General features: G+C 39.5%; 4 protein-coding genes across 7 annotated transcripts; 1 reads left to right on the forward strand and 3 right to left on the reverse strand.

Annotated features, from left to right (window-relative positions):
• Positions 1-2,364: 2,364 nt before the first annotated feature.
• On the reverse strand, positions 2,365-36,892 carry EMILIN2 (elastin microfibril interfacer 2). The gene is made up of 8 exons (XM_032182412.1): positions 36,759-36,892; positions 36,486-36,608; positions 20,239-20,414; positions 16,220-18,154; positions 9,372-9,704; positions 8,784-8,822; positions 3,505-3,639; positions 2,365-2,778 (listed from the first exon to the last, which is right to left on the reverse strand). Exons 1-8 carry the CDS (start codon positions 36,884-36,886, stop codon positions 2,441-2,443), a joined length of 3,207 nt encoding a protein of 1,068 aa, XP_032038303.1. The 5' UTR covers positions 36,887-36,892; the 3' UTR covers positions 2,365-2,440.
• Positions 36,893-61,035: 24,143 nt separating this feature from the next.
• Positions 61,036-141,486, reverse strand: SMCHD1 (structural maintenance of chromosomes flexible hinge domain containing 1). Its single transcript, XM_032181121.1, has 49 exons — positions 141,375-141,486; positions 140,084-140,211; positions 127,185-127,260; positions 126,551-126,712; positions 121,632-121,714; positions 121,409-121,539; positions 119,377-119,491; positions 119,133-119,252; positions 117,670-117,836; positions 115,559-115,652; positions 115,132-115,342; positions 114,242-114,362; positions 113,953-114,136; positions 113,298-113,495; positions 113,048-113,161; positions 112,488-112,594; positions 112,108-112,190; positions 111,831-111,944; positions 110,042-110,119; positions 109,842-109,961; positions 106,719-106,863; positions 106,287-106,383; positions 104,802-104,874; positions 103,084-103,223; positions 101,873-102,007; positions 100,763-100,990; positions 99,930-100,078; positions 97,018-97,106; positions 95,501-95,619; positions 94,626-94,793; positions 93,285-93,410; positions 89,684-89,763; positions 86,820-86,977; positions 83,229-83,344; positions 82,661-82,722; positions 79,504-79,591; positions 78,969-79,100; positions 75,287-75,436; positions 71,563-71,689; positions 71,279-71,398; positions 70,223-70,308; positions 69,065-69,187; positions 68,605-68,795; positions 67,692-67,801; positions 66,302-66,372; positions 64,860-65,031; positions 62,969-63,127; positions 62,127-62,244; positions 61,036-61,368 (listed from the first exon to the last, which is right to left on the reverse strand). The coding sequence occupies exons 1-49, from the start codon at positions 141,484-141,486 to the stop codon at positions 61,260-61,262; spliced, it is 6,159 nt and encodes a 2,052-aa protein (XP_032037012.1). The 3' UTR covers positions 61,036-61,259.
• An 11,150-nt stretch (positions 141,487-152,636) lies between these two features.
• Positions 152,637-167,904, reverse strand: NDC80 (NDC80 kinetochore complex component). Of its 2 annotated transcripts, none has more exons than XM_032183081.1 (17): positions 167,850-167,904; positions 166,855-166,965; positions 166,121-166,207; positions 165,102-165,225; positions 164,796-164,968; positions 162,944-163,046; positions 162,047-162,136; positions 160,722-160,815; positions 159,744-159,850; positions 158,822-158,966; positions 158,332-158,537; positions 157,173-157,325; positions 156,817-156,906; positions 155,562-155,654; positions 154,162-154,292; positions 153,267-153,369; positions 152,637-152,913 (listed from the first exon to the last, which is right to left on the reverse strand). In XM_032183081.1, the coding sequence occupies exons 2-17, from the start codon at positions 166,953-166,955 to the stop codon at positions 152,791-152,793; spliced, it is 1,923 nt and encodes a 640-aa protein (XP_032038972.1). In that variant the 5' UTR covers positions 166,956-166,965; positions 167,850-167,904; the 3' UTR covers positions 152,637-152,790. The 2 variants fall into 2 exon arrangements, with proteins under 2 accessions (XP_032038972.1, XP_032038973.1); XM_032183082.1 differs by lacking the exon at positions 167,850-167,904 and adding an exon at positions 167,530-167,568.
• Positions 167,905-167,944: 40 nt separating this feature from the next.
• On the forward strand, positions 167,945-186,519 carry METTL4 (methyltransferase like 4). Of its 3 annotated transcripts, none has more exons than XM_032183447.1 (9): positions 167,945-167,990; positions 168,788-169,290; positions 170,235-170,297; positions 171,763-172,129; positions 175,696-175,765; positions 177,737-177,911; positions 178,127-178,233; positions 178,809-178,897; positions 185,287-186,519. In XM_032183447.1, exons 2-9 carry the CDS (start codon positions 168,871-168,873, stop codon positions 185,448-185,450), a joined length of 1,455 nt encoding a protein of 484 aa, XP_032039338.1. In that variant the 5' UTR covers positions 167,945-167,990; positions 168,788-168,870; the 3' UTR covers positions 185,451-186,519. The 3 variants fall into 3 exon arrangements, with proteins under 3 accessions (XP_032039338.1, XP_032039340.1, XP_032039339.1); XM_032183449.1 differs by having other exon boundaries at positions 185,290-186,519; XM_032183448.1 differs by having other exon boundaries at positions 167,969-167,990; positions 168,836-169,290.
• Positions 186,520-288,358: the final 101,839 nt, after the last annotated feature.

Genomic DNA, 288,358 nt, shown 5'->3' on the forward strand with positions numbered 1-288,358 from the left:
TACTTCTAGCACTAAACTTGCACTGCTGATTCTTAAAAATGTCTCACTTGGAGGTAGGGGGGTGGAGAAAAAGGAGGTGGTGGTTGCCAGCGAGGTCTCCCTAAGCGCTCAGGCTCACTTTGTTTGTTTCCATGAGTCATTTTTAGCACAGGCAACAATAATGTAACAATACTTGAGTCACACACAGTCTGGAGCCAACTTCTTAGAGAACACAGCTTTCTTGCGAGTGAAAAGTATCCTAAAAGGAAAAGAGCCCCTATGGCTTTCGTACATAACAAGAACTTGGTTAATATATACATATATATATATGGTTGATGTAGTTGGCTTTCAAAAGAAAAAGTTTCCTGTTTTTCCCTTCATCTCTGAGATGTAGAAAGGCATGGGAGAGCAGTGGGCTGTTGCTTTGGGACAAAAGAAAACCGGGCCCCTCTTGAACGAGGGGTGGTCCAGCCCAGATCAAGTCAAATGTGCAGGGAAATGAGGGGGGTGGCTCCCTTCACCGGGCTCTGCAAGTTCACCGCATCCCTTAAGCAGCTGCTCCTACACAAGCAGCCTTCCTGCTCCACAACACATCCAGCCCTGGCTGTTGCTTATCAGCAACACCCCAATTTCTGAAAACCAGGTGCCAGGAGCTCTTCCTAAGCCATGTGCTTTAAAAAAATCCGCTTGCAATTTCCTTCCTGTGCTCACCCCACCACCCCCGCCCGGCACAACCCTAGCTGCAGAGAGCCTGATGCGGAGCTCCTCTGGGGCCAGGGAGCTTTTTCTGTCTGCTTCTCTCCGAGGCAGCTCAGCTTCCAGGATGCGATGGTTTGTTGTGGGAAGGCCCCCTCTCATCGCCTGGAAACAGGGTTATTAGGGAGTATCAATTCCAAAACTATGCGGCAAAGAAGGCGTGAAGTCTGCATTTGACCTCCTCGGATGGGGAAAGGCTTCAGCTGAGCGTACGGGGCTGCTTCCAGCGCGGGGAGTTCTTCCTTCACCTAAAGGATTTATTTGTTCTGAGGCTGTAACAGCTGTTCTGGATCCGTAAGAAGGAAAATACACTACACAACCCACTATGATAAATACAATGCTATGTGTGAAGAATAGGCTATGAAAAAGATGACCAGTTTATGTATGTGAGATACAGATGACAGTGGAAAAGTCCTGCTCTTACTAAAATATGGTTAAGATTTTTTTCCACCCATGAAAGAGCTCAAAATGTTAACTCCAAGGAGCCAGAACATGATTTTTGTTACCTCAATTGAGAAGTGGCTACTATAAGAAATAAAACATTGTTGCACCAAATGCCTTTAAGCTACTAAGCAAGTTGTTCCATCCATAGAGACAGATGCTGGGTGTTAAAACCCCACTGAAAAGTGCTGATGCAGGAGGCTGCTAAAACAAAGACTCAGTGCAGGTGCTTGGTTTGTACATTTGACAGCATTGGCTAAAAAGACTGTTTTCCTATAATATTTTTTAGCCATTTTTTCCTCTGGTTTATCTTTTACAATGCAACAAAGAAGAGAACTACTTTTGTAATGCAAATACTGTAGGAATTCCAGACACCAGCACTGTAAAATTTTTCAAAAGCTTTTCAAAATGATCATTGTTCTAGCTAAGAACAGGTGATTCAGATTTCTCTGACCTGGCTTGTTATTTTCAAGCACTAAGCCTGAATCCCAAGAGCATCACGCTTCACTGGTTGTCTTTTTTACTGCACCAGTTGGAAATTACTGTTTAAATCCTTCAGTAGCAGCAACTGTGCCTTACACTCACGCTTGCCCATTGAAAAGCTGAGGCAAGGCAAAGTTCTCCTTGCACTGCTGCTGCCACTTGACTGGGCTGAGAGTCACTCGTCTCTTAGCACTGGGCTTGGCCCTTAGGGGAAAGAGAAAACTGATGCAGACTAACATCATTTTGCTTTGCACCACCATGGTTAGCACTTGCTTTGAACAAGTTATGTGAATGCACTTGGCCCACCACATTATTTTAATAAAGCAAGGACCAAGTCATCAACAGTGTCCAACATGGTCTCAGTTTCTTGCCCCTGCTTTACTGAAAACGTGATGGAAGCTGGCTGCAACTGGAAACTGCAGCAAAGATGTAAACTTTGATACACCACGGACACTGGCAGAGATAAACTGGGGAGCAGACTGCAAAGGCTATTTAATAGGGAGTAGCAAGAGCACAGTGGAGAAGTATTTACTGAGAATGTATTTGTTGTTTAACAGCTGTTGTGTTTGTACAGGTAAACTAGGACTTGGGGAAGGAGTTACTTTAGCTACAGAAACAGGTCTTTTGTAGCTGTCTCTGAAAACTGAGGACAAGGTTTCAATACAGACAATAAACCCATCACTGAAATCAAATATATAAACTGAATATATTAAAGCTTTGAATTTTATTACACTTAATTTCTTCGGAATATCTTACCCTTCTCTCCTGTTCCACGATGGACCTAAACATGGGAAATGGAAGGATAAAGCAGAACCCCACTAAACGTGGAATACATTTCATCAGAGTCCGTGTAGGCCAGTTTGCCTCCTGTCACGACGACGTTGACTTCATCTCCCGCTTTGAGGTGAAGAACGAGGTGGAACGTTCCAGGACCACCACAGGTCCGTTTCCCCGAGTAGGGTTTGTGATACTCCAGCAGTTCCCTCCTGTACCCGGCCGTGTGGAGCTGAGCAACGCTGGCATTGGAGACGGACAGCACTGCCTCTACGTACTCATCGCGCTCCGGCGCCAGCACGGCGGTGATCAGGTAGCGCCCCTCGTACGGTGACGTGAAGATGCCTGCAGAAGAGAGATGGGGATGGCTTTTCTGAGGTACTCAGAAATAACTAAGCACAAGGCCCTAAGCACAAAGACAAACATAGCACAGCACGCGCTGTGCACTGCTGTGTAGAGGTGACTGTGATGAGGTCAGCCTGGGCAGCTGACCAACTGAGAGCGGTCACGAAGGCAACGGGGTGTGAGAAGCTATAAGCCAGACTCTTCCCATACGAGTCAGTTTAAAAACTTTCCAGGCTTGCGATACAGAAAGCACCACCACCACAGGTACCTACCACTTCAGTCATGACCGCTCTACATAATTCTGCAGAGCCCTGAGTTTTAAAGAGCCAGCTCACGGAGGTGTTTCGGGGTGTGTGAGGGGGCTGAGGTGGTTCACACAAAAGCAGGGAGCCCTCCTCTCCTCAGGCTGCAGTGAAACGGGTCAGTAAGGAGCCTCCCTGCTGCTACTAGTGTCCCTAGTTGCCTGGGAAGGATGAGGAGCACACAGTGCTTGTGGTGAGTCAGGGAGGTGAGTCAGGCCTCAGTGTAACTGGTAGCTGTGGAAAACCAGCATGGCCAAAGTGTGTGACTGTCCCCATCCTTAGGAATGTGAGCTCCTGCCCTAGCTTAGATGGACTTGTGTAATTTGTTCATTTCGATGCACCACAGTGCCTGAGATGTCATCGACCACTTGTAATGTGTGTTACTGCCCACCTGGCAGCTCTGTGGGTCCGCTCTTTGCCTTACCTGTGTTGGGGTTGTAATAGTCCCCATCATTCACCAGCACTTTGTTGAAGTGAACCACGCCGACGTCGCTGGAGAAAGGCTTCTGCGTGAGCCCAGCAGAGAAGGACACCAGCGAGGCCGCAGCAGCAGCAGGTCCTAAAATGGGTAAGAACATGACTGAGGTCACTTTGGGATGACAGCACAGCCTTTCCCTGCGATGGTTTATAGCCCAGCGTCTCTGCTCCTGCAGATACTCCACTCAGCCTAACCCTGCCACTTGAGGGGTGCCAGAATTAGCAGAATACATACTGCTGGCCCAGCTTTCTTGCCATAAAAAAATTGACTGAGGACCATAAAATTTCCCCATTTGCTACAGCCTCCCAGCTCTGGCAGGGGAGCCAGAAAACTGGCATCACCCACGAGCTGCTTTTTGTCCCTCTAAGGAAAAGATTACGTGTGGCTTGTAACTGCTGGAAGTAGCCATCCTGCCACACCTGAATTAAACAATGCTCTGCCATGGAGCAGCTCCAGGCTTCAGGCTGCCCCGCACATCTCTGCTCTGTATCACCATCAAACTGGCAGCAGAAGTGCGGAAGGTTGGTAGCTCGTGCCAGCTCTCTGAGGGGAGAGGCTGTGCACAGCTTAATTTCCTGCCTTCTCTGCCAAAGGCTATCGAAAACATCTATACAAGTAACATTTTTCGGTATTCCAACAAAAAGAATCACATCTGGGGCTTTTCTCTCTTTTGCACTTCTCTTTCAGGAAATTTTTCACTTCGATTTTTTTTCTTTTCTCAGCAGCTCAGACAGACGCTTAAGTATTTCATAGTGTTTATCTGCTTCCTAGCTAACACCACTTGATGAAATACAATTTGGACTATTAGGACAAGTTTTTACTTTTGAACAGACTGACATAAAGGCAAGTCTTGGTAATCAACCATGTGTTAGTCTTGTTTCAGCTCCCTTCCTTCTAAACGTTTCCCTTAAGGCAGGAACACTGCTAGAAGCAGTCAACTCTTGCTGCTTTGATCCGGCAATTAGGTAAACAATGAATACACTTAAAGTTGTCTTTGGCTGCTCCTTCTGTTCAACAGCATTCAGGGTTCATGTTAGGATCCAAGTCTCTCTGTGCTGTGTCAGCCCTGCTCCTTGTTCTGCTGCCTTTAAAATACACGTCTGGTTTCTCTCCCTCCCAATCTGACATGCCACCAGCAAGCAGTGATACAAACGTTCAATTCTTTGATATAGAAGTTTAAAAGTGACAAAACTTTATCTAAAATTTGAATATTCCAATGTTATTTTAGATATTTTTTTTTTCCTGAATAACTTGGCACAGAGGCAGGGGGACCATAAGATGCCAGCAGCTTCAGAAATGGCAAATACCCACCATGAGCTCCCTTGGGGTCTAGCAAACAAATACTTCATAAATCTTTGGGTATCTCCTCATTCAATATTTTGTCTCACACTCAAAAAGCAGACAGAACCCTTTTACCTGGCGGTGCACATGTAAGAGCTCCCGTGAGCTAAGATGAGGCTATTCAAAAGGACCAAATTGAATTGCAGGAAGTCTGCTTGCTCCAGGAGGGAGCTTCTGCAAAGCTCCAGCCCCTTAACATTACTCCACTTACAGGAAGCGTCTTTGTAGTCGCATCTTTCCCTGAGACTCAAGTCAAATGATGATGTACATCAACTCATTTCGTGCTGGCTGACTCAGAGAGGTTCCTGCAGTCTACCCAGAAATGCTCTGCTCTCCGTTTGCAACAGCTACAGCTCACAGTAGCTAAGGATCTGTGAGGAAGTGACTCCTGTCCTGCCTCCCCTCAGCTTCCTTTAGATTTTCCTGCACTGACACTGATTGCTTTGATAGTTGTTAAGAGTTTGCTGCTGAGATTTCCTTCAGATCTGCAGCCTTGTTTTTTGAGCCACCAGTTCAGTTTTAGGCATACTTGTCTAAAGAAGAGATCTGAACTGCCTCTAAATGTCCTGTAGGATAGTTCAGCGGGCAAACACAGAGGTGCAGGAAAGTCACGATATTCCCATGTCCTCCTCTCCTTGTTTCTAGCTGGAGCTGCACCTGTTTGAAATTTGCCCAAGTCCTACCAATAGCTCTCAGCAATGCTTTTGCAGATCCTTACAGAGGTGAATCGCCTTCCCTTACATGTCCCCACTTGCAAATGCTTTTCTTCACCCCAAGATCAAAGTTCAGTTTCTCTACGCAAGGTCCAGGCTTGGAAACTCCAGACTTTCACTTCAGGAGCTAGTGCTGTGACATTTTACAAATAGGAAGAAAAGTTTCAAAGCATTTGAAAGCCAGGAGCTATAAATGCACTCCTCGTGAAGGAACTGCAGGGCAGAGGAAAAGCTTCACCTTCATTGAGAAAGAATGGGCTGAAAATATCAGCAATTTACCACTACCACCTTTCTTTTTTTTTTAAAATTCTTCAGTTTGACCCCAGCACATCTCATTTCCAGGAACATTCCCTCTGCACGTGGGATAGCCATGCCAAACACTGTTCTGTATTACACTTCACAAGAAGTTCCTTTGAGAGAGGAGCAATCACCCTCCATTGGAGCTGCAGGGTCCGGGACACCACCAACGCTGCAAACTGCGTGAAGGAGGAGGGAAGGAAAGGCAATTTGTACTCTCTTTATTTTTTTTTTTCCCTGTGACCCTCTGTATGGTGATCAGAGCATCCAATTCCTCTTCTTGGCTCTGTCCTTGCCTAGCTGTGTGACCTGGGGATCTAACAAGCATTTTCTCATCAGTTCCCAGAGCAGTTCATCAGCTAATTCACAACCTCTGCCGCTGCAATTGTCAGCAAAGGAAAATTCTCACGACTGTAAAATTGCCGTGCTTCAATAACATTCGCTGATGATGATGCTTTAAATATCTACTGCTTCGACTCTTTTTGTAGCAAAAGGCATTAGATGAAGCCGCTTGGGTCCTGATGCTTAATTCACCCCTGTCATAAACTCCTTGCCTGTGAAAACAGAGCTAATGCCTATTATTGTACCTCACGTCCTCTCATTAACTCTTGCGAATCCCTGAAGATCTTTACCTACAAAGTTATATTGTAAGATGCATCCAAACAGATGGCTAATGCATCTGGAAAGCTCAGAAGTGCTTTTGAAAATATGCAAAGTAGGCCTTAGCATTCAAGACAAGCACTGATGTGGGCTAGTTTATACCAGAGGACAGAGCTGGAGCCCTCAGCTTCTTCCTGAGTAATGCCTTCACGTAACAGGCTAGTCAGAAACAGAAATGAAAGGGAAAGAGAAATGAAAGGGAGCACTCAGAAGGCCAATTTAACAATCCATGCTCCTGGTTTTAGGAATCATAGTACAAGAAGGTCTGATCTTCTTTCAGATTACAATTTCAGTACCACAAAATGTTCTGGGCGAAGACTGACAAAGGCATAAACTGTGGTCTTGCTTGAATTAGGTCTTAAAGGTTCCTCAGTGCCTTACCTAAGCATTAAGTTCCTCCTCCAACAAACCAAAGACCTTCCCTATCCCAGCTGTTAATTTCTACAACACTGCTGAATTCTTCCCCAAAAGGCTCTCTTTCATTGCTGTTTATAAGCAGCCACCACCTATACGATCAGGGACAGCAGGCGTAAATGCCCTGACTCCACCAAGTCCAACAGCTATTTGTACCATACCGCATTTGTACCATGCCTTACCCTCTGCTTTCTATCACCTCACCTGGCCTCAGGGCTTGCGAGGCATTTTGGGTGAAGCATGACAGGCTGGCAGGTGTATCTTGTATTGAGACAGGCCTACAGGGGCACAGATTGGGAAAAGGAACTCCTTGGCTGAGCTCACCTCTCTGTAGATGTTGGAGTGCTACCACACCATCTGTAGCAACATGTTCCACCAAGCAGCCCTCGCACACACTGGCTGCCACACCTTGCCCTTTCAACACGTTTAACGTGCAGAGTTCACAGTTTTAGCATAAACTTATTAAAATACTGCTGTCTACAAAATGCAGTAGTATGCATAAAGTGGAATAAGTCCCCCAGGAAATCCATTTATCACAGAGATCTAGACATTTATATTGGCTTTTCTGGCAGCAAGATAAATGAGCATTTCCTTACTTCTCATCCCTTTCCAGAAGCCTAATCTATAGCTCCTTGTTCTTCCTCTGCTGCAATCCTCAAACACAAAAATATTGCTTTAAGGCTATGAAGGATTTTTAATTAGAAAGTATATATATATCAGGGTTACAGTATCAACTCTTTACAACTCTTCTTGTCAGTCCCCAGCCCAGTCTTCGGGATGTGCATCTGTGATTTGGTTAAGGCTAAAACCCAGGGGTAAGATTTTGGATGTCGTAAAGTCCCTCCATTCTATCTATTTCTAATATTTCCTTCAACACACTTAGATTAAATCATTCTTTCTGCAGAAAGTGTGGGAATATTCACTTTGACACAGGATACCACTCCCCAGGGTTTGATACTATCTGGAGTATGAGGCTGTAGGGCAGGCAGCAACCAATCAACGCATTTATTGAGGCCAACTAGCATGGCCCACACAAGCTATATACCTCCTTATCATACAAATCTGTCAGTGAATTATGATATTAGCAATTATAATAAAACCGCATCAAGCCTAGAAAATTGTATTTTAAGTCTTTCTAAATGAAGGCTGACAGTGGGAACACTCCTGCTTTCACTGAAGTCAGGAACATGAGTCCTCATTGTTCTAACAATGGTAGAAACTCTCCCATGAGGAGCACCAACTCACACACTCAGTTACTAACAGTGCTTCAAAAATCATAGCATTGGCCTTAGTGTTAATTTCTTACTAAAGGAATATTACATTCATTGGAAAGAAATAGATCACAGAATCACAGAATCATCTAGGCTGGAAGAGACCTCCAAGATCACTGAGTCCATCCTCTGACCTAACACTAACAAGTCCTCCACTAAACCATATCCCTAAGCTCTACATCTAAACGTCTTTTGAAGATCTCCAGGGATGGTGACTCAACCACCTCCCTGGGCAGCCTATTCCAATGCCTAACAACCCTGTCCATAAAGAAGTTCTTTTCATTTAAAAGGAAAATAAATAAATAAATAGACAAATAAAGCACAAAGTAAGTAACAATATCAGCAAATGAATTATTTTTAAAAACCTTAAAACACACACATTTTCAAAGGATGCAGACTATGTTTTAATGCTAAGGTGTAGCAAACGCATTAGATTTTCCTTAATGTCACTTTGTTCTCTTAGCCACAGCTCTCCAGGGACTGATATTAAGTACCTGTGTAAAGCATTTCTGCAAAACAATTGCCTTACCCTGTGAGTCCGTGGTTGGAGGAGATAACTTCGGATATCCTACAAAGCAAAAGTAATGTGTGTTACACAGTACGTAATTGAGAACATTATGACAAAATATGACTGCATTCTTCTAAAAAATATCCTTTGTTACCAAAAAAGCTACCTACCAAAATTGCTACCAAATAACATCTCCTATGAATACTCAGATTCTCGTTAAACCGGGGCAGTCACAGCAAAGAAGACCAAATTCTTACTACAGGGCATTAAATCCACGGCAAGCACTACAGCAAGAAAAAATTGATTTAGGTTTCCCTAGGGGCAAAGGCTGCTGTAGTTACCAAGGACTTTACATCAGCCCCATTGACCTCATGCTCTGTGCAGCGCTGACACAAGCAACAAAGCTGGCACTGACCAAGTTTCCCCTACTTCTGCAGCCAGCTGGAGGCTGCCAAGCCCAATTTGCAAACCACCTCTGCCCTCACTCCAGACTCTAATAGCTCTAACGGCTGAAAGGCATCTGGTAAAGCTCAGTTTCACCCCCCTAGCGAAGGCCTGGCGTGTCCGTAGGTCTCACAGGGTGATTCACTGCTGGTCTGCTTCCCTCACCTGGTGCTCCAGCGTAGCCTTCAGCAATGGGCATGGTGCTTTGCCCAGCCTGGCCATCAACGCTTCGCAGCCGCCCTCTTCCCGACATCAAGACGGTGCCCGGCGGCCCTGCCTCTCCAGCCTCCAGGATGATCCCGGTTGTTCCAGGCAGGAATGGGGCAACTCCTGATCCCGGCAGAGCCGGCCGTGGAGGAGGTCTGGGCAGAGGAGGCTGGAGGGGAGGCCTGTGCCGCGGGGGTTGTATCCTTGGCCGGGATGGCAGCAGGGATATGCCCGGCTGGGGCTGCAGCGGCGGTCTCGGTGGCACCACCTGCCGCGGTGCTTCTGGTCGCCCTTGGAAAGGTTTGAAGAAAAGGGAAATGCAGAATTATTCACTTAAAACAGTCTGTGAAATCGGCGTATGCATATTCATGGGAAACAAAAACTTCAACATAAAACCGAGACTTTCTGCACCGAGCTGGCTGCACGTTACAGCTACCTCCCACTGATGGCCTCCACCTCCCCTTCATGCTCTCTTCTTCTTCTGCTTTACTCCCTCCTGCCCACAGCTCTTCCCCTCTATTCCGTACTCACACAACACCCAGCACAAGGCAGTCTTGTTCTTATCCAACCCTTTAACACTATCACCAAAAACAAAAAAATCCACAGGAAAAAAAGAGTAAATGGACACTGACTTGGGGATTTTTTCCCCTCCTTTGAAAAGCGATGAATTTAAAATTCCCAATACTCCCATTACTAATATGTTCTGACAACAAAGGCAGAACCCCAGGATATAATTTAGCTGAAAAGCCCTTATTGTTTAAAGGCAAGAGATCCCATTAAGAGACTTTTCCAGCAGGGCAGCCAACACATACGACATCGGGGTTGAACAGTGCTGACACGGTAACATTTGGGTTATCAGCTGGTACGGTTCTGCATCCTTTACAGGAATTAAAATGCGTTCTTATAAGTGGAGTCCTGGATGAAATTTAAAGATGCTATGTCCTCCTAAGTGTGAAGCTGACTTATGCCATATTTATAACAGGAATTTACAACTGTGTAGATTTCAGCAGAGGCAACGACACAGCTTTTACAATGAATTACCAAAAAGAGTTCCTAAATTCACATTTTAGACAGCAGAGTAAAAAAAATCTAACTATACTGACATTATACATTAGCATTGGTTGTATTCATTGCAGTGTATGTCCAAAGCATGGCTTTAGGCACAGGGATGGGAGTGAAAGTTTCTGGGGAAATGAACAAACATCCCCTTGCAAATTTATCTGATGCAACTTGTCATGCCAAAGGCAATTGCCATGGTCCACAGCAGGAGACCTCTGCCACAGGCTCTTGGTGGTGAAAACAAAGCACATTATCCCTTATATCAGCCTGGGTAAGCTCACCAGTGGCTAAGGCTAAACCAAATGCCTGTGCTTCACAGCAGCTGGAGAGGCTTGGCCATGGCAGCAGTGGCTGCCCTTCAGAAGAGGGCTTACAACCAGATCCTGCAGGTATGGACCATGACGGTGTTGCTGGCAACCCCTGTGCTGCTCCATCACTACCTGGTGCTTTTTGTCTGTGTTCCCAATGCCACGTGTGATTAAAGGTGACAAACTCTGCATCTGCACTTCACCCCTGCGAATCTTATTTCTTGTTTCCAGTCTCGTAAAAACTCCTCCTAAGCGCTCCGAAGTACTGCGAGGCTATCTGAAGGCATGGTTCCACACCACCTGCGTTCATTTGCTGTATGTATGTCCTTTAAAAGAAAGTCTTCAGGAGCTCTGCTGGCTGATTTTAACTGCTGTGAGGATTGAAAGTTATACTGGCAATGCACCACAAGGTTGGACTGAAGCTTACTCGGTAATTCCTTCCACAAGGCAGAGGGAATAAAAGGTGAAATGTTCACTTTGCACAAGTTAGATTGATTTTCATAAAAAAAAATCACAGATTCACACCTTCAACTAAGATCTTCAGACTAACCTCATTCAAAACAGAAACTGGCAAAATATTTTATATTGATATATAAATATAAATATTTGTCATTTCTCTAGTCACTTAAACTGAGCTTTATTGAGCCAAAAATTTGGGCTGACACAGGGAAAACGACTATGCTTTTGTGCTTGTTTTTCTAGAGCTTTAAACAATAATCAGCAGCTCAAGTCCTGCATCCTGTGCCAGCAGCTTCCTTGTGTGCAGCATCAATATTCCAGCATTTAGAATTACCCAGCTACATTCCCGTAAATCAAAACTACCTGGCTAAATCTCAACTTAAAGTGCCAGTTATAAGATAATGTGAGGACTAAGAGGGATTGTGGTCTGCCATCTTTGCCAAGCTTTTTAGCATTTTTGACTGAGAAGCACCATACCATGACAAAGTATCAATAAATCATCAGATAGAGATAACGCTGGAGCCATCCTATCTCGATGCTGGATTACCCAACACGTGTTTTCAATTCAGTAAGTGATGAGAAAATGAATCCCCAACAAAGGCTGAGGTGAATTTCGCTGGACCTGCTTAAGCTTTGCTGGGCAGCCGACAAAACAGACATGTTCCTTGTTGTCTATGAAATATCCGGGAAGGCAGTGAGCAGAGCTGAGATGGTTAAACAGCTGAAAATGGTGATGCTGTCCTCGCAGAGGAGGTGTCACTGCTTGGTTTGTTGCCACCAGACCAAGTGACAACTTGGTTACCAGGTCAGACAGCAGCACTGCCTCACTTCTGCTCTCAGATGCCCATCTGCAGCTGAAACTGAAAAGGCTTCCCTTGTACAATTAAAACAAGAATGCTTTCATTCCCAGCTCCCCTTAAAGCATTTTATTTTATTCAGTTTGATTAGCCGGGCAGCATTAACTTCCATTTTGCTTCACTGAAGAAAGAATAATTTTGCAGGAAGGAGGAAGAGCCGTGACCTGGATGCACAGCTCAAGTGTTTCTTTGCAGTTTGGCTGATTCTAATGAGGTTCTGCCCTGGCCACGTGCTCATCAGACCCCAAAACACACAGTAAGCACATAAAAGAAATTATCAAGTAAAGGAATTAGTGGCTGCACCCACAAGAAGCCACAAAGACATAACCTGTATTTTCTTATTGATATCAAAGGGATTCAGAAATTAAGCACCCTCTTGTAAGGGAGGCTACAGGAACCGACCCCATGAGTCCTTTGTGATATAACACTTGTGGTTTATGCCCCTTTTAGATGTAGCACAGAGCATACATTCAGCTTCTTAGCCCGTAACTTCAGCAGACAATGTTTAGCTGTTACTTTTGAAACCCTGATATAGCGACAATTAGCAGAGGAATTGCAGTTCTGGTTAAATAACCATAACCAGAGCAAACTACAATCCCAGCACACTTCTAACTACCGAAAATCTTCACGAATCTGTACAAAGAGGCAGTAACGAAAAAGAAACAGCTGACTTTAACTTTTAGTTTCACATGATTTGAAGAGCACTTGCATCTGCAGAGAGGCACGGACCGCAATGAGCAGCTCCTCTGCACGAACTCCTCTCTCAGCAGGAGATCTGGGGCAGTGGCCATTTAATTTGGACAAACAGAAGCTGGAAAACATAACCTTGGTGAGTACATTGTATGTGGTTATCTACGTCCTTGGAGCAGAGCACCACCTGTCACCACCCTGTTTAATGCTGACATTAAGTTGCATTATCTTCACCAGAAATCCAAACTAATACAATGCTGTCCTAGCCTCTGGGTTTACATCTGCTGTTGTCTGCAATCCTTCACTAACCTGGTGTCTTAGTTTGGACTCAGGCACTCAAAACCCTAGATCCAAAATATCTTACGAATTTCTTAATAAGACACAGCCACACTCCTGAGTTCAGCCCCAGGCCTGCACCTCTCACAGTTCCTTCTGACATATCCTTGCCTTACCGCCCTCAACAGCTCTATTAGTAACAAGTTGTTCCTGTTATGGTCCTTCTGAAGTCAGATGACATCACTTGAATGCTACGATATGCTGGCAAGTGGTGCAGAAGACACTCGGCACTGATCTATGGCCAGAACTGAAAGTCTTCTTTCAGCTAACGCAGGTACCAGAGAGGCCACTGCAGCCACACCGCCTGCGAACACAAAACCAGCTAAAGCTGTGCCCAGCTCACATAACAGGGCTCCCAAACTGCTTCCCAAAAAGGCTTGTTTGCCAAAATCTTTCTGGAACTCCGACTGTCCAAATTTACCCAGACTGCTGCGCTAGACAGCGTTATTTTAATTGGAAACATTTGGGGATCCAGGCATTGTTTCACAAATCCTGCAGAGGCTGGAGGTTGCCGAAAGCAGAGAGGGCCGTCAAAGGTACCTGCGTGTCTGGACTCCAACAGCAGAGCCTTTCCCCAGGTGCTAAAAACCTGACGGTGGATGGAGAAACAGCTCTGCTCCGAAACTGAATTACGCTATGGAAACCCAGGCACGCTTTAGGCTTTTTAATGCCTTACAATGTTGTAATAGAGGTTGACAAATACAGCCCATGAGGCCGCCCGAACACCTGCGTTAAATAGCAGGAGAAAGATTACTCTGCGTGTCTTGGGTCTTTCTCCAGTGTCAGTTCCCAGTGCAAATTTATTTTTGGTGAGGCAGATGAGAAATAGGATAACACAGATACATCATACTGCATTTTAATGGGAACTGGGTCTCTTCTGAGAGACTCTGGGATTAAGGTCTTAACCCCACTGAATTGAACAGGAGATTTCACTGAAAGAAGTATCTGAGAATTACAGACCTCCTCTGTTCCTCTGCACTTCTTCCTTTAAATGAAGATATATATATTTTAATTTTATTTAATACAAGAGCTTCTCACCTCAGAATGAACTTTATGTCAAGCACTGCAATTTTATTGTTTTTTTGTGGCAAAGTTTTGGTAGCAGGGGGCTGCAGGGGTAGCCTCTGTGAGCAGAGCCCAGCAGCTGCCCCATGTCAGATCAGAACCAGCTCCAGCCGGCTATGAAGGGACCCACTGCTGGCCAGAGCTGAGCCAGGGAGCAACACTGGGTGGGCCTCTGGGACTTAAGACTGTTCTAGTCCACTAGTGATAGGCAATAAATGATATTAATCTCTCTATGAAGAGTCTGTTCTGTCCATAACAATAATCGTTAGGTGAATATTTCCCCCCCCCTTTCCCTTTGAGGAGGGGCAGTGAGTGAGCAGCTGTGGTGGAGCTCAGCAGTGTAGCAGGGTAACATCACTGCAACAATACTTTTGTTTTCAAATGGTTCTGTGCTCAAAATAAACACGTCTACAGCAGGCTGTCAAGTCTTTGCCTCAGACTGAGAGGGGTATCCTTCTCCACAGGAATTAGTTTTGGATCCTCCATGAGTTACAACTTTTCCACTCAAGTGAGTGCTCTCTCAGTCAGGCACCAGATCTCCTCCACCCACTACCAGCTCCAGCAGCTCACAGGGCTTCCCCTCAGCACCTCTTCTTCAGATTTGGGGCCAGCCACAGAAACTGGCCTCTTCCCCACTGCTCTCTCACCAACTGAACGCATTCTGCCCTTTGAAAGCACAGCCTCACCCACTGCATCCAGGAATCAATACTCCAGCTGGGCTGGCCAGCCCCAAACACCCCATCTCCAACAGACCTTTCACAGGCCTATCTCCACGTCAGTACTGGTGTCAGTATCTGTACTTCCCCTGAATTATCCTTCTCTAAAATGAATAAAATGTCAAAGAAAAAAAAACAAAAAACAAAAAACAAAAAAACAAAACAAACAAACAAACAAACAAAAAAACAAAGTCCAGAAAAGTTTTTTTCTGACAAAGTGTGCCTATCTCAGTTTTGACACAATAATTTGTGCTGTGTCAAATTTATCTCATGTGTGCACAGAACTAAAACCAGAAGCATCTCCTGAGCTTCACAGCCAACTGAAAAGTGCAATTTCAAAATAGCCTACACTTCCTATGTTTTTTCCTCACAGGAACAGGAACAGGAAACCAGCTTCCTTCTGTACACTGACTCTTTCAAAAGAAAACAACTAATTGCTGAAATTTTGGGGAAGAACTGCAGAGGGACTGACTGGCATTTGGCAAGCCCTCTAAACCATTATGGCAGGGTTCACCGACACACAGAGGTTACTATTTCATAGCGTTTTGAGCCAAAGGGGTTGTGTTTCTGCTTCTCAACCACTCACGCAAACTTTAAACTCACTGTGAAGTTAGATTTGAGCCAACAGGTTGGATGGCTAACAGAAGTGGCTGAGGTGTGAAAGCATTGCCAGCTGTGGTGTGAATGTATTGCCAACTTGCCACCTAAGTTGTGGGAACACAAACTTCTGGCAGGGCTATGAAACAAAAAGTGTTAAATTGCCACACCAAGATATGCCAGAGCTTGTTTGTGAAAGTCCTAAATCAAAGAGTCAGTGCTGAATTATAATCATTAACTCACACTATGAACAAAACTTACAGAGAATCTTTCTTATCATAAATTTGAATTCCTTTGTCTTTGGTTTTCTCAATTTACTTTTCAATTCCCCTCGAGGAATCAGCTGGAAGGATTCTCACACATAATCTCATACACACAAGAAAAAGTTGAATAAAATAACTGGAATAATACCTACAGATAAATATTAATTAAAACTTGCTTTAAAGTCACTATCTAAAATATTAGTTTTACTACTATCTTTATTCTGGCTCAAAGTGAGCATGAAAGCATAAAAGACTTTTTTTTTTAAGAATGCTTTTAAAAGCAAAGTCCTCTATGGTGTCTTAGAGGAAAGCCAAAATTATAGTCATTGTAAAAACAAAGCAGAAACTGTGTAATATTAAATTTTTCCTCCCTTGTTTAGTTCCTCTATAAGTGATTCAGGAAAGAAAGCCTGTTGAAAAACAAATAAAAAGGCATTAAAAATGCATGAAACTTACTTGTGTCAGACTGAGATTTCAGCATGCCTTCCATGTCTGTGGTGATTTTAGAGACTTGACTATAAAACTGCTGGACAGAATTTTTGAGGCCAGAAATATCTTTGGAATGAGATGATATAGTTCCATTCATTTCACGTATGCAGTTCCACAAGCTGCTCACGTGCTTATTCAGACCTTCTTTTATCTTCTGCAAGCTACCCGAGACAGAGTCCAGCTTGCCGCAAACTTTTTCAACATTCGCGACTCGGCTCTCAACATCTGAAACACCATCCTGGACACCTTGGGTCTTTTCTTTACACTTGTTGAGATCAGTCAGGACATGGTCATTTAATTGTTCTAGTCTCTCTTTCACTTCACTGCAGCAGTTATCACTAGGGTGAATGGTTTGATTTGCAAATGTCCTCTGCATTTGATCAATTTTTCGGTAGACACCTCGTTGTGTTTTTCTACAGGTAGAATTGACACCCAGAAGTTGCTCCCTGCAACTATTCAAGCCATCTTGGAGATTTTTCATATCTTTATCCATGACATTTAGACTATACCGGAATACACGCAAATCTCTCTGCATTTTCTGGTTGTCACGTTGGTTATCCTTAATTAAGTTAAGTTTCTCATTAAGAGAGCTATTTAAAGACTGCAGAAGAACAGAGTTGTTCTCTGTTTTCAAAAGCAAGTGATTGTATTTGTTATTACAATTTTCTAGCTCTTTCTGAAGGTCCTCTGTCCCTTGTGGTGCTGACAGACATTTCTGGCCACAGAGGTGTTCGAGGGACAGTAATTTGTTCTTGACAAGATTTATCTCCGTTGTAAACTGCTCGTTTGCAAATCCAGTGTCACTAGGCATAATAGGCCCAGGATTAATAAACATTCCATCCGGGTCTGTGGTATTAGCAATCTCTAAAATAGTGCCACCTAGCCTATCTTCTAGTGACCGGAGCTTTTGGTCAAACAAGTCTCTCAGCTCATCTACCTCAGCAGCTATAGCACCTCGGAGAGTTTCCTCGACGTAAAAGCAATGTTCTTCAGCATTTCGTTCTGTAATGTTCATCCTTGCATCTAGCTCCTCCAGCCTCTCACCAAACATGTCTTCCAAATCCGGAGTTGACAACCGACTGATTTCATTGTCTATTCTGACATTCAGGATCCTGTGTGCTTCCACAACTCTGTCAAGCTTCTTGTCTAGATCTTTTATCTGCTGGTCAAAGTCATTTCTCTCACCCTCCTTGCAACAACTGGACTGGTTTGATGGAATCTGAGTTCGGAGAGTATTTATTTCTTTCCTCAAATCATTCTCTTTTCCTCTTATAACATCAATTATACCTAAACAGTTATTGTCATTGTCATCACACTGCTGCTGGATATCCTGTAGTTTGTATTCACAAGAGTTCTTCAGATCTGCCATTTTCTTTTCAAATCCTTCCAGTATTTCCTGTCTGAGGGACTCAAATTTTGAGTCTATGTATTCCTGATACACATTGCCACTAGGCATTGTTAACGTAGGTCCCTGTGCTGCCTCCTGCAGTTGTTTTAGTTGTCCTTCATAGCCTTTTACTTTTCCATTCAGTTCCTCCAGTTGGTCATTCCTGATCTTCAATGCTTCTTTGACCTCGGCTAGCTCAGACTTTATATCTTCCATTTCAAAATCAAGAAAAGGGTCTTTCTGATCTTTATTGCTGAGGAGTCCAGGCAGATGGATAGTGTCTGTTTCACCACCGACTGCACTGTCAGGCTCTGGGCGGTCATAAAGGTTGTTCAGCCAAGTGACCAACATCTTACTTGCATCTTCTTGGACAGTCAGCTTTAGGTTTTCATTCACACCTGCCAAGGAGGACTGAAGTTCAAGCACTGATCGTGTAAGTCTAAACAATTCTTCCTCAAGAAACTGCATTTTCTTCTCATATGGCGGAGGTTCTGGCGCTTCTGTTGGTTCTGCATCTGTTTCAAAGAAATAATAGACTAAGTCTGGAAATCAGCATTCTTAAGGGTATCCGTTTTGGTCAACAGAGGCCAATTTTACTTTTGCTGAAATCCAAAAAATACTTCAAAATGCGTAATGCTTGTTCCCTTTTCTATTCTTGCTTTCAGTAGTTTATGATTAAAAAACCTTATCAAATAATTCCAAACTAAACGTTTTAGAACATTGACCAATTCTTGCTCAAACAGCTGTACAGAAAAGACATTGACCACACAAGCAGCAGAATTCCTGCCACTGGAAGCTGGACAGGCATAGCTGATCCTGCCTAAGGGGACAGATAAGTGGAATCCCTAAGATCCCTCCAGTCCTAGTTCCTAGGATTCTCAGCAACAAGGCACTAGCAAGTCAAGACACTGAGTGTGATCCCAAATAATGATTTAATATAATGCAAACCTTCAGCTAGATCACCAATTGTTTTAACAACCATTTAAATATCATTTTAATGTGTAGATCTGTATGACCATATTTATTTACATATTCCTATGTATCTTTGCCATTATGCACTGAGGGATAAACTCTATAAAGACATCGTGTATAAACCCTACTGTGATGTTGCATTACATCCTTTAGGCAATTCATAATTCAAGGACCTTTGTGCAGTTAAGGCATGCTATCACAGGCACAAGTAAAAGTAAAATGAAGTTAAGAAGCGGAAGTGAAGAAGAAAATATACTTTATAGAAAATACATACACAAGTTGTTAGCATCAGAAAAACTCTTTCAGATGACAAGTAAACAGCTAACAATAAGAAAATTCCCCTGTCAAATTGTGACTCTATTGTAATGGAGTGTTGTTAACAGTTAAATCTTCAGACAAAAGAATTTTAGCACTGATTCCAAGCTACGAATGCTAGATATACTTTGGAAAGCAACACTGAGATTGAGTTTGAAGGACATGCAGTTATAATTGTTCTTAGTTTTAAAACGGATTTCAGCTAAAAGACAGTACAAAGAAGGTAGGAAATCATAAAGTATTCAAGACAGGCAGAATGGCTGCTTCCTTTAGTAATGAAAAAGTATGAACACACACAGTGTAGCTATTACATACACACTGGTCTATTTTTGCTTTGAAACATAGGTTTTTTAGGGAGTTTTGTCAGAGCAAAAAGAAAATCTCTAGATATAAGCAGCATGCCAGTTAATAAAGAGATTATCATGTTTTATTGTCAGTTTGTTGAAGAAATAGTTTAGGCGGGCTAACAAAATATTTAAGTGCTTTATTTTTAAAGCATGTATATAATATATAGGAGTAGTTTAAAACTATGTATTTAGTCCCACTTGATTCCACTACACAAAAACACCAGTGGAAATCTGACTAAGTGAACAGCTAGTATGACATTAATCTCTGATGCTGCTGTGAAGAAGTCCTTCAAAAACAAGCATCTGTTTACCATTTCTTATTGATGGAGGAAAGGCATAATCCTGCAGCAACAGCACTCCTCTTACCCTTTCAGAAGGCAGTATCTAATACAACATTATTCATTCTTTATAGTATTTTTTTTTTTTTTTTTAGCATTTGAGGCTTATCATTCCCTTAACCTTAGTATTAAGGCAGGTAATCTAATATTAATCTGTAAAACCTGCTCAGGTCCTTGAACAAACAACACACTGTGAAATGCTAAGAAGCACCGTCTATCATTAAAACTAGTACCTGTTCTTTGTTCATTTTAATAATAGTTTCTCTCAAATATATCCTTTTTTTTTTTTTTTTTTTTTCCTGAACATTGAAGAAACCACCAAAAAAAAAATAATCTCTGTTTTTACAAAAAACGACCTTAAGACAAAGATTTTCCTGAACCATGAGAAGACAGATGGCATTTATGGCCAGTGTTTCACACACACCCCTTCATTATTCTTCAGGAAATTCTCTGTATCAAGACTGTTATTGCCTGGCTATTATTTTCCCACCACACAGTGTCTTCCATATGGATTTTGTACCTGCCAGTAGTTGAGTTTAATAGAAACCATAACGGTTATTATACGTAAAAGGACAAAGCAAGAAACCAGACGTGATCATGCATACCAAAACTCAAACAAAAAGTTACCCAAGCCTTTCTTCACAACAGCTTTCACCGGTGCTGTGGGACGACGAGCTGCCTTTGGCTGTTCTGCTGGCCCTTCTCTGCAGTCTTCACCTTTATATCCAGGACAACATCTCCATTCTAGCTCTGTTACTGTCTTGTATGCAACTGTATACCGAGGTCTGAAACTCGTTCGGTATCTGCCAAAACAGAAAGTATTGTAAACGATCTGTAACATCAGCTTTTACTTAGACTAAGCCTAAAACTAAAACTGTTTTTCTTTTAAGTGAGATTCAATTAACTTCAGACATGCTTTATTTTTTTCCTCCAAACATTAATTAAACAAACTTTTTTGTTGAGGTCTAAAAGTTACATGCACTTAGCTCAGTCGTGTCAGGAAGAGCAAACATGGCCCAGGCATGAAGGACTTTCTTCTATGAGCTGAGGGACACTGCTCTGGGGGAAGTGAAGGTTCATTTCGTCAGGCATTGCTGAGAGTAACAGTGACTGCCAGTGTATCACTATGAATTCAAAACCTTTCTCCTCTAACTACTTTTCATCACAAATCCACCCACAGGGCTCCTCCAGCAGCAATTCTTCACAGCATCAAAACTGCTTCTGCCTGCTTTGTCCCACTTGTTCCAATATCATTGTCCCTTAAAACACTCCCCAGAATCCGTATGCACAGAGCAGTCAAAGCCAGGAAGGCTGTTCCAGGAAAAGACAGGATGCTGACAGCATGAGTCAGATAAGGACATGAAAGAAGGGGTCAGATGAAAGGCTAAGACCAATGAGGGAATCGACTCTTTCCTATTTCGCTGTCCCTGTTAAGCTCAAGAGTTCTTGAGGACAAACCTATGCACCTTATGTACACACAGACTTAAGGTTCCCTGATTAATCACTCAAAAAGTTAATAAATGGCAACCTGATTCTGAATGTGCAACTGTCTTCAACCAAGACTTTTTCCACAATTTTTTTAACTGCATATATCATAAGTTCATCTACAGTCATATCCTAAGGGATCCCCCCATAGGATATTCAGAGGCTGTTTTATTTTATAAAAACTGTTACCAGTTTAAGGTATAGCTCATGTAGGGTGGAGAGATGAGGAAATGAAATAAAACAGGAATTTGTCACCTAAGTTCTGTAAAGTGGTATGCTTGGAACACAAACTTCAATATGAATGAACATCTTACCCCGATTCCTCATGAGAATTTCTTTCTGTGAATAAAATTATCATGACACCACCCTCTCTGTTGCACGTTCAGGTCTTTTTTCATAGAGTATTTCACATTAGAACAACACTTTGCATCCTTTACTCGCTTCACAACTGAAGTGCCCCTAAAGTAGTAATACTGGCAGAAAAAATTGGGAACAAATGCAATGGACTTAACAATAGCTCTACAACACATCTCATTCATTCAGAGGGTATTTTGGGACAGGGAGAAGGCAGTATGTAACGAGCACCCAATGCTATCACAAAAAATCAACTCCACGTCTCGTTAAATGTTTACTTGTATTAATACACAAAATCTCCTTTTGTTTAAAAATAATCAGTGATCTGCTACCAGATGGAAAGAATTAAATCTTACAGCAACTGTGAAACAGTTTCTATTGAAAGTCACCGAGTTTAACTGTTAATCTCCAAGGCTTGTGTGCAAATAACTGCAGAAATAATTCTGCATTTTTCATGCATCTCCCACTCCACTGACATAATTCTAGGATGTCCTACATCCGACAGCCATTTGCCGTCCGTGTTTTGATAAACTGCTTAGAAAACTCGGGGCGGGGGGCTTCAAAGTGTTAACCACTAAGTAGGAATTTGTTTCTTTTCCAAACATATCTTTCCGAGTTCTGTAACAATATATTCCACTTTTGGCACTGAGGAAATACTCAATGTTCTTTTTTGCGTTACTACTCTATGTACAACCTCTCATTTAAGGGAAAAAACTTATTTTGACTAGAGACAGTGTCATACTTTTCCAAGCCATTTTGGGGCCAAACAGTAGGTTATTCTAACAAGCCTCTCCGGATTCTCTTTTCCCGTGAATCTTCAGAGAAAGGCAAGGGTGGGACTAGCCTGTAAATCTGTCCATCAGCCACTCCCAGCTGAATGGTTTGCTCTGGTTATCAGGTTTTCAGATTCTGCCTCGATGAACATTAACTCAGAGGGGTTTCCGATCCTTTTTAACCTTCACTATAGCACACAGTGAAACTGCTGTGGGCTGCGCTCAAGCTCATAATTTCTTTTACTGTGTTCATGAAAACATCTGCTGAATCCTGTTTACAAATGTAAAGAGCAGCCATCCCAAGGTCAAGTGCTTCAAAATTAAGCGAGTGCAACGTAGAGGGCACCATTGGAAAGGACAACATCCCGACCACCCAGGAACTTCCTTTTCCTTCTCCCTTATCTGAACATTAAACCACATCTCATGTAGGTAATTTGGGTAGGATCCCCTTCCTTTGAACTAGCTGCTAGAGGCAGAGGAGTGACAGGATTAGCTAAATGTTTTAGTGGTTTGAAGTGGTTTAAGAGTCATTACCATCTCTCTCACAAACACCACATTACTGAAGTACAAACTTTGAACTTCCAGATCCATTTTCATATGCTGGAAATGGCAGTACAGACTTTTCTCTGATTGCCATAAAGCACTTGACTGCTCTCAGCTTTGTGTGTGTTCCTCTCTATACTGTCAGGGACAAACTCCTCCCTGAAAATCAAAGTATTTTGACTATCTTCAGATCACTAAGTTATATTTCTCTCTTTTTTTTTTTTTTTCAGTAAAAAAAAAAAAAAAAAAAAAAAAAGTAGCTAAAAGCAATTTTATAAAAGGGAATAAGAACAATGTTTATGCAAAACATGCATTTGTTTACTCAAATAAATTATAAAATGAGGATTTTCCTTGTACCGTTTCTGCCATTTCTCTCATATCTTAGATGAGTTTCTCTTTCCATACTTCCTCTATAGTCATGTTCATCAATATAGACAGCTTCAGACTTACTTTAGTATGATTTATTACAAAAATTATTTGAAATGCAGAAGAATCCTCCTGCCTTAAATTAAAGAACAAAAACACCGTGTAAGTCTTAGCAGTCTATTCCTTACAAATTCTCATAACTGTCTTAGAGCTCAAGCAAATACACAAATTGGATCTGTTTTGATTTCAACTATGACCTGTCAAGTGCTGACTAACCTGAATCTTAAACCACAATTCTCCTAGGGCAAAAAGTGTGCTAGAATGAAAATGCTTCAAAATCTGGACACGCCACAGCTTTCACATTTTACAACCTAAACTGCCGTACCAAGACAGTAATGCTCATGTGGAGCTCAGAAATTAAACAGTGATTTTCTTAGCAAGAGCTACTGCTTCTCTATGTTGCCAGTCCAGTTCATTTCATCACACAGCCAGTGCCATCGACTGCAGCAAGACTAGTCATGTTGAGGCAGGGAAACGGGAACTTACCCTAAAACTTTTCTAATTGGAATTCGGTCATATACAAGTTTCTTAAAATCATAGCTTAATTGCTACAGCTTCACTCCTTCGTGCAGACTTGTGGAAGTTGCCCATGCAAGGAATGTGTCGCCATTCCAGGACTATCCAGATGCACTGATGAATGAATGACCTTCACCAACAAGCGGCCAGCCTAAGCATGATTCCCAGTCATGTAAGTTTTTTATAGCCAGAACTTTGCTTGCACAGTGGGTTTCAGTGGAGGAGCTGCAGACTTCCAGGGTTTTGGCAGGCTGCAACAGCACTGAACACAATTATATTCTTGGTTATGGTTCTGACAAAACTAAGGAAAACGTACCTTTCTGCTAGGGAGCACAGCCAGAAAATTATTTCTGATTCTACACAGTTTAATGATGTAGGCTTGGGAGCTAGTAGAATACAAAAATCAGATGTCTCTGTTTATATTTGCAGTATTTGGAATTAAGCTGCTCACACATTAGAGCATATACAATGTACTCAGTGTGGCAGGAGAGACAAAATGTCATTATAACGTTGCTTCTCTATGCAGCTGGGTCGTGTTAAACAGTTAGAACACAACATGCCTGAGTTTCTCATATTTTGTCTTGTAGTTGTGAATCTCTGCAGTTACCTAATGAGGCAATTTAGTCAAATTCAGGAAAGTTTCATAAGTCTCTTAAAGAATTGCGGCTCCACTTTAATGCCTGTGTATGTTGGAACATAATTAAAAACATAATAATCATAATAATTTATTAAATCATCCCCCCATGACCTTGGATTTCTGCTATTCAAGTGTTAATAATCATAATTATTTTTTACAACTGTCTCACAGACTGAAAAATTTTTCTTTTCTTATATGATTAAAACTTGCATCATCAGCATTTATTGTGCCTTGTCACCTACTCTTCACGAGGACTTCCAGCTAAAGGAGATGGCCACATCCTCTCGGAGAATTGAGCTAAAATAATATTAATGAGGTCATTCTTTTAGACAGCAGGAACAAAGAGGGCCTTCAACAGTCTCTAATCTTCCCTTGCAAGAGAGAAAATAAGAACAGCTGGTATTTACATTACTGGTAACAGCAGACATGGAGAAGGTTAACATCCTCAACAACTTTTTTGCCTCAGCCTTCACAGCAAGTCAGGCTTTGCCACATCTCTTGAATCCCTGAACTTCTAAGCAGGGGCCAGGGGAGCAAGGTCCTTCCCACTGTAAGTGGAGAACAGGTTTGAGACCACCTGATGACACTGAACAAGTACAAGTCTATGGGGCCTGATGCCATACATACCAGGGGCCTGAGGGAAATGGCTGAGGGAGTTGCCAAGCCTCCCCCCATCATATCTGAAAAATCCTTACAGTCAGGCCATGTGGTGACTGGAAACAAGCAAACATCACTCGCATTTTTAGAAAGGGTAGGAAGGAGGACCTAGGGAACTATAGACCAGTGAGCCTCACCTCTGTGCTTGGGAAGATCGTGGAAAAAATCCTGAAAGCAATAGCAAGGCACATGAAGGAGAAGGAGGTGATCTGAGACAGCCAGCATGGCTGCACCAAGGGCAAATCATGCCTGACCAGTCTGGTGACAAGTGGTGTCCCTTAGGGGCCTGTTCTGGGACTGGTGCTTTGTCATTTTATCAGTGACATAGACAGTGGATCAAGTGCACCCTCAGCAAGTTTGCAAATGACACCAAGCTGAGTGGTGCAGTTGATATAGCAGAAGGAAGGGATGCCATCCATAGGGACCTGGACAAGCTGGAGAAGTGGGCCCACATGAACCTAATGAGGTTCAACAAGTCCAAGTGCAAGGTGCTGTACCTGGGTTGGGACAATCCCAGACATGAGCACAGACTGGGAGAAGAACTCACTGAGAGCAGCCCTGCAGAGAAGGACTTGGGGGCTCTGGTAGATGAAAGGCTCAACAAGAGCCAGCAGTGTGTGCTTGCAGCCCAGAAGGCCAACTGTGTCCTGGGCTGCATCACCAGAAGAGTGGCCAGCAGGGAAAGGGAGGTGATTGTGCCCCTGCCCCTCTGCTCTGCCCTTGTGAGGGCCCTCCTGGAGTGCTGTGTCCAGGTCTGGGGCACCCAGCACAAGAAGGATATGGGGCTGTTAGAGCGGGTCCAGAGGAGGGCCACAAAGGTGGTCAGAGGGCTGGAGCTCCTCTCCTATGAAGAAAGGCTGAGAGAGATGGGGATGTTCAGCCTGGAGAAGAGAAAGCTCTGGGGAGACCTCATTGTGGCCTTTCAGTACTTAAAGTGGGCTTATAACAAAGATGGAAAATGACTTTTTACTAGGGCAGATAATGGTAGGACAAGCGGAATGGTTTTGAACTAAAAGAGGGGAGATTTAGATTACAGGTTAGGAGGAAAATTTTCACCCAGAGGTTGGTGAGGCACCTACTGCCTTCACCATGAATTCAATATGATCAAATGATACAACACGTTCAGAACAGCAACGCAAATTTATATTTTTAATATCTAAAAACTTCACAGTTGAAATAAAGTTGTACAGTGTGGCAATAACATTAAAAGATTCTTCCTCTCTGAGAGAAAAGTATTTTCTTTGGAAAGCGTTTAATTAAAAATACATGTTTGCTGCAAATGCTAGACATTTTGACTACGGAACGAGCTCTAATTTTCTCATGGTGCTAAACCACAGAAGGAAGCAGTTAGCACTGATATTTGGAATGTCACCTAATAGCGATAAAACAAATCAGAAACATTTGGATGAAATCGGTGGGAAAACATATGGCTCCGTTCTGTAACTAGATATTAACATTCGACCTTTGGGGAAATGCAAGGAGATAACTGCCACCACATCCTCATTGTGAGCGAGGGACTGCAGAATCAGCATATGTTTCTACATAAGCAGTGTGTAAAATGTTTATTCTGAGCACAAAACTTCAAGGTCAGTCCAAAATTCTGTAGTCATTGGAACAGGTCCCATAACTTCTGCAGTCTGCAAATCGTGATCCTATTGGATATAAGATAACTAATCTTCATTGTTTAATGCCTTTATTGAATGTAGATCTGCTCTTTCTAAATGATATAGCATGCTCTGGCATGTCCCAGTCATCCAAATCTCCAATGGGAGTGCTGGAGTAGTACACACACACAAAAAAAAGCAAACACCGACTATGACATACAACTGCAATCATATCTGACCAAGGTTTTTTATTTATTTTTTTAATTATTTTTGCAGGCTGAAAAGGCTTCTGCTGAATATATACCTAAACTGGCCATTCTTCCCACACAGTTACTAAGCTAGTACCAGTTAATCCCACATTTCTAATTTCCCGAGAGCCTTGGCCTATTTGTAGCCCCTACAAAAGCTGGTAGAAATCCTAGTTCCAGTGAAATCAGGGAGACTTGATTTCTGACAGAAATCAGATAGTCATTGACTGCAACAGTGAGATTCAGCACATCTGAATTTCAGGTGCCCATAATGTGGGTATCGATGGGCATCAGCTCTATGTATTTCCCTTAAGCCAACAGAACAGCTAGTAGAGTCTAAATAGGATTTCATCTCATCCTAAATCCTTTTTTACATCTGATTACTTAAGCACTGTGTTGGACACTACTGACCTGCATTTGAGTCACTACTACTGCAGATGTCTAAGCTCCTGTGCTCACATGCACATCCCTGTATGGTCGACAAGTGAAGTTAGGCTGAGCTGAATCCCGTCTCTGGATTTTGTTCATGTATAACCTTGCTACTGCAGAGGCACACTGGCAGCTCTCTGCTGTTCTAGGCCACAAGTGAGCTTAATTTAAGAAAAAAAATATGTCTTTAATAGGAGTTTACCCTAAGGCACTTATGGCAACCGGTGAAAAGATGTGTTGACAGGAACAGATGAGAATCACAGAACGGTTTGAGTTAGAAGGGACCTTAAAGCTCATCTAGTTCCACCCTCCCTGTCATGGGCAGGGACACCTCCACTAGACCAGGTTGCCCAAAGCCCCATCCAGCCTCTGAGTGAAGAATTTCTTCCTTACAGCTAATCCAAATATACCCTATTTAGTTTAAAATTATTTCTTCTTGTCCTATCACTACATTCCCTGACAAAGACTCCCTCTCCAGCTTTCCTGTAGGCCCTCTTTAGTTACTGGAAGGCCTCTATATGGTTTCCCCAGAACCTCTTCTACTCCAGGCTGAACAACTCCAACTCTCTCAGCCACTCTTCATAGAAGAGGTGCTCCACCCCTTGGATCATCCTCATGGCCCTCCTCTGGGCTTACTCCAACAGATCCACATCCTTCTTATGCTGAGGACCTCAGAGCTGAACGCAGCACTCCAGGTGGGGATCTCAAGAGAGCAGAGCAGAGGGGGAGAATCACCTCCCTCGCTCTGCTGGCCACGCTGCTTTTGATGCAGCCCAGGATACGGTTGGCTTTTTGGGCTACGAGTGCACACTGCTGCCTCATGTTGAGATTCTCATCAACCACCACCCCCAGGTCCTTCTCAGGGCTGCTCTCCATCCATTCTCCACCCAGCCTGTATTTGTGCCTGGGACTGCCCTGGCGCAAATGCAAGACCTTGCACTTGGCCTTGTTGAATCTCATGAGGTTTGCACAGGCCCACCTCTCCAGCCTGTCCAGCTGTGTGTCGACTGCACCACAGAGCTTGCTGAGGGTGCACTTAATGCAACTGTCCACATCACCAACAAAGATATTAAATAGTGCCAGTCCCGATAATGACCCTGAGGAACACTTCATCACTGGTCATTGAGCCACTGACAGCAACACTTTCAGTACAACCATCCACCCAATTCCTTACCCACCAAGTGGTTCATCCATCAAATCCACATCTCTCCAATTTAGAGACAAGGATGTTGTGCAGCACAGCATCAAATGCTCTGCACAAGTCCAGGTAGATGACGTCAGTCACTCCTCCCTTATCCACCAACACCGTAACCCCATTGTAGAAAGCCACCACATCCATCAGGCATGATTTTCCCTCAGTGAAGCTTTATTGGCTGCCACCAATCACCTCCTTATTTTCCATGTGCCCTAGCTGTACTAAAAATCTATTTAAAAGGAATTCCAGTGAACCTAGAAATATTTACTGATTTTGACTTGGCATTGGAGACACAAAGTCGCCTCTTACAGACTTATGAAATTCTCATCTTTGCACTGGCCCTCTTCCTTTAGCTGGCAGTTTTACTTTCCAAAATTTGTATAAAGAAGACGGTACATGTATTTGCAGGAGTTGATGTCTGGGGTCTTATCCTCCAAAAACCTGCCACGGACAATACCCACCATCCCAATATCTAGCCCAGTCGTAGCTATCTCAACTGAAGTTCCCTAAAAGGTCGTGGTCAGATCTCTATGTAATTTAATAATCAGCCCCTAATATACATCATTAAGCTCTTATTAATAAACTTTGAACTACAGTAAAGCATTAGCCACAACTGATATTACAGAATTAGCACCAAATCGATTCTGAGCTAAATCCTGAATAAAAAACTGCTGCTGGCTGAGAGCACTAACAGGGACCGAAACTGAAGCACTTGTTCTCTGAAGAGAAGAAGTTAAAGCACTGCACATCTGCATCATGGAGTTCAGCTACACTTTGCATGTAAAACAAATAAATCACCCATCCAAGTCACTCCAAAAAAAAAAAAAAAAAAAAAAAAAAAAAAGCTATAATATTTGACTATGAAAACCCTGTAATTTTACTAAATACAACATAAAACAAGAATAAGGGTTAGAGACTAAGCAGCTTTTCCAGTGTTTGCTGTCTGCTCTGCCCCTTCGCACCACCTGAGAAGCACAGTGAGAACAGAGATTGCTTTCTGTCTGGAGGAAACTGTTAGCAGGCAGAAACATGGCACAGGTGACTTGTATCCCCCCTCTCACTCCACTACCAGAGTATCAGCATGTCAGGACAGAGGCAGAAACGTTGCTGTCCTCCATCCCCTAATCTACTCATAACAAGGAAGGAGCAAAGAATCATGCTGCCAAAATCAGCTCTCTACAACCTAACCTCTCAGATGGTTCTCTTTAATGCTGAGTGTTAGTTCAATGCATCCAAGAGAATCTGGCTGAATTTTACTGAGGTATGCTTTTTTCTTTTTCTTTTTCTTTTTCTTTTTCTTTTTCTTTTTATTTTTAATAAGTAAGGCAGAAGATCACAGAAACTGGTGGAAGACAAAAATGTTTCTCAGACAGAAGATTCTCATTTGTAGTTCCATTAATCCCCATAAATTCCATAATCTCCATAAGTGCCATCATTCATTACCTATATTGTGAATTTTGATGTCACTCATCTCAGTTAGGACTTTTTCTTCAAAAAAAAAAATCTTTTTTTTTCATCTTTTTCATCAAAAGAAAATGAGACTCAAAATATTTATTTTCTCTAGATGTGCAATTAAACAGAGAGTGGAGAGAAAGTGAACAAACAACTAGGGGATTGCATGCTCTGAAGGAAGTCCCCCCATGCCTCCTATTAGTGGTTTAGTTTCCCAGTGGTGTATTTGTATGGATACATAAGGATATATCCATACATATGTGTATCCATACATATCTATATCCATACACATAGAGGCAGTGAGATTGATATGTATCTCAATCACCAAGGATTTTATTTTTCAAAAGCTGACCACTGAATTCCAGTGGGGAATGCCCAAAAAGTAAGTTTCAGGTTTAGATTTTAATAGTCCTAATGTTGTTGAATTATTATTCCTTAAAGCTAGGCAGGCACATGTTTCTTGTGAACGGAGAAACTAAGATATAGGATGCATTTAAGTAACTTACAGCCACAGTCTGTGGCAACACTCAAAGCAGAGCTTTGTTCTTGGGGTCTGCAATCTTGTAACTCTTACATGGTTGCTTCCTTCCATTTTGTCACAAGATAAACATACGTCAGTCAACCACATGCTGACAGACCCAGAATAAGCTACTAAGAAAACACTAAATAAAATAGGATATTAGAACCTTGAAAAGACAGTCCTTCCAAAAGAGTTTCAGAAAAAAAAAGTGTAGAACAGCACTGTGATGTAGTCCAACAGTGATGGAACAGAAAGGGACTTAGCATCAGCTTACGTGTTTACAACATCCTCACCTGCTTCTCCCTGAAGCAGGGACCGAATTTCTCCCCTTACGCCAGTGGACAGGTTAAGTGAGGATTCAGAGTACTGCTTCTGATAAAGCTGCCTGAGAAACAGAGTTCCAGTTCTTTTCTGCTTCCCCAATCCACAAGATAACTTAATTTATAAGAAAGAGCAACTGCTAAGAGATTATTTGAAAGATAACCAATATCTTTATGAATCCAAGAGCTAACCAGTGGGATTAGCTGGGATCCAACTTTCAGAATAAAACACAGCATTGTTTTGAGACCTGATACTTTTCAAGACACCGGGTCAAAGTGAATCAGAGGGGAGACAAAAGATGAAATCTGACTGCAAAAAAGAGGTCAGATGTCCTTAGGACAATGGGAGGAAGGTAGTAAAAATCTGCAATGTGTAAAACTGGAACAGCTCACTTTCTAGTGGTACAGAACGTTCCCTGTTTTTTGGAGGTGAATTATGACAAAATAGGCCTTCAACAGGTCAGCAGCTCCCAAAAATTAACAATCTGTTATTTTGGCAACGGTTTGCTGCTTAACAGAAGAGGCCCCAGGCCTCCGGGTCATACACATCTCAACCCAGAAAAACATGAAAAGTGTAATTATTTGTATTAATGAAAACTGAGGAACAGCTTGTGATTTCTGAATTATTGCAACAAACCATGAATGATGTATGAGAATTAAAATTCCCTGTCCGATTCACAGAGAAGAAAGACACTGTTGCATTCAGCATGTGGAGGCAGAGATGCACAATTGCAAGCTCAGGGAGATGGCCAGCAAAGTTTACCACGCCCAGCAGGCCCTCAAAGATTACCAAACAAGCACTCCAGGAAACTCAAGTATGCTCTGAAGTTGTTTAAGTTTCCTTACTGTTTTCAATGCACAATCCCTTAGGCTAAACTCCCTATGTAGCCAGCTAGCTGGAGCCTGTACAAAGAAATCCTGCTTCATACGAAATACCTAAGTAGGGGGGAAAAAAAAACTTTAAAGGCTTTTCGAGATATTTCGAGGGGAAACATGAAATAGCCCTCACTTTCCCTTCAACTCCTTGTGCATCCTGAAAGTTTTTCTTATGAGATATGCGTTGCTAGAAGCCAGAGGCAAGCACAGCCTCTGATCCTATCCTGACCTGGGTGTCTTAGGTTTGAGCCTGCCCGGTGCTGAGCACTCTGGCTCTGGTCTGTGCACTTAACTTCCATCAGCTGAGTATGCTCAGCAAAAACAATACTGAGGCTGTTCAAGGGCTGAAAACTACATGTGGCTTTACTACATGTTCCTAGACCAGTTCTGCTGTGCTCCACCCAGGACGCTCTGAGGTTGCCAGAAAACAATAAATCAATACGGCCACGTGAATTGAACTGAAGTCTGACATGCAGCTTCCCAGTAGGAAAATTTCCACTTTTACTCAAAATATTATTATTAATAAGCATCGTATACTGCCTATTAAAAGCTGTGCGTTGCTAGTAAGTATAGTCATCTATCCTGACATTTATGATTACAGAAAACCAGCAGTAACAGTCTGTAAAGTTACTTCAGCCTTTTTGCCTTAAATCTTCTTCTTGGCAATGGCTGGGCTTTGAAACTGTGCTTTGGATTGGGAGCGGGCTTATTTATGGTCATTTAATACAAGAAAGTTGGAAAATATTGCTCAATGAGAGATCTGGAGAGGCTTGCTGATTTAGCTCCTGATGCATTTGTAACTTTCTTGACTGTTTTCTAAGTACGTGCAACCTGGTGAAGTAATTGGTTTGCTTCGTGTGTTAATCATTAGCGTTAAGATAAGAAGCTGACACTAAATCATGAAATCGGCTCCCCACAAGCTAGAGACAGGTGACCTGACTCATTATACTCCTGAGCACAAGCATATCTTTACACACGAGCAGAATTAATGAGAACTGTTATCTGAATTAGGGGATCTGATAAACATCCTCTCTTTAATTCCCCGAGCAACCTGACCTAACTTTGAAGCCAACTCTGCCGTGAGCTGGGGGCTGCAGGGTGATTACATGACCTCCAGAGGTTCCTCCCAGTGTAAGTTTTTTCTATTTGATTTACTACCTCTCCCTCCATGGGACGGGGGAGTCCTGTTTGCCAGTTCTGTGGTAAGGATGGAAAAAAAGCAAACATTCCCCTGCTTCAGTTCACAGGCTTATTGTTAATTAAACTCCTCTAGTGAACACAGATTTACCCTAAAATGCTGGGCCATAAATTGGGGCATCTAAGATACAGCGAAGTGTCCCAATGTACTCTACTCCACAAAGGGAAAAAAATAAAATAAAACAAAACAACAAAAAAATGGTATAGTAACATCCTGTAACAACATCCTACCCTGAAGCACCTACAGTGACCAGAGGATGTCCAATAGATTCAACAACCCTCAAGAGCTTGCAGGACCTAGCCAGGAAGACAACACATTTGGCTTTTAGAAACAGATAATGCCATTAAACCAGTTAAGTTTCTAAACTACTCAGAAGAAAGCCAGGAAAGGAAATTCCTAACAGAAGAAGTGGAGAGGGAGCAGTTATTTAAGAAACAATGCTAAATTTCAAAACATAGGAGTTACTTTTTAGCAAGTAACACCACTAACATTTTTGTCTAAGTACCCTTCATTCCTACCACTCATTAATAACAAAGTTTCTCTCTCCTTCGCCAGTCACAGTTTTAAGTAAAATAAATCAGAAGCCCCCCAAACTTCAAAGGGCACATACTTCAAAGGGCATGTCTGCTTTTTCTTTTTCCTCCTTCTCTTCGTATCTCTTAAGCAGCCACACTTTAACTCACATTTATCCTTGACACCTTCATCAGCCAAAGCTTTCACTAACTGTTCAGTGAGGAAATCATTATCGAGCCCAAATACCTGTAGAACAATGAAGTGTAATAATTTCCTCAATTTAAGCATAACATTTTAGGAAATCAACCCTGTAACCAAACTTAAATTACAGTTGACACTCCCAGATGCGCAGTCATTCCAACAGTGTGGGATTTTTTTTTATTTTTTATTTTACAGACAATATTTGAATGGGCCTAAAGGGCAGACATAAAGGGTTCAGGCACATATATCATTTAGGTTTAATCACCAGAGCTTTCTATTTCAATCAAAGGAAAAAAAATGGTGGTAACTATAATCCATATCCACAATACCTAACACTCTTGTACGTGAAGAACAGTTGGAATTCAGGAGCACACTCTGTGTTTAAGGCAGTGAAATGCTCAGAGCCCTAAATGCAGAGAACTATTTCAGTAATCGCTGTGCAGAACCTGGACTGCACCTAAAGAGTGCACTGTAGAAGGAGTCTTAAACTAACTTAAATAAATAGTAAATCCACTGACTGAACACCAAAAAAAAACCAACCTCAAGTACTAATAAAAGCCATAAATCTATGGTACAGTTAACAAGTTCTTTGTTTGACTTGGATCTCACTGTACCCACTGTCTGTAAGAGAATGAGGCCTTAGATAAATCAAGGGTATCAGAAGGAGACTACACAGGGACTGTAGTTTATTCCAATGAATATCTACTATTTAGTTCATTTTTAACTTCTCTATCCAAGTGTATAAAGGAAAAAGAGAATAACTCCAGAAGAGTCCTCACAATCTTTTCTTTGTTTCTTTTATAGCTCTTTCCTGTCCTATTTTTGTCAACGTTAGGCTCTGAGTTAGCAAACGTATACAAACACATTTTATTATTCAGACCACTACTCCTCCTGAATTAAGGAACACTTTTCATGTGAAAAGTGTGTTCGGTGCACAGGGCTTTGCACGATTTGAACCATGAACTTCCAACACTTCTGATTAATTCCTTTCTTACACTGCTCCTAAGAAAATGTGCATACTAGCAACAGACAGAAAAAATAAGTCATTGTCTATAAAAAGGTAGAACAGAATAAAACTTCAAGATTTTGATATGACCTGCTTCAGGGATATTCCAGATGCTTTCAGTGTTCATCAGCTGTTGCTGTAATAGGTACTTAAAATATTTTGAGTTAAGAATGAGGAATTATTTAGCAGTTTCCACTCAGGTTATGAATAAAACAAGACTTATGTTCACCAAAAAAAAAGCAAATTCAGGAAACAAAGGCTTATGATAAGTATCTAATTCCGTTCTCAAAGAACAAAAAAACCCCATGAGGTTGGCCACAGCAGGCGAGCCCAAATGTCTGTTCAGCCCCATATTCTATCTCTGACAACAGCCAGCTCCAGATGTGTAGGAGAAGCAGAAGGACAGACAATGCCATTTCATAGAACCACAGCATAATTTGGAAGGGCTGTGACTTCTGGAGGTCATCCAGTCCAGTCCCCCACTAAAGCAGGGCTTCCCCTTCTAACTACTGCCAAGGTTTCTAACAGCTCAACCAGCTCTTGGTTCAGGAATTTCCTGAGCTAGAAGCAATGCCTTTGCACTTTCTTCATTATCTACTAGCAGATAGTCCAATAAAACCCTAATTTACCACCGCAGAAATTCCTTACCTCTATTGCTGCTGATGGATGTGTTCACAGAGTACAGTTTCAACCCTTCCTCACTCCTCCACAGCTCTACTACTGAGCCTCTGTACAACAGAGGGTACACCCCATTACAAAGCCCCAAACCTCAACCAGAAATCCAAAGTGGACAATTCAATTCTCCAGAGAGAAATGAGGGAAATTACACAAGACTGTGTTGCTCAGCTGCCTGCTGCCTTTGTTATTTGCCTCCAATTCCGGTGCTCATATATCCCAGTAGAGAAAAACTATTTTTCCAAACCAAACTAAAACCAGAGCATTCAAAAGCCAAAACCCATTGCCACGGGCCCCTGGGTGGCACCATCAGTGTACGCAGCCCATTTCAGAAGCACCTAGGACACAGCAGTACAAGCTGCCTCCTCACTTTCTCATGTCAAAATAAAAGCTAGTTATTTGTCCTCACCATCAGGTCTGTCAAAGCGTAAACCTGATCCCACCAGTATCTGTGGGCGTCCAACCCCTGACTTCTGGAGGTGAGAGAGTTTCACAAAGCTTATCCCGTACAGCTTTCCAATAAGAAGTGCAACTATTTCTGTTTTTCAGGTGGGGAAAGCGGGGAAAGGGGATGAGCCAGCGGGTGAGCGTGATGCAGCTGTCCCAGCTGCTGCTCTACCAGCGAGATCACGCAGCCTTGCCACAGCACAACGTGCTGGTCACCCTGTGGGCTTCCGTGCAGTCGCTCTCAGCCACACGAAGCTGAAACCAAACTTTGCATCTCTGCATTGCCTGCTCCCGGTACGGCACAACCCATGAGGATACAGAAGCGGTGAACGCGTCGGATCATGCTCCTGCCTCTCCCTTTCTGCTACCCACAGATCCAGCCGCGGGGCACCCAGGAGAGCTGCTGTGAGCACCGCTCACCCCGCCGAGCCCGGGGCAGGGTGCATGGGTGTGCTCCCAGCAGGTGCTGCTGCTCATGCCACCCATGGCAGCGGCGTCGGGCAGCGGGCTGCTGTGCCAGGGCAGCTCCCCAGCCCTTCACCCGTGCACAACGTACTCAATCTGGCTCTAATTAGCCCCGGCAGCTTTCTGCTTGTAATAAAAGCTTTGTGCGGGGCGTGTGCTTGGGGGCCAGGAGAGCGGTACGGGGTGCAGCGAGCCCCTGGGGCGCAGCCACCGCTCTCCCGCGGGGCTCTCGCTCGGGAGGGCTTCGGGCCACCGAGCTCGTCCCCTCCCGGGGTCGCCTCCTCCTCCTCCTCCTCCTCTTCTTCCTCCTCCTCCTCCTTCTCGGCTTACTTACACCGGGGTCGGCCGGCAGGGAAACTCGTTCCAGGCGCACTTGTACTGGGCCTGGACGTAGCTCTCCGTCCCGTCCAGCACCGAGCAGCTGACGTTCCTGTTCACGATGTAGGCGCACCAGTTCCTAGCGGGGAAGGGGAGACGGGACAAGCGGCATCAGCCCGGGGCGGAGGCGACATGGAGCGGAGGGAAAGGGGAGGGAAGGGGGGACCCATCCCCATCCCCATCCCCATCCGCATCCCGCACGCCCCCGGGGGGGCTCGGCGCTACTCACTTGCTGCGGGAGCCCGGCCGCGAGTACCGCAGGTGCGGGGTGGCTCGGCTGAGCCCGGCGCCCAGGGCGAGCAGCAGCGGCAGCGCCCAGCCCGAGGGCGCCGCGGGGCCGGGGCACAGCAGCTCCATGGGGCCGGCCGCTGCCTCTCCGCCGGCTCCCCGCGGCCGTCTGTCCGGCCGGCCCTCCGCCCGCCCGCCCGCAGCTCCCCGACTGACGCAAATCCCCCCCTTCTCCACCCCGGTGCCGCCCCTCCGCGGTGGCTCCGCGCCCCTCCGGCCCCGCTGCCGCCGCTCCCCTCCACCCCTGCTGGGCCGCGGCCGGCCGGCCCCGCTCGCCCGCAGCCCCCCTCGCTCCCCCAGCGATGTCTAAATCCTTCCAAAAGCCTGCTAAGCTCTTTGGTGTGAGGGGGAGCTTGCAACGGTGAGACGGTTGCTCCCTCGCATCCTGCAGCGAGCATCGCAACAGCAGTAAGACATTGTTTTAAACTACCCCATGCAGGTACAAAATATCATAACACATTTAAATGTTAGTTCAGAAATTCTGCTTTTAGACAAGTGGTGTGGTGTAGGCCATTAATCATGAGGTGAATCCTGTGCTGAGCAGAGAAAGTTATTGAAATTCATTCATGTTGCACTCTTCTTCAGGCACCTGGACTGGGTTACCTGCCCATGCCAGGCAGCCTGCGTTGGGTTCCACCAGCCTCCAGACCACAGGGAGGCCCCTCTGTCCTCATCAGCTCCCGTTCTTCTGAAGTGCTTCCTTTTGATGGCCACAGGCACATTGCGCTGTGGTTTTAGAGGCAGAGCCTGTGCTGTGCTTGTGCAGCACGTGGGAGGCCCAGAGCCATCCTCTGGATGTGGATGTGATGTGGGCACTGGTGTCCACGGAGGCTTGTACACGGCCACTGTGTGTCCTGCTATGGATCCTGCTTGTTCAATGCTCCCTTCAGCAGCACCGGTAGCTTGATGGGCTTCTGCATCAACCCTCAGACATAACTGCTCATGGGACCATGCAGTCAGCTGCAGTGTGAAGCTGAAGTGTTACAGAACAAGTGTTTCTTCTGCATTTTTTTTTGACCCAGGAGCATTTTTTTCTGACCCAGGAGCAGGAGCTGTAGGGGTGTTGCAGGGCTTCATGACAGATACAGGGTAGGGGCTTGGGAGCCCTGTGTTGAGGGGTAAAATCTTGAAAGCCACCAAGCCTGGACTCAGCACAACCAAATAAAGCTGCGGGGCTGGGGCAGCACAGGCTGCTCCTGCCAGAGGGAAAGAAAGGGAAGGGAAGGAGGGAACAGTGCTTGGGTGGAGAGCCGAGAGGTCAGGCAGCTACCATGGGGTCGATGGAAGATTTGGAAGAGATGACTGCTGCTGCTGAGTGTGATCCCAGCCCAGCCACGTGCTCCAAAGCCTCCCTTAGACACAGCTGCCTCTCTGGCTTTCTAGGTCTCAAACAAAGCAGGCAGCAGGGCTGGGCCCTTTCTTCTGCTCTAGGCAATGGCCTGCTTTCAGCTGTAGACCTGGTTGTCTGCCTAGACTTGCCCAAACAGGTAGATTTCATCTGCTGGTCTTACAGTTGGCCTCATCCAACTATTTCACTTGCTCACCCTCTGGGTATGACAGGAAAATAAGCTTTACACACAGAGGTCAAAATTATGCTTTCAGAGAGTTTTTTAATAATTGTCTCACTGGGAACATACACGAAAGCTTTCTGCCCACAACCCCCAAGAAAAACTTGTCCAACTACAGGTGCACAACAATACTTTACTGGTGACAAGCAGAAATGGGAAAACCTGAGGTTATTGCTGTCATTTCAGTGCATCCTGTTTCACCTGAAAAAAATGGCATCCTCCTAACAGCTCTGCAGCTCCTTTGGAGAGGGCAACATGTCACTGTCTAAGAAACTACACCTCAGGCAAAGGTTAAGCAATTTACCGTGCCACTGTTTGCATTTGCAATAGCATGACATTTAGGCATCATGATTTCTGCTGGCAGAAATTATTTGGAGCTTCTCCAGCCCAAAGAAAGCAAGACTACATTTCAGTCCCTAAAAAGTAACAATGAAGGCCCTTCTTCCTTTTTCCCCTCCTCATCCAGTCAAGGAGCTCTTGAAGTTGGTCCTTTTCCAGAAGTGATGAGCAACATGGAAGAGCTGTATGTCTTCCCACAAAGGGAAAGTCATGAAATAATGAAAGGCTGAGGTCATGCCCATCTTGAGAACGACTCCACAGGACAAAAATTAACAGGCTGATTTAAACAAAACGAGCAGGAAACAACAGCATGTTGCCATACACAAAGCACAGAGTTTATGTCTTGGTGCAGGAAGATAAAGCAGGTGTGGCTTGATTTGCCATGAGAGCACTCTTCTGACCTGCAAACTGAAGACTTGACTGGTTATAGGATCAATGTAATCAAGGATTAATGTAATCAGGATCAATGTAATACAGGACACAATTGGAATGGAGAATCCCTGTAGCCTTCTGCTTACCTCTTGGATGTGCAGGTAATGAGCCAGGAGTTGCCTGTAACTGCAGGACCCTGTCCTTGGAAAAATATTTGTTTACTCAGGAACCATGCAAGAAAGTCTCTCCTGTTTTCTGATGTAGAGGGGTTGTCCCTTTGCTGTCTGGATCAATCAGTTTGTAAATATTATGGAAGTGGACTTTGATAGTATTTACTGCATTTACTTTGCCATTACTTTAAAAGGACATGCGAAGCTTCTTCTGCTACAAAGCATGGTGTATCTTTGAGTTTGTTTCATTTCAAATAAACCATAACAATGGAAGCCAAAATCCTGCAGGACCCTTCACTGCTCCTCAGTGACACCAGAGATCTGTGGGAACTTGGATGCGAACGCTATGGCAGAGAGTGAAGTTTTGTGTGTGGCTGTGTGGTGGCTCAGTAAGGCAGTGACAGCAGAGGATGACTTGTTCTGAGAAGTATTGAGCTGAATGGAAATGGATGAATTTGGGCAGATGTTTAGAATTTACTTCAACGCCTATGATATTCACACTGGGCCTATGATATCAGCTGATACAACAGCAACCAGAACACAAATTTGGCTTTGCCAGGAGAATTTTCAACTCAGGTGCACGCTGAACATGTGCTTCAAGCTCTGCTCATGGCTGCATTTTTTCTATGGGTGTAACTAGCTTTATTTCAGAGTGCAAGTATTAATGTTAATATTGCTTTCAAGGAGACAGCAACGTTCACACTATATTTTTCTGTGCTGCATCCTCTCATCTCTGAAATTCGCAGAAATCCCAAGACAGATGTTTCTTACAGTACATGGAAAGCATCCTGCACCCCTCCCTCCAAAAGGAGTGTGTAATCTGCAAGTGCACCGAGAAGGGCATTGGTGACTGGAGAGGTCATAGCATGGGTCCCTGGAACACAGAGATCACAGATGTGAGTCCATAAATCCCTTAAAATTATTTTGAAGTGCATCTCCCTTTACTGAGCTGCCTGGGTGTGTTTACAGCACCAAGATCAACTGCACTTTCATGCTTTGTAACAGGATAATGATGAGAAAGCAGCTAGGGCCATGTGCAAGGGCCTGCCAAAGAGGGAAAAGTGCATAGAGTGGGAGGGCAGAATAAATAGCAAAAACATTATCAGAGTATTTACTACAGAAATCCAAAAGATAAATGTGTCTTTAATAGCATGCTGCATGGACAGGCTGCCTGTTCTCCCTTTTGTGACATATTCATCTTAACATCAATATTAACATTAACAATTATAATTGGAGTCTATGATTGGTGCCCTTCAACTTTTCTCAGCTCAGATAATGAGCTTTTTTTTTTTTTTTTTTTTTTTTCCAATATATTTTTTTAAATGATTCCCCACTGCAAGATATGGGTTTCAATTTTGAAATTTCTAGCTGTAGTCACCTGGCTGAAATCAGCCAGATGCATATTTAGTTGTAAATATTTAATGAAAATTAATGACCAAATGAAAAGTTGACAGATGTTAATGGCAGATGTTAATGAAATTACTGTGTGTAAAGGCTTAAACTCTGGAGTGTGCAGAGAAAAAACAACCAAACAACAACAAACAAACACAACACACACACAAACAAACCCAAACATTTGTGCTAGGTTAACTTCTTTAGACAGAAAAACAAATTAGTGTTTTACAAACAGCCCAAACATTGCCTGGTTGTGTCCATGTGTTTGTATTAAAAATGACACCAATTAAAAATGGTCAAAATTATTGTTTTGGCTAGAGAACGAACTAAACAACTGCTCATCCCTGGGAACAGCTACCTGAGCACACCTTTACAGTCTGCTGAAGGCTTCAGGCCCGGGACAGCAGAGATCAATATCCATTATCCTGCACCCAGAAGAGGGTTGGTGAATTGCAAGCCACAAGTATTTCATGCTTGAGAAATGTTGTATCTGCTTTGTACTGTATAGGCGTGATTACTAAAGACAGGAGAAATAATGATTAAAGTCTCCACTAAAATACTCTCCTGTGTTACAGCATGCAAGGGCTGAACCTACTGTTACCGTGGAGCTCCTGGTACAGCAAGGCTGGAGCCTATGCAGAGAGAAGACATCCGACTGCAAGACAACAATCAGAAGGAAATATTTTAATGCTTCACAACACCTCTCAGTGAAGAGCCCTGAGGCTGGCTGACACGTGAACAAAGGTGTAAGAAGTTAAAGGCACTGGAAAGAAGATCAGAGGAGATTGGCATTTCTTGGCAGACGGCCTGGGGGTTGGAGAATAGAGGAGGTATGGGGAAGAGATTTCTTTTTGTGTCTGCTTATCTTATGCTTATTGAAATTGGCAAGTGACTTCAGTGGAGAAGATGCACAGTGCTTTTTGGTTCTCTCCACAGCTATGACCACTCTAACCTGCATGTGCAGCGGGGCAAAGCTGGTTCCTACAAAGCTACACCTGCTGCCTGCACACAGACCCTTCAAAAAAACCTGCTGACAATTAGCTGAAACATACTTAAAGACCAAGTCCAAAACAGCATGCATTGTTTACCCTTGCTGTAAGGAGTTTCTTCCAGTCTTGCTCATTATCAAATCAAGAATTGTCATATGTGGTTATAGATGTACTGGTTACTTTGGTTTGGATACCTCACCTCTGATGGTAGTGCAATATTTCAGTAAAAAGAATAAGAATCTCTTCCTGAAAACAAGAGGCAGAAATTATTCACCTAGATAAGACGTAAAATTATAATTCATAACATCTTTCTTGCTTCCTTGGAGAAAAGAACTCCCAGCCTAATAATTATTTTCCAATTAAGAAAAAAAAAAAAAAAAAAAAGGCTGCTATTTTTAAGGAGACACTCTGTATGTTTCTTCTGATTCCTTTATTTTTATTTATTTTTTCTTTTTCACTTGAAATCAAGATTAAATTTAACTTCTTTTCAAGTTGCACACTGTAAAGATTTAGGGTTCTTAAGGAAAGTTTGTGTTTTAAAATGAGCTAACCAAACACAAAAATGCCAGGAATATTTTAAGTAAGACCTCATTAGGTAAAGACCATGACTGCAAATATTTGTCGCCTCTCTGCAGGCACATCATGTTTTTAGAAGAGGATTTATATAGGCTAACTCATTTTTCTGCTTCAGCCATTTGGACACTCAGCAAATTTCTTCAGCTTCTCTGGTTTCTCCCTGTTTGCTCCCTCACACCACTCATTCTTTATCCTGTGAAATTTCACTGAGGTTATAGCGGCTCTTAGATGCAAAAAGCAAAATAAATAAAGGCAAGAACAAAACCCCAACCCCTTTTTTCTTCTGCCTTCTCCAGTCTTAGATTTTCACTGCATGCCGATGGTATGTGGCTGTTCTTAATCTCGAAAGCCATGACGCAAAACATATGAGGACAGCTTCTGGTGAACAAAGCCAAATGACAGCTCCAGGCCCCCAGTGCCTGCCGCTGGTGGTACTGCTCACAAGAAACAAAGCTATGGGGAGGAAGGGGGAGGAGAATCCCTTTTGGGGATCACTCTCATTATCCTTCCCCATGGCAGACTTCTGCTGAATCATTCGCCCTACTCAGTCCCTGGAGGTTCATTCTCATGGGTTGATATTGGCAGCCTCCTACAAATACAGGATGAGGCTATCATGCTTTTATCTGCAAACAGACTCACTAAATGAGCACGACTCCCTCTACGATAGTAAAGCTATCACAATTCAATTCATAAAAACGAACACATAGATTCTACCCAAAGGAGTTTACAGTCAGACCAGAAGGCAGCAAATCCTATACTGCCTGTTTTCCAACACACCTGTAAGCTCCAGTACTGTCTTGTGACAAATCATATCCTGTTTTAATGTAATGTGAAATGCAAAGAAAAGTATCTGACAACTTTTCTTGCAGTTGCTTGTTATCATTTGAGAATTTCAAAGGAAGTGGCAATTCAAAAAAATAAGTTGAGAAAAAGGAAAGAAGATGTAGGGAAATGTAAGTGGCTGCACAACAGTGTAATGGGATGAGGTGCAAAAAGGTATTGGAGGTAAGAAGGTGTGGAAAGAGGAGGTGGCGAGTACAGCAGGGTCTTGCTCTGTTCATAGCTCAAATGTTATGAAACGTTGTTATTCACACTTTTGCCTTAGTGTATTGCACTTTCTTTCTAACATGAATTTCTGTTCTTTTGGACTGAGAGGAAAGTGTTTGTCTTTCCTCAGCCCCCCTGCCTGTTGGGGAGCAGTGAGTTGCAAATGTTGCATTGCGGAATCCTAATTGCCTTCTGTACCAATGTGTGGTGGCAAAGACAAATGTATCAAGAAGCATATTAAACTGGGAAAAAAAAATGAAAGTTTGTATTTATTTTGCTCATAATTAAATATATATATATCTGTGTTTATTCTAGAGATAATTATAGAAATTAATATTGAGAAATGTTTCTCATTGTGTCAAAATTACGTGTTTAATCGTGCGCTAATCGGACTGCAAGACCCATTTGTATTTAATTTCTCAAAGCTGCAATTAAATAAGCTGGCGATAGCAGTGCTCTGTTTGGATCAGTTAAGCACTCCAAATCAGCCAAGGGCAACCTCCTTAAAGCAGGTAATTACTTCACTCCCACCAATTTTGATGGGAGTTAAAAGCCTGCATCTCCATGAGAACTAGAGATTAACCACCCAAGATTTGTTTCAATCAAACCTCTGTCAGATAACATCACTGGATGCATTCATTTTGTCCGTGGGCGTTTTGTGCCTCACTGTCAGCTTCTGCTGGAAACGTAGTTTATTTAAACAAAACCAAATATTCTCCTGTTCAGGCATGCTAGGTTAAAACAGTGAGTACAGTGTCTTGGTCAGCATGGTGCATTGAGAACGGAGGAGTACAGAAGTGTTGTCCCCATAAAATGGCCTAGATTATTTCTTTCCAGTGGTGAGAGGGGGGTAGGTAGGTTTTAAACACCTGCCCCATAGCAAGCAGTAAGCCATGGAGGTAACTGCAAGTTACATGAGGAATACTGAAATATGTATTTAAACTCTTTCATCTTTAACCACTGAAGTTTCCATTCTTGCCCATAAATATATCAACACATTTTGGAACATCTCAGAGATTTCAGTAGTAGCTACTTAAGATATTTAAGTAGATACTTAGGTGGTAAGTTTTCTGGGAGCTTAGTTTTCAATTCCATTTTTCCCACTTGAGATCAAAACCTCCGGTGACATCAGTTCCTCTTGAGTCTCTCAGACACATCTTACACTGTTGTCCCAATGATCATTCTTGATCAGCCGCTGACTTGTATTTGTCTTTTACTGTTCAAAGGAAATCCCCGTTGCCAAAAGAGGGTGTGTCTTTTATATAATTTCAGAAGAGCAATGGCTACAGGAATGACGACTGATGGAAAATAAGTTATAAATGATGGACGCTGCTGGTGTGCTTCCTGTGTGGCGGAATGAAAAACGATGGATCAAATGACTGTAACACTTCCACTGCACAACAAGACTGTATGCAGCAGTGGTGAAATGAACTCATGATTTTAGAAAACTTGAAAGGACACAAGATATGAAGAATTTATGTATAGCAGTGTGTGTTCAAGAATGAACTCAGTCGTGGACTCAATTCAGGGCATCTGGCATTATTTACAACATTCGCTTCTACTTTTAGGAACGCAAAAATTTCAGGCCTTTGACTTTTATGACAGTTAAAAGTTAACCCAAGCATTAGGATGAACTCTGTCAGGGATTGTTAATCCTCTCTGTGCCTGTTGGTGTTAGGCTTTTCTGTTTATTCCCTTCAGCAATTTACAGAACAACACAATGGGTCATTACTGTGCTAGGATAAGAAATGGTCAGGGAAGGAACCCTGTTGTTTTATATGTACCTGGCAGCAATGCTGGAGGATCTGAACAAAATCAGAGCTCCACTGTCTTCAGTGTTTTACAGCCACAAGCTTTGTGCCAAGGCCAGGTCTCTACAGAAAGTTTTGCCACTTCAGTTATAATAACAGAGTCAAAGCCAGAAAAAAAAATCTGTAGATTACTGATGTGGTTAATGTGCATAAACCAGTGCAATGTACTTCAGTTTGGGAAGTGGTTAAACTCTGTGCCAGATGAAATTCCCCGTATTCCAGTGTAACAGCACCTCTGCTGAGGGTCAGGATCTAGGGGGAGGCATGGGAAGGAAGCAGAGGAGAACAGGCAGGGAGTTTTGGTCGCTTCTTTCACATTGTGTACCTGTTTCTGAAAGAAATTTAAAGTTTGCTCATCGTTGCCATTTAAACATGCATTGTCTATCCTTTCTCTCCTTTCAGTTTTAAGTTGTGGAGCTAGAAGATGGTCTCTGCTGTGAGATGTTGCCTTTATGCCAACCTACACATTCATTCTGAACTGTTTGCTGATGTTCCTAACAATAGGGCACTTTAAGGCAAACATTCGGTTAATAAATTGTACCAGCTCATTCCTACCTTTTCCCTGAAATCTGTCATTAACAATTAATAATAAAGAAATAATGTAGCAGAGGCTGAAGCTATAGAGATATTTTCAAACTATGCTAGGGGAGAATAAATCCTCTGAGGTACGTGAGGATACTTCCAAATCAGAGTGCAAAGAAGTCACTGCAAACTATTACAAGGTAATTTTACTGCAAGTAGTGCACGGCAGAAGATTATAGGGACAGTTCTCTTTTGTATAAGAAGATATCTGTATCAAGGAAGCCAAATGTCTAGACACATCAGTTATTTACAATTGAAAATGTTTAGATTAATTTTAGATAACTTGCAAGAACCACTTCAGTGACTGCATCCAGAGAGAGCCAAATGTTCATTGCTTCTTATGTGAGTTGTCCTGCTTTGCTCTGAAAAAGTGGGAATGCTCCCAAGACCTTTATTCTTTGAGGATTCTGACTAGTTCAACGGACTTGATAAGATACAACAGTGAGATCCTGATGGAGAGCAGCCTTATCTTTGTTGGAATATGGGATATATATTATTATATCAATCTTCTCTTCAAAAACGTGGCAGAAAAAGTAGTTCCTATGACTATTGAGCTTTGTTTGTCTTTACAGTTCTTTTTAGTACTGCGGCATCTCATGCATTTTGCGTTTTCATTCAAGCTCCAGTTCCTGGAATTCCAGCATGACTTGAGCACTTCAGATTGTATTGCAAGGAAAAGTTAGTTCTGGCATTCCCTTGCAGACAGTGATTTGAAAACCTGACTCACAACCATCCTACAGTCTCAGAAACAAGGCGGCAAGTACCAAGAATTATACATTTTTTTAAATCTGATGACTTTTAAGCCAATCTCCTGATTCATTTTATTGCAAGGGCTTTGCAGTAACAATGTCTTTATCCAGCTGCTTCAGACTTCCAACTCTCCTCTTGTCTGTTCTGGACTTGGCAATGCAGATTATTCTAAAGCACTATGTCCTATGTGGCATCCTAAGAGGCAGCTCAGGCTTTAACTAACTTCTCTAACCAGTTATGGAATTGCAGTTCTTCATACTGCTATCTCACAGCTCACCCTTCATTTACAATTAGTTTATTCCATTTTCCTTGTGTGTGAGATTTTTCTGGTAAACATCAGTTATCTGGGTTGAGTTACTCGTCTGAAACTTATTGAACAATACTTATGGTAGTGTAAAATAAAAGACACTTCCCCTTCTTTTTCCATCAATTCAATCTGTGGTGACCGGGTATCTATATTTCAGCTGCCATCTAAATCTACAGACAGCACTTCATGTATGAATCATTTGTTGGTGACTTGAAAAACTCTTCTGAGATGAGTAAGTGTTCAGTTTTTATAATTGCTTCCAGGTTTTCAGGTTTTAGTGATTCTAAGCGTGAGGAGCCCAGCTTAAGATTCAAGCCTAAATCTTTTGCATAGATATACCCTTTTGTTTTTAGAGACTTACCAACATTTTAAAATAATAATTAAAAAAAAAAAAAAAAAGCTCACAGCCAAACATTGCAACATAGGTTGGACACACATCCAGGGGCGGAAACAAAACAAGCCTTTTCTACAAACTGTGTCTCTGGGGTCTGGTCCTGTTTTGCAACTGGCAAGAATATGGTTATAAAAGATATTATACTGACAACAAACTTAATTAGCTGCTGTTACGGACAGGGTTGTCTTGGGCCTTTTGGAGGCTAGGGGCCTCTCAGTGGTCAAGTCTACTTGATATCATCATCATGTACACAAATGGGAACCAAAAGAGCCACCTGATTGTATTCATTGGATAGAAATCCAGTGGGTTGATTTTCAAAAGTGTAGAATAACCAGGAACCCCCACAGGAGTCCTCTGCATTAGTACCTACAGGAATGAATCTTATTTAATCACATTTAATTTCTGTCCTAGGTGAAAAGACCATCCAGGGTCTTAAACAGAAGTTTAAGAAAGAAAAAAAATAATCAAGTGAAGTGACATCCAGTACTTCATCTTCAAAGCCTTTCTGATCCTTTGGCAGAGATAATCTGATAGTTCTTTTTCATCCTAAAGACTCTAGTTTCCATTTTACCTTTTGAGGGAACATTTATGTTTACCACTCACAAAGTCCTTTCTTAATCTTTACTAAATAAATATATATCTACAGAGAAACAGCAAGAATTAGAAAACAGTTCTTTTTAAAAAGGTCTGCAGACAGAGAAGATTATGCAGATGGAAGATCTAGATGTTATGAACTCTGAGATGGGATTATTCATTTTTCACCTAAGTGAATGTTAACTAGGTTTGACTACTGCTCTCTCTCCTTTTCTCTCTCTCTCTATAGTTGATTTGTCAAAGTATTCCAAGACCAATAATGGGCATTGCCTAAAAACTGAGGAATGTTCTCACAAGTTTCCTTCTTTCCCAGGAATCAGGAACACTGCTTTAAGGAGGAAATGGAGATGTACAGTCAGTGTGCACAAAAGACAGGGCAAGTAGGCTCCAAAGACAGAGTAGACTTAAAAGTGAGAGCTGTGATTTTGAAATTCATGAACATTTGGAAAGCTGAGAACAAAAAAAAAAAAAAAAAAAAAAGCAAAAATTAATAAGCTTACTGATTTCAAAAGTCTTAACTGCATTGTGAATGTTTTGCAAAAGATCATTTTAATGCAGAACACTGAACTTTCTGCTTTGCCAACCCAGAAAAAAAGAGCCCAGATTTCTTTCCAGTTCTCACCCCCCAGGAAGATGGCATATTTTTCATTACTATTTTTCACAAGCAATCTCTGCGCATGCAGGAACGCTTTTCAACAAAGGAAAGGCTCACATTTCAAATAGTACCGTGGAAAATGTTCCATATAGTCAGCTCCTTGACACACCGCACTGATGTGTCAGCATGTCTTTGTAAGGCTCTGGAACAGTCTTGGCAACAAAGCTAACCAGCAAACTCTTTGACCCCAAATTCCTCTATTCCGATAATGTTATCATGCATTTGACACGGGGTCACTGTTACTCACTTACATAAAGGAAACTTTCAGGAGAGAAACTGGGTAACACTTATTCATGAGAAATCCAGTTTAAAATGATAAAGTGGACTCATATAGGTCATAAATATCCTTTGTTTTACAGCTATGCTAGTTTTCTTAGGGCAAGAGGATCTAAATTTTCTTTTTGAAAAACTTCTGACAGACTACTTAAAAACATGATTTTGCTATTGAGAAGATCCATCTGAGAAAGCAAAAAAAAAAAAAAAGTGTTAAAAAAATACTATTTTGTTCAATACCATGAAGCATGAATGAGGTTTGAATTGCCTTAGTAGCATCCCCTCGTGGAAGCTGGAACAAAACCAAATCTGAATAAATTGTGCTAATTCCAGATAATTCTATTTGCCAGCAGTCTAACAAAAGCATCCATGTTCTGCTCTTTCTCCGAACCTGGCAGAGACCCCTCCAGACCCTCTGAGAATGCAAGAGTTCATAAGTTCACTTGCTATTTGCACTTCAACACATTTTGTTGAAATAATGTTTCCAATCCTTCCTTACAGCAGAAGTCACACATATCACCATTGAAAGATAAGAGTAGACAGAGCACAACTTCAGAAAATAAAAGTTCAACATTAACTTTTAAAATGTACTTGTGGGGTTTAAGAATCAGCGCATCAATATTTAATGAGTAACTCTTCTCCAGAATACCTGACTTTCTGTTTGTAAGGTACGTGAAGTATATCTGCTTATATCTGTAGTTCTCCTTTTCCAAGCCCACTGAATGTTTCTTAGAAATTACTGCTTACACTTCTGAAATATTAACATAAAAATGACTCAGGCTTGTAGAGCCTAGAATACACGTTCTCACACCGTGATTCAGGGAAGAGCAATTGGATAGCTGAGGATTAGAAGGCTCTGGCTCTGAGTCACACACACACACGAAAGGAAGATACGAAATTTGAAGAATCGGAGTGTTTGGCTTCCCACAAGAAAATGACTTCTTGTACCTCCAAACCATGGTTTAAAATTGATACTTCCCCTGTGACCATTTGGTGACTCAGGAAAGTTGCGTGATCATAAATGAAGAAAAGTGGCCCATGAAGTCTTCTGGGATGTTATTCAGCCTGAATAATTTGAAAATCCACTGCACAGAGGTGTTGCAATGTATAATCTCCAGAATCCTCAGTCCAAGCCTATCTGTAAGTGTGGAAGCAGAACTAGGCTGTTAGGAGTCTCACTGACAGGGTAGTTCATAGACTTACCACAGCAATTCTGTGTAATGTTAATAGATGTGACCTTCTCTCAGTCCAGTATTAACATTATTTCTTGCATACATATGAGGGTTTCGATTTGTAGGAACTCCAGCAGTTTCTGCTTTTCTGCTTGTCTTCTCTGTGCGTTCATCTATTTCTAGAAAAAATGGAGCTGGGACTTTTGAGGATACTCGAAGTCATCTGTTGGTAGCCTCCATGGTTAGCTCATCTGTAACCCCAAGCCACCTGGATCTTGGAAATGCATCTTGCAACCAGCACTGAACAGAGGCCTAACAATGTCATGTCTCCTTTTGGGATATGTGGAACTTCAAACCCAATTTTCAAAGCTACAGGTATCTTCCTTAAGCCTTCTCCATCGCTTACACACCCTTCCCCACTCCTGGCACACACTCCTCCATTCAAAGTCCTCTGAAGGCTCTTGTTTATGTTTGAAATATCTGAGCACATGTGGGACACACAGTTTGGTAGAGGAGACTCCAGCGATGTCACAAGTTTATGCTCAAACACACAGGTGATAGTTAAGTGGAAAAAGTAAAAACTATATAGGCTTTGTGTAGTGTCAGACAAGTATACACTTTTTCCAGCACTGCCACTGGCCTCACAGCATTTGCAGAGTAGGAGGACGAGAAAGGTCAAATCTCATGCAGGTTGGATGCTCTGATGATGACTCTCAGGCAGGGTCAATTCTGTAGCTAGATAAAATCTCTCTCCAGAGCCCAACTGGATAAGTCACAGTCTTGGCCTGACCACCCACTTTTAGAGGGACTTTTTTTCTTTCAAGCTGTGCATGACAATAAACTGCCTTTGGCATCTGGAAGGCTCTCCTCTCAGAATATAATTACAAACTTCAAAATGGTGGTTAAAATGTCAATAAAGGACATGATTAGTTGCAAGTTTCCACATGTCTGTGTAACAACACTCCAACAGCAACTCACCACTGTTTAGTAGCTGATCTAACCCATCCCCATTTTTACCATACCCTTACAGCAGCTGGGCTCAACCAGCCCTGCTGTATACCTTCAAGCCAATTCAGGGGTGGATGGTGGTGGATGACAGAAGATAAGAAAGTTGCTGTGCTGAAGACAGCTCTCTGCAGTTAATCTATCTGTCAAAACTACCTTTTGCCACAAAAGCAGGCTCAATTTCAGCGTATGTGGCTTCTTGCATGTCTACCAGTCCTGATTATGCTTCCACTTCAGCAACTGTGCTTTGATTTCCCTCACTGAACTGTTAAAAATTGCTAAAATTACTCTCCTGCTTGCTTCTGCTAAAAGTCCCTAACAACACAAGGACTTCTAACCATCCCTTCTCGCTATTCACAGGACACCCTCTGCACTAGAATTGCCCCGGGACTCTGCTGAAGAAAAGAAGCTCTTGAGCAACTTGCAGAATCGCCTCTTCCATTGTTTCTGAAGAATTCTTTTCACTGCATTCCTCGGGCTGTCAGGAATTGCACAACCAGCTCTTCCAGCTCGAGCAGAGCTGAACCTGCGATCTGTATCTTCCGACAGAACAGTCATTAAACTTAGGTCGTTTCTATGCACACGTACACGTGTGCTAAAAGATCCTTAAAGATCCTTAGAGTTAGGAAAACTCGAAAGTCTTGAAAGTAAGACAAAGTGGGAACACACCAATGCACCTTGCCTGTTTATTATGGCTTTAATTCCATACTAATTTTATGCTATATTGTCATTTCATTTCTCTAATGTATTTTGAAACCAGTTATAAGAATGCAACGAAAGCAGGAGCTATATGTAATACAAAATATTTGTTTTCACTACCCCCCTTCAGCTGCATCATGGAGAAAGCTAAGGTCTGGAGCTTTTTGAGATCATTGCCATTAAACTAAGTAGCAGTGACTTTTAATTCAATAAACCATTTTTTTTTTTAATTCAGCAACTTTTAAACCTACCGGGTTCTTGTGAAAAAATGCTGAATGAGAGGTTCCCACAGTCGTTCCAAACATGTAGGTCAATTGGGGGAAAAATTAATTTTCCTGTTCTCAAAATCAGGCTTGAATGCAACAATTTGTGTATTTCTTGCATGACAGGGTCTAGTTGGTTTGCCAGAGTTATACGATGCGGGATAAAAAATGAGTGAATAACAGGAAAGTAGGGCCAACTAAATGTCCTCCACACAACTAGTATGTAACATTCCTTTGCTAAAAATTGTTAGCATTATATATAGTTTAGGCAAAATTCTTGGACTGTGTTATTAGATGTAAAAAGTAAAAAAATAACCTTACATGATTTGTTCTTGTGTACAACTTTATCAAACTATTAGTGTGTGTTCAAAGATGGTGAAAGGTCTGTGGGGGGAAGATGTATGAGGAGCAGCTGAGGCCCCTTGGTTTGCTCAGCCCCGAGCAGAGCAGGCTGAGGGGAGGCCTCATGGCGGCCTGCAGGTCCCTCACGAGGGGAGCGGAGGGGCAGGCGCTGAGCTCTGCTCTCTGGGGACAGCGACAGGACCCGAGGGAACGGCATGGAGCTGGGACAGGGGAGGGTCAGGCTGGGGGTTAGGGAAAGGGTCTGCACCCAGAGGGGGCTTGGGCACTGGGACAGGCTCCCCAGGGCAGTGGTCAGGGCAACGAGCCCACAGAGTTCAAGAAGTGTTTGGACAACGTTCTCAGACATCTAGGGTGATTTTTGGGTGGTCCAATGTGGAGCCAGGAGTTGGACTCGATGATCCTTGTGGGTCCCTTCCAGCTCGGGATATTCTGTGATTCTAATATTGTGTAAGTCAGGAAAAGAAATAGCTCTGATGTAGTAAAATATTTAAAATTTTTACAAATAGAAGGAAGATCTATTCTTTATGGCCCATTTATGTTGCAAATGACTTTCATGTTTGGTTGTGTGCTTAAACACGGCCTAGATATCGTACTCATAAACAGCTAGCCACTAGCATAGCTTAAAATAATTATACACAAAGTAATAAGTGAGGGTTTCTTTGGAGCCCATGCAGTCCATTAAAAAATGTTGAGAATTGAAGAACCAACACATTAAACATACAGTAAAAATTGTGGACTTATATTTTTGTGCAAATAGAAGGTGCTTACTGTTTTTCAGTAACAACTGAAAATTTGCCCTAGCTTTATATATGGCTTGGTTTAAGATAAAATCTCCTTCAATTAGTGTACGCGCACACGTATCTGTAAGTTTTGTTTGCTCAAACTGAGGCTGCTCCTATTAGAAATATTTCATTGCGGAGGAAACATGCTGCATGGATGGAAATAGAGGGGCCGTGCAGTTCAAGTACATCCAGTCAACAGAACAGCTCTGCTGCAAGTCTGCATCTCTGTAGGGGTAGTGGGTGTGGGAGAGCCTCTTTATGGAAATATCATATAATGGAGTAACTGTATGTATACATATATATAAATCTTTGTGTATGCACATATGCAAGTGCATGCTTTTTATGAAGGAGAAATGATCACTGTTGCAGAAGCCTGGGGAGATGATCTGGTGTGACAGGAATGTCAAAATCACTGGATACACCCTCTCCAGCAACAGGCAGAAAGGGAGGCTAAGAGTTACTTCATGCTGAAAGACAGCGTTACTGCTACCATCAGTAAAATGCCTGTGATTCCTAGAGGATAAGCAAACTGACTTTGAAAAAAAGAAAACACTATAATTAATTTGGGCTTCTATACTGGATTGCATCCTGGCAGGTGAAGACTAATTGACTGAAGATCTGTTCAGTAGTAGTTGCCTTGGTGAAAATAATTAGTTGCTGTGCTAACGACAAGCAATCTCACACAGCTTTTTTTTTTTTTTTTTTTTTTTTTTTTTTTTAATATGAAAATAATGGAGCAAACTCATTAGGAGAAAATGATGATAAAAATGCAAACAGCATTTTAATGACAGTTCCTTACCAATGCTTTATTAAATACCCATACAATGACACCAGCACAACCTCAAACAAATACTGTTATCCTGAGTACTACAAATACTATGTTCATATATGTTTGATTAGGGACCCCTGTTTGACTGCCCAGGAAAACAGATGAAAAAGGCCTTTAAAAACAATGACAAGTCCTTTGTTGCTATCATATGGAAAAAAGTAAGCAAAAGAAAAGTACGCTCAAGGAGTCAGAAAATACAGAGAGCTGTGATGAAGAAGGATGAAGATATTGAACATATCTCCTAAAAAAAAAAAAAAAAAAAAAAAAAAAAAAACAGATTGCTAGGATTGGAAGATAGAAGGGTGGTACGGGTGGTGAGGTGCTGGCACAGGCTGCCCAGAGAAGCTGTGGGTGCCCCATCCCTGGAGGTGTTGAAGGCCAGGCTGGATGGGGCTTTGAGCAACCTGGTCTGGTGGGAGGTGTCCCTGCCCATGGCAGGGGGCTGGAACTGGGTGATCCTTGAGGTCCCTTCCAACCCAAGCCACTCTGATTCTATGATTAAGAACAACAACGAGGAGAATGGAGAGTCTGAAACAAAAGGACTCCTGGAATGGTATAGAATTTGCCTGAACACTAAGTATTAATTTGTAATGAACATTCAGAGATACGAGCAGTGTCACAGAAGATAGAGCTTTTTGATTTCTGTACCTGTACCTGTATCTGAATACACACAACTTAATGAGCTAGACCTGCTTTGACTGCCCACACCTGGAGTTGTGCTTCATTCACCAAGAAGGATAAATGAGTCTTTTTTTTTTTTTTTTCCCCAACCAAATTACTGGACACCAGATATTTAGAACCACACAGCAAAAGGGATGGAGGAATAACTGCAAAATGCAGCTATAGTCACTGCATCTCTGAAAAACAAAACAAAACAAAACAACACTACGGCAAGCAACTTCTTTGGTCAGGAGTTGGCAGGGCTGATAGATAGGGCTTTAAACTAGAGTCGAAGGGGGAAGGGGCTAAAACCAGGCGCGCTGGTGAAGACCTAAGGGATGGTACGCTAGAATCAGAGGGGCTGTGTGCCAGTGAGGTCCTTCGGTCAGATCCACAAGGTGCTGAGTGTAAGGAGACGCACCTGAAGTGCTTCTACACGAACGCACGCAGTATGAGGAATAAAATGGATGAGCTAGAAGTCCTGGCCCAGTCCCGCAACTACGACATCATCGGCATAAGCGAAACCTGGTGGGATGAGTCCTGTGACTGGGGTGTTGCGATAGATGGTTACAGGCTCTTCAGGAGGGACAGGCAGGGTAGGCGAGGTGGTGGGGTGGCGATGTATGTGAAGCAGGGGCTGGACTGTGTGGAACTTCAGGTCGGCGATGGCAAAGTTGAGAGCCTCTGGGTAAGGATCAAGGGACGAACGAATAAAGGGGATGTCGTTGTGGGAGTCTATTACAGACCGCCTGGCCAGGACGATAGCGCCGATAAATTATTCTTTACAGAACTAAGAGAGGCCTTGAGATTAACTCCCCTTGTCCTTATGGGGGACTTCAACTTGCCGGACGTTAACTGGGAGTGCCACATGGCTGACACGAGCAAGTCCAGGAGGTTCATGAAGCACCTAGATGATAACTTCTTGGTGCAGGTGCTAACGGAGCCAATTAGGAAAGGTGCCTTCCTAGACCTGTTGCTAGAAAACAGAGAGGGTCTGGTGGGAGATGTGGTGATTGGTGGCCGCCTTGGTCATAGCGACCATGAAGTGGTTGAGTTCAAAATTTATGGTGACAGAAGGAAAAGTGCCACCAAAACCTCATCCCTAGATATGGGGAAAGCGGACTTCAGGCTGCTCAGGGAACTAGTCAGCAAGGTCCCCTGGGAAACTGCTCTTGAAGGCCTCGATGTCCACCAGTGCTGGTCATTCTTTAAGCAATGCCTCCTAGAAGCACAAGATCAGGCAATTCCTAAATATCGCAAGTCAGGCAGGCGGGGCAGGAGGCCGGCGTGGCTGACCAGGAATGTTCTAATGGAGATTAGGCGGAAACAGAGAGTGTTTCGCTACTGGAAGGAGGGCCAGGTGTCATGGAAAGAATACAGGGATGCTGTTCGTGTTTGTAGGGAGAAAGTTCGAGTGGCCAAAGCACACCTAGAGTTGAAGCTGGCTGTGTCTGTGAGAGAAAATAAAAAGGGTTTTTTTAGATATGTGAACAGAAAAAGGAGAACTAAAGAATACATAGGGCCGCTCCTTGATAGGGAAGGTCTCCTCACAGACAATGACATAGGCAAAGCAGAGACGCTTAACGCCTTCTTTGCCTCTGTCTTCAATGCCGATGATGGGCTTCGGGACCCAGGGTGCCCTGAGCTGGAGGACCGGGACGGTGGGGATGACAAACTCCCAACCGACCCTGAACGTGTGCGGGATTTGCTACTCCACCTGGATCCCTACAAGTCCATGGGTCCGGATGGGATTCATCCCCGGGTGCTGAAAGAGCTGGCGGATGTCATTGTGGAACCTCTATCAATTATTTTTCAACGATCCTGGGAATTTGGAGAGGTCCCAGTAGACTGGAAGCTGGCAAATGTTGTGCCGATTTTCAAGAAGGGTCAGAAAGAAGACCCTAGCAATTACAGGCCTGTCAGTCTCACGTCAGTGCCTGGTAAAATCATGGAGAAGTTGGTTCTCAAACTTATTGAGTGAGGCGCACCTGGGGGACAAAGCAGTCATTGGTCCCAGCCAGCATGGGTTTGTGAAGGGTAGGTCCTGCCTAACTAACCTGATTTCCTTTTATGATAAGATCACCCGTATGGTGGACCAAGGGAAACCAGCTGATGTGATTTTTTTGGACTTCAGCAAGGCTTTCGATACGGTTTCCCATAGGATCCTACTGGACAAAATGTCCACCATACAGCTAAATAAAAACATCATACGATGGGTGAGCAATTGGCTAACGGGCAGGGCCCAAAGGGTTATGGTAAATGGGGCTGCGTCAGGCTGGCGGGCGGTCACCAGTGGGGTCCCTCAAGGCTCCATTTTAGGGCCGGTACTTTTCAATATTTTTATAAATGATCTGGATGTAGGAATAGAGGGTATTTTGAGCAAGTTTGCTGATGACACCAAACTTGGAGGAGTTGTGGACTCGAATGAGGGTGTAAAGGCCTTGCAGAGGGATCTGGATAGGTTGGAGAGCTGGGCGATCACCAACCGCATGAAGTTCAATAAGAGCAAGTGCCAGGTCCTGCACCTGGGACGGGGAAACCCTGGCTGCACGTACAGACTGGGCGATGAGATGCTGGAGAGCAGCCTAGAAGAGAGGGATCTGGGGGTCGTGGTAGACAGCAAGTTGAATATGAGCCAGCAGTGTGCCCTGGCAGCCAGGAGGGCCAACCATGTCCTGGGGTGCATCAAGCACGGCATTGCTGGTCAATCGAGGGAAGTGATTGTCTCGCTCTACTCTGCGCTGGTGCGGCCTCACTTCAAGTACTGCATGAAGTTCTGGGCACCACAGCATAAAAAGGACATGAAACTGTTGGAGAGTGTCCAGAGGAGGGCTACGAAGATGGTGAAAGGCCTGGAGGGGAAGACGTACGAAGAACAGCTGAGGTCACTGGGCCTGTTCAGCCTGGAGAAGAGGAGGCTGAGGGGAGACCTCATCACAGTCTACAACTTCCTCATAAGGGGGTGTCGAGAGGCAGGAGACCTTTTCTCCATTAACACCAGTGACAGGACCCGCGGGAACGGGGTTAAGCTGAGGCAGGGGAAATTTAGGCTTGACATCAGGAGGGGGTTCTTCACAGAGAGGGTGGTTGCACACTGGAACAGGCTCCCCAGGGAAGTGGTCACTGCACCAAGCCTGTCTGAATTTAAGAAGAGATTGGACTGTGCACTTAGTCACATGGTCTGAACTTTTGGGTAGACCTGTGCGGTGTCAAGAGTTGGACTTGATGATCCTTAAGGGTCCCTTCCAACTCAGGATATTCTATGATTCTATGATTCTATGATTCTTTTCCCATTGTAATTGAAAGTTTTGACCCTTCATCAATGGTGACTTCAAATCTCTTGACCAGCTCAGTTGAAATGGAGCTCAGAAGAATAGCAGTATAAACATACCTCAGTAACATGCTTTAACTTGTGGTTAAACCTGAAGCGGTCAGGCCCTGATGAACTCTGTAACTCCCTTCCAGCAGAGCTATTATATTCTTCCCTCCTCCATGGCTGCTCTTGCCCTGATGTGGAGCCCTAGCTGATGATGGGACTCGAAGAGGCCCTGAATGAGGCAGAAGGAAGTCACAAATGGCAGTTGCATGAGGCTACAAAAGAACTGGAGGAGGTGATGCTGGAAAAGTAGCATTGTGGAGCCAGGGCCATGGTGGGACTGGGACACCATAACTGTGTCGTTTGGGAAGGACGGACTTGTCCCTGACCAACATTGCTGGGTTAGAGCAATGTTTCCTCACCCAACTGATGTAGGCAGCCTCTGAAACCCTGCTTGCGAGAGGAGGTAAAGCAAAGGGCACACAAGAAACACAAGCCTACGGGAAGCGGAGCTTAAGCAGTGAGTCAAGCTATGGTCCTTTTGGTGGGGGCGGAGGGCAGGGAAAGAAATGAAGCCTTGCCATTGATGCCTTCACCTCTACTGAAGGTAGGGAAACTGGGAAGAAGGCAAGTGTGTTTGCTGACAGAAGCCCAAGAACAAGACTCCCAGTAGGTTGACATACTTGTGCCAGAGCTTCCCTATCCTACAGGAAAACCCATCAGCAGCTTGCATTGCAGAGGTGTAGTTCCCCATCTCTCCTGGTTGAAGTTTTGTGCTCAAACTTCCACCTTCACTGCTGAGCCCCCACATAACAGGGTGATGATGGGCTTGGTAGGGCTGGTGAGCAGTGAAAGCTGAGGCAAGGGCAAGGACTCAGGGCTTTCAGTGGAGGAAATCCTATCTTCTGAGCAGGAAAACTGGTGGGGATGCAGGACCTGCTGTATGGAGCGGGGTCACCTGGCACAGCAACGGGCCTCCTGCTCAGCCCTCTGTCAGGACACAGCAGTAGGCCCCGCGCACCACTGCCCCCACTACCCACGCAGGGGCAGCCCAGCCCTGCTGAGAGGTGGCTCCATCTCCCCGTCCTCGTGAGGCAGGCTGCGGCCCTTCCCCACCCACGGCTGCTTCTGGCGTGACTCAGAAACCACCTCCTCACCCCTCAGCCACTTCCTCTTGTTTCTTGCATGGCTCTCCACCAGTCTCACATGAAATCGAGTAGTACAACATAGGCACCCCAGTAGCTTTTACTCTCTGGTTAGGTCTGCTACAGAGTAAAGAATGGGTAAGGATTGAAGTGACACTTACCTTCAGAGCTTGAAGGCTCTGTCAAGACCAGATCGCTTGTCCTAAACAGCTACGCGAAGCAGTAATGTGTGCTGTAATTAACTTTCAATCATTCTGCTGAAAAACCCTGAAAATTCCCCTGGTGAAATTCACTGAAATCTTTGACAACCGTTACACAACGCCGGAAACCATCCTTAATTTCCTGTTGGCTTCTTCCACCAGGGAGATGCACCAAACTACACCAGTAGTGTACATACTGTTCTGACCATTGAAGCCAAGAGATGAATTTCAAGAGGAAGCATTTCTGATGGAATAGGTATTTAATCTAATCAAATTCAGGATCATCCAGAGGTTGAAGGTTGAGGTGAAGTAGATGCCAGAAGGAAAATAAATGCATTTTAAAAAAGTACTATTTAAAAAAAGGTACTATTATTATTGTTATGGAGTACAGTAGGACATTTTCTTATATGGCTAACACTCCATTATGATTGCCTGTTTCAAGTCTGTAGAGCTGAAAAACAAGAAAAAGGACTGAGGCAGGGATAGCAGAATCTCTGTCTGATGTTATATGCTATCTATTTTAATCCTATAAATCTGTTTTCTTTAAGAACAGCACAATTTGATGTCTAAAATAATTTAGACTATTAAGATATGAGGCTTTGGAGAACCCCTCCTAACCTAGAATGCATTGCACCCATAATTTGAGGAGTTTTATTAGAAATGTCATCCAGATGTGCATCCGTGACCAGCATTATGAAACTTATGACCTGCAGAATGTCATGAGGTCTTTAAATTTAATGCCCCTTTTCAGAAAAAATGTATACTAAGTGCTTATTGCTGGGTGAAATCGGTAGAGAGGATATTAACTTACACTCCAACGCAGAAATTCTTCGAGGCTGGTGTGAATCAACACTTCCACATCCTTAAACAGTACAGTCATTTACATAGTATAAAACTACTACTTGAAGCTATCTCAAGTTTAGCTTTCCAAGTTTTTCAACCAATGGAGCCTATTTTCAGCTACTCAGTCTGAGCTTGACTGAAATTGTATCTTTGAACATGTCTGGTCCTTTTCTACCATGTACATTACTAACACCCTCATGATGCAATTTGAAAACTAGAGGTAACCTTTGACTCCCTCTTTTTTGTGGTCTCATTTACCTGTTGAATACTTTGTCTAGCATTTTAAAACTATTTCTTAAACCATGAAATATTTAAATTTCCTTTAGGCATTTAAGAAAGCCAAACAAAATCATCATTTATTTTTTTTAAACCTGGAGACATCCTTACAAAGTAAAATTCTGTCCAGATATCTACAGTTTCCCCAACATAATTATTTTACCTCCTGTTTCAGCCTATTTCCAACTCTTAAAATATATGCACAGTTCAGCTGTAATTTTTTTCCCCTTTTGATATTCCCTACTTAAATCCTGATGCCATAGTTACAATTACAGTATAATTATGGATAAATTTTTATCTGCTTAGCAGGAAGGCTATTTTATGAGGGTTGTTGGAATGCAGATGTTAAGAAGAGTTTAGCACTGGACAATAATACGTTTCATTTGTACCCATGCAATGTCTTCCTTTGCCACTCTCCCACTCCACAGAATAGCCTCCTAGTAAACCTGTTACACTTTTCATACTCACTACTTTGTTTTCTGCATTAAGGAGAAACTTCTGAAGGAAACATAAATTCCCATGCCAACACTTTGGACATAGCCTTAGATATTGACTTCTTGTTAACTGTCTGAAACCTCCACAAATAGTTCTGGTTAAATTTCAATACTTCTTTAGCCCTCTCTTTATTGATACTACAATGCCTTGACAGTTCACCAGTTAAAAAGAGTAACCCAGAAATTTCTCTTCCCCAAGACACCTGAAATTCTCATTTTTTAAACAGTCTATTGGCTTAATTAATGCAATCGGTTATACTGGCAGTGTTTCGTATTGCAGCAGTTTTATTGAAAAGTTTGATTTTTTTTCATAAATAAAAAAGGATATATTTAAACTTTTTTTTCTCACACATGAACATAAAAACTCTGAAAGCTTTTAGAAATGAAAATTAACTATACAAAAATTAGGCTATCAATGTTAAATACTTAAATTTTTGTTCCTACTAACTGAAATACATTTATATCTTCTATCAGTATAAAAATCTTCATAACGGGTAATACAACATGAGTTATTTCCTTTAACTGAAGTTATTCACATTTTCAATACATTTATTTCCAGCAAATTTCATCAGTCTATGCCTTTCTCTTTCGTGGAGTTCCATTAAGTTCTGAAGAGGATAGTTGCAGAAGTTGTTGCTGCTGCTGCTGCTTCTTTGTGGGAGAAGAAATCCATTCTTCTGAGCTTAAAAAAAGTCACAAAAGCTTATAAACATTTGATTTTAAATATTTATCTCCTATAACTGAATGCAAATACACAGAGCTCCAGCCAGTATTAATATCATAAACCTTATTTTTATGTACAGCTTCTTATTCTCATAATTGTTTAGTTAAAACAGGAATAGCATCAGGTTAAATATCAGATAATTCAAATACGTAATCACTTAAGTTCTGTATGTGGGTAAAAAAATAACAGATATACAAGTAAAAGGATAATTATGTTACATACCTTACCAGTTATCCCAGACAGTTAGCTAGAAAAAGCTACATAAGAACAATCTTTCTGTTCATCTGCCCAGTATTTGACATGGAATCTTGAAAGAGTTTAAAGACCTAGCCATCTTGAATATTTCTAGGGTATAAGAGCTGAAAATACCAGAAAATTGTGGGAACATGTGAATGCATAAAGATGCTAATCAATCACTTCATAAAGGGAAACAATTAGAATTAGTGTGCAAATCTTTAAAACGAGTGGAAACAACAAAATAAACCTTTACAGGAAATAAAAATTCCTCTGGAAGTCAGACGGGCAAACTCTAATCACTGTTGGTTATTGCACACAAATATTAAAACACACAAACAAACAAACAAACAAACAAAACTCCCATGCAAAAAAAACAAACAAACAAACAAACAAAAAACTCCCACCACCAACAAAACCAAACATTTTTCCTTTGAATTCTGACTATGGGAAAGTAATGACTACATTTGAAATAGACTTACCTATACAATTTTTTTACCGTTTCTCTTCGCATTCTTTTGGGAGGGATGGGGGTGTCAGATGCGTCTAGCATTATAGACTGAAGTAACGATTCAGTGACTTTATCTGATGGAGTCATACCTATTAAAAAAATTGCAGGTAAGAACAAATTAAAAAAAAAAAAATAATCCTATTGGTTATAAATGGGACCCGTAACAGTAGTGTTAAACTTTCCAAATAATGCTTTAGACATGTCATACATTTTATAGTTACCTTATACTTGAAACTGAGTTCAAAGATGAAAAGGAAAAAAATCTTTTTGCTTTAAATAAAGTTATCACCGGGTAAATGTTGATTTTTGAAATGTATTTTGAAGCATCACAGATTACTTAGTATTGACATAAAAAACATTTCTAACTATGAAATACTATCTTTGCAGAATTAGGGGTGTTTCTTTTTATAGTGCAATGTTTTGATTGTGTTTCCTTAGCAAAAGCAATTCATCTCTTTGCCTACGCAGTCACTTCAAAAAAAATTTCAATGTTCTCTACCACTGGGCAAGCCGGACCAATACAGTTATATAATCTCACATTGGTGAGATCATAGTGTCTTGTGAACATGAGACTAACTGATCATATTTTTATTATTTGAGCACATTACAGGGCAGTGCTGTAACAAAACAAAAAGAGTTTTTATATTCTTTACTGAAAATGAGATCTCTCTAAGCTTTTAGGTAATTTTAATGATTTTCCTTCATAGGTTGAAGTTGTTAGCTTGCAAGTATGGAATACATCTGGATGTAGTTAACAGTTCTCCTCCTTTAGGACACCAATTGGTCTTAGCACAATGTACTACATTAACATACCCAATTTTTGTTCTATAAGCATGAGATTCTTTTCTTGTTCGGCAAGTTCCTGTTTTTTCTTTTGCATTTCTGGAGTGTTAAGTGACCGTAAGTGTAAATCAAGGTCCTTATTCACACTATCAAGTTTCACCACAGCTGCACGGTATTGCTGAAGAAGATCTAATGGAATAATAAAAACAATAAAACACAAAACAGTAAGTATGTGGTCCTTTAGAGGTAGAAGGCTACACCAAGTATGATCTAGACAAAGTATAAGATTCAGTATAAAATTCACAACAAAAAATCTTCCAAAAGCACTATTTAAAATACCACCAAAACTTACAGTAGACCAGTGTCTGTTCTTAAAATGACTGTAAAGGGAGGCTGAAAAAAATCAGACAGTATTATCATTTTTTCTTTTCATTCTGAACAGGCATTTAGATCCCAGTAATGTACCAGCGAACTCTGAGAAACACTTCTTTACACAGCATGTTGCTTGTGTGCTCCAAACTGAACTCTCTACCTTTGATGCCATTAAGTGTGCTTGTTCTGCTTTGAGCGCTACAAAGCTGAAGCTTGTATTACTGACTTGAATTGTAGTCCACCTTGTGGAACAAGAGGAAATAGTTTTCTGAGTTTCATTTGTCACACCTACAGTCATTTAAAAAAGGCAACAGCAGGAGACTCATGTAAACAAGTGTACTTTGCTGACAAACTTTGTTACTCTTGTTAAGGTAACTGACAAAGACTTTTTCTTTGTCCAGACACTGAAGTATGCCAAGTAATAAGGAAACATTTCAAGCATGTTAGCATAGACTCATTCATTTTACTTTGTTGTGAGTATGAGGTAGCTTGCAGAAAGCTTAACTGAACAGTAAGTTATTTTTATTTGCCACGGGATGAAAGCATTCACAGTTACTGCAGAATGACAATGGGCACTGTAAATTTTAGTACAGTTTATTTCAGAAGTACCCTGTCAGTGTCATCACAGTTTAAGTAACTACTTTCCTTTTATGCTACAAACATAGGAGGGCAATTCACAACTTATGTCAAGGCTGCGATCCAGCTCAAAGTAAATATTATATAATATAATAATACAGAATTCCTTCATATAGATTTCTTTCCTTTATTCACCATTATTTTCATTTAAATGCCTCGTAACTATCCAAGTGAAATTAAAACATAACCTTTACTTCTACCATAACTGTTCCTGTACTAAACTATAAAAAATTCCAGTTTAATTCACATTTGGTAATAATTGAGTTTGACAACTGAAAATGTGTTCCCAGGGAAATATGAAATGTGCTAAAATCAGCATGCTTTAATCTGTAGCTGAAATGCTTAATATGTTATTCCTAGATGCAATATATTTTTACTGAAAGGGCAAGGAAGGATCTTTTAAGCCTTTTTTTTCTCCCTTAAATGGTCAATGTTGAGTAGTTTGCTCATATATAAGACTAATCCAATAGGAACACATGTCCTCTCTACCTTCCACCCACCCCTCCACTCTATATCGCACGTTTCTAGGAATACTGTCGTGGAAAAATTTTGTGTCCTTCCTTTTGAAAATTAATTATTTAGGACAATCCTAATTTGTGAATAAGACTTCTCAATGTTTTATAAATCAGTCAGGTTGCTGTCAGAAGCTGCTGTCTTTTAACTTCATTTATAACTTTTGACTTTTGATTTTTTGATTTATGACTTTTTAAAAATACTGCTTTTACTTTCAGGAAATGTAATAGCTCTAGCTTTTAAGAAAAGGGAAATTCATAAATAGGACACCGTAAAAGTCAAACTTCCCAAAATAACGTTATGTTAAAGTTTTCCTTTTTATGTTACATAAAGGAATAACAAACATAGTCAAGCAATATAATTTCAGAAGTTCTTTATTTACATGATTTCATTAACCCACCTATCTGTCCGGAGAATGTAGAGTAAAGTTTTGGCATGGGTGCTCCAAATACCATTCCTCTGAGTTTATCCATTGGAGGGGCTTTATTCTGAAGGCCTCCAAATTTTCCATTGCTGCGAATTCTGTCTCCTTCCCTGGTCAGCAAAGTAGGGCAATGTGTAATTTTTACAACCTACACAGGTACGAAAAGTGATACTAAATTAGTAAATTAATGGAAAATTAAGTTTTTGGGAATGCTATTGTGATGCTTTGCATCTTACAACTACAAAGCAGTTAGTTCTTAATAAGGCCATTTTATGAAATCCTATTTCTTAACTTTTGCTTTCAAGTAATACAATAAATATATTTGTGCCACTGCAAAAGATGAAAAATGAATGAAAAAATGATGAAAATGAGGAAAACTATTTTGTTTTTTGCCTTTTTTGTTGTACCCTCAGATTTTACGAGAACTCAAGAGCAAAATTTAGTTCTGTACTGGAAGAAAGCTGATTATCATCATATACTGTAAAGTAATGGCAATACATATTAGTGTTGGTAAAAAAAAAAAGTCAGCACTTTTTTTTTTTTTTTTTAAATGCGTGACATTCAAAGCATCTGAAATTTAAGGGATTTACTTCTGATAGCATGTTCAATAAAAGTTTATATATATTATCTGCGATGGGTGAGGGTGACTGAAACAAATGGGGTGACAACAAGACCAAATTAAATGACCCAGACCTCATTTTGAGAAATGACTGCATATACAAACTCCTTTTCTTATTACAAAAGGTTTAAATCACTGTTCTCACAGTGTAATTTCTTACACTTCTGAAGAAGGGAAAAAAGAAAGATTATCCATCCCCAAAAGCTTACTGGTTTGATCAGTACAGTTCTAAATCCTTATGCTCAATCAGAATTCAGTTGTGACAACCTTATGAGCTGTAACAGAAGAGCCCAATGTTAGGACTACCTCAGACATTCTTATCTGGTGAAATTTGTCCCATTAAACCGAAATAAAATGGCTCAGAAAAAGGTCTACTAAGTTTCACATCAAGATCTTGGTCATTTTAGTGGGTTTGAAACTTTGTAAGTCACGATCTCACAGCCATCATAATGCACAGACGTGTTTCATTACACATTCAGGGACTGGGAAAGTCCAGGAAAACTTACATTTAACACTAAGAGCAAAACTCCAAATGTTTGTCTCTAAAAACATGGTTCCATGCTTCATGTCAGCATTCACAAAATGGAAATTTTTAAATGGAAGTAATTTTGTCAGTGCCAATAGAGAAAGATTCCATTCACTGTTGGGCATCATAATTGACTTATGGATAATAAGCACACTTATAACTGAAGTGTCATTAAACTTAGCAAGTAACCACTCAGTGTTTATTGTGTATTGAATATGTAGCCATGTAATATGTTTGTTTAAAAAAAAAGTATCAAGAATAACTGAAGCATACCTCTTTTCTGTAATGGTTTGCAGCATCCAAGTTATCTATAATGATGGTGTCACCCAAGAGCATCCCAAACACTGGAAAACAGTTTTTTGAGATGTGAAATTTCTCTAAAACAAAATAACTTAAGTTTTGAAAAATTAATTCTGCGGCATCATTTGAGCAACCTGGTCTAGTGGTAGGTTATACCTGCTCATGGCAGAGGAGTTGGAATTAGATGACCTTTAAGGTCTCTTCCAACCCAAACCATTCTGTGATTATTATAGCTTTTCAGGTAAGTGCAAGAAAAGTAACATATGCATTAACTTTTATATTATCTCAGAATAAAATTTCATTGAAAATATGCAACCTTTTGTTTTCAGTAAATAATTCATAAAATAACTTAGTATGTTTAATTGCCTTATGGCATAATTGACTGTATTTTCCACCACAACACTCTCTTGATATCTATTATTTACATTTATAAGGACATAGATAATAAAATCCCAAGTTTTAGGAAATGACATAAATGATAACATTTTTAGTCCTCCTTAAATGGAGTTCTTGGTTTCTTAATATTCACTGGATTATTAAGAAAAAAACATTAACAGGTTGATCCAACTGATCTGATCTTAAGACTTTCTGCTAATAAAAGACCGTTCTATACAAAATTTAATTTGATATAGCCTTGGGTGAGATATGTCAAGCTACGTGGTTTCTAAATTTCTCCAGAAAAGTAATAGCTTATCTGCTAACGCAGGACACAAAGAAGAATTTATAAGTAAACTCTCTGGCAGCATCTAATGTCCTGAAAATTAACTTTTTTTTTGATATACATATTTTAAATTAACAATAGACAGGAATATTTTCATACTGGGAAGCTGTGACGTAAAACAGAAAACTTACTGAACTAATTACAGATTACAACTCTTGATATAAAGGGGTAGACCTACTTAATATAAGCAAAGGAGTGTAGGGTAGGTACTGCTATGTTGTTAGAAAGAGCAGAGGGATGCTGGATCCCTAAACTGAAATCTACATAAAATCTGAAAGCTTATTCTCACTCTAAATATTTAAGCACAACAAAAAGTCAGTTACAGTTTGGTCTGAGTGTATATTACAAATCTATGCATTATACATTCTTGAGAGGAGTAAGACCGGAAAAAAAAAAAAAAAAAGTCTAAAAAAAAGGTCATTTCCGTAATAAGTGTTTTTTCTATAAAACTAATATGGTGGTCAGCTTCTGCTTGCACTCACTTGGGAATTAGAAAGGGCTGCAGTAATTATACAGTGGTCACTACTGGTATTTGCAAATGTCTTAATGAAAATTACCGAGTGAGTTTTGATTTGTGATTTTTCTCTATCTCATCTATTAAAAAAGAAAACAATTACTAACAGTTTCTTTAATATCATTTACCTGTTTGACAGTGCTCTACATTATCTGGAAACGTTAACAGATCTCTGGCAAATACAGGATTTCCAACAGGTTTGAAGCAGATTTTTCCATTTCTTAAGTGAGGTAAAGGCCTAGTTAAAGAGCGATGGAGGAGAACATAAATAAATAAATTGTCCTTATTTCATTATTGCTTCTGACAATCTAGTCAGAGATCTAAAACTGAACTGAATGCATATTAACACTTCCACATTAGGGGACAGATAATCCCAACATTAAGATACCATTTAAATTAAGGATGTTTGGGTGGAACATGGATTTTTAATGACACATGTATTCAACAATTTCATGTGATTAATTTTATGGGCAAGTTCTTTAAAAATACAATTGAGAATTTGGACCTTGTAAATACATCTACACACTGAGTCTTTTCTAAAAAGGCATTCTTTATAATATTAATAGGCATCTGCATAAGCAAATTATTTTCAGGTACAGAATTGTGATATTTTCCTTTATCTTCCAGGAAACCAAAGCAGTACAATTAATTCTATTACCACAGATAATTTTAGGCAATCTACTCAAGAGTTAGATTTCTTAACAAGATAGGAAATGATTTGAAACACTAGAATTATTAAATAAAGCAAAGTTCCTGCTCTACAAAACATGTAGAGGTGAAGAAAACAGATGGCAAATTGTCTTCTCAAGGGAAATACTGTATTCAATAAAGATCAGTGTTTAGTTAATTAAATATATAAAGCTAGGATTTCAGCTAACATTTCACGTGACATCACAATTCTTAATATTACGAAGTTAGAAATTTTTAGGTTTTGAATCTTTAATAAGAGTGAAATTTATAAAGAAGCTAGGGAAAAAATATTATATACTTATTAAAAGTATGTTATACAAATGCCGAAGTTTCATCGTTTTTTTTCTCTACCTGTTCCAATCAGGGAGCGTCTTCTTGTAAATAGAATCAAGGGGTAGCACTTGTTGTCGACCTTGAGTTTCATCAAAAATACTGCGAGCTGCTTCAGTAGTCAATGTGACTACACAGTCCATGTCGCTGGCCAAATGCCAGGAGATAACTTTTGCTGCTTCATTATCCTCAATTTGCGCTAAATGTGCAATCTGTGCCATAGAAGTTAGAATAGTCAAAACAGAAGCCAAGACCACATCCCCTTTGCAGACTAATCACAATCCTACTGCAAATTCAGTGAGACATTTAATTCCCCTGTTGACGGCTCTGTTAGAAGAGCCATGGATGGGATGAGAATGCTATCATTTTCTTAACACTCCTTCCCAGGAATTACTAGGATATTCAGTTGGCTAATTTTTCATCACTACCACTTCCTAGAATTAAAAAAACTCACTTTAAGGCTCTATGGGAGAAAACTCACCTTCCCTAAAACATCTTGGTTGCCTTTTGGATAGTTTGGGAGGGTACAAGTTCGCCTTGGCTGTTTCATTACTCCTTCTTGATCCAACATCTTTTGTTTTATAAGAGAATCCACATACTGAAGCTGAGAATTGAAATTTGAAGTTAGCAAGCATTTATCAATGGGCCAAATTGCAGAAACGATTACTTTACTTGTTGTCAATCAAGTTCTGAACAAAAGCATTCAGTAATCTAAAACAGGCTGTAAATATATATGGGGACACTGCATATAATCTCAGGGGAGAGTAAAAGGAGACATTGCAATTATGACTATAAGCTTATATATGTATTTATTCCTTTATTTATTGAAGAAAAGCTCTTCTCACAAAGAGCTACTGGAGCTTCAATAGAGCCAAAACTGAAGAAAGTTGTAACCAGCAGGAAGAGTGAATGTACAAGAAGAAACCATTTTAGGAGTTGACTATGCCTGAAAAATTTAGCCAGCAGGAGGAACTTAGGTACTGTGACTGCTAACGTTGTATAATTTAAATTTTTCTAATTTGTGATTAATGTCTGTAGCATATTTTTATTTGATCTGAAGATAAGGGATAATTCACCTTTTTTTTTTTCCCCAAAAACATGAGTAGTTTGAAAACTTACTTATAAGTTTTCTTTAAAATGTAATTGGATCTTTATGGGAAATCAGTAATGGAATATATTGCCTTGAATCTTACAAACTTACTTTTACATGAGCTTTTGCAGTAGCATATGAAATGCTCTCTTCACTGAAAAAGAAGTGTTTTCTTTTGAGCTATTTGTAACAGAATATATCCAATAAATTGATCAGCCTTTAAAAAAAAACATTATTAAAACTAGTACTATCAGTAAGCCACTAACCTTAACAGAAAGGCAAAAACAAAATCAGGACATAAAATGACAGAGCTGTTACTTTAAGAGATACATACACTACCAAAAATAAAATAAAATAAAATAAAAATTAAAACGAAGTTTGGCACTGATCCATATATTTTCCTCGTGGTTTAAATTTTCAGGGTTTTGTTAATAGGTGCTTGTGTATATACTAGTGTGATTCGATAATGTTATCTAATGATGCCAACTTCATATTAAGATTTACATTTATTTTAAGATGTTATGGAGTTTAGTAAGAAATGAGCCATACTGTGTTTGTCTGTGGTAATTCAATCTGCTGTTTTTTCAGTTCATTCTTCAGGTGGGTTTCTCTTGTTTCAGCTTCTTTAACCTGACCTGAAACCAACAAAATCAACACAGAATAAGGATGTATCGGAAAGCAGGGGAACATTTATTGCAGAATTTCTTCAACTTTTCAGAATCATGTCACCCACAGCTGATGGTAGCTACTCCTCAAAATACTAGCATAAAATATCAGGATTTGTCCACAGAAATTTTGTGATTTGTCCATCTCATAAGCAATTTCAGAAGCTAACATCTCCTTCAGCTTTGCAAACAAATAATTCATCAAGTGAATTGTTTCTTGCTGTCTCTATTCAATTAGTTTTATCTGTATTTGAAAATATTTTTAAACATAAAACATATAATTGTTCTCTAATTTACTATTTTGAGATACACATAATTCTGAAAACATGAAGCAAAACTTTTTGCCTCTCTGAAATTCAGGAATTTGCATCCATAATGGGAACATGCAGTGGGCAAGTTAGAGAAATGTAGGTCTGTAGTAAAATTAAAAGAAACAGACACAGCTTCCAACTCCAGCATGCATTTAGTTTTACAACAAAAAAATCAAAATACATCTACAAAAAAAACCTTCTGATCAATATGATGAAACAAAATATAGTGCAAAGAAAATAAACATTTTCCTTCTCCTTCTTCTCCCCCATTTCCATAAACAACTGCTTCCTTCGCACTGCTCTATCATTTAACAGACTTTCACACATCCATTGTAAAAATGGGAGTGCAAGGCAGTTATGGAAAAACGGGATCTTAAACGTTTTATTCCTCCTTTGACAATTCTGACAAAAAAAATACTACCTCAAATCAGGACCCTTTATAGGTGGGGTACATGCAGATAACTAGAGGCTTCTCTTCTAATGCAAAAATACAATCATTCCACTTCCCTCTAATTAATGTATCTCCTGACTTTAATGCTGATCTTTCTCCCCCTCCCTATATTGACAAAATTGTTAAATGGAAAAGAAAAATTCCCAGGAAATAGATGTATATATTTGATTGAACTTACATCTCATTTCAGCTACAAGCTGATTAGTAGTATCAAACCAATTTCTGTAAACACCTATGGACTGAGATAATTGGTCTCTTTCCCTTGTAAGTGTTGCCATCTGTTGCTGCTTCTTGTAATCTACACAAAGAAACACGTATTTTTAGAAAAAAATACACTAACACAGTTTATTTAAACATCAGCAAAAATCTGTTAGGCCATTACACACTTTCAAAGTAGCATTATGGACCCAAGCATAGCTGCTTCTAAAGACAAGAAAGCATTTTAAAGTAATTGAAACATACCATTGTAAAACATAAACGACAGACGGTATGGCTCCAAAGGCTTTCTCAAAGCCGGCAGATCTGGCTCAAATACAAGAATATATTCAGTGCTATCTCTTCCAGGACTGTTTTCAGCCAGCACTAGATTCTAATTTGAAAAGAAACAAACAAGCAAACATAAGTTTATGTTCACACCCGAGGTAACACACAAAATAAAGTAAAACAATGCTCAAATACTAAGTCTTATAAAATTACTTAACATGTAACATATGTATGATACTACTACTAGTCTTAAATATCAGTTTGGAAATGTCCTTTTCTACCTAATAAAAGGAAGTAAAATTTGAAGGTTTACCACTAAGCATTCTGTTAAGAATTAAGATTATTTTACCTGTTTAAAAAGTCCTATTATTTTTAGCTATATATTTTGAGAGACATGCTCAGAAAAAAATATTTTCTGCACCATCCCACAGGCAAGATTCTCTCAGATGCACTCCAGCATGTGAACAAATGCAAACATTAAAAAGAAAGACCAAATGCATAAGCACAGGGAACAAAACCCAATCTATTCCCAGTGCTGAGTTAAAGTTACTGTTGTTCATGGAAGTAGACAGCACGTCCCAAATGAATGAAAAATATGTATCTAGAAACTGACAAGAACATCCCATTTCTCAGAAGTTTCTTTTACATATATGTAGATAAAGCAAGAAATAAAACCCTCCTTTCTTTACAAACAGAAAATATTATAAAACCATAAAGAATGGTAAACAGAAATAAAATTAGTGCAGGTAATATCTAAATGTACTGTTACTTTGGGAAAGGTATCATGCATAAAATGAATAATGTTTATAATAAAACTCATGTTTCCACCTTTAACGTGTAGAAATTGCTACTCAACTGGCCAAATCAAGAGAGGTGGCTGCAGCCTAAAAGAAGAGATAGATATATAACCTTCAAAGATAGTCTTCATGGCTTTCAAAAAATATTGCAGCTACATATTTAGTCAGGATAAGTCTGCAGCAGAAATACCTTTTCCTTTGAAAATTTATGCTAATAGAAACCTATTATACCTATATAAATTTATGCTAAACATTTTCCTTCATTGAACAAGTTCAGCATTCATGATCCTCAACTTAGGGGTAAGCATGTCAGATCATCACTGTCATTACGTTGATGCTAATTGCACATGATTATAGTCCTAAACAAGATGTAACAATTTCAAGGTATTTGAAAAAAACACTATTTTTTCCCACCCCCCTCCATTTACTAGTCATTTGAAATGTACATTAAATCACAACCAAAAAATCCTTTCTGCATGAGCTTTGTGAGTTGCCTGAAGTCAAAGAACTCAGTGCAAAGTAGACAACTGAAAACTGTCTGAAGAGGAGGAGATAGGATTCACTGAAGTGGAATTACTGCCAAGGGAAGAGCAGCAAACAGAAGCTACTACTAAAACAGTAGGATCTCACCAGATCACAGTAACGAGGCAGCAGAACACCAAACAAAAAAAAAACAACCCAGGAATATCTGAGTAGAAAGAAAAAGCATCTCCTTATAAAAAAAAACCTTAACCAACAAACAACAAAATGAACACCACCCTGTTCCCCATTACACAGGTTGTTAGATTAGACACTAAAGCAAGACTGGTGTATTTATGCCACAATAGCTCAACAGCAGCAGGTTACTTGTATATGGAGGTAAGAAAATGCTGATTTCTGCATCAACAAGGAGTCTGAAAAAATACCAGTAAATTTATCTGAACTGGCAGAGCCCACTGTATGAGGTTGTCATTCCCCTCACCAGTATGAAGTTATAAAAAAAAGTTTAAATTTCTGCCATAGATATAATAAATACAAGATTTGAGGAGAAAAACATTATTTTGGTAGATCAGTAGTTACAGCAGTCCTGCTACCTATACTTGTGTGTTTTTTCCCACCCCACCTGTCCCAGAAAAATGTGTTCACAGAAAAATTTTTCTCTGTCTCTGAAACTACACAGCAATCCTTAAGAATATATACAGGAAGAATGGAATTGCTTTGAGGATTGCTTAGAGAAAAAGGTACTGGCACATGGTTGAGGACATGGAGGCTTTCATCAGAGAAATAGAAGAACCCTGGGGAAGCACGGAGTAGGAGGGACAAGCAAATAATTTATTACTCTTGAAACACACTTGAGATACAAGAATAACTCAGAATGCCCCATAAATCAATTAATACATTATTTTTATTTGATACCTCCATTCGGTCCATGTTTTTTTTTTTTTTTTTTACTAGCCTTTTTTCCATATATATTTTGTCACTTTATCAAAGTAGACCTGTTTGATCAACTTGTTCAGACAAAAGTGTTTCCCATACTAACTACATGTTCTGTCCTGGATCAGTGAAAAGTGTTTACCCACATTAACTAGATGTTTCTGTCCTTGATTGCTATCAACAGACAATTTAATTATGCTGTGTCATTAAGCTTCATCTACACAGTTTCACAAAAGCAATTGATGTATTGAATATAATACAAGATGAAGAAATTTGTATGTAGGATCTATAGATTTTAGAGGCTCTACTGGGGTTTTATAGTGTTGATTTCCAAGACACAATGTGAGGTTTTGTATTTGTTGCTAAAGCAGTCTGCTTTGATGCCAATCTGCTGGGAAGTTGCTCCCAATGAACAAGGTAGAAAAAGCGATTGAGAAAGTTTCTTTAAAAAGTTGGATTTTCCTTCAGTATGCCTTCAAACCATTTTAAGATTTCATACGACTACAGGCTGGTAAAACATGTAACAATCAGAGGAGCCAAATAAAGTAGGGGTACATTTTTGCTCTAAAATTCTTACATGATGCTTCAGCCAACAACAACAAAAAAGGCAAACCTATATGTACCAGTTTTACCACGTGAATAGTCCTATTGACCAACATGCTCTGTAAGCTGTGAGCACTGTACTCAGAGCAAATGTGTGGCTCTATACTAAATTTGTTCTGATACATTTTAAACAGTTTCTGATCTGTTTTGATGTTTCTGATTTTGTGCACATGCATGTTTTAGCTTGTGTCTTTTATATTACACTTTGTAACAACTGTTACAATTCAGAGGTTTTCAAAAAATCAATCTGTATTTGTTGAATAAAGTGACACTACAGTGTACAAAAAAGCTCTTTAATCTAGAACAAAGTATGCAATAAAACAGACACTACAAAGATTCAAACTGAAATAATGCATTTTTAACAGTCAAGGTCACTAATTACTAAAATGAAGTGGTAAAGTTTTATCTTTCATTCTTCAAAAGAGAATAGGATGCCTTTCTGCAAAGTAATTGGAAGACCAGTTAGCTTGACAAAATATAAAGAGAATTAGGTAAAATTTAATTACATATACACAGGGAGGTCAGATTAAACGATCATAAGATGTTAAAACCAGTAAATATTGAATTCCAAATTAGTGAAATGTTATTTACATATGAAATTTAAATGAAGACTTAACCTGGATCATCCTGCATATCATAAACCCTGATCAAGTTTTTGAATGTGAACGTCCCTCCATTTGCAAGAATAATCACTTGATGATTCCTCTACATCTGAGAACCAGCAACCAAACAGAGAAGAAAAAATTTATCTACATATCATTAAGGTATGCTACCATATATGCTAAACCTCCACAGACCATGGCTAGGTGTAAGATCAACTCTGAAACCATAGAAAAATGTGCTTTATGAGATCTGTTACTCATGTAACTGAGTATTTTGGTCACACTTACAATTTCAGCTGATCCCCTGTCAAATGGGAACTCAACTGCACTGACTTTCCCTTGAAACTGTGGAATCTCTGTATCATCTTCATTGGGGCTCTTAATTTTTGCTATTATTCTGCCAACTAAGTCAAATCCAGTGCGGTTGTTATATTCATCCTGTAAGTGAAACAGATAAAGAAGTTAGTTTGGAGAATTACAGGAACCAAAATAAGTCATTTATAGAATCATCTAGGTTGAAAAGACCTTCAAGATCATCAAGTCCAAGCACTAACCTGATCTACAGAGTCCCATCATTAAACTGTTTCCATTAGTGCCATGTCCACACCTCTGAAATGCCTCTAAGGATGGGGACTCCATCACCTCCGTGGGCAGCTTGTTCTAGTATTTAACCAACTTCTTGAAGAAATTCTTTCTAATGTCCAATCCAAACCTCCCCTTGACAACTTGAGACTGCTTCCTTTTATCCTAAGAGACCTACATCCTCCTTGCTGCAATCTCCTTTCACGTAGCTGTCAAGAGCAATGAGGCTCCTCTTCTCCACACTAAACAACTCCAGTTTTCTCAGCTGCTCTTAAGTCGTTGAACCCTGCCAGCCATCTCTTTACTCAGTGAACTGTACACCTGTCCAAGCCATGAGCAGCCAGTTTCTTCAGAAAAATACCATGGGAGACTATGTCAAGTGCTTTACTAAAATTGAGGTAAATGACATTCACAGCCTTTCCCTCGTCTACCAAGTGGATCATCTTGTAATAAAGTTGATCAGGTTAGTCAGGCAGGGCCTGCCCTTCATAAACCCGTACTGGCTACTATTGATCAGTTGACTGTCCCATATATTGTGCGTGATGGCACTGAAGGTGCCCCATAACCCTCCCCAGGACCAAGGTCAGACTGACAGGCCTGTAATTCCTTGTATCCACCTTCCTGTCCTTCTTGTATATTGGAGTTATATTTGCTAACCTCTAGGCAAATGTGACCTCCCTGGCTAACCAGGACTACTGACAGATTATTAAAAGTGACTTGGTGAGTGCTTCTGCCAGCTTCTTCAGGACCCTTGGATGAAATCCGTTCAGCTCCATAAATTTATGACAGTGAAGAGGCCACTTATAGGTTCCTGTTGGATTATAGCGGCTTCATCTTGCTCCCTGTCACCATCTTCCAAACTCAGGGGGCTGGGTACCCTGAGAACAACTGTCCTAGCTCAATGCAGTCAAGGCATTCCCTAGTGTACAGGACTTCCTTGCCTCCCCTCCTTCCCTGCCTCTCTCTCCTGTAGAGCCTGTAACACTTTATCAGAGCACTCCAGGCATGTGAGCTGTGCCACCATGTCTCACTGAGGCCAACGCTATCATAGCCGTGAGACTTAATTAAAACTTCCACTTTTGGGTGTACACGGCAAGGTTCTGACAGTGGAGAGGCTGCGGCGTGGGTCCCATGAAGTGAGGCCAGGGCTGCCCCGTACCAGACTTAATCGGTTCCAACCATCTCCAATGGCCCCACTGCAGGCCAGAGAAGGAAGGGGAGGAAGTGTTCCCAGTGCTAGAGCTGAAATTCCCCCACAGCCTGTGGAGACACCACACAGGAGGAGGTATTTCCCTGAAGCCTGTGAAGAGGACCATGGTAGAGCAGGTATCCACACAGCAGCCGGTGGAGGACACTACACCAGAGCAGATGTTTATGTGGAGGAGTGGCCCTTGGAGAGCCTACACAGGAGCAATTTTTCCTGAAGGGCTGCAGCCTCTGGAGCACACACACTGGAGCAGCAGAACAGAGTGAGGAGGAAGGAGCAACAGGGAGGAGCTGTGGTGGACTGACTGTAACCCCCATTCCCCAACCCCGAGCCCCTCTGGGAAGGCAGAGGAGTCAGGAGGGAAGCTAAGCCTGAGAAAGGGCAGATAAGAAGGTGTCTTGTTTTGTCTTTGTTTCTCACTACCCAAACCTATCCTAACTGGCAATAAATTAATTTTCCCCAGGTTGACCCTGCTTTTGCCAATGACAGTAACTGGTAAGCAATCTCCAGATTTACGTGTGAATGTTTGAAGTTCAGGAAACCTGTTTTTTTGTAATGGAAGATTCCATGAGGAACTGTCTCCTGGAAGAAAAATAATATACACAGTAGAAGTTCCTTTCCAGGGTTTTCCCACTAGAATTTATTCTTGTAATTTTTTTTTTTTTTCCTGCAGCAAGAAATGGGCTTCAATTGAGATACCTGACAGCAAGTCAGGTATCCTTCCTGTGCTGGGGGTCCCAGACCTGGATGCAGGACTCTTCCAGGTGTGGTTCTCATAAGAGCAGAGTAGAAGGGGAGAATCACCCCCCTCAACCTGCTGGCCACACATCTTTTGATGCAGCCTAGGATATGACTCACCTTCTGGGCTGCAAGCACACACTGCCAACTCAATTCAAATTTTTCATCCACCAGGACCCCTCAAGTCTTTTTCTGCAAGCCTGCTCTCAACCCATTCATCCCCCAGTCCATACTGATATTTAGGATTGCCCCAAACCAGGTGCAGGACACCTTGCACTTGACCTTGGTGAACTTCATGAAGCTTGCATGTGCCTTGCTCTCAAGCCTGTAAAGGTCCCTCTGGATGGCATCCCTTCCCTCTGAAATGTCAACTTCAGCTTGGCGTTGCCTGCAGACCTACTGAGGGTACACTGTCTATGTCGTTGATAAATACATTAAAGAGTATCAGTCCCAATACAGACCCCTGAAAGACACCACTCATCACTGATCTCCACCTGGACACTAAGATACTTGACCACAATTCTTTGGATGCAGCAATCCAGACGATTTCTTATCCACTGAACAGTCCACCCTTCAAATCCATCTGTCTCCAATTTTGAGACAAGAATGTTATGCGGGACTTTTTTAAAGGTCTTACAGAAGTCCAGGTAGACAACGACAGTTGCTTTTCCTTTATCCACTGATGCAGTCACTCCATCAGAAGGCCACTAGGTTGGTCAGGCACAATTTGCTCTTTGTGAAGCCATGCTGGCTGTCTCAAATCACCTCCATGTCTTCCATATGCCTTAACATAGCTTCAGTGAGGATCTGTTCCACGATCTTCATGGACATAGAGGGGAGACTGACTGATCTGTAGCTCCCAGGGTTTTCCTTTCAATCCTTTCTAAAAATGTATGTTATGCTTCCCTTTTTTCAGTTACTGGGGACTTCAACCGACTGCCATGACCTTTCAAATATGATGGAGAGTGCTTTGGCAACTACATCAGCCAGTTCCCTCAGTGCCTTGGAAGCATTTCATGAAGTCCCATAGACTTCTGCATATTCAGGTTCATGAGGTAGTTTCAAACCTGATCGTCACTCACAGAGGAAGGGACTTAACTACTTGAGTCCCTGCCTTGAGGTTCAGGTACCTGAGGGACTTGAGAAATGTGGGAGGAGTGAAGCCAGTGAAGACCGAGGCAAAAAAAATTTTTGAGTACCTCAGCCTTCTCCATGTCTGTTGTCACCAGATTAAGAAATTTTTAAAATATTTTTATTTAAATCTATGAAAACTATTTTTAGATTTGTCTTCAACTGTTCAAAATACAATATATATTTAATGGCTTTAACCATATTCATTTATATATTAAAACATAAGATAGTAGCAATGTCTTACAGCAAAATTTAACACATATTTAGTAGTCACATTTCTCTAAGTATGATTTTGTATTAAAGTATAGTTACCATTACATGGAGGTGTAAATCCTTCACCAGTGTACGGCTAGTAACAGTTCGAACATTGGAAACGGCTGGAGTAGCTGGTAAAGAATCAGGTAACAAGCGTACTGGGTCATTAGGTACAACTTCAACTACAATCTAGCAAAAAAGGGAAAAAGAATAACATAAAACAAAACAAAAGAAAGAGAAGTCTGATATAATTCACAATTCACCTGCACACATTAGTTGCTAAAAATATACTGATTGAAATGCACGTGAAATTTACTGGCAGAAATAAATTTAGGATGGCCATAAAGCAGCAGTACTAGGTTAAAAGTTATGGAGTTTTGTTATTTCTGATTACTTACAAAAAGCTATTGAAATTTTGTTTTGATAATCAGTTTAATATCAATCACTATTTCAAATTAAAAGTTTATTTATTTATTTATTTATAACTCACAACTGAAAGCATTTGCATTCTGAATCTACGAAGTATCACAGTATTTCTCCCAGATCTGTATTACATGTTCTTGGCTCTGTGTAATTAATTATACTTTCATACCTGGTCACTGCTGAGCATGTTTGTCTTATCCATTGCAAAAGTAAACTGTATACTGTAAGTGCCCACTCTCTCTGGAATCACTTTATCCCTAAAGTAATCAAAAACAAAACACAATCAAAACCAAGTAAATATTGAAGTGACAAGTATGTAAGTATGCAAGCAATTGAAATTCTGAGTAGTCTTCCTAACTAGATAAGAGTTCTATTAATGTATGACAGATTTTAATACTCCTCCATAATGACCTTCAGCAAGAATGCCACAAAAGAACTCTTCTCTTCTAGAATAAGGTTTTTGGAAACTTGCCTCCAGGAGTTTTTTCTCTACAAGTTGACAGGAAGTTTGTTATGGCCCTATTATTCAGAAGTCTGCCAGTCTACCCTGTTTTTACTTTCCATCCAAGGAATTCTCATAAAGCTACTTAAACAGAGCACAAACATGTTTGTGTCTACAACGACTTCTTTCCAAATTCAATCATTGGGCTTTAGATTCTGTAATATCTGAATACCTGATTCCTTCTGATACTTAGAAACCATACAAAATTAGGTCATCACCAGCGGCCAAGGTTGAGCACATCGAGACAGAGAAGAGTTTTCATTCTACCTTAGAGTGTTTTGGAGTGCCAACAACTGGCACGGAATCCCTACCATCAAAATATGAAGGGAAGACAGACACCTGCACTTCTGCTGATAGAAGCAGAACTTCACCTAGCAAGGAAGGCAACACAGTATGTGGAAGAATACTGAAGTCTTCCAATGGATACGATGGATAGCAGTGACTTAAAAATACTTAAGAGACCTTTGAGGAGATACAACCACAGCCTCTAGATTCAGGCATTGTTCTGGGAGGATGACTTATGACACTCTTGAATTGGCTAATGAGATTATTGCTTTCAACATACATTTTAGCTGTTTTGACAGTACGAGTAAAGAATATGTTTCCTCTTAATTCGTTTGGAAAAGAGTAAGATGCAAGATTCCCTGGAATGCTTAATTTGTAAAAAGTAAAATCTCAAAGCTTTACCTATCTCTGGAAAGGGGCCTGACTTTTTGTCTTTCATATAGAACAGAAACAATTCTACCTTCTTTTCTACGTTTTATCTGGGTTAAGACTTACAGTATTACTGAGTTGTAAACAATCTGCTAAAGATCTTGGTGTGGCTGAACACCATCTAACCAGGCATAAGCTTTAGAAGAATAAATTGCACTGTTGTTATGAAAGTTGCAAGACTGCACCCAAGTTGAAAGGGGCACCTATATTACTCATCTAGGATCCAGTAGATGATAACCCATCAGTGACTATGCCAAGGATGTAAAAACTAGAGAGAAACCAGGTGGTAGACAGTGATGCCACAGGCACTGGTAGCAGTGAACAATATGCACTTTCCTAAAAGTGCTGCTAATGAGAAGTGTCTATCTACTGCTAGTTTTCTCAAATCTTTCAGAAAGGTAGGGAGTTTTAATTCTGGACATTTGCAGCTAACTATTAATCTAAGGGAGCAATGTCAAGATTTTTTAAATTCAATATTCAGCTCTGTGTGGATTAATTTATATCACATCCATCTACTATGTGCTTCTTCTGTGAGAAGCCCTATGCAGGTAAATGTGGTAAGTACTTCTTTTCTGGACGTACAAACATGCAACATAAAGTGTCTTATTTTGATAATGTTTCAGGGGTTTCTTGTGTTTGAACTACATCCATTACTAAGCATTTATCAGAATGAGCAAGGTCAGAAACATACCTTATGCTTGGTACAAATTTTTCAGTAATCCTCAGTTTCTGGAGAAGTTAATTTTTAACCTTGGAATAGCTGCTGAGAAAGCTCTGCTCCGTTAAAAGCAAAAACTGTATCCTTATTGGACAGGTTTTTTTTGCTACAACTGTCAAACTCAGCATTAGAAGGCTTTGGGGTCTTGAGTGCCTTTAAGGTAAAGACTGAGATTTTAGTAAAGATTCAAAATGCCTTGTCTAAATTAACTACAATTCCTGTTGAGATGTACTGCAGTTTTTTGAAATAGTTGTAATCTCTTAGATGGAAGTCTTCATATACACATACATTACATTGCTGTACCCTATCTGAGAAGCTAAAAAGACTTAGTCAATGAAGGTTGCATCATCTGCTTTCCCAGGTGGGACAGGTTCTTGGATGAATATGACACAGGGATTTACAGATGGAGGTACATTTGCATTGTGTGTCAGAACCTTGAATTTAAGCCTCAGCTAACCTGCTCCCCAGGAAATCAAAGTGTTAAAGACCTAATGGTAGGATACAGCCAAGGTCTTGAAAACACAGATTCCCAAGGATTACAAAATTGACATCCGGCCTCCTGATCTCTATTATGTGCCTTTTGAAAGGGAGAAGAGACACAGTTGAGAGGCAGTTTAGGAAACTCCCCTATCATCTCTGACAGTGCTGCCACTCAGATGGTCCTGGAATCTTGACTTAGCTGAGCTCTGTTCCTCTGATGCAGGAGCCAGGTCAGCTGTGCAACAGTGCTACATGCTGCATGCAGGTGATCTTAAAGTCTGTTTTCTAAAAACAGGAGGCAAGTCTAAAAACAGGAGGCAAGAGCTTGAAGCAACAGCCAATACCACAACTATTCGACTGATCCTCTAGAATGCCTTATAAGAGTAGATGTAGACAGAATGTGGCAATCAGGCACCAGCTTATCGTGATGTCTAATTCTCCTGCCTGTTATCTAAGACACTATCTAGACTAAGTGACCGAAGGAAAGACCACTAAACCACCAAGGCCAAACTCACGATTCAAGACTAACAGTTACAGAAGGTGCTCAATCAGAGTTAAGTCTACTTTTTCCAGCTAGCAATTTTACAGCAGTTGAACATTATGCTGAAGATAACTAAGGAATGTTAATAGACAACTAAGAAGCCTGAGTGGAATATACTGTCCTTGCATTGCTAGCATTTCTCATCATGTATTTTAATATATTACCTTAGACTCTTTTATTTTCTCAGATTAAACAAGTGTCACATACATCTTGGGAAGAACACAATCCCCACACTTATCACAACACGCTAGTATCTTTTAACATTTCATAGCATTGCATTGTACTAATTCTTTAACAGATTGTTATAAAAAATAAAACTGTATTTTGTACAATAACCTGCATCAGTAATTATAAAATAAATGCTGCTGTACCTGAAATAAGAGAAGCCTTCTTCTTTATCATCCTTCACTTTACTACAGCTAAACGTTGTAACCTGAAAAGATGAAAAAAATTAAATATAACATACTTGAAAGTTAAAGTATCTTACTCGTAATATGCTGTCAAGTTTTAATAATTTGTAATACTGATAGCATATAGAAATTCGATGAGATCACCTACAATTTAGATGCTAATTTCATATTTTTAATCCTGGGACTCTTTGCAAAAAAGCGCGTCAAGTATCCCTGCTATCACTTTGCTTCTGCAAAGCAGCAGCATTTCTGTACTTATTACAGTATTGACATTTGAATACAGTATTGACATTTGAATATTACAGTATTGACAGTATCTTATTACAGTATTGACATTTGAATAGTCCAACAAGTTGTAATAGGACAGATTGTTAAAAAAAAAAATATGATTGATATGTATTGCTAGTTATTTAAAATCTAGAACAGGATATTGATTTAAGTCAAATACAGGAAAGACCCCCACTACAAAAATGTTTGTTGTATGCCAACATTTTGATATTCACGTTGAAAACATGTTTTGATGACTTACATCAATTGGTATCCTGGTTCCGCTGCCCTGTCCTTCCCACATGTTCATAGAAATACGTGCTGGATTAATATTTTTGATAATATTGTCATCTTCAGAAAGAACACTAACCATAAAATCTGCAGAATGAAAGAAAACAATTTTTCAGGATTATTTTTTATTCAAAATTAAGATGACAAACCTTGATGAATTTCCCGTTCTCTTTCCTACCAGAAGGAAAAACACACAAAACCCACGTTTCAAACAGAATCCAAACAGAAAATATGAAACCAGGCATAGAAATCCATCTCTCCCTAGACCTGTAACTAGATCAGGTAACAATCCTTACACAGAAAAAATACCCACCTACTTTATCCAATGACTGCCTAAAAAAAAAAATACATCAAAATTCAAGTCTGCCTTTCCCAGGTTATTGTCCTTAACAAAAGCAAACCAGATTGTTTCTTGTTCTCAGGAAAGAACAATCACTAGGCTAGATAAGTAATCAATTTTTTCCTCCAAGGACAGGAAATCCAGATCTCCCTCTTCCTTCACAAGTGCTTTAGCCATTGAACTGATGGATAAAAAGGCACAGTAGTTGGTAAGAGACTGTACCAAGATAACTATAATTTTCTACATCAATTAGCCACAGTGTAATAAAAAAACTATGAACCTTAATCTTAGTTTTGCTACTTCTTACTGCCTAGTACCACAGACTTTAAGTCTGTTAGAACTATATGGATGTTTCATTCCTCCATTTGCTATTGACTGTTTCTGTGCTCAAAATACTGGCAGTTTTAAATCCCAATCTGAAAAATTGAGCTTTCCCTATACATTCCACGGAAAATTTAGTGGTCTGAAGGAAACGAAATCCAAACGAGATTTGGAAAAAAACAAAAGGCTACCCTTCCTCTAGTTGAAAATGTGAGCTGAACACTTTGACACTATGGCTATGGGGAGCTTTCAGGCATATAATTGAAGCTGCATTGTTCAAGTAGAAATGAAATTTGCACTTTAAGGAAGGATTGTGCTTTGATGTGCATAAAAAAATCATGCATTATTTCCTCCAAGATTACAATGCCTGCTCCCTGGTGTACCTGAATTCACCAGTAAATCTAATATTTAGGGTGCTAATTAAATGTCAGACTGTTAACAAGGATTTTACTATCTAATTTTATAATCAGAATTTAGTATCATATTGTATAATTTCATCTCCTAAAATTATCTTTTTCTCCTCTTCTCTTAAAGCCTGGCTTATTTATACAGCATCCACCACATTTGAAAAATATTTTATTTATAGTATTAATGGTAACTTCTCTATTATAGTTAAAACTCTAAGTGCTGTAGATTCAGGGAAGTTTGAAAAGCACACTCTTCCAGTGGAAGTCTATTTCAAGGTAGCTTCAATTTCCCTTATAACAATGAAAGACGTCAAGGAGCAAGCATGACAGTTATCTTCATTCACACGCTTCTCTTTTTTATTGTCTCATGAAAGTAGCCAACTTCCAAGTACACTAAACTCTGCTTACAGTTAAAGTTTTAGATGTATAAATATATTAGTAGCAAGAGACTTGATCTCCTTGGAGAGAAGAAAAGAGTGGGAAATAGAGGTTACAAGTCCGCACGTGCCCAGGAAAATAACACAACACACATACATATATACAGACATAAAATTCACTATATATATATAAATAATAAAATGATAAAATAATAAAAAATAAACTTGAAAGAATTAAGAACTATTAGTACAAGCAGAGAAAGTCACAGAACTTTGGGAAAGAGGCAGATAAGGGACCATAAAATCTGTCCTCTAGCTGTCTTGTTCTACACTGCAAACTAAAGCTTTACACCTAGTATAGTAGGTCACTTCAGAACACTTCAATGCAAGGAGATGGCTATGCTGAAAAGTAAAAACAAAAATGCCTCAAATTCACACTCAGAAGTAAAGCTAAGCTTCCTGATGCTATTAGCTATTTTAGCTATTTCAACAGAATCAGGGCAATGCTATCTATATAATACTACCATTTTATAGTAATATAGAATAAACTACAGTAAACTATTCACCACTCATTATTATACACTCAGGAGAAAAGTATTAAATGTACACAAATGTGGTGCTTAAGATTAATGTTATTCATTAAGAATGGAAAATATTTTTTTTTTGTCCTGTAGTATAGGGAAAAGAACAGCCAGAGGATGCTTCCTCATTAAGCAAAACTAAAACACTTTGTGAATTTAGTCAAGATAATTTCTGCATAAAGAGTATTTTAAAGAATAAAAATCTTGTTCCGTAAAAAACACCAGCTGATCAAGTTATGACATCATAATTATTACCCTTGATTATGAACTTTCGTTAGTCATACCAGCAGCACAGACATAGTTTAAATAATAACACTAAAGACATCACTGTTCTGAAAGACGGGTGGTTACAATGGTATAAAAGATGTGTAGAATGAGTTTGTTTTAGTTTCTGAACTCATAAAATGAAACAATCTCAAGTTTATTTTTATGCCTGCCGTCAATTATACCTTTTGCATCAATTGATTCCTGTTTTGCACCTCCATTTTTAAGAAGATGAATGAATACCATTCAGTGTAGGAAATTTGTTAGTGTTTACTTCTTCAAATAGGTATAAAACTCATCTAATGAAGATTCAGATGTGATACACACGCACACTTTCCCAAGAATAGGGTCAAATGGAAAATTATTAGTTTGGAAACTCCTTTACCCTAATTTTCAGAACACTGACAAATATTTAATCTAACTTCTCACTGCAAAATTTGAGGTTTCATCACTTGGCTCAGAAGCCTACAACAGGCTTCCCAAATATAAAGTGTTTTTTGTTCTTATAATTCCAGTAAACTGTAATTTTTTTTTTTTTGCCTTCCTTAATATGGTATTATATTTTAAACAACAGAATCTACTTTCTTTTTAGCTTCAGAGAGGTCTTCAGCTTTCTGAATAACATCTTTGTCTTTCATATTGCAAACTAGAAAGGATTTTTTTTTTTTGAAGATGGGTTAATAAATTCATATAAATTAACTGGCAAAATCAAGAACAATATCTCCCATAGTTCCATAGTTTTCTTAGGAAGACCTCTCATCTGAAATAGTGGAATTAGTTAATATAGTTTTCTTATTCATGCCAGTTTCCTTATGGAAAAAAGGCCTGAGTTTCAAACTCTTTTGGACTGTCTCTGGTGTACTCATTTCGGTTCATTCTCGGTTCCTCTTGCCTTACAGATAGCATACAATTTCAAAGCTACCTCCTTTAACCTCAAAATAAGATGAGCGAAAAAATGCAAGACCAAGCTCAGATCATCTTTGGGAATCAAAACCTGAAATATGGCATTTCACTGTGGATAAATAAGAGGTTATCTACTTTTACTATTTACAGACAGATAAGAGGTTTTTTAAAGCATTTTCATAGAAAATGTGCAAGTCTTTTCTCTCCAAATGTTACAGAGGCATCTTAGATATGGCTTTTACAGAAAACTGAGACATGCAGACACACAGACAGACAGAAAATAAGAAACAAAACCAGGAGAATCACCAAAACCATGGGTTTACAAAACTTTTGAGTGGCTTGTTTCCATCAAAGAACCCTTATACTTACCAGGAAAGGTACCTCCTGCTGGAAAAGAAGCATTTTTGTCATATTTCACATTCAAGCGGACAGGTTTCTCAGGATCAGGCAGGACATTTAATGTAATTATTGGACAATCTAATGTGATCTTGTTGTATGCGGCTTTAACTTGTAAAATGTGCTCTCCCCTGAAACATACAGAAATCATAAAAACCATTATAAAATACCTCTTCTGAACAGGCGATTTTCAACATACATGAAATCTGAATGATGTACATGAAAGCATAATAAAACAAAATCTGAAAAGAACTAATTCAAACTGCTAATGCGAAGCTAGAAACACTTGAATGAAGTAAAATAATAGTTTTAATATCTTAAGATATTAGTTTATTAAATTTAATTTTAAATATTTAATTTGTTTGATTATTTCATTGCTTCTCTGTAAAATGCTAGCAACAGCAGCTTTGAGTTGCAGAAGACAGTAAGGTGGAAAGCAAACATAACTAATTAAAATGCTGTCTGAGGAGCATTCTGCTCTGACAGTTTTCAAAGAGCGAATCTGTGTACAACTCACATCTAGAAAAGTGCATTGCAAGTACATAACGACTCTGCTGCACTGTTATATAATAACCCATTTTTTTAAAAAAAGTTTTAAGGACTAGAAATTTAAGTTTTTAAACAGAACTGGGATTAACATGTTTAACTGCACAGTGACTATACTCTCCAGCCAGTTTTGATCATGCTATAAAAAGTAGGGTGTTACCACTGAACACACCTGTGTCTAACCTCCAGTAATATACTGATAATTAATATTTACCATCTACCAAGATGTGAGCATTCCAAACACACTGAGCACCACCAATAACATTTTAAATATTTTCTTCCAAATGTATAACAATGTTATAGACAAAATCCTGTACATATGAATGCAAAAATATTAACTGGCATAAAGTACTTCAAAAATTTAAGAACAAGTACTTAGTGCTAGCTTCTAAGCTACCTAAAACCAACCTAGTCTTCTAACAAAAGCTCCTACGAGCTAAACATTACTAATTTTTAATCAGTATTTATCTTCTGGGTTAGTAATTTAAAAAAATAAAATTACTTGTAACAAGACACTCAATACACTTTTCTCATGATATACGTAAGACCTCTCTACAGCAGGCAGATTAACCTCCACTTCTTGTTTCCTGTCAGTCAGTAAGGAATCACACAAGAAAGTGCTAGATTTAATTGGTACCAGAGATATTTTAGATTTTTGGAGGAAATATTATCTATAGTTACATAAAACTATTTCAATTTTTGCTTTATAAAAGCATGCTTACGGATTCTCATTCTTGAGAGGTTACTACAAAAATGAAAACCAAAAATGTAGCCTTCAGCTCATTTCCATAAGAAAACAAGGTTTAGGCTATTCTATCTCAATATATTTCCAGCTGAAATTAGCCAGTTGATTCAAAAGTTAACTGAAAGGACAGAGGGACTGAAGTTCTAAAAGGCCAGAAAGAATGTGTGGAGAAGCTGCAATTACAACTGAGGAAATGGAAATGCAGAACAGAAATCGTACCACTGCAGCTTTCAAGAAAATGCTAGGTGGCTAGAAGAAAGAGCCTGCAGGCAAAGAACCACAGAATATCCCGAATTGGAAGGGACCCACAAGGATCATCGAGTCCAACTCCTGGCTCCACACAGGGCTACCCCAAAAATCACTCTAGATATCTAAGAGCACTGTCCGAGCACTTCTTGAACTCCATCAGGTTTGGTGCCGTGACCACTGCGCTGGGAGCCTGTCCCAGTGCCCGCCCATCCTCTGGGTGCAGACCCTTTCCCTAACCCCCAGCCTGACCCTCCCCTGTCCCAGCTCCATGCCGTTCCCTCGGGTCCTGTCGCTGTCCCCAGAGAGCAGAGCTCAGTGCCTGCCCCTCCACTCCCCTCGTGAGGGAGCTGCAGGCCACCATGAGGCCTCCCCTCAGCCTGCTCTGCTCGGGGCTGAGCAAACCAAGGGACCTCAGCTGCTCCTCATGCGTTTTCCCCTCCAGACCCTTCACCATCTTTGTAGCCATCTTCTCCTCTGAAGGAAAAGCATCTCTTCTGATCAGTAACACAGGTGTACTATCCACTTCAAAAACCGTCACGTATAAACCCCAAACTAGATATAGCCTGTTCTGAATCATGCCTAACCAGCAAGACAAAACAGTAAGATGCAGGAAAACACTCCAGTGTTAGCAGGTGGGCCTTAGGGATACAGGAACTGGGTAGCAGAACTGTGAACAGAAAGAGAAATAATGAATTTGGAAAGACAGATGGGACATGCAAGTGTAAAGGGGAGACTGATATGAAGAAGCAGGAGGTGCAGGACACAAAGCCGCAGGAAATGAAGCTTCATTAGCTCTGTTGCAAGTAAGAAAAATATTTTTGGTTTTGGATTATTTTTTTTCCTCAAATTCTTTAGGACAATTTATCTACACTGGTTAGCACCCAGAGGAAGTAGGATTTCAACACTCCTATAAAACATGTTCCTATTTTAAAAGCACTACGCCTAGTTCTTATCACCCAAAGGCTATATATTTCAAACATTTTAAATGATACCATGTACACTAGGTACAGGTTGGCAATTTTAAGCTGTGTTTTACCATGACCAGAAAACCTAGAATTCAGGAAATGAGAGCAGCAGCTTCTCAGAAGACCAAAGAAAAAGCTATTCAATTTTATTCAGTTACGCGCTTAATGTCTTAAAGCTCACTAACTGGCCTTTCACCAGCATCTAAATAATAAACGTTTGACCTCAGCTCTAGACGAATTCCTCGTAGGTACTTTATGAAATGCGCAGCTTAAATACATCTAGCAAGCAACATTTCAGAATTCAGTTTTTCCACATAGTTTTCACTACTTACCTAGGTGCATGAATACTAATAACTCCCAGGTTAGCCCTACCATTTTCATCTGTTTTATGTTGCTGGTTTGAAGAAAAAATCTGTCAAAAAAAATATTTTTTTTATTCTTTCAATGACACAAAAGTAGTATCAAGTCTTAAAATAAAACATATACCTCATTTGCCTACATACTGGCTTTCCATTTGAGCAATAGTTGCTTTGAATTTTTGCACTCTAAATTAGGGAAAGATACATTCTTATGAATATGATATTAAGGTTTCAGATTTTTCTCTGCCAGTTTTTGAAGACAATCACTTTATCTAAACTAGAATATTTTTGTTCATTAACACATTTAAATGTTTTATAAATGTTATTTCTTTAACTGGTACTGATAACGTCACCCATAATACCTGCTAATCTATTTTCAGATTCTAAAACCTTCTACAAACTGTTTGATCCCTCTCAGTGTTTTTCCAGCCTGCACAGAGATTCCTGGGTAGCAGAAATTAAAGAATGACACAACTTGAGTATAGAAAACTAAAACATCTGTGTCTATCTTTCGTTTTCCCCATCCTGGTCAAACTGCCAAAAACATCGCTAGACAACCTAGAAAAAAATGTTATGACAACTACCTCATTAATCAGAACTTAACAACAAACAAAAACTAACCTCTATACTGAAAGAAACAGCATTTAACCAAACACTAATGATAGGTACCTTCTTGTCAGCATTGTTTTAGAAAAACAACACAACTGCTTTACGCATCTCTTGTTTACCTTGTACATTAAATAGGTTTCACTAAAAGTCCTTTGATGTCAATGGGACTTCTGCTTTTGAGAAATTCTGGCTGAATCTCCCTGTTAGAAAACTCCCCTTTAACTCACTGGTGTTCTTCAAAAAGTGCATTTTTCTGTATGCTCTCTGTCTTTGCCACACTTACTCTCCCAGCACTGAAAGTGAAATCTTACGATTGGCAGTATCATTAAGTTACACTTGTCCTTGCACATTAAATGGCAGAGAAGCTACCACTTTCACTTTCCCCGTGAATCAGAAACTTTTGAAATTATGGATGCCAGGATAGGAGATGCAGAATGCCTGTCCTCTGAGAAAAACAGGTGAATACTAACACATTCTTTAAGTAGAAGCTATTTTTTTTTTGAAAATGTGCATGCGCACACATGTGTATACACTGTCTTAGCCTTACCTAAGAAATACCTTGTCAGTGTATCAGAAGAACCTCAGATAGGAGCTTTAAAGTTTAGAGGACAGCAAAGGAAGCCATGGATATATTCTGAGTTCTCGTATAATGAATTCCTCTCTAAAGAGGGAAATCAACTTTTTACATCAATGATGTAACACAACAATATCATGCAAAAGATTGTCCTTATCTGAACAGCACTTGGCATTAAATTGCTTTCCCTTTGCTATTTCAGCATAAATTTCAGAAGACTACATGTCTACTTACCCACTTACACAAAAACAGTATTTTTAGAATATGTGAAGTGGGCAATCTTCTTCCAAAATTATTTTCTTTTTCAAATGTCATGTCAATAATTTACATGAATGAAACTACTCTAGCAAAACAAAACAAAACAAACAAAACACAGTGAAAGTTGACTAATAATGGGTCAGCTATGGAAGCATGAATTTATCCAACCATTTCCCCACAGAAAGGCAATGGCAAAAAAATGTGTGCTCAATGGTTTAAGAGGCAGGCAGCACTGTAAAGATATTTTGATTTTCTAGAAAGGCTAAGAAAATTGCCAGATATGTATTATACTTTTCTGAAGACTATATTCAGCTTAACAGAATGATTCACATTTGAAATCACTGTACATCACAGAATAGAAATTTTAATTTTCACAGAAACTGGTGATTTGTTCATTTCCACTGTTGGGTTGCCCATATGAGTTTGGAGAGTTTCTGTTCAGCCATACTCATTCAGTTCTGGACTCCACATAATGGAGTACAGAAAACGCATGCTACAACCACAGAATAGCAGGTCTAGGAGTCTTAGAGGATGGGATGTGAAATACAGCTTATTTGAGAATTTCAGTTCCTAGAAACTTTTCATTTCCTTTGGGAGACCGCACATACAAACTATTTGAAATGCCAAGGCAAGACAGTCTCTAAAGAGGTTCTCAAAGATAATCATGAAACAAATGTCTGTTTAGCAAATATGCAGCTAGTTGCTCTACTAATGTATAAGAGTATCACTCTTATGGTACTGCTGTTGCTACACTCCAGGAGAGTGCATGGTAACAGATATATGAGAACAACGATTGACCTTGGCTTTCAGAGTATTTTCTCCTCAGCAAATTCAGCTGGGATGAAGACCATTTCTAAGACATGTTGCTGGTCCTCTCTGGAGAAAGGCATAATGTCTGAATGTCTGAGCACACCATCTGGTTAGACACAGCGTTACTGTCAAAGTATGTTTTCTCAAGAAAAACCTAGCTAGAAGTCCCACGGAGCTGTGGCTGCCATCATAAATGCAGCAGCAGAAAGGTTAAAAAAAAAAAATAAGTCGCAAACTATGAGGCAAGCTTTTATAGAATTTACATTTAGAAGAGCCAGAAGAAAAACTTTCAAGATGTGAAGAAATTTCCTAGATAATAATAAAAATATATAATAAAAAACAACAAAGAAAATAAGTAATAGTAGTATAACTAAATTGGGGAGAAGGTTGAGGCTGTGAAATAGTTCTTGAGGGGTAAATAAAAGAAAGTTCATGGCTGTTGTGTATTTTTAAAGAAATAATATTTTGAGACAAATTTATGGCAAGCATGAATAAAAACAGACCAAGGCCAGCCCTGTATGAAAAAGGTCATGTCCAGAGACGCATGAATATATCTGTATTGATAACATACAAATTGAATATAACAGTTGCTGCATCAACGGTTAGGAAAATTTGACAGTTTGGCATTTTTTCCCCCAATAATTTGAAATAAAATGTTAATGACTTAAGTATTCTGTCAAACTTCTTTCTTTGTATAGACCAATGCGTGGGCCCTCTGACACTCCTACGTCACTCACAAAAAGCATAATAACTGCTTAACTCTGAGTTAGATATTGCATCCTCATTGCTTTAATTCAGTTTATAGAGCCTATGCTCTTCTCAGAGATAATTAGTTGGGGGGTGCCTAACTGATAATTAGGTGGTGTGCCTCAGTGGCTATACAGGTGAATGGCCAGTAGCCATACATTCATTAATCACAAACAAAAAACAACAAAATAAAAATGATTTGGTTGCCCCTTTGGAACATATCTAAGGTAATTTACTGAATAATAATAATGATAAATTGGGGGATACACACAGAATTTGCAGAAGGGTTGAGTAGAAGATCAAGAATGTATAATAATTACACTTGCATACTGCACTATAGGAATTCTGTTATATTTATGATTGCTATAATAAAAGGGAGCTGAGAAATCTGTCCTGGGAACTCTTTACGTTATTAATTGAAATTAGTATTATGTGAGATTAATTATTCTTTTGTACTCTAACAACACCATATTCACTTCTCCAAAAATGTCTTGGTAATTAGGAAGAAAATGTAGACGTGACAACATAAATCTGTGTTACGTGGACAAAATTTCATATAGTAAGGCCTATGCGTACCTTTAGGTTGCTACTCTTTGAAAGGCTGATTTTGACATTAGGTTCAGAAGACGGATTTCCCCACTGATCACACAGTTGAAGGACAAGGGGTTTTTGCAACTCTCTGCCATTAATCACTGCAACAGGCTGGAAAATAAACAAATGCATTATTCTATTCAGTTGTAGGTATATTAGACATTCATAGCAGATCAGGAATACTCAAAGTGATAGCATCTGCTTTTTCCATGCTATTTGCCTCCTGTAACAGCTAGGCTATGTCAGAATTGTAGGACTCCTGGAAGGTATTTCCAGAGTTCTCCCATGTACATTCTTGTCATTAAAAAACGCACTATTTGATTGAATCATATGTGTTACTCATATTGATGCACTTCAAATTAAGTACAGTAAGGACATGCTTCTGAAGAGCCTCATCAAATACAGTTTCCATGTTGCGTAAGGACTGAAACTTTTTGTCTTCTCATAAATCGTGATACCTTTCCAGAGAGTAAAAATAATTATATTCCATGAACCTTTTCTTTCCGCATTCTCATCAGTAATGTCCTTCACCATTTTCCCAACACTGTAATGTTTTTACCTCCTTCCACTCTCCTATTTTGCTTTCTGTTGCAACTTAGCATTTTCACTTGAACAGCCAAAGTAGACATAGAAAGGTCAAAAAAAAAAAAACACAGACAAGTGGGATGGTTCCAAATTTCTCTATCCTTTCCATTTGATAAAGTATCATACACTCATCCCCACTTTCTGACTGTAAATAATCTTAAAATGGTAAGTAAATTTGTGGTTGTCTTCCTATATCCTAAACATCAAAAATAACAGGTACAGAAGAGATGAGCTGCCAACCATTTTTACCATTAAAGACAGAATCTTTGGCAAACGGTAGTGGAAGATGCAGCCCACAGTAAAACTACTGCACCAAGGAAAAGAAAAATGAATGAAGTATAGAAAGGCAAATGGGACAGGAAAAACAATTAAGGAGATAGTCAAGGAAAATACAGTATTCTGAACAGACATATATGAGTTAGTTCATTCTAAAATAAATTTACTTTTAAAGCTAATGTAGTTATTGTATGAAAAATCCTTCACATTTACTGCCCCATTTGAAGCATGTCTATATAATCAGGCTGCAAAATACTTACTTGATTTTGCTTGTGTTAAGTTGTCCTGAACAACACAAAAAGTGTCTCTAGAGATGTCAATCTGGCAATTTTCAGAATCATCATCATAAGAAGTCAGTGTTTTATTTCATCTTTGCATCCTGTGCTCCAAAAGCTCAGGAAATAAAGGACCTGCTAACCAGTCACCTTCTTGTTTCTTTCCCCAAACAAAAACCATTTGACTTACCTTTTCGAGCTCTGGCCAATCCACAATTTGTAATTTAGCAGGGGATCCTGCAATTAAATTTACTCTGAGAAAGTCAGAAAACTCACGCCAAGCAAAGCACAGTTCTTTGCTTCCAAGTAAACAGGGTTTAAATCTAATTCCTTTGACTCTCATTGTTAGGGTACTTTCCTATTGAGAAATAAAAATAAAATTGTATCAAGGGAATTATACTTTAATTTTTTTCAATACGGTATTTTAATATTTGGACCTACTAGACACTGCTTGCTATTTTTACTGTGAGACAGTAAACAAACAGTTAAATATAAGCTCTACTCTTTTTGCTAAATTTAAATAGACTACTTGTGTAAGAAATGATCAATTTCAAACTTGAGAATTTCCCAAAAGCCTGTTCAATGTAAATGAGTTATGTGTAACTTAGTTATATCCATCATTTCAAAAGCCGTAGAATACATTTTAAACTACAGCAGACAATATCATTAGTTCTATGTGGTTCTTCTAAAGATCATAAAATCAACTACACCACTATAAAAAACAAACAAACAAACAAACAAAAAACAGGAAAAAAGCCTAAAAAGAAGTTAGAAGAAGAGATACAGAAGAACAGACAAGAAAGAAAGCAAACCAGACCCAAACCAAACATAAAGTGACCTCACTGCCATGGCATAGAGCTGCAGCAGTGATAAGGTTTTTAACAGATGCTGCTATATTCCTTAGAATGGGATCATATTATTTTAATGCTATCTTCTCATAGCTTACCATCTACAGTTTAATTTGATTACTTTTCTACAGTTTTGGTTCAATTCTGTGAGACTGAATAAGACAAATTACCACATGTAGGCCACAGAGAAATAAACTGTATGACATCTTATAAATACCTGCCAAGTTATTTGTAAATTCGATTTATCAAGTCCAGGCCCAGAAACTCCTAGGGAACTTACACACGCAGATGTCACTGTCTGAACCTGATTTCCATATTGATCTGTAATCATTACATCTATTAAAAAGATAATTTATTAAGATGATTATTAAGATCATTACACCAGCAGCTGCTTTAATGAAACATTATAGAATATATAGAATATAAATATATACAACATGCACACAAAATAGAGAAAATTTGCATAAGTATCACAGAATCACAGAATGGCTGAGGTGGGAAGTGACCTCTGCAGGTCATCTGGTCTAACAGCCTGCTTAAATAGGGCTATACAGAGCAGATTGCCCAAGACCACATCCAGGCAGCTGGTGAAGATGTCCACACAGGGAAACTCCACAACTCTCTGGACGTCTTTTGTCAGTGCTCCATCACCTGCACAGTATTATATATATTTATTTTTTTATTTTTAAAAAAGCCTTTCTATTCAGAGGGAGTCTCTAGTATTTCAGTCTGTACTCCCTGCTTCTTGTCCTGTCACTGGGAACCACTGAAAAGAGCCTGGTTCCATTTTCTTTACATCCTCTCCTTTCAGGTACTTATCTATCTTGGTAACATCCCCTCCCCCATGCATCTTAATAGGGTATCAAAAATGTACTTATCTAGTCATATTAACCAAGTATTTGTGTTTCCCACTTTCTTTTTGAGATTACTTCTTGATATAAAGTTAGAAGAAAAGTCTTAAGATAGAAGCTGATTTTTAACCTGTAAAACAGTTTGCACTGTGTGCTTTTCTTTCCTCAAACAAAATCTTTTAATGGCTCTAAATACCATAATAATTTTTAATTTCTAGAAGTCATTTAAAATCTCATGTTTATTAGAAGTAATTGACATATTCAGAATTGGTAAAGCACTGCATATTATCTGAAGAAGAAAAATACTTAAGTGATTTTTTTCACCAGCAGCAAAAATACCAAAATAAAAAAGAAAACAACAAGGCAAAACGGCACTTTTGAAGCATTTAAGTATTTTTATTCTCTCAAGTCCTGGAGCAACCATGTGTAGAAACTGAAGGCAAATCAGAAGACTAATCCCTAACATGGTAGTTTTTTAAGGATAAATTTTTAACTTAAAAATATTATATTTTGAAGACCATGCCCTTCAAATAATCTGACTACTGTTTTTGCCTTTAGGATTTTAGAATATACAACCTAAAGAAAAATATATGAACTACTCAAACTCAGTGTGATGAATGTCCTAATGTACAAGTGTGGTGGCAAATTTTACCGGAGAGTAACTCCAGAATGGCTGTTACATAAGTCTGATCATCCATGCACGAATGAGAATGTAAATATGTTTTATGTTATAATAGTAGAAGACAATTCACTCATCTGTATACATAACAGATAAAATATACCATATACGTCTGTATACATAACAGATATATCATATACATAATAAACTGCAAAGAAACAGAAACATATTTTACAACAAAGTGAAGAATATGCAAATACTCACCAATGTCACTTTGTAGTTCTTCGCCCAATTGCAATGTATTTGATCCTTTTAATTTGCATTTAATGTGTCTGGGTTCATCAGGAAGTGGTCTAAACAGAGGAAAATTTATTTATAATCATTTTCATGAAGGTAATGACTTCCAACACTAGCACACGTGACAAAGGATGCATCAGTAATCATCCATTTGTAATTGGATTTTTTGTTTTTTAATTTTGTCCTTGCATACATTTAGAGGATCAAATCCAGTGTGCACAAACTTTACATTGTAGCTTTCCTCAAATTTATCAGATGCAGCTTATCAGACAGTGCCTGCATAACAAGACAACGCTGCTACAGAATTTTACTTTATTCATATTAACGTCTACCAGTATTTTACCACAGATCAGATCCATAACCAGATAGTCCAACCCTGAATTCTGATTTATTTTATATCTTGAAAAACCATCCCCAAAGTAACATACAATTGTCTATATATATTAATATTACTGTAAGACCCATAGTAATATTAACATTCATCCTGATGAATGTATACATGTATACATGTAAAAATATCTGTCTCACTATGAAAATATTTGTCGATTTCTTAAGGACTTGATTACAACTAATGTAGTTTAAATTTTTAGACAGTTTTTCTTTAAAGCAAAATAAATCAGAGAAAAAATACATTTACAAAAATTATGGAAAAGATAAACAACCTTAAAAAAAAAAACAAACAACACAAAACCACAACAAATAGATTTCTATTTTCCTCTTTTGTTATGTTAAAAGAGAAGTCATGCCTAAACTATGCCTCAAAAGTCTCCTCAAAATACTTTAAAACAGCCCTAGAATTTCCTTTGGTTTACTTGATGAAGTATTTCACATGCATTATGTGTTGGGTCCCCCAGAATTTGTTATCTGACAACTTCTAAGTTATTTGAGACTTCAGTTATCCAACAAATTTGTTTTGACTCCTTTTGTGTATTTAAAGCTAAAAATTACATTGAGATCTTCAAAAATCATATCAGAATGATTTCCAGTTAATTTTTACAACAGAATAACCTCTCAATAAAATTTTCCTGGTCTGAGACTGCTTTCCCACCATAACAAGCAAAAAAAGTGCAACAAAATTAAATAATCCACTCTTCTATTTCCTTTTGAGAAGAGAAGTACTAATTCAGTCTGCTTTTCTGCTCTTCATAAAAGAAAACAGAAAATAGTACTTGACCAAAACCTTTTCTGTCTTTAACAATGCTGCATCATAGGTAGTTTACAAGCATTAAACTCTGAGTATTTTAAAGAATCTTAATTCTTTAGATTGGTCATATATATATATATATATATATATATATATATATATTTAATGTCTAATTGCTGCAAACTTACCCCTGGCATTAACATGTTGTAAGCTAATTACTGAATTTTAACCTACTAAGAATGCAAGAAATACACTAAAGTAATTGCAGTCATTTAGAATTAGATTAATCTCAACAAACTATAAAGACACAGCAGCCAAAGCTAGTTGCTTAGATTTACTAAGACTGATAAACATGCAGTTTTAAAGTTTGATTAACAGTTTGTCACTTTTGACCAAGACACCATATACAGACAGGCGTCCTGTATTTGGTTAGATTAATCTTTAGCTACAAAGTAAGATCTCTTGCAAGGCTAACAATTCACTCCATTGATTTTTCTCTATGGTAACCAGTAAGATGACTCCAAAGCCAACAACAATCCTATAAGCTAACACTTGAATAAAGTTATCAACGATTCACAGAATCACAGAATCATCTAGGTTGGAAGAGACCTACAAGATCACCGAGTCCAACCTCTGACCTAACATTAACAGTCCCCACTAAACCATATCCCTAAGCTCTACATCTAAACGTCTTTTAAAGACTTCCAGGGGTGGTGACTCCACCACAACCCTTTCGGTAAAGAAGTTCTTCCTAACATCCAACCTAAACCTCCCCTGGCACAAATTTAGCCCGTTCCCCCATTCTGTCACCAGACACGTAGGAGAACAGACCAACCCCCACCTCACTACAGGTACCTTTAAGGTACCTGTAGAGAGCGATAAGGTCGCCCCTGAGCCTCCTTTTCTCCAGGCTGAACAAGCCCAGCTCCCTCAGCCGCTCCTCGTAGGACTTGTTCTCCAGGCCCCTCACCAGCTTCGTTGCCCTCCTCTGCACCCACTCAAGCACCTCGATGTCCTTCTTGTAGTGAGGGGCCCAAAACTGAACACAGTACTCAAGGTGCGGCCTCACCAGAGCCGAGTACAGGGGGATGATCACTTCCCTAGCCCTGCTGGCCACACTACTTCTTATGCAAGCCAGGATGCTGTTGGCCTTCTTGGCCACCTGAGCACACTGCTGGCTCATATTCAGCCGACTATCAACCATCACTCCCAGGTCCTTCTCCGCCTGGCAGCTTTCCAACCACTCATCTCCCAGCCTGTAGCTCTGCTTGGGGTTACAACGCCCCAGGTGCAGGACCCAGCACTTGGCCTTGTGGAACCTCATACAGTTGGCCTCAGCCCATCGGCCCAGCCTATCCAGATCCTCCTGCAGAGCCTTCCTACCCTCGAGCAATCGACACACGCACCAAACTTGGTGTTGTCTGCAAACTCCTTCAATGTGCATGCATATGTGTGTATATATATACACACATACACTTGCAAAAGTGATTATAGGGCTAAATATAATCAGATTGTAGTGGAATCTTTCACACAGGTGATGCTCTCATGTTTAAACATATTTACATGCGGAAAAAATGCCCACCCACCCAAGCCTACACTCCCCCTGTTAACCGACTTCCTTATTTCAACTTCTGTAGAATGATTTTTATTTTTGTTATTTTTTTAAAACAGAAGTACAGATCTACAATCCTTTGCCATCATCAATGTTCAAAAAACATATTGCAAATGGACAAACCTGACTGTAAACGCACTCTCCAAAGACACATGGTCATCAAGGTAAGTGATGAGACAGTAGCGTACATCTTTTACTGATGTAGGTACTTTTACATCAGGTAATATTCCCTGCATCAACATTTCTCTATTAATTCTGGGCGTCCAGTTAACCTAAAATTAAAATTTATCAGATTAATCACAAGTTAAATTATTAATCACTAGCAACATAATACATCTGAGATCTTGCTGAAGTAAAATACAGGTAACAGAAGCTCTCAGTGGAAAGCCGGAGTTTTTTCCAACAGTGGTTAATGCTATCTATCCAAATATGGAAGTTATTCAAAAAAAAAAAATAAACAAAACAAACAAACACAGTTTCTCTTACTATATTTTCTTAAGAAAGATCTGATCCAGAAAAAACGTCACATATATAATGATGCTCTACCTTCGTATTCGGCTCCACATTATTCTATGGTACGAACACAGGTAGAGAGCTAAGACTTCTGAAAAGTCTTCAAGAAGGAACATGTCCATACAGCATTCCTAAATGTTGGGAAAACCCCAGATATGAAGAATGCTGAAATTATATTATTGTGTTTAAGAGAAGAGCTGGAAATTACTACCTTACTTTTCGTATTACTACCCTGAAGCATTATTTAATACTTCATTAAATGTCTTCAGCTCATTAAGGACACGATTTTAACATATAATTTTAATTTTTTAAGCAGAGAGTGAAGTTCCTAACAATACAGTCTTGAGGAATATTATTTAGAATCATAGTTTGATGTCTATGGATTTTAGAGATGCAGCATAGTATCATTTCCCCACACTATACTGCTGTTCAAATATACTTGCCTTAATTTTTTCTGCCATGGATGAAGTTATGTGTATTTCCCTTTCTCCTTCATCATACATCTGAAATATAAGGTTCCGCATGGTATCACCAGCAATCCAGTTAATTTCATCCTGATGTTTAATTTGAATAGCTTTTTGTCCATCCATACTTAAGATCTGCAGTCTTGCAACACGACTGCTAGGAAGAAGTTTAATAATCTTTTCCACTGGTGGCACATCTTTACAACTCTGTGTGGGGGGAAAAAAGACGTAATTAAGACATCAGATATACACATAAACACATAAATATTGCTCCATGGCGCTACTCTGGCCTGTTAGGTGTGAACAGCTGCCCAAACATGAAATTAGCTTGACTTATCAAAAGTGAAGTTAAAGGGTATGTCAGAATGCTTACAATGGTTAATGGAAACTGGAACTGATGATAGATACTTAGGAAATATTTTGTGTATAGTATTTAAAAACCTACAATTTCCAAATACTTCTTAAGAGTAATCAGAAGTAATGTTTCATATAGGTTATCTTGCCCCATTAATATGTTTATATCTTTGTCAGGATAAAACAAGGGTCTCATCTTCTCCAGTTGTGTGGCTCTCCTGACTGTCAGTGAACTGAGATGTACAACATAGTTAATAGAAATTAAGAGTTTTAAGACTGAAATGTTACTCAAAAAAATTAATTCCTAACCTTTGGGAAAAAAAAAATCTCAACTTCCTTCTTTACTAAGGTTTTGGGGAACAATTTACGATACCCGTTCTGTCTCTAAATGTTTATGCAACAAAGGTTGGAAGGATCCAGGGAGTAAAAGGGAACATAAAGTCCCAGAAATAGTGCTTATTTCTGAAACACTTCAGAGATTTCAGAAGTAAACTTGAGAGGTGTAGAAAAAAATTGAATTTTTGTCTTTTTATGGCTTCCCAGAGATGAAAAGGGCAGACACAATTTTCAGGCCTACGGTAATTAAAAGAGTGACTTTTGGGGGTAAGGTTGATTCATAAAAAAAAGTTGGTTTAATATAAAAAAAAACTTTCATAAAAGTTGGTTTAATAGCAAAATAATACAATAAACAGCTTCCAATCTTTTGTTCACTCAAACATTTCAATCAATACTTACAGGAATTTCAATCTTTGCTTTGAGCATCTGGTCTTTCTTTATATTCTGCACATGTATAACCGGACCAGTTAAAATGTTTGTTCCTGCATTACTGCAGTCCACAGAATACACGGGTAAGTTTGCAGCACCTAAAAACTGTTTAAAATGTAACATTAAACTTCAGTGTTGTGGTTTTTTATTTGTTTGTTTTTTTGTTTGTTTGTTTTTTTGCATAACTTCTAGGATTATTCCAGAAATGTACAACTCCAAAGATACACACAATTATTTACAGATATTTTTTTTTAGATTTCACAAAATCAAACGAAGTTTTTTTTTCCCCCCAGGTGATCCACATATGAAATGTGATGCTTAAACTCGGTTTGTGCATCACCATGCCACTGCAGACCCACATACTTCCACACTACAAGAATAGAATGTATGCACATGAATTATAAATGGAAAGCAGACTATTTTACCCTGTGCAAACCATTTTTATTTATCTGTCCCTGCTGAGAGACTGATTTCACTATAATTGTAAAAGTCACTTTCTTGAGTTAGAAAACAAAACAAACAATAAAAAACCTCTCTGTCCAAACAGGCAAAACCCTTCTACTTTCAACAGCCACAGTAACACCAGCATTCCTTTCTGGATTTATTCAAGTGTGCACAATAGTCTCGTCTATTACTAATTTTTAGGCACTAGACCTGTATTTTCGTCTTTAAGCAAATTAAAAGCATGTTGTCTAATTCTTTTCCTAAACAAATTTTAGTATCATATGTGGAAATATAAGTAAGTAAAGTATCATATGTGGACAATATGACTTAGAATGTCTTAAAATCTTAGTTAAATATTCTCATATCATGTTTTTTTCCATTTCTAAGTGCAGGTTCCTATGATTCTGAAACTTACTGAATGAATCAATGAATGAGACAAAAGAGTCATAGTGTAGCTCTTCACAGAATCACAGAATCAGTTCACAGAATCACAGAATTGAAGGGGTTGGAAGGAACCTTGAGAGATCATCGGTCCAACCCTCCTGCCAAAGCAGGTTCCTTAGATCAGGCTGCCCAGGTAGGCATCTAGATGGGCCTTCAATATCTCCAGAGAAGGATACTCCACAACCTCCCTGGACAGCTTGTTCCCAAAAAAAGCACTACTAGATGCCAAAAGATGTCTCTTTTCGCAGTCCTTTTAAAAGTATCAAAATGAAACGTTATAAAATGCAGTTTACCTTACAATGAACGATCAGCTTTGGCTGTGCTGTTACATTGCCTGATTCATCCAATACTTCAACCTGAAAGGGGAAAGCCGTACCATTTTCAATCTTAAGAATTTCAGAATCTGGTTTTACTTTCAACTGACGTGGTGGGCCTGTAAAAATGCACAATTGCAGAACAGCAATTATATTTAGGTAACCTTCAAGACTAAATTTCAGTTTTTGCTATCTTGAAAAGTATTTTAAAGCCACATTATCAAGGTATATGTGGTAACAAACACTTTAGTTCAATTCAGGTATACTGATTTATGACAGTAAGTTTCTTGACACTTTCTGTCTTTCGATACATATCACCTGCCACTCTTTTGAATGAATTCAGTAAGGAATAGTTAGACAAACATGGTGAACCCCAAAATATTAATGTTGAGATACCTGATCAATCATAACATGCAGCAGTTTAATAATGAAAACCACCACAGCTACAATTTGCGTGCAAAGAAAAACACAACAAATTTTGATGGTATTACTTAGTAAAGCGAAGCTATTAAAATAAATCTATCCCCTGAATGTATAATTAGTTTCATCAATTTTAAAATAAGAGAAGGAAATCATAGATTACTATAAGATGTTTCTGAAAAAGGACCGTATCTTATACCTTCAAACATCTTTTATATAAAACCATTAAAGCTTCCATTTGAAACTCAGTGATAGAGGAACAGAAAGGACTGAAATAGCTTCGATTCGCTCCTTCCTCAGAAAACAGCTTCAATAGCCAAAGGTAATCAATATAAGAAAGATAGGTACTTCAGAAGGTCTAAATTGCCAGAAGCAGAAGTTTCTAAAAAGGGGATGCAACTGCCTTCAGTCCAAGGTAAATAACTAAGCAGTGCAAAATACAATCTGCCTCAGGTCAGATTGTTCCACCCTGTTTTCTACATGAAGCCTTAACTCCCCATATGGTAACAAAAAAGGGAATAAACCATTCCTTGTTGGCCTAGGGAAGCCTGAAATACATGAATTCTCTGCAAAATGAGACAGGAAAGCCATCTGATAGGTTGAAGGATGATTTTTGATCTATCTCCCAAATTAAAAAACAAAACAGCAAGAAAATCAACCACCACAAAAACAAGTAAAAATGGATAATAGCAATCATGTAAGGAAATGCTCAGTATCAAGACATGCACAAAACATAAAATTCTGGTAAAGGTGGTGGACCTACAAACTTACATTTCTTGTGTTGTGATAAAGTCAATATATAACACTAAAATTCTCATACAAAATCCCATCTTGCCTTGCCACAGCATCCCCCCCCTACTATACTGGGGTAATAAATTGAATGAGAACTTATTCACAAGCTGTCTTCTACAGGGACAGCAAATTAATGCAGGTTAGTACAGGTTAATGTGCTTAATATTGAAGAAAACTGATGAGATAAAAAGATTCAATTAATGGTCCTAGGTTAGAAAAACACTAAAAAAAATAAAAAATGATGAAGAAAATCTCAAGTAAGCAAATTCCAGCTGCTAGAATAACAAACAACGCCGAGCTGTGACTTTTATGTTATTATTACCAAGACTGACATGCTTTGTCTAATTTCAGTCATCACTTGGACGAGTTAGAATATCTTCACGAAATGCTTCACTAAATGTTTTATCTCCTTGGGAGAAGAAACATATTAATAGGATCAGAATAAAGTTCAACAGAAATTCACCAAGTATTCAAATGATACTTACCAGGCTGCAATCTTATTTTAAAAATTTGTGTGTCTTCTTTCAAACCAGGAAGAGTAACCTTCAGATTAAAGTTCTAATGAAAAGAATATTTTAAATATTAACTTTAAACAAAGCCAGATCATAGAAAAATTATCTCTCAGTCATGTCAATCCATATATATGTAAATTTCAAAAGTACAACCAAATTTTCTTGCACTGCTACATAAATCAAGATTTTTTCACAGCACTAAAATCTATTTTTTCATGTTATTACTCCCAGTGATATTCAGTCCAGGATTTGCACGTTAAACTAGGTTCTGAAACCACCAAAAGCAGCTATCATAAATTGTGTTTTCCTGCTTAGAGGCTTGTTTCACTGTTGTGATTTTGGGAACAGCATAGCTTGAAAGAAAGGACCTGCAAGTTCTGTGTTCACTGTATCAGCTGACTGCCAGAAGGAAGGTGACAGACTTGCTATTCATCTCATCTTGGAATAAAACCATATGAAAAACAACACGTGCTGTACAATTCCATCACTAAAACTGATCTTCACATGAAAGCCACAGAAAGAAGCAGTCTAATGTTAGTAAGTTGAACTATTCATTACTTCATTCAATCAAGCTCTGCATTCATGCACTAGACACTATCCTTTCTATTCTCCCAGCATCTCTTATCTTTAAACCTTTTTCTTCAATATTCACTTTTGACTTAATCTTTTTGACTTGGCATCTTGACACTGTACTATTTTCTAACTCTTATTCATCAGTTTACGTCTTTGACTTCATTCATTTTAATCTTTCAACAGTTGTGTCCTCTTCTCTTGTATCTTCATGGTCCATTCATTTATCTACTTCCCTTCTGCTTTCAAGCATGGTTCTATACACACTCTAGTAAAGAACTACATGTATTTTCCTCTTTAAACTTTATTTCTCACCCTTCTCCTGACTGTATTCAAAATCCTACAGGGGAGCAGTTGTCTTACAATTGCTTACACACTTTTCCAGTTTTCTCATTGATTCTACACATAACACCAGAACACACTTTTCTCTGACTCGACTGGGTGAAATTAAATCTACAGAACATGATGAAATCTACTTCTCTTTCTTGTCAATCAGTGCTTCCCTCACTGATGACTGTGATCTTCAATATTTTGTAGTTCCATCAAATTTCTCTTTCCATTCTGCATTACTACTCCTACATTTTTCCCCTTCCTTCCTTCTCCATCTTGTTCTCTTACTTTCTGCTAAATTATTTCCAGAATCCCTATTACTATCTGTTTTTCTTTTAAGATGCTGAAAATGTCTATGTTCTTCTCTGCTTATTTTAATCACCAAAAATTACACTGTGCCCTCACCGCTGCCACAAGCTAACAGACTGAAGCTGTGGGAAAGACGAATTGCACTAAGTAGAGCCGTAAGAAGTAATTTAAAAACATCCCAAGAAATAGCCATAGATGTTTTTTTTTTCTTAAAAATCAATTATTTCAAGTTTAAGTTCATTAGCATACCTTGCCCTGGTAACTATTTACACAGCCTCTAGCAGTGACACCCTTAATGACGCAATTTGTTCCTGCACTCAGTTTTTCATATTGCAATGTCAATCCACTAAAAGAAAAAAAAAGTGAATAGATTAAAAAAAAAAAACAAAACAATACAACAGAGATCATTTTAATTTTCCATGAATATATACATACATATATATATATATATATATATATATACACACACACACACATTCAGATATTCCTATGGAAATAACAGCAGAAGTGCAAGTTATCTCATGTTAAAAGTATCCATTACATCACTCAAACAAAATCCTGAAAAGAATTACCATATTGCTACAAGAACAACAACAAGAACTAACAAAAATCACCTCCACAACACCCCAACCCAACAACAAGAAACCAACAAACAAAAATATGATTGGATGGCTGAATTACCTAGCTTCAAGAATTGGTTTAATGTCATCTCTCAACTGTGTTGTGTGACCAAATTCATCTTGCAATTCCAAAGGAATATTGAAAGGCACTCCAACTTGAAAAGGAAGCTCCAAAAGACCCACCGAAAATTTCTCTGGTTTGCCCTCTAAGAGAAAACAACAATACATTTTTAGAAGCAATTATGTATGTTCATTAGCTTTTTCTTAATGAAAGCTGCAGTTAAGAGGTGGTTTTCAACTTTAAAGCATTGTAAACAAAAAAAAATTGGTTGATTGATTTTAAAAAACAACAAAAACAAAAGTCCAAACAAACATACTAACATTAGAAACAATAGTTAAAACCTACTGCCACACTCTAAGGTATAAAAAAAAACATAACAGAACAGCCAAAAGTTCAAAATACTTCTGATATCAACACAGCACCTGAAAATGGGCAAATTTCTTCTGGACAGCTTTCAACTAAACATTTCATTCCTTTAATTCTGTTAAAATTATATGCAGCATTTTTGTTTTACAATTATCCCAAGTTTGGGAGATTAATATGAGTAAACAGTATTTGAACAAGATAGCTGAGTGCGTCTTTCCTGTGAAATCTTGCCCTGTTAGATGGCCTCCAATTAGGCACTCCACATTAAGACAAAACATGCACATTTAATAGTTGTGAAGTCTTTGGCATCACTTGCACAGAGCAATGAAAATAGGAGCCCATGATTCAAAGTTTTGTGCAATCAAACTTTCTTGGCTAAGTGGCCTTTGAAAAAAGATGCAATCAATATAGCACAGAGCTAGATAAATATCCTATGAAATTAACAACTGCATTCAAGGTACCTTCAGGGTGTTACTACCAAGGATTTTCTTTTCACAGGATATGTGAAAACTACAGGGGATACAGGGGAACAGAAAATATTACCTTGTATTGGCCAGTTACTCCAATGGTAATGGTAAGTAATAAATTGTTTCCAATGAGATTTAATTATTTTTTTTTTAATGTTCAAAGGAAACATTAATTGCAGGCTGCCATGCTGGGTGAAGCTGTAATACTGTTGAAAAAGATTTTTTTAAACACAGAATGAAGTTCTACAAATTTTAGCATTCTCTTTATGTATCTTTATGTATTCATTTAAAGATTTTTTTCCCCCTTCTTCTCTTGCAACTTCATAGAAATATCTTGAGATTTCAATGCCAGGTTTTCAGACATATGTTTAAATAATTGCTCTTTGGAAATGATGCCAAACATTTCTGCTGTATCATCACACAAAAAATACCTTCATGTACGCCGCCAAAAGTACTTCAGAAGCTTTTAGAAGAATACACTACAAAGAACTCTGTTCTGCCTAAAGGGTTTGCATTCAAAACCTCCAGTTTACAGAAATAATAGGAGGGTACTGAAAGCATCTACTCTTTCTTGATCTTCTAGATACAGATGATAGCTTTACCTCCTGAACTTGTGCTGAAAATATCCATTTTAATATTAAATACAAAGGAAGTACTGTTTTTTGTTGCCTCCCCAAGCCTTCTAAAGTTCACAGAATCATAGAAGGGTTGATGGGGAAAGAGACCTCTGGATATCATCTTTTCCAACTCCCCTGCTCAAGCGGGGACACCTAGAGCAGGTTGCCTGGGACCGCATCCGGATGGCTTCTGAGTATATCTCCAAGGAGGGAGACTCCACAATCTCTCTGGGCAATAAGCTCCCTCCAAGCATTAAGAAACACTTGTGGTTTTGTGGTTTTTTTTGTTTTTTTTTTTTTACCATGTGGATGACCAAAGCACTTCCAACCTCCATACCCTTCAGGTATTTATATACATTGGTAAGATCCCCCTGAGCCTTCTCTTTTCTAGACTGACGAGTCCTGGCTCTCTCAGCCTCTCCTCATAGCACAAGTGCTCCAGTCCCTTCATCATCTTTATAGCCCTTTGTTGGACTCTTTCCAGTAGCTTGGTGCCTCTCTTGTACTGAGGAGTGCAGAACTAGACACAGTACTCCCTGTAGGACCTCAACAACAGTCGACAGAGGGCAAGCATTACCCCTCATGAGCTACTGGCAACATTCCTCCTTAAACACCCCAGTGCATACCATCAATCTTCCTTTCTGAAAAGGCACATTGCTGATGCACATTCAACGCCCCAGGTTCTTTTCTGCGAAGCTGCTTGATGCCTTTGCATAAAGCTGTCAAGCTGGGAGAACCCCAGCATGTACTGGTTTACGGGGTTGTTCCTACCCAGGAGCAGGACTTTGCAGTTCTCTTTTACTGAGGTGTATGAAGCTCCTGCCAGCCCATTTCTCCAGCCTGTTGAAATCCCTCTGAAAGGCAGCACAAGTGTATCTTACCAGCCACTTCTCCCAGTTTTGTCCAACTTGCTGAGGGGACACTCTGCCTTATAATCCAGATCATTAACGAGCATGTTAGATAGGATCAGACCCATTATAAACCTCTGTGATACACCATGAATTGGCTCCAATTAGACTTCACTGTGCTGGTCATCACCCTCTCAGCCCAGATGTTCAGAAAGCTGTCAATACACCAGTCTGCTTATCCAGTCCAGACTTATCAGCTTGTCTGTTTGCATATTGTGGGAGATGGTGCTGAAAACCTCACTGAAGTTTAGACAAACAACGTCCGCTGCTCTCATCTCATCTACCAGACCAGTCAATTCATTATGAAAGGTTATCAAGTTGGTCAAGCAAGACTTCCACTTGGTGAATTCCATGCTGACTACTGCTACTGACTTTCTTACTCTTCCTGTGCTCTATCACTTTCCTGGGGATCAAAGTGAAGCTGACCCACCTATTCATAATAACGCCAAGAAGAAAAAGAGCGATTCTAATTAAGTAAAAACTTATTTTTGTAAAGTATGTTAAGAGATTTCACATCATGGAAAAGCTTTTGATTCCATCATCACTTTTTTTTTTTCTTTTTTTTTTTTACATCTATTAGACAAAAAACAAAACAAAACAACCCAGCAGATTGTATCTTGGATCTACATCATATTTTACATGCGAGTATTACTTTTCAGGGCTGAAAATTACCTCTCCCAACTAAAACATGAATAATTTTGATACAAAATGAATCAAAACAAAACACAAAAAGTAAAAGAAAACTGGCATGGCTGGAGTTCTTACCTATAATAGTAAATTTAAATGTTTTAGATGGCAGAGTTCTTCCTGCATATGTGTCTGCACTACTTTCATTTAATACAACTTGCAGCTTCAAGGTGTAGTTCCCAAGTTTCTGAAGATTTTCTAAAGAGAAATACAAATAAATTTATAAAGAAAAAGTGAAAATTATAAATAAACTGAAAATATTTCCCCTAGGAACTCACCCATTTTTTTAAACCAGTATGGCCATTTGCCTCCATGCTGACTTATATGGGAAATTATCTCTTTATTTCCTGTAGGTGCTGAAAAATAAACAATTACCTACATGTATTTAGGATTTATAACATAATTCTCTATTATATAAAAACATGTCACTTTTAAATCTAAGAAACAGAAATTCAGATTCAGTTTATCACATTGATTACGGCTTAATAAAATATTTATTTCCACATCTAATCCCATTTTAATTAAAAATTGCTAGCCCCAGACACGTTAAAATGTAAGCAGCAGGTTTATGAAGCTGTGTTTTATCAGCTCTTTCATTATATGTTCCCTGTCAAGTCTGAGCACTTGCAGGCCGTGCAGTTCATACTGTCAACTGATCAACTTGACAAATGATAAAACAAATTAGCTTAAATTGGAGCAATGGTAAAAAACATGAGGTCAACTGCAAGTATATCTGAGCAAAATAATAACGTTCTTTTTTTTGCTTCAAATTGTTTTGTTTGTCTTTATAAACACTTCTGCTGCATGAAACCACAGCCTGAAAAAACGTATAATGAAACTGAGGTAATTTTTAGTGACTGGTGCTATAACATCAGATAGTACAGGAACAATACAGTTAAAAACTCTGGCAATAATATATTCAAAATAGATTTTAGTGTAATTTAAGTAAACACAGAATGCAACTGCAACAAGACTACATAGAATAGAAAGAAATGCATGAGAAGACACAACTTGATCTATTGGTTAATATAAACAATTGCTTCACATCCTGCTTTTTCACCAAATGACATATATAAAGCAACATTTGCCAACATTTTTCAGTGTATTTCTTTGAACATTTAATTTTGGAAATATTGGGTTATTATAGTAAGTTATGATGTTTTTTACTGTAACATATAATTTAGAGAAATAATTTCTAACATAATTTAATATATGCACATAGTTTAATATATATACTACATATTTTCAGCTTTAGCAGTTATCAACACTGAAAAAACAGAACTTCTCAAGTAAGTAGTTTTCCTATTGCACTGTCAACTGCCAGCAACCTAAACTGAAAGCCTCTATATATTATGCAAGATGAACACCTTGAAGATGCTCACATTTCTTGTATTGCCCCTTTATAGATTGATCATGCAAGGGGCAAATTTATCCATAGGAGAAATTTCTTCACTTCTATGAGAAGTGAAGGAAGCGTAACACTTCTGTGCATACTGATATGCAAAAGTGACAATAAAACTAATGGGTTCTTAGAAGAGAACCAGTGGGAATACCTGAGCTTTAAAGGGAGGGCACCATTACATTCTCCTGTTCTACTGTTCTGAAAGAGGACACAACCCTAAGTTATTTACGTTTAAAATTTGCAAGCAACTTTAAAGGTAATATTTTTAGGTACCAAACTAGTCCAGTCTCTAGCTTTACGTAACTTGAATGAATTGCTGTGTTAATTGCAAGTTCCTTTAAACCAGAAACTATGCATATTATGAAGAGAATCTGAAATTGATACGCTCTCCTTTTATGTGTCAGAAGAGTTAATAGTAATATAGCATTGAGACGTTAAATATTTGGCCTTAAGGCAACTGTCATTTCACGAAATGTGGCTTTGGATGCATACATGAAACTCTGATGGAATACTGTCCTTGAAATTAAAAGCTTTACAAGTCTACCAAATTCTAATATATGCACAAGAAATGATACACAAGTAAATATTTTACATTTCATGCATTTTTAAATAATAAAGACTATTTAGAAAATAGTCTTTAAAATTAAAGATACTAAAGTACTTACAATGTAAAATAACCTTGAGTTCAACCAGAAGTTTCTTTGAACCTCCATGACTGGTACCAGGAAGTTTTTGCATTGCTTCTCCTTTTTTATTCAAAATTTCTATTCTTAATGCCCCTATATTTAAACAGAAAAATGAAGGACTTTTAAAGTATGCTGCTTTTAAGTGACTGGAGATTTCTGTATTATTATTTTTTTGTTCGTTTGTTTTTAACAGAGGTGAACACTATCACTTTAAACTACCATTTTCCCTTTGAGTATTCAGAAAATGAAACTGTACCTATTGGTGTACCAGCAAATCTTGTTTCATTTGGTAATAGCTCATCTCCTTCAGGCCATGTTACAGACAATTTGTCAGGAAGTCTAGTGAAAATGAGAGAAAGAACAGTTTTTCTGTGAGTTAAAAAAAGAAAAAAGTAATTTATCTTTAGAACATATATGAAGCTCCTTTTCTGGAAAAAAAAAAAAAAAAAAAAAAAAGGTTCAAACCCATTTGTTCTTGTTTAAGAGGGTTTTTTTGTTTTTTTTTTTTGTTTCTGCTCAAACGGTTGACTGCCCTTCCATTGGGAATACAACTAACCATATGTTTGTGCTTCCTGAAAAAATACTAAAACTCTTAGTAGGAACTGCACAAGTAAATCACCACAATTCAGAGCTTACCTTGCCATTTCATCCTCTATGTATTTTTTAACAGCTTTGTCAGACACTGTTCTGTCAAGTTTTGAGATTGGAATAGTTTTCGTTTCAGCATACAATGCCTTAGGTTCCTGGAAAAAAAATAAGTTAAAAACAGCCAGATTATAGTACATCTGAGAGAAAAACTTCTCTATCAAGGGACCGATAGGTAGACACAAACATAATGCAATATGCTAACAAATGGTGACTCTTTGAGCACTGTGGTAGAATTTGCTGAAATCACAAGGGTTAAAAATGGGATTGCAATATACTAGCGAGCCCAACTGTGATGCTAATGTCGTACGGAAATTTAATTAATTTAAATTCATTGATCATGAATAATTATGTTTAATATGCGATTTATATTAAAACTGATGTAAATAAGCAATTTGATTCTTTCTAAGCAATTTGATTTCTTTGCTAAATCCAGAATTGAAAAGTTGTTGAAAAAAACAAACAAAAGAATTTTTAAAGTCTACTACAATTCAGTTTACAGATTCCATAAGCATATGAGGTATGAGAACTCTTTTTAGTATTTGTCTTACCAAAGCAATTTGAACCTCTCCTCCGGTGGCAAATATATCTCCATCATGGTCTCCATACAAAAAAAAATTCTCAATGCTTCCATAGAATATTGGAAGAGTCTTAGTGGTTTTCACCTGTTAGTTGAAGACAACAGGTAATTTCAATACATTAAATCTGCATTAAGTGTATCGTATTTGCCTTTTATACAGTTCGAATGCTGTTACAAAATAAACAAAAAAAAATCCCAACATCAGTGAGGACCTAACTTACCAGCTGCCCAGTTTTGTACGTTTTCCCATCCCACTCTATTGCAGAATATACTGTCCAAGGGCTCTGCATTCTTTTGGATGGCAAATCAGTACGTGTCGTTATTCCTTTAAAGACCGTGAATTTAATCTGTTTGTCATATTTCTCATGACAGTCTTTGAGCCACAAAGCAAATTCTCTGTCAATTTTCATTCGCTGCTCCTATAAGGAGATAACAAAATAAATGCGTATTATCAATGCATTGCACAGAATGCAAACCTGACAATTTGTGAAATATGAACGATTATAGGAGAAAAGAGATACTGTAGTCTAAAAAACCGGAATCTTCAGCTTGGAAACAGTACAGTATTCCACAACAGTTACACTTCCAGCCAGAGAAGGAGTTTCCCTCTGTACTCATATTCTGTTATGAGGACAGTCTTTCCACAAAAATTGTTAAAGAAAATAAAAGGAAAGACAAATTTTTTTTTTTCAGATTTAAAGAGTTAGCTTTAATACTCACTGAAATTGAGAGAAGCGTCTGCTACAAAGACTGCAAAAGTGTCCAAGGTGAAAGTTCTTCAGAAGCAGAGAAATAACCAGTGGCACGAACAAATGACCCGGAAGTACACATTTCATTTATGCCAGAAAGCAAGATGTAATAGATTAAAATAATCACCTGTCCATTGAAGATTCTTGTGAACAGAGTATTCTTGTCTTTTAACTTCAGTTCTAGATCCATGAAAGTGAGTTTGTTTGTGCTGACCTGAAACTTATCATTGGTAAACAATGCACCAGAAATTCTGTTGTAGCATTCAATTGGTGCCAATCCTCTCTTCTTTGGAGGAGCACACCAGTCAAAACTTAAACAAAAGAAGACAGACATTAAAATCATCTTCTGTACAAAGGAAGGTGCTTACGTTGTAGAAAAAGATTGATCTACATTGTAGAAACTGATTATTACTTACTCTTCCACAGTTGTGTATGGGATTAATCTTCCATTCCAAAAACATTCAAAAATAGGCCTTTTTCCTCTGGCACCCTTTTCTACTATAAAGCAGTCGTAATCTTCATCATCATCATTTAATTCTTGATTAAAAAGAAGACAGTCTCTATGAATAAAATTCTTAAAAACCAGTGTAATATCACACAACACAGCATTTAATGATTATCTGTGCATAATAGGTTATGCCCGATAGCATTACACATGATACCAAGTTGGGTATTTATTAGCATTTTTTTGTTTAAGAAACACCAAACAAAAAGTGTAAGGAAAATTTTAAACATTTCCAAACATTAAGTATAATTTGAATAAATAATACTTATTTCCCCCCCCCTTAATGCCATATGACATTCTTCTAATGTCAAAAATCTTGTCATTATTAAACTTCATTTATTGTGTTAAAGGAATTTCAAGGGGTGATGATTTTTTTTTTAAACCCTAGCATTTAAATCTGAAAACCCATCAAGACTGCATAAAGCAAATTTTACATTTAGGGCTTAGTCTGCATGTTGTCTACTGCAGTATTCTGGTGTTATAATGTCTTGAATCAAACTTCTGCTCATTATTTTCTCAAAAATCTAACAGTCAGGAAACCGAAAATGTTTCAGTCAGACATTTTTGTAAGAGCTTATAGTTTGATAGCAGAGGGAGTTATGTCAAAGAACAAGTTTACATGGACAAGTTACCAAAATAACCAATGTCAAGAGGTGAAGTTCTCTGTTTTGCCACAATCCCATTTAGATGATAATTTATGCTTCAATTTAAATTTCTTTTTCTAACTTTAAAAGATTTGTAGTAGTAGGATTGTTTATAATATGACTTTACCACCGATTAGCAGCATAACATTTCACTCACTTGATGGATAACATGGATCATCGGGGTATGTTTCTTTATCATACAGGAAAGGATGATATCGGATGATGCCTTCCACTATACCTTCTCCTTCAACAAGCGCCTTAAACTCAAAACTATCTGCCGTAGTATTTATATACAATGTCTGCATGTCATCTTTGATCTCTCTAAGATTGACAATCTTTGGTACTTTTCCTTTTTCAAACAATGAAATCTGAAAAACAACAAAAAAAGTTGATCCTCCTTAGACCAAAAAACCTAGAGTAATTAGCATTTCTGGCATTTGTGTTAACTATTAGCAAAATGCATTAGCTTCTATGCTGCAATGATAAATAACGTTACTTCTCAAAAACTAAATTACTTTTGTATCTTAAAACGCTGCTGTAGTTCAAAATACATAATTTTTACCCATAGATATAAAATTTCTTACCTCAATGTCAATGTAGTTGAAAGGGCTTATGTCTTTTGTTACAGCATTAGTTTCATTCCCTTTTGGTCCATGGATATAATAGTGATAGATATGTCTGTAATATTTTTTAAATGAAAAATACATCTCCAAAAATTGAAATTAGAAAAAATGAACATTATAATTTTCAGTTAAACTCTGCAAACAACAAGTATACCTGATACAGAATATTTACTAAAGACTGCAAGTTGTTCTTTTTCATTTCTTTGAACTCTTATCTCCTTCACACATAGTCATTCATACGATCAACTTTTTGATAAAAATAATCAAGAATATTACAAATTGGAAAACAATACACGTGAAAAAAATATTGTTGTTACATAGCTACAGATCCAACATCAAACCACAAGCTAGTAAAACTGTAGGCTGTTTTGCACTCTAGAGATTAAAATGAACTAGAGCCAAAAAAAACTCCCACATTGTTTCCAATTTTTTATATTGATCATTTGAACAGTAATAGAAGTATTTAACAATCACCAGCCTTACATTATTCAAAAAAAAAAAGTTACCCTATTTCAATATAGACAAAGCTATGGATATGACCTGCATATTAGAAATACATCTTTTAAAATCTGTAAACATTATGCACTAATAGCACCCGCATCCATTTCAGAACTGCAAAGATCTATACTGTCAGACAGGTTAATTCTTTACATAGAGATATGAAGTTTGAGAAAATTTAGGAGCTTAAATTCTATTTAATTCAACTTTTCAACAAGCTAGCTAATTCTTCCAGCTTCCAAAGTCTGAGTCCTTAAACCTCATGGTAGTGGTTTGCAGAAAAATGAGTTTATACAAGCCAATGAGACCGAATGTACAAGGAACCTAAATCAACCTGCAAATGTTTATAACCTCTTTGCTTCTGACATCTACCACACTAAATTCATCTCAAGGAGAGATCCCAGGTCAAAATTCCTCATGCTCTCATTGCTCTTGACTTTAGAGCAGACTGGTATGTCCTCACTGCAGAGCATTTTGCTTGCACCTCCTCTAGACCTCAAGAAGTGCTCTTGTGGCCTTAAAGCAGAATTGTATTGGGATTGATCTTCCCTCCCTCCAGTTCAAAGCATCTGAAATAATGAGGGCTGTTCTGTAGTCCAATAGAGCAGAATGAAACTGGTATCATCCTGTGTAGCAAAAGGCATGGCAGGAGGATATTCAGAGATGTTTGAGGGAATAAGGCCAGCTGAAATACTGGTAATGAATTGTATAACACTGTGAAGCAAAAATCCTATTAGATTTGCTGTAACAGCTGCAAGGGTGTAATTGAGTAAATGGTGCTTGGCTTCCCTCTCAAGTGGGAACAGTTTTTTCACTTTGGGAGACCTCTGGAATGAAGACACGTGTAAATGCAGCTAATCATCAGAATAGACCCTAGAAGCTAATGGGGTACCTAAGTTATTTATCAATGTAGATGTACCCCAAAATTTCCATACAGTTATAAAAGGTTTCAGTCACAAGTTATGTGAACAGTATTTAACATATTATCTAATCTAATCATCATATTATGTATGACCCATTACTATTACACTACAGTAACAAAAATAAATAAATTATAGATTAGAAACCAAATTCTAGTTCACCAGTTTTTCAAAATTGGACTACACAACACTAGCAATGAGTGGACAGTATCATACAGAGTTCTCCCTCTAAGGCTGGGATGAAGCAGCATTTTTATATATATATATATTTAAAAACACTACGAACACAAAGTTAGATACTAAGGTTAGGAGTACAGCTGTCAAAGTAACAACATATTAAGTTACTCATAATTAGATTAATGATTAATAATGTAACAACAAAATTGAATAGGTTAATAATTAGAATTGATAATTATATAATAATTATAAAGTCACACTGATGCTGATGTTTGTAAATATCTTTCTTTGGATTGGGGACTTTTTCAGTTGTGCTGATTTTAGGAAAAACAGCCAAGAATACATCAACAAAATATGCATCATCAACAGTCTTAACAGGAACAAAGCCATTGATGATGTACTAATAGGAAGCAACTTGTAATTCTCTGATTTTGTTAGTAAGCCTAATTTTAAATCAACTATAAAGCACCAACTTACGCCAGCTGCCTTGTCCAAAGATGAAAGTAGTTTTTCAAGTACTGCATATGATCTAGTTGAACACCTGTAATGACAACTGCCGTGAAACTCTCTTTATCCCTTTCTTCTAATATTAGATTATGAAGAAATCTTTCATCATCACTTGTGATATGTGTAGAGTCAGTTGGCTACAAAAAGAGTAAAATAATAAGAGCAGGAATGTAAACTGAATTGCTGAACTCCCATCAGCTTTGAAAGGACTAAAAATCAGAACAGGAACGCAAACACACAACACTATGTATCACAAAGGACTAATGCTCAAAACGAAAGCTTCCGTATTCAAAACAAATGAACTGAGAATCCATGATCCAGTTCATTTTCAACTCACTCATCACAATATTTTAAATGTTGAGAAATGCATTTAATCATGCTTAATGTAGCACTGCGTAGTACCTATGTCCTCATCTATCAAATGAACGATCGTGTGTCCAAGATGTAAGAATTTATACAGTAAATCACGCCAGAAAAAAAACATTTTTGTTTTTAAATGGATAGTCTGCTTTCTAGAATAGAACTCATAGAGGAGAAACATGCTTTGGTTGTGAAACAGAAAACATGAATCCTCGGTTCCAGCTGAAATATCTACCAGTCTCACAGAAAAAATGAAGTTGTGATCGTCTTTTCCTGGATGAATGCACCTTGCTTTTATATGACAGGTTCCTAAGCTGCATAAAAACACAGTGGTTACTGTAATGCTTCATGATGGACCAGTGGATAGTTTTTGCATATGCTGCATCCAGAAAAGAAGGTATTTTGAACACAAAGATTGAGATCTTTCTAGAAATCACAAATGCCTGATACAGCTTCACGCCTCATTTTGCAAGAAAGCAGACAAAAAGGAAATGTTACTAAATTACTAAATGTTTCTAAATGTTACTAAATTAAAGGATGCACCTCTGAGCTAACTGTAGGTAGTGAAATATGTTAGTCACCAGTGTCCTATTAAGGCTTACTTTCCCCAGGGAACCAAAGAGCTCTCCTTAACCAAAAAGATAATTAAACCAGTTTTGGTGCCTTTTATCAAACTCAAACTGCAGTAATCCATTACAATTTCTATTTCTGCCATAGCATTCACTTGGTCACCTACGTGCACTTTTTCAGGACATGCATGGGACAAATTCTGACATTTAATTTCACGTCAGTATTCCAAACTTGCCTGGCTACTTCAGTCATTTATATCAACTTCTTTAGTCTCAAGTTGTCTACCCATCAACTCCACACTGTTGAGTTACTCTTCTATCACTGAGTGCTTCAGTATCTATCAGTTTCTCATTTCTTCCTTTAACACTACACATTGCAAGTGATGCAGAAGTAAAGAAATCCCCAAACAAATATTACAAAAACATTACACAGGAATTATGTTACAAGAAATACTACAGGAAATTACTTTCAATTAAAAATGAGAAAGCATCAAGCCTACTTACTTTCCTATTTCGAATATATCCACTATAAATTGCTTCTTTGTTCTTCTCCTTCTTTTCAAAATCCTCTTTGGAAAGGACAAGTTCATGAACATCCTGAGAATCCGCAGGTTTGCTTATCATCTGTTTATATTTTAGGATTTAAAGATCAAAATTAGGGTTAAAATGAATACAATAAAATAATTTAGTGACATGATGTGATATCTCTAATGTTTTAAAATGAACCCAAGGATTGTTATCTACTTACCCTGGCAGATTGTCCAACAAAGAATACTGCTTGTTTGCCGCCAACTCCAAAATATGAGATATCACTATTTAAACTACGAGGTACTGGCAAAGGGCGAACATATCCTGAATGATCACTGCGAATAAAAATGGCTTTTATAAGTTTTCTCAAGCCGATTATCATTTAAAGGGGGAAAAAAAAAAAAAAAGAAAGAAAAAAGATCCTTCTGATCTAACCAGCTTGTATTAAACTCTTCCCTGCAGTCCCTCTCTTCTTGTCTTTTATTGTCTTTTATTTCATAATTATATGAAATAAATGTCTTTTATTTCATAATTATAATTTCAATTAAAAGCAATGTGCCTAAAATTCCTGATGTACTTTTTTTTTTTTTAAAAGGATGTCAATAGAGTAACTTCTTTCTCTTTAAGAAGAAACTCTCTTCTAAAAGAGAGTTTCTCTTCTTTCTCTTCTTTCTTATGTCTTCTGTCCCTTCTAGCAAACCAAACTGCATTCAGTGAAACACACCTGACCTTTTCACCTAATTATTCTTTTGCTTATGTACTTTTTTTTTTTTTTTTTTTTTTAACACTGAAAGACAGATAGGGATTTGGCAGTGAAAATCTTACAGAAAAAGAAATATGCTACTGTACTTAAAAATTCTCTCCACTGCTAACTGAAACAGTGACATTGCCAATAGGTCTGCATAATAGGTACTGTGGTACCAGCAATTATCTACAGGTTTAAATGGTACAAGATAAGGGGCAAATCCCTCAGTGCTCTTCTTTGACTACAGCAAAATGTTAGCTGTTCTGCTTATGCTAATGAAAATAGATCATTAAGTGAGCCTTCTTCCTTATGACATAACACCTCAATGAAAACACTTTTGAGTCAAAATTGGAAATGCCAGCCATCTCTTAAACAGTCTTGAGGAGATGACAAACACCATCAATAACTCAATTCCATGTCTTTTGAGTCAGCTTGGATGGATTAACAGTCTTACCTAGTTTAAGCTAACAACAGCAAAAACACCTATTTCTCAAATTACCACAATAACGAATGAAAAGGTGCAGACAAGTATCCTAGTGTAATTTACAGCTACGCTCTTATCAGTATCAACCCACAATTTAAACTTATAGTTTAAAAATACTACACATTTCTATTGTTATTCAATTCACCTAGAGCAATCTCAAAAACAGTGTTTCTTTACTAATGACTGGACAAGATAACCTAGTTATCAAAACCCCAAACCTTTTCATCTCTATTATCACTTCCTGCTGCTCCAGTACTCTTCACGTTAGTTTTTCATAGAAGTTATTTATGATTAAGGCTATGATCACGATCTTCAAAGAATCCTGTCCTTGGCCTAAGGTATTTTTAAGATATTCTTAAATAAAAAATAACTAAAGCTCAAGAATTGTACGTAATCACTTGTCTGGAATTTTTCTACAGTAGGGTTAACTGTCACTGTACAGGTTGAAAGGGAATGGACTGAAAACCATAAAATGTATTATTGCAAGCATCAAGAAACACCATAAACTTCTACTTTCTTCTTTAAAGGCAACACTTTTATTTTGCCTAGCCTTCTTCAACAGATACAGACATCTTCAGTTACAATTTTGCATTACGTTGTACACAATTAAGTCAAAAGAAAACCCTAACCAAAACCCTGTATTCACTATACCCTTGGGGAACTTGTCACTGAATGCATTGTTTACTGCACTACTGAAAAGCTTTCAGGTAATAGATGAACATGGCTTAAGAGCTCTGCAGAACACAGAATGCTCTTAACTGTATGCAGATGAGTTGAAGACAGCTTAGAAAAGGCCACGAGAATAAAAAAAAAAAAATGTTCTCGCAGTACCATAGCATCAGGAGAGTATTTCTGTGTTATGAAACTTCTTTATTTTCTCCTCACAGAATATACGTACCTGATGTGCAATCATAGAATGGCAGGTTTCAGGTAAGCACTGCTGAAGAGCTGTGCCTTCAAATGACAAATTGTACAAGTGTTTGTACAATTTGCCAATTGCAAAAACGATTAAAACATTCTAACCTCTCAAAGTCACCTTGCCTTGTAAACTTTGACAATCTGTACACCGCCCAGTTGTTAAGCTCTTTAGAAGTCATTCCTCTTCCATTATCAATCACAGCAACAGCTGGTTTTCCATTGGAATCATCAAATAACTGTTTGGGGAAAAAAATAAAAATAAAAATTAAGGAGCACAAAAAAAAAAAGGAAACCCACACCTGAGAAAAGCAGAATGTTTCTATCTTACCAATTTGATCTGGATGCTTCGAATACCAGCATTTCGGGATGTAGCTGATAGAGAATTGTCAATCAACTCGGCAAGGGCAAATGCTAAAGAAATTAGAGAAAAATCAACATATTAAAATCCTGTTCTTAAAAGACAACACTTAGACGCACATTTGCAGGAGTTTCTTCTAAGCCATCAGGATAATACATTCCCGTTCTGGGTTTATGTGGCAAGGTGTTGGTAGTGGGGGGAAGGGCTGCAGGGGTGGCCTCTGTGAGCAGAGCCCTGCAGCTGCCCCATGTCAGATCTGAGCAGCTCCAAAAAGGACCCGCTGCTGGCCAGAGCTGAGCCAGTGACTGAAACTGATTGCATCTCTGTGATAACATACTTAAAAAAAAAGATCTGTCAAAGAAATACTATATTCTACCTTCAAGCCACACTGTAAAATGTAATGTTTTTATATGTCAATAGAAGATTTGATGTTGATAACATCTTCTGTTATCCAGAGGTTTTCTATCACTGGAGTTATGTACTTTGTTAGCTATATGGTAATGCACTTTAATACTGTCCTTTTGAAGCAGATGGCAGTGGACATGATTTTTGCACATACTTCATACACTTTTATGAAAAAGTGTACTAAATGATGCAGGCATTGATGCAATCAGTACAGCATGAAAGTGAGCATAATGTTAAGTGATGAAAGTGAAAAATGTCTTATGAAGAACAGAAAGGGAGCAGCAAAGAAATCACCTGTGCCAGTAAATAAAGGAAAATAAAAACATTATCGTTTCATTTCATAGTAACATTCTGAGGCCTGCTGAAAGAAGGAAAAGAGGTTTTTCTACCAAGGGAATGATCAGCATTTCATAGGAGAGGAGCAGTAGCTGCAAAATACATGACCACTTATATGAAGTGCAGTACTGAACGATTTCATATTCATCAAGAACTTATGAGATTTAACAGTTCCTTCTATCAAACCGTTTGTTTGATTGCAGCGCTGTTAAAGTGAAAATAGAATGAGAGTTGGATTGTTTGTTCATTTGAGTCTTGTTAAATTCTGTGACTGTGGAGAATGGAAATGCTTCTAGTTAACCCAACTCTAGCAGTGAGGACAATACTTCCGTGTTTTTTGGAATTAACACATTTATCTAAAAGTATTTTTGTCACATTTTTTTCTATCAGCCTGCATTATTGTATGTAAGCAAGCAATAATTCAACACTGATGAAAATCATGACGCAGAAATCTCATCCTACTGATTTTGTTATTTCTCTTGTAATCTATTCATATATGCAAAACACACAGCTTAAAACAACAAACGACTTCAGAATCCAAAGATGAGACTGGAAAAAGAAACAGAGAACATTGCCAGTAACAGAAAGAATTCTGATGAGTGAAATTAGCAGAAAAGTCAGATAACCTAAGATAAGATGCTAACCATCTACCTCTGGGCGGCTTCAGTATCCATAACAGGAACCTCCCAATACACCACAGCGCATGTCACTGAAATATGACACGAGGTAGCAGTATGATGTTGCAATGTTTCATTTTCTGAAGAACAATCAAGTCCTGTTCAGCATTAAGATCTATCACCCTGACACAAACACATGGTATCTGCTAGCTTCATACAAGCTAGCATCATCTGCTAGCTTGTATCTGCTTCTTCTTATTCTCCAAAGGAACAGTCCCACTGCTGACAATACTTTGACAACCCAAAACTCGGAGTTGGAACTAGTGAGGGACATGAAAAGCAATGAGAAGGGCTTCTGCAGGTACATTGCTAGCAAAAGGAAAGCTGCAGTAAGCATGGATCTGCGGATCTATGTGGCAGGAGAACCAAGGACAACAGGCACTGAAAGGGCTGAGGTACTTAATATGCTTTCCTGCCCCACCCTCATCCCTTGATCTTCACTTGCAAGGTTTGCCCCGAGCTCTACCAGATGCTAAAAGTTACTAGCAGAATGTGTGGGGAAAAAATCATCTCCCCTAATACACGAAGACACGGGGAGCTCACATAAGCCCATGCATGCAAAGGACACTACGGAAGCTGTCTGATGCCATTGCAAGGCCACTCTCTACCATCTTTGGTGACTGTTTAGTGGTGACAGCAGAAAAGCAAATATCTTCTTCATGAAAGGCAGGAAGGATGTAGGGAGCTACATCCCTGACCTGTCACTACAAAAATATCACAGGTCCTTGCAGAAGACATTTCCAGGCACGTGAAAAGTGACACAGAAACAGCCGGAGTAGCTTTACCAAAGATGAATCATGCCCAACCAACCTGATTGCCTGCTATGAGATGACTGGCTCTGTGGACAAGGGAAAAGCAGTGATGTTATATATAGCTTGACTTTAGCATGGTCTCTGATGTGGTGTCTCACACTAATCTTATAGACAAATTGCTAGACAGATGAACATAATAGGTGAGTTAAAAATTGGCTGGGCCAACAAACTCAGAAGGCTGCAATTAGCAGCACAAAGTTCCAACCAGCAGCCAGTTACTAGTGCTGTCCCACAGGAAACAAAAATAGGGTCAGTAACACAGTCTCTGTGCTCTCAGTAAGTTAGTTCACGGCCAAAACCAAATTTGGGGAAGTGAATATAATGGAAGGCAGGGCTACAGTGCAGAAGGACCTTGATGGAAATCTCAAGAAGTTCAACAAAGGCAAATCCGAAGTCCTGCACTAGGGATACGTTAAGCCCATGCAGCAGTACACACTGGGAAGCACACTTGCTCTAAAGCAGCTTTACAGGAAAGTATCCGGATTGGCATCATGTTGAATATAAGTCAACAGTGTGCTCCTGTGGCTAAAAGAATGCCGACAGCACGCAGAGCTATATCAACCACTGTAAGCCAGCCCATTAAGGGAAGTGATGCTTCCTCTCTGTTCAGTACTTGTCAGACTGAATTTCAGGTCTTCTCTGAAAGACACTAAAATACTGAATTGAGTCCAGAAGAGACCTCCAGATGATAAGAGGGCTTGAGCACAGGACATACAAGTAGAGGCTGAGGGAACTGAGATCATTCAGACTTAGAAGAAGGGTAAGGGAGACCTTATTGTTCTTTTTGTGTTAGGAGGGTACAGAGATGAAGCCAAACTCTTCTCAGAGCTGTACAGTGACAGAACAGGAAACAATGGACAAAAGCTGGAACATGGAAAATTCACTAGACGTGGACACACACACACACATATATATTTTATATATATATATATATAATATAATCATGGCAATGGGAATGCATTAGAACATGCTGCCTGAACAGGTTGTGAATGTCTCTCATAGAAACATTCAAATCTTCAGTGGGCTTGTCCAGACACCTCATCTAATTAACTCTGCTTTGAGCAGGGGTGATGATACGACCCCTAGAGAACCTTTCTGACTTAAATTACTCTAGGATACCACGAAACAGTTACACATCTCCAAGACTTCCCAACATTTCCTTGAAAAACCCTTGGATGGCTACTGCAGGTAATGATTACCATATACAGACTGTAATTTTCAACATCATCAGTTTCAACCATCAATTTGGTGTCATGAAGAAATGAAGTAGTAGTCTACTTTTACAAAAGCCTTGAGCTTAACCTTAAGGGCAGAAGCATCAAGTTCAGTTTGAGAAGTTATACACAGACAAGAAATGCTCAGGCTACTTTGTACTGTTGTACCTGGGTTTTATTTTGTTTAAAAAAGTACAAACAAGAACCTTAATTAAGTAGAACAGAACGTGCATGCCTAGAAAAAAGAGCTCCTGTGATCCATAATTGGTATAGAAAATGTGAACAAGAATTGATGCTTTATGGTCTCTCCCCTGGCAGACAAAGTAGAGTTTAACAATGAAAAAAAGTCACATCTCTTTGTATAGATTGAAGTAGTTAACACTTCACATCACATGCAATTAAGCTGGGGGCTCAAAACTACAAACTATTACAAATGCTAAAAATTTACATGGTTCAAAAGGTAACTGGACGTATTTATGGAAAATAAAAGTTTACAGGCATGAACTCAAAAGTGCCCGAATTACATTTTTTGCATCTCTGCCTTTCTGTTCTCATATTACTTCTCAGATCTCTGATAATAGCTGCTGGTGGGAACAAAACCAAGAACTAGGAAGGCACTGAACCAAAACAGTGTCTTTTCGTGAGCAGGGAAGGGGACCAGTGAATGAAGAACAGGAAAAGAGTGAGGGGGCAAAAAGAGAATGTTACTTTAAACAATGCAATTGCTATTTACAGACACTGATGAGTTTTTTTTTTTGGAATCAAAAATCTGCGGGAATGGTTTAATGTTTGCGTCTTGATGTTTGCATTTTTCCAGACAGTTTTTAGAGTGTTGTACCTAAAACGTACATACTTAAAAAGCAGTCGTAACTCCAGATATCTTTTTCAGAGAAACCATGAATATTTTTTTTCAATAAAATAATACAAAATGCTAGTTATGCATTTAAAATATGAGTTAGATAAAAACTAAAGCATCTCTCTCTCCCACTCCTCCCCCCAAATTTGAAGTAAATTTTACCAATGAGAGCAAGCATTAAGTTTTGTAGAACTACAGACAGAACACCAGGCAAAAGACTGTGGTAGCTCATATTAAAAATGGTCATCAGATTCAAACACAAATCTATTTTAAGTACAACAGACAAAATACTGATAATAAAAATGATGATCTGTCGTAATGGCATGTGCAAGATCATCATCAAGACTCATGTCTAAAATACTCAAACTTCTTACACATATATTTGGGAAGGTATTTCTGTAAAAATGGCCATGAAAGAATCCAGACAAAGTCATGTTTCAAAGAACCATTTGTTTAAACACCATAATTAAGTTTCCTTTTACAGCTACTGAAACTGTATTTTCTGCCAGCTGCAACTACAAGTTACATTATTCATAACCATTACATTCATATAAACAATTTATGTAAGATTATTTTGTCAAATACTTACGCAAAGGATTTTGCCCTTCACTGGCATAATATTCATACATTCCACTTTTGACAAGTGTATCATAGTGGGGCAGGAAGTCAATTCGCTCCTTTGTTGCTGTAAGTAGCATTTGATCAACTGACTGTAGTAGATATAAAGTAACTCCATCCTGAACAAGATCACCTGCAATAAAGATGAAATATAAAGTATACTGAAGAGCGTTCACTGCACTCATCAGCTTCTAAGAAACAGTACATGTTTAGCCTCAAGTATTCTCTGTATTTGCTTAGGCTATGACTACCCAGCCTCCTGGCACAACACCTAATTTAAAATCTTTCCACATTTCCAAGCTTAATAATGTAATAATAATAATTCTCTGGTAGGAGCTATTTATGAGCCATTTTTCCTATTATTTACAGATTTGTGATGGAAGTACAAAAAAATATCTTTTATAGTTGTAAACATACTATCAGTTGTTAAAAACTTTTCAATTTTGTGAAACTCAATGTTGTAACAAATCTTGACAAACTTACAGAATTTTTATTTCCAGTTAATTGCTGCATGTAATAGTGTTAAAAAAAAAAAAAAGTATCATGTGATCTTTACAGTCAATATAAGAGACAGCTGTATTTATTTTGCCTTCTAAGATACTTACTGAAGTTGTCTTCTGTAATTTCTTTCCTGTTTGTTGTGGTGATAACAAAGTTTTCATCAGAAGCTATGCCAAACGCCTACAAAATTAGAGGTCATTTAGTTACGATAAGAAACTACTCCATCAAGTGTTCTGATAAATGGAGGAAAAAAAAAACAAAAAAAAAACAGTGCTCTTTCTATTCACTTTGCCACAAATTACTAAAAAGCAACTAGGTATTTCTCCCACAAGTAGAAAAAACTAATTCCAGGACTTAACTTTGTTTGCTTTCTCAACTTAGCTGAAGTGATTTGCCTTCTTAAAATAACATTGTAGGGAACAGGAATTTAAGAAGGAGGAACTGTCTTACAGGTACTCACCTCGGAGGCTGAATAACGAGACTAACAGTTCTACCTCAGACTGCACAACTTGAACAGTAATGAACTAGGTGACCGATATTTAATTATGCTTGAAGGCATTAAACCAAACATGCTGAAATACTTGTTTTCCAATTATACATGTATCATACATGGAATATTAAGGTTGCTTTTAGAAAATTCTTTATCATTAAAACACTCGAGTATATTCTTTGAAACCTAAATCATTTGCCCCCTGCTCTTTCCAACTTCTGAATGCTTCTGCAGCTCTGGACTTTCTATCCTGCTCTCTACATGCCTCTACGTACATGTCTCTACACACCCTGATCTCTGCACCCTGGCAACCAACATTAATATCTCTTTCTGAAAATAACGTATCAGGTATCTGTATTTTTTTTTTTTTACTGCCTCTCCAAATCTTTGAGACTCCAGGTCTGGTGAAAGCCAACTCTGGTCATGTTTAACTCCATCAACCCTTTTAAGCCTGCGGTCACGATTCCAACAGGTCCAGTCTTAGCCAGACCTCTCCCTGAAGCTCTTGCACTACATGTAGCAACCTGCTCTGATCATTTCCCATATCTCTTTCTTTCTATACCTAGTGCTAAAACTCTCAAAAATATTTTTAAACCACCATTTAAGGTTTTGTCAGAGAAGTCTGCTTCTTATCTTCCAATTACTTTCACCTTGGTTGCTACCACGTTAAAGATACAGCTGGCATCCATTAGCAAAATACCGCAACAACAAATTATTAGATTTCTCATAGCACTTGGTACAAATGAAACAAATGGACATGACATGAAGTGATTGATGTTCAGACTCAAAAATATAATAATTACTCTAGACTTTTAACTGTTATGTAAAAGTCACTTCAACTTAACCTCTCACACTGCACCGATTTCCATATGGCAAAGCTGTGCAGGAAAGTAACACTCAGAACAAGGAAAAGATGGGCAGAGGCCAATGGGGTGAGGTTCAACATGGCCAAGTGCTGGTCCTGCACTTTGGCCACAGCAACCCCATGCAGCACTACAGGCATGGGGCAGAATGGCTGGAAAGCTGTGCAAAGGGAAAGGATCTGGGGGTGTAGGGTGATGCTTGCCAGCAGTGTGCCCAGGTGGCCAAGAAGGCCAATGGCATCCTGGCTTTTATCAGGAACAGTGCAGCCAGCAGGAGCAGGGAGGTGATTGTCCCCCTGTACTCAGCTCTGGTGAGGCCAAACCTCGAGTGCTGGTTTCAGCTTTGGGCCCCTCACTGCAAGAAGGACATGGAGGCGCCAGAGTGTGTCCAGAGAAGGGCTACGAAGCTGGTGAAGGGCCTGGAACACAAGTCCTGTGAGGAGTGGTTAAGGGAACTGGGGATGTTCAGTCTGGGGAAGAAGAGGCTCAGGAGACCTCATTGCTCTCTACAGATACCTGAAAGGAAGGTGTGGGGAACTGGGGGTCGGCCTCTTCTCACAGATAACCAGTGGTAGGTCTAGAGTGAATGGTCTCCCGTTGTGCCAGGGGAGGTTCAGGTTGGACATGAGGAGCCATTTCTCCTCAAAAAGAGCAGTCAGGCGTTGGGACGGGTTGCCCAGGGAGGTGGTGGAGTCACCATCCCTGGGAGTGGTCAAGGAAAGGTTGGCTTAGGGACATGGTTTAGTGGGTGACATTGGTGGTAGGGGGATGGTTGGACCAGATGATCTTGGAGGGCTTTTTTCTTTTAATCTTACTGATTCTATGAAATAAGCATTTAAAAATACTAACATCCTACCATGCTCTTGGAGGTTAACAGTGAATAACTGGACTGGAGAGTTTTGAATCTGAGAGCACAGATTAGCATATTTTCCTTCCAGATATAAAAACAACTTCCCTGTTTTCTCTACACCCCCTCCCCCCCAAATTTTCTTCTACTTTCAAAACCTTGTGAAGAGTCCAAGATTTATTTGAAGTGTAAGAAAGCAGGACGAGGTAGTCCTTGCACAAGACACGAGCCTGCTGTCTGAGTAGGGGCAGCCTTCTCCTTTCTGTGCTCTCACTCACTGCACGACTGGATCTCAATGAAGCTGATGTAACTGCAGGCTCGTAGGCAGCTCCACACCTGCATTTCCTGGGTGAGCCCAGCGTTACTCCATGTACTGGAGGCAGCTCCTTTCTGCGTAACTCTGGTTGTCCTTTGGAGATAAATTACTAGACAGGTTCACAGATCAAGTTCAGTGGTCTTAACTGCAGACAACCTGTTGTTGTTACCCACATAGCAATGTAAGAGGCTTTGTAAACTGTGGCCAACTTATCAAAGTTCCGTTTGACAGCTTCACTTGCTTCCTCCTTCCCTCCAACTGATAATCTCAGTTCTCCCTATCTCTGCCCAGGGTTCTGGTAGCAGTGAGGGAGCTCAATTGGTGTCCCATTATGTGGATGCAGCCTCCAGCAGGATGAGCTGGTCATTCCTGGAAAAAAGATTAACTTTCTGGGTAATTTACTTCAACAGTTGATTCTGTCAGCTGGTGTTCTGTCATGTTTCATCTTTCAGTACGACTCCAGCATGTAAGAGAGATTTTATCTTTTGATGACTCGCTATCAAGTTCAGATCTCACTGCTAAGCCCTTTTCAGCCTGGCATTATGTCTTTTTTCAAATAAGCACAAATAATGCACCTAATTCTTGACTTCAGAAGGTTCATATGACAACCTAACGCACGTTCAGATTATACATTTGATTATTCTTCTACAAATTTTCCAGATGCACAACCATAATCTAGCTTTTTGTCTAAAGTATTTATGTTGTTGTACACCACATTTAACACGAGCCAGCACTGTGCCCTCACAGCTAAGGTAGCTAACAGTGCCCTGGGCTGCATCAGGCAGAGCACTGCCAACAGGCTGAGTGAGGTGATCCTTCCCCTCTGCTATCTGCTGGTGAGGCCACACGTGGAGTGCTGGGTCCATTTCTGGGCTGCCCAGTACAGAAGAGACATGGACACACTGGAGAGAGACCAGTGAAGGACTGTGACAATGATGAAGGGGCTGGAGCATTCCTCCTGTGGGTAGAGGCTGAGAGAGCTGAGACTGGAAAAGAGGAGGCCTGGGGGGTTCTTATCAACATCTATAAATACCCGGAGGGAGTGAGACAGGGAACAAGATAAAGGATGTTGATTCTGTAGGTCTTAGCTAGCACATTGTACATTAACGACCCCAAAGACAAGGGAGTAAAGGAGTATATGAATAATGGAACCAGGAAGAACTGGCTTGACTGCTGAAGTCTGTCAAAGAAAGGAAATATCAGAAGCTTAGCAGCGAGGAAGACTTCTGGCCTTCATCAAAAGACCACCAGAGTATGTCCAATGACCACCCAAGGACTCCAGTATGCATGCGAATAGGGAAGGGAACCTATGTTAATGAGTCTTTGGAGACTTGATGAATATGCAAGAGATGGAAATGAAATGAATACGTATTTATCCCGCTAATGTAAGCGCACTGCCTGTCATCCTTGGTGTGTGTGTTAGGCAGAGCTATCCCACACACACCCAGCACCATAATAAATAAGAGCTGCTTACTAACTTTGGTTACTGAGTTTTCACTGGGTCAGGAGGGAGCGAAGAGGACAGAGCCTGGCTATTTTCAGTGGTGCACAGCATCAGTACAAGAGGCAATGGGCACAAACTGAAGCACTTTAGGTTTCTTCTGAACATCAGGCAACACATTTCCCACTGCGAGGGTGCCTAAGCACTGGTGCAGTTTGCCCAGGTGTGGTTCACATTTCCCTCCTTGGAGATATCTAAACACCACCTGGACGCATCCCACACAACCCGCTTTGGGTGGCCCTGCTTGAGCAGAGGCTGGACCGGGTGACCTCCAGAGGTCCCAGCCAACCTCAACTATTCTGTGATTCCATCAACAACATCTTGAAGAGTACAACACCATTACTACACTCAGAGGTGTCCCTGTGCATTCACAGCAAAAATGTGCTTGGATGCTATGTGAAAAGAGGTATGGAAAATGTTGTGTTTTTTTTTTTTGATACAAAGAAAAAATAAATAATTTGGGAAAGACCAAGACAAACTGCAAATTAACAATCTAAGAGAAAAAAAATGAATGTATGTTCTCTATGAAAACGGATGCATTGTGAAAAGACAAGGGCTCCTACATGATTGGTTACGTAGGATCACTACATGCAAATGTAAAAATGGCAGTGTTACAGAGATGCACAGCCACATCCATAAAAAAGAGACAGAAGAAAAATAAAAAGCACAGAAGATGGCAATGAACCAGACTCTGAATAGGCTAGGAAAACAACTACAGCTTGTTTTCTTTGTACTCTTAAGAGCCATTTACATTGTTAGCTGAGTCACAGACAATAATTACACTTAGAGGAGCACGGCCTGTGTTTTGCAGGGTTTTGTTCCCAGAGGGCCATGGGGAGTGACCAGTGAGGGAGAAGGCCATGAACTGCCCTGAGTGACTGCCAGATGAAACCAATGAGGACAACCCACCGCACACCAAAATTTCAACCACTTGGAGGAGTAGATGATGCTTCTGCTCAAACTTAATGGGGAAGACATGGAGAAGACACATGAGAAGCAACAGAGGAGACATAGAGCAGGAGACATCACCAGTGGGTGCTACAGACAATGTTGAAAGGAGGTGCACCAAGCCAGAGCAGCAATAACCTGAAAAGTGCAGTGGCCTGTGGAGGAGCTATGTCAGAGCAGGGAGTTTCCTGTCTACCCTCCCGCCCCCACAGGTCTGTGGCTTGTGCCAGAGCAGAAGAAAACCAGTAAGGAGCTCGGAGGAGTGGCACAGAGAAACCCTTAAGCACAAGGCTCTATCTCATGCCTCACGAAAGGAGCTGACAAGCAAAGTTTATGCTGGGAATCAGGGAACGGAAATATAGGGCAGAAAGTGAGCTTGGCGAAGGGGGAGGAAAGGTGTTTCCCTACATGTTTGTTTGATCGCCCTTCAGCAAAGTACAATCAAAGGTTTCTGTTAATTGGAAATAAGTTAAACTAAGAAAAATTTCCTGCGCTGAGCCTGTTTTGCCTAGCTCAAGAAGCCAGGTACTGCACCTATGAAATGGTACATAAGCAAAAAAGCTGTCTTTACTCTAACAAAAGAAACATATTCTTTATAAACTGAAGGCTCAGCCTGAAGCGCTGCCTGTGTTTCATGGTAAATAGAGTTAATGGCTCTCAGTTTGTTGGTGGACGTGTACGACATGAGATGAATATCAGGCTAGAAGGTAAGAGTTTGAAACAGCCAGATGAAGAATGCCAGACATCCGAGAAGCTTTCAGCAGAGCAGTTTATAGCTAAGATGAGTATATGTATGCGTGTGTGTATATATCTCAAGTGTCAATGAACTGTGATCTTCCTAACTCTTAAATCTCAATCAAGAATCAAGGTTCAATTTAACCTGTGATTGATGACTTTCTTTATATACTAAAAACACACTCAAAAAAAAACCTCAGAAGCTAACAAAAAACAGAAGCTCACAGATTGCAGACACCTTATCAGCAGCTAAAACTCCTTTAATCAGGTTTCACTTTCATTTTTATTCCCTTGTATATAATCACACAGGCACCCAAAGCAAATTTTCCTGTTTGATCTGAACATGCACTGTGAGTCTTACTTGGCTGCTAAGCCAACGGCAACACTTAACATGAAGTCAACAGATTTTGCCTCTAGATTTACCATTTGCTTTGGAAAAGATGTTCAACAACCAAATGTCCAACTTTGTGTGCATATCACCATGGCTTGGAACAACACGGATGGACTTAAGTGTTAAATGAAGAAGAAATAACACACTGTAGGTTAAGAATCACCGGTCTGCTTCTAGTGGTCCTCTGGTATTTTACCTAACACTGCAAAGTATAAAATAATCATTGACGGGGTCAACTTTGCAAACTGAAGGAAGGGAACATTCTCACTGACTCACTAGAGAGCAGCTCTGCAAAAAGGGGCCTGGGGGTGCTGGTGGCAGCAGCTCAGCATGAGCCAGCAGCGTGCCCTGGCAGCCCAGAGAGCAAAGTGCATTTTGGGGAGCATTAAACACAGCATGGCCCCGTGGCTCTCTGCAACTTCCTGGGGAACGATGGCCTCGCAGCTTAGCGATGTAGCCAGAGATAACACAGACTTACCAGCCATGCAGTCATCTTCCATAAAACGGCAACTAGCCCAGAAATAATTTTCTGGCTACCAGGATCAGACTGGAGGTGCAAACCTCTTAATGGGAACCTGAACTGCTTCAGTTAATTGCACCAAAACTCAGCATGGGCATTTTCAGTGCTGTCCTTTATAGCTACTAATTTTCTCAGAATATACCTACATATCTCAGCTACATAATATAAGTAAACACGGCTTTACTTTGAGTATTTCACATTGATGCAGGAGTTTTTTTGCTGCAACTTGTTCAGGAATTTTTAAAATAAAACAAAAGCCTAAACGCCACATCCAAGCTCTGTGAGCTTGTAATTGCATGCAAAGTTGCAGGTTGGCTGAATTGGCTGAATGTTCGGTGCTACCTGCCAACTTATCACCTGAAAGACGGACACTTAGCAGTCAGCTATCCTGCTTTATGCACCATTAAGAAGACTTATCAGTCCAAATGGAAAGAAATCTGTTAGATCAGCAAAGGAAAGAAACTACAAAACACATTTAAGGGAAAAAATGTATTCTAAAATCACAGATTTTCAAACCAAGAACTGTTTTTCAGTTGCGCTTACTGGATCTTTATATCACATCTCTCCATTATTCATATAACTGAATAATATTAAGGTCATTCATACAAGATAGCAAATAAATAAGATTAAACATATTGAATGGAGACTAATGTCTTGCTGGAAGTAACTGAGAACAACTGCATACAACAGCTACTAAGTGCATTAATCAGATAAACTTTTCCAGTCTGCTGTTGGGTCATCCAGTCGGTCTCTAAAGATGATGATGAACTGCTGAGGATCTGGTAGCAAGGACCTAATACCAAGCAGTCATGGTAGCAGAGCAAATGAGCAGAGCAAGCTCATTTGGATGTAATTAATGTTATCACAGAAACATAAAACATCTTTGTATATCAACAGAAAAAGGTTCCAAAGGTCTCTAGAAAAGGACTTGCATTCAAAACAGAAGTTATCTGTAAGCATTTCTCAGAGCTCAGAGTTGTACATGACAGAAATACAGGATTACTCAGTAGCCCCTGGGCAGATGGTCACTACAGACAGCCTACTTACAAAACAGAGCACTGAGCATTAGCGTTCTGAAACATTCTTTATTGACAAACACTTCAGCCTAAAGAGCAAATTGCACAAGATAAAAGAGCAGAACATGAAGTGCCTTGCCCTCTCTGTAGTGCTTGTGGGTTTCTCTACTTTCAGAGGCTACTGATGTAGGTATTTACAAAAAGATACTTCAACAGAAACATTAAGAACATCACTACGTAGAACAAAAATCAGTAATAAAAGATGCTTTACTTGAAGATACCACATGAAAACAGTATCACAACTATAGCAGAAAAAGACAAAAAAACAAAACAAAAACAAAACAAAACAAAAAAAAAAACAAACAAACAAACAGAAGGTAGCTGCATGACAGAAGCTCTCTAAAGAAGCTACATATGGAGATCTAAGAAATCTTTTCCAGAACAGCGAGTTAACCTACACAGTCTTGCAAGGCTTACGCTGAAAGATGAGGACCCTATAACTTATACAAGAAACATGCTGCCATTAGCAGACTTGTTCAAAGCCTGCGCATTTATAGTAACTCTCACCAAAAATTCACAAGCACAAATAACAAAGTTATCTGCCAAAGTTAACATCAACTCCATGCAGCTTCCACCATGAAACTGTATTGTATGGCATCACTTGATAAAAGTAACAAGGATTCAGAAGCCACTCTTCAGAAGCAAAATACTTTGTGACATCCAGGAAGTTGCCCCTGGATAGCTCATGCTCAAGGAATGCAGACACCATGCATCTGAGTATCACCACTGTTCAAATTTGAGCGTGAACTTAAAAACCATGTAGCCTTACAAATACATGTAATAATTGGTATTACATTATTAAATAGCACTGCAAGCGCACAGAGGTATGCAAACTGTATCCTCTTCCTTCTGAAATGTCAGTAACAAAAGCAAAGGTGCTACACACAAGCATTTCAGTGAAGCCTGAAAAACAGTATGGCAGGTTTGGGAAAAAAAATCTCAATATTGTTGGATCTTACATGTGCCCTACATTTTGTGTATGTATGGCATGTTTTAACATTATCTATTTTAGTTCCTGATCATGTAATCTTGAAAAGTGAGTGACCGAATATAGGTTTTCTAATACAAAAATATAATCATTGCAAGATGGATTGATTTCATTATTCAGAATGGAAGTACTTGCATTGAGTTCTTAAAAGGATTTAAGAGTTACCCTCTGGTGATAAACAGCTTAAGGTGCTAATACTTGTTCATTGATCACAAGTAATGTCATTAAACGTTACTTATTAGGCATTGGCAAGCAAATACAAAAAAAAAATATTACACTTATTTCTTGAGTTCCTACCACAGCTGTGTTTTTCTCTCATTACTCCCTTTCAATGAACACCTTTTTTTGCCTCAGCATAGCGATGCACTGGAATTTATTATGGAGGACTGGAAAAAGAATCTTTTTAAGCAGTTGGTAGAATGAAAGGACTCAATGGGAAAGATACAACGGAAAGCTCAACAAAACATTTAAAGTAAAATATTTTTGGCTTATAAGTATGTTTGAAATTTCAAGCATATACTTAAATTACAAATCTTTACTCTCTGTACACACATACTTTTCTTCAAACCATGTGGCCACAATGATGACAAGTGTCAAAATTAAATGAGTCCATTTTATAATTATGTAGTAACACTGAATTCAGTATCAAAGGCACCCTTCAGACTCATTTCAAATACCCCTTTACGTGTTACAACACTTCTCTGCAGTTTTCAACACAGGGATCTTTCTGCTTAAAAAGCAGCGTGCCCTCTACAAGCACCTGGAAGGATTCCTACTAGTTCAGCATCAAACTGAGGTGTTCCAACTTCACTGCGTACTTGGCAACTTAAGCCACGGATGGAATTTGGGATTAGCTGCTTATCTCCATTCCCCTCACTGCAAGCAATCACCTTCCAATTAAACTCTAAACATCAGAGCAAACAGTGCCATAGACCTGATAAAAGATTGAAAGGTGTGCAAGCAATTTCACTCCCACAAAGAGATAAAAATCCCTATTTATTTCACTTATTCATCTCAAAACTTCATGGTTCTGGGGACTGAAGTTACATGAATGCTCCACCTATGCTCTACAGTGCATAAATGGAAGAATCAAACTAACAGATCATTTTCAGTTAAGAGGATACTGCTTTAGGATCACTGCAAGCAAGAATAATGAAGACTAGATACACTCCAACCTCTTTTATATATAGTTTTATGATCTCCCTCCTCTCCTCCCCAGAAAGGAAAGGCTAATTTATAACCATATAATGCCACATCTAACCACGCTGTCACCCATGCTGTTAGGGGACAGTTTCAAAAGTCCTTAGGTGACAAGTATCTACTTCAAAACCAAAACAAACAGAAGTTTCAAAACAGAAATACAAACATCTTAATAATAATAATAAAAAAAGAGAACAGAGGAAATGAATCAGCTCCTAAACCCAAGTCTCACTTGCTGAACCACCTGTCTCAACTCTCTCAATTTTTTACACCAACAGGAATGCACTTACCTTATGTCAGCATAAGAAATCATAGAACCATTTTGGTTGGAAAAGTCCTCTAACATCATCTGGTCCAACCTTGAACCTAGCACCACCAAGCCCCCCATTAAACCACGACACTAAGCTCCACATCTACACGTTTTCTGAAGACCTTTCAGGGATGGTGACTCACCCACTTCTCTTGGTAGCCTGTTCCAATACTCTGCAACCTTTTCAGTGAAGAAACCCCTCCTAATACCCAACCTAAACCTGCCCTTGTGCAACTTAAGGCCATTTCCTTATCTTATCACTTGGTGCTTGGGAGAAGAGCCCAATCCTCACCTCCCTATACCCTCCTTTGAAGTAATTGTTGAGGAGGATATTGTTACCCCTGAGCCTCTCTTCCTCCAGGCTAAGCAGCCCCAGCTCCCTCTGCCACTCCTTCTAAGACTTATTCTCTAGACCCCTCACCAACTTCATTGGCAGTCTTTGGACACACTCCAGCACCTCATAGTGAGGGGCCCAAAACTGAACACAGTACTCGAGGTGCGGCCTCACCAGAGCTCAGTACAGAGGGACAGTCACTTCCCTAGCTCTGCTGTAAAAAGATTAAAGTATAAGTCTCAAGAAGCAGCAGCTTGAGACCATGCCTTCAAGTACTCAGATATTCTCAGCTTGCAATCAGCTTTAAACATTATTTTCCAAGATACACATCCTCCTTTAACTCTTATGTGTTCAGGAATATCTGAAGTAACTCTCCTGCCATAAGATGATGCTCAGAGCAAAAACAGTTCCAACAGCTGAACACATACCCAGCACCTTTGCCAGACACTGCCATCCTTACAGCCAGCTGGCATACAGAAAAATGCATGCCCACCCCAGCTGTGACAGCAGAATAATTCAGTCGTGTGACAAACTGCCAATGAAAGTAGATCTAAAGCCAAGCATGTACTGAGGCTGAGCCACCAGACAGGATAACTGTGGAAATAAACGCTGTTAGATACACTGTGTTTGCCTCATCTTTCACTGAGATGGTCTCTAATAGCTTTAATTGGAGAAAAGTGAAGATGACATTCCGCTTCATCTTATCTAAACAATTCAAAGCTTGCTTATCAAAAAGATTATTTTTTTTTTCCCCCTGAACTTTCATCACTTCCCTGAAAGGTTTTCAGCACTATAAAGCGGGGAAAGTCTGTCTCGATCCCGTGAATCCATTCATCATCTTTCTCCTGAAAGTAGTTAGTTCCAACTTTTGGGATGCCAGGAATTCTGCCTTTTGCAGGATGATGCTTGGTGAACTGCAGTGTGCAAAACTGCCAGAGGCAAAAACTGAGATGCCAGAACACTCTTCCAAAAGCCCAACAAGAAAACGTCTACACTGTCAGCGTGCCACACACCAGACGCCAAACTTCCCAAACCCACCAAGCCCGACAGTTTTTGCTGTACCAGTATTTACTGGACATGTCAAACAATCTACCTTGAGAAACTGACATGCATTCAGAATCAGACGTTCCACAAGATAATGAAAGCTCTGAGCTGTAAAGTGTGACCTCGCTGAAATGAGCTGTGATGGAGGCATCTCTGGCTGAATTCGCAGACAACACATTATTACAGATGCCCTTTCCCTGAGGGAATGATCATTCAAGGTTCTTGCTGCACAGGTTTTTAACAGCATGGACTCTATTATCCTAAAGACTTCACACCTCAAAACAAGACTTAACACCTCAAAACAAGACTTAACACCTCAAAACACGACTTAACTCTACCAGGAGTGGTGAGAATGTTTTGGGTGTTGACATGCTAAGAACTTCTACTTGAAAATTCCACTTTAAGTGCCACCAAATCCAAAAACATCAAATTCTGCTTTGCAGAGCCGAACTTCTCAAGTGCTGTGTTCGAGTGGTCTGCCTTGTGGCAGGAAAGCCCTGATATCAACATGGTTTTGAGATCAGAAAACCCAGGATGGCACATGTTGATGGTTTATTGCTAAATAAACCTTTAAATAGGCCCAAACCTGTGAACCACCAGACACGGAAGAGGCATGGAAACAGAAGTTGCTGGAGCACGCTGCAGAGATGAGAAGCAGCAAAGCAAGGCAGCTCGGTAATGTGCCATCCTGAACACTGACAGGAGAGAGCTGTGCAAGGGAGAGGCAGGCGTGTGTGAGAGGCACTCCTGCCCACCCTGGTAACTCAAAACACCCATCCCAGAACGAAAGTATCACCGTGAACACTGTCCAGACGGAGGGCAAAGCAAGCAACGCTCTGCAAAAACACACAGCCTGGAGAACGGCGTGGAAATTCAACTGGGCAAAGGAACCAAAAGCGAATGTTTGGTGAGAGTGAATTCGTGCAAAGCTTACGATGCGCACCACGAGTTAAAGGATATAAGATAAAGAGATAAAGGCGGTTGATGAGTTCGTGCTCTCCACAAGCGAGCAGACAGCAAGTGACAGAAAAGAAGGGGTCGCTGTTTTGAAGTAGCAAACTAAGCGGCACGAAACTTCCACCTGAGAGCGCCCGGAAGCCTCGGCGGGCCGCCACCGAAAGCGAGAGGCGCCGAGGGGGCAGAGCAGGGCTCCGGAGGCCCGGCTCCACCTCCCGGCAAACACCTTGGACAGCACAGGGCCGGCCGCTCCCTCCCCACACGGGGGAGCTGCGGGGCCGCCGCCGCCGCCGCCCTCCCTCAGCGCCCCGCCAGGGGGCCCGTGAGGGGAGGGGGGGGGGGAGGGGGGAGCTGCACCCGACGCCCCTCATCTCCCCTCAGCCCGCGAGGCGCGACCGTTGGCGACCGTTAGGGGCCGTTGGCGGCCGTTAGGGCTCCCCCACCACACACACATCCCCCCCACCCCCTTGCCCGTGCCCGCACCTGGCAGACGGCGGCGCGGAAGGCGCGGTAGCTGTCCCTGCCGCAGCTCAGCACCTTCTCCTCCGGGTCCGCCTGCTCCCGCCGCCGGTCGAAGAGGAAGACGCTGCGCTCCCCGCCGCCTCCTCCTCCTCCTCCTCCTCCTCCTCCGCTATGGCTGCTGCTGTTGCTGCCGCTGCGGGACGGAGCCGGCTTGCGGGAGCCGCGGCCGCCCCCCGCCGCCGCTGCCATGTTGGGAAGGCCGAGAGGCGGAAAGCGGCCCGCGACGATGGCGGCGGCAGCTGCAGCAGCGCCGCCCGGAGGGGAGTGTGGGGGGTGTGTGGGGTGTGTGTGGGGGGGGTGCTGGCCCGCGAGCTCCCCCGCCTGGCGCCGCGCTGCCGCCGGGAAGCGAAAGCGCCCCGCGGCCTCGCAGCGAGCCCGGCTTCCGGCACGGCGGCAGCGGGGCGGGGGCAGAGCCGAGGCTTCCGCCGCCCGCCCGCCCGCCCGCCCGGCCGTGTGCGCAGGCGCGGTGGGCGCCGCCGCCGCGTGCTGGCCGCGCGCGCAGAGGGCGTTGAGGCACAGCTGGAGCGGCTGCGCACGTCGAGCGGCGTGTTGGTGGTGTTGTTGTTGTCGTTTCAGAGTGTCCGTGCTTGTCATTGTTGCACACAATCTGAATCGTTAAAATTGGAAGAGACCTCCAAGATACCTACTCCAACCACCCCCCTACCACCAACGTCACCCACCAAACCATGTCCCCAAGCACCACGCCCAACCTCTCCTTGAACACCCCCAGAGACAGGGACTCCACCACATCCCTGGGAAACCCGTCCCAGTGCCTGACTGCTCTTTCTGAGGAGAAATGTTGCTTCATTTCCAACCTGAACCTCCCCTGGCACAACTTGAGGCCATTCCCTCTAGCCCTACCACCAGTTATCTGTGAGAAGAGACCAAGCCCCGGCTCCCCACACCTTCCTTCCATGTAGTTGCAGAGAGCAGTGAGATCTCCCCTGAGCCTACTCTTACCCAGACCAAACACCCCCAGCTCTCTCAGCTGCTCCTCACAGGACGTGTTCTCCAGGCCCTCACCAGCTCCGTATCCCTTCTCTCACAAGTTCCAACACCTCCATGTCCTTCTTGCAGTGAGGGGCCCAAAGCTGAACACAGCACTTGAGTCACGGCCTCACCAGAGCTGAGTACAGGGGGACGATCACCTCCCTGCTCCTGCTGGCTGCACTACTCCTGATAGAAGCCAGGGTGCTGTTGGCCTTCTTGGCCACCTGGGCACACTGCTGGCTCATGTTCAGGCGAGCATCACCCAATAACCCTAAATCCTTTCCCTCTGCACAACTTTCCATCCACTCTGCCCCACACCTGTAGCACTGCACGGGGTTGTTGTGACCCACGTGCAGGACCCGGCATTTGGCCATGTTGAACCTCATCCTACTGCCCTCTGCCCATCGACCCATCCTGTCCAGCTCCCTCTGCCCAGTCTTCCTACCTTCTGGCAGATCAACACTTTCCCTCAGCTTGGTGTCGCCTGCAAACTCACTGAGGGTGCACTCAATTCCTTCATCCAAATCATCGATAAAGATATTAAAGATATCAATAAAGAAAATAAAGATATTAAAATCATCCCCAGCACTGACCTCTGGGGAACACCATGGGTGACCGGTCACCAGCTGCCAACTGGTGACCAACTGCCAACTGCAATCCCAACCAACTCCCCCCTCTTGGTTCTCTGCGCTTCGTTAGTAGGTATCAGGGCTATTCTGCAATACCCAGAGAATCCCTTTTGCAAACAGTCTTCCTGATGATGATTTCCTCTTGGCAAGCAACTCTTCAGACTTACTTTAAATAAGAAAATTCAGAAAATAATAGTATTTTTCCAAGGGAGAAGAGTAATTTTCTATATGTATATATATATTTTTTTTTGGTTATAAGTTCCTACTGAATGGCTTACACAGAAGGATTGATATAAATGAAAGAGAAGTGGTGGTGAAATCCTTAATTAAGATCCATAAACTGGTTATAAATCTTTTTAATGGTTAATGCTATGGACTTGTAACACCTCCATTTTCTGAAGGAAAGTGTTGGTGTATTCCCTTCAGTCTTAGAATCAAATTTCAAGTAAAATTTAATTTAGGTGAAATTTAAAGTTAATAATGTTCTCATATATGCAAAACTAATGATTTTGCATGTGTGCCATTTTTGAAGAGTGGTAGGACGGTAGTAAGTGCAAAACAGCAGTTGAGGTACAACAGTTAAAGAAAGAAATAAAGTCCTTGTGGTCTTTAAGGAACCAGAGAAACATGCTTGCGAAGAAAATCACAATGTTTAGATATGTGATTCATTCTAGGTTAGGTTAATAGCTTTTCCTCCCATCAGTAACAATAGGGACATTGTTGGGACACACTTGATAAGCTGGCTTAGAGAAAGAAATTCAGTAATCACAGTGTTGGCATCCGAATTTCCAGAAGGTGCAGCTTCTGCTTCTGATGTGGTTAACCCAGACAAACTGAATGTCTTCTGAGCTTTGTGTGTTCATGCCATACATACAGTTTGTTCTTTCATGCTGGATGTTGTTCATGTATTTTGGCTTTATGCGTAGCCTTTCAGTACTGTCAGTTGAGTATAACATTTTAAAGAGTTTCCTCATTTGCTGACATTTCTGAGAGAAATCTGGTCAAGGAATATATATATATATATAAAAACCATATTTATGCGTAGTTGCTCTTTAATTTGAGGGTGACATTTTCATTGTCTGGGTCAACTGCCTGTACTGATTCAGAAACTGGAAGACATATGTGGCTGGACACTTTGATCTATGACCTAAGGTCACAGGTATTGTGACCATTTTTTTAAAAATGTACAATAGGTATACATGGCGTATTGGCATAGCTACTTCAGGTCCTCTAAAGAGTGTTTATTTTCCCTTTCCCTAATTATAAATAAATTACTTTCAGACTTTCTTGGTACAAAAGCGTATGTTCACTAGTAGTGAAGGGAGTACGTAGGGCGTGTATTGTTCTTGGGGTTGGAATAAGAAATGAAAGAGAAAACAGTCTAAAGGAACGCAAACCTTCTCCGGGCTTTGCCTCTGCTTGTCTAGAAAAGGTACAAAGAGCAATGCTCAGCCCAGTGCATCTGCTAAGTAAATTATGGCACTCAGCTTGAAAAGGAAATGTTTGTGAAGGAATATGGGGAGGACCTATAAGGCTGTGAAATTTAATAACAAGTAAAAGAAAACATGTCATGCCAGGATTGAGGTTCATGCAGTTACACCATGAGGAAGAAGATTTAAAATAAAGATTTTTTTTTTCCATGCGTGATTGCATAGCAGAACTTGGCACTGCAGAGTTCTGTGAGATAAAAAGAGCATGCCTACCACCCAGTTAAGGGGAAAAGGGTCTCTACAGGTGCTTTTTTGTTTGTTTTTGTTTTGTTTTGTTTGTTTTAAAGTAGAAGTATAACCTGTGACTCAGAGCCCATCTAAATCATGGCTTGATGAAATTTGGAAGAATGTATCAAACCTTATTACTTTTCAAGTTCCTCAAAAAAAATTTTGTTTTTCAAAAGATTTGTAGAGTATTTCCAGACTTAAAGACAGCGCTTCCATTTCAGAATGTTAATTACTTTGGGCAGAGAGGAAAAAAAACAGCAATCAAACTGGTGAACTCTTTCATCTAGCTTCAAAATAAGTATGCCAAAGGGGAAGAATGGTTCTACCTGAAGTGCAAGCACTTCACTTGCATAAAAACAAGGTCCTTGTTATTTAGCCTATTTGCAAACTGGATTAAGAAGTACCCACAGTTACAAGTCTTTTAGTTTTGCAATGTGAAGTATTTTTATTTTTTTTTTAAACTGTTAACTAATCATGTTCAGTTCTCATGGAAAACAACTTTCTCTGCTCGAAAAAGGGTTATTGCTTACAGTGATTGATCTACTGGATTATAAAGTGAGATGTTAATTTTCAGAATTAATAGTATCACTGGAGTAACCAATTATTCTTCATGTTGCTCTTCGATACTTCATGTGATGTCCAAGAATGCTTTTTTTGTGTGTGCGTGTGAGAGTTTATCATTGTGTCTTGCCTGTACCCAGAATCTACATTTTTCATTCAAGGAATAAATTAAGTAGTTGTTGATTTCTTTGTATTAAGGGAGAACATTAACTAAGTTCTAGCACTACATATTTTTAGATAATGTATTTTGTAAATGTAATGGGAATTGCTTGGTCTTGTCTAGAATAAAGTGCATGGCTCCTCCAGCAGTCCATTGCTGTGCACTGTGTATTGAGTGATATTGGATGTTACCGCCTATGTATGCTTTATGAGCACAAAACTGCAAATTCCAAATTATCTAACAAACCAAAGGCTTTGTTAAGGTAACAAGATTTTATATTTAACAGGAGGAACCTGGCATCTTGCATTTAGAACTCCATTGACCTTTTTACAAGGTCCACTGCAGAAAGTACCTTAGGGAGAATCCCTGAGGTGTTGAAAAGGCAACAGTGTCATTAAAGAGAAAACAGTCTGAGAGACAGGAATCAAAGAACAGAAATAAACAGTGAGTTGTCATCATAGCACGTGAGTGAAAGTGAATGTGGAGAAGTGGATTATGAAGTGTGCTAGCTGGTATTTTTTATTTACTTCTGAGTAACCTGAAAAAGAGAGGTGAGCAACTGAAGTGTCAAAATTTGTGAAATACAATCCGTTTGTTGGCCAAGAAGACTGTAAAGGCAGCCCATGCCTCTTTACAGATCTGACCAATGTGGTTACAGATGAAATTATATGTTAAAAAACTGGATACAACACAGGGGGAGATGGTGGAGAATGACAGTGAACCGTTTGTTCACCCTTTTGTGATCCAGAATAACTCTACCATCTGGGCTTTATGCAACATGCTCATTTAAAAATCCAACAGAGTGTCTTTGGTGACTACAGATAAGGTATAATTAGTTGTGGAAATTGTGTCTGATAAGACTGGGATTGTTCATTTCATAACCAAGAAATAATTGGAAGTATAAAAATAGAAAAGATAACCAGGGACTTCCAGTTGCTCATATAAAGCAAGAAAAAGGGACATGGAGTTGCATGGAAAAACATGTGGAACTGATACAAGGATATACTTTTCACATTTAATTAACTGTGGAACATGTCGTCACAGAATTAGAATCAATAACTTGGTGAGATTCTTTTTTTTTTTTATATATATGCATACAAAAGGAAATCAAGAGCTAGAAAAAAAATTAAAAGTGAAATGATCATTGGGAGACAAAAAAAAAAAAGATCTCCTTTGGTCTTAGAGCAGAAGACCCAAATATTCCTGAGTAGTAGTTTAGGTTGGAAGACTTAAGATCCCATATGTGAGCATTGCAAGTTTTTTCATCATTTCCTGAAGCCAAAATTTGAAGGACAGCAAACTAGATGAATACTTGAAGGCTCAGATGCTGGGACTGTTGCAGAACTTTGTGGAAGACGTGGCAATACCGGGAAACCTCTGTGTAAAGTGAACTGCAGTAACCTCTTGCCATTCACCCACCAGAGACAGATCACTACAGTCAGAAATGCAGTGGTCATGAAATAGGTTTGACAGCAATCCATTGCATCCTGTGAGTACCAAAGTCACCTCTCACATGGGAAATGATTGCATGGACCAAACCTTAAAAACTTGCTTGCTCTATGAGGCAAAGAAATACAAATGACTCTTGAAAAAGTCTGAGAAAATGTGACCTACTCACTGGGAGAAAACAGTTTAATTTGTGGAAAGACTTGGAGTGTGAGACAAATTATCACTGAGCATTAACATTTTAAGAATTTCTAAAAAATGCTGTTGTGGTTAGGTTAGCAAAGATTTTTTTCTAGACCATATTTGAAGAAGTCCTTCCAGCCAAACCCTTATAGGTCATAAAGACTGGGATCGAGTCCATCATACTCTCTGAGATGTGTAACAAATAGGAAAACTTCATACATACATTGTCACATACATGGTGCTTTTCATTTCAAGATGATACGGCTGCTACATGGGGTGGTGACACAGGAACCATTGCCCCTCCTTTGTTGCTTCGGACATCTTTCACCATGCAGAGATCCTGGAAGCATGTATGACATGGACAAGCTGAGAAGTGGGGCCACGTGAACCTCAGGAGGTTCAACAAGTGCAAGGTGCTGCACCTGGGTTGTGGCAATCCCAGACATGAGCACAGACTGGGAGAAGGACTCACTGAGAGCAGCCCTGCAGAGAAGGACTTGGGGGCTCTGGTAGATGAAAGGCTCAACAAGAGCCAGCAGTGCGTGCTTGCAGCCCCAAAGGCCAACTGCATCCTGGGCTGCATCACCAGAGGGGTGGCCAGCAGGGGAGGGAGGTGATTGTGCCCCTCTGCTCTGCCCTTGTGAGGCCCCACCTGGAGTGCTGTGTCCAGGTCTGGGGCCCCCAGCACAAGAGGGATGTGGGGCTGTTAGAGCAGGTCCAGAGGAGGGCCACAAGGATGGTCAGAGGGCTGGAGTACCTCTCTTATGAAGAAGGGCTGGGGGTGTTCAGCATGCAGAAGAGAAAGCTCTGGGAAGATGACATTACAGTCTTTCAGTCCTTAAGGGGGCTTGCAAAAAAGATGGAGAGCAACTTTTTACTTGAGCAGATAACGATAGGACAAAGGGGAATGGTTTAAAACTTAAGAGGGGAGATTTAGATTAGATGTTAGGAGGGAATTCTTCACTCAGAAGGTTGGTGAGGCACTGGCACAGGCTGCCCAGAGAAGCTGTGGCTGCCCCATCCCTGGAGGTGTTCAAGGCCAGGCTGGATGGAGCTTTGGGCAACCTGGTCTGGTGGGAGGTGTCCCTGCCTATGGCACAGGGGCTGGAACTGGGTGATGTTTGAGGTCCTTTCCAACCCAAGCCACTCTGTGATTCTATGACAGTTTTTGCTGTAGCCCACACAGAAGATAACCCAGCATTTAAAGAGCTTCTAGGAAGAGCACTTGCATGTTCCCCAAAGAACAGATGCTCTTGAAGGACCCTTCCAACCCAAGCCATTCTATGATGTTCAGCACCCGCAATAAAACACTGAAGAAAGGTCTTCTGAGTAGTCAGCCAGATACTGAAGGTTGATCTCTGCTGATTGCTGGAATGGATCCTCAGTGTTGCTGAATTACCATTCTCTGACTCCTTGTTTATTCCTTTACCATTTTCTGTCTTCTGAGTTGGTGTTTTTCTTCCTCAAAACCTACACTTGTCTGAAACAGTACAACATCTGTGTGTAGTTTTCTCTTTCTTATCTTGTATGGCTTTCTTTGTGATTTTCTTATAGCTGATGGCCAAACCCTTAGAAGCGGGAGAGGACAGTAAATTGCTGTACACCATTAGTAAAACAGAGATCTTTACCTTGGTGAACTCTCTGCGCTTCAGATGTAATGTAGAGCTGCTCACTAGTTAAGATGCGCTGGATAATTAGAAATGGTAACTCTGGGTGCTGTTTTCTAGGCAGCATAGACACAAGTGAGAGCCTTTCCTTTCAGCTGGGTGCACCAGTAGTTGTGTGTGGCTCTCCTGGTGTCCAGTGTTCTCACAAGGGCTGTGCAAATCCTACTGATGCAAAGGCACTTGCTACTGTGAATCCTGGTATGAAAAGTGAAACAAAATTCAGTACATCATCTTGGTTATTTCAAAATATTCATACATCTCCCTTCTGCTTTGGAGTCTTATCACAAAGATGTTGCTGAGAACTTGTAGAGTGGAGGGACAAACAGGAGCAAGCATCCTGCAGGCAGACACGCAGTCCTGTCTCCTGCTTTAGGCAAACACCTGGACAGATAGGCCCTTGCTAATGGTTTGAGATTGCCAAAGGGCTGGGTCTTCAAAGGGGAGCAGAGCACAACAGCCCTGGCTTCTGCTGGATTTTATGTAGTGCCCAAAGGCCAGTACCTTGGATGGGCTGAAGCCTGTCCCTTTTGGTGGAGAAGTGGTGCTACTGTTTTTAAGTCATCTTGTTGCGTTTGCTGGCAGGCGCTGAACTTTTCCAAGGGTCAAAAATGTAAGATAACCATCGCACACAAAGATTAACTTTTTCCATCTGCAACAAAGCAACCTCTGCAAATCCCCCAGTGAAGCAATAAACAACTTACTCCAGAGATGAGTTTTTGAACTGGCACAAAATACTGGACAGAAACAGATTTTCAGTGTCACAGATTATGCAAAATAATACTGTTTAGGGTGAGAGAAGATGATTAGTCTACAAATTCCAATAAATTTGCCAAAGAACAGCGTCGATGATGAGATCGTCCTTTCTTTTCCTAAGCCGATTTAAGAATCTCTTGCAGCAGAATTTTATGGAGATGGTTTCCATGTAGGTGACACAGGGTTTATCGTTCTTTTGTGCCAGCATACGAAGCTCTTAAAATAGGAAATGTTAACAAAACATCCAACCAGCAGGTTAGTCAGATTTTCTCAGACATCAGATGCCAGCAGTAACTGCATTGTCCTGACATTACCACGGAATATCAAGCCATAACCTCGTGCTTTTTCTCTAACTGCAGTTGTTGCCAGTGCCTGGCCAGTGATGGATAACAAATGCCTTTTATTCCTTTAGCACATTTGTAATGTGCAAAGCTGAAAAACAGAGTGCAGAGTGGCAGAGGCATACTCTTCCGCCAGATCCTATTGTTGTACTGGTGCAAACTGACATCTACCAGGAACATGGAAAGAAACAACATAAAATATCAGAGCAAGTTGTACAGAAGAAGCCTGCAAAATTATTTAGGTTTTCCTCAGAGTGACTGAACAGTCTCTACTAGTCTCCTCATACAGTACTGAAGATATAGGTGCACTCTTCTCAGGCGTGACATTGTCTTGGGCATCACTGGCATGCGAGGATGCTGAGGACTGCATGAGTCTTCTGCACTGCTGTTGCTTAAAAAGGAAAGAATGCTATGAAAAACTTTCAAGAAGCACATAAAATGTAAAGCTCTGATAAAGATGTAATAGTTGTATGCGCTGGAGACCTTTCTATGAAAAAACCTCTCAACAGTGTATTTCTTCATAATGAAGCCACCCTTCCACAGCCAAAAATCTGGAGTAAGTACTGAGAGAAGAGGTTGATTCTCTGTTCCATACCATTGTCAAACGAGCAAGGAGTGACTCAGAAGGAGACACTGAGGTTTCCACTATTATAACAAAAGAGTGTGCCCCAGAGCAGGGTAAAAAGCTACTAAATTCTACGAAGTTTAGTCTGAGTCCTTTGTAGTGCTCAAAATATTTACGTATGAAACAATCTGGAGTAAACAGAAGTAGTCAGTACCCTTGTTACTGTTGTCCACAGAAATCTCTATTCCTCTGCATAGTTACTTGACATGGACTCTGATTTTTTTTTGTTTTACAACACCACTGCAGGGAATTTATCTTGTTCTCAAAGGAATGCTTTCAGCTTTGGCCTTTCCTGCTCTTATCAGAAATAGAAAAAAATATATATTTAACATTTAAATTCTATTGCACAAAGTGGAGCTGGGATGAGAATTCCCATTAAAGACTGAAATACACAGAATATTACAATTATTAGGGATCTAACACAGACAAATATATTATCCAGCTTTGCATGGACAGCGCGCTGCACCTAAGAAGGACCTGAGAAGTCTCATACATACAAGCCAAACAAATAGAGCAATTATTTTTTTTTATTTTAAGAATAAAAAATAAGAAAAGCACATACAATGCACTCAAAAAGCATTTCAAGCAACCACCCTGTCCTTGACAGTGATGTATCTTGATGACAAACTTGTAAAAATAGCACAGCTCAGGGAAGAAAGCAAAGCTATACACAAAGCTCTACCACATTTCTACAGTATCTATTTTTTAATTTTTCAATATCTATGTTAAAAAAAAAACACACACACAAAAAGTGGTCATGTAAGGGAAATAGTCCTTTAATGCTTGAGGTACCAAAAGGCTGGATGGGAAGACCAACACCAGAGGGATTCCTAGGTTCATAAATTGTCAAAGTAACTTCTGTTTTTTTTTTTTTTCACGTTTTTAAATTGCCTGTTTTTAAAAGGTTAAAACAAACTAGTTTGTATTCCTTTGCTTATGCAATTTATACGAAACTTCTTCATTGTCCTTGTCATGTTTCTATCCCTCCAGCAAGAATTCATCCTTCAAAGAAACATGTTTAAGAAATTTTATTGAGTTTGAAATTGTATAAACTTAAGGCATATTAAGTATCTTTTGTACAGCTTACATTATCAGTGAGGGAACTGTACCCATACAAAAGCCAAAAAAACCCCAAACTATTGATACTATTACAATATGCAGGTGCCAGTGGTACACTTTAAGACTTCAAATTCTGGTTTAAAAAACAAACTCAAGAGCAGTAATTATGTCCTAGTGTCTGTTGCATAAATCTGAAAGCCACATCCCAGAATATAAATTAAAAAATAACTGAATAACTGACCTAAAATATCCCACAGGGGCCTTATGTTCAAGAAACATTGAAGAGTTCCCTGCATTTTAAAGTGTGAAGACATATGAGACTAACATTGGTTGATGCCTACTATATTGTATCATGACACAAAAATCACCATAGTATTTTACAGAACCTAGGTCAAACCCTGAGCTAATTCTAAAGTCAATTCTGTTTGACATACAGACCAACAATACAGCCCAATAATGAAAACATGTTGCCAACACTACCTGTGTGGACTTCTTTACTTGGACTAATCTAACTTCAGAATATTAGCTTTGCAAGCACACGAAGAAAGGTCATTCTGACCTTGATTCCTTAACCCTTACCATTGGGTTACAAATTGGCCTTCAAAATTACATTTATTCAGTCAGCTGACTACTCCCTGTGGCAAAGAGGCTGCAGATACTAAGAAACAGGAACAATCAGTTACAGAAGCAGAGAAAAATCAGGAAGCCAGGAAAGAGTGCAATCCGTAAAGAAACACATTTTAAAGGAACATGATTGTTCTGTATTTCTAACAGTTTTGCTTAATTAGGAGAATATTGTTTAGATAAATATATTATAAAGGTCACAGAAACAAGCTTCTAAAAAGAAAGAATTGAGATTTGAGGAAAAAGCAAGAGTCTGTAAAGGTAAGACAAAAGAGGAAAACAGAAGAAAGCAGAAGCATTACCTGCTTGTCAGAAAGCCTTTATAGCCGTCCAATTAAAATTCCAGAATAGAACAAAAGATCAGGGATCTTGAAATTTAAATGCTGCCATAATTAAAGTGCCTAAAACAAAATACTAAGACCAGAGCCAGAAAATTCACATACTATGTTAATGAGGATAACTGAATTCCATGCAAAAGAATAGCCTAGAATTAAACAATTCAGCTTTTAACTTTCAGTCTGTGTTTGGAGGGTTTAACTTAAGCTTTGATGGGTATCTGAAAGATCTGTGTTTCACGTGAATACTTTGTCTAGAGAGTTAAGGAGCAACTTTATTTAGCTATGAGCCACCAGAAACTTCTGAATAGACTGCAGAGTTTTTGTTGATTTGAATCAGTGATTTATCACTGAACTCTATTCAAAAACCTCAAACACTTCAATACAATAGGGAATACCATCATAAATTACACCATGCAATACTTTTAAAAAAAAACCAAAAAAGAACACAGAAATATATAACAGAGCAGATAAGCAGATACTACTTCTGCTTTCTACATGGCATTGAACAAGAAAAAAGTACATGCTCAAGAGATGGGGATACATTTTCTTCAATGCATTTGGACTGGACCTCCCCATACACTAACTTTACTGCTACTTTCCCGAGGAAGAAAAAAATCCAGTATGGTCTGCCCTGCTGGTCTAGGCAAAGAATGCAGACTCATTTTAGATTATTTTCATGTATACAAGACTAGTTACATCTTCAACTGATAAGCTAGATTGCCAGAATTCACGTTGCCCTACTTAGAGTTCTCTCTAATACACATACTCAAGAAATACAGTGAGTTTTCATCTGGTGTTATAAGCACTCAGTTTTGTTTTCAAAATCTTTCATTCTCTAGATGATATACAAGACTGCCATGTAACTACTATTGATCTTTCCAGAGAGGCTTTTGCTAAAAGAAAAATAATAAAAATCTTACACATGTAAGGGAGGATGTCTCTGAGCATTTGATAGATAACAGAACAGACAGGAGACTGGAAGACATTTACATTTGGTCTTGATGGTAAATTGGAGGCTTGAGGAAGGATGTGCACCATCATATGTGCACACTAAATACATACTTATACCAGCAAACGCGCAAACTATACTCCAAAAAGGAAAGCATGACTCTCTTCTCAGTTAGCGATCTTCCAAGTGTAGAAAAGCCACTAGTTATTTTATTTTTGTCACTATCCCCTGCATTTGTGCTGTCACTTGCAGTCTTATCTGTAAGTTCATTGCAGCTGGTTATTTTTAACAGGCCGACAGTACTCACCTTACTGAACTTTACTAGAAGAGCACATATGATTTATTTATACAGGAAAAATGTGAAATTAAGTTGTTCCATAGTTGCCCTGTTATAGACATTTGTAATTTTGTATAAATACATCATAAGGAGGAAGTATAAGCAAACTTCTTTTAATCACAAATTGTTTTTAATCCTTTACTATATTTCTATTAATAAAGCAGAGGAGGTTTATGAACATTTCCTTAAAAACAATTTAGTTGTTAAAAGGATGGTTGCTTCCTGCATTTAGGACACACCACAATGGCCTCAGAAGCACAAAATTTTCATCTTCACCTTTTTGGTGAGTTACACACTTTCAGCCTTCTTTTTATAGCTGTCTAGAATTCCAGTCAAGACGGACAGTAGATCTTCAGACATGAATTCTTCGTAGTCTCTGTCAATTTTCGCATTCTGTTCATCAAGATATTTCTAGAAAAGTTACAGAAAGTTTATTAGATCTATTGTGGTCTCTATTGTACTGGTTCTGCTAAAGCATTCTGGGCAGTCATTACAGGGGTTAAGTGACTTCAGTTAAACGCTAATACAAAGGCACGGAGCAGATGCAGATTCAACCTGGCAAGATGTTACTAGTGAAATATAGTGAGCAGTTCTGATTACTTTTACCAACGTTTCGTCAATAAACTTACTAGAAACCATAGACTCAGTGCAGCGTAACTAACTGATACTTTACTGGATAGAGCAAGTTCTAATGTCCATGTGTTCAATTGCAGTTGCCGTTATCTCTAAAAAGATTTAATTTTGAATATTGAATTTCAGCTTACCTCTATAGATACTACATGAGTAGCAATCACTTCTAAAAGACGATTCAAATTATCGCCTGCTTTCCTGCTCTCTTCCGTTGTTGTTTGCATAACAATTTGATATCTGAAAAGTAAAGACATTCAGAAAATCGTGACTGTAATTCTAAAGTTCCTGACATCAACAAATTCTTTACCACGGTAGATACATCGTCATGTTTAGTCATAATTTTCCCTATTAGTATTAAGTCAGGTTAGATTTATTAACATGCAACCCAGGAGAAAAAGGACCGTATTGTGCTAACCGGTAAGAAACAGAAGTACTGTAGAGCATCACAGAGCCAGAATAATCTTTACGGAATTTAGACTGTAAAATATGGTTGTATATATTGGTAAATATATTAGTGTAATATATTGGTAAACTAACTCTTATCTTTACTACAACCACGAGTCACAGAGGTTGGAAGTGACCTCTGGAGGTCGTTTTGTCCAATCTCCCTGCTCAAGCAGGACCATACAGGGTAGGCTGCCCAGGACCACATCCAGGCATCTTTTCAAGATGTTCAAGAAGGAGACTCCACAACCTGTCTGGATAGCCTCTGTGACAGAGGTGCTGCCTGGTGTTCAGAGGGAGACTTGAGTTCCAGTTTGTGCCCATTGCCTCGTGCCCTGTCACTGGGCACCATTGAAAAGAACCTGGCTGCATCATATGGAAAAAGCACATGGAAATCAGGAGTGCTGATGAAAATATGCTTGCAAAAATAAGTGTCGAGAAGAAAGGTATTTTAACTGTGAATTTGTCAAACTAATATACCAAGATGGATACCCACTCAAAGAATTTTTCATTAGGACTTGAGAGAATGTCTTTATCCACTCCCCCACATAATCCACACAAACAACTAGAAGTCATAGGCCTTACTGTCGTTGAATATCATGCAGTTCATTTGTGGCTTCACTGAGACCTTCATTGATACCACTTTCAAGTAGTTGTTTATGCTTCTCTAACAATTCCAGTTCATTTGCACATTTTCGCTCCTCTTCTTCTGCCTCCTGTAAATATTAGTAAAAAATCACATATTTTAGGAAAAATTAGATTGTTTTTCCACTGTATATTATTCATCCTGATAGTTGAATTAGGAATTCATGACACATGGAACTTCACACTCAGAACTCAAAAAAACAAAACCAATCACAAACCAAAAAAACAACCCAAGAAAAACTCCCTCTCACCCCCTACTCAACCCTAATGTTTCAGGTATTTTCTGTATCTTCTGCCATTCAAAGCCAACTTCACCTTCTTATTTTTCTAACAAAATTTCAACATCTGCGTTGCTGCTGTCTTCCCTTCAAAAATCATTTCAAAGAGATATATGTATTTTCTCCCTAAATAGCTTAGAAATAGAACTTGCAGACAACTGTTTTTAGGTTTTGACTACAAAAAGACTTTTCCCTTTTGCCTCCGAAAGGTATGTAGGAAACATAAGTAATCATCTATCCAAGGAGACTGACACTATTGACCATATATTAGTACAATCAAATGCACAAAACCAAAGCCAATTCCCCCATCATTAAAACATTTAATTCTGGTAAATTACTGAAACATAATACTTCAAAAACACTAATACTGAAGTTTTATGGATAGTATATTAAAAGTTACAAGAGAAATTACACAACTATGTTCTATTATAGCCATCCAGATGTTATTGAGTATTTTATGAGTTTGTCTTAAAAGAAAGGTGCATGTAGTGACATGGTTCAAAAGCTAAATTTCAGGAATTTTTGAAAGCTGTAAACTAAACCAATTGCTTCCACCCACCTAAGCAGTGTAACTGCTGGCGGGAAGAACAAATACAAAAAAATATTATATCATTTAATATTTGGCTAAAAGAACATTAAGCGTATGTTTTCTTCAATATTTAATGTGGTTACAGGTTTACTACAAACTATAAGCTTATTTACTATATACAAAGCTTAAAAAAGGTAGACCCTATTAACTCTAAAGTGAGTTTAAAGCAAGTTTTGAGACATCTTATGGTCAGGAGATGGACATAACTGTTTTATTACTGGTTGTAGTAGCTTATGATTTATTTTGGCTCTGCCAAAGTATGCCATGATCTTAGGAGAAAGTGGAAACTAACTCTTTAGATAATCCCACATTAGTTCTGAAAAGAATAAGAGAACATTGTATCATCTGCAAGAGGTGTGGTCAAAGGTTCAAAACAAACAGGAAAGCAAAACAAAATCTTACATATAAATACAAAGATTAAGGATAAGGATATCATTAGTCATAATTGCTATCAATATACAGAAAAGTTTTACCTTTAGCTTCTGATGGTAAAGATCATCCAGCTTTTCTGCTTCTTCTTTCAGTGCTTTCACACTACTTTTCTTTTCCACTACCATTGCATTCATCTAGAACGAAAATGCAACTAAGAAAATATAATGCAAAATGAATTCCTACCTATATCTCTATGCTGTCGTAGACAACACATTAGCCATGAAACACTGTTAAATCAGGTCTGGTCAAAACAGAAATAACTTTTATGATAGCAGGCTGTATGGTGTTTTGTTTTGGATAAATGGCTAAAGTGGCATTGGTAACACCGATGTTTTTGATATTGCTCAGCACCACTTGCGCAACTTGGCTATTGCCAAGGGTCAATCCACACCCCAAGTGCTAATGCAAAGAACTGTAAGTGACATTTGGTATCTATACAATCATATCTTTTGCCACAGAATACTAATTTCACAGGGAGAGGGGGATAAAAAAATAAACACACTATCTTTGGTGCATACAACGCTAATAAAAGTTTATTTGCATTACATCTGAAAATATGTTGGGCTAGAAATGAAAGTTCTTCTAGAAGAGTAGGTTTTGAATACATAGCTGCAAGTTTTCAATGTCAGCTATGTATGGTTTAGAAAAATACTAACATACTTTTAATACTTCAGTTGATTTCAACAAAACCTTACTGACTCTGAGCAAAAAAAAAGAAAAGTAAATAAAATTGGGGCTTTATATGTTCTGAAAGAGTAACCCATAATCTTGAACATTAACAAAGGTTTTTGGAAATCTCTATACAATGTTTAGCAAATATTTAATGATCTAATTTTTGTGCTAGTAACAGGGGGTTTTGTTTGGTTTGCTTGGCATTGTCAAACAATTGGTGCATTAAGTTTTTCATGTGACAGCACACTAGATGACCAGAAATTATCCTCCTTCCAATCCATACTGAATCCAGTATTGCTAAAAATCTTCCTATTTACAACATGCCAGTGATAAGCCACACAATAGAATAGAATTGATAGTTTACTAAGAACAGCTCTTTCAAAATTTTTATGATCAAATGTGTAGCTGCATTACTTTCAGCATAGGGAGCACAACTATTTCAACCAACATAGGGAGACCCTAATTCTCATAAAAGCTTTCAATAACAAAAAACAATTAACATAGCTAAAGCAGTTTTCTCACAGCTTCCCAAAAATCACACAGTTCACCCATGCAAGAGGTCAAAAGGGACCAGCAGACAACATTATGGTATCTTGGTACTACTTTTCATTAACCAATATATACCTGTACCAAAGCATCCTCCAAACTCATTTTCTTATCAGTAGCTTTCTTAATTTCTTCTTCAGTCTGTCTTATGATCTTCAGAAGGGGAGCCTGTAATACACACACAAGAAAATCTAGCTAATGCAATTTGCTAGTTTAAACTAAGTTATTTCTTTCTCCAGTTTTTAAACTTAGGCTGCTGTACCCTCCAATACTAAATTTTCTTCCTATACCAGAAGGTAGCTATGACAATTCATCACAGAAGCTTTTCACTGCAATTTCATGGGGAGTTTAAGAGAGACTTTCCCTACTTTTCCAAAGAAACACTAGCATTTCCTCGTGAGCGGTAAGAGGTATTCAGTGTTGACTCTACTTACCTTAATCTGAGTTCTATAAGTGTCTAGGCAACTTGATCCTGCCTCAGGATTAAAGTGAATCTTGAAGTCATGGCCTTCAGAATTCTCAGCACTTCTTGGAATTAATTTCAGCTTTCGAGCCAGTTTATGATACTCTGCCAGCTGTGTTTCAATCTGTTCAGAAGTGAAAAGTGAAAAAATCATAGAAGAAAGACAAAGTGAAAAGCTTTGCAAAAAGTATTTGTACGGTTATTTTAAACAGGTTTCTAACTTGCTCTGCACTAATAGAATTCTAAGGCATGCCACAGTACAAAAGAGCTGTATGTATTAGCATTCCAGCAGTTTGCACTCTTTGGAGTAAGAGCTGCTTTAGGAATCTGAGCTTATCCTACAAGATTTCTCAGTGTGTATGGGCAAGACTGCATGGTTTCGCCTATGGTTTTCCCTACTTCCGTATTTTTTCTGCTTCAACCTTTTGAGGATTAGTTGATAGGAAAGGAGAAAAGTGCTTAGAAATAATACAAATTGCTAAACCAATCATCAGTCATCATGTCGATATGCTTTCTCTCGTTGGTTTTGCCAGGATGTTACATAGCCATATAACCTAACATACTTTAACTTCACCATATCTACAGACAAGGTTATTAAATGCTTAAATTTCTGATTTTCTGCCATTTATATCAAGTGTTAAGTATTTTTTCCAGTTTTATGTGTTTCATAGTTGTACAATATGAGGAGTTTAATACCAAGTGCTTGAGAAAGCACAACCTGCCAAATGCAAAAGATATTTGAAACAAATGCGGGTTTTATTTTATCTTATTTTTCTATGTAGCGAAGCAGCAGTTTTAAACTCTCGCCACTTACAGGGCTGCCTCTCTTCATTCTGGGTAAAAGGGAATAAATTCAGCCCTTAAAGTCCTTCTATTAGAATTTCCACATAAGGTGCCAGTCTGTCCGTAAACACACGCAGATACTGATTCAAAGCACTAGTTTTGCAGTCCTTGTTGTGACGTCTTAACAGAATCTATTTCAGGCTAACGTTACCAAAGCTCTTCAGTTAAGACATATCTATGCTGTTCTAAAATCATTTAGCAAAGTTAGCAATAGCTCAAGTCCCAGGCTTAAGCTCACATCATGAATACTGATAGTCATCTCCCATTACGGCAGGGTTTTCACATACCGCCTCTTTACTTCTAGCATATTTTAGCTCTTCATTCCACAGTTGATGTTGTTCTTCTTCCAGCTCCTTAGTCAGCTTGTTAATGGTTTGCTGTAACTCATTTCTCTCATGATTTATTCTCTCGATATCCGCAACTGAGTACTTCTGGTTATCAAAGATGTGCTGGAGCCGGGCATTCTCCTGCTTCATTGCTTCTACTTCCATTTCTAAGTTCATAAACCATTTGTTTACATCAGTGTAAAAATATTAGACTATATAGTTAAGCCTTATCCCTGTATTTTTATGAGTAAATACTACCTGTATTTCATTTCTCTAGCTTGCCAACAACCGTAAGCCCAAATTCTCTTTAATTAACAATAAATTTTGCAAAGTTTATTTGTAGCATTGGCATACACAATAAATATCACACTCTTGCCTGAAGCTGTTTTGAAACTATTTTTTTAAACTTACTTGTTGCTTCACTAATCATTTATGACCACAGTCAACTTACCTGCTGCCTCAACTTCCTCATTAACACCTTTCATTTTCTGATCAAGGATGTTTGTATGAGATTCCAGATTAGCCAGATAAGCCTGGTATTTCTGAACATCTGCTTGAAAAGAAGATCTCAGCTTTCGTAGTGATACTAACCGGTCCTAGTAAAAACAGATGGAAAGAACAAAGAGTAAAATTAGCCTAAAATAATCATCTTACTTTCCAGTCAAGATGGTAGAACAATTACAATCAATTTTAATAGTATGAAATTGAAGAACTTTTATTATTATTTTTTTTATTTGTGACAGCTGACTCAAGTTAAAGTCTTATAGACTATATAAGAATAATAGCAAGAGAGGCTGAAAAGCCTAAGTACCTTAAATCTTTTATTTCAGCATTTAAAGCTTTCATTTGCATTAGGCACTAAAAATTGCATTAGGCATTAAGAAAGTCGCATAAAGAAAGTTCTTACTGCAGGAAATTCACAACTTAGGTATAAAATAATACACAAAAGGCAGATAAAAGGGCAAGGAAAGTGGGAAGACATGTAAATTTTGCACAGCAGACAGGAGTCTGTTTGCCAGCTGCACAGCTGCTAAACTATTTTTAGTCTCAGGATGTATTAAAACCAGAAGCCACTTTTTCTAACAAAGTATTTCCCCTAGAATATATTTTTACTAATTGCTACCACTGAATCTTGTGCTTTCATCCACTAAAGTTCTCATACCAACATTTTTGGCAAAGACACTAGATTCTGTTCTACTAGAATAGTATAGAATACATAATAACCAAGTCTAATTGGTATCTTATAAAGCATTGAAAATAATTTTCCATTTTTATGATGTATAACCAGACTCTTTCTACAGAATAATGACAAAAAGGTTAAGTAATTGAAAAGTCAAGCCCCCCACGTACACAAGGACAGACAGTTTACTAACCGGCTCACTTTCCCTTTCTTTTTCTAGTCTTGCAATTTCTTCATGAAGTCTTTTGTTTTCTGCTGCTAAGCCTTCTATCTGGAATTCATCTATATTAAATAAATCCTCTGCAGCGGGGTGAGAAGAAAGTGGGGTTATAAATTAGTCTCACTGTATATCACCATCTATTCAGAATATCTGAGCAATTGTCTTTGCCTCAGCACAGTGAATATGTTACCTGAACAACTATTTTAAATAGAAAACTAAGAAAAACTATAAAAAAGATTTTACTACAAACAGGCAACAGAACAAGCCAAACATTTTTTTGCGCTTATAAGATTACAAATCACTCCTGGGATGTCAGTTTCCAAACTCCCATAAAACCCACGTGATAGGACAGTGGTGGTTAGACAAGTTTCCTCTGTTCCAGTTTTACAAGTTCAGCATATTTGTATACTCCTTTCTCATCCACGTGCTTCCTTGCATCTTGAGACTTCCTTTACTTCCCTCAGTCTTTGCCAAAAAATGACTTGATTAATTTTTCCTACTGATATGTTACCAGATAAGATACATGAATCATATATGGGAATCTTTGCAACAGTTTAGAACTCATGGTTTTCAGAGCTTTTAGAAGAAGCTGAACTTTCTTTCTTATCAAATGTGCAGTCTATGGCTTTTTGTTTAAATAAAAATTCTGTCAGATAGAAACCAGAGTATTTGCACAGATGGGATTTGCATCTGAGGAACAGCATATGGCTTTTCTATTAGAAAGCCATTGAAAACATTAGGGTTACATGTGTACATCTGAGAGCAGAACACATCCTGTATATCTTTACTGATAACAACGCATGAAAAGAAGAAAATCAAGGCGGTGCAACTGAGGTACTTGGGAATTCTACATTCCTTCACATCAGATCATTTTTACTTGTAAACTAAGCAAAGCTCATGTTAGGAGAAAAACAACAAAATAAAATACTTTATTAAAACATGAAAACTTACTTAATTTTGACTGCACTTCTGCATCCAATTCTTCAAACGTATCTCCTCCTTTCATGAAGTGATCATAACACTTCACAACGTACTCCATGAAAAGCTGAGAACAATTTTAAAAGTTTTCATGAAGATTCAAAGGATTGTAAAATAGCTAGGTAGTCTCAATCTATTCGACTAGTGGAATTAAACAGCTGATGATAAAAATATCTTCCAATGGTTGACTGCACTTCTTTCTGTAGAAAAATACCTTTTTTCCCCCTTTAATCATAAAATCGTAAGACTACATCTAGACAGAAGGTATTTGGAAACACTTCACACATTTCTCAGGGATACTTAACAAGAGTAGTAGGTAAGTAATTCATGATCTTGGAGTATATCATTCTCTGAAGCTAGGTAATAGAAACTGTAGTTCTGTTTAATGCACCTTGTAGGTAAATATACTTTATAAAGTATACTTTATACTTTATAAATTATACTTTAGATGTGCAGATGGTAGAGAATTACTCCTAGAATTAGAGGAACGTTACCCAACAATAATTTGCTGGAGACTTTCTTTCAGCAACTATACTGGTACTCTAAATTTTGTTTTAATATGTGTTTTACGTGCATATGTATGAGTGCATAAACGCATTCACTTTAACAGCATTTTTCCTTGTCTACCGTCAGGTTTGTAACCTTGATCCAAAATCCCAAATTCTGACCCCCCACCCTTCCTTCAATTTTCTTAATTAAATCTGACACATCATAACATCCCTTTCCAAATCTTCAACTGTGAGTTGAAAGAGTTAAAACTGAATAGTACCAGTAAAATGTGATAAAACAAAGCTTGCAAGCTGCTGGATTTCTAAGTGCCTGAGTTACATTGCCACCTATTTTGTAGCTAAACATTACTACAAGTTTTTAAATGGTAATCTGAATAGATATCAACAGGAGCCACATTTACAGTTAAGTAACTATCTTTACACTGTACTGCTGTTAACCACAGAAGACCTGAGTGCTAAAGAGAGATATACCTGAGATCCAATTAAGACAACAAACAGCATAATGACTCCCTTTCTCCACAAGGGAAACAGATACATAGCAACTCAGCATAAGACATTTCAATTTAATACCCAGTCTTGACTGGCCAGGATGCCTGCTCAGGAAGCAAGTTGAACAGGCTTTTTATATAATGCTATTACACTTCCTAGAGAGCTCTAAATATAAAATGGAAAAGAATATACAAATACAGTTCAGTTCAGACTATTCTATCATACTTGAATTGTTGTGTTACAGCATATGGCAAAATTCAGTTGAACAATTCTGCTAATCATTTACATTTTTCACAGTACCTTGTTATGTACAATTCCGTCATCTGTCTCTCCTCCCCAGTTCTGTCCATCATCAAATGACGATGAATTTTCCCTCATGGCAGAATATAACTGAAAGGCACATGTTGAGATACAAAGAATTTTGAATATCTCCATTAGTTGTCATATTAGGTTTATATTCATAAAAGTCATAGTAACATCAGCTTAGGATTTCAGCAAGCAATGTGTAAGGGTGCTGCCAATCACACCAGAGTAACATGCCCTATGTTTTGTTAGCTGAAAGCACCAGTGAAAAGGCATTAACTGGACTATTAACACTGCCAAATTGCCTTGGTAAGCTAAATGTATACTATCAGCAAATAATTGATGGGATTTTCAAGTGTATACAATTTAGCAGTGTTGAAACTCTGTCAAAGACTCCAAACTTGGTTCAGACCTGAGCTGGAAACAGTGCATTGCCACTATTAAAAGACATAAGCATACAAGAACACTCTGTGCAAACAATCGCATGACACTGGAATAATTGCTATTGAAAATTCCATCCTTAAACTTCAAATTTAGCAGAAGATGGTAGCTATCATATGAAGTTCAGCACAAAAGATGCTTGATTATACTTATAAACTTATCACATTTCTATATATGTAAATATATAGAAATGTAAAAAGCCATTTTTCCTCACACAAATATATCCAGTGCACAAAGTCACAAAAACAAAATTTTAAATCATAATATTATATTAAAAACTTCAGTTTCTTCAGTTTACTAAAAGTAAGGACTGAATGGCAAGTAAGAATACCTATTTTTTTTTTCACATATATAAAAAAAGAAAGTTTTTAGAACACCATTAAGACATCAGGATTGAAACCAACATTCCAGCCTGAAAAGTGGAAATATTTTGCTTAAGAACTCAGGTGCTACCTTGACACAGTCGGTTAACCAAACCAAAGCTATCATGATCTGAGGCCATGTGTGTGGAGCTCCCACTGTGTACATGGAGCTCTTCGACAAAGCAAAAGGGTACCTACAGGGGAAAAAAAAAAAAAACAACAACATTTTTAATAGCTGTTGAAAACAAGTAACTAAAACCAGCACGTTTCTACATTTAGATCAAGCCACACAAGGAAGAACAAACTCAATTGTACTTTATACTGTACATCAAGAGGTCTAATATCACAGTATGTTATTCCATTATCATGGGTTTCTCATTCTGTAATGGAATTAAATGCTTTTTCTTTTTCATAGGCAGAGAAAAGGAACAATTAGGGCCTCATACAAAGAAGCGTGCACTATTAGCTTCTTAGTCTTTTCCTACAGAGTTTACTATGTTGCCTTGGGTCTTGGTAGCAAGTGCCTTAGATCAGATTGTCTTTCTCAAAGACCTCAAAATGGAAGACAACAAACACAAAAGAGGGAATAATAGTTTGGTGGATGCTTAATCCACTGGATGTTCAAGCCTGGAGTTCCTAACACATGAGAACAACAACTGAGATGCAGGAGTCCTATTCTTATAAAGCAAGATCCTTACCTCTTGGGTCAAATGCACTTCGAAAACAGAAGAGCACCTGACAATGAGCTTTGGGCCACACAATAACAAAAAACAATTTCAGGACAGCTTAATATCAAAGTATTAATATTACCCATAAATACGGGACACGCAAAGGCAATACTACTAACTACAGGCATCCTCTCAAAGTCTTCTACAAATCAATGAACAGAAGTGCCGATGTTATTCCATCTTTCAACCGACAGCTGCACCAAGTCATTTTAAGGGCATAGGACAAGAAGCCACTGATACAGTGACAGTTCCAAATAAATGCTCGTGAACCTCTCAACTTGAAGACCTTTTAAAAATGAATTATTTACATCAATTTTCTAGCTCTCAAAAGACTTTTTGAAGTGAGTTTTCAAAATAACTTTTAATCAGGGATTACGCTCCTGGTGCAGCAGAATAAGGCCTCTTGAGAGCACTTCCTTTTCAATATTTCAGCTAGGGCAGCAATTTCATATGTTACAGATTAAAACAAAGCTTTATTAAAATACTGAGAAGTAAACAGAACAGACATGAATACACCTACGGAACCCTGGCACACCATCATGGATTCAAGTCTACAGAAGCTGAAAGCAGTCGACTTTTCTGAGACTGAAAATTAAACATTAACTATGTGCAGTGGATTTTTCTTCTTGGAAAGTGTTGGTGCATTCATGATACCAAACACTTACTGTATAAAATCATATTCAAAATAAAACTCCCAGCTATTTGGTGGTGTTTTAACCTCAGCAGCATTTTTATTAATTCTGTCCCCCTGCTTGAAATGTACAATGAAAGAACTTACAGGAAAAAATGACTCAACTAAATAAAAAGGAGCCAACAATCTGAAATTGTTTTCAGTGCTTGGATTTGATCAGAATGTGCCTGAAAAGTCTGTCATAAGCTACCAATTAAGACGAAGCCTGCAGTTTTCATTCAAGAAAGTGGTCTTTCAAAATCCAATACTAATAAAGGTCATGAATTACGTTTTAATTTACAAAGCAAGCTTCCAAGAGCAGAAGTAGCTTTGCAACTTCAAATAGAAAATGTACAATCTTGAAACGAGTGAGTAAACTTAGAGCTATACAAAAAAAGTGAAGCAAAATAATCACAACATTGTAGTTTCATAGTTGAATCTGAATAAAGAAGCCTATCCATTCTTTACAGGTGTAGTTCAGAATCCTTGGGATTAACTTCTAGCATTGCCATATCTGTTTAGCACAGTAACAATAAGAATCTTACCCAAGCTCTTTAAAAACTCTAGGAATTTCCTCTTCAAATTTCGAGTCAGGCAGCTCATAAGAAGGGCAGAGAAATCCATAGATAAAAGTGAAGATTTTTAAAAAGTCCTTTGCAGATGGAGACTGTAGGGTTTTCATGGAGATGTTATGAGCATAACCATTGTCAACAAGAAACTGAGAAAAAAGATATGTAAAGTAACATATTAGTCAAAAATAAAATCTGAAGTCAAAACCATGAAAACAATATATCTTTATTAGTTATTTTTTATGCCTAATAACAAATTTTTAAAATAATTAAACAAGTTACCTCACAAAGCTGTTTGATAGATTGTTGGATGAATGCCTTGTCATTAACTGGCCTGGGATCCTTGATCTTTTCTGTTCCAAACACACCATACTGACTGTTGCGTGAACCTCCAGCCCCACTAGTTCTAAGAACAAAAAAATATTTACACTTCTTGTGACAATAAACAGAAACAGTTCTTCAGTAAGTCCTTACTATATATATTTTAATGTTTCTTTTACATTTGTTGTACAAAGGAATACAACTAAGATGACAAAACATCAACCTGGAAGCCACGCTGCCCACATACAGAAGGATTACTACTTCCTAGATTAATATTTTCTTCAGTGTATTAAACAGAAGTGTTTTACAAAGCAGAAAAATAAACTAGAAGGTGAAGAAACAAAATATAGGTGGCTGAAAATAAAAACTAAAATATTCAAGGAGTATTTAAAAGGTTCCCTGGAACAGGGGGATCCAGTGAAAGGGGATACTCATAGGCATCAGAACACAGAAAGCCATGAACTAAGATGAAAGGCGATAGGATTTTGGAAGGTTTGTCTCTCAGAGTAAAGAAACTAAGACAGAATACTGATATGATTCTCAATTTGCAAGATCAGTACCTCACTTAATCTTGGTTTAGCATTTTTTTTTTTTTTAAATCTTTCTGAAGACGACATTGTTTTCCTGAGCTGAGGAGACAGAATAAAGCTAGATAGTCAGAATACTACTGTAAGACTGATCAAAATCTGCTATTAAAAACAAGTCCCAGGGTTGCTTTGAGGTGGATTGTTCTTCCTTAAACAGGCTAATGTCTCGAGCAGCTTTTAAGTTCTGGATTGCATACTTCTCCCCTCAAAATACCAAGAGAAAGAAGAGATTTCTAATCAGTTCCTCCTCCACAATATTGTTATTTAGTGATCAGCGTGCAGAAAGGTCTCAGATCCACTATTGCCTGTAGTGAAAATCTGACAAGGAAGAAAAGATGCCATGGGATTGTTATTGTTTTAATTTACAGCACAAAGAACTAAAGCTGTCAATACCTCTTCCCAAAAAAGCTAACTTTTCTTTCCGAAGCTCCAGACATTGGTTTGCTCATGCTCAGCTTCCCAAACGTTCCTCTGTCTTTCCTGAGGGATAAGAAGAATCAAAGTGACTATTTCTACCATTTCATCTTTTACTCACACAAAACTGCAAGTACATTCATTTAAGTCTAAGGACACTCATCGTGTAGCAGTGCCTTAGAAACATCAACTGATTTTAATGCATTATTTGTCCGTTATTAAAGCTACTTTTGCAAGAAGTTTTATAAGTACACATTTTATACATACACCCAAGCACCTTCTAACAAGTATGCAAGGAAAAGCATTATAACGTGAAACATACCACAGACATACAAGTAGATCAAAGTTTTATCTTAAGTTATATGCTGACCATACCACATATGCACATATGACACTAGTTCTATGTCTGTAGATCTTTAAAACAAAGAAAACAAAACCCCAACCAAAGATAAAACAAAACAAAACAAGAAAAGTGTTTTTCAGAACTAGAGAGTTTTAAACTCATAATCACTCCAGCAGTAGGAGGCATATGTATGGAGTTAAGCAAGAGGTTTTTTGAACAACCAGAGTACTTCTGCAGATATCCTTGGCTGCAGGTAGCTTTCTTCTCCCTGCTTCAATCTTCCAGTGTCTACTCACACACTCAAACAGCAGCAAATCTTCAGGGACTTAGGCTTCACATACACATTCTTAGCAACATGATCAACACTTACATCTGAGGTGTTTGAAGACCCATCTTGTTGTTGTCCTGCACTCTCAGTACCATCGTAGATTGCCGACTACTACTCCCCGCAATACTTGAGCTCCGTCTCATTGTGAATGAGCTGTAAATCACAATCTGTCAGTAGTGGAGAGTCTCTGCTCTGAGAATACTTGCGTTTTTGCAGACACCACAATGACTTTTTAAGGGGGTCAGAATATGCAAGTGGAACTGTATGTTGGACCAACAAACTTGCAACAGGAAAACCATTTCTAGACACATTAGCTTCTTTTAAAAATACAGTTAAAGAATTAAAAGCAGCAAGGCACACCTGATGCCACGTAGCAGCAGCCACAGCCTTTTATGATTATTTTAGCGACAAAACCCGCTATTTTGTTCCAAACCCGCTATTATGCCTTTATTTATATCTGCCCATTTTCAGCTGCAAGCTCCAAAAGCAGAAGAGCTGCACAAGTTCCTCAGTGCAGACAGCTAGAAGGAAAACCACCGCAGCAGTGTCCTGCAAATGATCTGTCGGAGAGTGCAGTAACTGGAAAGGCCACGCAATATTACAGGTCTTCAGGCTACATATGTAAGATTGATAAAGGTCAAACTGGAAGCCCTGAACTGTCTCCACAGGGGTGTTAGATGGAAAATATAGATAAAGTAAGCTAGTGAAAAGCGTTACCTTCTGCCCTCCGTAGAGGGCGTATATTATTTACAGAGGGGGCTCAGAGCAGCCCCTACCCAGCCCCCTACGCTTCAGATATCACCAGAAGAGATCGCGAGGGCGCGATAAATCGCGACACGCCACGAACAGGGCAGACGTTGGGCCGCGGCCCTCATCTCCCGGGGGCGGCCGCCTCATCCTCCCCCCTCACACCCAGCGAGCCCGGCCAACGGCTGGCACCCGGCCCCGCCGCGTTACCACCGGAGAAAATGGCGGCCCCCATCCCCGCGCCCCCCACCCCGGGCAGGGCCCGGGCACAGCCGCCGCCCGCCCGTTACCGCTAACGGCGCCGCCTCCTTCTTCCCCGTTTTCAAATCCGCCCGCCGCGTGACGTCACACGGGAAAAGGCAGGGCGAAGCTCGCCGCCGTTCCGGCCGGCGCCGCCGCTGCTGCCGTACAACAAGATGGCGGCGCGCAGGGTGAGTGAGGCGGTGGGGCGCGGCGCTGGTGCCGTACGGCGTTGGGGGGGGCGGGGTGACCCCCTCCTGCCTGGGGGTAGGAGGAGGGACGCGTGTCCTCCATGGGCTGATTGTTTGGAAAAAAATAAAAATAAAAACAAAGCACTACAACCCATCCCGTTTTATAAGAGACAGAAAAAAAAAAAAAAAAAAAAAGCTTTTTTTTTTTTAAAGTAATAGGGCAGAAAAATGAAAAGTCAAACGTTATCAAAAGGCTTTAAGGCTCTCACAGCTCCATTTACTCCATAAAACTCATACTGATCAACTCATTTTCTGTCTGGGAAAACCTGGGCAGGGTCCAGAGATGCAATAAAAGACGACGGTTTTCTTCAAGAGCGTGTAAAACGTACTTGTGTGTTTAACCATATCTTATTTTTTTAAACTATACATCAAGATGTGATGGTTTTCTTCAAGCGTGTAAAGCATACGTGTGTTCTTATGGCTGAGTGCTGTGGTATAAAGTGTTAACTTTATACGCCAAAATGCCATTTTCGAACTTGTGAAAAGAAGGATCTTAAAGTAAATAATTATACACCACGCTAATTTATAGAAGATTATATAATAAAACGCAAACTTACTGTAAAAGAGTGCACTAAGGATCAGACAGGCTTTAACAGGGAAAGCAGAAGAAGTTTCTGTAGATTTTCTTTGGGGCACATGGAGACGTCCATCACGAGGTAGGTGTTACTCTGTTAAACAATAATAATTCTGAAAAGTGAACTCTTTAAAAATAAACAAATAAAAAAATATTTCCACAGGAGGACTTTTCGCCAGGAATTGTGTGTGATTGCTTGCTGTGGTTTCAGGAAATTGATTTTTCTCCCTGAAGAGGGGAGCGGTGATGTCTGTGGTACATCGTCTGAGGGCGGGATGGCTCCTGGATCATCTGTCTTTCATCAACCAGTGTGGCTATGAGATCTGTGACTCCGTTGCAAATCCTGGTGGTGTCACCCTCCGTCCTTCTGTCACTTCTTCCGAATATCATGCTCCTTCTACGTTTCCTGCCACCTCCTTGAGAGATGGTCCGGGTCTTGGAGATGCTGTAGAAGAAACAGAAGGTAAAACAGCTAAAACAAGATATGTATTTCGAGAAGAATTCTTTGACATTTCTAAGCCCCACATAGCTGCAGCTCCTGAGCAGCAGCTGTTGCAGGGAGATCCAGAGGTGAGTCTTGCAGAAATAAAGGCCAGCAGCAGTGCAGAGGAACCCCAAGAAGGAGCCAAGAGTGGTGGTGAAGATTCTGTTGCTGGTGCTAGGAAGGTATGTTCTCCGTAATACAGTAACCTACACTAATCCCCAGGTAACTGACCTACGTTAACATTGTCTTGCAAATTTCTGTTTCCTGAAGTTACAGAGGAGATCAAGAGCTTTTCCACAACAGATTTCAAGATGCATGGAAAATGTTAGCACTCATAAGGGTATTCTTGGGTTCCTTGTGTCAGTAATCATAGAATCATAGAATATCTGAGTTGGAAGGGACCCACATGGATCATCAAGTCTAACTCCTCCATTCCCCAGAGGACCACCCAGAAAATCAGACCATATGTCTGAGAGCATTGTCCAAATACTTCTTGAACTCCGGCAGGCTCAGTGCCCTGACCACTGCCCTGAGGAGCCTGTCCCAGTGCCCAACCACCCTCTGGATGTGCCAATTGTGACTCAAAAGCTGTCAATTGCTCATGAAATCTTCTGATGGTTGTTGTGATCATGGACTCGAGCTAAACTGTGGTAGTTGTCATGATTATCCAGATTAACAAGGTGGGAAAGACGGTACGAATTTACTTTCAATATGTAGATTGTTCAGTACTGTTCTTTGTGGACCAAAAAAGCCCCAAAGTGTCACAGGTCTAAACCAACAAATATAACTGGGAAGACCTGTTTAATGTTCTGTTACTGGTAAACTTGGCAGCTGAACAAATATCTTCTAGTGTGAGCCCAAAGGAGGCCTGAACGTGACCTGTGGCATGCACTAATGCCACAAATAATACAATAGCTTTGTTAAGCCTTTCTGTCATGAGAATGCCTGCAGTAGGCTAGGCATTTTGAGATGTTAATTTTGCTTACTGGATTTATACTTGTGATAGGCAAAAGATGGAAAGCTTCTTCCAGTTTAAAAGAGTTAATTTGTTATTCATATATGTTTGATTATTTATTTTTTCATTATGAAGTAATATGTTTTTTTTTTTTCATTGCTCATTCTGCAGAAACGTAAAAGGAAATGTGTATTCAACCAAGGTGAACTGGATGCCTTAGAATATCATACAAAGGTAAGTTTGAACTAAAGTACAGACACTGGAACAGGCTGCTCAAGGAAGTGGTGGAGTCACCATCCCTGGAAGTCTTTAAAAGACGTTTAGATGTAGAGCTTAAGGATATGGTTTAGTGGGGATTGTTAGCGTTAGGTAGAGGTTGGACTCGATGATCTTGAGGTCTCTTCCAACCTAGAAATTCTGTGATTCTGTGATATATTTTGCAAGTATGTGATACTTGATTTTGCACTATGTATGGAGTGCAAGACATTGTTGCAAATAAATTCTATTTTTATAGCTTGTTCCATTAATAGAAAGGTTATCTCTCCAGTCCGTACATGCATTAAGTGCATACTGAGAATATCTGCTGGGTGGATGTATGTAAAAACAAACTAGACATCAAACTGTAGCTCAGAAATTTCAAAGAGCTGGAAGCTGTATTCACAGAATGTTTTTGTTTATGGATTACTGAACTTTATGCACCGGAGAGTTGAATATTAGTTGAATGGGGAGTGACTGAATTGAAATAAGCAGCATAACCTGTGCTGAAGATTGACTCATTTTTAATGTATCAGGACAGTGCTGAAGTTATTTGAAGCTTCTCTGACCAGCAGTGCTCCAAGGTGTCTTGTTTCTGCTAATGAGAAAAGAATTATTTTCTCAAACATTTTACATTTTCATAATCATTCTAAAGCATCTTGAATGAATTGGAATTCAAACCTCTATTAAGGCTTGTGTCAGTGATGCACTGCTGAAACTACTATCACTCAAACATCATAGTAAATCTTGAATACATCAAACATTATCCACAGATTAAGTTTACTTGTGCTTTCCTATGTAGTGATGTGAATCTAAACAGGGACCTATGCTTACTTGCCTTTCTTTATTGAATGTGGTAGTCATATTAGGCTTTTTGTTTAATTCTTCCTAGACTATATTTAAAAAACATTTTTTTTCTTTTACATGACAACGATTTTGTAGTAAATGTGTAGTTTGCTATGTTATGATGCAGATGTCCTGTAAGTATTGCTGTGAATAAGCTATGGATGTAAAGAATTGTCTTAAATGAGATAATTTTGAAGTTCAACATCAAACATTTACTGGTTTTAGAGCCAAGTACACATTTCAATGGAAGTTATGTTTGTGGACAGTAGTGTGAAATTAGATTAGAACTTTAATTTATGCATTCGTGCTTGTTTAGAACAATAGTATTCCACCTCTGTCTGTAAAATGTTTTATTCATCAGCCTTGGTATCTTTCTTCAGATTTCCAACTATTGCCACTTTGCCAAAACAAACAATCAAAAAACAGAAGTTAGCATGCCCCTATTAACATGCACACATAGCTTTTCAGTCAATGATCTAAGTTTTTGGCAAGAATTCTTCTCCCATTTTGCAAATTGAAAATGTTTTGATTTCTGTTTCATTTCCCTGATGATACCACACATACTCAAAAGATTTTTTTTTTCTCTATGACCATACAGATCAGGAAGCTCATTTGGGAAGGCACTTTGCATTTAGTCCAAGAAGGACTCAAAAGTGGTTTTTTTCACCGTGCTACTACAGAACTCAGTTGCAGGAAGAACGTTGTTCCTGGGCACATTGACTGTGGGCTGGCTGAATTATGTGAAATGGCAAAGCAGTTTCCAGCTGTAAATGACAGTGACCATCCAGCTGTGCATGTGCTAGACGATGAAACCTCCAGTCCAGAGCAGGACCTGCTTTCGTGTGTTACAGAGAACAACTCAAACTGTGCAAAGATTGTTGTGTTAATGGGGCAGAAGTACCTTGTGCCACCAAAAAGCAGTTTCCTTTTATCTGATATTTCACGTTTACAGCCCCTGTTGAACTGTAAGTACCTTTAGTCATTAGAATGTATCACTTGTCCCCTGCCTGAGAAGGCGGGTTATTGTCAAGATAACTAAGGAACTGTTTTCTTAACATACAAGCTTTCAAAGTGGTGTTTTTAACTTTGTGCAGGTAGGTGGGGGTTTTCACAGGAGTCTTGAATGGAGTGAGGAGCCTGTGTTATGGGGAGCTTATTAGTTAGTGTCCAGGAGGCTCCTTTGAAAATCTCAGTCATGGTATTTTACGTGAAACTCAGAATGCAGCAGCTGGTGAGTGTGTTCTGAACCGTAGAGGGTCTAGAAGTCATGTAAATGCATTAAATTAGGAATAGCTATCGTGAATCATGGAATGGTTTGTGTTGGAAGGGACCTTAAAGATCACCTAGTTCCATCCCCCCTGCCATTGGCAGGGATACCTCTGCCTCTTCTGTGAAAAGAGCTCCTCTCCTGTGAGGAAAGGCTGAGAGAGCTGGGGATGTTTCCCCTGGAGAAAAGGCTCCAGGGTGATCTTTATACAGTTTTTGATTGCTTAGAGGGGGCTTAAAAAAAAAGGAGAGCAATTTTTTGCTCAGGTGGATAATAATAGGACAAGGGGGAAAGGTTTTAAACTAAAAGGGGGAGATTTAGATTAGAAGTTAGGAGGAAGCTCTTTACAGTGAGGGTGGTGAGGCATTGGAACAGGTTGCCCAGGGAAGTTGTGGATGCCCCTGGGTAACCTGATCTAGTGCATGGCATCCCTGCCCATTTCTGGGGGATTGATCTTTTAGGTCCCTTCCAACCCAAACCATTCTGTGGTTCACTAGACCAGGGTGTTCACAGCCTCATCCAACCTGGCCTTGAACACTTCCAGGGATGGGGCATCCACAGCTTCTCTGGGCAACCTGTGCCACTGCCTCAACACCACCACAGTGAAGAATTTCTTCCTAATGTCTAATCTAATCCTAGACTTGAAGCTGTTCCCCCTTGTCCTAACGTTACACTCCCTGACAAAGGGTCACTTCCCAGCTTTTCTGTAGGCCCCGTTTAGGTACCGGAAGGCTGCCATAAGGTTTCCCCCAAGCCTATTCTTCTCCATGCTGAACAACCCCAACTCTTTCAGCCTGGCCTCACAGGAGAGGTGCTCCAGCCCCTTGATCATCTTTGTGGCCCTCCTCTGGACCTGCTCTACCAGATCCACATCCTTCTTGTGCTGGGGGCCCCAGAGCTGAACGCAGTGCTTCAGGTGGCAGTCTCAGAGTGGAGTAGAGGCAGTGAGTCACCTCCCTCGGCCACATTTCTTTCGATGCAGCGCAGCATACAGTTGGTTTTCTTGGCTGCAAGCACACACTGCCAGATCATATTGAGCTTCTCATCAACCATCATCCCCAGGTCCTTCTCCTCAGGGCTGCTCTCCATCCATTCTCCACCCAGCCTGTGTTTGTGCTGGGATTGCCCTGGCCCAGGTGCAGGACCTTGCACTTGGCCTTGTTGATCCTCACGAGGTTTGCACAGCCCCACCTCTCCAGCCTGTCCATCTCCCTCTGGATGGCATCCCGGCCCTCCAGCCTTCTGACAACACCACACACTTTGATGTCTCTGCTCATGAGTCCTATCTCTTGGGATGGGGCTTTAACATAGGTAAAAGCATGCTGCTGCTGGAAGGCTGTTCCTGCTGTCTTGGTCTTCAGATGGATTAGACATGAGACAGGCCTGGGATTATGCGGTTCAAAGCAAGCATTCCCTTTCTGCTTCCTCCTGTACAGTGGCAGTGTTTATATAGACTGGCATTAACTCGACTGTGAAACCAAGTCCAGTGTCCCACTGAGATGACAACAGTTCCAAAGGCTGCTGCACCCAACTGGAGGTGAAAACCACTGTAACAGCAACAGGAGTACCAAACATGAGCTGACTTCTCAGCTGATATATTTCACGGCCAAGAGTATTGGCTTAAGCTAGTGACAGGGAAATGGTGGGATTTTAGAATTAATACCTCCTCTATACAAGTAATTTGAAAGCTATCCAAGCCAGTGGTCCCCAGCCTTGATGGGTCAAGCAAAAAGCTTTAACCTGACAACATGCAGCAGTCTTCACCAAACTGAATCATAGAATCATTAAGGTTGGAAAAGACCTCCAAGATCATCTGATCCAACCATCCCTCTACTACCATTATCACCCACTAAACCATGTCCCCAAGCACCACGTCCAACCTTTCCTTGAACACCCCCAGGGATGGTGATGCCACCACCTGCCTGGGCAACCCGTTCCAATGCTTAACCATTCTGAGAAGAAATGTCTCCTCATTTCCAACCTGAACTGACCCTGGAACAACTTGAGGCCATTTCTTCTTGTCCTATTGCTAGTTATCTGCTTAAAGAGGCTGACCCCCAGCTCCCCACCCCTTCCTTTCAGGTAGGTGTAGAGAGCAACAAGGTTTCCCCTGAGCCTCCTCTTCTCCAGACTAAACACTCCCAGTTCCCTCATCTGCTCCTCACAGGACTTCCAGGCCTTCACCAGCTTCATAGCCCTTCTCTGGGGGCTAATCATTTCATTTGCTTTCAGTTTGACTACTACTACTGATAAATTATATATTATTATTATTTTTACCTGCAGCTGAGCTTCATCAAGCAGTCTTTTAGGAAAGATGTTGCCTGTGAGTAGGAGCTAGGGATTACCTCTCTATCCTCTAACCAGTAATTTTGGATTTGTGAGCAATATTTGCTTCCTCCAGTCTAATACTAAACTTAGATGATTACTGTTTCATATATATATTTTAAATTAATAAGGCAGGTGGGAGGTGGTATCCTGTTATTGGAGTAACAATTCTATGTCTCAAGTCCAAATTTTAGCCAGTGGGCTTTTTTGGGGGAAGAAATAACTGTCTTCTGAGTCACAATTGTGCACGTAGCAGGTTTGGCTTCTCCTGAAGATCAGACAGCAGTCTAAGAAATTTTAGAAAATGCTTTTTAAGTAACCAACAGTGAGTATTAATATAATGCTTTGACTTCAGATTTTTTTTTTCCCCAAGATTTCTCTTTCTATTGTCCACTATTTTCAATTTCCCACACTGTCTCTGAACCTCAAGTAGCATAAAACATGCTGTTTTTCAGGGCTGGTTTGGAGCTCTGCATGTCCAAATTGGCCTGCTGAAAGATCAGACAGCACAGGAAACTTGTGTTCTGTGCTGCAACGTTTTACTCAGCTGGATGCCTTATTACATCGCTTCTTCAGGAAATCTGCAAAACCTTTCATGTCTTGGGGAATTGTACTTCAGATTTTTATTTGAAATTCCCCATGAGGTTCAGCATTTCTTGGAGGAATCTCACCCAACTCACACAAACTTTCTTTCCTCAGCTTAGAACTATGAGAAGTATATGATTATCTGAATTAAAACAAGCGTGCTAGAAGTCTTTAAACTTTTTTATTCCAAATAATGAAAGAAAAGAAAGTTTGCATCTTTGTTGCCTAGTGTTGTTGGTATTTTGGATGTTGGTATATAAACCTTTATCAATTTTAACTAGTATGTTTATTTTAAAACTTAACTTACTGGTTTCTTTGATTTTTTTTTTTTTTTTTGATAATTTTACTTCGCAGACAAGAAAAAATATGATGTAATAGTGATTGATCCACCATGGGAGAACAAATCTGTTAAAAGGAGTAACAGGTAAGTTTTACTGTAAAATCAGACATTGTCATTTCTGCTTATAATGGATAATTGACATGTTAATGTAGTGCAGACAAATGTAACCGTGAGATTGTAGCTTAAACTAGCAAAGTTTTGCTAGTAGGCATTTCGACATTTACCTACCTTCAAGACAAATAATCGTCTCAGGGATTTTACTGAAATGGCTTGAATACTTCCCCTACAAAATATTTTCAGGAGTAAATCTTAAACTACCTAACTGGTGAAAGAACAGTAGTTCACTAGACTGCTAAGGAAGGCCTGGAGTCTACTGTTTTTTAAGGTCTAGGTCATGCAGATACTCATTTGAAATTCTTAGAGTTACTTTAGAGGACATAAAGCTAGATAAATATTTCAAATATTTCTAGGACTGAGGTCCACTTCAGAAGTCCTAGTTGTTTATTTTTTTAATTTCTTTTTAATTTGAGCTTCAGTCTGAGGAGAAGAGAAAGTGATAATGCAGCAGTAAAATCCTCAAGCGCAATAGGAACTTTCAGAGTAATGTGCTTTATGAAGTCATTAACTTAGAACTTTATGGGCCTCTTTTTCTACTGAGTAACATCAAGTTTATGCCAGTGGAGCTCCCTTGATTACCATAGAACTGCATCCATGTGAAAAAGAAGGACAAGGGGAAAATACAGCCTTGTAACTTTCCAGAATAATACCTGCAGTAACTTTTTAAACGTGCTATGAAGATGTAATTTCAGATGCACAGATTGACTAGTAGGTTTTACATTAAAAGCCCTACAGAAACCTCTAGGAACTTAGTGAAAGTCATTCAAGTGTATTTCTTACCTATACAAATTACTCAAAGGAAAGTTTTATAAATTCACAGAGATGAATTAGCCATCTAGACCCTCTCTCCCTTACAAAATAAAGCCAGAAGGTGGCTTTGTCACTGCTGTTAGTTACCTTATTGATGGATAATCTTTAAGCGTTTCACATCTGGGTTGTGAATCCTGTTTTCTCTGAGTGATATAGTCTAGAAGGTATTTTGGATTTCATCCTTGTTACCTGGTTCTCGTGTTCTTGCTGTTGTGTTGTATAGGGATCCCAGGTGTCCAGACAGTGGCTATGGATTCCAGTAAGCAGTGTGCCAATGTTTGTGATGCTGTAATGTGTAGGTTTCACAAATTGAAACTTGCTAAAAATGTAGAATAACATCACAAGAAAAATGGTAGAACAGGACAGAATCTGGGAATACATACTTGTATTCACCAATGTAGCAGACAGTTCACTCAAAAACATGCAGAACTGTTCCTCTGAATAACAACCCACAGAAACTTAAAATCATTAATAACTTTTGCACATAGTTGGAGAAATCACAGAATCACAGAATTTCTAGGTTGGAAGAGACCTCAAGATCACTGAGTCCAACCTCTGACCTAACACTAACAAGTCCTCTACTAAACCATATCCCTAAGCTCTACATCTAAACATCTTTTAAAGACCTCCAGGGATGGTGACTCCACCACTTCCCTGGGCAGCCCATTCCAATGCCTAACAACCCTTTCTGTAACGAAGTTCTTCCTAATATCCAACAAATGATTACTCTTTTGTGACCATTTAACTTGCCAGTCAAAGAAGTGTTGCCCTTGCACTTGTAAATGACTCACTCCTCATTTTCATTCAGAGGATAGATAGCTTAGTATGAAAAGTGAATAACGTTGACTAGAGCAAAGAGCTAATATCATAATAGTTAAATTGGGGGAATAGAAGAAATAGGTAGTTATAGGTTCTGCTCAGTAAAACTTTAAGTAATGATTTTATATCAGAATCCAACAGATTTGGCCACTGGGTGTCACTCTTGACCTATTGTTTATGAATTCCTCTGCTGTCGGAAGATATTTCTTAAAGCATCTTGGCAGTGTAATTTCCTTATCCGTTTTTGTTGCTTTGCAATTTTTATTTTTAGTGGGTGCTAACTTGCTTTCTCACTGTATTGGTGTATAGATACAGCCACTTGTCTTCATGGCAAATCAAGCAGATTCCTGTAGCAGCACTGGCTGCGCCAGATTGTCTTATCGTCACGTGGGTGACTAACAGACAGAAGCACTTGCGTTTTGTTAAGGATGAACTTTATCCTCATTGGTCCGTGAAAACACTTGCTGAGTGGCACTGGGTAAAAGTAAGTTCTCAGTTTGCTTTCTTTCTTTCTTGGAGACTGAGAGGGCTTGCACTGTGATACTTCATAGTTTAATAAATTGTCCATTTATTACCAGGTGCTTTTCTATTGAAAGGTGTAGTGTTGTCAATGTCTTCCTTTTTATTCAAAAAGGTGTCTTGTTGGGAGAATCAGATATGAAAATTTTCCACTGTGTATCTTTAATTCCTTTGTGTCAGATTACTAGATCTGGAGAATTTGTTTTACCCTTGGATTCTTTCCACAAAAAGCCATACGAAGTTCTTATACTGGGGAGAGTTCAAGGAAGCATGAAGGAAGCCCAGAGGTATGCCAGACAATGGTACATGTCTCTTTTTGAGGCTGCTGTGTGTCACTACTTGTGTGTCGCTTGTTCATAATACAGTATTATGTCCCCAAATCTCCTTTTGACGTCATCTTTTGGATGGCTTTGGGGTGAGGGAGTTCTTTAGTGAGATTAAGGGACAGAATGCTTTGCCTGTTCCTTACGTCTGTCTTTGTTGGGGAACTGACTCAAATAAAAGTTGTGTGGGCTTGCTTTGCTGACAAGTTCCATTTGAGCATGAGTCCTTAGCACAAGCTGAAGCCATTTTGGGGTTGCTGGTGTTTTTCTATACATGAAAACATACAGGACTGTAGTGCTTCTCCTTGATGGCTTTGCATGGCCATTGTTAACAATGTTTTGGCTAAAGCCTCTGTGGATTTCAGAAACTCCTTTTACATAATATGAGTGAGCAACATTTAACTGCCCTTACACCTACCTGAAATTTGATGGTGAATGACCACAGTTTGTTATCAGAGGTAGCTCTGTGAGAGCTATGTGCACCCCGTTTGGTGGTATACATTCTCATGCTTCTTTTCTTCTTCTGGTTTATACAACAGGAAATCTGAAGACATACTTCCAATTCCAGAACGTAAATTAATTGTCAGCATACCCTGCAGCCTGCATTCACATAAACCCCCTCTCACTGGTATGTTTTTGTTGATTTGTGGTGGTTCTGTAGAGCATTTGACTCGGATATCGGAGGTGGTGTAACTAGAATTAGATATCTTTATAAGTGATGTATTTTAATTTCCCATATGCCAAATAATTTGAGGAATCATAGGTCCTGTTGAGTCAATGTTTCTAAAAATTCTTTCAAGGCATCTAAATTTTAGTCCCTAAAAATGAGTATGAAGAGTAAAACTTCATTGTTGTGTGAATATTTGGGGTAGAATTTTTTTTTTTAATTATTTTTAAATTTTCTATTTAAAAAGACTTTTCTTCATTTATTTCAAAATCCTTCAGGAACAGATTACAAATACTGTTTATATTAAGTTGTTCCAAAGGACGTAAAGTTCCTTTGGTGGTGGTGGGGAGCTTTGGGAATATATAAAATGAAATATCTCCTAGTTAGCTAATAGAAGCAGAAACCTCTTTAACATATCATCCTGAAAAAAATGTTTTTATTTCTGTGTGAGTTGTTTGTATGCCTGCAGTACAGTTCTGCCTTTAAATCCAAAATCTTAATCCTTTACAAACTGTTAACAATAGGCAACAGAGAAGCCACATCCTGTTTATTTCTTATGAGCAATATTTAATTTACTGAAATTGGTGTAGTAAATTCAACTAATCAGGTAGAAAGGGCATGAATAATTCCAACTTTTCAGAGTTTAGTCCAAAGGATTTAAAGACTTATGTGTGATGTGTTACCTTTTGCGTGTTATTCTGGAGAAAGCCTAACTTGACTGCTTTTATCAATACATAGTCATCCTTCTTTCATCGCTGTAGCACCTGAGTGCCTTATAGTGATGTGGTAAGAGGTATTAAATATGTTTATCACAAAAATGATGTCATCCTCCCCCAAGGGGAGAACTCATGATGGATCTATAAATATTCCTGGTGCACATGGTGCTGTGTAATCGCATCACAAAAGGCAGGTAGAAGAAATGCAGGCTGCTGTTGGAGAGGAGAGGCATCACAGGCAATGTTCTCTTCATTGTGCTGACATGCTTTCCTCTTTTTGTGCCCAAGGAACAGAACGACTTCAGTTAAGGAGCTAATCTGAACCGGTGTTACTCTTCAGGGAGGCTTCCAAATTTGTGTTTGAGGCTTCTGTTTGTTATTAAATTAACATGCATATATATATCTGTTCAAAAACTAGTAGTTGACACATGCTTTGGTTAGGTTAAAAAAAAAAGAGCTATTCTGGGAAGATCTGTTTCCAGCTCTGAAGCTACATCTTTAAGAATGATGGCTACAGCAGGACGTATGTGTGTTGATTTAAACTGATGAGTGGCAGAGCACTGATTTGTGAGGCAGCCACCTAGGGCCTTTTCAGAAAACCAATACTTTAGCAGCACACTTGTACACAAACAGGAAACCTGTGAGGTATCCAGGGGTGCAAATCAGCAGTTTGTACGTATTAGAGAGAACTCTAGTGCCAGCATGGTCCTTGGAACACTTCCTCTCTGTGGGGCAGAATCTAGAAACTGTATCTTTGAAACTTTTAAAATAATGATCTTGAATGGGTTTTGAAATAACTTGTCTGTAATAATTTCTTAAGTCTTTACTTAGACATTTCAAGTCTTTACTTGAGAGATTTGATACCACTGTGCAGCATTTATGTTTCTGCTTGAAGAATGAATTTGCTATCGAGCAGTATCAGTGGCTAACAGTTTTTATAAGAAATCCGTGTGCATCTACAGTACTGGCAGCTTCATTCAGAACAGGGTGTGGAATGAAAAGGTAGACTATAAGACAAAAACTAATTGCTGATGATTTGATTTCGGTATTATGAAAGGGGATTGCTTTCACGATCGGACAATATTCTCAAGTGGCCAGTAGAGAGCAGCTGAGCTACATCCTAGAGTGGTTCAGAGGAAATGTGAACAGAAGCAGAGATTTGGCAATGGGGGAGAAGGACACTTGATGAGTCACACACATTCTTTATGCTTTGTTTAAGTAGTAACAAAGCCAAAAATATTAGTATTTACTGATGCTGTCTGGCACTTTATTTCTAGTTGCTACTGTAAAGGCTGTATGTTGGTACATACATAGCCACTTAATGACTTATTATAACAATTTATCTCTCTGGGGGAAGAGGAAGATGTAAATTAAAGTAAGCCATCAAAAAGAGATGTTTGGGTTCCTGCAGTGCATTTAACTATGAAATTGCGACTGTAGGGGTTTTTGGTGATGCATGTGCTGTGTTCAATGCTTAGAGCCCTAATATGTCATTGTAAATGTACTTAAACTGCTTTATGCAAATGCATTAAAATGAAATTTTATCACGTCTGGTTTTGATTCAAGTAACAGCAGGTTTTCTTCCTAATTCAATTCGCTGTTGCTCTTAGAAGACATAGAAGGTATTCTGCTACACAGACATTGTAAAGCAATATTGAACTTCAAACACCTTTTTCTTTTTTATAGATTCTTCTTGTTATAGGTGTTTCTCCTTCAGTATTCTAGCATGTACACTTATTACTAGAAAACAATATTGCCATATAGGATTATGCCTAAAAACATTGGTATTAGTTCTTGGCTATGTTCTAGCTGCTCTGCAGATCTCCAGCAGAAGTATGCAATGGAAAGTCCTAGGAAGTCACTTCTTCTGCAGCAGTCTATGGCTTGTTAGTCTGTCATGAAAGTGATCTTGGAAGTAAAAAGAAGTAAATGCTTCTCATTTCCTTATGTACCTTGTGAGCCCTTGTGTTTGACTAATTGGTAGGTACATTAAAATCTGGGTTTCCTGAAGCTCAGGAAAGATACAGAAGTATAAGGCCGTCTTTGTTCTCAGTTTCTCATTGTTTTTTCTGGTCCTGTTCTGGTCAAGGATTAGACAAACCAGGCAATAAGGGCCTCTATATTGCAAAATCTTCTGAAGGGTTACTATGAAATGAGTTCAATCACATGAGGGCTGTGCTTTGTATGGCTCACAAATCAGACAGTAAAAAGACAGTAAAATTGTTTACACATTACATATCCAATTTGCTGTGCAGAATTTATTGTTCAGGTAATGAAACGTTACCTAAAAGAGAAGGGGAGACTTCTGCTGGTTTCAGTAATGGTTCCTCCTTTTGCTCATTTAAACATTTTTAACAGCATGCATCTTAGATAACCTGTTTGAGATCAAGAGTAAGGAGGTTTGACAGGTATCATGCCTGACCTCAGGATTGTGCTTTAGAAGGAGATGGATTTTTGAGAAGACTGGTATTACATCTACCAGCCAGTTTTTTGCTAGCTTTGTGGGCATTAGATTCCCAGGTACAGATGCCTGAGTTGCTGCTGTAGTGTTTGACACCTGCAAATGATGAAGAAGAATCTCTTTAGTCTCTTTTAAGCTGTTTATTGTCAATGGTCTCTGTAAGCATATAGAAATATACATACATATATATTTAAATCTATTGCTATTGTAGAAAAATGAATATTTGGTATTTCTACTATCCTCTAACCTGTTGTCAGGGGAAAAACTCCAGAATTTCTTTAAGGGCTGCAAGTTAGATCCATGTTTCTTAAGGTAGCCCTCTGGTAATATAAAGGCCATAGAAGCCTAACAAAGAGGCTGTAGTTTATAACTTAAAATAGGAAAAGTTGGTGTTCAAGGAAACCAGTGTAATGAGATTTTATGCCAACAAAATGGAGCCACGTTATTGCCCTCTTGATATGCTAATTTCCCTTGCAGCGAAGGTTACTGCCTGATGTGATTATGTAAATACCATATCCAAGCAATGAAAAATCAGACTATAATGTGATCTTGAATTATATGTAATCTGTCTCTGTTTTTTTTCAGAATAGCTTTATATAGAAAGGCCTTTTCTCTAAGAGTGTGAGAGAGGAAGATTCTTGGGTCTTCCTTTTTTAATTTTATGACCAATTTGATTGAAAGATTGGGCCAGTCTTCTGGCACAACGATGAGCTGACCATTTTTGGCTACCCCTTCTTTTGCTTTTTGGCAAACCAATCCATTAGGTGTGTGGTTAAATCAACTAAGTATGTTTTCAAACTTTTTTTTCTCTTAGGGATGGAAGTTTTTGGTGCATAGTAGTAGCTGCTTCTGATTGCTGGACGTAGTGCTGTGATGATACTTGTAATCTATACGTTTCAGGAACAAATGTCAATGCTCCTCATGTGCTACTAATGAAATGTTGTCACCTAATAATTGCTTCTTCTGCTGAAGTATTAATATGGTTCTGTCTTATTTTGATACTGAGGAGGAAAAAATCATGTAATGCCTGTACTCCGCAGTACGCTGTTTTGACCCTAATGGGTGTAAGATCATGCAATGTCCTACAGCTGTCAGGGTCTGCTCTCAGGGAGCTTACCAAAAGCTTTGGAGCTTTGCATTCCACAGCCTCCCTTCTCTTCTGTGGAAAAAATCCATCCTCCTGCAATACGGGCTTTTTTAGATGATCAGGAGAGTAGAGTTTTGGAAGACCTTTGTTAAAATGTTGGCAGCAAATAGTGCACAAGAAATCCTTAATTAAATAGAGCCTGGAAAAGGAACAATAAACTTTACCGCCTTATTTTTCTTCGAATATGGTGGGTTTGCAAAACAGTACAAAAGCAACTTCTCAGAAGTGGTATCAATTTAGATGAACTTCACTGACACTGAACAGCAATATTCGGTGAGCAAGTTTTCTGTCAGAACGTACACTTTCCTGTAAAGCTCTCCTCTGCAAATGTTAGATTTGTTTAAATATTTTAGCTTGCCTCTGAAAGGAGCAGGTTTTTAGAATAAGGCTCCTGCTGGTAGCAGTCTTTTGATGATAACCCATCTGAGACATTCTTTTGACATTTGTTAAAGAGTGGGAGAAGGAAAATGGATTTATATGCTGTACCAAAATAGAGGAATATTGGAAAATGCATATTACAAAATATTTGAGTAAGTTTTGAAGGAAGCAATCATTTAGGTGGGGAATGCTTCTGGGGTTCATTAACACTCATTAGCATGTGAAGTGGATGCTTATTTTTCTGCAGCAAGAGCAGTCCATGACAAGAGCAGCTGTCTCACATGGGCAGTCTGTGTCTGGCAAACTCGGTGCAAAAAGTCAGAACTTGGATTGAACCCCAAAAAAGCATTCCCTCTCATGCTTTAATATATGCTGATTAGATGTGGTTTTGCTTTCTGATATAATCATATCTGAAGAGATATGTCAAACTATAGGATTTCTGAACTGTACTTTTAAGCTACAGAAATTCAGAGACTTCAGAGAAATTTGAACAGAACTGAACCTGATATGCTTTAAATATACTTTAAATAAGGAAATAATTTCTTAGCTTTTGTTATTTTGTCCTCAGTCACAAAAATAAAAGCTTAGGACATAATTTTTAGTATAAATATGTTTTTCAGTCTTTCTTCCACCTTTGTATTGAAGGATATTCCTTAAACCTTTGCTTTTCCCATGGATGTTTTTATAGGTAATGAATTTGTATCTTATTTCCTGAAACCTGGTTAAGAGTTTCTTTGACCCAGCCACCAAATAAATGTCTCTGTGTGGCAGGTAACACATTTAACAGTAAGGTGTTTGCAGTAGTACTTCTTGGGTGAAATGTTATAACCAAGGTCTTCTTCTATCACTCCAAGAATAATCATAATCACACTTGATGTGTGATAGGCATCTATTTATTGAGTTTTAAACAATAAAAATGTCCAACTGTAGAAGAAATTTGAGATTTGTTACCGAATGAAAGAACAGAGTTACATAGATACTTCTTTAGTTGCCAAGTTGCTATTGTGGGGGGAAAAAAAAGCCCTTGCATTTTTATAATCCTTTTAATGCTTATTGTTTAAATAAACATTTAAACAATAAACATTTAAATAATGTTTATTTAAACTGGTGTTTTTTTTGTTTTTTTTTTTTTTTTACTTTTCAACTATTTTTTCATCAAAAAAAAAAAAAAGTTTTTATCCCCTTTTAAGATGCAGCAGAAAAGAGTGCAATCTTAATCAAGGAAGGAGCCTGTCTATTTATAGAAACGTTGCCCTTGTGTTATAGGAGCTAATTGAGCCTTTAGGAGGTGTTTTGTTGACATTTGTGAGAAATTTAGAACTCACCCATGTAGATGATGAAATAAATCCTCATTGCCTTTCTTTAAATGAAAACCAATAAATCAAGACTATTGAAGGCCTTGACCACATTGTGCAGAATCTCAAGGGCACTTATTTTAAATGACTTTCTCACTACAAATAGTCCAGCTGTTTAATCAAAACTCTAAAATTAATTTGCTGTCTCTCCCCTTTTTTAATGAAACATTCCGTTTTTCATCTGCTAACAGCACAGGGGAGATTTTATTTATTTTTATATTTATGATTACTCTTGCTGTTTGTACCTTTGTCGTTGTTATCCTCAACTTTTTTTTTCTTCTTATCTTGCACAGCAGTTCTGGCAGAGTTTGTCAAACCAGATGTGGAGTGCTTGGAGTTGTTTGCTCGCAACCTGCAGCCTGGCTGGACCAGCTGGGGAAATGAGGTTCTGAAGTTTCAGCACATTGATTATTTCACTGTTTTGCAGAATGAAAACCGACTGGGTCTTGTAGCTTAATTCTGGAATTCCACTCCTTCCTAGCAGCCTCAAGAACTTGCTTTTCTTATAGGTAGTGCACTCGGAAGGTAACAGAAATGAAACTGACTGCACTTCAGTTAATTCTTGCAGTGACAGAATATCTGGTTAATAGTATCTTAAGATTTGTACAAGCTGTTCCCGTATTTTGAGGGTCCTGGAATAGTTAAATACTTATGTTAGTGTACCTCCATCCCTGTTTTTTTTTAATTACTTTTTTTTTTAACCTCAGGAAAAGGAAGATATTTTTGAGTATTCTTATTTCCAACTATCATAAATCTAAGCATCATAAGTGCTACAGCATTACACACATAATGTGTTCTTTTAGAGTGTAATTTTTAAAGAGTGGCAATCAGCGTAAATAGTTCAGCATTACAAATGTTTCCTGAAAGTAGATTGATCTTTGCAAAACAGTGGATTTTGAACTAAAATAATTACGAAGGCAAAGTATTCTCCTGCATATTTGTATCTGTCTGTCAACCTCTGAAGAAATACAGGGGGCAATGCTTGTGTTAATTGGCAAATGAATTGTTGATCAAGTGTATTCTATGAAAAAATTAGACTTTAAAAAGTCATCAATTCCATCTTTCTGTGTATGATAATTCATCAAAGTCTCAATCACCTTACAATATCTGCATATTTTTTCAGTTAAATCTAAGAGCTTAACTGATTTAACTGAAATTTTAATAGACTTTAGATATTTTATACATTCTCTTCTCTTATATTCGTGAAGCAGAAAAAAGCCCTCACAGTGAGCTGTATTTTTCAGCTTACCTAAAAATTGTCTTATAAGAATAGTGCATTTTGTGTCTTTTGCTGCACTTAGACTTGCTTTGAAAAGGAAAAATTAGAGACTTATTGAAGCTCTGCCTCTTGCTCATTTGCAGCTGTAGAGGCAGAATGGCTGGACAGTGTTTTTCGTGATGGCAAATTCATGTGTTCTGACTGCTCATAATGGGGAACAAAATGCATTGCATGCATTTTCTTTTTACTTTTATTTCGCTTTCGGTAGTCTGATGTGCTGGTGAAGTTTTAATTTAAATCTTTTAATGTTAACTGACCTTTTTTATGGTTTTGTAATAAAAAGTAAAATAAAAACTTGTCAGTGTCTTATTTTCAGGCTCAGTTTCTGCATTACCATTTAGTTTCATGTTTAGCTTATTGTAGTAGTAAAATTGACAAAACAAGGAAAATAACCTTTTTTATTTTTTTTACAGTAGTTATGTCTAATTGAGCATATGTTTAAGTAAACAACATAACAATGTAAACATACCAGGCAAAGCGCTCCTTGCTGCATGATTTTATTGATCCTATGCTTTAAATTGTCAGTAATATAAGTAACCTCACCTTCAACTATAAGGGGTAAGAAGTTCCTTTATTTGCTTGCAGTTTTACCAGACATTACAATGGGAACTCAGAAGCTTCAGGCAGGAATAATTTCCTTCCCACACCATGAAGGTCTCATCCATAGTATCATAGACTGGTTTGGGCAGGGACATTGCCCACTAGACCAGGTTGCCCAAAGCCACATCCAGCCCAGGGATGGGGCATCCACAGCTTCTCTGGGCAACCTGTGCCACTGCCTCACCACCCTCTGAGTGAAGAATTTCCTCCTTATACCTAATCTAAACCTCCTATTTATTTTGAAGTCACTACCCCTTGTCCTATCACTACACTACGTGGCGGTGTCCCTACCCAGCTTTCCTGTAGGCCCTCTTTAAGTGCTAGAAGGCTGCTATAAGGTCTCCCCTGAACATTCTCTTCTCCAGGCTGAACAACCCCAGTTCCCTCAGCCTGTCTTCATAGGAGAGGTGCTCCAGCCCCTTGATCATCCTTGTGGCCCTCCCCTGGACTTACTCTAATACTTCCATGTCCTTCTTGTGCTGGGGACCCCAGAGCTGCAAGCAGTGTTCTGGGTGGGGTTTCATGAGAGCAGAGGGGCAGAATCACCTCCCTCAACCTGATGGGCCATGCTTCTTTTGATGCAGCCCAGGATATGGTTGGCCTTTTGGGCTGTAAGAACACATTGCTGGCTCATGTTGAGCTTCTCATCCGCCACCACCCCCAGGTCCTTCTCCTCAGGGCTGCTCTCCATCCATTCTTCACCCAGCCTGTATTTGCACTTGGAATTGCTCTGGCCCAAATGCAGGACCTTGCACTTGGCCTTGATGAACCTCATGAAATTCACACAGGCCCACCTCTCAAGCCTGTCCAGCTCCCTCTGGATGGCATCCGTGCCCTCCCGTGTGTCAACTGCACCACACAGCTTGGTGTCATCAGCAAACTTGCTGAGGGTGCACTCAATCGAACTGTCCATGTCACTGACAAAGATGTTAAATATTGCTGATCCCATCCATAATTAAATGAGTGTGTGACCCTTAAATATGGAACAAATCTTGTTTGTTCATATTTTGTTTTCCATTTGTTCTCTAAAACAGCACAAGAAATGACAATATTGTCTGTTCTACAGCCACGTTTATGAATGGCTCTAGGTTACCTTTTAATTGCAAATAAAGACACCGGATGAGCCGTCTTGGAGATGAGTAAGCTACCTTTCTCCCCCTGTGAGCTAAGCAGCAGAACCCTTCTAAAGGAATGACCTTCAAGCTCTTGAAGAATTGATGGCCTATTTAGCCTGTCCTTGCCGTGGAATCCCTTTGCAAGTTGCAGACTTCCAGCCCTTTTTGCTGTCTCCTGAGCTGCAGTGCACAGTAGCTGAGCAGCTAATTCCAGCTACTGGGAATCCAGGTGCTTGAATGTGGTTTGATTAAAATGTGCAAGCTATCTAGTCAGAAGGGCCCATGCGGGCAGCATGCAAGCTTCTCAGACTGGAAATCCAAAGCTGAAGAATTAGATCTAAATAATACCTAATTGTGTTTTACGTAGTTACAGAACACTGCACTGTACAATTCCTTGCTCTGCCACTTTTCTATAGCAGCTCTGGCTATAAAGAAAATCTTGTGAATATGACAGAAGTGATGATCTACTACAGCTGCAGCCACCCTAAAACACTTGGATTTTCTCAGGAGGAACTCTCAGGAGTTCAGTGTATCTTCTCAGTTTGTCACCAACTCAGAAATATCATAGTATATTAACAGCTGATGGTTTTAGGATCATCCTTTAAACATAACTATCGATCTGGTATGCTTAATTCGTAACTTAAATAGTCACTTTTTTCTAGCTGTTCCTCTGAGCCAAATCAGTGAAGAGGAAAGTTTGCTAATATAAAAGGACAATTTAAGACCTAAGTGGTTTTCTTTTATAAAAGAATACTATTATAGATATAAATTGGTTTATATTGCTTTGTGGCGGAAAGCTGCTCTCTATTGTGTCAAGCATTGCATAAAAAATCAGCCTGCTCTGAAGAGGTTACAAACTTGGTAAAAATGATGCAAGAACAAGAGCGAAGATAAGGATGAAGGAATACAGGAGAGTGATAAAATGGTGAAATGAATATGGGAAATAGCAGTCTAAGTATTATGCACATCTTCAATGCTCCTCAGAAATTATAGGACACCCCTTTTTCTTTTTTTTTCTTTTCTTTTTTTTTTTTTTTAAATAATATCTGCTTTTCCATATTGGTACTGAAAAATTCACACATTCCAAGGAAAAATAGGTGAAGTATTATGCATTTGACTAACAGAAGATAGATAAAAAGAAATTTTATTGCAGTTCTACATTATTTTTGTTATGGCAGTTTGGTGAAATGGGAACTGTGTTTGCTCAAGAATTTTCAAAAAGTACTTTATTTGTTACATCTGCTGTTATTTTAGCAAGACAATGATAAAAAAAAAATCTTTGGCAAAAATCAAAGCAAAATCTTTGTTTTCTACTACTCAGGGCTTCTTAAAATTATGTCTTACTGCAAAACAAAAACAAAAAAAAACCCACTTAGTTCATAAACCAATAACAAGTAATTTTAAGCTAGTCCTATATGTAGAGTACATCAAGTGTCATAATCAAACTTACTTTCATGAAGCTTCAGGTCTGAGTATGATTTTGAAATACCAAATTAGCATATGACCTTTACTTGTATTTTTAAACTTCTAAGAAGTAAAAAGAACTATACGGGTAAGGTATGTTTTTGGAATAGTGATTGCTAGGTGTGAAGTCCCGTGGAAACAGGAAAGTTTCTTTTGCAAGACCAAACATTATTAAAAAGTGAAGTAAGTAACTGAGTTTCTCTTCTTTATAACATTCATCTCAGGTAGGTGTCAGTGGCAGTAAAGAGTTGACTTTGAAAACTGATTTCTAAACTACGTAGACAATTATGAAGTAACAGGAGGAAAATGATACTAGGCCTTAAGAGTCATATTAATTAATCTCAACATAATGTTAAAGACCTACTTGTACTTGTCTTGTATTGAAGATCAGGTTAGGTGAATGGGAGGTAGCTGGAGAATTTCCAAGGCATCAAGTTTGCCTAAGGTGCTGAAAGAAGTCTTGTGACATCCCACTTGGCAGGTGTTTCGTTCACGGTCTGACGGTCTGGTGGAGCTTGTTGGACTTGGGCACCTTGCCACAGTAACATGTTTGACATGTATGTTTGGGATGGTCCCAGCTCAGCAGCACCACATTGCTATTCCATGCTCTCTGGTCTAGCCATGTGCCCTGGTGACACACTGACCCCATGGGAAGGAAGCCAGGGATCAGGAGGAAGCCTGTGGTACTTAGGCCAGGGCTGATGTAGGCAGAAGAGGTGCATGCTGTGATGTAGTGTGAAATGAGTGATCTGCTCTCTAACCACTACCTATAACGAGTCTTGCATATGGACAGAAATCTGCCTTGTGGTGTTGACAAAGCTCAAGCCTGCAGATGTTAAACAAACAGTTGAAAATGACCATGCTGGGAGAGTTGAGTGGGGATCTCAGTTGTCAGAGGCAACTTGCATGGAGCAGTTTATCCAGAGACCTTTGGGAGACAATGATCCTGCAAGACAGCCCTCCTAAATTGGGCTTGACGGGTTATCCCCAAGGAGGGAGAGGAGCTTCTCAGTGAACAGTATGAAGGAAATATATTTTCACTTGGTATTTTTGCAAAGCCCAAACATTTAAAACTATGATAAGCACACAGCTGTGCAGCTGCCAAAGTGGGTTCTCACGTCCCTGGCCACATCCCCGCAGTGCAGGAAGCACACAGAGAGTTGGGCAGTTGATATCACCGGTCCTCGGACAGCTTTAATTTGCCTTAGCATCACTAAAATGCTGTAACAGCTGCCTAACTAGGCACTGATCTGAAAGGGACACCTTGCTGGGCCTAACCATGGGAATCTTCATTGCTGGTATAAATGAGGTAAGGCTGTCGTCACCTCATCATGACTGTTTTTGGGGGGGGGGGAATTGGAAATTTTCTAAAAAAAAATAGTTTTCACATGGAAACACTTTGTTATCTAAGTGGTTGATGCTGGGACCTTAGCATGGGAATCCCAATGTTGTTTATTTTTTAAGAAACATGGCATTTTTTAATCTTTTCTGTGTGATAAGAAAATTAGAAATTTCTATAACTCATTTCAGAACATTTAAAAATTTTGGTTAGTAGTTTGCCATCAACTTCAGTAAAAATAAGCTGGACTTTCTGTAAGCTCTGGTTATTATTGTTTCACTCTTCTTTTCTCCCTTTTCATCTTCTGTTTCTCAAACGATTGGCTTCGATCAAGCATCTGTATTCACATCAATAGCTTTGTTTTGCTACATCAATGTTTCATTGGTGTTATTGGACTGTCCTTGGATTTTGTGCAACTGTTGAGAAGGCTTGGCCATAAAGTTATGCATTTTAGGAAAAAAAAAAAAAAAAAAAGGAAAAAAAAGGCGTATTTTTATCTATATATTTCTCTGCATACATAGACCCTAGGAAAGTTTTATGAAGTTTATTTATTGAAGTACAGAATTTCAAAGGATGAATTGTCCATGGCCCTCAAAAGCTTATTTCCAGAATACCCAGTGTTGTTAGAGATTTGAGCCTGCGCGTGTGATAATTCATGGCAGTGTAGTTAAACGTGTGCATGCATTTGCAGGCTTAGTGCCTTATAGTGTGAATTCCTCTGGGCACAGGCTCTTAAGCTGTAGCTCTACATACACTTTTTTTCAGCAGCTGTGTGAGCTGAAGCTGCCTTGTGCCTCTTGCTAATAAACCTTTTCAGTAGGTAATATTTCAGCCAAATCATTTTTTTTAAGTTGATTTCACACCTGCCTGCACAAACAACTCTACGTACCAGAGTGTAGTATGTGGCTAGAAACAAGTTGGAGGTGAGGAAAGAAAGAGAATCTGCTTAGTAAACACAAGCAACAGCATCACTGCATGTCGAATGGCAGCCTGTCTGAGGCATCTGAATTACCAAGGGCATCTGAAGTACCATGTGGCCACACTTTGAATTGAGGACTTGAAATTGTGGTAATAGCGAAATTGTCTGCTGTCACAAGGACATCAAAATATGACAGATACTTGAGGGAAAGCTGTGACTTCTCTGTTAATTCTTTTGTTGCCTAATTTGTAGGGATGAGGACAGAAAATAACTAGCAGCAAATGATATAAACACAATAGTAGTATTATAGAAGGATTATTTGCCATAACTGGAATTTTATTTATTTATTTATTTATTTATTTATTTATTTTTTTTTTTTTTTTTTGTACTGTGTGTTTGATGGCAGAAGAAAAGAGTAAGGCCTCATTTAGTGACCCTGAAGGAAATGATAGCTGTACATCTGAATATAGGTGACTTAGATCAGATCAGCCAGGGAGATAGAAATGTTTAACATACTACTAATAAAATGCTCTGAAAGCAAATATTTAAGTAAGATTTTTTTTTCCTCCTTACATTAAATATACAGTCCTATGTCATCTTATTTCCCCTGCCAATAAGTAAATTATGTAAAAATAAAATAATAACATTGCTTATCACTAACTGGAATCTTGGTCACCCTTATTCAGTTTTCCTTCTTGTTTGTGAAAAACAAACAACATCTGCTGAGGGAGAGGGAAGGCAGACATTCTCATTGTGCCAGTAACATTGCCTCTATTTGCTTCAGATTGAACCTTGTGGAGCTAACAGTCTGGTAAGCACCCAGGGCTGCTGGGATATTCCTCACCTGGGCCTGTCTTAGACCTGCTTCCTTTTCCATTCTCTTTCCCTCCTGAAAGAGCATTTCTTTACCAGTTTATGCATAAGAAAATGAGGGAATGTAATAACAGACAAAGTGGAAAGTGATGCCCAAAATGCAGTGGAATAATAAAGAGTTAATTTTATAATTTCATATTCTAATCCACAGCTACTACCACTGCAATGCCTGTTTCTATAAGCCACTGTTGTTGACCAATTCATAAAGAAGCCCAAGTCTTTACAAGCTGTAAAAATCCAGCTTTCAGCCTATTTGGAGATGGCATCATTTTTCAACACGAAAGTGCGAGCGCAGTTCCTGTGGCCAGCATCGTTAGCACATTAGATGTTGCATGCTGCTGGTTAAAGGTCAGTTGCAGAATGTACAGAAATCTGAATTTGATTTCTGACCTTTTTCCCCTATCATTTTTTTTTTTTTTTTTTTTTTTTTTTTTTTTAACAAAACAAAACAAAACAAAACAAAAAAAGCCACCACCCTATTTTTTTTAAAGGAGGATCCACATAGACTGTTGTGTTATTCATGCAGATTGCAAGAGAAAAATATATACAGAGAAAAATTACATTTTTTTTTTCAAATGCTTAAAGGAAGGAGACATTATTATACTCATACTAGAAACGGAAAGAATTAGTAATAAAGTAATATGTTAAAAATCAGCAATGCAGGTCATGATTTTTACAGGACCGTTAACTGAAGTTTGTAGCTATATTTTAGTGTTTTACTTAACGGTATTGTTTTATAACAGTTATACACTATTAATTCAGGAGACAGCTTATTGAAAATATTTTTACAACACTGTTACTGCCCTCAACTTGTTCAGTGTGTCTTTTTAACTATGTGGCCTTTGTGTATTTCATTACTTTGTGCACTCCAGAAGTTAGGCTGAATTCAGAAAGAAAGCATGTGTCCTTTTCCAAGGTTCATGGTTCATCTATTGGTTCATGTAACTTCAAAGAGACAGTTCTGACATAAAAATTATGTTTCCCCACATCAAAGTATACATCAAAAATTTTATGAGGCCCGCAGCCTAACTCATTAAAAAAAAAAAACCAACAAAAGGTTTTACATTACAAAGAACAATTTTTGACCAGCTAATGGGCAGCCAGAGTTGCAATGATTTCTAAATTTCTAATAAGGTCAAGAAAGTGCAGAACATAAGAGGAATGTAAATATTGTTAGAATTTTCACTCTGTGATGCAACTTACACACATATTATTTTTTTTGGTCCGGTGATCTTCAAGGTTCATTGTGATATTCCTCAAAGTCAAAAATTCAGGACGAATCAATGGTATTAAGACCTACCATTACAGGAGGAAACTTTCTGTTTTTATAGTGCTGAAAAGCCACGTTTACAGAGACTGGGAACTGTCTTACCCAACAATTTCATTTTGTTGATATAATCATGGCTTTGTATAGCCATTTACATAATAACATTATAGGTCTGTAAGAGAAACAGGATTATATTATTCCATAACAAAGTTACCGAGCTATTGGCATTGTACTAATACTAAGACTCTGCTTTTACATATAATTTTCATGAAAATGCTATTTAAAGGAAATGATTTATCCATTATCACGCTGCTGGTTTTGTGGTCCTAAGTAGACCTCAAAAGCCTAGGCTTTTTGCTAACTGCCTGCTGGTTATAGTTAGCATTTTTACTCCAAATTGCCATGGAGAACAAACTCTCCTTTTAAAGGAGCAGCTTCTCTGTTCTTGTCCCCTACACACAAGTATGAGAGGGTGAAGTACAGTAAGAGCATATGTCTGCCTTTGGCAAATATGTTTCCTTTCAGGAGGATTTGCTTTTTGTGCACTGCTGTGTGTGCAAAAGAACAAGATATCCCAGCAATCCAGAGGGAAAGGATGAGCAGTGAGTGGACCAGACAATGAGATTGGTCCTCTCTGGGGGGATGCACTTCCTCGCAGTTGATCCCTCTGCAATGGTGAGCATTCTGTTTGGAAAGGTTGCATCAAGAACAAGGGATTCACTTAAAATGAACTTACTTCTAAGTTTTAAATTCTCAGTCATAAATTTTCACTGGAAATCTAAATAGCTCCCCGTTTTCCAGATCTGATCATTATGCAAAGCCTTTTTTCATGACAGTAGTAGCAAAAGCAAGTGCAAATAAATCCAGATGCACTAGTAGACTTAAGGCTCCCCTTGCAGCCTTGAGATGTGAGATGATACCTGTTGTCTTCATCATTTTTTACTGTCTAGCCATTTATGAAATGCCTACCCAGTGAAGATGTAATAGTTTTCATTTAAAATCTTGGTACTAGATATTTAGTCTGAGACCAGCTGTGGCACTTAAGTATTTCCTGCTTTGATGAACCAGATGATGAAATAATCTAATTAGTCTCCTCATGAGAAGCAGTCAGAAGTATGATAGCTTTCCTATTTAAGAATCAATAAAATGGCAAGATGGTAAAATCTGTCAGGGCATCTGTATCATGAATGTTTTATTATGAAAAAATGGAAGCCTCATACAGATCTGATTACAGAGGATTACTTATATTTCTTTGCAGTATCCAGGGATTAGCAAACGGTGTTCATCCTTTTGCATACTTTCTGCATTCATGTTTGTGAGAGAAGGGGGTGAGTAAGAGTTACAAGTTTGAAGTGTTGGGTACTTAGTTTTATTTCTCCCCATGGGTACTGTAGATAAAGACTTAATTTTTGCCAAACCTTTATTCTTTCTCACCTTTATGCATAGAGGGTCCTGGAGGTACATGTGACAGTCCACGTCTGGTGTGAACTTTGGAAGTTTCACTGAAGTTAGTGAAGCTGTGCTGCTTTACATAAGGAAAACCATAGTCCTTTGCCTGGCAGTTACTGGTGTCCACTTTTCCTATCACCGTTGAGCCCTTCTATGAATTTCTCAGCACGTTCAGGCTGTAGAAAACAGGCAGATCCCTATAAGGCAGGCGTAGTAAACCATCAACGACTATTTTTTGACTCAAATCTTTTGTTATGTGACCCTAGTCTTTTTGCTCTCTGCATCAGAAGTAGTTCCTACCATGTATTGCAGGGGCATCTAATCAAGCCACAATTACAGGCTGCATGTGTTTATGCTTAATCCTTTGCCTTAAAGGAGCTGAGCTGCTGCTGGCAGTTAAGGGTGTTTGCCTTGTGAACGTCGCAGCCTGGCTTTAAAATTTGCTTTTCTAAACCACCTCCTGTAGAAATGAACTATAGCTGCTGTTTCTATTTAACATTTTCAACATCTTTTATATCTTTTATTGACCCTTACAAACATCACAAACTACTGGGTTAGAAATACTGAGCTAAGTATCTAGCAACGCTTGCATCTAAGTCATGCAGCATGTTGAAGCTATGCTGTCTTTTACAGTAACACCTTTACCAGCAGACATTCCCTTTTATCTACCCGTCCTCATTTAACTTGTTCAAGTTGTGATATAAATCTGTTTAGATTGAAAAACACAAAATATTTCAGGATCCTTTCTAAAAGCAGCTGAAGCATTTATCTACTTCAGTTAGAAATACTCTCGCTCAACTTAATGCAGCTTGATGCCTGGGGAGAGCTTAATATCATGGAGTTCTCCCCCTGGATGGGGATCTTTAATGTATCACCGGTGACTAGAAAGTTTTCTTTGACATTTACAGTGGCTGTTGCCATTTCTTACCTTCTAACATTTCCAGGCAGTGAGTCTTCCAGAAGGGTCTGAGCAATCTCAGGCTGAGGCTCACTTGTCTCCTCTGGGAAGTTGTTTTGCAGTTTCGAATACCTCAGCTATTCATAAAAAGGCAATGCAACTTCACTAGCCCCGAAGAGTACATCTGTCTCACTGAGTCACTGCAGAGATGCTGAAAACAAATATACTTGCCAGACCTGTAGCAGCGCTTGGTTGCTTGGCTGTTTTGTGCAGATCACAGAATCACAGAATTTTCTAGGTTGGAAGAGACCTCAAGATCATCGAGTCCAACCTCTGACCTAAGACTTTTTAGGAAGGGTTTTGGGCAGACAGGTCAGGATGGCAGAAACACTGCAGCCAGGATGGCAAGTTAATGAGAGCAGGAGCTGGACTCCTTTATTATCTGGTTCATTAGAGGAGGAAGCACTTAACTGTCATGGATGGTGTCAGGCAATGTATAGCACCAAGGAGAAAAAAGGGAATTGTTGAGTATGACCAACGAGGAGTCCAGGAAGAGGTGACTGGTAACATGAAATGAAGGAACTTTTATGAGAACCTACAAGAGAAAAGTAAGAAGCCTTGACAAACTCTGAATTCCAAAATAAGGGGTCAGTATAAACATTAGGATTCCTGGTGAAAAGTAGTAATTGAATGTATGCCAAGCTTGTGTTGAAAAAGAGAAAGGAAGTCTCTACTACTAACCTTTAAAATGTTTAATGAACCTTTCCCTTATTTCTTGAAAATTTTGCTTGTGATGAAAGTTTCATTTAACTTGTGCAGTCTGAGCTCATTTCTGAGTTATTTTCTCCTCCCAGTTTATATTGGCAGTGTGCTCAACTGTGCATGATGCAAAATGCTCAGCCATGTATAATAGAAAAAATCAGAAAGGCAACTCAGGCCTTCAGCTGTTGTATTTAAAGAACCACCTTTTACATGCTCATTGTCAAGTAACTGGCTCAGAGTCATGTGTGCGAACCATAAACCAGTTTTCTGGTTTATTTAGTCCATCTTTGGAAGGATAATTGTAGGAGAAAAAAGAAAAAGGAAGCTCCAAAACAGGATGAGAAAAAGCAGAAGTGATGGTTTCAAAATGCTGCAATAAAGGATTGCCTGAAATAATGCAATTTAAAGGAACAGCATTCCATTAGACAGTGCTGCGGTACATTGTGGTGTTCACAGCAATTGATCTTTTGTCATTCTAGACCTGCATTTGCTTGAGACTTATTTATGCTTTCACATGATTTTGAATATTACTAAACATGGCCGTCTGGCTCTTGAAAATCCACTTAGAGACAGGAATATTGTGTTTCCTTAGCTCTAAACAACAGGAATGCTCAGCAGGTACAGCTGGTACTTCCTCAGCCAATTAATAGAACAAAATAGTACTTTTTTTTTGCTTGACCTAGTAGTGTCATCAGTTGCCCATTTCCAGCCTAAACTGATAATTGTGGTGTGCATAGATTTTGAATGTGCTCAGTGCCTGGGAGAGGTTTTGTCTTGCCAGACAATCAAGATGGATGGGCTGTCTGTTGCTTACTTCTAATTTAACTATGGAGTAAGACAACAAAAAGATCACAGCAGGGAAAACAGTCCACATTTGCATCAAAAGAAGACATGCAGGTTACTGAATGAACTGAATGCAGATCCAGAGGGTGATGCCAGTTCTTTTACTGCATGCCCGAGACTCGTGTCCATGGCCCCCTATCTTAAGCACTGTGTTCTTCTGAAAACCCTCTGTTGTGCCAAAACTGGCTGTCAACTGAAGAAAAGCAGCAAATATCGAAAACCACTGATGGTGGCACTAGAGGCCTATCCCTCTATCCTCCTCCCCAGAAAGCTAATAAAGAACATCAAAAATAGATGTTATCAGGCCATCAAGAATTAACAACATGCAGCAGATGGTTACACCTACCCTTTGCTATATATCTAATTTTAGCCCAGACTATTTACCAGCAAGTTGTGGCAAAGGTTAAGGAATCCAGCACCGAAGAATGGGAAGCAAGTAGAGATAGGAGGGAACGGAGAGGTTCTCTCTCCCTTCTGGCCTTGTTTTAGGTTATCATTTTTAATTAGTGGCTTTGCACACCACAGTTACTCTCAGTGAAATGAATGAAGGCGATGCTTTCAACCTCAGTCTATCAACAGGTAGTTAGAAATTAGTCTTGAAGTCTATGACATACCCAGGAAACTGGGAGTTGTATTTTGTGACTGAGACTGAACCATGTCCCTGAAGTGTTATCAGAGGAAATGTAATTATGTTATGCAGTATATGTGTGTGTCTGTGTATGAATGTAAATATGTATTTTCAGTCTTCGTTTTGCCCTTACCTGGAATTTTCTCTTTGCTTTATTTGTTTTTCTTTCCTGACACTAGCAACAGTATGATTTAGGACAACAAATAGGCATTGATGCATGCTGCATCTGCCACTCCTGTGACAGATCATCTAGGCTGAGAGCATGTCTTCACCACAGGCTTAATGCAGGCCCTCCCCAACATTTTAGTACAAATCTCTCTGTCAGCAGCATGCTGAAATTTCTCACCCAGGCTTATCTGAGCTTTGAACAGGCATTTGCTGGCCAAGGGTTAAAGCCATGGTATTGCTAAAGGGCAATCTCTGAACATCCAACCAGGTGATGCTGCTGTGCCGTGAACCACAGGGCCAGGGAGTGACTGCAAAGTGCTAGGAGAGAATGAAATGCCCTGGCATATCTCACCCCAAGATGAAGGAAGCTGCCAGCAGGGTCAGCAGACCCCACGACAGACGCCTTTGAGCCCAGGTGCTCTGGTTTTCCAACAAGAGGAGAAGTTGGAACCACTGCTGGAGGACCCCCCTGAAGCAGCAGCCCCCCCAGCAGGGACAGCCAGAATTTTGTGGCCCCACCAGTGTCTGCTCTGTGTTCCCTCCCCATTGAAGTTTGTTGCAAAGCCAGACCAATTTTAATATGGAGGTGGCTGATGGGTGTGCATGCTCACCTTCTGCAGCAGAAGACCTTGTCTGTGGTGCTAATCAGGGGGCTGATGGATTTCTTTGTTCCAAATCACACTTTTTTGGGGGCCTTTCCTTGCTATTTCTGTACTAGGCTGTAGAGTTTCACACAATAGGGTTTTCACATACCAGGAAAATGCAGGGAGTCCTACATATTAGAAGAGATTTGGAAATGTCTGAAGGAGCATGTATGCAATGGGAGGATTTTCCCCGAAGCACTGGGAAGACTACACTTGTGAAAAAACCTTCCCTTGTTCTTTCTTTGAGGGGCTTCTGTATAGATTTAATTTCTGATTTGCTTAATTGTCGTAACACCGACTGCTTTTCCTCATGGGAAGTTACACGAGATATTTGAAATGTTTCTCCGTGGTGGATGCTTTGAACAGCACTTCAGTGAGAAACACACTGCCCTGTGTTGCACAAGTGAATAAAAATGGCCTGTAGCCCTGGTTCTGATAGACTGACTAAAACCAGTGAGTTTTCTGTATTTTGTGGCTGGTTTGAAGTGCCTTAATGTTATTGTTTTTTATATTTATTATTTAACAGATGTCTCCTGGGAAGACAGCACTGGCCCGTGTAGTTGGTTTGTCTGTTTCTAAAGAATAGCAAGCTCACAATGCTCTTCATTTTGAAAGTTATGTTAATGGCAATAGGATGGCTGATTCCTTTTAAGGTTCAGTTTTCATGGGTACAGTTGGAAAGATGATTTTTGAGGAATTGTTTGAGGAGTTTTGCCTTTTCCTATACACACCTGCATGAAATTTCTCAGATACGTCAATATAAATTTCTGTGTGTATTTCTGCACAAATATTTTTTGAGGGATGCAAATAGCCTTTTGGGACTCGTTGCAATCCGAAATGCTTGTCATATGAGTACGGTAAAGCACAATTTATTATTCCTTAATGAATGTTGTAGCCCTGGTGAGCACAGTCTATGCAAGTAGCCCCACTGATGCCACTAATTTTTGCAGAAGTCAGTGCTACCCTGTGTGTGCATTTAAGGACAGACAGCTCTTAACTCAGTGTAGCTTAGTGTACCCCAGGATTTTCAGGGCTTCAACTTCTCTTCCACTTCAGTTTGCGTAGCATCTAGTAAAATTGTTTGCAGGGCCAACACTGCTTTTACAGCTGAGCCTTTAGTTTTCACTTGTTCTTATTTAATACAAAATGAAAATGAAAAATAAAATGAAAGAAAAAAATACTTCAAAAGTTTCTTATTCCCATGCCCCTTTAATTAAGATCTCAAGAAGTTAATAACTTCTAATAAATTCTAGAAAAAAAACAGAGAACATCTGGCATTCGATATCATAGCAAAGATGGAAAACAAAGAGAAATGTTTTTGCCTTTATCCAGCTGGCTGCACAGTCCTTGGGCAATGAGCAGTGAGCCAGGATCTGATCCGTTTCCTCGGCTGCCTTAAACTGCAACAAGACTTAAAAAGATACTTTCTAGCACTAATGACAATGTTCAAATTAAACTTTTAGAGGATGCATTCAAGTTGAAAGTTTGAATACGTTGACGCACAAGAGGCAAATGCCCTTCCTCTAAAGGACTTTTTTTTCTCCTGCACACTCAGGAACTAGCAGCAGCCTTGAGTAAATTGAATGCAGTATGTGAGAGAAGTATAACATAGCATCCAGTCGCAATACAATGTATTCAAGTATTTGTCCATATGTAAGCAGTTAATTGATTGTGTTGCTATGAAGCACAATTCAAGGCTATTCTCTTTTCTTTAGCACGAAGCTGTACAATTACAAAATCATGCAGGTTGCAAAATATATTTAAGGGCAAGGTAGGCTTAACTACAGCATTGTAAATGACAAAGAATATATTTTTTTTTTTGCTTGTTTCTGTCTTACTGTACCCTTCATAGCTCAGGGACAGCATCTGGTGCTCAGTAAAATCATTGTTGTATTTAGCTTATCTGTTAGGAGAAGTGAAGAAAAAAGAAATTGTGGTTTCCAAGGGCATACATTCATGATAAAAATGGTTCACATTTAAAGTACTGATTCTTGACCAGTCCAAACCATTCACATTTTATGATTTAAGCCTCTCAAAAATGCAGTGATGTTCAAAACATAAAACAAAACAAAACAAATCAAAATACAAAAGCAACAAAACAAACAAGCAAAATCAACCCAAAAGCCACATTATACAGGGATTATTTTCTTTGTTCTCTCTTTCTAAACCTTTTAAACACTTTTTCTCCATGATCATGAAGTCTAGAAACTTATTCTTTATATAAAGATGAGATTCTCCTGGAAAACATTACTCAAAGGTCTGGGGAAATGCTGGAAATTTAAGAAATCATGAGAGTTAGACTCTCTGTTTTCTTCTACCCAAACATCCACCTGTTCTGTGCAAGGCTGACGTGAAGAAAAATGTGAAAACAGCACTCCTTCTTACATCTGCTTTCTTCAGATCCCAATACAGAAAACCAGACATGTCTTCCTTGGCTAGAATATTTTGCATTTTTTGGGCTGGTTTTCCTGATTATTTATTTATTTATTTTCCTTCTGTCAGCCATCAGTGCAGCTGCAGCCAGTGCTGTACGGCATCAGGAGGGCAAACAGGACCACTGGGTGTGTGGATGCTCCACCAACCTGTGTCCTCTGGTGTTGAGAGCTAAAAATGAAGACAAGTGGCTTCAAGTGACTTCAAGACAAGTGGCAAGTATCCAGTCCATCCCAGGACAGAGCAAAGCCTGTCTGCTCAGAGATGCTCCCGTAGCACTGTAGGCAGTGCTCTTGGGGTGCAATGGTGAGGAAAGGGTAAAAGGAGGAACAGGAATTTTATATGTTCAAAGAAAAGCCAAAGCTCATTAATGGTGTACTGCATTTCTACTGTCCCAGCAAATGGCACAAGCTTTCTTTACCTCTATTTTTGTGCAAGCACACTACACTTTGAAATATACAATTTGTGTGTGGGGGGTGTGGGGTGTCAGGGAGCTGGGGAAAGTGACAGTGTAAAAGCTATAATTCTAGTTATAAATTACATTTATGAGATAGATAAATGTTGTAATATAGTATTTGGCATCCTAATTCCTTGCTGATTAAGGCAGACAAAAATGTTTGTGAGATATCCTCAAAAGCTGTTATTTTAATAAATGACAAGCTGATTCTACACTGTAATAGGCAGGAGATTTTGAGCAACTTAAATAGTATGATGTTCTTTGGAGGGCTGTTGGAAAGGAAAAGGAATAAGTGTTTAAGAGCTCAAAAATGGATTTAATTGGGGAAGTAAACTCATTGTAAATTATGAATAGCTTTGGGAGAGGAATTTTCACAGAGAAATGTTACTTGATCTATCTTTTCTATATATTAGACATTTTTTTTTCTATATATAAGAGGATGAAAGCACACCCTGTACATCTTCAGTTACAGTGTCTGTATCAGCTAACGTCCCTGAGAGTGCCAATGTCATGGATCACTTCAATGCATAAAAAAAGAAAATGGATTATGTATTACTGTATAAGTTCATGGATTTTTTTTTTTTTAATTTGATAGAAAGTTATGAGTTTTCACATCATTGTTGAGACCCTAAAGCAGTGTACACAACGTAAGAAATGCATCATACCTAATAAAGAGAGGAAATTGAGGAGCTGAAACAGAATGATAAGGGAAAAAAAAAAGATACATTCATGATCCTGGAAAATGACTGTTATGTTTTGTTATAGAAATTAAAATTACTTCAACAAGGATTTATCATCAAAGAAAAGTAAATGTGAGAATAAAAGCCAGAAAAAAAAAATGAACAAGAAAACAAACAAACAAACAAAACAAAACAAAACAAAAAAGCAAAGCATCACCACAAACAGAAAGCCTTTGTTAGGTAGAAGACACAAATTAAGATAAAAATTGAGTTTATAAAGTATTTCTAGTTAAAATGTTTCATTTAATATGAATGATAATACAAAGAAATGTATTTGAATTTCAAAGCAGGTTTATTACCTATTGTAGAGCTTCTTGCTGCTACTCAAGTAGCTGTGATTTATATCATCCACAATGAACTCAGCTATAAAGAAGTTTATCGGTTAATAGTTTTGTTAATGCTGCTGCCATTTTGGTACTGAAGCACCATTTGCTCTTTTTATCTGAGGGATATAAACAAAACAAAACACCCCAAATCAAAAAAAAAAAGCAAGAACCTATAGAGAGTTAACATTTTTTGAGGGTGTTCTTGCCCAAACTCTTTTGACGCTGCCACCTGCAGCAATTGCCCAGCTTAGCTCTTCATTAACCATTTGTTGGATTTTGTTTCCATGACAACTTCCTATATTATAATATCTTATAAATTCAGTAAAATTCAGCCATCAACTTAAAACACCTAAATGTTTCTCTGAGTTGCATCCCTTGTTTCCTTGGCAACTTCATCCTAGGATATTTTGAGGCACCCAAGACAAATTCCATTGCATTGATCTTTTTAATGAATTTACACTGACCTGCAGTATACACATTGTACCAAACTTAAAATATTAGATGACAGAAGCTTTATTGATTTCATTCAAATGCTGCTTCTCAGCTGAAATCCAATTACTTTGCCCCAGTGCGTACATGTTCCCCATTAAGGCTGCAAAAACAATGCTGTAAGGCATTATCTATACTCATTTAGACCAATCTGAAGATTAAAAACAACTTTGCATACTGAAAGCAATATTTCTGACAAAAGAAAGGACACATTTTTGCTGCTTCATAGTAATGTCTAATTATTAAGATAAATTCTAATGAGAAAAGGTAAATGTGGAAGAAACCACAAGAAGCACTGATGCTTGCAATCTATTTGGTATATCGACAATGTGGTATCTAAAAAAATCATAGCACAAGAAAAACTGTAGATGTTATATTTGCTCTTCCTTAGCAAATATATATGTATTTACACTTATTCTATGCTGGTCACAAAATAAGCCAAAAGTTGGTGACTGATTAAGTCTGCCCTCATTCTACACGTGCTCTAACATGCTGTCTTGGAGCAATGTAAGATGTTGAAACAAACCGACTGAATCTTGTGTCTTGATTGCAGCCTCTTCCTCTAAGGTCCCTTAAGGAAACAGTGGCCAGTTCTAAGTCAATATTTAGTCTCTACTGTGGGTAAAGTTCATTTTCATCTCCTACTTTTCTTCTTTCACATGGAACAGTCCCTCAGCATAAAAAGGTGAGATCTGGATTTGTGATATTTGAATGGAAAAGCAGAAAGCAGAACAGATCCTGCAAAATTAGTCTCTTTTGTGTGTATTTCTTACCCTAGAAATCTAAAATCCACATGCTTTCCCTATCTTCTGATTATACATGCAACAGACTGGAGATGGATGTCACACCCACCTGCCTTATCTAATCCTATAAGGCTTTATTTTCCTAGTGTTAACTCATATCCTATTATTTCTAAAACTGGCCTACCATTGTATGTTGGTCCCTGTGCTTTCCTCAACCCCAGCATCTTCCCATTTTTATCCTGTCTTCTTTTTGTCTTTATACCACATTCTAACCTAAAACTAAAAACAAACCCGGGCAACATGATGAGTGTACAGGCTGATTTAGTCTTTGCACAGATGTCTATGGGAATATATTTACAAAACCATTAAAGTTAGCACCCACAGAGTCCTTTGATGACATCCTTTTCAGATTTCTCCTGCAAGGGTAATTTGCTGCTTTCAAAGGTGTACTGGAAGCTTTTGTGGATTGCCTTTGTTGATAGCATGAATGTCTTCAGTTCACTTGTATTTATTTATTTATTTATTTTTCAGAGGAAGAATTATCTGAAGTCAAGTGAGCACTCTGCAGCTCCCGTGCTTGCTCTATTGACAGCCTTTAGGTGCATCTGCTTTTGGAACCAGAAGAAAAATTATGCTCATGCTTGTATCCATATACGCTCAATTAGGAACAGGTGTCGACTTCGGTCAGCTATTTCAATCCCCTTGGTCTTAAATGTTCTTCACAAGGGTGAAGAAATTGCCTTCTTACTTGGCAAGGACGATGTTCGCTTCCGATTATGTGTGACAGAGATGTTCTGGCTGAAGGAAGAGCTATTTTCTGAGCATGCATCAATATGAAGTTTTAATCTGAACCAGTCAGCCTTATCCAGGAAAGGCATCTGGGAAGTCTTTTTTTTTTTTTTTTTCCTTTTTTTTTCTTTTTTTTTTTTTTTTCTTTTTTCATAAAAACCCTTGACATCTATCTCCAGTCTGTTGCATGTATAATCAGAAGACAGGGAAGTAGTGGAAGAGGACAAGAACTATGCTTTTACTGCTGTGGGAAATGGTTGTCATTGTGTCACGGAATCTCATGATTTTGTGTAAAGGAATAGAATAACTGCTGGCAAAGAGATGAGCAAAAGATATTTTAAAAGAGAAGAGTATAAATTTTCAGTTGGGGTTGGTACCAAGGAACAACCTCAGTTGGAAGAGGAAATTAACTACCTTCAGCTTTTGAAAATTATAGCAAGCACAGAGAACTTAGCAGAGTCTTGATTAACATTAATGCTAATGGACAGGTATGTAACACTTGAAAAAATATTTGAGCAATACAGTTGTATTTAGACACCAAGTAACAATGGCTTTGTAAGAGGTAATTGGAGGTGATTAATTCATATTCATAAAAAATTAAAACTATTACAGAGTGTCCAAAGGAGGGCTACAAAGATGGTGAAGGGTCTGGAGGGGAAGACATATGAGGAGCAGCTGAGGTGCCTCGGTGTGCTCAGCCCCGAGCAGAGCAGGCTGAGGGGAGGCCTCATGGTGGCCTGCAGGTCCCTCACGAGGGGAGCGGAGGGGCAGGCGCTGAGCTCTGCTCTCTGGGGACAGCGACAGGACCCGAGGGAACGGCATGGAGCTGGGACAGGGGAGGGTCAGGCTGGGGGTTAGGGAAAGGTTCTGCACAGGTTCTCCCCTGGGCAGTGGTCATGGCACCAAGCTGCCAGAGTTCAAGCATTCAGACAACACTCTCAGACATGTCGTCTGTTATTTCAGTGGTCGTTGTGGGTCCCTTCTAACTCGAGATATTCTGTGATTGTAAAAGGAGATAGAAAGAATTCATTAGCTGTTTCTCTCAGCCAGAATGATCATTCTTCTACCTTGTGTCTGTTGTTTTCTTTCTTTCTTTCTGCTGGCAGGAAATGGTCCTTTGAAGACATAACGACTTGTCTAATTTTCTGCATGTTAGAAGTCTCATTAAGCATAATAAATTATTAATGCCAAAGAGATTATGGTGGAGGGCATTTGTGGGATCAGATCTGCAAGTGTTAAAGACTTCTGGAAAAAGCTGTGGCCTGTCTATACAGTAGTGGTTTACTGGGACACCAAGCTTGATAGTGAGGTACAAATAATATTTATAAGAATCAGATTATATGATGAATGTGTATTTTCAGGCAAACTTAAGATGTTGGGCAAGTCAAATGTTAAGAATCTTCCTCATCTCTTGAGCTAAATTATATCTTAAAAAGAATTACACGGGTTCTTTCAAAATCTCAGACACATTTCATAGTGTTTGGTAGATGACTTACACTGCTGTTATGCAGAATGCACTTTAATTAGGATTTTAATGGATTTCTTGTGTCACCATTCAGGGTTATAATATGCTGTTTTCTCTGGTGTTTTAGCCTACTGGTAAAATATTAATACTACATTTTTAGGCGAAGCTGTTCTTTGAAAATATTGCTTTTTTCTTGTTTTTCTCAGACTAATTGTTCTCTGATGTGCAAATATTGCTTCTTCATTTAGGTGGGAGTACAAATACACGATGGACTCATTGCTGCAAAGGATTAGAGGACTAAGTTCAGGAAAGACTGTGGAAGTCTCCAGTGACTTCAGTTGGCTTTGGATCATGCCATAGCAATATTTTCAAGATAAATCTTTTTAGTTTGGTACTGACGCTAGTTTTACAGCAGTAAAACTTAGTAAGTCAAGGTGTATTTTTTGTTAAAGTAGACGATGTTGAGAAGTATTACTGCAAATATTTTTTGAATGAGATTATCCATTTGTTTTAGTCACAGTTTAGCTCAAAGCAAGCGATATTAACATACATATATTTGAAATAAATGTGTTTGTTGTGTGTATAGAATCATTTTTTTTTTGAGATAATGTCTTGGTATACCACTACTTTCAAATCATTGACAGAAGTGCTTATATTTTAGAAGGGAAGGAAGAATAGCAAGAGAAGCTTTATTTACTTTGGAGACAGCTAAAAATAGGATGAGAGAATGCTGATCTGTGCTTGTGCTTTTGGTGTAAAGAATGTAAAATATATTGTCTTTGTTTGTTGCATTCAGTTTAATTTCTAAGTTGAATTCAGAGGGATTGTCAGAAATGACAAAATGCTGCATAACACGGTAGTACCTCTTCTGCAGCTGGGCATATGCCAATGGCCTGAAGGCTACATCTGCTTTGCATATGAATTTACATAGCATATTCATCAGAACCTAATATGCAGGGTTAGCCTTTATATATGTGTATAGCTTACAAAGCAACTGCATAAAATGTGTTTCAAAGGCTGCAGAGGAAAAGGGCATAAAAAGGAAAACTGACACTTCTTGTGTCCATCCCTCTCTTCATGCATTATTTAATGTGCCTTGCACTGCCAATGTGCATCAGGCTGAAATTCTTCAGGAAAAGAAAAAAGGGAAAAAGAAAAAAGGAAAAAAAAAAAAAAAAGGAAAAGAAAAAAGGTTATCACAAGCTAAAAGCTTGTTTGGAAGACAAAGAACCTCACCAGTCAGATGATCTTTGTCCTGAAGCTGAAGGTTCACTCTCCTAAGTACAAAGCAACAATGTAAAACAGGAGGATTTTGGTGCCAGCAGCAACCCTTACGTACACAACAGAGTGCTCGGAATCTCTTCCAAAACTGCCCAGGGAGTGAAGTGCAACATTCACACTCGTCCCCTATCTACTTTTGATTTCCTTATGTGAAGTCTAAAAGCAGTGAAGACCTTTGGGTGCAGTTTTCAGATGATGATTGGCCTCAGGAGCCTCAAGTTTTTTCTTCTCTCATGCCTGAAAAAACAGGTCTTTTTGACAAGAAGTTCTTGGTGGCCAAAGATTCTCCTCCTTCTTCACCCCTTGCTTTAGAGAGGGGCAGTATGAAAAAGTATGTTGGGGAAGAAGTAGATATGACCCTTTACAATTGCATTTTGATCACTTGGGGCTTCTGCAAAAATGTGTAAATGTGTTTAAGCAAACCCAGTCCTTCAGAATGAGCACTGGAGATACCTCTGGGAAAATCTGTCTTTTAACCAGAAAGCTCAACAACATCAAATCATGCTTTAGTTTCAGAATTTCAGAATATTAAATTTCAGAATTTAATTTAAGAACCAGAGAATGTAGGGTTTTTTGTTTGTTTGTTTGTTTGTTTTTTCTTCTTAATGTTTTCTCTCTTATTTCTCTTTGTTTCTTTTAAATGAAAGCTTAAATTTGACTCATCTGATGAGGTCATCATTGAACCATGGGAAACAAATTATGTGTTTTCTATATCACATATTAAGGTGAGCAACCAGACAGAACAATGGACGTGCAGTCTAACAATACCTTAAAATCTTAAGAAAGAGGGATGGGATCTTTCATTGTAGTAGTACAGTTGAGGCCAATGAACATCACCACACTGTCCTCACATATAATACCTTTTGTTTAGAAATCAGAGCAAAAATAAGGTTGAAGTGTCAGATTCTGTGCTTGTGTCTGTGTTAGAGCCCACTTTATCTTTGTTACAAATATCTGTTGGGTCTGAGAATGCTCGTGCTCAGTTGTAAATCAGAACTCACCCCTAGATGACACCTCAGCTTGAGACCAGCACCCATACATACCCTGGGCCAGACCTGCTCATGAGGCTTGAAGAAATGGATAGATATTTGTATTGCAGCAGAGTCCTGCTCACATTAAGGCTGCACATGGTATTCATTTGGAGAGATCTATTCGAGTCTCTGTCAAATATTTGCTTTTCACCTTGAAATAACGCATGCTCGTCTTCAGTCAAGGTCACTTTTTCTTGGGGACGTTTGAGCCACAGCAGATCTTTTCTGTGCAGAAAATGACTTCCCACCCAATCCACATGTATTACTGCAATGCGAAAAGTAATGCCTTTGCAGTTCAAACAGGAAAGTGCCTCAGTGATTTGGAATAGACACTGTAAATCTGATGGGAAGTAAGTGGCTAGGGTTACAGGTATCTGACCCAATTGTGTGGTAAAAATCCATTTGATTTGTCTACTTGTAAGGGTTTTTACATCACACTTTCAACACAGTTGCTCTTTTTCTGTAAGATAGAAACCTCTTTATATTTTAGACAAGTGATGTACCAATATTGAATGAATGTGAGCTCTATTTATGTTTGACTGAGTTCTTTAGTCATGGTCTGATCAATCGTTCCTGATGCTCACAGGAGGCCTTTCAGCCGGCTTTGCTGAACTTTGCACTGTCCTCAGAGTATGACTGCAGTATGATTGAAAGGGAGGGCTCCAGAAGTCTTCGCTTATCCTAGATATTTTTCCTCTGGTAGGTACATCAAGAGCTTCACATGACTTTCATGGTATTTTTTTTCAAATCTATGCAAAAATAATTATATATTAGAGGTATGGTAGTAGGGCAATGTTTTATAATATAAGTAATAAAACTTTAGAAATTGAGTGCCTTAGTTTTGCAAATACACTTGACAGATACTTCTGCGCTTGCTATATTTTTTATTGCAAAAACGAACTGTGAAGACAATGATGGGTAAACTAGTCTAGGGGCTCCAAATATTAGTGACTGTACTTAGTGTAAAACTATTGACATTGAGATTTTTATGCTGAAAAGTTGCAATGAACTTCTCATTTTTACCTGTTTTCATTCCAAGATTATATCTGAAAATTATCTATTGGCTGTGGATAAGTTATAACTATACAGTCACGAAATTCAGTTGCAACAGCTGGTAGCCTGCACTGTGGCATCCACCTTCACATGTGCCTAGAAGATCCATGTTTAATTTACAGCTCTAATTTTTCATTTGTCTGTCTAAGGCAGATTTGGATGTGTAACTAATATCACTGAAATATATGAATGCATTTCCATAATTAGTGTCTTGTGAGGATAGACTTGGATTTAATGGGGGATTCAAGTCTTAAGTGTCTTGCAAATTGTAATATATTGATTAATACTATCCTCTCAACCAGAACATAGTTTAACAGCCACCTGTTTCCAGAAAATCCAGAAACCCACAACTGAAGTAACTTAGCATTTCAATCAGAAAAGTAAATGAAGTTAGATGGATACATTGCAATTAAACTACCTTTGTAAAATAACATTTTTGAGGCCTTAGTTGGCAAACATTTGGAAATAATTTTGAATATTTTTACACAGGATGTATTCAGTAATTAGAACAGGCCCTCCAGTAATCTTTCATACACTAGTAATATTATTTCAAAGTGGGAAAGCTGAATTATTAAATGACTTAAGGGCACAATATTTACCAGATGTAATCAGAGTCTGAGAATGAAGAACAAGCACGGTTTGTTTTTCTTTATAACTGTTTCCTTCAGCAATCAAACAGGCTTCTAAAAAACACCTGAAATCAGACTACGTATCCTGAGCAGGGGTGGGTTTGCTTCCTTTGGTCCTATTAAATTAAATTTGCCAGGTATGTTACACTGAAATTGTACTTTCCGAGAAGGAGCACACCTAGACAAAAGGAAAATGAGAACACCATGGAAATTAGTATCACTCCTCCTGGTGCTATTGAGCTTGCCTTTGTACAGGGTGCTTGAAGCTCAGTCTTTTCTATTTCTTAGGGGAAATCCAGGAACAATTGTTAGAGGAGTATCACTTCTGAAAGGAGCATGCAGGGGGATGAAAAATGAACGTTAGTTGCCAGAGGATTTTTTTTCCTTCCTGTGGGAATGTTAGGCTCATGGTGGTGGCCTGTTACACTGTAATGAACAATTTGCTCAGATTTCTCAAGACATTTCTCAAATGCATGATTTGCTTTTGTACGGAAGAATTTTCTTATCTGTATTTCGTAAGGTGAGAAGAAATTCATAAGGAAATAATTACAGACATGGTGTCCTGCCAGGAAGTATTCAGTTGATTTATTGATCAGGCTTGTGAGGACTCCCCTGGACCAGAAGTCCTCTGATGCCTGGGTTTGCTGCTGGAGGACAGCATCTGGAGTAATTTCTACCTGCAACAGAGGAAGACATTATTCACTTCTTTTAACAAGATACCTGCAATTCAAAGTGCCTGCGAACAGCATGCCTACAAAGTTTATCCATGTCCTTGAACCTGCATTATTTGGTCTAAAGTGACAGTGGAGCTGGACTAAGTACGAATGACTAAAATTTCAAAAATATTAATCAGCTTCATTCTTCTGTTTGTTAAAAGCACACTGGAAAGAGAATGAGGTCTGAAAACAGAATTGTAGAATCTCATTGCAAAATACTTTTCTATCCAAGCAAGATAAAGAAACAAGTGTACAGTGTGTATAAAGTCTGCAGTAATTGGCTCAGACCTGTGATTCTCCTTACACAGTGACAGAGAGCATTCTCCTCTTGGGGACTGTACTGCAGTGATTGCCATTCCCCCACAGACAACCGGCCTCCCACTCTTTATCTGATTGGCTGGAGAGAGATAAAAGGAGAAAAATGTAAAGTCAAATGGGTATTTCTCAGGTATAGAGATTTCCATGTCCTCTCGTGCCCTGGGCTTTGTTTATCTTTGTTGCTACACCATCTGCAGTTCTACCCTTGGCCTGTTGCTAACGGCTGCCCATTGAAGGTCAGGCGTGGTCACAAAGCTCCTGGACCGTCTGTCACCTCACACAGGGAAAAACCGCCTGTTCTGCTATCAGCCAGCTCCAAACTGTAACTGAATATCATTCTTCAGCATCTTCCTACTTTTTCCAGAAGTTCTTTCTTTCTGTACATTTTCCAATTTGCACAGAAAATCATAGTTTTATGCCTTTGTACCTGAGGCTCAGGAATCAAGGACATAGCTATTGATGGGGGGCTTTGGCAGTGTGCTAAGTGTGCAGTGAAAAAGAGTCCTTGTCCCAGCCTCTAAGATCCTTCTGGTATTGTTACACACAATAGAAAACTAAAATAAACACATTAACCAAACTAAAAGACTTTTCTGGTCCTCATACAGAGGTAAAGAAAAGGTATCTATCCAGTTTTTCTTCAGAATGTCGATGTATTTTATTTTCAGTTAGAACATTTTTCAATTTTATTTTCAATTAAAACATATATTATTTTCAATTAAAATATTTACATCCTATACCCCTTATATAAGAGTAATTTCGGTTTGCATATGATCAGCCAGTGGAACCTCATCCATAAGAAAAGTAATAAATCTGCCAGGAAAGCTCATTAGTTTAATTTATTCTGATTAAATACAAGGATTGTTCACTTCCCTGTGTCACCAATGATTAAAATCAAAATTTTAAATGTGGCCAAAAGGGACATTTCAGCTACTGATTCAGTCTGTAAGGTGGAAAGCAGGTTTTGTATAGGAAAACACTGTTAAATATGCAAGCACAGTATGCTTGTGTGTGAATATGAAATACATTTACATAAGGATCTAGACTCATAATCTCAAAATTTCCTAGGAGGGATTCATTTGGGGGTGGCAGATGAACACCACTATTTCTTTTCTCATTACTAGTTCAAAATATAACAGTTTAGTAGGAATAAGAACAAAATAAACAGTTAATTCTTTGTGATCCAGAAATGACTGTGCAGAGGTGGGTTTTAGGTGAGACTTTTGTGTGCATTTCTTTGTTGACATAAAATATTAAAAAAAAAAAAAAAAAAAAAAGCAATATTTTGAGGAACCCTTCACAAGATAGTATTCATAGTAGCTCAACTAGCAAATGATCTCCTCTCTTAAAACCACTGGTTATAATGCCAGTGACTCAGTAATTTATCTTTCTAGCAGCAAGAGCAATGATCTATTTGTACCATAAACTAGCATCCTTTTTCCTTACCATCTCTGCTTATCCCTCTCTTCCCTGAACCTGTGTGTTTACTTCACTCGTGGTTTTGTCCTATCTTGCTCATTTTCTCTTCATCTTCTCCATAAACCTTTCCTAAAGCCCCTTCCAATCTCCACCTTTCCCCTGAGTGGAAGCACAGCAGGTGTATGCCGAGGACTAGCGTTTTACCAATTGCTTGTGTATTTCTGTAGAAGAGACAAAATTCAGAATGAATAAGACCCACAATTTCCCTAATCCACCATCCTCTGACCTCGGATGTATAATCTGACCAATATACATTTTTCTGTACTAGTTTTCTGTTTTCTCCTAATTTTTAGTGGTGTATTTTGCATAGGCTGTAGAAGTATGGAAACAAAGATGTAATAGCAGAATGCAATAGCATTTCAGTTGAAGGAGAAACATATTTCTGGGCTATTCCTTCTTCATAAATAAATGCATGAAATGGGATATCTGCAGAAGCCTAAACTGTATAATGTACAGCTCACAACACTCCTTCCACTTATAAAGCTAGTTTGGGCACTTACCACCCAAGAGTGTATGAACACAAGGTTGTTCAGGAAACACAAAACAAAAGAAGCACAGAAAGCTATATAACTATGGTATTTGAGGCAAACACTTTGACCTGTACATTTCAAAGCACATTTCTGAAGTTGAAAATGGAATTTAACCGTATTTAAATATGAGGAAAACACAGTAGAGAAAAACTAAATTATTTGTTCAAAGTCACTTCAGTGGACTTAAAGCTGAAAATGAACAAAATTTGAAGGAAATACCCATATGGGCAGAAGAGAATATATCAGTTTTATTATTAAATGGAGCACATTAAACATTATTCATGTTGCAGAAGGAAGATGGCAGACTTAAATCCAGGAAAATATCTTTTTTTTGTTGGAAAAAGTCAGTCTAAACACTAGAACCTGGAGGGGGGGATACCTGCTTAAATACCTTAAATACATGCTTTGTCAAGGATTAAATTTTTGTTCTAAAGCCAACTGATGTCTCTAAATATCTACTGACTTGGCGGTTAGGTTATCTGAAAATGGGACTGCAGCTTCAAATCCCTCTGCTGACTGCTTAGTGTTGGGGGCTCCAACCTAACCATTTCATGGTCTGAGGAAACCATTTTCTGTGGAACTTGGGGACAGCAATGAAGTAGCCACTGCTGCAGAGATGACTTCTTGGCTGCCAAGGGCAGTGTGACTGCACTGCTCCTCATCTCAGCTATTGCTAAGACCAGACATCTGTTCCCAGCAGCAGAGTGCAGGGTGTGGGGACATACCACTCATCTTCCCCTGTGACCAGTTGCACCTTACGTCTCTGCTTGGAATACCCCATTTCAATAGCAGGTCCTGTGCTCAGCCTTCGGACTCAGACCCTCAGGACCCAGAAATGTGGTTATATTATATTTGGCCATTCGTCACATGGAGCCAGGTGGCATACCTTCTACTGCTGCTAAAATGCAATTTTCCTCAATGAACCCTTGCACGTGTGCAGGGCCTGACCCACTAGATCATCTGCAAGTCCTGCCACCTTTTGGGATTTATCCTGAGTGTTATTCAAATGATACACAGTGGAGCCTCAGGAAAATAATGGCAGTGAATAGAATGTACATTAAATGCGTTCATCAATCCTACTCCATCTGATGAAATGTCACTCCCAGACACAAATTTTCTACTGCATGGGAGGAAAAAGAGAATCCACTAGACTTTTTTGTTTATAGTTTTCATCATAAGTTATTATCATTATTATTTATTTATTTATTTATTAAAGATTGTTGAAAAGTAATTGTGTGCATTTCATTTTATCATAAAGAGGGAAAATGTCAGAAACTTATTGGTGATTTATTTTCAGGCTTGGGCCCATGTATCTGACTGATTAAAGAAAGCTTGAGTTTTTGAGGCAGTCACACATGTGATGAGGCAGTTGTTATGGCAACAATGCATTTTTAATGAGTTATAATAATGACAGAACAACATCTTTTAAATTATCAGGATTTAAAGTTACAGCTGCTGTGTTTTGTCTTCCATACACACTTTGAAAATATTGAAATATTTTCATGAGTGTGTACTACCATCCGTATGCTTTTCTTGAGTATGAAGAAAAAAAAAAAAAAGAGCTTCAAGAGAGGGCATATGTTAAGCCAATAACAACTTTCATTGTTTCTCATGATTTTCATTCCTTCTGTGATTATGATTTTACTGTTTTTTAATCAGACATGTTCCATTGTGACAATCTTAACTGTAGCCAAATTGTTGAAAGGATTGCTAGGTGTTCCCAAATATAATTTGGCTGCTACAATAACTTTCAGTTAAACTTGAAGGTAGTAGTTTTTTGGGATACTTTTTGGAAGTCACAGAAGCAATGAACTTCAGCGATCCTTGTGACTCTCATAGATATCCTTGCTGGAAAGAGATGAAGGTATATTCCTCACTGTAGCCTTCCAGGATGTGGTGAATATAAACCTGCTCTGACCATGCAACTGCTTTCACCAAAATTCCTGATGACACTGCAGGAGGGCATGGACAGTCTTTTTTTTTTCCCCCCCCCCCCCCCCCCCTCCTCAGGAGAAGGACTTTTTTCATCTTGCAATGGAACAAGAACATGGAATGGAAGGAATTACATTCACATATAACTCATATTTCTTACCACTCATGTTGTAAGTAAAATATCCAGATATTTCAGACTATAGGTTTCTTTTAGGCCCAGTTCCCTTCAACATATCCAAGTCATCTACATGAACTGGCTATCCCACTGGTACTGAGCAGCTGTTCCCAGAGGGCTGTTTTATTCTTTTGGGTGAGCTAGACTGCTAAAGAGAAATGAGTAGAAGCTTCAGATAATCCAGTAACGGCTAGGGTACTTCTGGAGTATATTTTTGAGACTTTATTGTCTGTTCTAGAACACAGAATCATAAAATCATAGAATCACAGAATGGCTTGGGTTGGAAGGGACCTTAAATATCATTTGGTTCCAACCCCCCTGTACTGGACAGGGACACCTCCTAGACCAGGTTGACCAAGCCCCATCCAGCTTGGCCTTGCACACTTCCAGGGATGGGGCATCCACAGTTTCTCTGGGCAGCCTATGCCACTGCCTCACCACCCTCCTAGTGAAGAATTTCCTCCTATCATCTAATCTAAATCTCCTCTCTTTTTGTTTAAAATTATTCCCCTTTTTTCTATCATTATCTGCCCGAGAAAAAAGTTGTTCTCCATCTGTTTTATAAGCCCCCTTTAAGTACTAGAAGGCTGCAATGAGGTCTCCCCAGAGCCTTCTCTTCTTCAGGTTGAACATCTGCTGCTCTCTCAGCTTGTCTGAGTAACACCCCCACATCCTTCTTGTGCTGAGGGCCCCAGACCTGGACACAGCATTCCAGGAGCAGAGCTGAGGGACACAATCACCTCCCTCCACCTGCTGGCCACCCCTCTGGTGATGCAGCCCAGGATGCAGTTGGCCTCTTGGGCTGCAAGCACACACTGCTGGCTTATGTCAAGCTTTTTGCCCACCAGAACCCCCAGGATGCAGCAGTATCAGTGTTTTCTCTGCACTGACTGCAGAGCTCCCGTCCTTGAAGCCTGAGGAACAAATGTTTCAACTCAGTACTCCTCTGTTCTACTCATGTTATTAATACCAGAAAAATGGATTGTGAAGGAATAACACAAACATGAGTCATCCGTAGAACTGCGTAAAAAAGAAAAAACAGAAGTGGGATCCTGGAAGAATTTATTCATCCCTCACTTTTAAGGAAGCCACACACTTAAATTATGAAAAAATACGGTGCATGATTTGCTTTGGTACATGTTTTGCGTGTCTAAGAAAATATTGTACTTATTCCTGAAAGGATTTGAAATAATATTTGGTTCTCTATAACTGCCAAGCTTCTTCACCCTGTTGCTGAGATGTGCCTTAGGACATTTACCGATACAAATCCATGTATCATTGCTTCTAAGCACCTGAGAGATCATTTTAAATGTTAAAAAAGCCCTTGCCCATCTATCCCTTGAATACTCTTCAATGAAAAAAAAGGCATTTTCATGTAGAATTTGGCAATAAGTTGATCACACTTTTTTAGCACTGATAATTAGCTTTTTCCTTTTTTTTAAAAGTGAGGTCATCTTCAATACTTACTCTTCTCTTGAAGTGTAAAGGAAAACATTACTCTTAAAATGCATGAGAGGTGTCTGAAAAAGACTACTTTAAAATCTGGGACCAACCATCATATGAAAGAAAAAGCATACATGACATGGAAGCTTTTTCTTTCCTTGTACTTTCAAACTACTGCATCAACACATATACTGATGGAAAAGATCCATTTCCTCACTAGATTCAAGGAATCATCTGACAGAAAAATACCAGGAAGGACTTTCCTTTATGTGTCATTTGGGGGATGAAACAAAATAAGTCTTTGGCTAGATAGATTTGGTTTTAGGATAGTTCTCAGAACTGAATCAATACATATTGTTCTTACATGCCTGAATATTTAATTTGGAAGGCATATAACTGCCATATTATGCACACATGTAACATTGTCAATTTAGTATATTGCCCAGACTTTTTTTGAAGGAGAAAGACTACAGAAGGTGAGGCAAGGTCTGGAAAAACTGCAAATGTCAACTTTTTGGGGGGATTGTTCCATAAATTTAGACACCTACTAAACGTGCAACTCTTAAAGATTGCAAACTTACTGAAAGATGGGGCTAGATTTTTTAACACTTTTTTTTTTTTTTTTTTTTTTTTTTGAAATTAGAAGAATGATTTAGAGAAAAATTGGGTGCAATTTAACAATGAGAGATGTAAACATAGGTAAGGACAATCATATACAGATGCAGAATGGAGAGTGATGGCTATGTAGAAATACTGCAGAGAAAGCTATTGGTTACAATGGCTCACAAGCTGAACATGAGTCATGGTGTTGTGGCAAAGCAAACAATTTAGTATGATGTATATAAAGTAACGCATTACCCTGGAGATATATGAAGTAATTCTTTCCTGTAGTGTACTGCCACAGCCTCTACTCAAGAGCTGTAGCTTGCATGAGTGTTGAATTTAATAAGAAAGTGGATGATAAATTAATTTAAAAATAATATAAGTAAACTGTAGAATCAGACAGATGTAAGAATGACCGGATAAAGACATAGAGATTACTCAGTATTTATCCTTTCCTACAGTGTTCCTTTTTTTTTTTTTTTTTTTTTTTTTTTCATTTTTCCATAGCTCAACTTTTTTGGATTATTCTTAACAATTCAAAACATAGCTATAAGGAGGAACAGATCATAGCTTTGATCTGCTCTTTTTGCAAGACAGGGAACACTATGTTGCAGCATTGGAGGTTTGAATTCAGGATGAGGATATTTTCCTAGCAAAGCAGTGAAGTGCTGAAGTAGCTTGCCAGGAGAAATGCTGGAATCTCTCTCATGGATTGTAAGTATACACACAGGCTGGAGGGACATCTGTCAGGAAATACAGTTGATCTTTAGGGGGCAGAAATAAGATAGATAACCTCTTAAGGACCTGTTTTCTACACTTCTATGAGTGTTTCAATGTGCTCTTTTTGACTTACAACACAATGCCATCCATGGCATGTACAAAGCTAACGAAGTCTGTGTATTTTGACTTTCTTCTACCTTCCTTTTTTTGTGAGTGTTCAGAAACATCTAGGACAGTCATATAGTCAGACTGGGTAAGTGAATCTTTCAGCAAAATGCTGTTTGAAGTAATTGTACTTATGAAATGACACTAGGACTCATGCAATGCAGTGGGGTAATACAAATAGAGCAAACTATTCTGGTTCACGAATGTATTAGCTTGAAGCTATAGTACCTTGCCAACCCAACCCCCCTGGGGTCAACAGGCTGAAATCAAGACTTCACCTTTTTGAACATCTAGGCATACATAAACACGTGGGCTCCCATCTTACCACTGGTATGCAATAAATTGCATTAAGGCTTTCTCTGGGTTGCTGAAGATGTGCTGTGAAAAGTCCTTAAGATAAGTGGAAAGCCCTTATTTCAGTTTTATCTACAGTGTCTGTCAAAACAGACCAGTCCTCTGTATCATTTAGTGAACCCTTCACTCCCTCTCTTTGGTGACCAGCTAATCACTTCTGTACCATTCATTTTAGTGGCACTTCTTTGTCAAGTAGCTCTTCAGTGATTTGGGCAGGGATTAAACATGGGGGTTTCCAACATGTGGAGGGCCAGATGCTGAAATCTTTTCTCAGCAGCACTAACAATTCCCTTCACCATCACCACCCTTGGAGTCTATGAGCATGTTTGGGAAATGAGGTGCACTGCAAGAGCAGTGAGTTATGTCCACATTTCAGAGCCAGAAAGCAGGCTAATGCCCTGAGTTATCTGTGCATCCACCGTGGCAGGTGTACCTGGTGTTGATGTGCAGCACATGGCATTGAGGTCTCTCTGGGAAGACTCTGATGTTGGCTTTTGACATCAGTCACACATCAGCACACAAGATGGGTGTCTGTAGATGGCAGAAGGATATATAGGAGAAGCTGGTTGCTGATTTCCTGGGCTATAAGTGAAAGTCCTTTTGATATGTGCAAGGTGGGGACAGCATCCAGTGGCAGATTCCACAGATTCCTCTCCAGTGCAAAGGTTCACTTGTATATGGTGTGTTTGTTATAAGATCTGTCCTCAGGGAATTGAGCTTTTCCTGGAGGGCAGTGTGGGCATAGCTGTGCCTGTGTCTGGCCAAAGCTACTTCTGTTTTCCTCATCTGTTTTTCCTTTATCTTTTATCCATTTTTATTCTCCATCATTCTGATTACATCTGGAAATACTTCACTACAGTTTGTTTCAGTGCCTGCATTTTCCTGCAAAAAATCTTTGTGCTTTGACTTGTATCCATATACTAGTTACTGTTTATATTTTTTTTATCCTTTCACTTTTCTGTTCTTTTTCCTGCTATTTCCTAATATTTCACAAGAGCCTGGGAAATAGAGACCATAACTTTCATTCTATATATGTGGCAAAGCTGCTTTTTTTTTTTTTTTTTTTTTTTTTTTTTTTTTTTTTTTTTTTTTTCCCAGCTTAATAGAAATGGTTTTAGAGATTTTTTCCAACAGTAGTGATATCAATACCAGATTTTATGAGAAATATTTGTTTGTCTCAATGAAGCTCTTGTAGAATATAAAAACAAATGTTGCCCACTATGAAAAGCTTAGTAAGAGATTATTTAAAGATGGTGATACAGATCTGTTCTTCTACAGTGAACAGGAAATCCAGCTCATTGCTACCTGATAAAATAACCATTTATTATTATTAGCATGCAGAGGTTTCTGCTTATCTAAACTGATGTGTTGAAAGGGATCAGAATGGATTTGCTCATTATTCCCAAGTGTCTAATAGTCACCAATGTCCTGTTTTTAGGTTTATCTTTTTTGAAAGCATAAGTAATAACATTTAGAATCACATCTCAGAATCTTCTTTCATTGGTAAAATAAAAATGCCCTCTTAAAACAATTTATGAGAATCAAGTTTCTATAATCTGATTTTTCTAAAACTTGTAATCATCCTGAGAGTTCTGATGTTAATCCTGTTTTTTTTTCAGTATTTTTCTCTTACATATGGCCACTTTTTCAAAGTAGCTACAAATTAGTCAACCAACAGTATGCTGCCTCTCACACACACTCATCTTAAAATCTCAAAAGAAAAATCCATATTCCTGAAAAACAGCAAAAAAACACAACAGATTTTCAAATTGTATAATTTATCAGTCCCATTTTTTTAGCCTACAGGCAAATGATAAAAAATTCAAGTTTTGTGTACTGTTGCCTAGGAACTGCAATTGACCATTCTGTTTTACCTTCACTGCTAACATATTTTATAGAAAACTTTTATTTTAAAAGTTCTTTCAACATGAAAGCATTTTTTACTTGTAGATTCCTGGTCACTAGTACATGCAGAGGCAGGAACAAAAGAGAGATTTTCACCTTTAAATCCATGAATTTACAGTACCAAACAATTGGCTGAGGAAATATAAGACCAAAATCCAGACTGGTAGTCAAGAAGTAATGCACCTGGAAAAAATAATCTGAGCTATCCTAGGCAACAATGGATGTATTAGTTATCACCTCTCAGGAAAAAGACTTTTGACTTTCTCTGAATGATTTTTTTTTTTTTTTCCAAATATGTATTAATCAAGATGGAGTAGATGCAAGTTGCTTTTCAGGAATTCCCTCAAGTTCTGATGGACAGAGTTTAGCAATATACTAAAGGACAAGATGTGCGGCATTTGCTTGAATTTTAATATATTCATTATATACTTTTTCTAAGCAACCACATCTAACCTCTTAAAGAATTAGGACCTAACAGCTTGATAATCCACCTCTACACGTAATTACTTTCTATGAGAAAGGTTGCAACATTGTTTCTTTACATTGATTTTAATTACATTCATTCATATTTTTTTTCTTAGTTTTGCTTTTGACTTTTGAAGGTGGAATTTGTCATAATTTGACTGAAACCTACATGATATGATGTGATGAGAAGAATGAAGAACAACAGTAGTGAACTGCTGCCACCTAGAAGGGATGCTATCTCTGGGGGTTACACAGGTGTTGAAACAGCCATGGTTCCAATCTGAGCACACAATCATTTAGGTGCATAGGTGTGTATTCATCCACTTATTGCTATGTGCAAACATATCATTTTGCAACTGTCCATACATTTGGCACATGCACCTCCAATCTCTCAAAGCTCATATAGAATGGACTTTTTTTTTTTTTTTTGGTGAAGACTTTTAAATCTAAAAGCAGGTAGACACTAGACTTCAGTGTTGACACCTGAGGCTTTCTGCAGCCCTATGGCCAAGATAGGTGATGATGCAAATAATGTAGGCATTGCAATCTTTGGCTGCTGCTAGGTCTGCTTTAAGTGGATACTGTCCTCCAGTCATTACTGCTTACATTTTTTTTTTTTTTTTTGGCTAGGGATAGCTACATTTCTCTTTCCATTATTGTAGACACCCTATATTAGTTTTACATGTTTCTGATCGAGGGATTGCTGAGAGAGGTCCATTTTCATTAACCTTCACTTTGACACTAGGTTTTGCAGTAGCTCAGGTTACCATGTCTAGTCTGCACCAGGGTGAGGCAACAAGAATGCCAGCCTTAGTCTAAAGTAAACATGCTCATGATACCTGGCAGCCAGTCCAGTTCAGGTCTGTCTGTATGACAAATAATCTCTGATTGTCATACTGATTTGCTGAAGTTCCTGGGATGGACATGACAAGACAGAAGTCCTTCCTTAGTTCTCAGTGTTTTGGTTTGGCTGCTAGCTTCCTAGAACACATCACCAAATGAAGAGTCAGCACATTATCTGCAACAGTGTGAAAGGCCAACCTGGTGATTCCATAATATAAAGGCACGTCTGTTTGAAATGCTGAGAAAAAGTGAGGAGCTGGCTAAGAAGTGAGGAAAGGTATTTTTTTATTTCCAGCTTACTTAACTAGTTCAAATGGTAGCTGTTTTTCTGCAGTTGCTTTGGACTATACAATATTTTTGCACTGTTATTTTGCACTTGTTGTAAATACAGTAAAGAACTAAAACCAGCACATAATGTATCAAAACTGACTTGTGTTTATTAAGTATCCAGTACCTAAAGGGGGCTAGAAGATGGCTGGACAGGGATTCTTTATAGTGAAAGTGATATAGTGATGGAACAAGGGTTAACAGCTTTGAACCAAAAAAGGGTAGATTTAGATTAGATATAAGGAAGAAATTTTTTTCTCAGAGATTGGTGAGGCACTGGCACAGGTTGCCCAGAGAAGCTGCAGATACCCCATCCCTTGAAACGTTCAAGGCCAGAACAGGCCTTGGATGGGGCCTTGGCAACCTGACCTAGTGGGTGGTGTCCCTGCCTTTGGCAGGAGGGTTGGAATTAGATGGTCTCTGAGGTTCCTTTCAACCCCAAACATTCCATGATTCTGTGATTCTATTTAGGCCCATTTCTATCTTTTCTCTTGCATGAATAAAACCTTCTTACACAAGTATTGAAATCTAGCTCCTATATATTTGTCTTTGGAAGGTAGTCAAATGTTTTATGAACTTTGTTGAAGCAAGTGTCAATGCTCTTTTGCGAAATGTTAGATTTACTTTGGTGATGACACTAGAAAAGCCTAAACTGCATGTGGATTGTGATCTAGACGAAATCAGAAAATGAATTTGTAACAAAGTGAGAGAGAATGTTTATTTATTCTGACCTGCAGGCCCATTCTTGAATTAGTGGATTGTTTCCTATGAGCTGGTGACAGCTACCAGCTTCAATTAAGATGTAGTCAAATGTGCTCTTGCAATGTGATCTATGTGGTTTAGGAAATTGTAATCCTGACTTCCATTTCTTTTTCTTTTGGTGCCAGCTACTGTCTTGTCAGTTTAAGTCTGGTCATTGAGTGTGCTATACCCTGCCTAATGCTGCACTAACAACTTCTACATTGCACTGCCATGTTTCATCTTCTAACTTAAACTTCTTCTCCCCAAAATCAAAGCAAACCTTTACAGCAATAAACAAGTCCCTCAGAACACCCATGTTAACAAAGTGCCATTTAATATGGTTGCCCACTGTTTGCATAAATGTTTCTTACCCTGTATAGCAATTTAATCCCCATACACATCTATTTTTCCAGCCATGCTTGTTGCTTGTGCTTAGCAAAGAACTGATGGTTCAAAAATTACTTCAAAATACTAGTGGAAAAGAAATGATGACTTGAATATGGTACTGGGGCACAATCACTAGTGTTCATTTGCATCTTGATCAAAAATAGTGGTGGGTAGAGGTGCACAATGCATGGTCTATGATGAAGATTTTAGGTGACTTGTTCAAGGTGATTATGTGGGCAAGATCAGAGAAGCTATTTTTAAAGAGAGTGGCCATTGTGAGCTCTGGTCAGTAAGTCTGTAGATACCTTGCTCTCTCCACAACTGCCATACCATATGGTTACATATTTTGTATTTTTACTTCTGATTGGTGAAATGCTGTGTGTTGCCACACAGCATTTGCTCTTATCATTTCCCAGTACAGATGCATTGACTTTTGTGAACAGATCTCACATCACTGATGCAGCTGTAAAAACAGGTCTAGGTGCTCAGTATTCTTTTAGTGAAAGAAGTAGGAACTGACATTTAGAGGTACGTGGTGGTTTTAAATTTGAAAATAGTAGCTGGAAATCAGACACTGATGAAGAATCACAAAATAAAATATATTAAAAGTATCAATATAAATCAAACGTCCTAGGATTTTTTTTTTTCCCCCTGAAACTGAAAATGTTATTGTGGTAGTTTCAGTGCACTGGAATAATGGAACATTAAAAGACTGCTGTACTGAGATGTGACTTGTGGTATGGAATCTGCAATTACCCCCACTGTATTAGTTTTATAGGCATATATTTGATGATATGTCAACTACTGAGGCTGTGGGTAACCCAAAGTACACTGCTTGCTGAAATTAGAGGTGCAGGAAGGTAATTAATGAAAATTTCCAAGTAGCAAAAAAATGTAGGTAATCAGATTTTGAAATTTGTCATGTCTGGGGTCAATACAGGTTCTTTTCACTTTCTTTGGAAAGTTAAATATACAAAAAGGAATAGAAGATGACCTGAGCATACATGAGGGTTTCCCTGCCAGTATCTCCTATGGGGACAAGGAGAATGAACTAGCAGTATGTGGCTCTAAGAAAGTTTTCCTTATTTTCTGTAAAATACTGGTGCTTGGCTTTGCATCAGATCTAGCTGGTAGATGAATAGCAATTGATACTGAAAGAACAGACCAGGGCTCAGGTCATGTCAGATCTCCTGTGATGGCCACTGCAAATCCCAGGGTGGCTGTGACTGAAAAAGACTGTGATCTGTCAGGAGCAGATCAAGAAGCTCCATCTTCCACCTTCCCCCAGTGACAAGAAGGAAGATGACCAGAACCTGGGGAATGAGTGGGATTCTTTGTACATAGAGAGATGTGTAAAAATGCATATTTTGTTAGCCTTCAGTTAATTACAGTATTGGGTACTAGTGCTAGAAAATGACAAAGATTTTCTTGAGTGTCATGATGGGAATATATTGTAATAATAAAAATGACCATAAAAACTACTTAAGATAAAAAGAAAACTATGAAAAGATCAGATAGTCACTTACTGGAAAAAAGTGTGACAGCGATGAAGTCAGATGTTGAAAAATTGGATTCACTTTAACAAAAAATATTAGTTTGGGCATACTTTGTTCTATAGAGATTTCAGCTAAAGGGGTAATTTATCTGTAGATAAGTGTACCTTCATAACTCAAGTATAAAAGTCAAAATGATGAATGTAAGTACGAATTTCAAATGTCTTGGATTTCAAATATTAGAACCTTGAGTAATAGCCAAAATGTGTTTCTATTTCTTTCACAAGTATGCTGATTCAAGAGAATACAATGTTGTCATCACAGGTCCTCTAGTGATTGGAAAATCAAGAGGAATATAACTTTCAGTCAACAGGTAAGTTGCATTTGTGCATTCTGTTTATTGTTGTTTCCCCACTTCATACCCACTGAGAATTTTGTACAATTCTGAGAAAAGCCTGGAATCCCTGACAAATACTTGGTAGAGCCAACAGCTGAAGCTGCTATCCAAAATAGAAAGATATCCAAAACCACACTTTCTAGATCCTGAGCCTCCCTTACTTGCTAGTAGATAATTAGATATTTGCTGTTAAAGTGAGTTTGCAAGTTAAGTTAAAAATTAATGTAAATAATGTACTTCACATGCTCCTCTCTGAAGACATTTCTGTATATCTCATATGGGCAAGAATCAGATGGACCAGAAATTTCCATAGTGATTTTTGCCACATTTTTTTGTGATATGATGAACATGTGTTGAAAGTTTGTAAGAGGTTGCTGTCTTCATCCCATTGTCCTCCCATGGAGCTTCAGGAGAGTCTGATAGAGAAAATGAACACATGGAAAATTTGACTTCTGTGGAAAGATACATTTGGTTAAGTTACAAAGAAGATTTGGGTGGAGACTGTAATGGTCAAGTACACAAAGAGCTCCTACTAAGAGAAGGAGCATTTTCTAGTAATGAATTTAAATTGTAATTATGGTGATTCAACTTCTGCATTGATAACACTTAAAAATGTATTATATATTTAGGCTCAACAATAAGATGCTTAACAGAACTGGGAAATCTCCAGTTTGGGGTGTTTTAAGGAAAAGTTTAAACAACAGGTTGCCAAGACTGAAATTCATGATTCACGCTGGGGCAGGAGATGAACTGGAGGACTTCTCAGAGTTGCTCTAAGTCCTAAGTTTATGTGATTTTCCCGTATGATGTCCACTGCGCAGTTATGTGTTATCAGTACCTCTTAGTGATCTGAAGGACTCAAGGAATGTGGAGATGAAACTCTCTCATTGTAGCAGGAGATCAATATCAGTTAAGAACTGTGATGTTCCTGCTCCGATTTCTTAATCTCTTCAGTTTTTAGTGTTATCGATGTGCTGTTTATAATGGTATTAAGAGCACTAAAGAAAAATGACAGAGGAGTATGGGACAAGGGATACTTCATGGAAGACCAGCAATTTTCACATTTCACTGCTCAGCTTCTCAACAAGATCAGCCTTTAAACTGCAGAAGAAAAAGAAAAAAAGTTCATTTATTTTTATAGAAAGAGAAATGTATTTAATAGGCAAGAATTTTGTTGCTATGTTTACTCAGTGGGAGAATATATGAAACATTTTTTTTTCATTCAAGTGATAAGAGATCAGCTTGTTCTGTACCAACTATTTTTCTTCTCAATTAAGAGTACCAAACATTTCACAACACTTTCACCATTAGATTCACTGAACTCTTAATAGAGTTAATGGCTGATCTGAGGCCAATAATGAGAGAACAGCATAATGCTACCTTTCTTTAACTTTGTGAAGAGCTGACACAATTGTATATTCAAGGCTTTTTAGGCCTGCAAAATTCTTTAGTTAAATGCGGAGTAGAAATACATGTTTTTGGAATATATTTCAATAGGATTTCTGTGTTCCAGTGTGATGTAGATTAAGTATGTTTTAAATGTATCATAATTCATTTTAATGAAGAAAACAATACCAAATTTCTTAGTTATTTAAGTAGCTTATCTTTTACAGAAAGGAGGATATAAATGAAGAAAACTGTCACATCAGAAAGATGACTTGCCCCTTTTAGAGTGATATGTAAGGAGGCAAGTGTCCATAGAACTGGATGGAAATCCCTAGTGGAAAATTTGTCAAAGACAGAAGAAAGTCAGACCTCGGCTTCTTTGGGGATGCTTGTTGACCTCATGTGGATAGTTGTCAGATTATGCAAATGTTGATACTCAATTCTCTCAAAAGGGCAGTTTGATTACATGGCAAATATGATGCTCAGCAGACTAAATGTTCTAAGTTCACTGTCACTTAATTATATACTTCTCTATTTGCAAATAGTTCATGACAAATTTTAAATTGCTATGATACTCCAGGGGAAACATGAAATGGTAAAGTCTGCTCCTGGAATCCTGGGGAGGATTTCTACTCAAAATAGCAACAGGGTCTGTTCCTGAGAAATGGTAAACACTTCTCTGCATTGCTGAGTACCTTTTATTTTGATCAGATCTTAGTGGAGCTCTGCATGTTTCAGCAGCCCTAAGTGAGTGGAATGGATTTATCAGCTTTCAAAAGACATAAAGCAAATGAATCCTGCAGATAACTCCCTGTTTCCTGTAACCAGTAAGCATTGATATATTGTAAAGTCCGACTGGGTTCTGTTTATTGAATAAAACTTGCCAAAAGTGGAACCCCTGGATTTATTACTCATTTGGATGTCTCAGTAACATGACCATAGTTTACTCCCTGTGGTGTTTTGGGTTGCCTTAAAGACAACTATTTTTTTTTTTTTTTTTTTTTTTTTTCCCTAAAAGCCAACATTTTATAGTTAAGTTATTGGTAGACAGAATATTTCTAACTGCAGCTTTCAGCATGGGATAGCTCCATCAGAAAGCGTTGGTGGGTAATATAGAGTAACAATCCCTTCAGAATTTTGTAATGGTTGAAGTCATGCAAAAGATTTTGTCATTTGTCATTATAATCTAATAAAACAAAACAGTACCTTATAGGGATGAAGATGGGAAAGGGTTTTATATGATTATATTACGAGATGATAAATGAGAGCAATTTATGTTCATTATGAGAACAGCATCCCAAAGAGAATGTTGTTATAAATTTTGTTCTGCCCTCCCTTCCTCCACCAAAAAACTAGAATACCAGCTTAGAAATAAGCAGGCAGGCAGGAAAACAAATCCAGACAGAGAAAAGCAAAACCAGTGATGATTTGTCTACACTTTAGTGAGAGCACTATGAATTAGAAAAATAAAATAGAAATGTGGGAGGATAATTGTGACAGATTATTAAAATATAATTCCCCTTTCTTCTTCTTGAATAAAAAGTATTTTGGTTTAGTAAAATAGTTAGAAAAGAAATTTCTTGCTCCTGAAATGTAACAACATCATATTTATATCAGTCAATGAAAACATTTTATTTGTTAATTAATAATTATTTCAATTTGATCTTAAAACCCGAACATTTTAGCATGTTAACTACAAATTTAAAAGGAAAATAATTAAAAGGCATTGTTATTTACAAACTTTTCTGAATCCAAAGATGTCAATCCCCCAGCAATTTGGGGTTGACAGATTCACATTTTTGAAAGAAAAAACATTTGATGGGTAAGTTTCCAACCATGTTTGTAACTGAATAACTACTAAGGTCAACAGTTAGCTAATCCTGTTTCTTCCTTTCCCCATACGTATCGCTGTAGCAGCATAAACAGGCAGGAAAGAAATCTCCTGATGCATTTGCTTTCTGTGGCCTGGTAATTGCCAGATATTAGGCCACAATGCCTTAATTTGTGTCAATATAGTCTGGATTCTAGGGTTATGTTCACCTCCATTCAGACTTGTATTTTTATGTACATTTAAAAAGATGATATTAGCAGATATGATTGTCTCTTTCCTCCTCATTTTATTTCTCTCAAGCAATTTAATACTCTCTCCACCCTCCCAGTATGACCTGTGGTATTTAATAGGTTGGGTGTGGAAAAAGCAATGCAAATACTCTTTGTGTTGATGAAGACAAGATAAGGAGGGAGGGAGCTCAAACACCTGTGTCTCCTAAATCCTTGTGGATGTGTGATCTAAAGCTGATTGAAGTCATTACTGGATACAGTTGTCTGTGCAAATAAAAGGGATGTGTGAATAAGGGTTTGTACTTCTGTTGAGTAGTCACCATTAGTGCTCAGGGGGGCTTTGTGATATTCTTGGAATCCTCCTGAAGGGGTTCTCTGCTGAAATTACAGACCTTAAAGGCAGGGCTGAAAGGGCTCTTTGACAAGCAGAAATCAGGAAAAGCCATGGCAGGTGGCAGAGTTTTGAGGATAAGGTGGTCATGGGAAGACAGCAACAGGGAGGTTTGCTTCCACCCTATTGTCTCACTGTCAGCAGGGGACACAAAGAGATTTAACTCAGGGTCCTGTCTGGAGTCAGTATGAAAGGAAAGGCCTTTCTATCATGAAGTTTCTATCATGAATGCCTGGGCTCAGGGAAAGGCAATGTAGTAATACCGGCTGACTGTTGAAGCAAGAGCTAGCATAGGACATCAGATTAACAAGGAGAGAGATGTCTGTGGGTGCTGACCTCCTATCAGGAGAGGATGTAGGAATGTAAAATGAAAATATTTCTGTAGGGAAACTGGGCAGCAGTCTTGGTTCTTCCCCTTCTTCCCTAGGGCTCTGCTTTTCCCATGGCTGGGAGGGAGAGAGAAGGTGGCAGGAACTTGCAGCTGCTGGGTGTTCAGATGAGCAAGCGGGCACCATGGGTGAGACATAGCAAAAGGACAACCTGCATTGTATCTGGATGCTGGGGTTTAATTAAGAACTAATGAGATTAGAGCTTCTAGCCTTCTTGCTTATCTCATGCTCTCACTCACTTTCCCTGCCCAGCATTATGTTCATCTTCCCTTTCCCACAGGGAGGTGACTGCTCTTCCAAGAAAATTGGACAGAGTTCTGTCCATGTTTACCGCTGCTTGCAGCTACCAGTCTAAAGTGCTGGACAGGGAGAGGAGGATGGTTTAAAAAAAGAGAAAAAAAAGAGAGAGAGAAACAGTAGAGGGAACACAAAGGCCAGAGGAGGTGTGTGTGGAGGTGTATTCCAGGTGCTGGAGCAGAGATTATTCTGCAGGCTGACTCTCTGCAGCTGATGGAGGACTATGCCAGAGCAGATATTCCCCTTGTAGCCCACGGTGCTCTCAGCCCAGAACAGGTGGATGTGCCCTGAAGAAAGCTGCAGCCTGAGGAAGGCCCCACACTGGAGGAGGACAATGGAGGAAGGAGAGGCAGGGAGAAGGTGTTATGGACTGACCACAACCCCCACCCATCACCCCCCTGTGCTCCTTGGCAGGGGTGAGGAGTTTGGAGTGAAGGTGTGAAGCTGAAGATGGGATAGGGGTGAGGAAAGATGTTTTAATGCCAGTCTTTATTTCTCATTACCCAAATCTCTTCTAATAGGCAATACATTTAATTATTATTTTTTTCTGAAGTTGAGCCTGTTTTTCACTGATGGTAACTGGTAAGTAATCTACCTGTCGTGACTTTCTCATCCTGTTGCTTTCCACTGTCCACTCAGGAGGAAGAGTGAGTGAGCAGCTGAGTGGGTATTTGGCCCTTAGCTCATGTTATCCCTCCACACGAAGACAACTGCTGAGCAGTACTCATTTCCCCACCATGTGGAGGTGAAGCTGGAGGGGAAAAAAAAAAAAGCATTTGAAAGCTCTTCCCTGTAAAGTGACTTCAACATTAGATATTTCAGGTCTATATCTTCTTCCAGGATATTTTGCCTGCAGCCAAACGCTTTGTCAATTTGTAATAGGTGTTTTTTTACACTTGCAGTCAGAGTAGATGCAGTGAATCTTAATAGTAGTTGAAAGACTGGTGGCTGACAATAGCTGTTTTTTATTTGAAACTTTCTCTTGTGTATGGATTTTACCATCTACATGGCATAGTTTATCAAGAATCTGCTTGTGAGAACAGCTGTAACATCATTGTTTTTACTTCATGCCAGTCTTTGTAGACCTTGCCAGCCAGAAAACCTCTTGTAATCTTACATGTCACTTTTGGCCTGAGAGAATAACTCACTTTTCTGTTGCCATCTATGTATTTGTTCCTAATTAAACACTTTATTAAAACCTAATCTTTTCCAGTGTTTTCCAACCCTGGGAGGAGTCATCCACATTCGAATGATTTCTTCACATTTGGGGTTTAGATAAATCGACTAAGCCTAGTAAGATGGCACACTGAATTTTTTTTTTTTTTTTCCTGTGCCGTTACTCTATACGTCAATGCACATTATGAGCTGCTGTTCTCATAGCAACTTTGTAAATTCTTCTGTTTGGCTGGTGGCAAGCTGGAAATAACATTAATTATGCAGTTGTGCATATTTCCACGCTTCTTGCCTCGTCTGTTTTCTTTTACCTTTGCTTTTCACCAGAGTCCTGCTGAAGGAGTTCTCGTGTCTTTCCTCTTTACATCAGTAGGGGCTTCAGCCTTGTTTGCTACTTTAGTTACTACTTTAGCACCATGACTAACTTGTATAGTCTTAGCACAGACATCCAGCTAATGTACATGTATGCTTTCTGAAATATCTGTCTTTTAGCCTTTGGTTATTGGAAACTCTTCCTCATTTCCCCATGAAGCTAACCTACTTGTGAAGATGGAGAAGCAGAGACACATTGATGAGGAATTCCTTTAGTTAACACTGATGTTTGAAATTTGGGGAGCAGTGCTCTTACCTCTTACTCTGAAGTTAGTGGATACTTTAGGACAATAGGCAACTTGTGATGGTGTTCCACAAGTCCTGAATCTATGTCCTGGGAATCTATGTCTGGATCTCTTAATCTTGGTAAATTCTTTCTTAGCATGATTTTTCATGCAGTAGGAAAATATAACGTGCGTTACCTGACTTCTTCTTCTCTCTATGGAGAGGAAGAAGAGAAGATTTGAATGCTGATCAATATTTCCATGTTACTAAGGTATACTCTACTAAGTTAAAAATGTAAAAATTGTGAACTGCATCAACATGCTAAGCTCAGAGATGACAAATCGTTAACTTTGGTTAACGAGACTTGGTGCTGCTTTGGATTACAAATGCATGAAATACAAGAGCTGTCAGAGTTTGAGAATCCAACTTGTTCAGTTTTGTGCAGTTTTCCATAAAATCTTAAGCTTTCCCATGTAATTACAAAAATAATTCTTGAATTGCTTTACATATATTACTGGAAAAGCATTTATATCACTCACGGTACTTAAGTTGTTTAATGCACGGATTGTTCCTCTTTTCTCTTAAGTATCAGTCTCTCCCTACCTTATCTGCCACTCAGGTCTCTGCCTTAATTTTTCTAAACAGTTTCATTAGCATTTTTGATATTATAAAAATATGATTTTGGAATATGCCTTGGAAGTAGAAGTTGAGGATCAGTAGTTCCAAAATGTCACTACTGTTATGTCTGGTTTCAATCAAGAGCCAGTAATAAACTGCATAGTACTGTTTTGTTTAACATATAGCATTGGTTTTATCTTATATTTTTGATCTATAATTTGACAAACTCCAGAAAAGATTATTCCTAAACTGAATAATGCCGTGTAGCCATCAAAAGCTGACTGAAGTTTTGCATCTAATTGATGTGCAGCAAAAAAGAACTTGTCTAACCCTTCTCTGGGGAGAAGTCTCAAAAAGGGAAACCGGTAACAAATGTGATGATAACATAAAAGGCAATACAGAAGCAGAAAACCTGGCTACCTCCTTGCCAGAAGAGTAATAGTAAGTCAGCTGGATGAGGGAGAGAAATCTTTCTTATCTAATAACAGGGTAAGCAGATTTGGTACAATTCTTTTATTTCCTCTTCTGTCTCTTTCATGAACATTTATTAGTATCTTCTGGAAACTCTAAGAAAATGCTTCTTTTCTTAATTTACATTAAGTCAAATGTGATTTGAGGTATAGCAGCAAAGCTTTCCTCATCCAAGGCAGTGACAAGCCTCTAACTGGGTCCCTACAACACCTGGCTCCCGAGCACTGAAGAAAAGGGACAGCAGGGTGGAAAGGGAGCTGACACCACACAGATCAGTTGAATTTGAGGTCTCTTACACTGATTCTGGAGTATGAAAGGCTTGCAGTAGGGTGATAGGAGGCACGTGCTTGAACCTCAGTGGTCAGAGGGACAATGGCACATTTGTGTATTGGGTCAGAGGGTACCGCTGAGGTTCAACATTGCAGAAGTGGTTTTATACACTAAGTCTCCATCTCTAGGTCTGGTAAAAATAAGACAAATAGTTTTGAAAAGAGAAAAAAAAAAACAAATGGCTCTGTTCAGTGCAAGTTGTAAAAAATTCTTGTAACATGTTATTTACACCAGAGTAGCACGTAAGGGGACTGCTCCTGAAGCAAGACAGTCCTTGATGTTCCTACTGTATAAGGCCAAATATAACTCTGATGGTGGAAGAGTATCATCAATGACAGCTGAATGAAGAAAACAGTGGATTGTGTTTATAAATAGTAATAGGCTGTGATGCATACAATATAATTTTAAATATATGATATTTAGAATATACATGTAATACAATATATATGATTATATACAGCATGATATAAGTGTTGTCATCACCACTGTCTTGTTGCAGTCCTAATTTCTTTCTTACCCCTTTGTTTCATCCACAGAAGCCTATTTTTATCCGTGCTCTTAAGTTGCTATTTATTATGTTTATATAGGGCTCTGCACAAGAGTGCCATGACCTGTTGGAAGCCTCAAGGCTTTATTGCAATTTGTAATAAGATAGAATTAGAGTCCAAAAATAAAATCAACTAGAAACTATCCATAAAAATGAAATGGAGTAGTCTAGTTTAATAGTGCAAGCTGGGAGCAATGCAGGAAGTAAACACCTTAGACGGGGGAGAGTAAATTAGATTCTTTAAACTCTTTCGATTTTAATAATCTGTTTATAACACAGGCAAACCAATTTGTTAGAAAGTATGATATTTAATCTGACAATGTTCCTTTAATAGTCTACCTATACTTGCTGTTGCTGCCACGGTGTCTTTGCTACTCTTAAATGTCACTGCCCCAAAATGCCTTTGCTGTCAGTGCTGTACTGGGGGTGCTGCTTCCCCAAAGACCATTTGCTACTGTCTTAGCTGTAAAGTCTCTGCTCCCTGCCTGTCTTCTGGAAAAGAAAGTGGCTGGGCTAGGGATTGGAGCAAAGCTGATCTGCATTGGAAACTCACGGCTGTGTGTCAGCAGCAGTGGCCCCAGTGGTCATCTGTCAAGGGGACTGATGAGCCTGGTGCTTCAGCTGCCTCTCCTGTCACATCCCTCTCTCGTGGGGCAGAGGCAGCTCTGCAGGTCCTGTTGGCTTTGAGATGTTTGTGGGTTTCCTGCTATGCTGTCAGCTGCCAGCCATTTAACCTCTGTGTTCCCTATGTGATGTTAAGTGGACTAGTGGAGAGTCACAGCAGGTACCTATATGTTCACCTGTTCTGAAACCTTAAAATATGCAGATTCAAGCTCTCATTTCTCATGGAAGACCTTGGATTTTTTGAAACAAATGTTTTCAGGAAGGGTTCATCTTCTGTATCCTTTAAATTCTCTATTCTCTCTGAGTTGGGTTACCTTTTACCTTATTAGTACTGTCACTGATATTGTTATGCTAGGATAAAAACGTGAGAGGAGCCCAGGACTCTATACAGGCCCTTACATAGAGTAAGAGATGATTGCCAGGTCCATTCCTATTTGAATGGGAAAGAAGGCAGAAGGGAAGGGTGGAAGACCCAAACTCTAACAGATAGTCATAGGCAGAGCAGCATTTCTGATGGTTTCCTGTCCAAATTCTGTCACAAGTTCCTCCTGGAAAAGCCTTCATCCCTGCCGATTGCTGTTGCTTTGTTTAGCCCCACTCTCCCTCATTTTAGCTCTTTAGACCCTTTAGACCTCCAGATGTTTTCTGCTAGCTGTGTTCTTTAAAAGCCATGAGAGATGTTTTACAGCAGGATCTCATTCATTCTGTGTAGCTTACATCTTTCTCATTCCTGCAGCAGCCTGACAACAAATCACTCAGTAGCACTACCTTTTTAATGTGTAGCTGCACACACACACAGATTCACTATCTGTAAGTATCCCCCAATAGCCTATTAATAAAATTGCAAAAAAATGTGATCAAGCACCAAATGCAGGCTTAGGAGGGAAACAATGACCATAATCAGAATATGTCAGTTTTCAGAAGGGACGGAAGAGGAAGGAGAAATAGAATGCAAATATGAGGAACAGACCCTCACTGGAGTTCAATTAATCTGTCAAGCTTGTACAAGGTGTGCTATGGTTTACTTTTTCCATTATTTTTAATGAACAAAGTATTTTTAGAAAGGTGAGAGGTTTGCCATTTGAGTGCCATTTATTAGGATATTAAGGTCCCATTGTGTGAAGCGTTGTAAACATGTATCATAAAAGACAATAGCTGCTCTGCCCTGAAGAATTTACTGCCTACATTGCCAAATAAAGGCTTGGAGAAGGGAAATGCAGTGCTCAAAAAGAAAAGCAGAAAACATAGGCTGAGGGAGAAATCTTAGAATCCTACTCACATTTCAGGACTTTGGTAACAGCTGTATTTCAAAGTTTTTCAAATCTAAGCCTTTTTTGCTGAGTTGCAAACAAATTTCCCAGTCTTTCTCACTTTCCATATGAATTGTAGAAGATTTTTTTCTGAAAGCATAAGCAAATATCCTTTTTCAGTGTGGTGAACCTCTGACATGTAGTGCTTGGACAGACCAATAAGCATATTGGCTCCTAGTCATTAGAAGAGAGAGGCTCTTCACTGTACTGGGCATGATTTTGGTGAATTAGGAGGAGCACCTGGAAAAATGTAACTAGGTCATGCACGGTAAAATTTTATAATTTTGCAAGTTCTGTAATAATGTCTTGGGAGTCTAAGGGAGATGTGGCTGCAACACAAATATACATCTGAAAGTCCTTGAGATGGGCACTGTTCTTAGCATACCTCACCTAACATATTGTGTGGTCCGTAAAACACGATGGCTCCTTCCCACTGAATGTTGCAGGGAAGATTTCAATAGATGTACTGAGGCTTACAGAAGCCAGTGTACATGTTTTCCATTAAGGTTCCATTCAAGCCCAATGTGCAGAATTTTCTATCAATTTCCCTAAATGTCTCATCACTTCACATGGAATTTTCTGTGTGAAGCAATCCAAACAGCTAAAGGGACCTTGTGACACTGCCAACTTTTGATTGACCAGGCCAAGGCTTTTGGTGGTCCAGGGCCTTTAGAGCCAAATTCATTAAGCAAAAGCTTGCTCTATGCAGCGGTGCCCTTCCTTAGCGCTATCTGTTTAGAGCAAATCAGTGCTGTTGGAAGATAATTAGCCTAGTAAATCTCTGTAAAGAACAGGTAAAACATGGTATCGCCACTGAAAACCGTGGCAACATGTCTGTTGACTGTATGAATTTTCATCCTGAATAGCACAGCCTATTATGTGAAAGAGTCTGATGTGTAGAAAGAAAGAATCTAGAAGATTAAAAGCACAACAAAACTTGAGGAAAAAAAACAAAAATAAAAATCCACTGAGAGCACAAGGAAATAGCTTTTCAGTAAGTTTCCTTTCTCCCTCTTATTAATATTACATGGGTTTATTTGCTGTACTTTATACAGTCTGAGAAAGCTTGTTCTATGAAATATTTTACACATCCTCTACTTTCCTCTCCCCTACCGCTAATGCCTCTTCTACTGTTGCACAAAAATAAAAAAAAATATTCAAATTATTTAAATATTTCATGTTGTAGGACCTAGCAGTACAGTGCAATATATGTAGATGCCATTGGGAAATGGATTTTAATATTACTTTTAGAAACACAAACTATTCATGCAGTGCAAATAACGAACTGGTGGTGGGCACAATCTGTGATAAAAGCACTTGCATGTTTTTTTTTTTTTTAACATTTTCCAATGTAGTTGGAGATGACAGATCATCGGATGTTTAGTGCATTATTTATTAAATGCTTTAGCATAACTTTTAAATATTCAGTGAACGCTGAGCCCAGAAAAGACATGGCTGGCTGAAGATGCAGTGACACTAATGATGGAAGTGTGTTGTATAGTTTTCCCTACAATACTGCAACATGCAATTTGTATTTTAAAAGAGACTGCTTTTCTCTTGCTTGTATTACTCATTCCATCCTTTTGGGACTGTTTTTTAAGCTTCACTGTGTTGATAATACAGTCCAATATTTTATGGACTGCTGTGCATGGCTTTACAGTATTTAACTGTTGTGATTAGAAAACGTTGAAAGCATTGTACTGGTTGATGTACCAAAATTAAGGTTGAAAGAAAATGCATGCTCTAGTTTAATTTATGTGTTCTAGGGAATCAAAATGTGAAGAGACAGCAAGTTAAGCAATTTAAGACAATGAAAAAATATACAAGAAAGTATGGTTCTTCTGGTACATTGAAATGAATAGGCTGTATATTTCGGAGAACATAATCTCTTTAATTTCATCTGTCTCTGAGTGTTTTATGGCATTTGGAGATTGGCTCAGAACAACATTTGAGAACTACTTCAATACTTTAGGAAGCTCAGATTCCAACTTCAGTGTTCACTTTTTTTTTTTTTTTTTTTTTTTTTTTTTTTTTTTTTTTAGAGTAAATTCCCCAATTTTCTCCTTTCCTCCCTTTCCAAAACATATTCCTCATTTGAGGAAGAAAGATTGCACTTCAGGTTTATTTCTGACACTAATGTTATCTGTACTTTGTGACTGTCAACATATGATCAATACAAAACTTTGGTAGGGAATATTATAGAAGAGGCGTAACCAAAAACAGAAGAAAAAAATCCTAGTGTGGTTAGAGTCTTGTTCCTTCTATGAGTATAAGCATTGCTGTAACCTGAGCCTCAAACAGTTGTTAATTCAATTCACAGTGTTGAAGAGAAAATCATACTGGAACTGCGTAGGATGGAAAGAAGCTTTGGTTTGCAATGGTTGACCTGTCTAATAGTGAGGCACGTTTGAGGGATGCATACGTACATCAAAGTTGCTTACATCAGTCACACTGAGTTACGTTCTACCAGGGAATCTTGTACCTCATGACTAATACAATTAGACGTGGTGTACTGTAGCCTGGGAAATTAGGAGGCCTGAATCTGAAGAAACTGTTACTCCATTTAACTGTTAGTAGAGAAAGCATTAGAGTTAACTGTCTTTATCACAGGCTTTTGTTTTTTGGCCTGAGGGACAATCAGCTTTAAAAACCATCTTCACCTGGCCAGCATAACCGGATCAAGAGTAATGAATAAATGAACTCCCCCAGAGAAGTAACAGTCATAGTAATGCTATAAAGCAGTGCTGTGGGTCTCCTCTTATTATAAAATTTGCAGTTTGTGAATTAAGTCCAAACTCTCTTTTCCAAGAGAATGGATGCCTACGTCAAGGCATGAAGTATTCAGCAGCTGAACTTCACCTTAAATGCAGCCTCTTTCAAAGCTTTTATTTTCTTTCCATGAGTATTGGCAGATGTCAAGACCTTGTAGGCTGATTCTCTGTTAAAAGATAAAAGTCTTAGTGATTCAGATTGATGCTTTGTTAGCATAACTTGCTTAATTTCATCTATTGAGACAGTCCTTGAAGCGTGGATGTCATACAGTGTATAAACCAATTCCGCTTTAAATAAACTCAATGGAAATGCCACTGATTATCAAGAAAAATTCTGTGCCTAATCAGAATAAAAAAAAAAGGAAAGAAAGAAAAGCCATGGGGCTGGAAGGCTTCAGGAGGGCACCTAGTTTATGCTCCTGTAAAAAGATGATCAAAAATACCCAAAATATCTCTGAAAAATGTCAACCTAATTGTTCTTAAATTCTACAGAGCAGAAAAATCTCCAATCCACATATTGCAGTATATAACTGCATTTATCATTAAAACTCTTTTGTAGTAGCTAACTTAAATCTTCTTTGCTGTAGATTCAATTAGTTTCTTCAAGTCACATCCTCAGTAAATATGAAAATATTTTATATATATATACATACATATATATATATATATGTATTTATTTAATCATCCTGCCTGTTCTCCTAGAGAACAGGCCCTACAGGTGGTGCAGTGGTGCCTAAACAGTGCCTACTACAACAAAGTGGTGATTTCTGCCATGTCTGGGGGTATGCCAGGCTTTTTAAATCTTTTTAAAGCTCACATTTGGGCATTTTTTACTTCCATAGGGCCATTGTGTTGTGGAAGAAGAGACAAATAATTGTTTACTGCAGATCTCACATTTTCTTCTGTGGATCTGCTGTCCACTTGGCCATGCCATGTTCTGTACTTGGGCAACTGGTGTCTGCTGGCTTGGGAGCATTCACGCAGTTTGAGCTTAACTTCATTATCCAAAGTTTAAAAAAAATAAAAAAATAAAAAAATTGAACAGCTACAGGCTGAGATAGTTTCTTCTAGAGACCAACCTCTTTATTGAAATATCTTCTCAGTTTGACAACAAATTGATAGTGTTGCACGTGTTTCTTACCAGTTGTACTCCTATATTTCTGTAATTTCACACAGCCCATATCTTCCTACTGGGCCTATCATTTTGGATAGAGTGAAAAGCCCTTTCATGTCAAGACACTTTATATTTTTCTCTGTGAATCAGTAAACCAAATATCCAATCCGAGAAGGAAACTGAGTCAGCCCAACCCAGCTGATTTTTGACAACCCTGGCTGGCAGATTTCAGTGACTTTATTTTCATTTAAAGGCTTAAAGGCCTTATGGTTTCTAGTATCATGCACTTAATAAATTGGAGTTAGGCTGACTAGCATGCTACTTTTCAGCTCTTTTTATTTGCGTGTTATGCTTACCTGTCTGAAGTTCTCTGATTAGTCCCTGTTCTAACCAAGGTCCCAACAATATTTGCTAACGTTGGGCTGGGTAGCATTTTAAGCAGGAGCGAATTTGAACAGCCTGTGCCAAGCTGAACACATTTTTTTTTTTAAATGCTTTCAAAATCAGTTCAGAAACTGTCTTAGCCTAATAACTGTTTATGTCTAATCCTTTATCAAAATTAAGTGCATTTAGTGTTCATATTTGTTGTGAAAACAGAAGCAAAGAAGACAAGAAGACATGATCTAAGCTTCTTTAAGCTCTTCAGCAACATATTTACTCGTTTCCTCTTTTGTGTGACTCCGCTATGGACTATAGGTGCTTAGAAAACTCCTAATGCAGCCCTTTTATTCTCCTGTGATGATTTCCATCTTTTCTCCACATTGGAATAATTCACACTTGTATCATAGCCTTTTTCTTTTTTCTTTTTCTTTCTTTTTTTTTTTTTTCTGTTAATTTGCTAGTTTTCCAGAACTGTCATATCTCTCAGCTTATCTTCCCATCTCTTTTTTTTCCCGTCATTTATTGAAGTCTGCCTTTTTAGAAGCCCCTTATTTTAGATTCCTATTCTGGCTTCTTCTCATATTTAGCCTTGTGATACAAAGCAACCCCCTGCTCCTAGCCTCCTGGCTGCTTGAAACGGTTTGTTAATATTTATTGTGTTAAAAAAAGCAATTTTTCCTTGTGTTGAGAAGAGCTACATTGGCCTATTAATAAAACCTGACACTTCCAAACTTGTATGGTTTTGCAATCTGGTCATTTCTGCCCTAAAATTTTAATTCCATTTTTTCATCTTCCAAATTCTGTGTGGTGCAAGGGTTTCTGCTGACAGTATGCACTTCATGTATAAATGTCTTCAGATGCTTCCTGGAGTTCTGATGACCAGGCTGGAAAAGGTGGAATCGTTGTATAGAGTGGCATTTTGATTTGGGTTTTCATACTTGGAAGGCAATTGAGACTCAAGAGGGATGCAAAGGGGGAGATGATGCCAAAATGAGAGAAATCAATACCAGCAATCCTTGAATACTTCTCCTGACACCCGTTCCTCTCCCATTATCTCTTACCACATCCAATAGCTAGCAAGGACCTTATCTGACTTTTCAAAACCAGACCAGCATGTAATGTAATGAATATGGGAGGTAGGAGCAAACTTCAGGAAAAGTTGGCCAATGTTGTAGGACCTATAGGTAGAACCTTGAGCTGATTCTGCCCAAACAACACCATTAAAGCAAGCATGTTAGGAGCAGCAGATTGGCGTATGGCCTTTCAACATCAGGAAAAGGATTTTAATGGAGCACACACTGGAATTGAATGTTTTAAACAAAAAATGTTCAACTGACATTGAATGTTTTAAACCAGAGAAAGCTCAAGCTTAATGCAAATAGAAATAGGACAGGACTGTACAGAAAACTACTGCTATGGCTTTGTGAGACAGATCCTCTCCTCCAGCTTGTTCCCAGGCTGGTGACTGCATGGCTACGATGCAGCAATGGTTTGTTGCTGTAAACCTTACAGAGCATGTGCTCTGCGGGAGGAGCCGTTGGTCTCCTAAGGACAAACCTTTCATCCCATACCCAGGACCTGCATGTGTGCTGTCTCCCTGCTCTGCCCAGGAGTCTTCCAGTCACTGCTTCAGCCTTTCCTGATAAATGTCTGCCTAATCCTTGCTTTGGAGTGGTGGTGGTGACGGTGTAGTTCTCCACCAAAAAGAACAAGTTTTCTTCAAGAAAAAGAAGAATTTCCACTCTCTGTCAAGGCAAAGGCAGTTTCCCACCTCTTGCTGCCTGTACACAGCGTTTTGGCAGAACAAATGCAGAGCAAATACTCTCCCAAACTTAACTGAGTATAGGACATAGAGCAGATACTGTCCATCCAATCCAGCAACAAAAATCCAGTGCTCGTAGTAGCACTGATGTTGGTGTACAGCTATGCACAAAGAAAACGATTAGTTGCAACCTTCCTGTGTCACACAAACAGATATTCTGTTAGTGGCTGAAGTGGCACAGGTGCCTCTTCATTGCACATCACCTGTGCAATGTCCTCAGCCTCTCCTGCCTGGTGGCTTGTGCATTGGTTGATTGCTGTCTGGATAGTTTGGAGATGCTGACTTATGTCAGTGTTCACATTGTTGGCTGCTGCCTTCCCCTCAGTGAGCACTCTAATTTGGTACCCACTATGGATTGTGGGATGTAATTTTCAAATTTGACTGAAAGTGGCTAGTGGTCTCAAAAAACTATTGAGCAGGAAGGACTGACAGACAGCTCAGCAGATGAACAGGCAGATGGACAGTAAGTGTGACTGCTTAAGCCTCCCTTTGGTAGGAAGTCACTCTGAAAATAATATAAAGTGAGACAAATGATTCCTTTTTTTTTTTTTTTTTCTAGAAATATTCATCAAAATGAACAACTATGAAAACCACTCTCTATTTTTTGGCACTTTTCTTCAAGGAGAAAAATAAAAAAAAGAAAGAAAGAGATGTATCAAGCCACAGTAGCACACTAGTTTGCAATGAATTTGATGAGTTGCCTTTTAGTTACCACAAATTATACCATGGCACTGTATGTGATTACAGTGTAAATGACTGTGTAAACTACCTCTCCTAGCACTGTAGCACCTGCTGCTCTGTTTCTGCCTGGGAGAACTTCTGGCAGTGACAAGAGGGGAGGGATGGGTGAAGTTTCAGGAAGTATCTGGAGAGAGGGTATGGAAATGCAATTTAGATGGAAAAAAAACAGATATCCTGAAGGTTAAATGAAAATGTCTGTGACCTCACAGAATGAGTTGGGTACTCCAGTATGTAGGTAGCCTTCCTGTATGCCTGTTTTAGGTATTTGTGCAGTGCCTAAATGCCAAATGCAGTAATTAAAATTCATATAAAGATTCTGGTCTTATTTAACAGGAATGATTCACCAGCAGCCATGGGACCTGTCAGAGAAGATTGATGGAGAACTTTCAAAGACTCTGGAGTACTCTGAGCATTGTACAAAGGATAGACTGAGATCTTTCATCTGAGGCAAAGGGAAATACATTACGTCCTGCACATTCATTTCAATCAAATGCTTTAATCCATGGGAGCTCTAGGTCTTGTTTTGAGCTCCAGGATTAAAAATATCTACATTTATCAAAGATCAAGGTTTATCAGATACCATAAATGCTGTCTGTTCAATCTATATGCTTGATTACATACTTTTTTTTTTTGTTTCTTCTGGTGAATTATGTGCTTTCCTGTTTTTTGATTCAACATATCCATCATCATCAGCAGCAGGTTAAGAACCTGCTGCTCAGCCCTGGGAAAGGTGGGCACCAGCTTCCTGTTTGGCAAAACAGGAAATATTAATAACACTGAGTACATGCAAAATTAAATCTCTAGTATAGCAGTAACCTTACAGAGGAAGAGGTGGTAGCACTTGGCTCTCATTTCGGAGAGACCAATGTGAATAAGCCTTAGCTACTTATACAAGGGATCAAAAGCAAGTAGAAATTGATCGTGGTAAAGTAATTGATTGACACTATCCTTATATAGATCTTTAGCTGGCATTTTCTGTGTAAACTCTGGACAACAAAGGCAGGTCAAATGTGGAAGTGGGCTGGCACAAACACTTAGCTTTGTTAGGATAAAATTTACAATGCTACGAAAAGCTTTGGTGGTATCTGACTAAAATATAGGTAAAGAAAAAAGTCACTGTCAGGGCTCTCTCAAACAAATTGTTTACTAATATATGTCATTGCCTAGGGGAGCACTGAACCAAGGATGTCAGCCTGTCCAAGATAACATTACTTCAGTTAAACTTGCTCATAATTCTTAGCTAAAAAGATTTGCGTGCAGTATGTCGAGACAACTAATAGCAGCTGTACTTATTACCCACAGATTAGTTTCTCCTTTGAATTCGGCCTCTCTTTTATCACTTTTCTTTCCAACTACATCCTTTACTTTAATTTTCCTTTACCATCACCTCTCTTAATTTTCCCGTCGCTTGATTTATGGCATTCCAATAAAACCCTGCTGAAACAGGGATACTCACTGTGCCTCACACATTCCTGCTGCAATTTGTAGGGCCTTCATTTTGCAAGCACAAACATGGTGATAGACTTGGTCATCATAAATCATATGCTCCTAGGACAGGATGCAGGGCATAGTTTGTTTGGCACTCTTCACTGCACCCACTGTAAAATTGCTCATCGCGGTTGAATACATACATTTCCAATTTCTTCATGGCAGATAGGACATTTAGAATTGTCTGTTTGGTCATTTGTGTAGATACCTCATGACGACAGAAGACAAAGAAGAATACTTTTGCCTTTCAAAACTTCACATTTTTACTGTCATAACCCAGTATGACCTCCTGTACTTTCAGAATAGTTATAGAAAATTCATAAAGTGATTTCAGACTCCAGACAGAGATTTTAAGTCAGGAAGGAAGGAAGAGGCATATTGTTTAACTTGCAACTTGAACATATTTCATTTGGAAGTCATTGAGAGACAATAAACATAGAGGCTCTTGGGGATATTTTCAGTCTTTTTTTGGACTAGAACAACAATTTGGGCCTGATGCAAAGTCTATTGACTTTATCTGAAGGACCTCATTCATTTCAGTGAGCTTTGTCAATCAGACATAAGCAGTGTTATGACACAAGGGAATTGTCTACAAGTTCCTCATGCAAATCAGTACAATGCTGGCTCCATGAGGGGAAATTAATAACAGTACAAGCTCAACCAAATGTAACACTCAGGATGGGATGGGAATGCAGAGGTACCAGCTCTGCAGCTGTTCAGGGAGGGCAATAACAAAATAAAAAAGCAGAATTTACTTTTTCTTTATTTTCCCATATCTCTGGTGGTTCCTTCTAAGGGGAACAACCTCATGCTTTTTTTTTTTTCTTCCAACCACACCCTCACTCATTACCTACCATAGCATACTTCTCATCAGTCAGAAAAAATGAGATATTGCTGAAGGCCAGAGTCAAAGCAAGATTGTTGCTTACTTCCCTTGCAGAGCTTACAAATTCTAAGATAAAGTGGGGGAGAAAAGATGTCAAACTTATCTTTAAGTTTTGTCAAACTTATCATTTTTATGCTTTCAGTCAAATGCTAGAAATTTAGAAATGTTCTTATGTTTGCAAAGAAAAAAATCCCCCCAAAGTAGAAAGATACTATTGAAGTATTCAACAAAAGAAATCAATTAACATTCAGAAATCCAAAATTGACTTTTTAACAAGCTATTTCTTATTGCCAAGTTTTCAGAGAAAATTACCCTTTATTATGAAATTCAGCCCAAAATAGAATATATGTATTGTGAAAAAAAGATAGCTTCAACGTGCGTTGAACAAAGAAAAGGCTGAGTTATATTTCCTGCAGTTATAAAGAAATCTGAACAATAAGAGTTAGTGAAGGAAAGCGCAAGTTTGTGAAAGAGACATGAAGATATCTTTTATCTTCAGAGGTGGAACAGTTGAAGGATACAGGAAGTGACTCACAAAACAAACACCATGTCCTGTAGAGTTTTTGCTCACATTTCTGCTGGTTTAAATCATTTTTAAACTGATGTACATCTTTTTCTTTATCTATATATTTTCAATAAAATCAGTTTAATGTTACCATTATTCATTTAGCCTTATTGCTGCTAGACATTTGGCTACTAGAACAATTGCAGCCATCTACATTTCCTCCTTCCCCCTTCCTCTGCTCCCCCCTCTCTCCCTGCCCCCACCCCCACCCCTTGTTTTTTTAATCCCCAAGCTTTGCTGTCCCCTGAACAACACTGCTTGTGGTGGTGTCATGCTTCTGTCGGTCTGTCCACCCAGACCACTGTTGTGTGGAGTCTTTGTTTTGAGCCATGCCAGATGATCTGGGCTTGGACATTACCTTGTGAGATGTGGACTGGAGATTATTAAAGTAGATGGAAAACAAGATAAATTTGGAGCTATTGTGACATTTCCATGTGACGCTTGAAGCTTCCTGTCCAATTTACTCCTCCTCCCATGGTTGTCCATGGGACTCCACTCTTTAGAAGTTTGATTTTTTGGAACAGGGAATTTCTCTCTGGGTAAGCCAATGCTAGTAAATTCAGGCCAGCCACAAGGAGAAGGTGTAGACCCATCCTCTCACGCCTCCAGCATCCAGAACATGCTGGCTGTTGCCTTTTGTGATGGACCTTAGTGGTCCTGGTCTGACTTTCTTTACCAGTTCACATGCATGTGTAGTATCTTTTACAGCAAGGCCCAGGGCTTTTATTGCTGCATTCCTGTAGGTCCCAATGCCACTATAATATAAGTGATAATATTATAACAGCTTCAAGTAAGGCCTAATGCACAAGATATGCAACAAAGCCTTCTCAAATATATTTGTTTTCAGTAAGTGATTAAACACAAAACGGCATTGCTAGTGTGAGATGTAGTTTCTGCAAGTGTATAGACATCATAAATCCTACTAGAAATGGATTGTTCACAACCATTTTTGTGGTTCATACGTCACTCGCATTCATTTAAGCCCTTTCTCACTAGCTGGTATAAAGGGACGGGAGTGGTTTTACAAAATGACAGACATAGCCTGCATGGAGGTTTTTTCCAGGTTATTTTGCTTCATTCAGAATAAGAGATCTAGACTGAAGCTATATTGTTAAAGCTTTGTGACAGAGACAAAGAGATATCTCACAGTAAATATTAAGCTGATAACAGAAGACAGGAACTCCTTCTTACTTGCCCACAAGAAACAATCATCAGAGTCTCCTGATATCCCCTTGTAGGGCAGCCCAGACACTTGTGCACCTACCTGAAGTCCAGTCCTCTCTGGAGAAACCTTTTCTTCTTTCCCAGAGAGACATTAACCTTTTGAGCACTTCAGGTAAGTGTTTAACTGCTGGTGTCATGAATGCTTCCCAACTGGTTTTCTAGCACGACTGATCCAAGACAGCCCCCCAGTTTTGCTCTTTTGCTAGTTGTTGTGGTTTAACCCGACCGGCAGCTAAACACCACGCAGCCGTTCGCTCACCCTCCCCCCTCCCTCTCTGGGACGGGGGAGAGAAATGGAAAGTGAAGCCCGTGAGTTGAGATAAAGACAGTTTAATAAGACAGGAAAAAAAAATAACAAAATAATAATAACAATAATAATAATGATGATACAATGGTGATAATACGAAAGTAATAATAGTATGTACAAACAAGTGATGCACAATGCAATTGCTCACCACCCGCTGACCGATGCCCAGCCTAACCCCGAGCAGTCCGGCCCCCTCCCCCCGGCTAGCCACCCCTATATATTGTTTAGCATGACGTCAGATGGTATGGAATACCCCTTTGGCTAGTTTGGGTCACCTGTCCTGGGTCTGTCCCCTCCCAGCTCTTACTGCACCCCCCAGCCTGCCCGTTGGCAGGACAGAGCAAAGGCTGAGATGTCCTTGGCTTAGTATAAGCACTGCTCTGCAACAATTAAAGCATCGGGGTGTTATCAGCACTCTTCTCATTCTAAGCCAAAACACAGCATTCCACCAGCTACTAGGAAGAAAATTAATTCTGTGCTAACTGAAACCAGGACATCTATCCACCCCTTATTCCATACCATTTATGTCATGCTCAGGTTACACTCTTTTCCATACATTCTAATTAGTCACCTATAGTAATCATGGTAGTGATAACATACAGTATAATATACTATTTAACATGGTGCAATTCAGTTCATGGGCTATTCTCACCCAGTATTAAATCTCCTTGAGGTACACACCGGACCTCTCCGTTCTTTTGCATCACCCACCAAGTATATCCAGGTCCCTGAGCGAAAACAATTCCACGAATAGGTTTGCCTTTTCCTGAGGCAGGAGTAGCCCAGACTGTTTTACCCAGCATATTTTTTACATGCACTACAGGAACTTTATCCCCATCTACAGTACGTAACAGGTTTGATTGGGCAGGTCCAGCTCGGTTGGTAGATCCCCTAGTATTGACTAACCAGGTGGCCTTTGCCAAATGCGTATCCCAGTTTTTGAACGTCCCAGCGCCCATTGCTTTCAAGGTAGTCTTTAACAGGCCATTGTATCGTTCAACTTTCCCGGAGGCTGGTGCATGATAGGGGATGTGATACACCCATTCAATACCATGTTCTTTGGCCCAAGTGTCTATAAGGTTGTTTCGGAAGTGAGTCCCATTGTCTGATTCTATTCTTTCTGGGGTGCCATGTCGCCATAGGACTTGCTTTTCAAGGCCCAGGATGGTGTTCCGGGCGGTAGCATGAGGCACAGGATATGTTTCCAGCCATCCGGTGGTTGCTTCCACCATTGTAAGTACGTGGTGCTTGCCATTGCGAGTTTGAGGGAGTGTGATGTAATCAATCTGCCAGGCCTCTCCATATTTATATTTCAGCCATCGTCCTCCATACCAAAGAGGCTTTGACCGTTTGGCTTGCTTGATTGCAGCACATGTTTCACAGTCATGAATAACCTGTGCTATAGCGTCCATGGTCAAGTCCACCCCTCGATCACGAGCCCATCTGTATGTTGCATCTCTACCTTGATGGCCTGAGGTGTCATGGGCCCATCGGGCTATAAATAATTCACCTTTATGCTGCCAATCCAGGTCCACCTGAGCTACTTCAATCTTAGCAGCCTGATCCACCTGCTGGTTGTTTTGATGTTCTTCAGTAGCCCGATTCTTGGGCACATGAGCATCTACGTGGCGTACTTTCACAGCCAGGTTCTCTACCCGAGCAGCAATATCTTGCCACAATGCAGCAGCCCAGATAGGTTTGCCCCTACGCTGCCAGTTGTTTTGCTTCCATTGCTGTAACCATCCCCACAGGGCATTTGCTACCATCCATGAATCGGTGTAGAGATAGAGAACTGGCCATTTTTCTCGTTCAGCAATGTCTAAAGCCAGCTGAATGGCTTTCACTTCTGCAAACTGACTCGATTCACCTTCTCCCTCAGCAGCTTCTGCAACTCGTCGCGTAGGACTCCATACAGCAGCCTTCCATCTCCGATGCTTCCCCACAATACGACAGGACCCATCAGTGAACAGGGCATATTTCTTTTCATTCTCTGGCAACTGGTTGTACAGTGGGGCTTCTTCAGCACGACCCACCTCCTCCTCTGATGATATCCCAAAGTATTTGCCTTCTGGCCAGTCCATGATCACTTCCAATATTCCTGGGCGACTGGGGTTTCCTATTCGAGCCCGCTGAGTAATCAGTGCAACCCACTTGCTCCATGTAGCATCAGTTGCATGATGCGTAGAGGGGACCCTTCCCTTGAACATCCAGCCTACTACCGGTAATCGGGGTGCTAGGAGGAGCTGCGCTTCAGTACCGACCACCTCCGAAGCAGATCGAACTCCTTCATATGCTGCCAATATCTCCTTTTCAGTTGGAGTATAGCGGGCCTCAGATCCTCTGTATCCCCGACTCCAAAACCCCAGAGGCCGACCTCGAGTTTCCCCAGGTTCTTTCTGCCAGAGGCTCCAGGTGGGGCCGTTCTCCCCGGCTGCAGTATAGAGCACATTTTGAGGGAGAAGGCAGAGTGACCCAGGAGGATACAGGGGTGGTGAAGGAGAAAGGGAGAGTAAGCAAGTAAGGAAAAATATCCTCCCCTTTCCCCTCCACAGATTGACTCTCTAATGGAGAAAAACAATAGGTATAATTGCTAATAGTTCCCAAGATGCTGTTTCCAAAGTACAGAGTCCACGATGTTACTGAGTATAAATACCAAGTTAGAGTCATGACCAGATATCTTATCGTCTCATAAGCCATTGCTTATGGTCTTCTCTTTCCCAGTCCACGGCCTATCACACTCCTGACCTCTCCATGCTGCAGCAGGGCTGCTTGCAGCTCTGGCTCTGTGGAGCAGCCTTGTATGTCTCCTTGGCCTCTTTAGATAGGCCTCAACCCTGATACCCCACATACCCTGAGGCCCCTGGCTAGCATGCCTTTGCTGCTGTACTTTTGCCTTGCCGACTCTTGGTCTTCACTATCATTCATTTTTGAAGGTCTGTTATTTTAGCTCAGGAAATCTATCTGAGCAAGTTTACACATCAGATAAAATGACAATGGATTGCCTAAGTATTAATATATTTTCCTATTTGGTTTGAGAGGCAAATCTATTTGAACGATCTGATGAAATGTACTTGAAAGAGCCTTGAATACAAGACTGAAACTATAATTAAGAGAATATATTAAAGGAAACTAAGAGATGGAAGGCTCAAAACCAGGGGCAAAATATTTAAAAAATTGCTTAGGCCAGATTGTTTGATTTCAGAGGTAATAAAACATCAGAAATAAACTCCTACACTATATTACTTTAAATAATAATGGTGCCAAACGAAGATGTGCTGAATGGTGAAAGGATGAACTGTTCAGAGGAGACACATAGAATTTAGGCCACATCATGGTCTAACTTACCAACACCTCATTTTTTTTCTTAAAACACACAAAACAACAATGACAACAAAACCCAGACACTTCTTTTCCAGCCTCCACCATGGCCTGGCTGGTCTGGGAAAATTTTGGGAGAAAGTGTCTGAAATGCTATTTCCCTTCCCATAATTTCTAGGGAGGGACTAGGGTGAGTGCTTTTATCAAACAGTATTTGCAGCCATATGCAGTACTGAGAAATTGAATCAACCACATCTAACACTAGAAAGTTGTACAGGGAGGAAGGGCACCTGATGGACCATCTCCTTTCTCACAAGTGTGGTTTGTTTAAAGTCAGGAACTGGCATTTGGGAAATGACGAGATCTGCTTTTGTCTTAACCTTTCCTTTTGCTGGAGAAAGGTTACTATTTAGTGGAGCTCTTAGAACCAAGCTACAACATATACCCTGGAGTCTTTAACAGATTTTAGCTTCCTTTGTTATCCAGTACTTCCACTTTCAAGATACAGATGTAAATGTTAGGATGAAAATCCAACACACCCCTCAAATTTTGTTACACTTGAAGTGTCCCCTTTAAACATGTATGCCCAGAGAATTTTCCTTTTGTTATATTTTAAAAGTTTTAGACTTTTGTCTGTTCAATAGTTCTTTGGTATTTTGCTAAGGGCTTGGCTAGAGGTTGAGTAGGCGGTTTTATAGGAATAATGGAGGAGCTAAAATTTTGTAACTTTTTAGAAGATATGATTTATTCATCCTTTTCAAGGACTTGCATATATATATATATATATTTATAACCTGCTGAAAGACTGTTAACATTCTGGAGCACAGGGAATGGAAAAATATGCTTTAATTAGGAAATGGGAGACACCAGGAAAATAGGTTTTCTAGTTTTTTTTTTTTTTTTCTTTTTTTCAGTACAGAATTATGAAGGGGTGCTGACAGACAAGTTGATGCAGCTGAATTTTAGGCCTAATTGATGCAAGTTTTTACCTGCAGCACTACAAGTTATCTGGGAAATTATATCTTGTTGATTTTCTTGGTTTTATTCAATGCATCTTTATCTCCTGCAACATTTTTGCTCATAAATTAAACAGCAGACTGGCGGTTGTTTAGCAACTGAAACATGGGCAAGAGTAAACGATTGTTTTGGGTGGCCGTGCATCCGGAGCAAAGAGAGCAGGCAGCTTCAGGCATAGCTATAATCAAAAACCTGATTGTCTTGAAATGAGATTGCTTCAAATGAAGCCCAGCTATCTGTGCTCACTGTGATTTATGTTACTCACAGCATCACAGTTCCTATGACTTTATGAGGCAATAGTGCTGCTGAATCAACAAGGCAAGTTGAAAACTTTGGTGGCTTTTATTTCTTTGGCAGCATTGATGGCTGGTGGTGTGGGCAGGTGGGACAGCATGTGGGTCCTGCTGTGTCCTGCCTTGTGAAGCCAGTGTGGCTGGGAAGCCTGGGGACAAATTTCTGCTAGGACAGGCTGGTAGCGATTTATATTCAAGTCCAGAGAAATGATATTAGCTCCAGTCTGGCCCAAGTTGCTTAAAATCAGCTACGGACATTGCTGCAGCTGATGAAACTGCTCTGTGTTGCACTGAATAAAAGAGTCAGATAGAACCTATGTTTTGTAGGTGTGTATGTAGATGCCTCTGTTCTGCTGCTGAAAATGCTATCTAAAGAAAAAGGCACTATTTCCATATATTACATGAACAGATCTCTGGGAATATGGACCCAATAAAATTTTGCAGCAGCCTGGAGCCCCTAACTTCCCCATGCCAAACCAGAGCTGTAGAAAGTTAAACTGGAGAAGGGCTGTTTCTGTCATCCTCCTGTGCTTTCAGATCCAACAGTGTCTCCATGGGGCTGAATTAGTACTGAGAAGAAAACACCTTGGTCTTGAGGCTGCTTTGTGCCTCATCAAACTTCCACAAGTTTGGTGTCTTTGGCAGCCTCAGTGCAGGGTGATCTGGCTGAGCTTGGGTGTCTGGCCAGACCTTTTTAGTTGCTTTGTTCCCTTTATCAGACAATCTGCGTTTGGCTTTGCTGATAAGTGAACGATGTCTGTTCCAGTCATCCTTGTTGAACAGCAGCAAGGTTTTCCACCTCTTCAAGCAGCTGTAGAAATATGGCATTAAAATAAGAGAGAAAACTATGAACATTAAAAGTGTAAATTGATAGTGATAGCTTTTCTTATCCTGTGAGACACTAATGGCATTTTTTTTTAACAGTATCTTCAGTTGACAGATCATACGAAGTAAAGCAGTTACGAGCCAGGTAACATTCATTGCACAAATAAGAATCTAAAGGAAATGGTTTGTTTACTGTCTTCGGCATCTTTGCAGACCATAGCAATATTCTCAGTAGAGCTGAAAAGATGTAGTACTAAAACCAGAGTCAGGGAGAAAACAAGTTCACTGTTCTGAATACGTAAGTTGTTCAACCAGGAAAAATAGTCAAACTGATTTTTAATTTGTAGGCATCTGTGTAAGGGGTGTGGCTGCCAAGAAAAAAAAAAAAAGTACTCAAAGTGCTTGCACTTCTGAGGAGCACCAACAAGGAGAATGCCATGTACCTATGAAAACAAAGCACCTAACATCCCACTTCAACGTGTAGTAAACAAGATTTAAAAAACAAAGCCACGAAGAGGTCTGAACTGCAGATGTACTGCTGTGAATATTAAGAAGGGTATTATTCAGTAGCAGTTTAAACTTCCCTACACAGAACTGACCTATGAGTACTCCTGTGTGAGACAAATAACAGCAGCTTCCAGGAGGAACTATAACCAGCAGCAGGTGGGAAGTGCTTGAGCCTGCTCCGTGAGAGCAAGTTGCCTTTGAGAGCCCCCTTTCCCCACCTGTGCTGGCAGCAGGCAGTACTCGATATCCCATTTGCAGCCACCAGATAGAGCTCACTCTGGCTGTGTGTTTCTCTTCGTCTATCTTCTGCCTGTTGAGCATCTATCAGGTTTAACTTGCCTGAGTGTTGTTTTGTTTGATCATGTTCGTGATGGATCAGTGCCTATTATTATTAGTGTTCATTCTTCATCACAGGATGGCTGAGGTTGGCAGGGACCTCTAGAGGTCACCTGCTCCAACACCATGCTCCAGCAGGGCCACACAGAGCAGCGTGCCCAGGACAACATGCAGGCAGCTTTTGAAGGTTTCCAAGGAGGACACTCTGCAATCTCTCTGTGCAACCAGTGCTCAATCACCTGACACCACAGAAGTGCTTCCTGATGATCAGAGGGAGCCTCCTGTGTTCCAGCTTGTGTCCACTGCCTCTTATCCTGTCACTGGGCAGAATGCTGGGCAGTAAACATCAACCCCAGATATTAGCGGAATAATCTCCAGTGATGCTAACAGTGACGATGTGTTTTGCAGCGGCCAAACTGAGAGATGCTTTTAAAGAAAACAGCTTTGAAGGTGCACAGAGGAAAGGACAGATTGAGGGTTCATTTGGCAACGGGGGAAAACAGGCTTCTGTAATTAGTTTTAATGAAATATAATAAACGTAGAACAATATCTCCCTAGCTTCTGGAATTGAACAAATAATTAAATCTAAAATAAACCACAGCTGAAACTCTGACTTAAATGCAAAGGTTGTGAAGGTTGAACTATGTCAGACCGTGCAGCTGTCTTAGTGGCCAAGGAAATGGTCATTAAATGAGCTAATACTTGCAGAAAGGGCAAGGGAATCAAATGTCATATTTCCTTTCAAACTATCCTAGGAATAATATGTTGGTGAATCTTATGCTTGTACTGAGTAAATAAGAAGAAATGATAATTAAGAATAAAACAACTAAATAACATGATATCCTTGGGGGATAGCAGTAGGATTTCCAAGATATAAATTTATGACTACTCAACCTCTTTTAATTCTTTGGACTACTCAGCAAAATAATGAAGAACAGAGAATTTACCTTTCAAAAATCCTAGGACAAGTGCTTTCATAAGAGGTTATTAAAGTCACTAACTATGCATAAGGTGAGATGTAAAATTTTCCTGCTGGCTCAATTACTTCTACTGAGTTGTTGAAATTTAAGGGAGCTTGTTTGAAAAACCTGAAGCGATTGTTATACAGTCAACATTAACCAGAAGAGAAGCAACTGGTATCAGCAAAAGGTACTTTCTCCCTTACACCAATGTAATTGCTTCACATTCCTGTTACACCTGGTCTGTACTTGCAATTATCATGCTTTCAATTATCAGACTATATGTACAGCTGTTTTTGCCTTAGCTAGACATTACCTTGTCTAAACTGAATTTCTCCATGCTGGTAATGTACCTGAACTAAAATTGTTTTCAAAAACTTCATTTATAAAATCTGTCTCTCTGTCTGTCTATCTATCTATCCATGTTTCTGAGAAAAAGAAATGAGGAAAAAATACTGTCTCTCTCTATTTTTTTTTTTTGTCCTCCTGTAAAGTCTTGGAGGACCTAAGCACTGACACCACCAAGTAGAATTTGTTTTTCTGGGCATTCTTGTTCATCCACTGTTGTTCAGTTCTGGACAAATTACAGATCTCTTAGGGAAAAGATGTGAATACTAACCAGACTGCCTTTCTTGTGTTCTTGTAATCTGGCTCTTCATAGCCCTCAGGATCCCTCTTATCTCCTGCCATGGAGTGAAAGCGCAGGTACTTTAGCACAATTAACCTAAATAAACTTCTGAGATTGAAGTGCTGCTGTGACAACTCTTTTTTTTTTTTTTTTTTTAATTATATATATTTCTGGAGCACTGTAAATGTATTAAATAAACCCAATATTAATACAAAATCTTAAGATCTACTCTCTTCCTTTTATGATGATTTGTCAACTTTTTTTTTCCTTTTATTTATTTTTTTTCTTTTTCATACTATTATTTTCTGATAGCTGATCAAATTCTGAACCAGTTCCAACAGCTATTGATTCTTTTTTTGACATGCAATTTTTGGTAGTTTTCCTACCCACACAACAAAAAACAAAGCCCAAGCCAAACCTGAACTCCTACTTAAAATGTTTTTTTGCTCTATTGGACATCAGCTTGGCATGCTTGGCACATAAGTTAAGGGTGAATCTCTTTTGATTTTAAGGAAGTTTCTTTCACACATTCTTGGAAAAAAACTAATTAAACTAATAAACCTTCTGTACTGTGAATTTTTAAAGAATCATTAAGTGGAAATTTGTTACTGTGGATAATGAGACAGGTGAAGAAAAAAAAAGAAAGAAAAAAGGCAAAAAGCCACACACAGCCACACAACCAAACAACCCAAAACAATTTGACCTGAGCTCAAGGTGAGAAGAAGTAAAGTGTTTGTCTTGTAATAGTTGATGAAGTTACAGAGAGAAATACAAACAAGCAAAATGGTAGTAAGGCAAGATTTTTTTTGCATCCTGATATAAAGGTTAACATAATTTTTGGATAGGAGGTAATCTTCATAAAAAAAAGAAAAATAGAAAGGGGGAAAAAAAAGCTAAAAGACACTTCAGTGGTGAAGTAATCTATAGGTAATGAATCAATCTGTTACAAGTCCGGAGATTTTGTATGGGTTTGTCATTGTTGTGGGGTAGTGCCTTCATGGATGCTGTCACTCAAATTTAAAAGTAGCTCTGACAAATTAGGAGGGCTTCTTTTATTTTTTCCCTTTTGCATTTTACAGGTTTTCATGATAGTTGTTTTCAAGCCATCATTAATATGGAAATGCAGGATTGCAGGAAAATAAAGTTCTGTGGGAGCAATTTCAGAGGAGAGCTGACACAGATTACAGGCAGTGCGTGAGCCCCACATGGAGCCCCGAGGTCAGTGGGACCACAGTGACAATGGCAATGGCCCTGGCATTTGTCACTACACCTGGCGGGGGGACGGTGTGTTTGATTTGGTGGGCAGATGTGAGTCAGGGCCCCTTCGTGCCACCCCAGAAAGCTGCGGTCTTGGCTGCACAGGGAAATGGGGTCTGTGTCCCCCTACCAGGAGGAAGAAGGAAAAGCACCAGAGGCGGTTTTGCCCTGCTGGCAGCCTCTAATCAGGGGCGAGCCATTAATGAGTCAGCCTGGGGGCAGGCAGGTTGGCTCTGTGCCTTGGTCCAGCTTTCCATAAAAGCCTTTTCCATTTCCAGCGCTCACCTGAGGAGTTAATTAGGGAGACAACCATGTTTCTGCGGTCTGTAGCACTTAACGATCCCCAAAATGCAAATAAAGAGAGAGCTGCAGCTGTTTAAAATATTCCTGCTGCTACATTATTAAGTACAAGGGGACAAACATAAGGGCAGGAAGCCTCTGATTAAGAGCAGGTTTGTATGGGGTGCGTGACTCAAACATTGGTGTTGTTTGAACTCAGCTCTGGCTCAGTCTTACCCCTGCCCATGAGGCCGAGCTTGCGCCTGAATGTTTCATACATCTGTGCTCTTTGAATCAAACATGATGCAAAATCCCTTTGATGTACAGGTTTTAGGGCTGGTATTTATCCTGCTGAAATAAAACTCTGTTTGTTGGGGAATACCACATGGTGCCAGGGACTGAAGAAAATATGGATGAATAAGAGATAGTCAGGGACTAAAGGCAAACGGGGCTAACTCACTGCCTCTCCCATATTTGCTGTGTGTGATGTGGAACAAAGAATCAGACCACAAAAAAAAAAAAATATATATATATATATATTATATATATATAATATATATATATATTTATATATATATATATATTTTGAACACAGGACTTGGACTTGTTCAAGCATCTTCACAGTTCCCACTTTGAAAGAATGTCAGTGACACAACTGGTGCCCTGGGAAAGAGACGTGGTGGTCCTATTTAAAAAAGAGAAATGGAACCTGAAGGAAATCAAGTGTTACGGAAGCTTGCCTTGGGCAACTCTGTTTTATGACTTGTGTTTGGATGCCTGTGTGCTGTCAGACTACAAATATTGCAAATCCCATACTTTCCATCATCTTGGTCTTTCTGCCCACATAAAATATATACCACTTTGCTAACAAATAATACCAAATTCAGTCAGCCACAGGCAAGAAAGGTAAGATAGGAAGATTTTGCTCTTAGCTAATCCATCCAAGTATGTATGAAGCTTTGGAGAAAAGGATGCCGTGTTTCATCTTCCTAGGGCTATTCTGTGCTATAACATATTATCAAAATAGTATTTCCTCTGACTCTTCAGGCAAGCCTGGGGGAGTTGATCCTTAAAAGACTCAACTCCTAAAAGACAGCAGCAAAAGTTGTGCGGTGTCGAGGAATCAACTATTGGGAAACAGTGGCTCCTCACCTCAAGTCATGTGGCTGATCTGTGCTTTGGCACTATTAATACTTATTTATCTTGGAAGAAAAGCATCTCCTGCTGATAAGTTTTATACAGACAGCCTTGGTACATTTTAAAGGCTTTAATATGATATCATGGTTTCTATGTTTCTTTTTTTTGTCATGTATAACAGTGAGCCTCATCTTGCTCATAGTGCTGAAAGCTGATATGGGTGGTGCATGCTTTTGTCATTACGTACATGTTTCATGTTGTTCTGGGTTTCAGGTATGTCAACATGGTGGATTGCAACTAACTGCCTTTATAACTAAATGCTATCTAGTAGACAGCTTTCTGATGAAACTTCAATGTGTGTTATGAAAAGGCTGACAGCCTCTTTTCTGCACAGCTTTCTGTGCTGCTTCTGTGAGTGGTACAAAGTGTTTGCTGGAATAAGAAATGAGCATGTTTTGATAGTATCAAAGTCAATGTTAATGTTGTAGGAGCCTTTATTAAGATCGGCAGTCACACAGGGCATGCACATGCTGCTTAGGGCACCTTCTGGGGTACAGTTCTTGAGCCACTCATATGACAGCTGGAAGCAGGCAGAGCTTGGCCATGCAGTGACAGCTGATTTCTTACCTATTCCTGCCCCTATTCATACACTCTGCAGTGTCCCATGGCAACACAGCACCCCATGGAAATGCTGGCTTGTACCTGAACACATTGCAGTAGTACTGATGTGGTTTTCCAAGCAGAGCTTGCTGCCTGGATCATCATGCTACATGACTGCAGCAGAGCTGCTGCAGTCTTTGGTCTTTCCACCCATCCCAAGTGCCACTGCAGTGTAGACACATCTGTTTTAGTCCTCCTTTTATAAATATTTAGCTGTGAATCAGAAAATGTTACAGCAAATAACTAAAGTCACTGTTGCTGAGGTGTGAATAACAAATTCCAAACAGCAACACCTCAGTGCAAAGGTCAGAGCAAGTCATACTGAGGCCATTAAAAGGACATAATATGTCAGCATGAAATGTCACCCTATAGTATCAAGTAAATCACAAAATTATGGAATCATAAAAAGTGTGAAGAGAAAGGACCAGAGTAGTTTTGTATTATTTTTTGAGTGTTGCTTCCTCCTTATGCTGCTCTCATTCTAATTACTTTCACGTGCTCCTTAAGTTTTTTTCTTGGTGGTATAAGTCTAAGATTTTAATTCCAAGAAATAAAAGAAAGAAAAATACATTCCTTGGTAACCTGACATGAAAAAATGGAGAAGAAAACTGTTATGGAGATTTATTCCACTGCTGGGCTGTTATTTCAAAATCAGTCCAAACTTTGGTGCTGTTCCAAAGTCCCCTGCAATCCATGCCAAGGCAGGGCCTGAGTCTGAAGAGCAGTTTGATGGTTTACCTGGGATTAATTTGATGGTTTTAGACAAGGTTTCAGGTGACAAGTGTTTGGACTGCAGGGGGATATCATATCCTGCACTGCATGACCAGACCTATTGTCCCATCACATGGGCGATGCAGATACTTGCTGGGGAGGCTTTGTGATGGGGAATACTTGAACACCCTTCTGGGACTTCCCAATGAGATTTGGTCTGGGATCATTACCCCTTCTTGAAATGCTGTAGAAATTGTGGAAGCGAAGGAACATATCTTGTGCCATATGGTGCCATGTCTTTCGTATCTGACATGCATTAACTCTAGTTACTTGATACGTATCCAACCACTTTTTACCTGAGGCTGTCCACTTGAAGTGGAAAAGACCTTTGAGGACCTAACGAGCTGGATGGAGGCAGTTTCTACCTGTTCAGGAGCCCCTCCAGTGGGTGCTTCAAGGGTAAGGTATAAGGCACAAGAGACTTCTCTACATTACCCAGGACTTTTGCTATGCCTGGAAGCATCCCCATGTTTTAATGCCGTTTCAGTAGGACCAGTAATCTCCATGGGGTTTGGTTTATATTTTGGAAGAATGATGGCTGTGATCTCACTTGTTCATGCTTTTGCTCTGTTAATTTAGCTCTGAGTTCAAATGCACTGTAAGGATGCAGTGAATTTTTGTAATTGCTTTCTGAGGATGAGGGTCATCCTCTTTGTCGAGAAGAGTGATGTGGTGGGAAATAGGAATTTAACTCATGAGCATCTCAGCACTGCTGATGTCAAAGTGAGGCTGGGGCCAGGCAAAAATTGATAGCTGCTCCAGCCTTGTCTCCAGCATGTCCACAAGGAAACATCACCAGCGACCTCTAGACAGGGTGGGGGGATAACAGTCACCATAAAATATTATTGCACAAACTGATAAAAACTGTCTGGTCTTGGCTGAACCTGAAATACATGTCCTTGATGCATCTGTTCCCCTTCCCACAGTGGCAGACTGTCCTGCAGTCAAGCCAACAAAGCTACTGGGGTTTCTTGGACATATTAAGCATATGACCAGCCTTACCTAGGTGACAGGATTTTGAGTTGTTGCAGTCCCTTACCTTTCCTACCTTTTCTTAAGATGAACCATTGTACAAAAAATTTATCTGTGAACCTGAAAACCAGGCAGACTGAGAATGTGAAGAAAATTCCCATCTGGCCACACTCACATAATCTGAGATAGTCTTCAGCACCTCAATTGCTCCCCATATAAGTATTGTCAGAAGCTGGCCAGTGAAGATTTTTTCCCAGTTGCTAAGTGTAAAAGCAGCTAATAAAGGAAAAGAACCATTATACAATTCCATTACCCCTTCCATCAAAATGCATCTTACAGGCATTAATGAATCAGGCTATAACATTTTATAGGCAGACAAACATTTCAGAAAGGCTAAATGGGGAATTTTTGAAGGGTCAGTCTTGGGGCATTTGGAGAGGCCAGTCTGGGCACTTACGTAAGACAAGAGGATGATGAATATGTGAGCCCTGAGAGCCCACACTGAGTCCTATACTTGTGTCAAGCTGTAACTTCAATGACCTCTGCCTAAGTGGTATTTCTGAGCATTTTCTGTACATCTGTCCTGCTGTAAGGGATGGAGATCAATGGCTTTTCTCTTGTGGAGAAGAAAGCATAAGTGTGTCACAGCTGAGATCTAGCTGTTATTCAAGATCTGTATTTTCCATTTGCTTTTGTAATTTTGGCACAATGTCTTGCCAGCTGATTCTTCCAGACGGTTTAAGAAACAAAATTTCTGGATACAAGTGGGCAGAAGAAACTGTGCAGCTCCAAAAGATGCATAAGCAGAAGTTGCATTTGTGATCAAAATTTCTACTGAAACTGGTTGCTGGAAGGGAAAGCATATAAAACTGTGCCCTGGACAGCTCTCTGAAATGCTTGCCAACAATTTTGTCCCCACTGGAGCAGGTATGATGGCCTTGTATCAACAATTGCCTGTGCTGGTTGTTGGGGAGGAGGATTGTGTCTGGGGAACGTGAGGGCAATCAAGCCATCCAGTCCCTGCTTGCACACAGGGAGTGTCATGGCTCTTCTCTGGCTTGTAGAGCTCTCACTTGGCTTGTAGACTGAACGCCTCAAGACTATTTACTTCTTCTACAGGGCAGGAAGGGAGACACTTCTGCAGCCATGAGCACGGCAGGGTTATGTGTGGCCACCATCTACAATGCTTTTGCTGAGGCTGCCTCTCACAACATGCTGCCCAGAGGATTTGTCTGCTTGACAGCTGGCTGGTTTGATTCTATTAACATGTGCACCTCAAGGGCATTTATTTCATGAAATACCTGCAAGTTTCTATGAGAACTGGCCAAAAAATGGAGCAAAAGATTTCTTTGAGGAAAAAGAAAACATGACTCCTGCACCACACAGCATAAGCACAGTTAACTTATGTTTTGGGTAGAGCATTGGTACATCCTCATAATATGAATTCTGTGGATCTCTGCTGCGGATCTCCATATAATGTCTCCTGGCATCTTTCCCAGACATCTCCGTAATGCACATGACACTCTGCAGACACTTGTGTCGGCTGGGAAGACCTCACCATTAGTGAGCAGAAGTCTGCTGATATCCTGCAATGTAAAGTTCACTAGATCATCTCAACACATTGTTTTTAAAGCAGGTAAAGCAGGTGGTGCATCACTGGACCTGTTTCAGACAAGCTGCTTGAACCTGGGTCTCTCATCACAAGCTTAGTGTGAGTGATCTCATAGTTAGACTTTTAAGCTAACAAACTTGTTTGTTCTCTCTCTTTTTTTCTTTCCTTCTTTCTTTGTTTATTTCTTCCCTGTCTCCCTCCCCCCTTTTCCTCACCACTAGTGATTATTTCTTGTGGTTAGATCTTCTTCAGTGAGTTCATGATCTTTTGAACTTGAAATCACAGAGTGGCAGAGTGGTAGGAAAATATCTGGTTTATTTAATAATCTGATTTCTTACTTTCTAGTCTAACAAATCTAATACTATCATAAAAAAAAGAGAGAAAGAAGAGAAAAGAGAAGAGAAGAGAAGAGAAGAGAAGAGAAGAGAAGAGAAGAGAAGAGAAGAGAAGAGAAGAGAAGAGAAGAGAAGAGAAGAGAGGAGAAGAGAAGAGAAGAGAAGAGAAGAGAAGAGAAGAGAAGAGAAGAGAAGAGAAGAGAAGAGAAGAGAAGAGAAGAGAAGAGAAGAGAAGAGAAGAGAAGAGAAGAGAACCCCAGCTCATGTTTAATAATAATAGGAATTTAAAACACACTAGAGTTTTGCATTTTATTTTAATTGCAGATGGACCAGAAGAATAAAATATTTATACTTGTGCTACCCTTCTTCCCTGTTTGGCAGCAGAGTGAATAACATAAGCTTTTCTGACACTGTAACAAGATTAACTTTTTTCAACCTATGTTTATATACATATGATATATATTCATCAATTCCTTCTTATTATAGTCACTGAAGATCCATCAAAATGAAGAAAGTAGAAACAAGTACAGATCTCAAGTATTTTTCAAGCTAATGCACGTCTGCAAAGGACAGGTAGATATTTATTGCCTAGGAAAAAAGGTGTTCTGGAAAACCAAAGATTCTCTTGCGTTTTCATTAAATCCAGTCTTCCTGGACAATACTGCCATATAATTTCCCTTCAAAATGTAAAACTTCCTTACCCTCACAATGCTGTGCAAAACCTCATTTTCTTCTTCCTAACATCCTCACTGTCTTGAGAGATAGATATATTTAATTGCCATTCATTTTCAGTGCTGTATCTCATTACTGCTGGTAAAGGAGAAAGACCCTGCAGCTTGGAGTATCACGAGGCTGTCTCCTTGATTGCAGAGGAACTGGCTGTGTGCAGCTGAGGGTAGTATGGAGAATCATTTAAGAGTGGCAGCAGTGCACTGCATACTGTCATTTAATATGTATACAATTCAGTTCAGAATAAAGACCAGGTTAGAGAAAAAGCTCTAAAAACTTTGCATTAGCACGATAAAGCTAATACTCTTGCAGACAAATCTCTTGGAGTAAATTCTTGTGGTGGCAGTGACTTCATCTGAGCCTTGCTAAGTTATATTGTGTAGAGCTCTGACTTCTTTTATTAGAATGGTTATTATCTTTCATAAGACCATAAAATCCACTGAAATAATTTAGGACATCAGAACCACACAGGTTCTGTTCTGTTCATTGTGCTTTCATACCTGCTGGTGCAAATCTGAAATATCAATCAGCTATAATGGGAATAATGGGGAAAGGGAATGGAAATCAGTTTGATGTGCTTATGGTGCAAAGTGATAGTCCTGCTCCTATTCAGGCAGCAGCAAAAATATTTTTACTTTTCAACAACTGTAATTACTTGCAGACTGATAACCTTTTCTCCATAGGGAAATCAGAGGAAAAATACAGAAAAGGTGAAAATCCAAAAAATTCAGAACACCAAAAAACTCAAAGGGTGTCTTTTTTTTTTTTGAATCTTTCAGCTGTTTAGCTGAACTCCAGCACTGTCTTCTGTATCCTTTCTTTTCTGGCTGTGCAACTCTTTCTTTCTTATACTGTGTTACATTAAGATGTCCATGATGGAGGAAATGCAGGCTCTGAATCTTGGATAAAGCTGCTACCAGTCTACTTGAGGGTGTCCCCTGCACATAGACGACATAAATATTCACTCTGTCTTTGATGGTACTGTTTTAGACAGTACAAGTTGTTATTATTCGGACACAGTGTCTTTCCAGTTCATTTGTACCCATTCTTCATTGACAGTAGTTGCTTGCTTTCCTCACATGAATTATATTCTTTCATCCAAGAACTGTAGAGTCTAGGAGATCTACACAGACACAATAAATGGCAAGAGTCAAACACACAAGACTTCCCCTCAAGACTCCCAGACTAAACATACTTGCTTAGGCCAATTTTATCTGTCCAGAGCCTTCTTTTCCAGGTTATACCATTTGAAGGATGCTGGGCTTCTTGTTGATATATTATTTCTTGAAACAACACAGTGCTTTCAGTTTTCTGGCTTCCTTAGCTCTGGAACAGGTTGCCATCTGGTAAGTAGTCAAATGTGTATATTTTCAGCAGTAATATAAATCAAAAAGCATCAAGGAAGAATATAAAGAAAGAAATATAAGTTCTTTTTCTTGCTTGTAGAACATCCTTAAATATGTCTCCTAGGTATTTTTAAACGTGCATAAATTAAATTGGGAAATGTGCAGTTAATACCTATGTTGCTAGAAATTTGTGGGCAAATCCTCAGGCATGGGGAATAAAAGCTAAAAAAAAAAAAAAATTAACCCCACTGTAACAGTTTTTACTAAAATAAGAGTATTTAATGTCCTAACCACTGTGAAAGCATTATTACTACACAGATGCTAAACCACAGTTGCTGCTCCCTTGACTGATCCATACAGCTGTTGGATTTTAAAACCATATCATAGACATCTATTAATGTCAGTTAGTAATTTTTATCTTTATGATTATTTGCAGCCATCTATGCACTTGCCATGGGAGGCACAGCAAACATAAGCCTATTGCTGTACACTATTCCTGAGGTCCCTCAGAAGCAGTACATGGACCCCAGAAGTCCTTCTACCACAAGCTGAAAACCACAAATTAAGAGAGAAATACCACTAACAATTATGAATGATTTGACAACAAATACATAAAAAGACAGATATCAGGAAAGTAGGAACCACCAACCTAATCTGAGTGAGTTGTCTTTAATTTGGTGGCTTGAGAGCCAGCAATTCTGTGCTGAGAGCCAAGATTTTCAGAAGATGGTATAAAATGAATCATAAGGGAATGGGGTAACTTTCCTGCAACTTCTTATTTTATGCACTGAAAAAAAATAATGTTTTTTTCTATTATAATATTTATTATTCTTTCACTGTAACGATGTGTGTATACATCACCACAACAGTCTGAGCCTTCTAAATCTTTTAGAAGGCTGCTGTGCCCGAGCCAAGTAAAATTTCATGGTAAATGAGTTTGGCAGTCCAGTCATGCATTTTGATGGGAGTGTTTCTATGTGATATATATATATATATATATATACACACACACATTTATTACCTTTCACTTTAGGGAATGGTTTCATACTCTTATATTGTGAGAAAGAAAAAAAAAATCTCAGTGGACACACAGTTTCAGTTTGCAATGGATGTCGGGTTATATATAAGGCATATTTTGAAATGTTGAATCTACATTAAATACTTCCCATATTTCACCTGCAGCTCAGGGACAGCAAAAGTATGCCTGAGAAGAGATTTAGCCAGGATTCTGCTCTTCCAATTTCCATTCAAATCAGAAATTACTCTTTTTGCTTGTTTCCTATGTTTTCCCAAGTACTCAAGGTAAAACAAAAGTCATAGCAAAATAAGTGTCTTGTAAAAACTCCCCTAACACAAAAACGCAGAAATTTTAATGCTTAAATCTTATGACTATATCATCTTGAGAACAAACTGTTAACTTTGGATACCAAGGAACCAAATGCATGTGCTTTGCTGAACAGAATAATACTTCATCCTTCACTTGTAAAGTTGAAATTCAGATGCCTATTCAACAATTTCGTGACTACAGTTTAATAAGACAACCTTCAGCATCAATTTAATTGGCTCTATTAATTGTTGGAACTCATAATTTCATGATGGGTTAAAAAAAGAGAATTAACAATGTTAGTTAAAATGTGCTATGCAACCATGTAACAACAAAATGAGCATCAAAAAACAAGAGACGTGTTTCTATGCATCTGTGCATCATCTCTGCCTTGGAGGAGCACAGACTTGGAAACAGGCAAATATGATCAACAGGTAAAGTAGAGTTAGAGTATAGTTAGTTTCTTTAACAACTTAAATTCCAGACAAGAAGAATGGATGATATGTTTTATATTTCATCCTTTCAAGTTCTATATTCTACATAAGCTCTCACTGGGAAATAAAGCAATTTTAAATTGGAAAGGGGCCTGACAAAGTACTTGGATTCATTAATGTCTGATGTGTGTTTTGTTATGTTTGTTAAATGAAAATTTCCATGGGAGCATGCAACCTGCTAGAACAGGCAAGAGGAAACTCCTTTTTCTAGAGGTATTTTGACATTAAAATTGATCTTGAGAACACTAAAAGAGACTAAAGTGAAAGCTGGTCAGGAATTTTCCCTATAAAATACTGATTCATCAAAGATATATATTTTGAGGAAGTCTATCTGTTTTGACAAATTCAGTGATAATTCTGGTTGGTTTTGTCCTGAGCCTGTCCGGAGTTCTCATTGCAATGGCTCTCAGATTGCTTTATCAGCATGATGGTGCCGGGTCTGCCAAGAATTTCTTGGGTTTTGGAGTGCCTCTGAAATACAGACTCAGCTGCTTGTCGATCTTTGGCCCTGTATTAGAGAACCTTGAGAGTAGTTGAATATCTAATGCTACAGCACTTTATAACTCAAAGTTATGTACACACCTGTAACTTCTCTGGAATGCTTCTAGTCCCAATAAACAACTGAGAAGAAATCTGTGAAGAAGCCACAAAGAAAATAAATTTGCAACTGCCAGACTGCAAAAGATTTACTCTGTTTTCAGGTAGTAAGGCCATAATTTAGGAGAGAACAGAATTTTGTCTTTGGCTTCAGTCAGTCCATAGTAAACCACAAGCCAAATTAAGGAAGAGTAAACAAAGGTTTTAGAGTAAGCAGGTCTCAACTATAATTCAAAATAGACTTTTTTTTTTTTTTTTTTTTTTTTGAGTAAGACATCAAGATGTCCCTCAAAACAATAAAACAATTGGGAGTGATTGTGAAGGAATGATGGTATGGGCTCCTCTGGTTCCTCTGGGCTCTTTAAGCTTTGCTTCTCAGTTCCCATCCAAGTTACCCAAAAACTCACATAGAAATCTTTACACTGGGAAGATTTTGAACATTTTCTTTAACAACCTTAAATACTAGCGACATATATTGAAAAAAAAAAAAAAACGAAAAAGAAAAAAAAGATATCAAAAGCTGAGAAAGCAGAGAACAAGATAACAGCTTGAGAGAGGTGCTGGTTTGTTATGCTGCCACATAACAGATCAATCCATGCCTTGAAGTGAACACCAATGTGTACATCTTTTTCAGCTGAGGTGTCTGCAAAACTTAAATAGACCTTCTTCTGCCTCATTCTACTATCACAAATCCCAATTCTCTCTCTAGATGTTTGTGACCATATTAGAAATATTTTTCAGCTCATAATTTTAATTGCCTGCAGAGCTAGCAGTCAATTGACAAACACACATTGTTCAACAGTTACAGAAGTAGGTTAGCTGTTCTGCTAACAGGTAAAAATAGATGTCAGGACCAGACCATGAGATATCTCTACTGATGAAAAGACTTACAAAGTGTGCAGTGGCAACAGAGCAGAGCATGAGACTTATAACCTCTTTTTTTTTTTTTTTTTTTTTTTTTTTTTTTTTGTGTGTGTGTGTGTGTGTTCTTGCTATTATTAAGTCATATACACAGTGAGCAAATAAATGGAAAGATCATATAGTCACAACTTGTTAGTTAAATTTACAGGTGAAATGCACTCACCCTGAAACTGCTGATGAACAGGATGTCCTATTGTGGTGGTTTTACCGTGCTGAGCAGCTAAACCCCACAACCGCTCTCTCACTCCCCCTCCTTTAGATGAGGAGGGGGAGAAGTAAAGCAAAGAACAACTCATGGGTTGAGATAAGGATAATTTAATTAAAGGGAAATAATTATAATAATTAAATAAAGACTACCATGAACTAAACAATTTAACTAAGGGGAAATAAAAGGGAAAGGGGAAAAAGGGAGGGGAAAAAGGGAAAAAATAAAAAGAAGGGAGGAAAACAAACAAACAAAATAAATGAAAGCTATATGGAAGTGCAGAGGAAAGAAATTACTCTCTACTTCCCACAAATGAGCGATGATTGACCACGTCCTTGAAGCAAGGCCTCAACGCACGCAGCCGGTGTTTGAGAGGAGGACCGACGTCTTCTCAACGAGAGCCCACCCCTCTCTTCTTCCTGTTTCCACCTTTTATTGCTGAGTGTGACACCACATGGTATGGAATATCCCTTTGATTGGTTTAGGTCAGCTGCCCTAGTGATGTTTCTCTCCTCACTTTTTGCCCACCCCCTAGGAGGGTTAGAGAAAGGCCCAATGCTGTGCCACTGCTGCTCAGCAGTAGACACAACACTGGTGTGATAACACTGCTGTTCCAGCTACAAGTACAGAGTACGGCACTGTATGGGCTGCTGCCGGCAAAGTTAACATTCCAGCCAGACCCAGTACACCTATGAAGTGCTACCCTGAAAACTGGTCTGGTAGAAAAAAGCTTGATTTTAACACTGCAATTAATACTACCATATGGCTTATTTATAAAAATGTGTCAACTATTTTTTTTTTTGAGCAGTGGTCTACCAGATTTCCTTATATCCAGCTGCTAGAACTCTGGCAACAATATGACACATCCTGCCTTGGGTCTTTTACTTTGAAACTTCTGTTATTAAGTGTGTAGTTTTTGGTGAGTCTGAGACATAACCTAATCTTTCACTTCAATAGATGGATAAAGTGGGATTTTGGACTTTTGTGCTACTCAGCAGCAGGTCTGTTCTCTGAGTGCTATCTCTTTTTTTCAGCATGCCTCTTAAGGTGTGGAAACAAGTCAGTTTTTTATTAAAAGCTGCAGGAATGCTATATACAGACTCTACATAATCTCTAACTATGCTTTATATTCTTGTGTTTATCAAATTCTCTCTTTTTGCCAAAGAGCATCCCTGGGGGCTTGTTTTGCCTGGGTATCTGCTATATTCCACAATTTCCCAGAGGCACAGGCTGCTGTCCAGGAAGCATCCCCTCTCCTCCTGGTCTGTTTTACTTTTCAGCTGGAGGTAAAGTAGGACAACCTGATAAGACAGCATCTTGATATGTCTGGAGCCATGAGCCTTTTTGAGATTCATTTGGTGTGTTAAGCAGAAGATATGTTTCCCTTGATTTTTATGCATCCGATGCATAATAATACCCATTATGGTACTATTAGCATCTACGAAGTGAACTTGCTAGGTAGCTATTTTTGAGACACGTCCCTTAAGCTCACTGACTATGTCTCAGTGTCATACTTCTATAACTGCGAATGCAGAGCAGTTTAGTCTTGCAGGTACAAGAAAAATACATTTTGCATACATTATACTACTTATACTAAAGAAGAGTAGTGAAAAGATACTTCAAAGATCTGCTTCTGTTTGCTAGGTATGACTGTACTCCCACTGAAGAAAACTTACAGTATCAACCAGCCTCAGTTCTCCAAGGCATAATCAAATTCATTGTCATGGTTAGTCAATATTCCAAAATAATTAACATATTGCTTTTTCTAAGCAAGGATTTTTACATTATAAACACAAACTTCTAAAGAGACAGTGTGCCCTTTTTCATAATGGTACATAATTTTCTGAGGGTTGTGGCCAAGGCTGATGCTGGGAGCAATGAAAGATTGTTTTAGGGAAATAGTCATTGTTTTCTTCTATTCAGGAGTGGAAAAAAGTGCTTGAACTACAGGGTTGTCTATGCTCTCTGCTAATCTTCTTTAACCTTTGAGATGTTTATTTACTGTATGTACTACTGTATATTGTTCCAGTGAGTCAATGCTATTGTTGACATGTTGTCTAATGTTATTGTCATAAGTTGCTGATATGTTGATATGTTTATTTTATGTAAAACATAATTTTATGCTTAAAATAAAATTCTGGTGATATTTAAATCGATGGAAAATTTTGGCTTCTGTAAAGATTTTCCCTGAAGTACTTTCTTAAAATTTTGGAAAAGTAAGCGTTTGAGTGTTGACATAAATGTTTATGTTCTGAAAAGAGTAACATACATTTTTAGATCCCTGTCTTTCTCTATGTTTCTCTGTGTGCACACATATTTCAAACACTGAAAAGAAAGGCTGATCCAGCTACCAGAATGCAGAATACCATTACAGAAGCACAATGGCATTTTTTCCCTCATGCCAGTTTATTTCATGATCTGATGAATTTCTCTTGACTCCAAATGTTAGACTGGGCTGCTCTTAAGCAATTTTATTTCACAATATTTGAACTGGCACTGGGAGGAAGTAGAAACGGCATTTATAACAAAGACTTGCTGAGAAAACTCTGAGAGTACAAACAAAGCTCTAAGGAATAATGAATGCTCCTCTCAGAAGTCTAAAAATGTCATCAGTTTTAGCTATTGTAAAATAAGGTACAGGCAAGGTGGGTTTGATCCTATAACAAGGATGAAAAGGAACTGATTGAAACACATAAAAGAAATTCTTTAACAGTTTGAGTGGGATTTAATGTTTTCCAAGAAATCTGTGATAATGCCATTGAAAATCCATTAAGAGTCAGTTGCTATAAATTATTACATAAAAACAAGCAGGAGGATTGAAAGACCTAATTAGAGCATGGATAGTGATAGAAAAACACTTTAGGTAACATCCTGGAATTGATGTTGACACTGAAATTAAAGTTTCAGACATAGTATACTAGTAGAAGAGAAAATTTGAGTCTTCCTAGAGATGTGCTGAAAGAAAATTAGGTAACAGTGTCCACAGCTGATAACGAAACACCTAAAAACTGCACAGTCTTTGTTTGATAAGGTTTTTATCTTCCACTTATTTGGTTACTTTTCATCCTATACTTCTTTCCTTGTTCATGGAGCGTACTTAAATGCGTTAAAGGCATAAAGGCAAAAACATTTAGCATGTGATTAGAGCTTTTAGTAAATGAATCCTCTTATACATTTAAATTTATATACATACCTAAATGCTCTGCTGGCTTCAAGCCACAGGGCAAATTAGTGTGGTCAGGAAACCAATCCATTCAAACTATTGGACTTGTTGATTTTTCTTTTATGCAGAAAATAGCTGGCAATTGAGACAGAATTCACCCCAGTCTCCTCAGGCTGCAGAGATTGCTAAAGGAAACAATGCACATTTTCAGAAATTAGTTTGACGTTGTAAAAGTTCACCTTGACAAACTGGGAGCCAATTAGACGTGTGGCAACAGACAGCTACATGAGGAGGCAGACCATACTGGGTGCTTCTGAAAAGAGCAGACTTGATGGGTAGAATCTAAAGATGATATTTTTCATGATACATCCAAGGAAAAATGTACTCACAACACATATATTGGTGCAACATGAGAACTCAGAGGGGACAGTCTAATTTTGACCAAAGCAATGGTTAAAGGGTGACTAATTTTTTGATGAAGACAAATTAGAAGATAAAATTGAAAGACTAACATAAATGAAAAAAAAATCATTTTAAAGTTGGCGATATTTTTGCTTTTTGCTGAGGCGATCGGCTCCGGGGCAGACGTGTTCTGCAGCGGAGCAGGGGACCGAGGCGGGCAGGGCTTTTTGTCCGGCATCGAGGCCACTCGGGGGAGCCGCCGGGACCCGGCTGTCCTCGCGAGGGAGGCTGACGAGGCGAGGGCGGAGCCAGCAGCGCCCCCTCCCAGGCTGTTCAAAAGCTGCCCCTAGGGAGCGCGAGCGACCAGGAGCGCGGCGAACAGGACGGGCAAACAGGGCGTGGCACATCGAAGGGCGTGGCAGTTCGCGCGGGCAGGGCGAGCGGGGGGCCCATCGTCGCTCTGTTGCAGCTGCCTCTCCCTTCGGTGCTTGTAACCTGCTTGCGTAGAACCTGACCATGGTATCGACCAGGCAGAAAACCGTGGCCTCCGCATCTCGTGAGGCATCTCCAGCCACGGTCGCCAGTGTGGCTACTCAGACGGAGGGCTCGGGGAAACACGCAGCCGTCCAGGTCCTGGGCTGCAGAGTGTGCCCCAGCCTTCTGTCGGTCTCCGACAGCAGTGGTGGGTATGCCTGTGGGAGGTGTGCCCAGGTTGAAGAACTGCTCAGCCAGGTAGCGGAGCTCAGGGAGGAGGTGAACAGGCTCAGGAGCATCAGGGAATCAGAGAGGGAAATTGACTGGTGGAGGTGCGCTCTACCCTCTCTGAGGCAGGCTCACGAGACTGCCACGGCACAGGCGTCTCCTGTTACGCAGAAGACGGAGGTTCCCTCCTCCGGCCAGGCAGCGGGAGGAGACCTAGATCAAGGGGGGGAATGGAGGCAGGTGCCTATTCGGGGTGGTAGGCGAGCCCTCTCTCTGCCCACCTCACCTTCTCATCTACCCTTAAATAACCGATATGAAGGACTAGAGCAAGACAATCTAAATGACAAAGTAGACAAACACCCGTCCCAGTTGGAGGGGGCGCCTAAGACAATGCGACCTACACGTCGCATTGCCACATCATCCTTCAAAAAAGAAAGAAGGGCTATTGTTATGGGGGGCTCCCTTCTGAAAGGGACAGAGGGACCGATATGCCGACCGGACCCAACCCGCAGAGAAGTCTGTTGCCTCCCTGGGGCTCGGGTGAGAGACTTTGCCAAGAAAGTCAAGCGCCTGGTACGGCCCACTGACTACTACCCGCTACTGGTCTTTCAGGCTGGTAGCGATGAAGTAGCAACGAGAAGTCCGAAGGCGATCAAAAGAGACTTTAGGGATTTGGGGCGACTACTTAGAGGATCAGGGGCGCAGGTGGTGTTTGCCTCTGTCCTTTCGATAGGGGGGATCGAAGCTGAAAGACGTACTGTTCACATAAACTCGTGGCTTCGAGACTGGTGTGACCGGCAGAATTTCGGTTTCTTTGATCATGGGAAGGTCTACGCTACACCGGGCCTGATGGCACCAGATGGGATGCGCCTCTCTCGGAGAGGGGTAAGGATCTTTGGTCAGGAGTTGGCAGGGCTGATAGATAGGGCTTTAAACTAGAGTCGAAGGGGGAAGGGGCTAAAACCAGGCGCGCCGGTGAAGACCTAAGGGATGGTACGCTAGAATCAGAGGGGCTGTGTGCCAGTGGGGTCCTTTGGTCAGATCCACAAGGTGCTGAGTGTAAGGAGACGCACCTGAAGTGCTTTTACACAAACGCACGCAGTATGAGGAATAAAATAGATGAGCTAGAAGTCCTGGCCCAGTCCCGCAACTACGACATCATTGGCATAAGCGAAACCTGGTGGGATGAGTCCTGTGACTGGGGTGTTGCGATAGATGGTTACAGGCTCTTCAGGAGGGACAGGCAGGGTAGGCGAGGTGGTGGGGTGGCGATGTATGTGAAGCAGGGGCTGGACTGTGTGGAACTTCAGGTCGGCGATGGCAAAGTTGAGAGCCTCTGGGTAAGGATCAAGGGACGAACGAATAAAGGGGATGTCATTGTGGGAGTCTATTACAGACCGCCTGGCCAGGACGATAGCGCCGATAAATTATTCTTTACAGAACTAAGAGAGGCCTCGAGATTAACTCCCCTTGTCCTTATGGGGGACTTCAACTTGCCGGACGTTAACTGGGAGTGCCACACGGCTGACACGAGCAAGTCCAGGAGGTTCATGAAGCACCTAGATGATAACTTCTTGGTACAGGTGCTAACGGAGCCAACTAGGAAAGGTGCCCTCCTAGACCTGTTGCTAGAAAACAGAGAGGGTCTGGTGGGAGATGTGGTGATTGGTGGCCGCCTCGGTCATAGCGACCATGAAGTGGTTGAGTTCAAAATTTATGGTGACAGAAGGAAAAGTGCCACCAAAACCTCATCCCTAGATATGGGGAAAGCGGACTTCAGGCTGCTCAGGGAACTAGTCAGTAAGGTCCCCTGGGAAACTGCTCTTGAAGGCCTCGATGTCCACCAGTGCTGGTCACTCTTTAAGCGATGCCTCCTAGAAGCACAAGATAAGGCAATTCCAAAATATCGCAAGTCAGGCAGGCGGGGCAGGACCAGGAATGTTCTAATGGAGATTAGGCGGAAACAGAGAGTGTTTCGCTACTGGAAGGAGGGCCAGGCGTCATGGAAAGAATACAGGGATGCTGTTCGTGTTTGTAGGGAGAAAGTTCGAGTGGCCAAAGCACAGCTAGAGTTGAAGCTGGCTGTGTCTGTGAGAGAAAATAAAAAGGGTTTTTTTAGATATGTGAACAGAAAAAGGAGAACTAAAGAATACATAGGGCCGCTCCTTGATAGGGAAGGTCTCCTCACAGACGATGACGTAGGCAAAGCAGAGACGCTTAACGCCTTCTTTGCCTCTGTCTTCAATGCCGATGATGGGCTTCGGGACCCAGGGTGCCCTGAGCTGGAGGACCGGGACGGTGGGGATGACAAACTCCCAACTGACCCTGAACGTGTGCGGGATTTGCTACTCCACCTGGATCCCTACAAGTCCATGGGTCCGGATGGGATTCATCCCCGGGTGCTGAAAGAGCTGGCGGATGTCATCACGGAACCTCTATCAATTATTTTTCAACGATCCTGGGAATTTGGAGAGGTCCCGGTAGACTGGAAGCTGGCAAATGTTGTGCTGATTTTCAAGAAGGGTCAGAAAGAAGACCCTAGCAATTACAGGCCTGTCAGTCTCACGTCAGTGCCTGGTAAAATCATGGAGAAGTTGGTTCTCGGACTTATTGAGGCGCACCTGGGGGACAAAGCAGTCATTGGTCCCAGCCAGCATGGGTTTGTGAAGGGTAGGTCCTGCCTAACTAACCTGATTTCCTTTTATGATAAGATCACCCGTATGGTGGACCAAGGGAAACCAGCTGATGTGATTTTTTTTGGACTTCAGCAAGGCTTTTGACACGGTTTCCCATAGGATCCTACTGGACAAAATGTCCACCATACAGCTAAATAAAAACATCATACGATGGGTGAGCAATTGGCTAACGGGCAGGGCCCAAAGGGTTATGGTAAATGGGGCTGTGTCAGGCTGGCGGGCGGTCACCAGTGGGGTCCCTCAAGGCTCCATTTTAGGGCCGGTACTTTTCAATATTTTTATAAACGATCTGGATGTAGGAATAGAGGGTATTTTGAGCAAGTTTGCTGATGACACCAAACTTGGAGGAGTTGTGGACTCAAATGAGGGCGTAAAGGCCTTGCAGAGGGATCTGGACAGGTTGGAGAGCTGGGCGATCACCAACCACATGAAGTTCAATAAGAGCAAGTGCCGGGTCCTGCACCTGGGACGGGGAAACCCTGGCTGCATGTACAGACTGGGCGATGAGACGCTGGAGAGCAGCCTAGAAGAGAGGGATCTGGGGGTCGTGGTAGACAGCAAGTTGAATATGAGCCAGCAATGTGCCCTGGCAGCCAGGAGGGCCAATTGTATCCTGGGGTGCATCAAGCACGGCATCGCTAGTAGGTCAAGGGAGGTGATTGTCCCGCTCTACTCTGCGCTGGTGCGGCCTCACCTCGAGTACTGTGTGCAGTTCTGGGCACCACAGTATAAAAAGGACATGAAACTGTTGGAAAGTGTCCAGAGGAGGGCTACGAAGATGGTGAAAGGCCTTGAGGGGAAGACGTACGAGGAACGGCTGAGGTCACTGGGCCTGTTCAGCCTGGAGAAGAGGAGGCTGAGGGGAGACCTCATCACAGTCTACAACTTCCTCGTAAGGGGGTGTCAAGAGGCAGGAGACCTTTTCTCCATTAACACTAGTGACAGGACCCGCGGGAACGGGGTTAAGCTGAGGCAGGGGAAATTTAGGCTGGACGTCAGGAGGGGGTTCTTCACAGAGAGGGTGGTTGCACACTGGAACAGGCTCCCCAGGGAAGTGGTCACTGCACCGAGCCTGTCTGAATTTAAGAAGAGATTGGACTGTGAACTTAGGCACATGGTCTGAACTTTTGGGTAGACCTGTGCGGTGTCAAGAGTTGGACTTGATGATCCTTAAGGGTCCCTTCCAACTCAGGATATTCTATGATTCTATGATTCTATGATTCTATGATATATTCCAGCAAAATTTAGATTATACTGCTAATAAATCAGATGCCTAACACTAAAAAAAAAAAAAAAACCAACAATGTATGAGTCCAATCACAAAGCAACAGCTCAAATTTGTGAGATTCTGTTGTGTCTCAGGTTCCATCTGGACTGAACCTTCTTGATTTGGGATATCAGCCATTCATTTAGGATAGCATTTTCTGGGACCTCCTTTCTGTCTCGTTTGCATCATCAGTTAATATAATGAACAACACTGGTCCCAGTACCAATGTCTGAAGTGCATTGCTTATTACTAGCCATCAGCTGGATGTTGTACTCTTTTTACTTGATTTTCAACCTAACAGTCTCTCCAGCCCAAGATTACTCAGCTTCCTGCTGAGGAAACTGTTGGAGACAGTGTCAAAAACATTACAAAAATCAAGAAACATTACATGTAGTACTCTCCTCTTGACCACAGAGTAAACCATTTCATTGCAGGTGGGTGGGTTTATCAAAGACAAGTCATGTTTAGTCCGCCTGACTACCCAGTAAGGTAAACACCACCACACTCTGACAACCTTGTCTTCTATGTGTTTGCTGGGTAAGGCCGATCAGTCTAGTTTTCCTGATCCTCTTTCTTGTTTTTCTTAAAGATGGACATACAGAATCAGAGAATGGCTCAGGTTTGAAGGGACCTTAAAGATCATCTAACTCCAACACCCCGGCCACAGGCAGAGATGCCACCCTCTAGATCAAGTTGGCCAAGGCCCCATCCAGGCCTCGAACACCTTCAGGGATGGGGCATCCACCAATTCTCTTGGCAATCCAGTGCCTCCTACAATGAAGAATTTCCTCCTAAAGTATAGTCTATATTTCCCCCTGTTCTAACATTATCTACCTGAGTAAAGAGTTCTTTTCCATCTTTTTTTATAAGACCCCCTTCCATCTTTTTATAAGACTTTTATAAATACTGAAAGGCTACAATGAGATCTCCCCAGCGCCTTCTGTTCTTCAGGCTGAACAGCCCCAGGTCTTTCCTCCAGTCATCAGAGACCTCACCCAACAGCCAGTTTTTCCTGGATGTTAGTGCACCCACCAGCACTTTCAGCACGCTTGTTTGGAACATACTTGGCCCTGAGGACTTGAATGAATTCAGTCTCCTTAGCCTTTCCTTAACTATGCTGCCCTCTACTATTGGCTGACACTCTGCTTCCCAGGCTGGGCAGGTATATGAGGTGTTTGGGAGCAGGCTTTGGCTGTGAAGGCTAAGGCAAAATAAGCAACCATCATGAGGTTGTTTTTCCCATTTTCCAATTGACCAATGACTCCTCCAAACTTTTTTGTTCTGAGCAAGCCTGTGGAATCTTTCTCTTACCCAATATGTCCCTACCTATTTTTAGCTTCATCTGAGCACTGGCCTTTCTGATATTGTCCTTACGTGCTGGAACAATGCTTTTATACTCTCCTTTGTTGCTTGTCCTCATTTCCACTTCTTGTATGCTCTTTTTTTTCTTTTTGTATCTTAATTCAATGAGGGGCTCTGTGCTCCGCCAAGTGGACCTTTCACTGAAATTCCCAGTCGTCCTGTAAAGCTCAGTAAGCTTTCTTTACAAAAACAACCCAACTCTCCAAGGCACTTTGGAGTACACCTCCAAGTAGCCCTTCATATCTACTTTCCTGGGAATTCTGCTTAGAAATTCTCTAAAAGAGAATTTCGTTTGCAAAGTACTGAGTCCTAACTCTGCAAATCTCCTTCCCACGCATTTTCTGGATAATGAAGTTGTTTTTTTTCATGGTCACTGCAACCCAAACTGACTTCTATATGCATGTTCATCAAATACAATATCAATACTGCTGGTTCTATCAGCATTTGTATTGCAAAATTGTTACCTGTGTTGTCTGGGAACTTCCTGGACAAAAAGTTTCAAATCTTTTCTCCTTAATTTAAGTTGTGCTTTTCAATGATTATATCTTTCATCTTTCCTTGTAATCTTTAATATATACATATACATATATATAGTTACAGATAAAGACACTTGTGATGTATTGGAGTGATAAACAACTAAAGTAGCAAACCCTGATCATAACCTTTTTCATTTTTTAGCTTGAAAAAGTCATTCCAGTCTTGGAATATCTGAGGACAATAACAAAATCCTGGGTGTCAGTGAGTTTGCTGATATTTCAAAATTCCTACTGTCTCTGTTTACAGACTCACTATTACATATTGTTAAGCTTAGGTGAGATATTCAGGACTGCATTCAACACAAGTAAAGAGATTTCTTTCCATGGGGAGAATTAATCATAAAGAAACACACAGATTAAAAAAACGCTCTGGGAAAGCTTGAGGAAGGAGCTAACACAAATGTTTATACAGCTTTATTTTTTCTTTTCTGTTTTCCATTTTCTTAATCCCCCTCTCAGAATTGGCATGGAGAGAAGGCATGTCAGGCATGGTTCGTGATCATTGCAGCTATGGAAAGCAGTGAGTTTTGGAAGGGATCTGAAGAAAAAGATTGGGATGTCTCTGTGAAAATGAAAACAAGATAAATAACAGATATTAAAAAAAATGGGCAAGGAAATGATGGAAGGAAATTAATGCGCTAAGGATCATAATACAGTTGAGATGAAGAAGCTCTTTCTTTTGTAGCTTAATCTGATAGCTCTTTGGGTGCCAGACTATATAAGTACCAGGAAACACAGCACACTGTGTAGGTCTGAGCAGTGCAGTGGACGGACCTGCTAGAGATCCACACCAGCACTGGGTAAACATGTATATCTGCTTTACACATGGCCAGTAAGCCAACAGGCTAGTTTGGAGTTTTACCTGGGTTAACTAACTACATCTTTGAGCTAACCAACCCAGTCAGACTGCTGTGCTCCCACAGCCATATTTCTCATGTGCTTTGGAAGCTCCATAAGTTTTGCCTCCTACCACTCTGCTGTACACTTCAAATATCTCAGAGAAGATCTGGATTAGAAACAATTTTGAGGGTGCAGGTTTCTGCTGGAGAGTGCCTTTACAGGAAACAAATCTGGTCAGGAAGAATGTAGTGGTTTTGTTGGTTAGCAATGGGGAATTATCAAACCATTCTGACATTTCATTTCAATGTGGTCCAAATGTCCGAAACAGTAATGTCGAAAAATGTTGTTTTGCCCCTTTACCACTTGTGCTTTTTCTTTATGACAGCATCTATGTCATGGCAATCAAATATCTCTTAAGTAGATATATATTTTGTGTGTGTGAAATTCAGGACAAAAAGTAAAAACATTGTCAGTTCAATTTCTTTTGATGCTCCTGTACCAAAATATTTCAGAAATCAGGCTGCACAGTAGTGTTCAAATTTTAAATTGACATGGAAAGTGACTTTTCAAGTATCGGACTCTTATAAAATGTCACATCTTTTTCTTCACTAGGTCTCATTCTAACCTTATCCAAGAAGAGAATGTGTGTGAAACTAGATTGAAGACATCCCAGCCATCTTCTATGAATCTTCTGAAATGAAGAAAATCATTTTCTGTCAACTCTGCCCTTTCTTCAATGAACATAGCCCTCTAGATACTAGCATAAGCAGATGGCACAGGTAAAGTAAATTCTACAGAGCTCTTGTGTAAATGGTGTGCAGCTTGCAGGGCTTGTCAGGTTTTTCTCTCTCTCATATATTTTTTTCTTCTTCTTCACTTCTAAAGGTCATTGTTACATGTCAAAATTTATGATGTCATCAGAGAGAGTTCATCTGAGTGTACCTGCTTAGGAAGAAGATGGTGCAACTTGTAATTAATGCAGAAGAAATACAATATTGCTCTCCATGAGGGTTTAAAGCAGAAACTGGGTAGAAGCACCCATTCATTGTAAGGAACTTTTCATTATTTAAATTGTCATTTTTGTCTCAGACTGGAAAGTTAATACAGCATTCACTCAGTTCAACAGGGACTTGCAGTCGACCTTCCTGTATGCCCTGCAAATAAAGTTGCAGCCCTCTGAAATTATTAACCTACATTTTATAATACAAAGCAATGTAGAGTATAGAGATATGGTACCACCATAAGACAAGTAAACCAGCCAACTGACTTCAAACTTTTATTTTTGTAGAAATGAAGTCCTTTCCACTTGCAAAAACTGGTCTCTCTCTTTATCTTGTTAATGCTTTGCCTGCCTATAACAGCTGAAGCTGTTATCTATAACCAACCAGTTCAATGCTGTCAAGCATATCTCAACGTCTTTCTTACCACATTCAACATTTCTCTGAATAAAATAGGTAAACCAAGCAAAAATTGATCTGTCAACGGAAGCATGACAAAAAGAAATACCCACTCAGTGTTTGATATCTCCTCTTTTTAGCAAGCTAAAATAATTCATGGTTTTCTTGACTGAATTTATTCCCAGCCTTGAAGAGACTGCCTGAAAGAGTCAGAACAACATAATACCAAACCAAATGAGAAGGGCCAGGGGGTATTTATTTGTAGGACAAGCAGTTTCTCTCTCTCTCTCTCTCTCTCTCTCTTTTTTTTTTTTTTTCCTAAAACAAAACAAAACTATAAAATCCAACAAAAAACAACACTGGACTAAACAAAAGAAATATAACAAGTCACTGACACTTATCTAAATGAGGTTCACATGGGTTTATTTCCAATCTCTTTCATATTTTTCCACACTTTTAAAGCCATATGAACTTCCAAGAAAACAAACTAACCAAAAAAACCAAACCAAAACAAAACAAAACAAAAAAACCCAAAAAACTAAAACAACAACAAAAACCTACACTGAAGGCACAGTTTCTTTTTTCCACTTGAATAAAACAGCAATATTATTTATACTTGTGTTATACATCCCTGGTTGAAGCCAGGGAAAGATTAATCAAAGTGAAAATCACCAGTAAGAACTTCCTGCAAATCACAACTAGCTGTTTTACCAAGTTATCGCAGGAGGCATCAAAAATACAGCTAGTTCTACACATAGCCATCAATTACTTTCATCCTTCTCCCCTTATTTACTCTTGTAAAGGACTCATTAAGCTGAGGAATGACAGCATTTCTGTACTGAGCCTTTCTGATTACCTTCCTTCCCGACCTGAATTTATTTCTCATGACCTTTAGAACTATCAATTTAGATTTTTCCCTTTAGTCATTTGGGCTTGTGCTTGATTGAAGCATCCTTCCAGCCATGAATGTGCTAGTGCAGTGACCTGGTGTGGCCCTTATGTTGGAGGACTCAGTTTAAAAAATCTGACACTATAGCGCTTTCTAATCCAAAATCCAGAACAGAATTCTATTTCTGTGGGATATTTATTACCTTAGCTTGTGAAGAAGGAAGTTTAATGAGGTGCTTTTCCCCCTTTGCATTATAATTCCTTTTTCCCCCTACATGAACTGTTTGAAGAAGGTGTAGATCCCTCAAATGAGTGTAGCAGGAGGAAAATATTAAAGGGTTGTCAGATTTCAGTGTGAAAATCTAAGCCTGTTGATTTGAAAATAAAATGACAGTGCCTTGTTAATTAAAACTCCAAGGATAACCCTACCTTTTTTAATCTGGATGTGTCTCAGGGTGATTGAGCTCATGAATATTTTCTTTGCATCTCTTTCCTTTTCCTCACCCTAAAGAAAATGAACATATTGCTATGTTACAGACCCTATCCAAATTTCAGAAAAATTAAAGGATTTGATTTGTTTCTTATTCAGCATATTCTTACTCAGTGAAAAATGAATGTGAGACAAGACTAAAAAATGTGAAGATGAATTAGTGATGCTGTTACTCAATGGCGATGTTAACTTAATAGCCTATGAAAATGTTGATCAATGGCAGTCTGTTTTTATTAATGTATAAACACTATTTTTGTAAGAAAACATGTTTCTCCAGGATGAGGATTCTTAAAATCTATATATCATTTTTCTTTCATTGATAATTTTTCAGGGTAATCTTTTGCCTAGAAAAGGTTACATTTGTCACTTTTATATTTTATCAGTGTGAAAAATATATTCTTGCCTTTTTTTTTTTTTTTTTTTTTTTTTCCATCAGAATTTGTTATTTTTTTGATGTGGCCTTACCAAAAGATTTGAGATCTTTGAACTGGTAAACATATTACAGTATTTTAAGAATGTTCTGAAAGCCTAAATTTGATAGTTTGCCTAATATTTAGAAATACCATGGGGCCTAATCCTATTTGAGACCTGAACAGTAGACAGATCAATAAATACACAGTCACACACCTTTGATATTTCACTGTACTCGGTACCACAATAAATTACACAACACCATAAAAACAATTTTAAATTTAATACACAAATTCAATGAAAGGCAGGTTGAATTTAAGGAAAACAAGACAGTTTACATTCTCAGGCAAAAGGCTAATGTAATATTCAGAAAGAAACAGTTTTAACTGCTGTTGCCCACATGCACCTATAAATGGGTACAAAGACAAACATGGAAGTGAATATTGTTTGTTTACTACATATCTGAAAACATGAGTATTTGAGAGCAGAGCCCCAGAAAGTACATGTAATTACAAGATGATAATTTTAGTTCTAAGGAACGTGTTCTGTAAATCTCAGTGCCCTCAGGCTGCTTGGGTAGCATGTGGTTACTGACTGCTAACTTCCAGCTGTAGTGACGGTTTCCTTTACCAGAACTACCGCCCCTGTCATTTTCTTCCAAGCTGAAATCACCAACTCACTCTGCATGGTTTTTTCATGCTCTGTTTTCTTCCATCTTAAAGCAGCTGATTGAATTCCACACTTCACAGTGCTTGGTAAGACATCTTAATTAAACAGAAATATTTTGAAGGAAGGCCAATGCCATTCAGTGGAACATTTTATTATTATTATTATTTTACCCCAGTATTTTGAAATCAGTGCAGAAATCCAGATGCATTAAAGTCAAGAACATACTTTTTCCAATGTGTTTCAGTGAATTCAAAATTTTATCCATAGTATTTAGTGCCATCTGCTATTATGCTATTCATACTTTATTACCAAAATACACTTTATTCTGAAATAGAGTCCTTTCACAGCACAAATCACAACTGAAACTATGTAGTGTGATCAGCACTTACTTCTACACACAGTGACTGGCTGATAAATGAGACACTTTGATCTTCCTGCCTCATGGATTTGCCTCTGCTGTAAAATGCTGCCCCATTGGAAAGAAATTGAGGAGCACCCATGAGTCCAAACAGAGCTGTTGGACACCTAGTAACTTTGTAATGTACTTGACAAAATGACCTTCCTGGTTCACCAATTTTTTCCCCATTATTATTTACTCATTTTACATTTATGCTTCCTTGCAATAGCATAGAGAAAGAGTCATGGGAGCCACTACTGCATTCCCAATCTCAGCCTTGTGTGAGAACCTACAGCAGCCTCCTTGGCCTTTCTCTCCTCTCACACCCTTAAATTTTGCATAATGAGCTAGCTTTTAACAGAAAGGCGCTGTATCTCCCTTCAACTATACTGACTGAAGCTGGTAGGTAGCATATACAGGGTAAATTCACCTAAATCTCGTGCAAAAACATAAGGGAGGGGTTGTAGATGTTTCTAAGTCAATGGTAACTATCTAAAGAGCAGCAGTCTGATGAAGTGGACCAGTGTTCTTTGCGGGAAACTAATCCTTAACAAACTTAAGATTGACGTTATTTTTTTGGATAAAATTACAAGTTCAGTTCTCAAAATAAATGTGTTTTCATAATAGATAATTACAATTGCAATATGATTCAAAATTATTTTCAGAAGGAAAGGTAAGAAAGTATCATGGGAATGTGTAGTAATGAGTTCGGGCAGTGGTGCTTATTTTGCTCTGTTTTGTTTCTTGTTTTACATTGTGCTAAACAGCCCTTACCTAACATGGCAGTAAAATAATATATTTGTTCACTCAATACTTTCTCTTCTAGAAGAAAGTTTCTAATCAATTAATGGTAACTCATACTAAAATGTTCTTATTTGTTTGTGCATTTCTGCATGGACCAGAGAGACACTAGCAATTACTCCAGTTTCAAACACAGTTCACTCCCTAAACACATCATTAAATAATATTTTTTTACCTTAGTTTTTTGATTTTTTTTTTTTTCACAGTATAAGAAACTTTTCACAGTTGGTTCTCTGCATTTATCTTTATACAGCTTAGGTCCAGAGTAGCTGATTGTCCCTTTTGGCTTTTTATCATGCTGGTGTTCAGGCTTCTTCCATAGGATCAAAAGTTTTGCTGTGTCATAACATGATATGGTTACCTGTTGCATATTTCTCTCTCAAATAAAATTCATTCAGGAAATGATGATGGGTTAAATTTTTATCTGCAAAATGACCCTTGATTATCTGCCTGGTACAATAATATCATAATATCATCCCCATCAAACAACATCTGCTTTCATGCAGACAACATAGTACTACCATGCTAGCAAATAAATAAATAAATTCCCTTGTGTGCTTTGGTCTGTTTGGCAGAAAATGTGTTGAAAATGTGTTTGTCAAGCAGCCGATGGGTCACATGGGCATTTCTGGTGCTCTGGTAGCACACTGATGACACACAGTAATAACAAAGGGAATCACATCTTGAAAACCTCATAGTTTTTAAATGTATTCATCATCCCATCTCTGTGAGGTAGGGAGTTATCATTGTTCATGTTTAAGGTGAAAAGAGAGAGTAAATGACCTGCACAAAGCTTCTCAGATAAGGCCTGTGATAAAGATAAGGAAATACATTCTAGTTCTTGGCTGGTGCTTTATCCAGTGGAACATTTATCTTGTCAAACAGACAAGTATTTCTGATAAACGTGCTTCCAAAGCATGAAAGCTAAACACAGCTGTCTTGTACTACATATGTTATTTATGTCTGTTTCTTAGTGTGTAAGAGCTGTAGGTAAAATATCTTCCATGCAGCTCAGTCATGCAAACATCGGCAATTTGCTAACAAGAAGGACTTTCTCCGGCTGCAAATATCTTCCCATGTTGAACTCCAAAGCCTTTCTCCTAGATACAGCAGTGTTTTCCATTCTTTTGAGGGTTCAGTGAATATACTTATAAGAGCTCTTTTACGTTGTTTTCTTCCCTTGCATTGTATTAAAGAATGAAAAAGCTGGAGGTATTGGTCTGTTCTGTCTGGTGGCCTGCACTGGGCTTGGACAAGCTATTTACTGAGCAAATGAAAAACAAATGTTCTAAGTAACAGAGAACATAGGCTTAGGTTTCTGCTGCTCCAGAAGAAGGTAAAATAAAATTAGTTTTCACATGGGAGATAAGGGTCTGGCAGACTGAGAAAATCCTTCAAGATAAGGGTTCTTAGTTCTTTACAGAACTAAGGGTTCTATTCAAAGGGTTCTTAGTTCTTTACAGAACTAAGAGAGGCCTCGAGATTAACTCCCCTTGTCCTTATGGGGGACTTCAACTTGCCGGACGTTAACTGGGAGTGCCACACGGCTGACACGAGCAAGTCCAGGAGGTTCATGAAGCACCTAGATGATAACTTCTTGGTGCAGGTGCTAACGGAGCCAACTAGGAAAGGTGCCCTCCTAGACCTGTTGCTAGAAAACAGAGAGGGTCTGGTGGGAGATGTGGTGATTGGTGGCCGCCTTGGTCATAGCGACCATGAAGTGGTTGAGTTCAAAATTTATGGTGACAGAAGGAAAAGTGCCACCAAAACCTCATCCCTAGATATGGGGAAAGCGGACTTCAGGCTGCTCAGGGAACTAGTCAGTAAGGTCCCCTGGGAAACTGCTCTTGAAGGCCTCGATGTCCACCAGTGCTGGTCACTCTTTAAGCGATGCCTCCTAGAAGCACAAGATAAGGCAATTCCAAAATATCGCAAGTCAGGCAGGCGGGGCAGAAGGCCAGCGTGGCTGACCAGGAATGTTCTAATGGAGATTAGGCGGAAACAGAGAGTGTTTCGCTACTGGAAGGAGGGCCAGGCGTCATGGAAAGAATACAGGGATGCTGTTCGTGTTTGTAGGGAGAAAGTTCGTGTGGCCAAAGCACAGCTAGAGTTGAAGCTGGCTGTGTCTGTGAGAGAAAATAAAAAGGGTTTTTTTAGATATGTGAACAGAAAAAGGAGAACTAAAGAATACATAGGGCCGCTCCTTGATAGGGAAGGTCTCCTCACAGACGATGACGTAGGCAAAGCAGAGACGCTTAACGCCTTCTTTGCCTCTGTCTTCAATGCCGATGATGGGCTTCGGGACCCAGGGTGCCCTGAGCTGGAGGACCGGGACGGTGGGGATGACAAACTCCCAACTGACCCTGAACGTGTGCGGGATTTGCTACTCCACCTGGATCCCTACAAGTCCATGGGTCCGGATGGGATTCATCCCCGGGTGCTGAAAGAGCTGGCGGATGTCATCGCGGAACCTCTTTCAATTATTTTTCAATGATCCTGGGAATTTGGAGAGGTCCCGGTAGACTGGAAGCTGGCAAATGTTGTGCCAGTTTTCAAGAAGGGTCAGAAAGAAGTCCCTAGCAATTACAGGCCTGTCATTCTCACGTCAGTGCCTGGTAAAATCATGGAGAAGTTGGTTCTCGGACTTATTGAGGCGCACCTGGGGGACAAAGCAGTCATTGGTCCCAGCCAGCATGGGTTTGTGAAGGGTAGGTCCTGCCTAACTAACCTGATTTCCTTTTATGATAAGATCACCCGTATGGTGGACCAAGGGAAACCAGCTGATGTGATTTTTTTGGACTTCAGCAAGGCTTTTGACACGGTTTCCCATAGGATCCTACTGGACAAAATGTCCACCATACAGCTAAATAAAAACATCATACGATGGGTGAGCAATTGGCTAACGGGCAGGGCCCAAAGGGTTATGGTAAATGGGGCTGTGTCAGGCTGGCGGGCGGTCACCAGTGGGGTCCCTCAAGGCTCCATTTTAGGGCCGGTACTTTTCAATATTTTTATAAACGATCTGGATGTAGGAATAGAGGGTATTTTGAGCAAGTTTGCTGATGACACCAAACTTGGAGGAGTTGTGGACTCAAATGAGGGCGTAAAGGCCTTGCAGAGGGATCTGGACAGGTTGGAGAGCTGGGCGATCACCAACCACATGAAGTTCAATAAGAGCAAGTGCCGGGTCCTGCACCTGGGACGGGGAAACCCTGGCTGCATGTACAGACTGGGCGATGAGACGCTGGAGAGCAGCCTAGAAGAGAGGGATCTGGGGGTCGTGGTAGACAGCAAGTTGAATATGAGCCAGCAATGTGCCCTGGCAGCCAGGAGGGCCAATCGTATCCTGGGGTGCATCAAGCACGGCATCGCTAGTAGGTCAAGGGAGGTGATTGTCCCGCTCTACTCTGCGCTGGTGCGGCCTCACCTCGAGTACTGTGTGCAGTTCTGGGCACCACAGTATAAAAAGGACATGAAACTGTTGGAAAGTGTCCAGAGGAGGGCTACGAAGATGGTGAAAGGCCTTGAGGGGAAGACGTACGAGGAACGGCTGAGGTCACTGGGCCTGTTCAGCCTGGAGAAGAGGAGGCTGAGGGGAGACCTCATCACAGCCTACAACTTCCTCGTAAGGGGGTGTCAAGAGGCAGGAGACCTTTTCTCCATTAACACTAGTGACAGGACCCGCGGGAACGGGGTTAAGCTGAGGCAGGGGAAATTTAGGCTGGACGTCAGGAGGGGGTTCTTCACAGAGAGGGTGGTTGCACACTGGAACAGGCTCCCCAGGGAAGTGGTCACTGCACCGAGCCTGTCTGAATTTAAGAAGAGATTGGACTGTGAACTTAGGCACATGGTCTGAACTTTTGGGTAGACCTGTGCGGTGTCAAGAGTTGGACTTGATGATCCTTAAGGGTCCCTTCCAACTCAGGATATTCTATGATTCTATGATATTCTATAAAGGTTACGCTGTAGGAACTTCCAGTATTAGAATGGGAATATTGGATAACTTTGTGGAAGGCACTAGAGGAAAAACAAAAAGCACAGAGTTGTGGCCAACTAATAGTTTAGTACCCAGATTAGTATTACTTGAAGAGTATCTGAACTTTGTTCAGAATCAAAGGGGTCTCAACATATCTCAACGTTGGTCTTCTGAATCCCCTTGATTTCTTGCAGTGATTTGACTTTCTGGCACCCAGAGTGAGGTGGGAGTGTAGGAAACCTGAAGTATAGGGTAGTGCTGTGCAGTCACATACTACGGTGAATAGTATGAAAAAGAGGCAATGAAATGTTACTGCAAGAAGAAACTGTGTGGTGAAAATGCTCTCAGGATAGCGTGGTCAAGCCTAAGCATGGGTTCTTTTGATAAAAACAGATGTCTCTCAGTGGCTGAGTTCCAGGTGCACACTTAGCATTTTGATTTTGTGAAAGATGCTGTGCTCTTGTTGTCTACACTCTATTGAAACGATACTTGCAGGCATCCATGAGAGACAGAAATCCACAGAAACACCGTCTGGAAGAATCATGCATTTTTATTAACTCTCTGAATTGTTATCTTAACAGAGATGGGCCATGTATTACAAACGTGCTCAAGACCTAAAAACTAACAAAATGCCAGTGATAAAGTTTCGGTTTCAACAGCTCTGTCAAATACTATCTAT

Source organism: Aythya fuligula, chromosome 2, assembly GCF_009819795.1.
Source record: "Aythya fuligula isolate bAytFul2 chromosome 2, bAytFul2.pri, whole genome shotgun sequence".
Taxonomy (NCBI): domain Eukaryota; kingdom Metazoa; phylum Chordata; class Aves; order Anseriformes; family Anatidae; genus Aythya; species Aythya fuligula.

Excerpts from the sequence above, each read along its gene's own strand:
- NDC80 (XM_032183081.1), bottom strand. The coding sequence starts at position 166,955 with ATGAGACGGAGCTCAAGTATTGCGGGGAGTAGTAGTCGGCAATCTACG. Across the intron at positions 155,655-156,816 it reads TGGAGGATGCTTTGGTACAG|ATGAATGCAATGGTAGTGGA; the intron begins GTATATATTGGT and ends TTTTCGTTCTAG. Across the intron at positions 152,914-153,266 it reads CTCATGTAGTATCTATAGAG|AAATATCTTGATGAACAGAA; the intron begins GTAAGCTGAAAT and ends TAACTTTTCTAG.
- EMILIN2 (XM_032182412.1), bottom strand. The coding sequence starts at position 36,886 with ATGGAGCTGCTGTGCCCCGGCCCCGCGGCGCCCTCGGGCTGGGCGCTG. Across the intron at positions 9,705-16,219 it reads GAAATCTCAGTCTGACACAA|GGCGACCAGAAGCACCGCGG; the intron begins GTAAGTTTCATG and ends AACCTTTCCAAG. Across the intron at positions 3,640-8,783 it reads TCCAACCACGGACTCACAGG|GACCTGCTGCTGCTGCGGCC; the intron begins GTAAGGCAATTG and ends TACCCATTTTAG.
- SMCHD1 (XM_032181121.1), bottom strand. The coding sequence starts at position 141,486 with ATGGCCAAATGCCGGGTCCTGCACGTGGGTCACAACAACCCCGTGCAG. Across the intron at positions 103,224-104,801 it reads TAAAATAAGATTGCAGCCTG|GCCCACCACGTCAGTTGAAA; the intron begins GTAAGTATCATT and ends GCATTTTTACAG. Across the intron at positions 62,245-62,968 it reads GCTTATAGAACAAAAATTGG|GTATGACTCCATCAGATAAA; the intron begins GTATGTTAATGT and ends TTTTTTTAATAG.
- METTL4 (XM_032183447.1), top strand. The coding sequence starts at position 168,871 with ATGTCTGTGGTACATCGTCTGAGGGCGGGATGGCTCCTGGATCATCTG. Across the intron at positions 170,298-171,762 it reads CCTTAGAATATCATACAAAG|ATCAGGAAGCTCATTTGGGA; the intron begins GTAAGTTTGAAC and ends ATGACCATACAG. Across the intron at positions 178,898-185,286 it reads ACATAAACCCCCTCTCACTG|CAGTTCTGGCAGAGTTTGTC; the intron begins GTATGTTTTTGT and ends TATCTTGCACAG.